This window comes from Pelodiscus sinensis, chromosome 21 (genome assembly GCF_052426305.1).
Source record: "Pelodiscus sinensis isolate ZL-2025 chromosome 21, ASM5242630v1, whole genome shotgun sequence".
Lineage (NCBI taxonomy): Eukaryota > Metazoa > Chordata > Testudines > Trionychidae > Pelodiscus > Pelodiscus sinensis.
In genome coordinates, this window is record NC_143072.1 from 24,025,162 (window position 1) to 24,298,305 (window position 273,144).

Consider the following 273,144-nt stretch of genomic DNA (forward strand, 5'->3'; position numbering starts at 1 on the left):
CCAAGGAGAGCCCCTGGCCGGACACACCGTCTGCGCGGTCTAGAGTAACCCAATTCCTGTCGTGCACACAGCTGGTTCCCAAGCGCCTCCTCTCCTTGGTTGCTGCACCGTGGCTGAAAGGGAGGTTACAGTCCTGCCATAAGTGACAAATGGGCTGCAGGGGAAAGCGGCAGCTTGCACGCCCCCAGCTATCCAAGAACACAAACCACCACATGGCTCCCCAGCACGCCCCCCCCATCGGGCACGTGCGGGTCTGCCAACGGAAACGAGCGCCGACAGAGCTGCGGAAACGCCCCCAGGGGGACACTGTCCGGCTGTCAGCGGCTGATATGTTATGAAAGGCAGCGTGGTCTGGCAAATTAAGCAGGGGCCTGCGAGTCCAGGCAGCTGGCCTAGCGCAGCCCTGCCACGGTCTTACCCCTCTCTCTGGCCTGCAAAGCGGGGACAGTACCGCCTCCTTCGAGAGGGGGAGGGTGCGGCGACTCGCCCCCTCAGAATTATTCCTCCTGTGCGGATGTGTGCGTGTGCCTCCCTGCAGACCTATTCACGAGCTGCCCAAACACACGTTCAAGTCTCTCCCCCGTCAGCTGGGATGGGCCACCGACTCACTACAAACCTTGGGCTAGTCATGTCCTCGCCCAGGAAACAGCTTCGCCTTTGAAAAACGGCCAACACCACAATTATGTGCAGTCCAGAGGCTGCATGGGACTCAGCGCTGGCAAGGCACTGGGACCTACCTGCATGCAAGGGGCGGTAGCAGCACACGACACTGGTAGGCTTTGCATACCGGTTAGCGGTTGTCTTCCATTCCTCTGCCATTCGGAACGTGCACAGTGTTGATACACATTGGGGTGTCATACGAACGGCCAGACTGGATCAGGCCACGATCCAGCTAGCCCAGCGCCCTGTCTTTTGACAGTGGCCAATGCCAGATGTCTCAGAGGGAATGAGCAGAACAGGTAACCATCTCATCCATTCCTAGCTTCTGACAGAGGCTAGGGACACCATTCCTACCTTTCCTGGCTAATAGCCATGGATGGACCTATCCTCCATGAATTTGTCTAGCTCTCCTCTGAATCCTGTTGAAGTCCTGGTCTTTGTAACATCCTCTGACAAGGAGTTCCACAGGTTGACTGTGTTGTGTGAAGAAATACTTCCTTTTGTTTGTTTTAAGCCTGCTACCTATTAATTCCATTTGGTGACCCCCCTAGTTCTTGTAGTATGGGAACAAGTAAATAACTTTTCTTATTCACCTTCTCCATAACTGTCATGATTTTATAGACCTCTATCATCTCTCCCCAAAGTAGTCTCATTTCAAGCTGAAAAATCCCAGGTTTATTAGTCTCTCCTCATGGCAACCGTTCTAAACCTCTAATCATTTTTGTTGCCGTTTTCTGAACTTTTTCCAATGGCAAGATATCTTTTTGGAAATGAGGCAACCACATCTGTATGCAGTATTCAAGATGTGGGGGTACCGTGGATTTATATAGAGGCAATAAGATATTCTCTGTCTTAGTTTCTATCCCTTTTTTAATGATTCCTCACATTTGGTTTGTTTTTTTGGCTGCTGCTGCACATTGAGTGGATGACTAAGATCTCTCGAGCAGTAACAGATAATTTAGTCCTTCTTTTATACGTATAGTTGGGATTATGTTTTCAATGTGCATTATTTTGCATTTATCAACATTAAAATTTATCTGCCAATGTGTTGCCCAGTCACCTAGTTTTGTGAGATCCTTCTGAAGCTCTTCACAGTCTGCTGTGTTCTTAACTATCTTGGGCACTTTTGTATCATCTAGAAAGTTTTCCACCCCACTGTTCAGCCCTTTCTCCAGAGCATTTATGAATGCTGATTATAATTTGTCCCAGTATGGACTCCTAGGGCACACACTAGTTATCTCTCTCCATTCTGAAAATTGACCATTTATTCCTACCCTTTGTTTCCTGTCTTTTAGCCAGTTAGCAATCCATGAGATGACCTTCCCCCTTCTCCCATGACAGCTTACTTTGCTTAAGAGCCTTTGGTGAGGGATCATGTCAAAGGTCTTCTGGAAATCTAAGTACGTTGTAGTCGCGGGATTCCCCCTTTTTGATCCTCTCAAAGAACTCTAGTAGATTGGTGAGGCATGATTTCCCTGTACAGAAACCATGTTGACTTTTCCCCAACAAACTGTGTTCACCTTACAGCTCAGGTTCCACTGGCTTCTGGGATACTCCACTTACTGCTTGGCCAATGTAAGGAAGAGCTAATGAAGGAACTAATGAAGCCAGGATCTCCAAACCACAGGGCTGGTTGGAAGGCAAACCCTAGGGAAGTGGTCTCCAACCTTTTTACACCCAAGATCACTTTTTAAGTCTCAGAACAGGCAAAGATCTACTGCCCCGCACCTTCCTTGAAGCCCTGCCTACATTACATGAGGAAATCTAATGTAAATGTACTGCGCAGGTACGCAGTTCAGAGAGGGCTCAAGAGCTACTCTTAGAGCCCCTGAGATCTACCGGTAGATCGCGATCTACTAGTTGGTGACCACGGCCCTAGGGTGTCTAGCTGGAGGTTACATACTGTAACTGGAGGTTGTTTGAGATGTGTGGGCCCCATCTGGAGTCCAAATGTGGGTGTGTACGCACGCAGGAGCGGGAACCACTCACTGTAGTGCCCGTTGAACCGTTCAAGCAGAAAACCTGGACTCCCCATCACTGGAAGGGTTGGTTTAAATGCTTCTAACAGGGCCACGTGGGATAAACCCCGAATCTGCAGCAGTCAGGAGCCACATTCTAGTTCAACAAGCTCTTTTCAAGAGACCGAGCACTACGCTCGACTACGGTCGGTTGGTTCTGGCTGCAGACTGGTACAGCAGCCCCTTGCTACTCCTGTGGATCTGCACACTGGAGTAAGGCCTGCAGGTCTCCACCAGACACACTGCTCCCTTGGCCATCCCGGGCCCCTTTCCGAACCCTCATCCCAGCCATAGGGACGGCTTTGGTGCGAGCGGGCCGAGGGAATCTGCACCTCCAGGCACCAGGTGACTGCAACCATTTTATTACAAAGGTCCAATCACCATGTACTGTTTTTACAACGTCAGTTTTCTGGGGGCTCAGCTGAGCTGCTTGGGGTTGTGTTTAGAACAGCACCATTAAGGCGGGGCTTGGGAAAGAGCTACAAAGACCATCTTGGTCAACTAATGCACGGGGACGACATTTCATACCACAGCCAGGGCGAGGGGGAAGAAAAGGGCAAGAGAGAATGACAAAACACCAGCACCACCAGCAGAGGAGGGTCAGGGTAGCCCTGAATTGTGTCTCCTTTTGGCTCGGGGTGGAGGGTGTATGTGGCTTCGTGGATTGCCCTCCCAGGCACACAGCTGGCCCGTAACTAAGGCTGCTGTGAGTTTGGTGGGGGCGTAAAGCCAACCTAGAACAGGTTAGACTCAGGAGGAGGAGGAGGAGGAAGACCTTTGCTGCATCGTGAGCAATCCGCATTTCAACAGTTACTCTGCACCGTGGGCTCCCTGCTACTGCCTAGGGACAGAAAGATGGGTGACCAAGTGGTGTATTGTTTTATTGCTTCATTGGCACGGTCGATCAGGGAAAGGGAAGGGAGAGGAAAGATGGATGAAGATGAGAAGGGAGGAGGAGTAGCAGAGCCCCAAGAACCCTAGTCCACTGCCTGATGCTTAAGTTGGCAAGAACACCATGCAAAACATCTGCCTGCTAGCTAGTGCCGTGTATAAAATAACGCTATGGCAACAGTGCTGGCCTGGTTAGTAGAGGATATATCACCATGAAGCACAAGCAAAGTCTCCGAACGCCAGCGACTCCCTGCTGAAAGTGCAGCTCCAGGAGTCTGCTTAGGAGGAGGATTCACTGCGTAAAACAAGGCACCACAGGAAGGCTGGGTACGCGCTGAGCAACCTGCTAGCGGAGGGAGAGACCTCGTTTTAAATAACGTCTGTCGGTGCTGGCGGCCCCTCAGATGGGTTCGGGTTTTAGCTTGTCCGCTAGAAAGTCGCTCACAAAGGCTTCCACGATCTCGGGGGTGATTTCCTCCACGTCCATCACGTACTTGGCTCTGGCCGACATGTCCAGGATGGTGAGCAGGGGCGCCGCTTCGGGCAGGTTGGTGTAATCCCGCAGGGAGTCAGTCATGTCGTCCTGAAAGCCAGCAAGAGAGAGCCCGTAAATCGAGAGCCAGTGGCTGGCGTCGCTCAACGCCCAGCCGGGGCATTTCCCGAGGAACTCTGGCCCCGCGCCACACGCTTGGCTCAATGACCAGCTACCCGGGACCAGCACACATCCCCCATGAAAGCCCAGAGCCAACTCCCTGGTCTTGGAGCATGCTTTCAATGAGCACACGCCATCCTGGGATTGAACTCCATGCCCCGCCTGCCCTGAGTGCTGACATTTGGTGGGGGAGCATGTGAGATCCAAATCCAAACCAGGATCACAGCCCTGCTCATCCCTACTAACGAGCAGCTGTGATCACAACGTCTTGGTCCACAGGTCACAAGTAGTACCAGAGACCCTCTGAACACTGACGTATCCGGGGAGACGGCCGACTCATGGGCAGTACTGGGACCCTGGCTCTTCAGCTTGGCCCTTGGACTGTAACATGATTAGTGATCTCCTCAGGGAGGGGCGGATGGTCTAATGCGAGCGGGTCTCCCTGGGAATAGAGGTGCCGCACAGAGACTACAAATCCCATCATGCAGTGCTCAATGAAGTGCTATGCAGGCTGCTCAGGTGAAGATGGAGCTGTTAGCCAAGAGGTGCTAAGCATGAGATGAGCTCAAACAGTAGCGCCCCCCCCCCCCAGTCCTGGCCTGAGCCGCCTTGGTTCCGGAGTCCTACTGACCATCACCCCAGCAGCGATTCCTGCAGCGGGGATGGCTGAGCCACAGCGCCCCCGAATCCTGTGGGCTTTGCACCACTCTCCATAGGGGCAGCCGCAATGGGGGGTGGGAACGCTCAGCTGCCCCCCGTGTGCAGCCCAAAGCAGCAGATGCAGCGTGGGGGGGCGGCAGGAAACTTACTCTCGGCACAAAACCATTGTTCCTCCAGCGCGCCTGTCGGCTGCAGACCCAGGAGGGAGGGGGGCCTTTGGTTTTCACTCCCCCGTGCTCTGCAGAACACACCCACCCTGCCTGGCCCGAGCACGGCGTGCACTCCCTCCCCTCCCCCGCAGCCGCCACCGGGCACTTGCACGAGGACAGGAGAGAGGATAGAACGGCCGTGCCTGAAACCATGGCCAGCCAATGCTGTTCCCCCCGTCCCTCCTGGGCACAGCTCCGCCCCGCACTGAGGGAAAGGCTGGGACGGGGAGAGGGGGCTTGTGCATCTCAAGTGGGAGGGAGGAAGGGGGCACTGGGTGGAATGGCCCAACTTTGTCTGGCAAACGGTCAGTCCCCCTGACCCGCAGCGAGCACCGGGCACCGGCGTCGTTTGTGTTGTTCTAGCCAGTCCCCCAGCCGCCCGCTGGCCAGGCTGAGAGACACCCGCAATGAGGGGATCCCGGGAGCTGTGGTGCACCCGGAGCGCTGGGGGCTGCGCTGCGTTTTGGGGAACCATCATCTCACACCAGGCACCAGAGACGAGCGAAGCGCAAAGGCCGGGGTGCGAAATGCCAGGCTGCGAGCGACGTCACAGGCACGAGAGCGGCACGTGCTGACTGCTGGTGCTCCGGGTGCCCGAGCCCACCACACGTGAAAGGGGCAATTCGACCACCGCGCCTTCTGGAGAGGACCCAGAATGAGACGCCTCCTCCAAGAGGTCCCTGGACGCGAGCGGCAGCTAGAAGGAATCCAACCGGCGCTGCTTGGCCGAGGGGCGGGGGCGTGTGTGCAGCAGGGGTTGCGTTCATTTCGGCCACTGTGTGCGGGCGAATCAGAACCCAACGTGTCTGCCCCGCGGGGGGACTGCACCCCAGGGCTGGGGCGATTCATTCCTCGCTCCTGGCTGCGAGCGCCGCGGCAGGATGCTCATGTGGCCAAACCCAGGATGAGCAGCATCGGGCATGGGGCGGTTTTCCAGACGCGGGGATACAAAGAAATGAAGCCAGCTGGGTCGCGGGTGGCACCGGGCTGCGGCCAGCCACAGCAGGTCACAAACGCTGGCTCCCGGGAAGCCAGGGCTTTCGAGAGTGGCCAGTCGGAGAGCGGCTATGGCAGGGGAGGGAGGACGTCACTCAGCCCATGGCTTTGTTTCTGTAAAACTGCCGGGGGCTTCGGTGCCACGTTTTCCAAGACGGCTCCAACCTGCACCTGTTCCAGCCCGGGCCCGGCTGCTGGACGGCCCCCGAGCCACCAGATCCAGGCATTCCCTCCACTGACTGTCGCGAAACCCCCACCCCTTTCTCGGGCCTGCGAGCGGGCCGCGGCGGCGCCGGGGGAGCAGTGGGGCGGTGCCCGCGCACTCGGCATTGTCAGCGGCTGCGCGGGGCCACCGGAAATGCAGGGATGGCCGGGGAGCCGGCAGCCGGAGCTATCGAGGTGATGAATGGGGCGTTCAGGATGCTCTCGGAGGCGGGGCAAGCCGGCGGCAGCGTGAATGAGCATCAGTGTTTCAGCTCCTGCCAGCGAGCAAGGGGGCCGGGGACGAAAGCCCTCGGCAGGCTAGGGGGAGGGGCGCGAGCGCCGCACTGTTCCAACAAGGAGGCCATTCACAGAGCCAGGCGGGGCGGGCGGGCGACGGCTGTGGGGGGGGGAGCAGGCTCCCCTCGTTGCGCAGCTCAGGGAGGGAAGAGGCTAACTCCAGGCCCCCTGGGGCTGAGGGGCGCCCCGGGCGGAGGGACGCGTACGTTGCGAAGCCCGCGGGGGCTGCCCGGCAGGGGTGACAAGCCCTCCGGCCGGGCCCTGCTGGGGAGCTACGGTCCACGGTTCATTTTCAACCCTCGGTTAAGACCCGTTTGTCGTTTCCAAGCCCACGGCAACCCCAGGACTGACCCAGGCTAGCGAAGGGCAGGGGAGCGTCTCTGCTCACACCGAGCTCCTGCACCACCAGGCCGGGAAGCAAGGTCTCCTCTGGCCACACGCAGCAGCAGGGATGGCGCGTACCAGGTCACTCCGCAGGGCAATGGCAGAGCCAGGAGCAACCCCCCCAGCTCTAGCCGCCCGCGAGCCGCCAGTGAAAGCGCAGGGACGGCGCCGACTCGGAACTCGGCATTCCCAGCCCCATGCTGGCGGCCGCTCGCTCCCCCGGGCCCTGCGCCAGCCCCAGCCGTTGGCAGAGAAGTGAGGGGCGCGGTCCGTGGGCCAGGGTGAACTCCCCTCCCCTGCCGAATGGGGCATCACTGCCACCCGGCCTGCAGCCTGCCCCGCCAGTCGCGTCCCTCGGAACGGGGCAGCCGTGCCCAGCGGAGCCGCATCCTCTCAGACCGGCTGGAGTCGGCCCCCGGGTCCTGGGTTGGCCGGGGAAGAGGTGGGTCGGGGGCAGTGGATTTCCAAGAGAAGCCATTCGTGTCTTTTCCGTGGACGCTCTGGGGGCTCCCTTTCTCTTGCGCGGGGGGCTCCCGAAAAGCAGCCGGCAGCCGGCCTGGCTCCAAGGGGCGCTGCTGATGGCCAGGCAGTGCCGGCACGGCAGCAACTCGTCAGCTCCCACCCCAGCAAGGACCAAGATTCGAGCATTAACCCCCGACCGCCCCTCGGGGCTGCTGGGGCGGAGCAGGACAGCAGGGCCCAGTGATTGCCGGATGGGGCTGGACAGGCCTGGCAGAAAACGCTGGTTCCCCCGCGGCATCTCCGGTCCGTGCAACAGACACAGAGGGGCTCGGCGCTGGACGCAGCAGCCGGCAAACCTCCGGGAGCTCGGAAGCTCCATCCAGCAGCCAGAAATGCAACTGCCAGCCCCGGACGCAGGCGCTCAGAGGAGTCCGGGGGCTCCCGCCTCTGCTGCTGCAGTTCGGCTCTTCTGCTTCTGGACACTGCCACAAACCAGAGAAGGGGCAAGAAAGCGCAACGCACGCGGGGCCGGGGCCAGGAGCCTGGAGCCTGGAGCCTGGCTCCAACCGGCCTCCCTGGTGCCTGCCAGTCTCTGGGGAAGGCAGGTCCGTTCCTAGCACTCGAGAGGCGTCCGGGTGACCGGCACTCTCCTTCAGACTCCCCTGGCTCGGGCCCTCGCTCGGGCCCCTTCTCCTGGCCTCCCCAGCTGCCGACGTCCACGCTCGGCCCCTGCAGCAGGGCCGGGAAGAGGGAGGGGCTTTGCCGTGCCCGTGCCCCACGGCAGCCTCTCTGGCCAGCTCTGGGCACGCTGCAGAGGCAGCGCTTTCCACCAGGCCGCCGGCAGGGAGACCTCCATCCCGGGGCTATCGGCTCCGCGGGGGCTGCCTCCAGCCAGAGCAGACTCTGTGTCAGGGCCACGCTCAGCAGTGAGGGGCCGGCTGGGCTCTGTGCGCCAGGCATGGGCTGAGCAATGCATCCCTCTCCCCCTCTGCAGCGCTCACCTGGGCTGCGCTTTCCCCGAGCGGCGGCGGCGAGGCGAACCACGCGGCGGGTGCCACCCAGCTCTCTCCCCGGGCCAGCCCCAGAGCAGCATGGAGGGGCGGGGGGAAGAAGCCAACATGCCAGGTCTCTTGGAGTCACCCCCCACCCAAGGCGCCCTGGAGCATGTAGTCCAGTCATGGAGACGCCTGCTCTGGATCGGCTGCCGCTGAGCCCTTGGCGGGTGCCGGGGCTGAGTGCACACGGGCTGCATGGCGTCCTCGTCCAGCGAGGGCAGAGGCAGAAGGGGCCTGTGCACAGCGGCCGTGGGGCGCGCCGGCCAGGCCCCCACCGGGCGACTGACAGGGAGAGCAGGGCCGGGCTGGTCTGGCCTCAAAACTCTGCCCCAGCCCCCAGGCCTCTGAGCACGAGCGGCACGTTGACGGACTCCGCCCGGGCCACGTCTCCACCGGCCCCGCTGGCTAGCACGGCTGGGGCGAGACAGGCACAGGAGACGTTTCAAAGCCACCAACGCCACGATGCCCCCGCCCCCGCCAGGGCAAAGCCTTTCGAGGGCCCCGGAGCGGCTCGTTGGCGGTGGCTGCTGCCGGGCGTTTGTCGAGCTGCACCTGGCCGGGTTCCCACGACGCTGTTCTGAGCAAGCTGTCGAAAAGCAGGATTCGAGCAGGCGTGGGGGGGGGGGTGCCGCGTGGGGGCAGTGCCCCAAAACGCTGTGGGCAGGGGTGAGGAGCCAGCCGGACCCTGGCAGGGGGCTTAGCAGCGCTAGTGCCCAAAGCAGGGGTCCGGCCCCCTCCACGCTCCCAGGCAATGGTGGGTCAGGGAGGGCGGAGGAAGGAGTGCGGGGAGGCAGGGTGGAGTTCTCCCAGCCCTTCCCCAGGCTGGTGGGGGCATGTGGCCAGCGCCCCCCCCCCCCCCCTTTACCAGTCGCCTCTGGAGCCAGGATTCCTGGTTCTGTACCAGACTCGCTGTGTGACCTGCCACAGGCCACGGCCACAGCCTGGGGGCAGGCGAGAGGTTGGCTCCCTCCGCTCAAGACGTGCAGGAGCCCCCCCCCAAGAGAAGCAGATGCCAGTGTGGCTGATGAAAAGCCTGGCCCTGCGGCCCCCCCGACTCCGCAGTGGGAGACACAGGTCCAAGGCCCTTGGGTGAAAAAGCCGAGGAGAGAAAGCCAAGGAATCCCTCCCCTCCTTACCTCTCCCGCCACAAAGAACAGCAGCGGCGCCTCCTCCTCTTTGGCTTTGTACTTGGCAATGATTTTTTCTGCTATCGGCTGAATCAGCTGTTTCGCTGCCTCCGACTCCCCGTCATCCTCCGAATCTGCGGGCGGCGGGAGAGAAAAAGGCAACACCAGAGGGAGGTTACAGCCGAACGGATCCAACCACCCCCCAGGAGCCAGAGCGCACGGCAGCAGCGTCCAAGCCGGCACGGCCGATGAACCCTGCGTCCCCTTGCAGAGGAGTAACGGTCGTTCGAATTAGGAGCTTTAATTCAAACTACCTAGTCCGTGCCGCGTGTCGCCGCGGGCAGGGAGCTCGAACGACGGGGCATTTAAAAATGGCGGCGCCCGGGAACATGCAAATGATATTTAAATCCCGGGCTTCATTTGCAAGTTCAATGCCTACATTAGCCACCCTAGTTCGAACTGGGGTGGCAGTGCAGACTTACCCTCCCTCCTGTTCGCTCTCCTGGCCAGGCCCCAAGCCCAATGACCCACCCCAAGAAGCTGCGTGGCCACCTGCAAAGCAACTGGATGTTCTGAAGACAGGACGCAGGCTGATCTGATGCTCTACCCGCTGCTTGGGGACTTCCCCACCCGCAGGTCTCTGTGAAGGTGGCTGTGGTACCGTGGGACGGAGGAGGATGTCCACGCCAGCCACGGAGGAACACAAATGCTTGGGTGGAAGGAAGGGAGCCGAGTCTTTGGGCAGGAGCTGGATGAAAAGATCTCAGTTGGGGGCAGCTTTCTGCATCGATCCTATGGAAAAAACAGCCCCGCCGGTCCCCCCCCGTAAGCGTCCCCTTGGTGACTGCGTCGCCACCAGCATGTCCTACCCGCCAGCTGCTGGGAAAGAGACAGGAGCAGACGCTGAGAACTCCCCCCCCACCACGGCAGGGAGCGGTCTGCCCTGGGAGGCGGAGACCCCCCAGTCCACCAGACACATCTTCTCTGCCCCCCCTTGCTTGTTTAAACAGCTTCCAGAGCCATTCTGTGCAGGGCCCGTGGGAGCGGGGCAGATGGGAGCGGACCGTGATTTATTTTATACACACCAACGCTACTGGCTACACTCCAGCTCCGCTCGCCGGCCAAACCACCCATAAACTTGTCAGTTATTCGTAACTGATGCTCCGTGGAAGCACCGGCTGCAACTTGGAACCCCTCCCCCAGAGACCCCAGCCCTTGCTCCAAGCTCCCTGAAGCTGGATCCTGGGGTGGCGGTAACACCTCCTCCAGAGTGGACGCATCAAGCTATGGGACGGTAAAACAAAGGGCAGTTGCTGCTCTCCAGATGTCTACACGAGGGAGTCTCCATTTCAAAAGAGGGGAACATCTAACTGACTTGGGGACCTACAAAAAGACAGTGTCTAGTGCCTGGGGCCAGGGACGCTCGGGTTCTTTTCCCCACGGTGCCACTGAGTTGCTACGTGTCCTTGGTCAAATCTCTTCACTGTTCTGTGCTCCATTTCCCCATCTGTAAAAAGGGAGTTCATTTGCAGGGTGGCTGGGAGGCCTCGTGAGTGTGTAGCGAGTGTCTGCAGAGGCTCAGACAGAGAGTGCTAACAAACATCTCTTCATTACAAAGCAGAAAGTCAACTGCTCCTAAAATGCTGCGTATGGGAAAGCATTCATGATGTCTCTGCAACTGCTATCGACTCCCTGGAGCTGCTAGAGGGACTAGGGATGTAAAATCTCATTTCAAATGTTAACCTGTTAAACTAGACATTTAACCAGTTAACCAGCACGCTGTGGAGTGGTGGGTCCCGCCGGGCTGGAGAAGCCCCCCCATCCGCAGCGTGCAAGTGCTCCGGCCAGGCCAGACACCAGTTAACCACTTACCCCATGCTGGTAACACGCTGCTCACCAGGTAACCGGTTACCCCATGCTGGTAACACGCTGCTCACCAGGTAACTGGTTACCCCATGCTGGTAACACACGGTTTACCAGTTAACCGGTTACCCCATGCTGGTAACACACGGCTTACCAGTTAACCGGTTACCCCATGCTGGTAACACACGGCTTACCAGTTAACCAGTTACCCTTTGCATTCCTAAAAGGGACAACTGCTTTGTACTGGCAAGCTGAGTGTAGGCCAGTACTCCCCAGTGGGCACGTGGCGGCGGTCCACGGGGCACCCGAGGGCCGCACAGGTAGCGTTTCTCTCTATGTTGCGTGGCTGCGGCCCACAGAGCACAGAGAGCTGCATGCAGCCCGCAGTGGTAAGCAGGTTGAGAGCCAGTGGCCGGGGTTCAATCAGAAGACTGGATGGGTTGACCGGAGGATCCCTGCCCACTCGCCAGCCTCCATTTCCGCAGGGCTCCCTGGCTTCCTGTCGGGATGATCAAGGGGCGCGGCGCTCGTGCGCAGTGAGTGCTGCCCTGAGAGCCCCCTGCCACCCCAGGATTCACAGCAAGCCCCCATATCCGCCAGGGAGTCTCCTCCCGGTACGGCGTTTGCAGCCCGATGCGAGAAAAGCTGCTCCGGGCGAGACAAAAAGAACTTTCCGGAGGCGTGTGCCCGGACAGCAGTCCCCCCGGGCCCAGCAAGCTGCGCCTCCCCGCAGGCAGGCAGGACAAAGAGCGGGGGAAGGGAGGCAGCAGAGTTTTCGCTCAGCGCTCGCGTCTCACGCTGGGCTCCACTGAATAAATGATCAGGGTCAAATGCGAGGCTAAAAAGGAAAAAAGGGAGGCACAAAAGCCCTCTTATTAATGCCATGGAAAAGCGCGTTCTCCCCCGACAACGGGAAGAGGCAGGGAATTCCCACTGGAGACGGCCATCCCACAGCAGAACCACAACACTGCACTTCACTTAGGGATGGGACAGAACGTACCACCCTGGCCACTCCCCAGATCCATGGCACACCCACCCCTGGAATAGCGCGGGCAGGTCTGGTCGCCCCATCTCCAAAAGGATCCAGTGGACCTGGACACGCTTCAGGAAACGGCAACCAAGACGATCCAGGGTTGGAACAGCTTCCGCACAAGGAAAGGTTAAAAAGAGCAGGGCTGTTCCGCGAGAAGGGAGACGACCCGGGGGCACAAGGCCGAGGTCCGTACAAATACGAATGGCGTGGGGAAAAGTGACTAGCGAAGCGTTATTTGCCCTTTCCCACAAGACAAAAACCAGGGTCACTTGATGAAATTAACAGGCAGCAGATTTAATACAAACAAAAGGAATTACTTTTTCCATGCAGCGCGTGGTTAACTTGTGGAACTCACTGCCCTGGGATGTTGTGGTGGCTACAAGTATAACTGGGTTCACAAAAGGACTCGATAAGTTCAGGCAGGATAAGTCCAAGAATGGCTATTAGCCAATATAGTCCAGGAGGCAAACCCGTGCTAGGGGCAACCCCGAACCTGGTGCTGGCTGCTCTCAGAGACAGGGAACTGGGCTGCAAGCACCCTGAGACTGATCCCGTGAGCCATTCTTATCTCTACCCCAGAGGTGGCAAGACCTGGTCTCTCTCGCTAGGATCAGACTCCACCCCTCCCTGATTGCTCTGCAGGTCTGTGGCCTGACTGCTTTGCGCAGAGCTAGATCAACCCGAAATGCAGCTGCTGTTTCCCGGGGGTGTTGTTGTGGGATGCTGTGACCCAAGAGCACCCTCCGCAGGCTTGGTCCTGCAGGCAATAAAGTTCAGATACAAATAATACTGTGAGTTTGCGCACAGTAAATCACAGCATCCCACACTCTACACAGGAACACGGCAGAGAATAGCTCTGGGACCGGTCTTCTGTTCCAGCCAAGCCTCACAAAGAGAGAGATCGCATGTCCCAACGGCAACATTAAGGGAACCCAACCGCATGGCCCAACGGCTCCTCCCCGCACCTGTCACGTGAAACCGCTCACGGGGATTTCCACTCCGCCCCTTGTCATGTGGATCAGGCTGAACGCAGGGTTTTGGGGAGGGCAGGGTAATCCGTGATTGGCACATCGCCCAGTCCAGAGGGTTTGGGCCTAGCTAGCCCCAGCCCTGCTGGGAACACGTCGTGGGTTCACGTGCACAACGGGCCACAAGTATGGGCCGTGGCGGATCATGCGCCGGGGCAGCGCTAGCGAAGACAATGGGCTGACTCTTGAAAGCGGGCCTGTCCACGTGACCCCCCAACGCTTCTGCCGCCGCGTCGGGAACTCGACGCGCGTGGCTGGATCCAGCGCTGCGTGCTGCCGGGAAACCCTGATTCCCACGGCTCTCACCGGGGCGGCCCGGGGCAAAGCCCTGCTTCCGGAAGCTGTGCTGGGAACCACGGGCCGGCTCGCCGAGAGGGGGCGCGGGACGGCCGGCACCGCTGCCACGGCCGACGTGAACCACTGCCCGACGTGCCCACGAAGTTCTCTGGTGGAGGCGTGGCTCGGCCTGGCGCGGACACGGGGCTTTGGCGCAGTGCTCCCACCCCAGTGGGGAGGGTGTTCAAACTAGCGCCAGGCCACGGAGAACACCCCCCACGCAGCGCCCCGGGGCCCCCTCCCCCGCTGAGGACGTAAAGGCAAGCCGGCCTACCTACAAAGAGAACGAGGCACGGGCCCTCATTCAGCTGCACGGCGTTGGAGTCCGTCAGCTCCAGCACGGGCTTGGGATGCCAGGGGAACTCTCGGCATTCGGGGTCATTCAGCACCTCCACCCGGCCCTGCCGCGTGATCACGTCTCCCTTGGCGTCCAGGACGATGAGCGTGGGGATGCCTGCAGCAGAGGGAACAAAGGCAGGGCTCAGGCACAGCCGTAAGCGCGCGGGGGAGGGGCTGGGGAGCCGACGAGGCAGCCGGTTAACGTCTCGCACGCGTGCTCCCGACGGGAGGGAGGACAGGCCAGAGCCGGGGGGCCAGGACTCTCCTGACGGCCAGGGGAGCGCAGCCTCGCGCCACAGGACAGGAACCACCTCTGGGAGGGACTGTGGTAGCTAAGGGCCCGATCCACGGCCCGGGGGGCCCTGCCATTGGCTTCAACGGCTCTGGCTGTGATGTGCACAGCAGCCCCACACTCCGGCTAGGAGGAAGTGGGGGCAGTTGTTTCCGTGACAGAGCCCCGCACGGGAGGGGCTGCGGCAGCTCCGGGAGGCCTGAGACGCAGCTGCGGAGCAGGAACTGGCTTGGAAGGGATTTCGCCGGGGAGCCCCGCTGGGCAGAGCCAGAGAACCCGCCGCCTGCCTACCGCCGCGAGGCAGAGCTGTCCTGCAAGGCTGTCGGCCCGACAGCCCCAGCGCACGACTGGACTGTATCTATTCAGAGCCATCCCCGGCTCTTCTTCCTAACCCCTCTCCCGCCCGCCGCCCTCCCGTCTCCTGGGGCAGAGTGGGCAGCCAGAGGGCAACGGTGGGGCTGAGGCCAGTCCCTGCAGCGCACCGCTCCCAGCAGACGGCCCTCCCGCCGGGCTCCGGCCCAATCCAGAACGCCCAGGCCGCTCCTGGCAGCGAAGGGGCCAGCGCTGCGCTAGTCCGTGGATTACAAATCCAATTCCCAGGCAATCAGTCCCCCAGTTGTTACTCCACAGCTGGCCACGAGGTTATCGGGCATCATCTCCCGATGGCCTTGCACGGGAAAGTCCAGCTGCGCGTGGTTCCCGCCGACGCTGGTTGTGCAGGCCTGGACCTTGCGGAGCAGCCTGGCAGGCGAGCTGCACCCCACAGCATCAACCCCCCGGCCACACAGAAAGAAGAGACAGTCCCGGCCCCAGGGAGCTACCAGCACGTAGAGGGGGAGCACACAGCCACTGAGAGAGGACTGGGGGCGAGCCGCTGCATTGGCACCGCACCAGCTGCCTAATCAATGGCTAAACACAGCTCCCGGCCTCCGCTCCGAGGCCTTTCCCGCGTTACTGCCCCACGTTAGGTCCAACCTGCCCCGCTGGCTCTGCGCCGGCAGTGGAACGCGGCTGTTCTGCGTAGCCTGCACCACGCCGGTTCAAAGGTTCTCGGCGCAGAGGGAGCAGAAAGGCCCTCCCGTAGGCCTCCCTTGTATGGAGACTGACTTTACGGTCCTGCCCCCCGGCTCTGGATGCAGTGGAAGTGCCCGTCGCGGCTCAGGACCCAGCCTGGCCAGGCGCTGCGCGCCCTCGGCTCCCACTGAAGCTAAGGGCAGTAGCAGGCCTCAGCGCCTGGCCAGACTGAGTCCTGGCGCTGCAGGCACCGGGGAGTGAAATCAGATCCTTTCCCACGCACGGCCCCTCTCCGAGCCCGATGGAAACGGTTGTATGGGGGGAGGTGGGACCGTGGGTCTCATCAGGAGGCTGCCGAGCGAGCGGGGGCGAGAATTCCCGGTGCAAAGGCTGAGAACCCCCATTGTGTTACAGAAGCAGGCTGGCTTTCCCGGCACTCAGGCCGTGATTTACGAGCTGGGTGTGACTGCAGCCAAAGGAAACGCAGAGTAGCCCTGGGGTGGGAAGAGTTCCTGCCTAAGCGCTGTCAGGAGAGCCATTATCACGGCTGCCGGGGCCCGGCTTCCCTTCCCACGGCTCCGGCCCCTCCAACTCAGTTCACACCCCCAAACCAGCGAATCCAGGACTCCCCTCCCTCAGCCTCTCCGTTCCACGCAGCCCGCTCAGCCTCACTGGCATGTGACGAGGAATAGCGCGGTCCTGACACGCTCCCTGCTGCTTTCCGGCCTTCTCCGATGCAAAGCGCAGACCAGTCTCTTGGCACTAGATCCCCTTGGCCCAAGATCACAATACTTCCCTTCCTCCCCCCCGCACTGGTGTCAGCTTCCCGAGTCTCCGAAAGCTCAAGTGGAACAGGTGGTATTTTGCTGAAGCTGTCGTATCCTGAGCTGGCTAAAAGAAGTCTAGTCATTGGCAACATGTTTTGCTCTCGGAAAGTCAGCGATCTTCACCTTGGGATGAAAAAGGCACCAGCTCGCAGGGAACAGCGCGTTTGCAAACACGGGGGGGAAGGGAGTTCCCCTGACGCTGGCGTTGGCCTGCAGGTCTCTGCGGCAGGAAACCAAACGAACTTCAGCTCCTGGGGCCTTGCCCCGCTCTTCACTAAAATCAATGGCAAAACGCCGCAGGGAGCTCCCAAGAGCGCAGGGGTAGAACTTTGAGCTGCCCCTCTCCTGACAGGACTGATACCGGATGTTACGCCTTTGAGCAATTCTCCTCTTAGCGAGTGGGAAGAACATGCACGTGTCCCTGCACCGGGCAACGTGGAGAGTCCAGGAAGCGTTATCCACCCAAACCCAGCCAGCGTCAGTCACAGGCATTTCCCGGAAGTCAAAAGAGCCGCACCCAAAAAGTCCCAACATTTCGAAACTACAGGAATCCCCGGCCATTCGCGGTGGACGTGGCACCACGGCAAATGGGAAAACTTGTGAATACTGACAGCCGTGGCTCCCAATATCACCATGGGGGCTGGGAGTTCCTCGTGGCTCCCAGCCCCTGTGGTAAGGTCCCCGCGGCTCCTGGTTGCCAGGGGGAACTCACCATGGAGGCCGGTAGCTGCAGGGAACTCACCGTGGAGGCCAGGAACTAGGACGAGTTCCTCTCGGCTCCCGCGGCTGCCCCTCCCCAGGCCAGGAGACACCCACGAATAGCGATTCCACAAGGGGCTCCTGCAATATGGGATCCTGCTAAACAGGATGGTGTGCGGAGGGCTGAGGGAGACGGGTCTGCGCGAAGGGAAAGGTGTGTGGTTCTCCACACAACGGAGTGGCGGGGGAAGGTCAGGCTTTCAGGGGAAGGCTGCTGGGAAGTCTATTAAAACAAGCACTTGGAAATGAAGTTAAAAAAAACCCTCCTGACAATTGTTAACAGACTTTTTCCTCCCTAGGATTAGTGCACTTCAGTTGCTGTGGATGCAGCTTTATAGATATTTTAATTCATCCCGCCTGGCTGAAGCAGATGTGTTAAAGAGCAGCCTTCCCGGAGGTTACGAGCACGTATTTCATTCCTGCAAAAAGACAGGCAAGTTCTGCTCCTCGGTTCCACGGCACAGAGCTCCGTGCCCCACGCTGCGCTGCGCTGCTCACTCGAGTCCGCCCGGGCAGTGCCCTGCTCCGCCACCTCGCTGAACACGGTACTCAGCAGGGCACACGCGTGGCACATTGATTCCGAGCGGGAGAGTGTTTACAGGCACACAGGTAGAGCCCTGCGAATCCGGGGCCGTCAGCGGGTGTCCGCAGCCGGGGATGTGGCTGTAGATGTCTGTGGTTCATTTCTGTGGATACACACTTTGCATCCAGATGGGACTCTGCCCAGGGCTCTGCTATGGTGCAGGGCCAGTGTGGTATCTGCAAACACGCTCATTGTCAGAAATTCACACAGCAGTTGGCTTTCGACTCCAAACGACCAGATTCAGTCCTGGCTGGAGCTAGTGCAACTGCAGTGCATTCAGTGGACTTTTTACAAAGGGCTGGATTAGCGCAGTCTGAATAATGCAGGCCACATTAGCAAGAGATGCACCTTCACTGAAAAAACCAGAAGGCTGACAGGTAGTGAAATGCAGAGTCTGATCTCCAAGGGCCCAATTCACCTCCATTAAAACAATGGGAACTAAGTGCAGTCAGACTAGAGATGTGGCCCAGGTGGCGAATTCAGATTCAGCCCAGCCTGGTAACTCAAAACAGGCAGGTTCCTCAGTTACCTATTACCTTGGCGGTGTTACACTGGCAGAGCTCTGTCTCAGGGTATGGAACATCCACCCCCCAGAGACGCAGCTAAACCAATCTAAGCCCTGGTGGAGACAGCGAGAAGCTGCTGAGGAATTCTTCCGCTGCTCCAGCCGCCGCCGCTCAAGGAGGTAGATGAACAACAGCCAAACTCCCTCCCATCACCGCGGCGAGTATCTACACTGAGCCCTACTGCAGGGCAGCTCCGGCTCTACCATCTGGCCTGGTCTACACTACAACACTAGGTCCATGTGAGCCGCCTTGTGCGGATCTAGCTGTGCACGTGTCGACACTGAAAGTTGTCTCCCACCTATGCGAGCACCACGTTATGCCAACCCGGTACCACCGCTCGCCCAAGCGGCGCTGAGCCTTGGTCCATGGACTGAGGTTGCTGCAGCGCGACTGTGGGCAGCACAACGTCTGGTGCTAAAGGTTTCCTGGAGCCGTTTTCAGCACAGCAGAAGGCAGGGGAGGTCACTGCTGCGCTCTCACGTGCGGGGGGGGGGGGACCCCCAACAGGCTACTCACGCGTCTTCTTCGCATTCTAAGCATTTCACAGAGAAATCCACGGACGTTTGTCTGCTCGGCATTCGCCGGCAAGCCCTGGCGAGCGATCACATTCCCCTCATTCCAGCCCCGGACAGTGCAGCTTTGAATTCCTTTGGCCATGCGGAGGCTGTACACCCGGTTAGCGGGAAGAACAGCACATCATCCTAGCCCAGTGGGTGAGTTACAAATGCCAAGGTTGTGCCAAGGAACTTATCTGAATCCCAGAAGGGCTTATTCATCACCTGAGGGCATGTGGGGTCAGGTCAGAAAGCCAGTGAGGAACTGGCAAACTCACTTGGAGCCCTGCCACGTGAGAAGGAGAACCCCCTGCCCAGTGACGAGAACAGAAACAAAGGGCGTTACGTATCTCTCAGACCTGGCACCTTTATCCCCTTAGAATTCCAATCGCACCCCCAACTTACTCGGCACTTGGAGCTCCTCCTCCAGGTCCATGGGATACTGCGGAAAGACTCCGAGTCCTGTGTTAAGGCATTTACTGGAATCAATTCCCAGCACTGCCACAGATATTCCTGCATGACCTTGGGCCAGTCACTTAATCTCATCTCTCGGCAATTCCCTTTATACAAAGGTCTCTCATTCGCTCTCCTGACCAGGCCTGTTTTCAATGGCTGGCCTCATTAAGCCTAATTCTATATCTGCAGACAATGTGTGCTCATGGCTCATAGCGTGTCGACCTCCACTTGATTTCCAGGCCTCATCAGATAACAAGACATCTAAGTGCTATGAACCAAATTACTTCCAAGCGTAAAACTACACTGAGAAAGTCAGAGCCTAGAGGTTAAAGAATAAATCATTTCACTGTTACCATTCTCAGGTAAACACACAAGGAGGCCTGGCCTGGATTTCTGGATTTTCAATCTGACAGGGCCCTTTAACGAGTCTAAAACACGCAGCGATTCAGTTTGAACAAGACGGGCGCTCACATATAGCTAGTCATAGTAACGGTGGGGTGAGAGAGAAATGTAGGTCACCAAAAAAAGTTCCCTTTTCATCCAGACCACCTCAGCTTTGGACTTTTTTTTATATTCCTATTGCTGAGGCCCTCTCCCTTTGCTACTTTCATTAACAATAAAGAAATGATCCCTCAGCACTATCCAAGCGGTGATTCACTGTGGATAAAAGTTGAGACTTTTCAATGCAGCTATTCCTGGGTCCAGATTCGAAATCACACCAAGAGGTAGGCAATGGTATAAATGATGATGAAGAGCCCATGTTTTCAATACTTACAAGGCAAAACCGTTTTGTGCGCGCAATCTGGATACAAAATGCCGCTTCTCTAGACCTGGACCTGAGTTTGCGGAGCTGACCGAGGAGCCAGCGGGAAGAACAGGTCCAGTTTCTGAGACCGATACAATTCTGACAGAAAAAAGACGGTAATAAGAAAACAACCCAGACTGAAAGATGGAGGGGGATTTGGACAAAGAAATTGGCCAGGATACGTTGGTTTCTATGTGGGAATGGACAGGGGATCTACAGCTTCAATGTGGGTAGCTCAGAGGATTTGTGCAGGTTGAACCTCCCCGATCCGCACCCTGCCCTGTTGGTCCCCTGGGCTTCCTGACCTGCTGAGCTCCCCAGCTACGAAACGCTGAGCTCCCGGCCTTGCCAGGCAGCTCATTGCCAGCAGCCCATTGCCTAGCAGTGATCCCAGCCACTAGCCTTCCACTGGCGCACTGTGGTCCTGGAACATCCCTGAACCAGAGAGCCTGGTGTAGACAGAGAGTGTATGTAACTGTATAGACGGTGTCTGGCTCCAATCAAGAGCCTTCATATTTCTGCTCTTGGAGAGGCCCTGTCTAGGACAGGTTGTGGCAGGGACAGGGGAACCAAGTTGCACTTGGGATGCTTGTGTCCAGGGATTAGTCAATTTTTAGAGGAAATTATGAAACCGATTCATTTCATCCAGCTGACGTCCGGTTCCTCTCACGCTGCAGGAGAGCAGCTGCACGTTAAGCCGCACGGCTCATTATTGGAAACAGACTTCTCCAATGGAACTGGGGCAGAGTCTACAAAGGCCTGTCCTTGCAATGGAACAGCTCTCAGCCCACGAGTGCAGCGAGAGAAGCCCCAAAAAAGGGAGCGGTATTGGGATACTGCCTCGCCCTTCTTAGCTCCGAGGGGCAGAGCTTCCCAGAGTCGCTCCTTCCCCAGGCGCTTCGACTCTTAACCCGACCCTGAACCAGGACCAAGTCGTGTGGGAGTCGGTATGGACGCGCCTCAGTGCAGCGTTGCCGTAATACCAAATCTCCCCCAAAGATGCACTGCCTGCACGCTCCAGGTGTTCCTCACCTAGCAACCAATGGCCCTTGTGCGCTAAGCCCCCCAGAAAGCCACCCCGCCGGGCTAGGCTGACGCAGCCCTCCACGAAGCAGAGCAGGAGAGAAGGCGCATTCAAGCCAATGCCTCAAGGCTGGTCTATCTCTGGCGAAGTGCCGTTCCCGTGGGGGGGCACTACCTGCCCCTTCCGTCTGTGTCAGGCGGCAATCTCGCTCCCCCAGGCCTGACCGGGACAACTCACAAGAACTTGTGTTGTCTCTCTCTCCCTGCAAATGGTGCAAGAAAGAGCCTGGTATTGCCCTGTGTATTTCAGGCCTTCCCCAGTTCTCTACGGATGGCTTCCCCTAGCTTGTGTGACAGCTCACAAAGCAACTGTGGGGGAGGGACCCAGAGGAAAGGCGTTCTGAAGGGCGTCATTTATCACCTTGCCTGGCACAACTTGCCCCCAGCCCTAAGGCAGTCACACCCACAGAGATACAGGCCTGTGGGATCCAGGGCAGCCCCTCACAAATAGATTTCACGCCCCCTGGGCCCTACGTTGGCACTGTGCGTTCTTCACACACGTACCAACAGACCCTCACTGATTTCCCTTTCTTAAACGGTCAACTCCTTTGGCTCTGACAAAGCCAACGTTTTCCAACTTTCCTTTGTAGGTACAAGCATGAACTGAGAGGCCATGGTGTAAGTCTTGTACAAAAGTGTAGCTTAAGAACAGGACAGATGAAGTCATGGGTTAGATTTTACCCACTAGATGGTAAAGGCGGTTCCATCTTTCCTCTCTCCTATGTGACTAACTTTTTATAAAAGCTCAGTGACAGAATGTTTTTATGACGTCATCTGACAATATTCTTATTGTAAGGTAACTGCTGGCAAGGAAATCTCAGGTTTTCTTTTTAAAAAAAAAATCTTGTTCGTGATGGATTTGTGATGCTCAGAAGCAGCGTTCTTGTCCAATGGATAAAGTAACTGAAGCATGTGCAGCAGGACTTTTTGTTTTGCTTTATTTTTAAGGGAAAAAAGCAACTGGACCTGCTATCCCATCTGTTGGGACGAGCAGGATTTTGGCTTTCCTGAGTCCAGAAGGGACACGACATTTCCCGACTATAACTTTAAACATTGTTCCTGCCTTACTGGGCAGGAAGGAAGAGATTTGTGGTTGCTTCTTGCAAAAGGCTCCTCAGATACCCCAGTGATGGGCAACCTTGTAAAAACCTAAAGAGATGGGCAGACAGATTTTTAGGAAAAGAGCTTCTCTCATAACCACTGCTCATCCAATGCAACATGAGGGGGTCAGTGAGGATGTCTACAAAACCAAAATCTCTTTCTACATACAAATTAGCGAAAGAAAATCCCCATTGGGGTATAAAATGTATCGCTGCTCCTTGTTCCGCAGGCAGCCTGAGCTGAAGGAGGGAATCGGCATGAAAGCTGGGAACGGTGTGTCCAACGGAGTGATTTCTGAACAGCCACAATGCACAGAATGACTAAGTCTGGTGATGAATAGCGCTGGAGAGCCTGTGACGGGGCGTCGGGCGCGGTGCCAGACAACGCCGCGGAAGTCCCCGAGCCCCGCTCTCTCGGGAGCCCCGGGGAGGCGTTTGCCGGGAAGGTGCACCCTCTTGGTGGCCCTGTGCGGCGTGTTCTAGCGCCACCGCCAGAGGCGGGGGAAGAGCACAGGCCGACGCCAGAGGGACGCAGCAGGGAGGGGCGGAGTCGGCGGACGGCGAGGGCGGAGCAGCCTAGCGCGGGCGGCACAAAAGATACCGGACCGACCCGGGAGGGGGAAGGGAGAGCTCGGGCCGGAAGGGAGAGCCACAGTGGCGGCTGGGGAGAAGGAGCAGGGTGCCGCTGGACGGAGCAACAGGGAGCAGGAAAGGCGAGACAGCCGGGACGCAGGGATACCCGGGAGCGCGACGGAGGGAAGGAAGTGACCCAGGACTGGGCGAAGGAGCCAACAGGCCACCCGTGGGTTGGTGAGTTACAGCGGGCTCCCCCCCAACCGGACAGGAAACCCACGACCCCGTCTTTAGGGTCCTGGGTCGGGACCTGGAGTGAGGGAGGGCCCTGGTCCCCCTTCCCTCTGTCAGCCGGTGCGCCGTGGTCAGAAGATCCCTAGGGCCGGGGAGCATATCCATGTAAAAGACTGTCCTCACGGGGACTTCTTAGTTTTTGTATATCGTTAAGGACCACAGAGTCACTTGGAGGGAGGGGTTGGTAACCCTTGGGAGGCCACGCCCTTCTTCCCTGATGACGACGTGGCTGTAAACCTGAGGGGAGGCCCGAGCCGCGACACAGTCCAAGCCATTGAATATCGGGGGGAATGGTGCACCCGACTGGCTCCACACTGGGATAAAGGCATTCAGGGAGATCCAATGAAAGCCCAACAACCCTGCATTTGTCTTTACGTTTCCCTCTGGCTTTCTCCCGGGGAGAGGGAGCCAGCGATGGAAGCCACGTCACAAGGGATCTGGTCATCGCTGCATCCTGTCCCTCAGGCACCGGAAAGCTCTGCCAACGGGCTCCTGGGCATTCAACGACTTGTGAAAAACACAAACACCGTGCCCCTCACGCACGCCTCTTCCCCGCCTCCTACGCTGCTCGCACTTGCTCAGACACGGCTTCCCCTTTTTGGGGGGGGGGGGAGGGCAGGACTGCTCAGGGCTCCCCGGACAGATTTCTCACCGAGCTCGGGAAGCGGGAGCAGCAGCCACCGGAGAAGGCTCGGCCCGGGCAAAGGCAGAGACGGCGTCCAGGAGGCAATGCAGCACTGTCAGGGTTTTATGTCAAACAGATGGAATGTCGAGGGGGTGTTCAACGGGGGAAATGGAAACGCAGTTCCCAGCTAGAGAGACGAGTGACAAATAACCTGGGTTTTAAACTGCACCGGCAAACCCAGCAAGGCCAACAGGCAGCAGAGCAATAAACTAGCGGTAGCTGCAGCAATAGATCTTTCACATCCACACTAGGCTTTTGAACAGCACATCCCTCGAGGATGCACTTGTGTTTACTATGGAGGTGACAGAGTGGAGGCAATCATTGGCCCGGACACGGGAGAGGCGGGGGACACCCACAAAGGGCAGAAAGGCCAAGGATGAAACAATTCAACCACTCAACTGGAGAAGTAACACATGGCTGAAAAGCCAGGGACGGCCTCGTCCCACAGAGTCTGCCAGCTAACCTCTGCAGATCTGCTTGGGTACGTACGCTGCGCTCCACAGAGGGACACCTGGGACCAATGGTCCATGGAGACATTTTGAAACGCGAAAGCCGGCACAGACTGGGGCATGGCAGGGCAGAGCTGACAGTTTTGTTAAACAGATGAACGGCTGGTGCAGATGCCGAGTGCCCACTGTTTACTCCCCTGGCTTTCAGAAAGCTTTGGACAGCAGGACACGACAGTCCAGGGCAGGTAATTTACATTTACACTTTATGGCCCCTGGATGCTGCCATGGTGGTGTGAAGAGGTGAAGAGGCCTTAGGGTAACAGAGCCAGGCCCTGAGAAACCCTGTGGAAGGGCAGGCCCACAGCTGCACCTGGGAACCCCCACCCCCAGCAATTCCCTCCGTGGCGTTCGCATCTCTCCGACACTTGCAGGCTGTCGTCAGACCACGTCCCCTGAGACATCACCTACCCAAATTATCCTTCATTCGTCTCACCTCCCATCATAAATCAATCCCTCCAGTTCAGTTCCCCTCACAGGGTGGAAACGCATAAATACTAAAGACTTCCCCACTCGCTAACGGCCCTGTTTATCCTGCCCCCTAACTACACCCACTAAGCGAGAGAGCAATGCCGTCCTCTGGGTATTGAAGGGTCAGCGCATTGCACCAGTTACCTTCCGACCGGCTGTGACCGCACAGTCCTGTGGACACCTTGAAAAAAACCACACACACAATCTCTCTCGCCCTCTCCTGCCACCCCCACCTCTGCAGCCAAGGCCTGTGTGTAATTCTGGACCTAACACCTGGAAGAGCAGATTTACATCAAACATGCAAATGTCATGCAGAGTTCATGTCACTAACGCAAACCAGATGCCATCTCTTCCTTGCGCGCTACATAGAACAATGGCTGAGTTCCTACCACATAGGAGAGCAAGAAAACAACCCGGGAAACTTAAAGAAAAGCAAAACAAATGGATCAGGCTCCAACTTTCCAGCAGGAATGATAAGGTTGCTCTGAAGTCTGGTTGCGGCTAACAGGCTGGCAGGGGGAAGGAAGATACATCTGCAGAGGAGAGAAATGTAGCAGCTCTGCTGGTGCCTGGCTTTATTTAAACAAGAGGAAACCCGAGGGGAGCACGCGGGCTCGGGGGGTTTCCTACCTTGTATGCCATAGAGCCGGTTGAGGCGCGATCTTCTGGCTTCATCAGCATACGGGACGGCTAGCCAGGGCATCTCACTGAAATACTGCTTAAAAGAGTCCTCCGACCTGTGCGACGGACATGGGGGTCAAACACATGCTCCTTCCCTGCCGTTCTTTCAGCCCTTTGCCCAGGAAAGCTGTACGCAGCCCAGCAGGTACCCGCCACGTCCCCAGGACCTGTATGCAGGGCAGGCCAAGTGGCCCCCAGCCAGGGGGAGACCCTGGATTTTAAAGCCAGCCCCTCCCCAAAGCGTGTAGCATGTTTCAGTAAGAGATTGCAAATCTCCTCAGCTGCTACCCCAGGGCCCCGCAGAACTGAGGCTGGTCTCCAGAGCACGGAGGGAACTCGAAGCCCAGTGCCAAGCCCTCCGTACGGGTTCTGTGCTTGCCTGCGCCCCACCCCCTAGCCTCGCTTGTCCTTCAATCTCTCCCCTTCACCCTGCCGATTTAGCAGACTCAGAGCCACCTCCCACTCCCAGGCTGGCTTGCAGGGAACAGCCCTGTGCTGCCTCCCCTCCCCACACCTGGAACCCTGTCCCAGGCGTGAGGCCTGACCGGGATCTCTTTAAAGCGGGGCCTGCATCCATTCCACCTGGGCGTGTCTTTCATCCCCCGGGCACAACTCAAACAGCCGAATGTAGCACAAAGCCTGACTGATCCCCATCTGCCTCTAGTAACTCCCAGCTCCCTCCTGGCTTGGGGCAAGGGTGTCTCCGTCCGGGGTGCAGACACCCCCCAAGCATCCCCTCTGGTGCCTGCACTGCGGCACGGCCCAGAGCCCTCCAAGCAAACAGCAGGGTCGGTTACCTGTCTGCGCTAACAAAGACAATCTCAAATTTCTGCCCCGCCTCCTTGATTTTCCGGTAGGACTCCACCAGGACCCTGGTGAGGCTTCGGCAGGGGGGGCACTGGAAACACACAGAGGAGAAAGTAGTAACTGGACAGCAGAGACGCAGCTCTCTTGGGAGTCAATGGGTCTGATTCACGCTACAGCTTCCCCCCACAAGGAGATCAGGGAGCCCCGCACGGCACCCACAATTCCTGCTTTCCAGGGGGCCCTCCAGGCAGCTCCTAGCCCACCACATGGAGTGACTAGGGGGCGCTGGCTCAGCAAGTCACCCGTGCAGCCCCCGCCTCGGAAGGGGCAGGTGGAAGCTCTCGCCGGCTCCCCCGGCCGGTGCCTTTCGCCTCGGGCACAGCTGCTCTTGGAAAGGGAATCGAGCCCGAGGTGTCAGCCCAGGCAGCGCTGGGCGGAGTTACCCAGTGGGAGGAGCTGCCCCCCGCCCCGCCCACGCGGCGTGCGCCGCAGAGCCGCCAGCCACTCACCCAGTGCGCAGAGAAGTAGACCCCCACGTGAGAGCCCTCCAGGGCGGCGCTGTCCAGCGACTGGCCGTTGCTTCTGAGCAGAGGCCCTGCGACAACTTCACTGAAGGGCTTTGGTCCCCAGGGGAATTCCAGCCCTAGGGGAGCGTGGGGCCGTGGAGGAGAGAGAGAGGCGCCACTTGCATTTCCAGTTCCCAGAGCTCTGCCGAGGGCCCCCCACCCTTCCTCCAAAGGCCCGGAGCTGGGCAATCGTGCAACAGCCGCACCGACGGCTTCTCGTGCCGACCTCCTCTGCCCCCTCCCACCCGGATCCTGGGTCGCAGCCCCGGGCAGGGAGCAGCACCACACGTCAACCACCCAAGGAGGGAGGCGAAGGGGAGCAGCCACGTTCTCTGCCCCCAGTCCTGAGCCATCAGGCTTTCTATAAGGGGGGTGCACCTCCCCAGAGATTCGCTGCTCCTGCAGTCCGAGGGGTGAAGCCGTCTATGCAGCCCCTCCTTCCCGCAAAGGAGCGCTCAGCCAGGGCTGGCCCGAGCCATTCCGGCACCCGGGCAGACAGGTTAATTGCACCCTGGGTTGGGGGAGGGCGCGTGCGTGGCCCCGCCCCCGCCCAGCGCATGGGGCAGGGAGTGCACAGCTGGTGGCGGCAGGACGCACGTGCCCTGCCTGGCCCAGCCCAGCCCGGCCACCGCCACTGGCACGCAGACCGGGGCTGCCCAGGGCAGGCCGAGACTGGCTGTGCAGGGCCCCGCAGCCACGGGGGGAAGGGCGCTGCTGGCCGGCACTGCGGGGGTTAACGCGGCCCCCGCCCTGGGCGGCCGCTGCAGGGTGGCTGCTGGGAGCTGCTGCAGCCCACGATCTGGGAGCGCGGCACCTGATGGCAGCTCTAAGGGGGGCTATAAGGGGCGCTGTGCACCCCTTACAGCTGCCATCAGGTGCCCCCCGTAGGCTTGCGCCCCGGGCAGCTGCCCTCGAACCCCTCCATGCTGGACACCCCCTGGGAGCCGGGCTTTGCAGCATGCAGACGGCTCACGTCTCCTACCTAAGCCTCTGTATCCTCTTCTCCGCCCCTTCCCCAAACATTCACGCAGCCAAACTGCACCAGTTTCTACCCTGCTCAGGGCCCTCGGTGCCCGCAGCGGGGCAGGATCTGGCCCTAAGGATTCCCGTGTTTGTTCGCATTCCCCAGGTTTCCTGCTGCCGGAATGCTCCCTGGGACGAGGCAGGGAAGTGCTGCTTTGGGCAGGCAGCTCGTTGCTGCAGTCCGCTCGTCCGTCTTCCCTCTTCAATGCCTGCGGCCTAGCTCTGCCCTGCTTGTGGCTGGGGCTCCCGCCGGCCACGCGCTCTGACTATTCATCTTCGGTCTGGCCAGCACACTCCTCACAGCTACCGTTTGAAACCAACGGAGAAGCGGCTGGTTACCCTCGGTTACTGCCGCCCAACTCCCGCCTCGGTCTGTGTCTTTTAGGAACAGCAGCCGGCTTCCTTAGAGCGGCGATCATTTTCGTTTCCTACGCACCGGGCTGCGCTGCCCACAGCTTTAAGGCTTGATACTGGACATACAGGTTTCCTTGCCCATGGAAAAAAGCATCTTATTTTATTCGGAATATTCCTTCTGCCAATTCCCGGAATAAGCAGCCTATACAGTCAGCCGGAGCTAAAGCAACATTCGCAGAGGGTTTAGACCACAGAGTGGACTCAGCGTGTTACGCTACATAGCTCTGGCCCCTTGCGTTACACGTCGGGGCTTGTTTTCAGTATCTGGCATTCCCGTGCTGAGGAAATGACAACCCCACGGAAGGGTGAGCACACAGGCAGAAAGGTCACAGGCGCGTAGCATCTCTGTGTAGTGACTACAAATACGTGCAGCAATATCGGATTGTTTTTGTCACTTGACGATTCAGAGAAGGCAGCCTGGTATAAACACGCAGCATAATACAATTTAGAAAAAAACTGCAGCTTTTTTTAAGCATCATCTCTAAGGCTTTGTCTATACTGGCCATTGAGTGACAAAAGCTTTTGTTATTCACGGGTTTAAAAAAAAAAACCCAAACCTAAAGGCTTTGCTGCAGCAAGTGCCAGTGTAAATGGGCTTTATCAGCAGACATGCCAGTATTTTTGTCACCAAAAGTGCTCACAAAGAGCATTCATTGCCTGACGTACCAGCACGACGGTGTTGACGCAGCCATATTGCTGCAAGCGGCGTGACAAGGGAATTGTTCTCTCTCAAACGGTGTAGTGTTACTATTATATACACCATCACTAAATGAGACCGGCAGAGAGATGAAAAATATGGGCCCTCAGTTTGCCCGCCTGTGTCCTGCCCAGTGAAATGCTAGCTACAGTGTTTCATTTCATCTCACTTTTCCTCATTAGCACTTCACACAGAAAACCTCGAAGGGATGCTTTTGTTTGTTAAAAACAAAACCCTAACTCTCATGGGAACAATGCAGGGAATTTCGTGCTGAAAATAATCCAGAGTTTTGATGAGGTAACGCCGATGATCTTCATTTTGTTCCATGTTTTTGCTTCAAGGCACATGTTGGAAAGGGAGCTAAAAGAGAAGCTGACTGTTATCTATCCGTGTGGACGGGCCACGCTCCGGATCTTACCTTCTGGGTCATCCCGGATCACCAACAGGCCGTTTCTGCACACAACCTTCCCTGTGGAAGCATCTATAAATATCAGCGATGGAATGTTGGAGACTCTGTATTTGTTCCATAGTTTCAGCTGTAAAAGAGGGGGAGGGAGAAGAAGAGGTAAACTATAAGCAGCTTGACCATTACAGCTTTTGAGCAGCAGCATCTTACAAGCCCGTTTGCAGCAGAGCATCCAAAGGTCTCACACAAGCCTCTGGCTACTGCTAGCCTGGTGACCTCAAAAGCACATGGCTTCGTCTCTTCTGGAACTTCCTTGTACGGTTACATGCCTAGGGCTGGGAGCGGAGTCTGCATTCTACTCCCAGCTCTGCCACGCGCTCGCTATGTCACCTCAGACACAGGCGTTCGGCTCCCTGTGCCTCTGCTTACCCACGTATAAAATGGGGATACTATTTACACCCCCCCCCAGTGGAGCATTCTGAGATCTTTGGCTGGGAGGTGCTATAGGATATGCTACTGCCACCGCCGCTGTGAGGCAATCCTGCGTCAGCGGCTTCCTTCATGCCGAGCTCACCGTTCATGACATCTCCAATCCATGCACAAGACACGTTCACACTGAAAACAGGGCTGACATACAGAATCATGGGGAGAGCGTGATGCCTAGACCAGGGGCAAATACTTTTTGCCTGGAGGCCACTTCAAAAATGTTTGAAGTAGCCCCAAGCCACCCCGGAAGGGGCGGGGCCTAAATGAGAAGGGGCGTGGCTACCCCACCACCAGACCATGACTGGTCTGAGGGTGAGGGAGCCCCTTTGCCCCCCCTTCCCACTAGGCACCCATGCCCTGGCAGAGGCTTGGCACGCTCCGCCACCCCCAGGCCAATCAGAGCTTGGGAGTGGGGGAGCACACGAAGCCTCCTCCACTCTTCCCCCCCCCCCCCCGCCCTGCAAGCAGCTTGTGGTGCTTCAAAGTGCCACATGCTCCTGGCAAGGGAGGAGGAAGCGTCACTCTCTCCCCCGCCTCCACCCCCTAATTGGCCTAGGGGCGGGGAAGCAGCAGGGCCTCTGCGGGCCAGATCCACCTGCTTGGCCACCCCTGGCCTAGATGCCGCCGCAGGCTGGCCAGCTTGATCAGCAGAATAGAACTCCCCACACTGCTACCTTCATCCCGCCTCCATAACTGAAACACACCAGGGGTCTCATGCTTCTCAGCTGGCATCACAGTTCTGCGTGTACATTTCAGATGCAGAATAAAATACACCAGGGCTGTAAAAAAGCCCCGAGCACCAGACGGCCCTATAGAAAGAGGAAGATAACTGCTGGCAAGACGTAACCTGCAGGTGTACATGGGGCTTGGGAAGCCTGCAATTCACAACCTCCCCCGGCCTTCTGTAATCACTCGAACACATCTTCAACCCTAGCTAAAAGCCAGGAAAGGCTGTGGTCTGAGAAGCTGATCTCAGAGCTTCGAGTACATAAACATTCCAATCTGAACAGTTCACTTACATGTTTCCAAGGCACTTCAACCTAAACAGCCCGGTGATGAATTATCAACCTCTTAAATGCAATCAGATCACAACAGAGTACCAGAGAAGACAGGAGAGAGGAGGGGAGGGGAAGAGAGGAGAGGAAATGAATCATTAGTTTCCCACATCATCAAATAATGTGCTGCAAACCCTTCCCTGGCTCCACAGATATTTATGACATTCATTTGGGCCAGTGGAGAACAAAAAACCGCAATGGAAGTACAGCAGAATGGAGCCTCAATGTTAATACAATTCAGAATTCCACTACTTCTCATACTGTATGCTAGTTCTTTTCCAATGCAAACCAATGGATCCAGAATAAACCTCAACGCAAATGCTGCTGTATACTGAACCACCTCCTTGTTTTATCGGAGTAATACTCAAGTCTCCGCTGAAATTGGGCTCCCATTGTACAAGGCGCTGTCGGCTGGAGATGCAGAATACTCTGTATTAAGAAACACCACCAGCCCTGAGGAGTTTACCGTCTAGCAGACAAAACAGATGAAGGGTTATGGGAAAAGGAAACACCTTCCAGCCAGAGTGAACTGGGTGATCTAGATTTGCAGATATTTTCCAACACTCTAGCTATGGGTTCTAGTCATAAAGACATTTAGGTTTGAATGTCAATATCTAGATCTCTCTTCCGGAACCTACGCCCATACTAGATCTTGATTCTCTCTATATTATTGTGTTTTGAAAGACTTGATAAGGCTATAAAGATTTACTTCTTATTTGATAAAGTCCTCTAGGTCACCAATATCTACACAAGTAGATACACAGATTCAAAATGATTTAAAAATAACTATCAGGACCTCCAGAAACACAATGCTCTGTGCTACCCCTGATAGCACCCGTTTCTTAACGCACACTATTCCCAGGGCTAAGCTAGATGTCATCAATGATGCTGATGCACAAACCCAATGGATTTGGCCCCAAAAGCGGCTAAGACTTTACTGAATGCAAGCCAGCCATGTTAAATCGAGCCTGGTTCTCAAAAGACAGAAAGTAAATCCACGTTTGTGAAGCTTAAAGGGATCTTCGCAGGGATCAGATGCTTCTCAAGCATCAGAGAGGGTGTTACTTTCTGTAACTTTTTTGTGGTTAGCAACTGGCCAGCTGGCTGTAAGTAGCTGCTCACACTTTACTCGTTTGTCATGTACTTGCCATATTCAACAGACTCTCCTCTTGGCACTACACCTGCTGCAGCTTTCCTTTTGGGGGCTCACAGGGAGCAGTCTCTACATTGTGCCGAACCAACCATGCACCTAACAATCATTACAGTCTACAGCGTTTACATGTTCCGTACATCCACGGTGCTGTATGAATAACCGTAGAGCAACCCAAGGTTCCGGGGCTACCCATGCTACAAGGTCAAGGGAGAAAGAGGGACTGAGCTTGAGAATTAAATTCAGGTCATTTCTGTGGCAGTGCTGGGCATTAAGCACAGACCCACCAGCTCCAACTCAATTATGCACAAATTCCAAGCAAAGCAAGACAAAATCAGTCACAGTGACAGAGTTGCTGGGCAGGGCTTAGAACCAGCTGTAACAGAAGCCGAAAGCTGGTCAATTTCACACTGCTTACTGTAAGCAGAGAATATTTTGCACAGCTCTGCTCACCTGCCTCAATGCAGCCTCTGCAAAATTTAACCAACTCAGACTGGTGAGGACCTCTGTCCTAAAGATAATAAATTAATCCCCTGACAAACAGCTGTTTAAGTCCTGCCTATTAGTTGGGCTATAATTTAAATGCAGCATGAGACCCAAATGAAGAAACAAGGCAACTGCTCTTAAGACGACTGGAACATGCTGTCATACAAACCCAGTTATGAAAGGCTTGAATGGCAAATTAGTGGTCTCTAAGCACTAACCATATTAATCTGGATGTCTGTATCAGAAAGTACATGGATGCGCTGTTCAAAGCCAGAGCAGTTTGATCCGATGAGTCTCCTGTGCATTGGGAAAGCTGATTGGAAATGAAAAACGCAGGCACTGAAGAATGATTGCCAAGATTTACCACCATTCCCATGGCAATGGGCTCTTTCAATCAAGCTCAGCTTCCCAAAGCATCTCAGACACTTCTAAGAGAAAGTGTAATGGCTCATTTACGGCAGGTCTGACCTGAAAGTACATAACCTTGATAGGAAACTGGGCTGGTTTTTTGTCATGTTCTGCTTATTTTTGTAATTCAAATTCCCTCTGATTCTCTCCCCTTGAAGAACAGGATATATGTTCTGTTTTGTTAAGAGTTACAGGTAATAAAGGCATCAGTAAGTGCTACACAGCCTCAGCTTTTAACTTGACAACTATCCAAACTTAGAAATAGCCTCCTGATGGCTGAAAACTCTGTTACAATCACTGTGAAACATCTGGAAATACAAAGACAGCAAAGAGATTCCATCAGGACTCTGTTCCATGCTAGAGAGATGGATGGGCACTACAGAAAAACTAAGCATTTGACACAGTACCGTAACAGATTCAGAGATGTAAGACCAGAAGGACCCACTATGGTCACCTCATCTGACTTCCTGCAATACATGGAGGAAGTATTTTACCCAGAGGGGTAGCCCTGTCAGTCTGTATCTGCAAAAACAATCAGGAGTCCTGGGGCAACTTAGAGAAAATAGATTTAAACACACACAAACCTACAGGGGAACACTTTAACCTACTGGACATGCAGTAATGAATTTGAAAGTAGCTATCTTTCGACAGAAAATCCCTTCAAAACCCGATTACAAAGGGAAACAGCTGAACCGCAATTCGTTTTCAAATTCCTTACACTCAAATTAGGACTGATAAAGATTTTAACTGGTTAACCCATTACGAAGGCAATTTCCCCTCTCTTGATAGTCACATCTCCCCATCAGATGCTGTGAATGAGCCACATCCAACTTGACTTGATTAGCGTCATTAACTCTGGTCCTGCACTTGATAAGTAACTTTTTTCTTTTGTTGTATTTATGTACATACCCCTGCCTATGTCATTTCCGCTCCAGTTCATCTGATGAAGTGGGTTTTAGCCACGAAAGCTTATGCCCTAATAAATCTGTTAGTCTCTAAGGTGCCACAGGACTCCTCGGTATTTTACCCAGCGATTCCTTCATCAAGTCGGAATCCTATGGTTGTGCTAGAGCTTTCAGAAATATTTCCAATCTTGATTTAAAGATGTTAGTGATGGGAGAATGCACCACATCCCTTGGGAAACAGCTCCAATGGTTCCATTAACCTCACGGTGAAATCTCTGGAATTTTAATTAGTTCAGCCTTTGGACAATACCTTTCACGCACAAATGAAGGCGACAGAGATGACAGGTCCTCAGACTGCTAGGCTCTGTCGTGATGCTGCTGGGCTGACGACAGAACAGGGAATGCTGTGGTTCTGTAGAATCAGCGGGTCTCGCAGCTCTATCTAAGAATGGCTGCAACAATTTCATGGTATGGAAATTCCTTGTGGCCTTGTTACATCCAATCAAATCACCGATCACTGGCAAAGTATCTCCTCTGCCTGCTGGCATAGGAAGCTGGCTACCCTATAGTCAGAGCAATGCAGAGCATTCGTGTCCCACACAGTAAGGCAAATGAAAGAGAAAGCAAAGGCAGACACAGTACAAGGAGGTGAACGATCAGCCCTGAAAGGATCATCTACCGAGCTAGGCACGGTGGATGGAAAGCCAAGTGTGAGCTAATCGGAAACTGCAGGAAGATCAGAGGATGCTACAGGACACTGCTGCTTTCGCCACTTTTAAAAGCAGCATTTCCTGTCTCGAGGAGAATGACACTGAAACACCATGCTTCTTGCTCTGAGAATTTGAGCATGCATTTAAAGAGAGCTTTGCTCCACTTCCCAACAGCTGTTGCAAATCTGCAGGATCAAGCCAAATCTAACCCAGATGTGGATTTAATCTAGACTCTTCAACCCAAAATCAGTTGATCCTTTCAGACTGCTCCTCACTCCCAATTCACACTGCACTGTTGGTATGTTAAACCAGTGTTTCTCAACCTTTTTTTTTTTTTTATAAAGTACCCCTTTTACAAATTATATAGATATAGATATAGATATAGATATAGATATAGATATAGATATAGATAGGTACCCCCCCAGTACCTACAGTTTTCAGACACACACAATTTTTTTCTACCACTGCAACACATTTGTTTAAACCACTTAATTGAAGCCAGGCGTGCGATGAAATTTTTGGATATAAGTAGTACAAAAATACTAAAGCGCTGTAAAACTTAAAACAAAAATTCAGTTTTCTCCAAATTTCAGTTGTTGATGTACCCCTCCCGACTTCTCTTGAGTACTCCTAAGGGTACTCATACGACTGGTTGAGAAACACTGCGTTAAACTGTCTACTACACACACAAAGCCAGTTGCAATAGCAGTTGTGGAAGCATTCTCTTCTCAAGATACCAACATAGTTTATACAGAAATATACCTGGTACCTTGTACAGGTGCTTGACAGAACAGTTCCGGTGGAACATCGAGTTCCCAGTTATGTAATCTGATCCATAACACAAAATCATCAGTGGATTTAATTGGCAGGACCTTGGAAAGCAGGACCGGAGTTCAAATCCTGACTCATACTGTGACTTTACCTACAAATCACTCAACGTTTCAAGGCCTCAGTTCCTCATCAGACTAGAGCAGTGGAACTCAAACTTCTGTACCGGTGACCCTTGCACAACAAGCCTCCAAGTGCAACGCCCTTATAAATTAAAAACCCTTTTAAAAATATTTAGCACTATTATGAATGCTGGAGGCAAAGCAGGGCAGGGGGTGGGGACTGACGGCTCGCGGCTGCCACGTAACTGCCTTACAACCCCCCCAACCCTGTTTGAGAGCCACTGGATTAGAAGCATCATGGGAGGGCAAAGTATGGCTATTGGTTGCTATGCTACTGTAACGAATCACTTGCTCATTTGTTTCCTCCGACGTGGTGATCTAGAAATGGACCAACATGAAGCACACAGAAGAACTTTTGGAGTTGGACACAAAGATCAGATCAATGTTAAACTAAATGCCCACACAGCAGGAAACTACATAATAATGGTAGGGGACAGGTTATAAACCTACTGGGCTACGGACGGAATAAAACCAACTGGGTTGCGTCTCAAGGTCTCATTCTCCCATGGCATGCTAATGGGAAAGGGTATCTCCCCCTGCACTAACAGCTGCAGGCTGCTATTTTTGGTCAAGCTGACTGATTTCTCAGCGCTGGTATCTGGGGGGTGCAGTAACTCACTAGTGCAAACTCTGGATAGGGATGATTCACGGGCAAAGATAACATGAAACTGCTTTCAGCGCATTTGGAACCCCAAGCGTGAGATTTGTTCCCGCCGGAAATAGTTATGCTAGATTCCACTCCTCAAACCTTAGTAGGATAAAGACTTCTGCCTGTTTTCATCCAAGTCAAATGAATGCTCTTAGAGGTATTTGTCCAAGCAATATCAACATATATATTGGAACCAATGCTTCTGCCTGGATCTTGGGAAATTTAAGCAAACAAAAAATTCAAAAACTCAGGGGCAGATCTATCAACAATAATGAGAATGTGTTCTCACCAGGGACTGCTGCTGCTTTCTATTAAATGAAAAGCACTGCAACATTTCCTCCAAATTCTCCTTTGGAGACAGTGCCTTCAGAGTCTTGTTAATTTCCTTCCAAGGCCCTTTAATAGATCCTGTTTGCCACCACCCCTACCATTGTGCATACTTCAGTGCAGCTGGGCTTAGGTTTTTTCCTCTGGGGAGGTCACTGTATTGATAGCAGTTTCTAGAGGGCAGATGAATTAAAGTGTAATTGGAGACTGGGGGTGGGGCAGTTAAATTTACTCTAAGTTGCTCTCACAGAGAAGGGTTACTGTACATTAAAAATTAAAACATTTTCCCCCTAGGAGCACAGTTATACTGACAATTCTTACATTGTCTGTTAGTTCAAACCCAATATTAGTGGAGGAGTCGTGGTTTACAGAATCTGACGGGGAAACGTTTTCCGTTTGGATTTAAACGGCTCCCTGCAACGTCTACAATCCACGCATTACCAAGAATCAGCAAGTGAAACTGACCCATGTATGCTCACTGTGCAATAGGACGGAGTGCGAGAAATAAAGCCACGGCATTACCACTGGCAAACTTGTTTCAGCAAGAGACCAAAAACTTGGAAAGGGAGTGACTTGCAATCCACCGTCCCTCCAACCCAAGAGAAAATGACTGGGGAGGAGATTCACAAGTCCAACTACAGACTGAGAACTGCTGGGGTGAGCGGACTTCTTGCCAGCAACACAAGTTCAGCTCTTCGCTAGGACACTGACAATACATCCAAATCTCTCCTCTTCCCAGGGCCGACAGCCTTGCAGGGCCCCTGGGCAGAAGAGGGGGGGCTGGGGCAGCCAGCCCTCAGTGCCTCCCGGTGCGCACTTCACCCCTTCCCCCGCAGCCAGCCCTCAGTGCTGCCCCGAGCATGCCGTGCGGCGCTCCAGTAGTGAGGCTGCAGCAGTAGCAGTGGCCAGGAGCATTGGGTCCTTTTGAATTGGCTGGTCCTGGGGCAACTGGCCCCCTTTGGGCCTGTTTCTTCCTCTATTCTGCACATACTAGTATTTGGACAGCGATCAAGCGGCCAGGCCATTTTTCTTTCCAGTGGAAGGCAGACAGACATGAGCTCAGCTCGTTTCGCGCTCTCATTACAGGACCATCGGCTGCCATACTAAGAGGTCTCTTTGAGAAACGAACAGGAAACTGCTGGGAAAACGACTGTGGCTCTGGGATCTGGAGAACACAGGCTGGCTCCAACTCTGCTCGGTGGATTGGTTCCAGCATGTCGAGACACCCTCAAGTGTTCATGACACTTGACTCCCGCAGTCAGTGCTGCCAGATGAATGCCCTCCCCCGGCCTCCCTCACTCCCAGCACGAGCTCCCAGCTTTCACATTGTGCCCTAACGGATTTACAAGTGCCAGGGGGCCACCCGGATGTTGCACACAGCAGGTGGGGAGCCGCAGGACAATGGAGCCCGCCCGCGCCCTGTCAATTCAAATCCAGTTACTGCCTGGCCTGTCAGTTCAAGCTCAGCTCAGAAGGGAAGCATGTCTCCTGCTGGCTTCACCACTCCCCACTAACTCTGGGGGTGTGTCGAGACTACAGGGTTTTTTCGAAAAACTTCCCGTGTCTAGACTGCTGCCGCGTTCTTTCGAAAGTAAATCAAAAGAACGCGGCAGTTTTTTCAACCGCGGAAAAATCTCGTTTTACGAGGAATAACGCCTTTTTTCCAAAGTGATCTTTCGAACAAACGCGCTATGTAATGCAAACTGTGCTTTTTCGAAAGAGAGCATCCAGACTGCCTTGATGCTCTCTTTCAAAAAAGCGGCTTGCTTGCTACTCAACTTTGGAAGCCCGGGGGGCAACAATGATACTCCCAAGCACATGCCGAGGGCCACAACTTAAGTGTGGTTGCATATGCATGTAAATATATATGCCAATATATGGAAATAGCTTCTTTCACACTGACGGGCATGAATACAAAGATGAAGGCAAGACTACACAACACGCAGGCCCCATTTAAGTCAGTTCTGCTGATATTAATAAAATGCAATATTTACCCAATTTCCAACCATATGACAGCACTTTTAATGAGCAATGACAGACCAGGAATTTAACTACTAAAACGCATCTCAACAGAACACCATCATATTGGCTACTTTTTTTGTTTTTGGCTCCCACTTGTGGGCTGCATGTTGAGCCCTGCGTAAACCCAAACCTCACGTGCCACGTATTGAGTAGCTCATCCTAGAACAATAACAGAGGTGGCGGCATTTGGACCTGTAAAGTGCAATATATAAGGTCAATGCAAATGATTAGTAGATTCCAAGGCCAGAAGTAATCACTGTGATCATCTTGACCGCCTATATAGCACAGGCCACAGAACCTCCCCAAAATAATTCCTAGAGCAGATCTTTAGAAAAACATCCAATCACATTTTTAAAATTGCTAGTGATGGTGAATCCACCACCGTACTTGGGGAGTTGTTCCAATGGTTAATCAACTGTAGTGCTAAAAAGTGCATCTTTTTTGCACTCTGAGTTTGCCTCAGTTCAACTTTCAGCCACTGGATTGCGTTAGACCTTTCTCTGCTAGACTGAAAACTCGTTCTCTATGCAGCTATGTACAGACTGTGATCAGGTTATCCCGTAACAATCTCTTTGTTAAAACTAAATATACTGATCTCCTTTAGTCTCTGTCTACAAGGCATGTTATCAAATCCTTTAATCATTTTTGAGGATCTTCTCTGAACCCCCTCCAATTTATCAACTTCCTTCTTGAACTGTGTCAAGTATCAGAGGGGTAGCCGTGTTAGTCTGAATCTGCAAAAGCGACGAGGAGTCCTGTGGCACCTTATAGACTAACTGAAGTGTAGGAGCATAAGCTTTCGTGGGCAAAGACCCACTTCGTCAGATGCCCTTCGCATCTGACGAAGTGGGTCTTTGCCCACGAAAGCTTATGCTCCTACACTTCAGTTAGTCTATAAGGTGCCACAGGACTCCTCGTCGCTTCTTGAACTGTGGATACCAGAAGAGGGCACAGTACTCCAGTTGCATCAGTGCCCAATACAAAGAGAAAATAACCTCTCTGTTCCGGCTCAAGACTCCCTTTTAGGTATCCAAAGATCATACTAGCTCTTTTGGCCGCTGCATTGTGCCAGAAATTCTCATTCAGCTGATTATTCACTGCAACCCCCAAATCTTTTTCAGAGTCACTGCTCCCCAGGATAGAGTCCCTCACTTTGTAAGCATGGCCTACAGTCTTTGTCCTTAGATGTCTACATTTACATGTCACTATTCGAGATGTGAATGGATACCCCCCACCCCCAGCTTCCTCCCAGAGCAAGGCTGCCAACTCCCAGCCCCTCCTCCCCCGTACCCCCCATTTAATCAGTTAACTGATCCTAGTGAGATTATCTTCCTCCCTTCTGGCACACCTAATCCCACTGTGAGTCCATCCTTAGCCTCCGCATGATTCCAGCCTGACCTCCTGTTACCCCGTTGCCCCGCTCCCAGGTGGCAGGACAAGCCAACTAAGCCATCCCAATTACTTAGCGTGTTTACAATTTCCTGCACCAACAACCCACCCAACCACGAGTGGCCCTTTATTTGAGGGCAGAGCAGCATGTGGTCCCCAGGCTCTGGCAGACTCTCCAGAACATGAGCACAAGCTGCCTCCTTTTCTCAGGATCCAAAGTGCACGGGCTTTCCGACTGGCTTTCCCGGAGCCCGGGGCGGACGTGAAAACAGCCCATTTGTGGAGCAGAGCGTGGAGCGGCTGCACCGCAGTTCCCGTGAGCAACGGAGAGCGAAAGCTTCGGGGCTTGAAACGGAGACCCAAGGGGACCCGGTTTGTTTTCTGCTTTCAGCTTTTGAAGAGAATGCAGGGCTGGTGAAAGATGCTGGATCGATGGGCTAACCATACCCAGAGCAAGCAACCAATGGATGCTTCCCCAGCCGGCCCTGCCCCACTGATTCCAACCAGTGGGGATTTCACACAGGCCGCCCCCCAGCCATTCGATAGCAATGAGCCAAGACACTGGACAAGGCCCCAGGCAGCCTGGTTGAATCCTTGCCGGAGACCTCCTGAGAGACCATGAGCACATCACACTCCATCTCAGCTGCCCACCTATAAAATGAGGATAAGCCGTCCTTTCTTCCGTCCTTTGCCTGGCTTGTCTGTTCAGAGGGTAAATTCTGCAGGGAAGGGACTGTTTTACTGTACGTTCGTGTAGTCCCTGAGGGGCTTCGGGGCCTGCGAAGACCCTACTATAATACAAAACATCAGCCACAGAGAACTGTGCATCAAACACAGAGATGTGGACAAAAAGTCACTTGGCTCTGCAGTGCATGGACTGACAAGAAGAGTTACATGTTTCCACCACCGTAATTGATCAAAGACTTCAGTTCAGACTCCACTTGGGAAAAAACATGGGTCTGCTCATGCTGCAAATACCCGCAGGCTGCACCTGTTTCCTACCAGTTCCTAGGAATTTCCGCTTGCTGTATGGTCCAGAAGCAATAGATTTACTGATTCCATCATACATGAGGAACGCAAGACATTATAGACACAGTGACACAGTCAGCAACGTCACACCTTACTCACCTTCTAAGCGTCTGGATGAGAATTTGATCAGTGAAAAGTTTAGGGGGGAATCTATGATGAGGCCTATTCACTCGGTTGCCCTGTCAACTCCTTCCAGAAAGTGTCCAAAGGCACCACAAGAGCTCAGCTGCACTGGCTAACCCACACGAGCCAAGAAAAACTCTCCAAGCAGTGAGTGAGAGTCAGAGACTGGAGAACAAAAAGGAGGAAGAACTTTTAAAACTGCATATATAACTCAGGCAGCCACAAGCTGGAATACATACTTCACAACACACTGTCCATTTCTAGGAAGGGCATTTTCCCATCACAATCAGATTTGACAAGCGTAATAATAATGTGTTGCATGTATATTATGCCATGTCCCCAAAGATCTCAAGGTGTTTTACACTCCATTGCTTAAGGAACTAATTTAACAGATGGGTAAACTGAGGCTCCTGGCTGCAGCAACAGTCACACAGCAAATCAGTGGTAAAGCTGGAGACAGACACTAAGCTGCCCCGGCTCTACCCACCTGACCGCAATATTCAAAACAAAATACGCAAGATGGGGAAAGTATCAGAGATTCTGCATCATTAGCCTGGGCTATTTTCCCATATTTTCTGTGATGTTGTTACTACCACAATTTCACATTGGCATAACTAGAACCAGGGCAGTACATGGGAAGGGGAAAAAATAACTGAATCGAGTCAGATTTTCAAATATCCACCCAAGTCCAGCCAAAAGACACCACAATATTTGTTGAACATTGGGCTGCATTTCAATCCCTGGGCTTCATCTGGCCACTAAAATCCAATTTTCCTAAACAAGAAAATCATCGTCAGAAAAGCAACCTGGGTTAAAACCTCAGACTTGGACGGTCCCTGAAGCTTTGCATTTCCCCCAAACTCTGAGGGAGCGTTTAAGCAGCCTCTGCTAAAACAACAGCCATAAGCTGGTCAAGAGGAGGAGACCCCTCCCAACCTGCGCACTGACGGTCGGCAGAGGCACCGTGGTCCGTGGCCATCAGCGACACGCTTGGGAGTCAGCGCTGTCTGCTGTCCGAGCTCACCGACGCCTATTCGCTCAGTTCATCATGCGTACCCACCCTCCACGGAGAGGGGACGCTTTGCTTTTCCTTCATGCCCAGCTCTCAGCTCTGCCCGCCCGCAGCTCCAGAACTGCTGTGGAAAAGGAGTGAAATGCCCACAGGACAGATAAACCTCCCCTCCCTGGAAAGGGGAAAGAAGCGAGTAGAAAGCAAGCACCGACCATGGCGCGCACACCTGCCCGGAGTCTGAGCGGCTCGGGTAGTAAGCGGACAAACACCAGACAGTTCCAAAAGACTGTGCTAGTTGAACCAGGCAGATCTGCTGTCACAAGTGAAACACTGCCTGTTCTTCCCACCGCATTAAATTGGGGGGAGAGGGACACGGTTGTTTAGCTCTTTGGGAACGATCCCCTCTTTTCTTTGAGCATTACGGGCTCTGCTGGGATCAGAGATAATAAATACTGCAGAGGCTGTAAACAGCAGAAGAGCAGATGGCACGGATCGTGGGTAATGGAACGAGGACCCTTTTACATCCCAGTCAAAGGTTCAAATTTTGCTCAGGGCACTGGTGGTCGGCAGTGGAAAACCAAGTGTATTAGAAGACGCAACACAATTGCCATCGACTGACATCTTTGGCAGAGGTTAAAAGACTGAAGCAGAACAAGGACTGAATGCTCTATTGAGGGTCCCTAGAGAGGGTCAGCTGCAGACCAGACACTGCCAGGGACATCTGCACTGCGGCTGCCCCAGCAGCACCTGTTCTGGGGATAAAGAGGGACTTCAGTCTCCAGGACTGTCAGAAACCTGCTTTTCCACCAGCACCCTTGTGAAAGGCTCAGATCCATTCGAAATAAGGGGATTAACGTTCACCAGCTAATGGTGCAGGGTGTGGGATATATTTCACATTTGCACATGGCTGTAACCTATTGTTTCCCTACCAGAAGCTGGGAAAACAGCACGGGGATATAAAAAGCAACAAGAACAGAGGTTTAGTTGGTGGGAGGAGAAAATATAGGGGAAAGAAATACAAGACAAATGGGAAAGGGCATCAAATGTGGGCCCTATAAGTTATGCCCCCAAATGACTAATTTGAAGCAAGAAACAGCTATATAAACACAAATGTAATAAGAAAAAATAATAATTTATCCATCTCTCTACGGGGAAGGGATATTTTTCCATATGTTCATAGGAAAGGGTAGGGGCTTGATGGCGATTTGGGATGCTGAATATACAGTAAAGTGTTTCTCAAAGTCTCACGTCTCATCTGTCATTTTCAATGGGCCGTTGCCAAAAGGACCTTCCATTGCAGCCTGGGTTTCCTATCTGCCGTTGCTGCCGCCGCCGCTGCTGCCGCTGCCTTGCAGGCAGCCAGCACCCAGCACAGACAGCAATCTCTGAATCCAGACCTCACAATCCCAAGCCATTAAGTAACAAACAAAAATGTTTGAAGCATGAGGTTTTTCACCAGGGTTCCCACCAAACACAAGACCTCCAAAATCCACAGGGAAGTGGGATTGTTTTCAACGCACACAATGAGGGGTTGGTTTTGGTTTTAGCAGCCAATCCAGAAAGAGATCTTTAAACACTCAGATCAGAAAACCTCTTCCCAAGAAGGCAACACCATGCTCCTTAGTCCTGTAAGGGATCCAGAGCTAGCTTGGACGTTGTGAATATCACTGAGCAGCAGCAGGGCTAGAGAGATCTTGCCAGGATACTCAGAAAACCAGCATGGAAGTTATGCCACAGGGCCAGTCTGACATGATGGCAGCCTGCCTTGTGTGCAAACGCGGACTGCACATGCACACCGTGAAGGGGATGCTAAACTGCACAGTCAGAAAATGTCAGAGAAGGATGAGCAATTAAAAACAGCCTGAACAGGCAAGACCAGAGCTCCTTAGCAATGCTCTGTATCGAACAGTCATTGATCCCTGGAGCCCCATCACTCCCAAGCTACCCTACAATAATCCTGCAACACTCTCCAGCTTGTACAGACAGGACGGAGTTAAGTATCAGAGGGGTAGCCGTGTTAGTCTGGATCTGCAAAAGCGACAAGGAGTCAGACGGAGTTCAAACTCACAGCCCCTTTGAGAGTCAGCTGTTGTTCCCATTTTCCAGGTTGGCCAAATCGGAAATAGAGAAGTGACACGCTTCGTCCAGACGCCACACGGTGAGTTCAGAAAAGAAGACCCCAGCTGCCTGAGTCCCAGCCTTCTTCCCACAGCCCATAAAACATCTTTGCGTCTCCATGCCACAGAGGGACAAAACGCAGGGTCAGTTTCAATGTCCCAAAGGGGTTACACAACACAAGCCATTTACTCCTCAACAGGTGCTGGCAACACAGATGGGAAATTAACCAAACTGATCTGTTCTTATAGTAATAGAGATGTAGCCGTGTTAGTCTGGTCTTGCTGAAACAAAAGACAGGACTAGGCAGCACTTTAAAGACTAACAAGATGGTTTATTAAGTGATGAGCTTTCATGGGCCAGACCCACTTCGAGCTGTGGACCCTCAACTGGTAGCACTACCAGCCTATTCCTCCGTGTTCCTTGAGACATTTACAGTCGCAAGGGCAGCGGCTGCTGGTTTGGTCAAATATGCAAAGTGCACACTGGCTGGGGGAATCTTTTTCTGAACCATTAAAATCTGTTTCCATAAACATCTCAACACTGACACGGCTGCAGGCGAAGCTGTAAAGGATGCCCTGTGCAGAGCTGACTTTGGGCCTCAGAGTCTCTTGCCGTTAATGGACGTCGCAACCACAACTGAGCCCCAGTGACGGTGGTGGTCTGTGCTGCTGCGAGTTCCCAGGCAGAGGAATCCTTGTCAGGCTTACCGCTAACCGGGAAGCATGATGGATGACTTCATGGGCCAAGCCTGCCTGGAAAATGTTCTTCTTTCCTATATCACCACCCCCCTTCCTTGCTTCTCAGAGGAGTCACCAGGGCAACAGCAGCAGGCCATGGACAATAATGGGAGAAATGTGTGTCTTGGAGGCTAAAGATCTGAATAAGACCCAACAAGCTGCACATTCTTAAGAGCGAGGGAATTAACCACTGGAACAGCTTGCCGAGGGTCATGATGGATCCGCCATCAAGGCACTTTTTAATAAAAGAAATAGATGGTTTTCCATAAGATGGGCGTTAGTGAAAACAAAGAATTAATTCAGGGAAGTCCTGTGGCCTGTGTTGTGCAGGAGGTCAGCTACATCAGTGCCTCTCAACCTTTCCAGACTACCGTACCCGTCAGAAGTCTGATTTGTCTTGAGCACCCCGTAATTCCACCTCACTTAAAAACTACTTGCTTACAAAATCAGACATAAAAATTCAAGTGTTACCGCACTGCTACTGAAAAATTGCTCACGTGCTTATTTTTACCATATAATTATACTGGGGGCAGTGCCCCCTGCTCGCTACGCTCACCAAGCCCCTCTCTGGGGGCAGGCAGCCCCAGCATGGTTCTCGCCCTCCCCCCACAAGGTGGCACAACTCCTGGCCCCTTTCCCTGCCCACAATGGGGGAAGGGGGCACGGCTCCCAGACCTTCCCCAGAATACCGGGGAAGCCGCATGGCTGCTGCCCCCCCCCCGAGCACCGGGGAGACCTGGGAAGCCGCGTGGCTACTGCCCCACCCACTGGAGCTGTGAGGGAGCTGCGTGGCTGCTGCCCACCCCAGCACCAAGGAGGCTGGGGCCCTCGGCACCGGTAAGAGAGGGAGGGAGGGAGGGAGATGGGGTACGGAAGGGGGAGGGGCTGCAAGATGCAGAGTGACATGATGACATCACTCTTGTCATCCCACAGGAAAAACATTTTTATATGTACAGAAAGAAAATAAATCAATTGATTATCAATATTGTACTTACATTGCAGTGTCCAGGACATACAGCAGTACTGTCACAGTCGGAATGGAATTTTAGCGTGTGTCGAATTTGCTAGGGCTTTTTCTATAGCCCTCCTCGAAACTAGGGAAAAGCTGGATGAGTCGATGTACTCCCTGGAAGACCTTCACATAGGTGCAGCCCCAGAGGTACATGCATCCCTGGTTGAGAAGCACTGGCCTTGAGTATCACAACGGTCCTGTCTGCCTCAGAATCTAGAAATACACTGATTTCTCAGAAAGCTGCATGCAAAATTACTTCCCCCCTTTTTTTCATCCTATGTCCAAAAGAAAGCTCAGTCCCTTTTCCAAAGAAGCTGCAGCCCCTGAACTCAAACCTGACAAAAGACAAGTCAGTGATGTCGAAGTACAAAAATATCACTGTATGCTTAAGCACTAGCCATTAATCAAACCCATATGTTAAGAAACTAGTCCAGAGTTATGTCAAATACAGTCTAGATTTAACATCTACACCTGAACAGCGAACACATGTACACAAGGGACTAGATGAATCATTTATTTTATAGGCAGCATTTCTCATAAAATTCTCCCCTAGAACTCTTTACAGAATTAACTACACTTGCAAAGAAAGGGAGCAGCACAGGGCAACCGAGACGAGCTGTTTTCAGCTGAGCTCCAAAAGGAGATGGAAAACTGATGAGGCAGATAGCAGCAGACTGAACAAGATGGAGCCAGAGAGAAAAAGGCTCTTGCAAAAACCATGCCCCAGCTATACGGAGGGGAGAGAGGAAGCTGGTGCCAGCTAAGGAGGTATGGGGACCAGAAATAAGGTCCAAAGGGTGAAGGGCTTTATGATGCATGCAAAGCTAACCTGGGCCTGTTAGATGACTGAGAGAAGCATTTGGTGGGTACCAGACGAAAGCTGAGCCACTGCAGGGACCTTGGTGCAGCCGCCAAAGCTCGGCTTTTTGAAATACATGGCAGGCCAGGTGCAAGGCAAGCTGAGGAAATCTAATCCGTCTCTGCAAAGCCCGAGTTGCCCTAGGCCCAGACAGCAGCTCCAAACAAGAGAAGCAGCAGCACATGAGGGAGCAATTTTATCTTCTCTATTTTAAGCCCAAGCAGCATGTTTTACAGGCTCAGAACCGATTAAAAAGAAAAACCAAACTGGACAGCTATTAGTCAGCAGCAAGGTCAGAACCTTCAGCTTCACCCTCAGAAGTCCCAATATAGATATAACAGCTCCTGGAGGGGAGAGTCCATCTGTGGGAATCTGTCATACAGGGGGGAGTCAGTTCATCTGACAACAGGAAAAACAGGAATCGATCCTGCAACATGAATGCTTCCAAGTGAGCAGAGACCCACTGGCCCTGTACTTTATGTGGAGCCTCAGAGCAGTGCAGAGCCAGTGGCAGCAATTTGTGCAAAACGAGACACTTATTCCAAAACTGATGACCACACAAATCCCATAGGGCTTTTCAAAAGGTCAGCTAAGATGCAGTGCGTTCATTACCTCCTCTTGTGCTCAGGGCCAGCTGGAAGGAGTGGTGCAGAAGCTGCAGCACCAGGATTGCAAACTCTTGGAACCCCAGGTTCAAATCTCACCACAGTCAACTCCATCCTTCGGAAGGAGAGCAGTGTGCCACCTTCTGCTGTCTCAGGCCATGTCTATGCTTACACTGGAGATTGATCTTCTGGCATTCGATTTAGCGGGTCTAGTTAAGACCCACGAAATTTAATGCTAGTTGCGTACCTTAAACCAACCTTCCAGGGCTAGTGTAGACCTGGCCTCAGGTTAAAGGCAGGCCTTGTCCGTTCTGTGGGTATCCAGAAGATTTTGTGCAGTTGATCAAATGTTCTTGTCCAAAACATCCTCACTGCTGCCCACCAGTTGCTGTCCCTCTCCTCAGAGGTGGCTGCATTTCAGCTGTTGCTGTATGAACAGAGTGTGTGACATGTACTGGGATTATGACCATCACTCTAAAGCTTGATAGTAAAACTGTACCCAAGCAATTAATCCACAGGGAGAGGAAAATAATCTGGTTTTGGAACCTTAAATGGGTAAATGTAAGGTTGTTAAGGGGGCGGGGGAAGGACATCATTATTGAAAAGACTAGAAAAGAGATTTTTCAGGGTTTTACTTGATTTTGCAACATCCCACGAGAATGCTAGTTCCCGGAAGTACGTTTTAGTGACAAGGACTGCAGGTGTAGGATGCTTTCAGAAGTATCAGGAAATGAAAACATGTCTGCACTACAAGGAGAAAATTCCCTAGAGCTTGGAGAAATGTATTATATATATGGATTCACCTGCCAGGTTACATTAGTGTCAAAGAAATCCCTTTCCGAAGATATTTGGAAGAAAAACTTCTGCATAAGTTTTGTTCAGCACCAAGAGCTTCCTTTTGACCCAATTCTATGAAGGGCCAAAAGCCTCTATTCTCACAGGACCCTTGGGTTGCTCTGTACCTCCCCCTACAAGTGAGTTTCCCCAGGAACCAAACCACTATGAAATGTGACCTTCCTTCCTCGCTATTATGATGAGAACTAAAGACGTGATTTGAAGGTCTCACTTAAGCCAAACTTCCCCTTAGACAGGAATCCGGTTGACAGCTGTCACCCCCACGTTCCAACCCCACAGATGTGCCGCTTCCCAAACTGAGCCAAGAAATCGGACCAAAGGGCTGCAGAAGAGATTCCGCAGAGTTCGTTTGGAGTGTAGGGCTCCGGGCTTGTTTGTGGTTTCTAATTGCTTACACAAAAATCCCCTTTACACCCCATTAGAAAAACACAAATCTTCCGAGGCATGGGATCTTTTAATAGAATGACCACACACAGAGAATACGAGTCTCACTTCTTCCCCTTCTGGTGTAAAGTACGCGACATTAAGGCCTGGTCTATGCTGGGAAATTAGGTTGCTGTAACGACATTGCTCAAAAGTGTGAAAATTATCCACACCTCTGAGTGACACAAGTTAAACCAACCTGCCCTCCTGTGCAGACAGCTCTAGGTCAACTCCAGGCAGCCCTATGGGGAGACGGAATCATGGAAGAATCCTTCCCATCAGTGTAGGTCAGTCCTGCGGGCTGCATGCAGCTCATCAGAGCTCTGTGTGTGACCCAGGAGACGTCTGGTTAACCAAAGTCCACAGACACGGTTGCCACATTCTGCTGATTTCGGTCCACATCCTTTCACACCCCCCCCCCCACCAGTACTACTCACGTGACATGCACAGGATAGAGCTGCAGCAGCGCAGAAGGTGAGGGGGCAGGTGGGAGCCAGGACACACCGGAAGCTGGCTTTCAAGCCAGTCCCTGTAAGCTGCTTGCCACCCTCGCCGCCTGTGCTGCTGCCTATCAGAGGCAGCAGCATGGGATGGGGAGAGGGGACAAGCGGGAGCCAATGCGCATGGGGAACCAGCTTTTAAGACGGCTCTCCTTACATGCCAGCTCTACGGAGTGGCCTCTGCCTTTCGCACTGCCTCTATCACAGGCAGCAAGGTGGAGACTAGGGGAGGCTGCCACGGAGCAGCCCCTGTCTGCAGGGAGCTCAGACCCCCCGCGGAGCTGCCTCTGATACAGAGGCAGCAGCGTGGAGTGGCCGGGGGCTCCCTGGGAGACAGTCCAGGAGCGCACTGCCAGGGAATATCGAATAGTCGTTCAATGGATACAATTTTGTGCAGTTCCATGACTATTCACTTAATCGCTATCTAACATCCCTAGCTGGTGTAGACAGTGTCTTCACTGAACTGCTACAGCCACAGTGGCTTAAGTGTCACCAAACCCTAAATGTTTGTTAGAAACAAAATAAGAAGATCTGCAGAAATTGAAATTGGCCAATAATCTGCTTGAAACCAAAGCAGCTTTTCCCAAAGATCTGTTCTGGAAGCTGAGGGCATGGTCACCCCCTTCTCCATCCATCGGTCAGAACTAATCAAATACATCAGGGGTCAAATTCCAACATCTTCATCTCATTTGGCAGCTGTGCAGTTAAACTATTAGCTCTGAGCTTTTCTCTCTCTTGCCTGATCATTCTTCAATTATCTTGCTTCATCTTTATTCCGTTTCCAGGAACACTTAGCAACAGGCTCTTGCAATCAGCCAGCCAGAGGCTAGGAGCAGGAAAGATTCTGCAGTTAAGATGACCTTTTACCACATGCATGCAAATTTTAAAGAAAGAATCTGACCTATTTGCTTTCCAAGTGTCTCTCTCGGTTACATTTTCCCCTGGTTAATTCTGTCTCTTTAAAGGCACACACACCAGAACTTAGCCTTTCTCGGTGCATCCTGTTGATGTGAACAAAGCTTGCATTCCGCCTTCCTCAAGGATTGTTTTGTCTCTGAGGGCCAGAGGTCAACTAGGGCTGAACCAGGCTGTGCAATTGCCCCAGCTAAGTACCGGACTGGCTGAAGGCTGCCTGTTCCCACAGCTGGGATTCAGACCAACACCTCGATGCAGCTCCACCAGCTGATCTCACAGGGAGGGCAAGCCCAGTGTTTTTCCTGCCTTTGATGATTTTTATTGATGAACTGAGTCAGTAGCTTTCATTCCGGGGCTTCTACAGTGCATGCCAGCAACCAAATGCTGCTCATAGCATCCGAGTAGCATCTCATGGCTGTGTTCTTCGTGAATAACTCCAACTGACCTAGTTAACATGAAAGTAGTGTGGTTCAGTGGTTAGAGTGCCAGCCTAGGATTTGAAACACCTGGGATCAGTTCCCTGCTCCTTTGGGCAAGTCATGCTGTCTCTCTGTGCCTCAGTTTCCCATCTGTACAATGGTGAGGAAGGCAATGCCTTGCCTTAAAAGGGGGGCTGTGAAGATTCATCCATTACAAATCAGACACTACAAAAACGGGAGGCAGACAGCTAAGAAGTGTTTGCTGGAGAGCAACTGTCCACTTGCCAGGAAGATAAATCTCGTGGTGTGAAATTATTTCCAGTAAATGTAGATTGGGTGCTGCTGTAGGGTGCCAGGCAAGATGCTAATGGTCTGGGAAAAGGCCCTTGGTGTCCCCAAGTTTAATGGATCCCTGACTATAGTATGGCCTCATCTCTGTCACTCCCCACACAAGTTAATCTTAAGAGACACACACACAAATAATGAGATTACCATCTGCTAATTGTAAGTTGAGGCCTAATTATTGCATTCTTCATGGTGAAGGAAAGGAGAAGTTGGCAGTTAAGAAAGTTTTCAACCATCCCCGATGCCAAGACGTCAAGTGCCAGCTTGTTTTTCTACTTTTTAACCTGTGTGTGTGAACTTAGCATTGACTGAGTTGCCAGCATCACTCTGAAAAATACCTCACGTCACTGCCTTCAGCCCCCAAGTTACCTTCATTCCTCACAAACTGGGAAAAGTTGCTCTTATCATGGATAAGCGGCGAGGAGTCCTGTGGCACCTTATAGACTAACTGAAGTGTTGGAGCATAAGCTTTCGTGGGCAAAGACCCACTTTGTCAGATGCATGTAATGGAAATTTCACTGTAGGTGCCACAGGACTCCTCGCCACTTTTGCAGATTCAGACTAACACGGCTACCCCGCTGATACTTGTTACCATGGATAATGATTTACATCAGAAACAGCAAATCACGAACCTGAGTTTTGTAAAGTAAAAGAGAAATCCCGGAGTATTTGATGGTTTGTGATGGAGGGTTTGGGGATATTGTATGTTTTTAATCCCATCCCATCCCATCTTGGCTAATTGAAAGATACCAGTGATAGACTGACCATCCTGGTACCAGACTTTAGTACAAAACAGGCACACACACATAAAGGTACAGGATAACAAAATAGCATGATTGAATTGATCCAAATTCCACTCATCTACTGGAAACAGCCTTAACTCAAGCAAAGGCTGGTTAATACAAGATAGTGATGTCTCTGGCTCTCCGGATCTGGACCCAGTAACTGATGGAGAATATAGAACAGCAGTCTGGGTTCATCAACTTAAAATTCCCTAGAACATGAATTTATCACATTCCTAGTCTGGACCCACTGTCGCTGCTCGGAAGTGGAAGATGGACTGCATCTGCAATGCATTATCCCAGTAACATACTGTTCCACTAAAGAGTCTTTATACTAGTGGGCAAGGTCTAGTTTGGGGAGTTTAACTCAGCTAGCAATAGAAGCAATAAAACCCCCTTTCTCTCCAGAAGTTGACAAGAGCTAATGGATTATCGCTAATGTATTTTGTAGTGTATTTAATAAAGTGCTCTGGATACAAATTAATGCTTTGGTTCTGGCACTCTGCCAGCAGGTCTCATGCAGCAGAGTTGTCTCTCCCCCAATTAGGGCTATTTAAAAAAAAATTAAACAGATTTTAAAGAAACCCTTGAAAGTGTGTGGACAAGAAAGGGGGAGAAGTCACTGATCTAATCCACAAGGGGACTGAAGTGGTTATTGGCAGCAGAGCCAGAGATTCCAATCTCCACACTAGAGCGGAGCAGGCTAAACAATTCTCGGTGCAGATGCTGTTTGCTCTTACAGAAGAGCCCCTGTATCGGTGTGAAAACAATTAAGCAAAGCTGCTCCCTCGCTTTTTTAAATGTATACCTCCAATCTGTTTCCTTTTAGAGGGCAGAGGTCCATCACACACCCACTGAGGCACATCAAAAGGCAGGAAACCCACAATGAGAGCCATGTCGCTCGCGCGCACACATTGCTGCTGTTCCATTCCCAGGCATAGTTATTCATCGGCTGTTTCTTGTCCCAAAGTTTTTGACCCCTCGGTACCACCTCTCAGACCTGATGGCTCAAGGGAACATTGGGTTCCACTTGTGTTCCAGACCAGAGAAAACATGGGCCTGTATTTTTCCTGCCTCCACATCTGCAAGCACCTGGCCTTCTCTTAGTATGAGGAATAACCGAGATTTTATTACTCTGGGATAAGAACAAAACACTTCTCATCTGCCAAATTTGGGGCACAGTGTTGGTTTTTAACCTATGAATGAGAGCAGCTGAGCCCCGGACTATGAAGGGCACCATAAGGCTCTAGCGCATGTGGCCAACAAGGGCGCTGCAGGATCCCAGATTGCTAGAGCCTACCATCACCAAGAAAACTTTGAACTGAATAGCTTCAGAGGGTAGTGGAGTTAGTTTGTAACCAGAAAAACTTAAAAAACAACCAATGGTCTGGTAGCACTTTAAAGACCAACAAAATATGTAGATGGGATCATGAGCTTTCGTGGGCACAGCCCACTTCTTCAGGGTGGTGGATGTCCAGAACCAATAGAAGTTACCTGTGTGGCACTTCTCTGCTCCACTTTCATGTTCCAGCATTTTCTCCACTACCGGAGATTAGACACAGCACTGGGAATCTCCAATTCAAGGAGGGAAACCCAGCATGCAACAGAAACTGGCCATCAGTTCAGATCAAAAGATTGGAAAATGGTTCCACTAAGTCCTGATCGAAAATCCAGGGAAGTCAAAGGAAAGATTCCCATGAGTGGTCTTATGGCACCTTAGAGACTAACAAAAATATACAGTATCATGAGCTTTCGTGGGAAAAACCCACTTCATCAGATGATTCCCACCCAAGTCAGTAAGCTTTGGATCCGATCCCTGTTCTCTTATGTTATTCACCCAGGATTTTGAAGAACAAGGTTCTATAGATGAAGCTCTGTTTACCACCTGGCAAACTAAAAGTGTCAGCAAACTCAGTGTGGTCAGAGACTGATTAAGGGAGATTGGGACACCAGGCTACCAGCAGCCATAAGCCATCACAACCTAACCAACATGTGCTATTAAATAAGGAGGGTAGAAACCGAGTACAGCCTGGGAACAACACAACCAATGGTGTGTGTCCCTGTTGCTAGCCCAGGCTTAAGGGATGAAATGGCCTTTCAAGTTACACTTTGTCAATAAGGTTCTTAGCGATGAAGCCACATTTCTGGGTCTGATCCACAGGCACAGAAACATCACGGAGTCACGCACCGATATCTGGTCTGGCCACAAAGCTTGTTTGTGCATTTAAAAGCCTTTAACAACAAAGCCAACCTGTGGCTATTCTGGAAGCAAAGGCCTTTTTTGTCTTTAAAAAAAATATTGCTTTAGGGAGTTTCCTGAAGTTTGGAAATGAAAGCCCATTTGTTGCTGCTGCAGTCATAACACCCCCCGGGAACCCCATTCTTTAGAAATAATGGAAACAAAGCTCAGCATAGCCATCCAATGTGAAAGGGACTTCTGTTCCATTCCTGTTTACTGCAGCAAAAGGAGAAAGCCAGCAACTTTTCCAGCCTGTGTTGTCAGCATGCCAGAATCCTTCAGACATGCAGAGGCTCACTCATTAACGAAACAACACTAACATGAAGTGGGCATTGGCACAAGTTTGCCAGGAGTCTTTCACCAGCCTCTGAGCATAGATTGGGAAACCCACCCAAACGGGCAGGGAACAGGACTTGCATGTACAAGTGTGGCAGGGGGAAACTGACTACAGACTGATAAATAGGGAAAAGCCCCTATTCACTTCTCTCTCTCCAGCCCGCCATAAGCCATCCCAGCTTCAGAACTGAAGCGAATCCTGATTCAGGAACATGCTGGTATCACTGATCCCGCCCATCAAAATCTCTCCAGAGAGTAAAGATTCTTCCTCTCCTCAGATGTGCCTCAAACAGGGTCCAGTTTGTTGTGTGCGGAGGGGCAGAGACCCAGGGTAGATGGAAGTCCAGGAAAGATATTTCAAGAAGACTTTTTGGATGCTGAAATCGTCAAGTGCTATCAAGAGACCCCCCAGGATTAACACAGATAATACCACCCAGCCCTTATATAACATTGTTCATCAGCAGATCTCAAGGTGCATTACAAGGGAGTATCGTTATCCCCATTTTACAGTTGGGGAAACGGAGGCACCAAGCCCAGTCCAGCACTCTAGCCTCTATGCAGTTAAAACCTGCTTTAGTCAGCAAACGGATCCAGCCAACCTCCCAGATTCCAAGCTCTCCGCACGGGGAAGGGCAACCCGATAAACCCTGCTACAACCTAGAGCTGAGTAGTAAATGCACATACCATGGCAGTTTGCTTGGCAAAGACGACGGAGTTAGTTGCCTCTGACTCCAGGAAACATGTGATGTCATTTTTAGTATGGGATGAACAATGGAAACCAGAATTGCTCTGGGATGTACAGACCACGTTTTTCCTCTAAGGGTTGTACAGTGAGCAGCGTGTGCATTTCTACTGACTAAACGGGACACATATCGTCCCTGAGAAAACTTCAAACACAGCAAATAGTCTCGCAGCACCTTAGAGACTAACAAAACATGTAGATGGTGTCACGAGATTTCATGGGCACAACCCACTTCACAGACTAAGTTGGCTACCCCTCTGAAGCTATTGTATCTGAGAGGAGCTTTCTTCAAATGCATAAGCAACTGGAAGACAGCACAATACACCGCTAACAAACCCATTCGCCAATGAATGCCGTGAATGTCCCACGATATGAAGCCCTCTTTTTCGAGATGGGTAAACAGAGAAAGGGGAAGACGACTCACCTAAGGTCATACAGCAGAACCAACAGCAAAACCCAGGATCCTAAGTTCTCTGTTGGCGAGAGAGATGAACTTTGGAGCTGAGGCAGAGCTCTTCTCTCTCACCAGCAGAAGTCGGTCCAATAACAGACATGACCTCTGCTGCCCTGTCTCCAATATCCTGGGACCACAGGCTACAACACTGCACAGCGCTAAGCAATCCATGACACCCCTTTCACGGGAACTGGGACAAAGAGCAGAGTGCCCGGCACAATGGCCACAAGGAAGCCTGTGTGTCCATTTATTCATTGAAGTGGTAGGCCACCTGCAGCCACGTGGGGCTCTTTGTGTGGCCCATGCGCAAGGTTGCCAGATTCTGCTAGTTTTCGTCTGTGTTTATTTCCTACCGGTATTACCAAAGTGACACGCCTGTAAAGCGAGGACACGTGACGTGAGGAGCGTGCGGATTGCACAACGCTGACTGTGCGAGCCCTGCGCTCCCTCAGCATCCAATCATAGTGCTGCTATGGTTCAATTAGCATTTCCCGCACAGTCTGGGTCCGCAAGCGCAGACAGCAAAACTACCCTACCCTGGGAGACCATCCTGGTTAGGACAATCTTGCAGCCCACTGAGAGGAGGGAAGGTCACTCATGTGGGCCACTCACTAGCCTCGGCTGCCCCTCACTGATTTACTGCATTAGCTCTTAGCCATCTCTGCAGCTCACAGCTCAGATAAGCAGCACCCTCCAGTAGATGGAATCCAAAGAACAGATTCTGCTTTGGTAAAAGGAGAGCCCTGACCCCCGTCCTTTCTTTTGGCCCTAGTGGGATGAACACTGCCAAAAGTTTTCTGGAAATGACTTCTCCCTGTAGGTTTCATGGCAGATTTGAGCTGTGAGCTTGGTATGCAAAATTCTGCCCAGAGGAGGGAAACAAAGCAGACAACAGAAATTCCTTTCACCTACATGGAGACTGATTCATAAATGAGGAAACTCCCAGCTGCATCCAAACCATTCCCCTTCACATCAGGGCACGAGCTTGCTGACTGCAAACACACAGCTCCTCAAATTAAAGGTGAGGAGAAGCCTCAATATTCTAACAGCAAAAAGGCCAGCTGTAGCCCCTCCTTGCTCTGCCTCACCCTACACCAGTGCACAGAAGAAATCCCAACACACAGACATACAGGCACCAGCTATGCAGTGATACCCAGCCCAGTGACCTTTCAGAAATATTCACAACCGGAGAGGAAAGCCCTGAGCCCCACAACCACAGTTGTGCTCTCTCAGGAGTTCCATAGCCTGCACCTAGTGCGGATTTCAGGGGCACCCTGAAGTCCCAAGGCCATGGCCCAGATCCCGCATGCGATTCTTCAGCACCCCAGAATCTTGCAGAACAGCCTGAAATCCCCGAGGCTGCAAGTCACCAGGAGTGCTGCATTCCTCCTCCACGATCCCCTGAGCACCAATGGCCGAGACCCGCTCTTCATTCTCAGGCAACCCGACCTCTGCCAAGACTGCTGCTTCAACCCAGGGGATTCTCTCTTACCCGCCCCTGCCATTCAGACCCAGCCCCACATCATCTCTCCAGGCACCGTCATACACCAAAGCCATTCCCAGCTATAGCGAATCCCCGAGGCATGGGGCGGTTTTATAACAGTCACTGGGAAATGAACGGACAGCCATCAACTTAGCTGCACTTAAATCCCAAAGCCTGCTCCGAAGGGGGAAGGGGAGTGACGTTATCAGAAACCCCAAACCCAGAGCCTCTTTTAGTTCCAAGATCCCACAAATACAGAGCAAGGACTCCCAAGTCCAGGCGCTTATACAAGAGCAGGAGGATGGGGAGTAGGGATGATAATGGCTAATAACCGGTACCCAGTAAGCCTCACCTTTAACGGGGGATGCTTACCAAGTGATGGTTAACCAGTACCCAGCAAGCAGCCAACCGAGGGATGCTCCAGGCCCGCAGGGCCCCATGCAGGCAGGGAACCAGCAGCCCCTGAGACGTTAAAAGCAGCCTAGTTGGAGCAGCCCCAGCCCTCCCACCTGCCCCCGTTTAATTCGTTAACCAGTTAAACTTAATGCTTAACCAATTAACTCATTAAATGGGATTTTACATCCCGAGTAGGCTGCAAAGTGGGTAGTGTACAACTCATCTGGGCCGTGGGTGACTTTGTTTACTATAAAACAGCATTCCCTTTGGGGGGACCTTTCGAAAGAGTCCACTGCACTACGCAATGAGAGATCGGGCAGAACGCAGCTGCAGTCTGTGAAACAGAAAATGCGCAAGTCCCCGAGTGGCCACTGGGTTAAAAAAAAAGCAGCATCACTCAGACCTGCTGTCACTGAGGACAGGGCCCTCGGGCCAGGGTACACTAGCTGCATCACTAACACACGGGCAGCCTAGGAAAAGGAGGCTGGCAGGCAAGAACCTGAGCTTAGGGCTGAGAAGCTGTACCGAATGGGATCAAAGAGTTTCACGACCCAAAGAAATAGCCACCCAGCTGCTCTGCACATTTCTCTTCACTAGCAAATGCTGGAGAGGGACTTTTCTTTACTTGTGACATAACGCAACCTGCCCATAAAGACACTGGGCTCTCTAGTCAGGGGCGTTACGCTGGTGTTCAATAGGGTCTGAATTTAGCCCACTACAGTCTCACCAGGACAACTTACGCCCCTCCTAGTTTTAACTTAACCCCTTCCAAAGAGAAATAAGCCAAGGCAGGAAGAGCCCCCCGCACACAGGAACGAGCGGCCACCTGGGGAGATCAATCATATAACTACACTGGTATCTCTGGTAAAACCTTCCCACGGAAACAAGCCCCCGGACCAAACCCTGCCCATTCCCTCTGTGCACATGCCCACTCTCACCCACAGAGCCCTACCTAACGGCTGGCTGAAGAACGCAAGCACAGAGATGCCTATTTCACTAGGAGGGTGGTGAAGCACTGGGATGGGTTCCCTAGGGAAATAGTGGAGTCTCCATCCCTAGAGGTGTTTAAGTCTCGGTTTGACAAAGCCCTGGCTGGGTTGATTTAGTTGGGATTGGTCCTGCGTAGAGCAGGGGGCTGGACTTGACCTTCTGAGGTCTCTTCCAGTTCTATGATTCTATGCCACTGGCAGCTCTGTACAAGACAGGCCTGGGGTGACTAGTACGAACGTTGTGATCGCTTGCGGCGGATCATTATCTATAATTCATGCAGCAGCTAACCCTCTTCAGTCCAACCCTGGGGGGCCTCTCTGAGTGACAGACGGACAAACAGCAGAAAGGGGTGGGCAGCAGAATCTCAGCTTACGAGGCTCTTCTAGCTGGCTCATCTGTCTGAGTATCTGCCCACTGACCGAGGCATGACAATTATTTCACCTCCCCTCTCCCTCGCATGGAGACTTGATCATCAGACCAGAAGTGAAATGGGAAGAATCCAAAGGTCTTGGCCATTGAACAGAGATGAATCCCAGGATTAAGATGAATAATCAGCCACATATTGACTGAAATGCCTGACCCCTGTCTGACAGTTAAAACCTTTTCATCAGTTTGTTAGTGATCTGCTCTTTTGAAAAGTGGAGCGCTTCCCTTCACCCAAATTTTTCTGTGCTAGCCAAGCGCCGGGTTCAGACTTTGTCGAGGGAAGAGCCATCCTGAGATCGGATTAGACCCCTGGTACTTCGGTGTATGGCTGGCTGAAAACCAAAGAAGATTGTACTTTCTTTCAAGACATGTCTGCAAGTGTTAGCAGTACTAGTCTACACGAAATCACCATTATGAATTAGCAAGGCAAGGGAAAGAAAAAGAGCCTATTGGGAGAAGGCCAAGAAGCCAACAGTGCACGAGGGAAACAAAGAAGAGAATGAGCAGAGAGCATCCTGATTGCGAGTCTGACAAACCTGGATCTGCGGGGAAGAGAAGCGAAATAGAACTCTCATGCACCGGCCTCTCCTAGGGGGTCACAAAACACTTACCTTTATTTTCAGCCCTTTCTCCCCAACAGCTCGCTTCCCCCGTGGAGTTCACTGTGCTTCAGAGGTATGTCCCCCCCATCTCAAATGTCCCTATTAAGGTTGCCAGGTGTCCGGTTTTGAACTGGACAGTCCGGTATTTGAGGGTTCTGTCCGGGAAAAAATTAAGAAAATACCGGACATATAAAATGTCCAGTATTTTCTAATTAGGCAAGTTTTATTATTTTTAGGAGTATCAGTACCTAGTTGAAAGCTGCCTGGCTGGTAGACACACATCTTTATTGTCTGGAAACATACACTATACTCGCTCACATCTAGCGTACACTCACACACATACTTCCACATTATTTATTGTTACAATTGTTGTTTAGTGCCTCGAGACTCCCGACTCAGATCAGGGCTCCAGGATGGCAGGTTCTGGACGTACAAAGTGCCAGGAACACAGCACACTTCACACCTAACCCATGTACTGCATCTTGATGGTTTAGATACTGTAAATGCAAGAGCCAGGAATAATCCATCTCAATTGTCATAACAAACACTAAAGTAAACACAAAGGGAAGGCTGAGTGTGAGGCAGTTAAACAAGCGTGGAACACGGCGAGAAACGCGCAGCAGTGGTCCTCCACATCCTGCTGGTCTGTGTGTCTCTTGGCAAGCCCAGACAAGTGACCATGACACACAGAGCTCAGGGAAGAACTCAGCACCCTCCGCACAGCGCAACAGAAGAGTGAGGAATGGGACCCCCAGGAGAGGAAAAACCCGGCTTGTCCACATCAAGTGAAACAGTTTTGTAGCAGAACCAGGCATCCTAGTGCTCCCCATTGCCTGCCACTTGCAGACACAAGCTGGAGCCTGGCCTGATTGAGCACGAGTGTTTGCATTAATGCCCAACAGTAGGAAATTCCAGACCCAGAGGAACAACAGAAGCCCCCCCACAGAAACAGCTTCTCTTCAATCCATGGAGTTAATGCCATTTGGTTTGCGTATTTTAAACTGAAGGGTTTTGCAAGGTGCCTGTGATCAGTGCTATGCTTCAAGGAACAGATGTGTCACACCAATAAATCAGTGATAGAAATGTAGCCGTGTTAGTCTGGTATAGCTGAAACAAAATACAGGACTATGTAGCACTTTAAAGACTAACAAGATGGTTTATTAGATGATGAGCTATTAAAAAAATGATATTAGAGGTGGGGAAAGGTAGATGTCTGTGAGCTAATGGTATTAGAGGTGATAATTGGGGAAGCTAATGGGTAAAGTAGTTGGTGTCTTTGTTGAGCCCCCCGCAGTGAGTGTCGAATTTTAGCATGAATGACAGTTCAGAGGATTCCCTTTCAAGTGCAGATTTGAAAGTCTTCTGGAGTAGGATGCAGGTGATTAGGTCGTTGAGACAGTGTCCTTTCTGGTTGAAATGGCGAGAAACTGTTTTTTCTTTGTGATCCTGTCTAATATCTAAAATTCGACACTCACCGCGGGGGGCTCAACAAAGACACCAACTACCTTACCCATTACAAAGATAGCTTCCCCAATTATCACCTCTAATACCATTAGCTCACAGACATCTACCTTTCCCCACCTCTAATATCATTAACTCACAGACACTTACCTTCCTTCCCCCCCCCCCCGTATCCCCCTTCTGTTCTGAAATGTGATTTGTCCTTTTCATATGTGTTCATTTTTTTAATTGTATCCTTTGGTATATATGATTGTGACTATTTTCTTCCACTATTTGATCTGAGGAAATGGGTCTGGCCCACGAAAGCTCATCATCTAATAAACCATCTTGTTAGTCTTTAAAGTGCTACATTGTCCTGCATTTTGTTTCAATAAATCAGTGGCGCTCTGACCGGGCGCCACATCTCAAAATCTCTTGGATTTTTACTCAGCACTTCACTAACAAAGTGTCATCTCTGTCCCGGGGACAGAACTGGAGACCAGAGATAAAAGTTTTAACCCCAAACATAATCGGTTGGTGCTTTGGGTTATTAGCATTAAAAAAAAGTATGTTTTGGTAAGTTCCCTGTCCCTGAACTCTTCAAAGGGCACACGAGTTGCTCTCAGCCAGAAGCTCTACTGAGCACTTCCAGATGCCGTCTGGCTCGCTGGAACTCAGCCTACTCCTGCAGTCTAACAAAGAGAGACCCGAACACGCAAGATCTGAATGTAGAAGCTGAAAGTAGAGACAAAATGGGGTTAGCACTTTCCATGCAGAAGCTCTATGGAACATAATGCAAAACAATTAACCTCTTCCAAGTCTGGACCGACTGCTTATAAAATAGTCCAGATTGAAGATCTATCCCTCCTCCTAAGGAAGTTTGAGGAAGAGTGCATGTCCTAAGTGCTGTTCTCAGTTATCCTTTCCCAGCCCTACTCGCCAGATAGTCAGCAGGTAGCTACTCATCAACGTTTTAACAAAACTCATTTCAAATCTGCAAGCTGAAAAATCTCATCAAGTCCCACAGTCTCCCCCCCTCACCCTTCCATAATATATTCCGGAAGAAGACTCAGCACAGCCGTTTTCCGAAGTCCTGGGTTGTTGTCTTTACGTTTTATTTCAATACTAAGGAACGAACATTTTAGTCCATTCACATAGACAGTCGGTAAAAAGGGAGGGATTCTGTTTTAATCCCCTTTCTACTCCTCGCTGGATAACACTTTGACAGAACCTTCCAAACAAAGCTTTTCCATACAGCAAGGGATCTGTATGGCCAACACATGCAACTTCAGGATTAAGGAGTCAATGACAGACTTTTACTGGGTTCCATCTAGAAAGGAAATTCACAAGATTTCACTAACACATGCAACCCCTTTCCGCAAGGCTTAAGGCACTTGGCTTCACTTATCTACAGTGCTTTTTCCCATCCACTGGTTAACGAGTTGAACCTTGACAGCCCTACAGTGGAGAGTTGCTCAGTTGCAGCTGGATAGTGTAACTTGTTTTCCTGGTTGGTCCACTCCTCTCCTAGCAGCGATAACTATCTAATGTCTTAAGATCTTGGTTGCTTAGATCCTAAAGAAATGAAAGGAACCAAGAGAAGTGCTAACCGTGGGGATGAATGAGGACCTGTGGAAAATGCAAAAAGGAGGAGACTTACATATTTGGGAAAATAAAGATCAACTCACTTTGCTTTCCCAAATACCGTTAATCTGAGCTCGCTAAGATCCTCTGCTCTTTCCAGTCCGTCGATACAGACATTAATGCACACCTTATTGGCATGATGTTGTCTATACATTTGGGACTTGATTGTACCATCCAGACTATTATGAAACAATTGTACAGAAAATCCTCCCAGGGAAGAGACAGGAATGTCCGTCACTATAGGGCTGTGAAGGTTCAACGGGTTAACGGGGGGGGGGGAGGGAGGAGAGGACAGGCACTGCAGCAGCTAACTGCTGAGGTGAGGAGGCCTGCGCCAGCCCAGCAGCAGGCAGGTGGGGCCCGTTTATCTGGGCTGGAGTGCCCCCCCACTCTGTCTGCCCGTAATCGGTGTGACGAATTTGGTCCGGGCGCGAGCTCCCAACTCCCCTTTCCAGGTCGAGTGGGGCCCAACGAGCCCACCATCCGAGGTACCCCATGGCCCTCCAGACCCTACAAGGGGGTCCGTGTTCCTTAACCCAGTACCCCGGGGCGTCTGCCCCTCCCAAGATTCCTTAGTTTCGTATAAGGCGGATGCGCAAAGGTGAGACAATGAGGGTGTGGACTAGGGGGAGCCAGGCCCTCCCTCTCCACCGGGTCCCAGCCCGGGGCCCTATGGGGTTCAGGAATTACCCTGTAACACGTCAGCCCACGGGTGCCAAAAGCACTCTGCCCCAGGCTGCTTCCTAGCCTCCCTCAGCCTGAAGGCCTCTTGTCCCAGCATCCAGGGACCTACTGCTCTGATGGGGGTCCTGGGCTCCTCATTGCAGCTCTCTGGGGTCCCGTACTCCTGCCTCCAATGCAGGGGAAGGAACCGCTGCCCCACGGTCCTCCCCCGCCTCCTGCTCTCCGGGTGCTTTTTAAGACCCCACTGGGGCCCGTTCCGCCCTCCTTCGCCTCTCCCCCGACATCCCAACGTACCGGCCGTCGGGTCCCCGGGGGCGGGGTTATAGCACGGCATGCCGAGGGGGATAGGTGGTAGTCTGCCCTTTGCTGCCAGCAGGCATCCCCTCCCGGCGCCAGTTCGCCAGGGCCAGTGTTCCGGCCGCGCGCCTGCCACGTCACGCCTCCTCGCCCTCCCACCGGGGCCGGAGCCAGCGTCTCGCCGGTTTTAGTGAAGGCCGCAGCTGGCCCGTCACAATCGGTTAAACAGCATGTTTAACGGTTCAGCCGATTCAACAGGAGTTTACATCCCTACTTCACAGTCATCACGGCTGCATCGGAGAGTATGAAGTGTTTGGTTCACATTCATAAAGCACCCTTGGGGAATGGGCTATTTTAAAAGGAACACCTTACAGACAACTTGCTCCTGTGGAAACCCAGATTCCGTAATGGAAACACTGACAACCACCTTAACAGCAGCGTCACTGTAATATACGCACGTGTGCTAATCATGGGCTGGCTGCAGCATGCCGCCCTTCCCTGTAAAATATTTCTCCTCCTGGTTCCTACCAGCTACTGGGCAAACCCAGGCTGGGGCACGGTGGAGAACTTCAGAATCCATCTTCCATGAAATAGAACGTCTGCCAACATACCCAGCTGCCTGCTTTAGGCACAGAGGGGCATCTGCAGAAGAAAGCAGATTAGGGCTTTGGGGTCAAGGACACCACAGAGAGGAAATCCAAGTGACCTCTGGATTAAAAGAAGAAAATTAAAAATGAATCCTGAGCAGCAAACTCAGTTCGGAAAGCACAGCCTTATGCCAGGTCCAGGGCAAGTGACTGAAACAAAGAAAGCAGCCAAGCACCACATAACTGCTAGGGGATGCTGCCTGCCAGCATTCCCTGTAAGCTGTGTGCTTGTGCTGCCACTCAGAGGAGATTCAAATGCCGCCCAGCTGATTAGCAGCGTGCCCACAGCGAGATTTTTTGTTGCTACCAGTGGTGCACATTCACACATGCCTTGGTGCACATACAATTATTCTGCACGGGATGGAAAAGCTTAGCAGAAACAGTCCTGCCTGCCTTACCGAAAAAGGAGATTAGACCTATTAGAGTGCATCCATTCTCCTAAAGTGCCGACGGGACTGCTTCTCACAGGACACTCTCCAGGTCTAATTTTAAAACTACTATTCCACCACAGCTCTTGGGAGGCCATCTTGCAGTCCAGCACATTGTGTGCTAGAGCAGGGCAGACCAGCAAACCAAACGGCTCTAAGTGTGTGTCAGGGGCAGAATCTGTTCTTAGGAGGCACAAGAGGGATTGAAAGAAAAGCCCAAAGTCACTTAAGATGAGAAGGGAAATGCTGTGTCCTTTCCTTAAACAAAGCTTTCGCTGGCTCTGCAGCCCTTGGATTCCGACTACTTGCTGGCAAAACGTGAAGGGAAGGATATTTATTTTAAAACCCACAAGAGGACACTGCAATTCTATTCAAAAATTCAACTGGCATTAATTCTAAAAACTTCCCACCGCTGGGCCTGGGATTCAAAACCAACAATGAACAGACAGGCCGAGACACACTCGAAGCCGACGCCTGCAAAAGATTCCAGGAGGAATAAGCGGAATTAGGTGTGTGTGGTTTAAGAAAAGACTGCACAAAAAAACACCAGCAACCCCTCAAGTTTCTAGGGGAGCGTTCTGAAACGCACCGAGACCACTCACAGCAGAGTCACAAGGGCTAGGGTCTGAGCCTTCCTCGTCTATTTCATTTAGGGAGCCAGACTGCAAGTTCCTGGGCTGAGACACCAGTAACGGCCCATCGTGACACGGGCTGCACACAGTCTGTGTCCCACTGCAGGTATTCTAGGGTTAAAGATATGGTGACCATATTTTCTGAACCAAAATTAGGGACACATTAGCCACGCCCCTGACCCGTTAGCCACACCCCCTGCCAGAAGAAGTCCCACCCCTGGAGGTAGTACTCCCAGGGTCAAGATGGACACATGACCAGAAGTAAAGGGTGTCATGTGACCCCTCTAAGAACTCCTCTCACCGTCCTCCCACCAATAGGGATGAGTTTGGCCCCCACATGACCCCCCCGCAACTATCTTGCAATTGCATTAACCCAATTTGCATTGCATTAACTTGGGAGGAGAGGCTGGGGGAAATGTTCCCGCTAAGATTTTCCTCCCATGAACAGAGTGAATTTTGTCTTGTGCACCAGTATTGAGTCCATGCGGCTTGTTCGGATGTGCCACTGTGGCACCCAAGTTATTAATAAATATCTTATAAACCTCTCCCTTTCCCCTCTGCTGCCATGTCTCCTCCACTCCTCTCGCCCCATCTGCTCCCCTGGTGCCTGCTGCCCCCCCACTCCTCACCTTCTTCTGCTGTCCTGGCTCTTGCCCTTCTCATCCCCTCAGCCCTTTGGGGACCTTCCCCCGCACCAGCCCTTCTCTTTCCCGTGTCCACTTCTCCTCTAGCCCCACTCTGTTCATCTGTAGGTACCCCTCCCCATCCCCTCTCCTAACACCTCCCTCTGCCCATCTGCCCTGCCTCTCTCCTCTGCCTGCTGGTGCCTGTCCCTCCCCTTCCTACTCTGCCTTTCTGCTTCACCCCCACAATCCCCTGGCACCTGCACCTTCCTGGTGCCCTCTCTGCCCCCATCCTCTGCCCAGTTCTCCTCATGTTCCTCCGTGCCCTCACACATGACTTGCTCCACGCCCACCCCCCTCTTCTCCGGGCACCCACTCCTCCTCCTCCCTCTTGCCCCCACTGTCCCTCCCCTTTCCTCTCCCAACATCACCCTGTCCTCTCCCCTCTCCCACCCCCACTGACATTTGCTCTCCCCTCCCCACTCCTGACCTTTTCCTCACTGTCTCCTCTTGGCCCCCTGGCATGTGTCTCTCCTCCACCCTGCCCCTTGGTGCCTTCCCCTTTCTTCTCCTGCCCTGCCCCTCTTCCCTCAGCACAAGCCCCTTCCTCCCCTCACCCCCAGTACTCCCCCCGTCCCTTCCCTCACCTTCTGCCTTCCAGTTTGTGGGGGCTGGAGCCTGCGGTCCAGCCCCAGAAGCCCCCGCAGCCCCGGCCCCAGCTGCTCCCAGGGCGGGACCGCTTGCCGGGACTGGAGCAGAGGCCCCTGTGGTGCTATTTGTAGTGTTGCAGTCTGGGTCCTCGCAGGCGGCCCCGGCTCCAGCTGGAGTCAAGCGGCAGCCGCACAAGGCTCGCCCCAGTGAGGTTGCCCCAGCTGGAACGCAGCTGCCGCTTGACTCCAGCTGCCCGCGAGGACCTGGACTGTGGCATTAAAATAGCCCCACAGGGGCCTCCGCTCCAGTCCCAGCACCTGCCGAGCTGAGCGCGCCCCGCCCCACAACGCCCCAGTTGGGCTCCACGCGGCACCTGCCAGGGCTCCAAGGTGGCCCAGAGGAGGAGGCGGCGGGGCTGACGGACCAGGACCCCGCGAGGTAGAAGCGGTTCCGCGGGGAGAGGGAGGGTCTGCGCATAACCACAAGCTGGCCCGGCTGCCCTACACGCCCTGCTGGGGGGTGAGGAGGCTGCTGCACTGTGCCGGTGCCCCTATCAAGTACTGAAATGTTCAGCAGGGCTTTCCGGGACATTTCACTACTTGATGGGGCACCGGGACACAGCATTTAAATTCGGGACAGTCCCGGAAAAATCATGACATCTGGTCAGCTTAGATGAAGATCAACATGAGATGGCAGGGACCAAAGAGAAACAGCCTCCTCCCCACCCCAGAAATTGCAGGATACAGTTGATGTTGCATGTGGCTCTCCAATGCCAATTCAGCAATCTCCTTTCAGTGCTCCATAAGAAGGTAAAACAGGCCAAGATCGGCAGCAGCGCCTGTGTCAGCAGGGGAAATTCCTTCCTAAATCTGGTGTCTCCGAAGGTAGAAAGCCTCTAGTCCAGCAGTGGGTTTGGTTCTGGTTTCGGGGCAAAGCCTATTTCCCAGATCTCATCCAGAGGTGGCTGCAGCCTCAGGAACGCTCTGTGCCTCTCATTCGAAATCTCCTGAGAAGCCTGCATGATTTGGGGCTGAATCCTTGTGTGAAGGACGTCCTGCATCTGAATGGCCCCAAACCCCAGGCCTTGCCCTGATTCAGCCTCAAACTGTACCCCTGTTCCAAGCCTAACCCAGACCTAAATCTGAGCAGCAGCCCCTCCACACCCACTGAAATGAGTTCTGTTCAAAGAAACGCTAGTAATAAAATATATTCTGGTGCCTGTACAATGTATTATGCCTTGGGGCGATGTAACAGAAGAAGGTGTCCCTCCCAGGACTACTGAGCAACTATCGGGCCTTCACAATCCACCCAGATTCACACCATACACCCCCCTCCCCAGCTGCAGAGAGCTGAAGGTGCAAATCTGGCCTAACACCTGGGCCTTGACTCTCGCCCCCCACCCCCCGCTGCTCCTGCCAAACAAAAAGGATGCGAGTTAAGGCTGGAGTGACAGGCTGGATTTGCAGACTTCACTCCAACTTTCCTCACTTTCGTGGGCTGAAGTCAGACTTGGCACACTTGGGTTTTAACATGATGCTTTGCAGCTGACTCACAGGGTGCATCTGCCAAGAATCTTAATCATCAGAGTGAATTCGACCAAGGGTCTGCCTGTGCATGCCTGGCAACATCTGCAGGTTTGAGCGCGCTCCGCTGGAAATCCCAGAAAGCCCCAGGGGGAGGGGATGAGAGGAACGCTCTCCCGGAGGGAGGGGCGCTAGGGCCCTCCCCTGCTAGAACAAGTGCTTTGGGACGCCATGGGGCAGCTCCAGGTGGACAGCCCCTAAGACCACGTTTTGTGGGGAAGGAGGTGAACTAGAGCAGGTTGGGGGGGGGAAGGGAGCAGCAAACTAGGCCCCGCTCTTGGCGCAAGACCGTGCAACCCATTACAACATTCAGCGTTCCATTCCTCTCCATCGAGTGACAGTTATGAAGCCCTTACGCATCAGGGCTTCCTTAGCAACCGACTGGGCTAAAGTTCCATAAAACCGCAAGAAAAATACCTTCCTCAAACACTTTCTTCAACAGATACGGGAGCTTTGCTGCAACCAAAGCTCCAACACATACCAGTGGTGCAATCAAGAGATCAAACAAAATCCATGTTGGCATAAGCCAAAAGCAGACATCTGGGGCTACTAAGCTAAACAATTCACAGGATTCCTTCTGACTGACCTGAAAAACTTCAGCTTGACGCTGCAGGTCAAAAAAGCAAGTAAGTTACCACATCTGGGCTGAGAAGCCATCAGAGCCTCTGGCAACAAGGTGCTCTCTACTGCATGCTTTCATTTACCCATCAAATACTACCGGGACACCTCCATCTCCTATCATTATTGCAGCCAAGAGGCTACATTAAGAGAACATTACAGGTGCGAAGTCAAGCACTCAGAAGTTAGGAAATGCCAGATAAGGCTACCCCTGCAACCTTCATTTCGCCCCCCTCGTGCACTGTGAGGGCATAAAGTCATGATCACACACTATTAATTCCAGAGGGCCCTGCCTTATACAATGCACAGGATGGATAGGGCTCACTATCTCGTTTTGCGCTTGTTGTTCAATGTGTGGCTGTAGGTCTTACTGCTTCCTAGTCAAACCCGTTTTGATGACAGAATTACTGAATTTCCTCATGAGCTTCCCATCACCTGAGCGCTTCACAAACATCAATGAATTTATTTTCACAAATCCCTGTGAGATGAGGGGATACTTTTATCCCCATTTTACAGATAGAGAACTAAGGCACAGAGCTACCAGGTCAAATGTATCCACTAATTTTAAGTTCCCAATCTGAGATGCCTGCCATCTGATATTTCAGAGTTGTTAGCATTTTTGTCTGTCCAAAGCACAGCTCCCAGTGACTTCAGTAACGGCTGTGAGCACTCAGCACTTTCACAAACCGGAGCCCCGGGTCTCAAGTCAGACCCCAGAGAATGAAGAACATGCAGTTAGCACGCACCTGTGAAAAGCGTAGTTTAACACGAAGTCCCTGGCTTCACAGAGGCACTCTATGGCAGACAGAGGGATAGATTCCAATTCTCCAGGGCAGCATTCAACCGCCTTACCCATGCGATCATCTTCTCTCTTTCTGCAACCCCCTTCTTCATTCACTACACATCTTCCAACGTCTGCCACAAATGCAGCTGGGGTCCTACAGACTACAGATTCTTCCACGGATGAATCAGAACCCTGATTCACTCCCAGAGCATGGTCCAGACAGTGCACTGCACAAGACAGAGGCCCGTGAAATAAACAGTATCCCACAGCGTATATGCATAAGGGAGCAGAACTCAACTTGCAAAGAATCACTGTAAATTGAATGCACATTTCTTGTTCCATTTTGCTGCTTTTCAGACTCCCCTTTTTTTGGACTGTCCCTGGATTTCAGGCCAAGCTTCTAACAAGGGTTGGATACGGACTGGGTATTTTTAGTCCATCACATTTCAATCTCCCACGCCACTGAAAGAAAATGTAGGCTCAATGTGAACTTTCGCAAAAGTGTGGCCTGAAAGGCAGGGTGTTAACAACAGCCCGGAAGGCTTTGAAAAAACATTCTTTGACACATCAAATGCGGCCTGGGCTCTGGATGACAACAGCAGCTAGTATGTTTAGCAAGCCCACCAACTGGGGGGGAGGGGAAGGGGTGGAGAAGCAAGAGGGCAACTGCGCCAGAGCCTAGTGATCCAAAAGAGTTGGGGGGGGCAGTGCCCCGAGCGCTTTAAATCACCACTGGAGCCCTCTTAGGGCTGCCTGAGAAAGCAGGGGTAGTACGCTCCTGGCAGCACTGTGGGGGAGGCATGGTCCAGGCGGCGCTGAGCCCTGTCCCTTCCAGAAGCTTGGAGTCCCGTCCCCCCCCGCCCTTGCCCATGAGCCTGGCGTGGCCGTTGGTTCCCCTGGTGTCCAGCCAGTTCCTCTGTCAGCAAACTTTATGCATCTTTCCTAAAAGCCAGAAGAACCTATGAATCACCACCAAGATAGCCAATTTCTAGCTCTCTCAAGGCCAACTGTGGTTGTAGCTCATTTTATTATATCAAGGCAAGTTGGCGATACGGAGAGCAGAGGAGTATGTTTTTGAAATGGCTGCACCGGTGGCAGGTCGACACACAAGATCCTTCCTGCACACTGATTAACCAACCGCCCTGGAAACCTGCCTCGTTCACTTCCATCTAGATCATAAACACTGCCCAGAGTGCTCACAACGCAGCATCTTTCCCATGCTGCTGCCCAGACCATCCATAACATGAGGTAACACAAGGTCTCGCTCACTTCCTTTCTGAGACAACTGTTGCATTTTCCCCCCTTCCTATATTACTTTTTAAAACCCTGTCCTAAAAGGGGACATTTTACAAGTTTACACTTATATTAGCAATATACAGAGATGTAGCCGTGTTAGTCTGGCCTTGCTGAAACAAGACAGGACTAGGCAGCACTGTAAAGACTAACAGGATGGTTTATTAGGTGATGAGCTTTCGTGGGCCAGACCCACTTCCTACTATGTGGCTTACGGAGGTCCAGCCCTTACCTCAGAGAGTTTATTGGGAATGGTCCACTTCGTCTGCCTCCCCATCATACAGCCCTTTCCCTTAAGGCCCCATGTCCTAGCAAACCAGGCCTTTAAGATTTCCTGATGCCATCCCAAGTTTAGTGCAACGAATTCCTTTCAAGCTTGAAGTTCTTGCAAGCGCTTCCCCATCTCTGTGAATCATCCAGTCACCTGACAAAAGGGATGTGAAGTTGTGCTACAAGGGACAAACAGCTTCAGGTCAAATTAGAGCTTCCCACAGCAACCCCACCTTCCTTCCCCAGAGCATTCTTCAAAGCACATATGGCTACTCCCAAATCAGCGTGGGAGGATTATGCATTGCCACCAGATGAGTGATCCTTATCCCTTGCAGTAGAGCATGCTGTCTCTGCACTGTGTTTAGCTCCTGGAGCTCCAGGGAGGACACAAAGGACCAGTTCCAAGTATCAAACAATCAGGCCCTAGCCAGAGGTCCTTTACTTATAGTCAAAACACGCACTGATCAGGCCCAAGGGGGTCTAAAAATAGTCCTGCGAAGCCTCTTCTAAAGATACACTTGGTCAACCTCTCCTAGCCGCCCAAACCTCGGAGAATCTATCACAGGCTTCAACCTTTAATTTCCTTGCTTAGGCAGGTTTAACTGAAACCCTCACTGTTATTTTCAACAGACTATGTTTCATGTTTTCTAATTATTAAAACATGTGTCCTTCAGGACATTATTTTTTGCTTTTCCAGTTACCAGATTATCTAATTTTAAACTCACATCTTGAAAAGTAAAACGTCCAAGCTCTTTAGAGCCGCCTTTCCCCCAGCCCTGCATTAGGCTGCCAAAGCAGTGGTTTAGTCAGATACCGAATGAAAATGAGAAAAAGAGTGATGGTTTCTTGAACTGCTTCCAAAAGAAAGCAACCTCTGGCAGATCTGAAGGCTAACGCGGCTAGAACCCCTGGCAGGGCATCAACACAAATCGAAACAAGAATTTTTTTTTTTTTAAAGGGAGAGAGAGTGACTTCAAATGGGGGGGAGGGGATCCAACTGGAGAACAGATCCTTTAGCCTTTTTGTTAATTCCAAGGGCCATTTAACAAACTTCTGTTCCCTCCCAAGCAATTATATCTTGTATTATATCAGCTGGCTCCAACCTCTCCTTGCAACTGGAGTGTAAGCAGAAAGGAAATCAGTTTGTACGTGAACAAAAACAATCCTTGGATGGGATTTGATGGGCATGTCCTGAACACTATGATTTGAGGGGGACAGGGCAGCCAGACCACCAAAATTAACATTTTACTGGTTTTCTGACTGCTGCTGGGGGATCTTTAAACTCCACCAAACAAACAAGGCTTTTCCTCCATAACCGAAGAGTGACAGCTGAGCCTGCCCAGTGCCCCCTGCGCTCTGCAGAGGGAAGAGGCGAAGGCATGGGGTGGGGAGAATGGCATGTTGATTCCTGTAAAAAGGTCTGGTCTTGATTAAACTTATTTTCTTTCATGAAATTCAGTTAGCAGGGGGATGGGGGAACCCTGCAGTGTTCTTCAATGCTTCTTAACAAGGAGGCTTGGAGCCTTATTATTCACTCACAGGAAAGCTGTCAATGCAACATGCATTAGCTTCAAAACACAGTTCCACATTGCCAACAGACTTATTCTTCATTTCAGTATCAGCTTCTTTGTCGGAAGGGGTTTTTACAAGACTGATTAATATACACATAAAACAACCAGCATCCACCGCTGTACGCTCAAACTATTTGTTTTTCCTAACTGCCCATTGCTACGGTAGCCGTTTTCACCTATGGAGCTCAAAGCGCTTTACAGAGGCAATCTCATAACGGTGTGATGTGTTAGAAAGACAGTATTTTTTAAATAGCACATTTAGAAGAAACTTGCAGTAGCTTACTCAGGCAAACTTCTTTTCTAAGTACAAGTTAGTTTACAATTTGTTCAGATACAACACCGCTACATTCAACTTTTTTTTACATGTTTGCAAAGGTAAAGTCTCATCTTCTTTCCAACAACATTTAAAAAGCAGAGGAGCAGCATCTGGGACTGGGTGCAAGCCGGGACTCAGCTGTCCCAGCTCACGCTGGGTCCCACACACTGCGCTTCTGCTTTTTAAATGTAGCAAGAGCCTGGCAGTTCATCCCTAAACTTTACTCTGTAGCATAATAAACAATAATAATAATCATGATCCTGATCACTACTACTGCACTTCACGTTGTCACATGCTCCACAGCACACCACATGCTCCGACACTCTCTATGACTGATAAGTGTTATATCCATTTAACAAGTGGGAAACTAAAGGAGAGAGCTCAGGTGAACAGCCCATTGTCACACAAGTCGGTGGCAAAGGAAATATTAGAACTCCAGCTTTCTGGTCCTGTACTCAAGACATTAGACAATGCAGTCCCTTTACAACTACTCAGGGATACACATATATGAGGACAAAGTAATTATGCCCTGCATGGGGTATTCAAACAACACATATTATTTCGGTTGGGGGAGAAGGCTGGTTAGGTTTATGAGATATCATCAATGTGGTTTAAGCTTAACACATGTATAATTTGAACCATTCCGTGCTGGAATCTGCTTCAACATAAAGCTGCATTCTTTTAAGACCTAGCAATTCACTGGAACTTCTGCAGCGCAGCAGTGACTTAGCAAATAATGTACATAGGGCAGCAATGGAGAGCTAATTCACCCCAGATGTTATTTGCTGGAAAAATAACTGAAAAGCAGAAGTCCAAAATAACTCCCCAAACTCTCTGCATTAGCACTACATCACCTCGCTTCTTCTGCCTCAGAGGCTACCTCCCCTAAATGACTTAGTAACTGTGGCTTTTAGTCAGCAAAAACATTTCACAGATTTCTATGGGGAACTTTTCAGGATGTGATTGGCTGAATGAAAAAAAGGCCAAATAATTTCAAGAATTTTTCTCCTCAGTAGGTTTGACTGAATTTCCCCTTTGACACAGCTGGATATGAAGACGTTTCTGTTGGCCAATTAGACTTTTGATAAATAGACATGAATGTAGATGCTCTGGAGACGTCAGTATTTCAAACCCAATTAAATAGAATAATAAACAGAATATTCCTCACTCCCTGATTCCCAACCAGAAGTGAAATACTGAACACACAGAATTCCCTACCCTGCCATCATGTCCATACAATGGATATTGTTGGGTTGGAAACATACTCTTAAATGGCTCATCAGAAGCTCTAAAATCTGTATCACTTCACTCGGGCAAAGGAACCCTAACAATCTCATTTTCTAATCTGGGCTTCAACCATTGCAAAAATGGCCTGCAAACAGCAAGCTTCACTTAATGCCATGTGTCCTGTTTCACTCCCATCCTCCCTCTTTAGAAAATATGGATTTCTGTGTAACTGGATGGGACTTTTACATTCTCCAGAGCGAGGCCACACTTTCTAGACTAAGACGGACGGAGTTTAGAAAAGCGGGACAGCTGAAAGAAACACAAAGTCTTATCTTACAGAAACTCCTGTCTTGCAGGAGAACACACAGCTTGCTGTTTCAGTGCCAGAAGTTTGTGCTGGCTCCCGTGTTAGTGGTGTGACAAAGGAAGGGTCTGTCCCAGAGCACCCCCTGGTTTCTTTAGCTGAATTCTATAGCTTGGTAAAAGGATTTGTTCTGGGTAATCTGTATCCTTGAGGCCTACTGTCAGAAATTTAGATTCCTAAAGAGAAGGAATACTGTTGTGGATTTCTTGGCCAGAGGTAGGTTGCCAGGTGTCTGGTTTTTGCCTGGACAGGCTAGTATTAGTGACCCCTGTCCGGTAAAAAAAAAAAAAAAAAAATAGAACATATCTTCTCTTTTTCTTGGACGGAAGGCTGGCGGGGACATGCTCAACAAGTTTGGTCTCCTGGTTTTTGGTTTTTTTTTTTGCTCAATCAATTCCCCACCCCCCCCCCACGTTTGGAATTTTTTGTGAAAGTATCTGGCAACCCTAGTCAGAGGAGGCAGCACTTTGTTGCCACTGCCACAGTCCTAATAATTTATCGACAACGGACATCAGAAGGCCTGTACAGTCACTCAGGTACGTCGACACTGCACAGTTATTTCGGAATAAGCTATTCAGGAATAGCTATTCGGAAATAGCACATCTACACTGCAGGGAAGCCTCAAAATTAGTCCGAGGCAGGCTTCCCTAATGTAGACGTGCTATCTCAATCGAGAGCCCCAGGAGGAGTAACTGAGAAAGGCCCTGGTGAGGGGCTATTTCGAAATAGCAGAAGTGGAGTGTCTACACATGCCTTATTTCAAAATAGCTATTTCGGAATAGGCATTATTCTTCATAGAATGAGGTTTACAGAAGTCAGAATAAGCCATCAGTTATTTCAAAATGATTTCAAAATAACGGAATGGCTGTGTAGATGCTCGCATAGTTCTTTCGGAATAACAGCCGTTATGCCAAAATAACTTTGCTGTGTAGACACACCCTCAGCGATCTAGCACAATGAGGCCAGATTTTTGCCATAAGGCAGGAATATGAAAGGTATTCTTCATCACCGCTTTTATTGTCACTGCAAAATAAACATGAAATGTCCATGTTAGTGCAAACTCCCCTACCCCCCAAAACAACATTTGGAAAAATGCAATAAGCTTTGAACCCTATGCACTACTATATATATAATTATGCACGAAACAACCATTTTATTGGACGGGGAAACATCTGGAGTACAAGCATTCAGGTTCTTTAACTGCTGGCTGAAACAGCTGCTCTTTGTCTGGAGTTTAGCCACTCATGAGTAGCTGGCTGCTGCATTCCGACCTAGCTGTTTACTGTGTTGCTCTAAGCCAGCATGCATTTCTCTGGGGGACCAGGACTTGATGTGCTGGGCAGGTAAGGGAGACGTCTCCTGTGAATAAAATCAGTATGTTCTACAGAGACGTGGCTCTCAGAGCAATATCTGGTCACTATGAGGGCCAAACACTGAATCTACCATGCCCAAGCAAATCTTCACGGCAGATCCCAGCCAAAGGGGGAATACCCATCCTAAACAGCAATGGAGCCCAAGGGGAAAAAAGTCAGTGACCCCTGCCCAGGTTAGCCAAATGCTTTGCCCTTGCTTCCTGCAACATCTACAAGGTACAAGAATTTGGCCACAATAAATGTTTTATTGGCAAGCTGAGAGGAGGTTGCTTCCTTTGAAACTTGCCTTGGAGGCCACCAGCATCTCCATATTGTTTATTATACACCTGGAGAGCAGATGTGCTGTTTTTATGGTCACAGGGAAGCCAAACAAAGCCAAAGGGGCACATTTCAGGCTAAGTATTGAGCAAAACTTTCCATGACAATAAAGCTGGGATTTATTTGGCCCCAGGAGCCTGTAGGGCAGGCATGTCTTCAGCAGCTATGATGAAAGCACCCAGCTGCAACCCTGCACAGCCACATCACCCCCCAGTGAGGTTTTCAGCAATATTTGGAGACCAGGGCTTCGAAGGGGAGTCGAGTGTTTAAAGACTGGTACTGGGGTAAAGACAGCTGTTCTATTTCACGCTCTGCCATCAACCAGCACAAATAACGTCACCCCCTTAAGCCTCAGTTTCCCCAGCTGTAACGGGAGGTGTCACATGGGTTGTGGGCAGAACGACTCACTGATGCTTATGAAGCACTTTGAGATACTTAAAGTCAAGAGACATTTACTTGGCGCATGAGATCTTCAGAGCAGGGATCATCTCTGTATATATTTGTATAGCACCTAATACAGTGGGCTCTTGAACCACATCTATGTTCTTTATTGTATTAATAGCTTGTTATTATTACAGGAACGGGAAACAGTCTGTTGACATCAGCTCCCCTTTGTTAAAGAGACCTCAGCTTTTACACAGACGACTCCACTGTCTCAGACGTACAGAGTCCAATAAACTCTCCAGGAGATAAAGATCAAAGAGAAATCTGTATGGAGGCCCAAGACAGGCGGATTGTCAACCAGAGCCAAAGAACATAAAACATGCCGGGTTAATAGGGCATTTTATTTTAAAAATGGAATAAACTGCCAGCACTAACTGTAATTACAAGGCAAAGCACCTGCAGGACAGCAACTTCCCATAAATACACCTTTGCCCCTCCGTATTTATCTAGTCATGCCTGTCACCTCGCCCCTGCCCCCTCCACTAATCCACAATGCCAGATTGTGTCCAGTCACCCCACAAGAACCTCTGGATTTTTCTGCTTCTTATGTGAGGAACACCTTACGCAAACTACTGTGTTGAGCTGCTACCCTGTCCAATTCCTCCTCCAGACCCACTGCTACCCACAATGCTGACAGGAAGCTGCCGGCTGGTAACTGCTAAAAAGAAGACTGCAATATTTATCTGATATTTTATAAAATAAAAACTAACCAGCTTGAAACCACCCAGCCCCCACTTCCTTCTAAACGGTTGTTGAATGTTGTGATTTGGGAGCAGGGACCATCTTTTACTCTGTACAGCAACTACCACAGAAGGCCACGTGTACTGAAAGAGGACTTTATGGGCTTGTCTACACAGTCCAAGGCAAGACTCGCAGGGTTTGTACTCCCACATTAAAACCAGCTATGTAGATGCCTCAGCCTGCGAAGACTCACTGCTGCGGACTGCCACTCGCTGTGTGGAGGCACCCGATGTACTACTGTCATTCAAATAGTCGAAAGTATTTAGGCCAGGATGTGAAGAATTATCTACAGGAATAAAAATGCAAATTTACATAAGAAAATACAATTACCCAGACTGGAATCTGTTTGGGATAACAGCAGCAAAATAAAAGCTAACCGAGATCAAATCTAATTAGGACAAAAATTATAGCTCTGCCAAGGTGTGGCAATGTCACCTACTAGACACTACTCCTGCGGAATGCCAGAAGGGAACAAGGCTGAGCCCAACCAATCGCCAGGTCCTAGAAAAACGACTTCAGTAGTTTCACTTTAACACCCTGGATCTATTTAAGCAACAGGTCAAAAAGGGCTCAGCTACTCACTAGGCAGTCCAGTGCAACTGAACCCACATGAATTTAAGGGTGGATGAGGTGGTGATAAGACACATATATGGGAAGGATTTTTTCCCACTATTTCAGTTACTGTCTTAAGGTCTGATCTGACTTTCATAGACTTTAAAGTCAAAATTCACCCTGACTTTGTCTTCACTTCAAAGAAAGGTGATTTTTCCTCACCTGGAGATAACTGTCTTGATGGGAAACCCTAATGAAGATAAGAAACAATAGTTTTTATTGCAGTGTCACTAGCTGCGGTAAACCCTCAAGCCCCTTTACCTCTTACATACCAAGGGAGTTACCTTGTCTTAAAAATGCACCAGTTTTGCAGCACAGACCTAAGCATCAGAGTCAGTGACATGTCCAGTATCTGAAAGGCACCAAGCACTGTCATATCCATGCACTAGTATAGTAGCGTCCTGTTTGTATAACAGAGCTAGCTCTGAAAACATACACCAAGGGGAAAACTATCCGGTGAAAGCAGCAGAGGCAGTATCACCAACCCAAGCATTGAAATACCACGAGATTAACGTTAAATATCATGCAATTTTTAAAATAATGCGTTGGTGTATTTTCATTGGCTGTCTGTGTTTTGAAACTTTTTGCGTTTGCATTTTCCAGGATTTCTTCACAAGCAGGAGGGCAAAGCTCTCGCTTTTAAATGTGAAATGAAAGAGGAGAGCCACACATAGCCAAAGGACTCCCAAGCTCCTACTACACTGCAGATTTATAGGGGCTAGGGCCGGAGGGAACGGCTGTATTATCTATTCTGCTCTGACCTCCTGTATACTACCTCAGACCACGAGCGTCCCTGAATTATTTCCTGTTTGAACTAGAACAGATCTTTCTGAACAAATCTGATTTCAAAAATGTCCAGGGATGGCGAATCCATCCCTAGTAAACTGTCCCAACGGTTAATTACTATCATGGTTCAAAATTTGAGTCTGATTGTTTGTCTAGCTTCAGCTTGCAGTCACTGGATCTCATTACAGGCAGTCCCCAGGTTACGTACAAGATAGGGACTGTAGGTTTGTTCTTAAGTTGAATTTGTATGTAAGTCGGAACTGGTACATATTGTAGGGGAAACTCTAGCCAAACATTTCTCCAGAGCTCAGTTTTATTCTCCCACACCTCACTTCCCTCAGTCCTTTATTCTCAAGCTGAGGTGTCTGCTGAGAAAAGCCGCTCTGCATCTCCCTGGTCTGCTGGGGGGGGGGGGGGGGGGGGGGAGGGCACTAGCTTCGCGTCTCCCTGGTCTGCTGGGGGGAAGCAGCTAGTGCGGGGTTGCCTCACCCCATTTGTAAGTAGGGATCCGATGTAAGTCGGATCCATGTAACCCGGGGACTGCCTGTATACCTCTGTCTGCTAGACTGAAGAGCTGTGATATCAAACTTCTGTCATAGACTAAGATCAAATCACCCTTTAACCCATTAGGAAAAGGGAGAAAAGTGCTTTTTAGTGTGAAATTCTGACTCCGATGTAGTCAATGGGAATATTGTCACTGAAGTCCCATCTATAAAAAGGGGAATAAGAACAACCCAGGAAACTACAGACCGGTCAGTTTAACGTCTGTCCCAGGGAAGATAATGGAGCAGGTAATTAAGGAAATCATATGCAAACACTTGGAAGGTAATAAAGTGATAGGGAATAGCCAGCATGGGTTTATGAAGAACAAGTCATGCCAAACTAATCTGATAGCTTTCTTTGATAAGATAACGAGCCTTGTGGATAAGGGAGAAGCGGTGGATGTCATATACCTAGACTTTAGTAAGGCATTTGATACGGTCTCGCATGATATTCTTATTGATAAACTAGGCAAATATAACTTAGATAGGGCCACGATAAGGTGGGTGCATAATTGGCTGGATAACCGTAGTCAGAGAGTTGTTGTTAACGGTTCTAAATCCTGCTGGAAAGGGATAGCAAGTGGAGTTCCTCAAGGGTCTGTTTTGGGACCCGTACTGTTCAATATCTTCATCAATGATGTAGATATTGGGATAGAGAGTACGCTTATTAAGTTTGCAGATGATACCAAACTGGGCGGGGTTGCAACTTCTTTGGAGGATAGGGACATAATTCAAAATGACCTTAGCAAGTTAGAGAAATGGTCAGAGGTAAACAGGATGAGGTTTAATAAAGAGAAATGCAAAGTGCTCCACTTAGGAAGGAACAATCAGTTCCATACATACAAGATGGGAAGCAACTGTCTAGGAAGGAGCATGGCGGAAAGGGATCTAGGGGTCATAGTGGACCACAAGTTGAATATGAGTCAACAGTGTGATGCTGTTGCAAAAAAAGCAAATATGATTTTAGGTTGTATCAACAGGTGTGTTGTAAGCAAAACTCGTGAAGTCATTCTGCCGCTCTACTCTGCACTAGTTAGGCCTCAGCTGGAGTACTGTGTCCAGTTCTGGGCACCACATTTCAAGAAAGATGTGGAGAAATTGGAAAGGGTACAGAGAAGAGCGACAAGAATGATTAAAGGTTTAGAGAACATGACCTATGAAGCCAGGCTTCATGAACTGGGCTTGTTTAGTTTGGAAAAAAGAAGATTAAGGGGGGACATGATAGCGGTTTTCAAATATCTAAAAGGGTGTCACAAGGAGGAAGGAGAAAATTTGTTCCTCTTGGTTTCTGAGGACAGGACAAGGAGTAATGGGCTTAAAGTGCAGCAGGGGAGGTTTAGATTGGACATTAGGAAAAAATTCCTAACTGTCAGGGTGGTCAAATATTGGAATAAATTGCCAAGGGAGGTGGTGGAATCTCCCTCTCTGGAGATATTTAAGAACAGGTTAGATAGACATCTGTCAGGGATGGTGTAGACGGAGCGTGGTCCTGCCTTGAGGGCGGGGGGCTGGACTCGATGACCTCTCGAGGTCCCTTCCAGTCCTATTATTCTATGATTCTATGATTCTAAGTCAACGCCACCAGACTTTCCCCCTGTAGAGACGGTATATCTTCTCTGAAGAGAGTCACTGGGAGAAACACCAGGTGAATTTAAAAACAGGCAGAATAGGCAGTAGGTTTATATTTTGATTCTCTAAATCCTTCCAATAGGATTCAACACAAAAAAGATCATTGCAAACTGCAGAATACCACCATGCTGCACTGGGTAAGCCAGAAAATAAAGCTGTCCCACAAGGGCCCGCACACTCACTCAACCTCCCCCCCTCCCCGGGTCCCTCCAGAGCTTCCAAGTTTGCCTCATGGGCTAACTAATGGGACAGTGACATTAGACAAGGCTTGAGGTGGCCTGTAAGTCTTTGGAGGGAAGTGTTTAGTGGATGGGAGGAAAAAAAATGCGAATGCAGCAGCCCGTGGCTTTCCTATTTTTAAAATCAAAGCAATGCCATACGTTAGCACTTAGGTCCTCTCTGCCCTCAATTTCCGACCATCTGTGCTGCTCTCCGAAACTGCCATATTCTTTTTTTTTTAAACTATATATATATTTATTAGGCTCCAGTGTATTCAAAAGGCTAAATGTCTCTCTTGCTGTATAATCCCAGTAGGAAGCACCACAGGCAATGAGCCATTTCAGGAATAAAGAAAGCTCCATTTCACAAAACATGCATTAAGAAAACCAGTCAGCAAACGTTCTCGCTAAATCCTGTGCTTTGAGATCAGCCGATCAAGCTGTAGTCCTCCCTAAGGACTACAGAATTTGTTACTTATGTAGTCAAATCCCTTTCTAACTCTTGGACTCAAGAATTTCCAATAGGTGCTACAAGGTTAATGGATGCAGGGTTGGGGATTTACCATTCTGCTGCATCTCATCTTCCTAAAGGCATTTTCTAAGCATGATACCCAACCATATCACCCCAAGCTTCTTGGGAAAGCTGGAAGAAGGACTTGGCTTCTCTCTTCCCCAATACATCTTTTTCAGGAGACTATTTGGATGTAGACAATAATGTACCACACTTTCAAGCAGAGGATCACAAAGCACTTTATTTTATAAGGTCTTGAAAAAACCAGAGATCCACAAAATTATTTCTATTTTACAGATGAAGAAACTGAAGCATAGAAAGGTGAAATGACTTTCCCAAGGTTAAGCAGTGAGTCAGTGTCTTCTGCTTCAACCACTAGATCACACTCCTTGCCTAAGATACCGTAAGTTATAGTAGCACACATTAAATATTGAGAAGGGGTTTTAAAAGAAGACTCATGTTACTGAATAAACTCCTGAAACATTAAGCTAGGCATGTAAGATAGCATCCAGGAAAGCAGTTTTGTACAAACAAGTCATTGACCGCTGGGGAAAGAAAAAGGTTAAACCATGGCCCTGTTGAAATAATCTTAGATGCCAATCGGAAAAAGAAGCACTTTCTTGCAAGCCAAAGATCTAGGCAGCACCCCTAGATTGTATTGTGCTCATGGTCTGGTGCCCTGCAATTTTCCCTCAGAGCATCTGAGCAGAATCCAAAAAACCCTGTGAAATCAAGAGACTCTCAAATCCTTTGGCAACGTGTCCAAGTCACGATTCCTCAGAACCGCGTGTAAGCACACACGTATAAGCACTGGTCGCGGCGTTGTTCCCGGGGAAGGACTGTGGCTAGGGCAGAGAACTTAAGTCTGGCTGCCTGGATTCTATTCCCATGAAGGTATTGTCACACAAACCACAATGCAGGGAGGCTGCCCGTTTACACAATGGATACAGGCCCCTCACCCGGGTACTGTGAACCTTGAAGGAACTATGGACAGGCAGATTATTATTTTTTATGAATAAACTGGCTAACTCATGTAGACAGCCACGGTGCCTCTCTGACCCACGCTTTGCTGATCCCCTTCATGTGGCCTCAGGACCCAGCCTGGACTGGGGCAGAAACAGATCAATTAGGAGATCAAAATCAAAGCCCATTTGGTTTGGCTCAACTGGTGATGCTTTGAAGGGCATCCTCCCATCTTCTCCTATTATTAAACTAGCTCGTTGATTTCAAATGAGAAGTGCATTTTATCCACCACCACGCCGTTCCCTTTTCATTTCAAATCCTGCTTTGCTGAATCGTTGGGCTTCTCTCAGCCCAGCACTGGGTTAAACATGAAACAGTCAAGTGAGGAGAGGAAAAAGCCACCAACAAGCAGCCCTGCAGCCTGTAACACACAGCACTGTTGCACACTGGCAGTTTCTGGGGAAAGTGCTAGGGAAAAGCCGTGCAAAAGCCACTACGTAATTTACTCATCACGTACACACACAGAGACTGGCCTTCACTGGCTGCAGGACAATTAGCAGGTCAGCAGGGTCACACAGAGTCTGGCAAGTTAGCACTTAACACCAAGTGCTCTGAAGCTCACAAATGAAACACTCTCTCTGTGTATGTTTCTAGCGCAGCATGGAATCTTTTAACTAGGAGCAGGAGGGGTCGGGACTCCGATCTCTAGCAAACACTCATAAAAGCACTGTTTTACTCGCTCACTCCGTTTTTTTGGAAGAGTGGAGTCAGGATAATTCTTTTGAACCATCAAAGAGTGGGGGTGGGGAAGAACAACAGCTGTTGAAATCAAACTGACCAAATCTTGCCGTTTTAGTTTCAAATATATCACAACGGGTGGGACAGGTCTGCATGTTTTATTTAAAGACTCTGCCTTTTGCCTTTCCGCAGAACCTTTCCACAGCAGATCTCAAAGTACTTATAAACATTTAATTAAAACTCACAGCCCACCTCCTCCAAGGAAAGTATTATACACAGGCCTACGGCTCATACAGCAGCTCACCACAAGCCTCTCTTTCTTCTTTGCTACTTTGGCATTCAACTCCATCACAAGAGACCAGGAGTCCCAGCGCTACAGAGTGAGGGGGCGAGTCCCAAAGAGCAGGAGGCCGACAAAAACTCTTGAAGAACAGGACAAGGGGAGAAACAATCATTTCTTTAACATAAGCATAAATCATTGATGAGAAGGGGGAGAAAATACAAAAAGCAAACAGGATGAAAGAGAAACCTGGAGGACAGGAGGGGGAAAAGATGGTGGCATCTGTCCTGTGACATGATGAAGAGAACAAAAGGAGGAGGGCATACATGTATATGGGAAGCCGTATATCTCCTGCACAAACAGCGGCACCAATAAAAAGAAGGCTGGTTCTGAGTGTCCTAGAGATGTAAAGTCAGATCTGGGCACAGGGAGTCCTTCCTAATTTAAATAGGAAGCATTTGCAAAGCTCAGCAGAAAGAGGAACCAGTTAATCCTCCTAGCACCCTTGTCAGGCAGGGAAAATAACAGATTTTTCTGGATCGTAGGCAGGGTGAGACTGTGTTTTATTAAACATATTAAACTGAAAGCTACTTCAGAGATCTCCCTTAGTGCAGCGTCAGCTGCAAGAAACCAACATCCAGATGCAATGACATGTGGGTATTAGCCCAGGCAGGAGCAGGAATGCATCCATGTATGGAAATATATTAAGCACTGAAACCATAAACGTGAGGCAGAGCAAAGTGAGAGGCCCAGGAAAGTCACAGGCTTGTGTTTAGACGGTATAGCAGCTTGGATTTGTCACTAGATCAGCAGCATGTGTTATAACAGAGTTCATGCTGCTTCTAAGAAGGTCTCACATCTCTGCTTGAATAGGACATTGGGGGTGAGCTCCTAACCCATCTGCCCGCACGCCACATGGGTTTTACATTCACGGGTGAAATTAACTTCATTATCCAGGGTGCAGTGAGAGCAGAGTTTATACTGATGATGTACTGGGTGCAACTTAGTAATTCTGGTGAAGTCTTTTTGGATCCAGAGAGAACTAGAATTTCTCTCTCTAGCTTACCTGTGCAATTGCACTTTGCACCAGTTGCATTTGTCTTCTCTCCATTAAAAGAAAAATTACCTAAATCTCACCCAACTCCTACATTCTTGCATTGAAAATGTGACACAGCAGGCTCCTTTTCAGCTGTCAAACCCTACCCAGGTCTAATCCCCTCCCTGAGAAGATCCCTTGATTCCCGCATTCCAGCTGTCAACCCCATCTCAAGCTCATCATCTGTGGAAGGAGTCTGACACACAGCAGTCTTCACTAGAATGCTGTCATCTGCCAAAAGCTACCACGCACTATGACCTGATTAGGCCACTATTTTCATCAGCTTATAGAATAGGGAAAAAAAATATTGTGTTGGGAAATGATTTTTAAGTGGGGGCCTCGGCTCTCTGTGTCCAGACTGAAATATTGTAAAAGTCAGAGTTTGTCACCATTTTAAAAGACAGAAAAACATTTCTGAACTCAGTGGAGAATTGTTCTCTCTTCGCAGGTCAAATAGGATGCAGGATAGCTCAACGTCTCTGTTCTATTATCACAGTGGTTCCAAAACTTTTCGGCATCATGCCCCCTTTTTGATTTTTGAGAAACCCTCACGCCCCGTCCCACCCCTAGCAAAACTTGTCCAGCAAAAAAAAAAAAAAAAAAAAAAAAGGAACTGACGGGGGCCAAAAAACAAAAATAGCAGCAAAACTTGGGGGGGGGGTCACCTCGCCTCCCCTCCTAGAATTTCTTCACGCCCCCCCAGTTTGGGAACCCACGTATTATCAGAACCTGACAACTAGGTTATATATGAAACAAACTCTTTCTTTTCAAACTATCCCCCGCTACCATCCTACTTAGCCCCCCATCCGAAACTCACATCTACATGTACTCTTTGCAGGATGACATATTTTCTGAGCTCTCCGGTAATTCTACCCAATCCCTCATTCCAGGCATTCATTCAGCTTTGCAGTGAGTGCTTCAAGGTCTGTTGTGTCCTCAATTTGCTTTTCTGAGATTCCACTTAAGCACTCTCCGCCCACTGCTCTAATTGGGCTGGAAGCATAGTTTGTGGTCACTGCAGTTATTTTGGCCCACATCATCTACAAGTCATCATTTGGGGCTTTGGGTTTCTTAATCAGCTCCTCTCCTCCAAAATTTACAGTGTTTGTTTTGAGACCAGGGCTGCATGCAGGTCAGACCAGAGCACTGCAAAATTTCAGCCTTTTGTCCTGATGCAACAGGAACGAGAACAAGTAATTCTGAAACCAGACCACAAACTCTCAACATCTTAAGCTGGTTTCAACTGATCACAGTGTTTTAAGATGGACAAGAAAGCATTCAGCAGTCACTTCTGCATCTTTTTCATCCTCTCTCCCATTAATCCTCTGTGCTGAACACTACACTTCCTTGGGAAATCTCAGGCAGCTCTCAGAAGTACAACTCTTTCATGGTTGGGCAAACACGCAGTATTACTCACCCTGCAGGAGGGTATATCCATATGCATTATTCATTCACCCCACTTCTCTACCATTTAGTGAATTTAGTATGTTTATGTTTATTTCTCCACCTCATCAACTCCTCAGCTCATTTTGCAGCTTCTCTGTGGCAACACCGCTCTTGTCTCTCTGCTATTGTTTTAACTTTGCAACTGCATTATCTAAAGAGTTTGGAGACTAATGCCTCTACCTCTCCTTTATGAAATGAACAAACCAAAGATGAAGGATAGTGTTGTAGTTTTTGTTCTGGACTGGGACTTGCAAAACTGGGAACTGAACCCATATTTCCTAACAGAGTCTCTGTATGACCTAGGGTTTTTGAGTTAGGGTGCTATTATCTGCAATGGCATGGACTTTTTGTGTGGCCTTGGACATTCTCCTCAGCTCTCTGTGTCTAATGTTACTCCCCAGTGAAATTATTGCAATATCCACCTCATAGAAGGCTATGAGATGTTGCTGAAGTTCGTACCGATCAGAGATGCTCTGATGAAAATAGTACAAAACTTGAATGCTGATCAATGGCAATCCATTCCAAAAGGAAGTACTCAAGACAGACTATAGAGTCAAAAATTACAGTAATAATAATTCCAAACAGTTTTACAATATTTGAAATCACTCTACTTTGTTTACTTTCTATCCTAATTATTCTCATGCTGAGATGGCATTAAGACAAAGATACCCTCTGATCAAGAGAACAAACATTTCAATCACAATTTAAAAGATCCAGTTGATTGTGCTGTCTTGTGTTACGGGACCGGTTAAATAAAGCAACTAAAAAGTCTTCGTTATCCAGTATTTAATCCAACATGAAAGCAGGAGGTCTGAAATTATCCTTGGAGAGTTCAAAGCTGCAGTTAACTTAACATCTCTACTTTGTGAAGCATCAAAATCACAGACTCCTGTAGTTTTTACAAAAATGACAAACCATTAACTGCCAAATCAAAGCACCAGGCATAAATCCACACCACTGACGGCAGACGAAGTTGCATTTTTAAGAGTAACTAAAAATCACTTGGGAGTATTTTCCATGGACCTCTGTTGTGAGGGTGAAAATGTGGGGTTGTGTGAGAGAAAGATAGACAGCAAGAAAGAGAAAATGCGCCTCACACGAGGGAAACTCGAGCTACCCAAACTCTAACTATCCAAAATGCACTGACAAGCACTGGTCAAACACACACACTTTTGAATTCACAGTTCAGCTAGCCATGCCACAGTTATCCACTGAAAGAGTTTCAGTTTGCTCACGTCTCTAGATTTTATATCAAAACTTTAGCAATGAGTAACACTAAAAAATGCAGTATCTTCTCACTACACAGATTAAAACCATACCCCAGTTTCCATGATGAGGGCTTTGCTGAAAAACAAGAATGCAAAGTACAAAATTTCACCCAGATGAAACACAAGAGAAGTGAAACCTTACCCCCAACAGGGCTAGCTAACCTCACTATAGGCTGTTTTAAAACATTAAAAGCCTGTTCAAAAGGAAGCATCAAAATACTGAACTACAGAAATTCCTTGATTCTCTCATAACTGGTGACTCCTAACAATGAAACACTTTGTGGGAACTCTCTCGGTACTACTATAGGTGGTAACATTAGATATTTGTCTCGTGTCTAAAGTAAGAGAATTTGCTGTATTTTGTATTAAAATATTCAGAAACTTAGGGTTGTAGTTTAAAAGTCACAACCCAAAGGAAATACAAAACATATGCCAGCTTTCATCCCAAATGCCAAACAAGCCGTAGATTCCATTATAACATTTGATTATGCGTCACAGTAGTTAAAAGTTCCATTGTTCCTTACCACTTATGAAGCAGAGAACATGTTTATTCTTTCATCATTGATGCAGTCTGAGTGGCTTTTAGATTGGGACCCATAGCCTTCGTGATAACTTAATGGAGGCAAACAACACAGTGACGCCATATAGGCGAGATATTTAAGGTGCAGATTAAGGTACTGGTGAGTCGAAGAACTAAAGCGGCATATTGCTGGATATAGGGTGAAATCCTGGCCCTATTAAAGTCAATATGGATTTTTGCCATTGATTTCAGTAGAACCCAGATTTCATCCAGAGGACCTTATCCTGCAACTAAATCCGCACCAGTGGACACTTGCTAGGATTTAATTACAGGAATACTGACATGGCAGTATTACTACAGGGCTTATTAAAAAAAACGACATTCAGAAGTCATTCAGAAACCCAGCAACAACAAACACAGGGATTAGAAAATGTTTTGGCTCCGTTGCCATTCTCCTGATGTGGAAATACTGAATAACTTTTCCATGGTCAAAAACGTCTCCAATCTCAATTTAATGTTCACTGTTGTGTATGTCTAAATAACTGTGTAAAAGAGAAGTCTACATATTTTATTTTTTTCAGTAAAGTTAAACTCTCTCTCAAATAAATATTCATGTTGGTCTCTTAACAAGCTATTGATTTTTTTAAACAAAGTTGAGATGGTGAGAGCTGCAAACTAAGAAAAAAAACCAAAATCATCCATTTTGCATTTTTTTTAAAACATGTTTTATCATTTCCACAGCTGGATTAATGAAAAACAGCATACAGATGTCTCTTGACTGCCTTTATATATCACCAATTTCTATGTTTCAGAACCACTGAACAAATAAATAAATAAATAAATAAAACCTGCTGGTGCTGCTAACAGCATGTCATTCACTGGCATGTCTCCTGCCATGACAGAGCCACTATTTTAAAATACACATCTCCATTATCCAAAAATTTCACAACTCCTCTGCTCCCCCACCAAAAATACCAAGTTAGACAGCAGATGTGAGTGACCACATATATATATATTTTCATTTTGAAACTCAAAAGCTGCTTACGTGATTTACGAAATCTTTTTTAAAGACAAATCCCACATCTGGACTTGCTCCCCAGATCTCAGCCAGATGTGATTTCAAATGGCAACGTTATGAGCCTCTGAAAACCATGGTTTATACTGAAAACAGTTGTATTTTTCATAACTGTATCAACCTTGATTTAATTATTGTTTATAAAACTCCCTTTGTCTTGACACTGAACTCTGCCTTTACCACACATGACTGCGAGCTTGCATGCAGCTGGACACTCACTGGCATGTTATGAGCGTGGTTCACTAAAGCTAGGTTTTGCAAGTGGTTCACTAGTGCCAGGCTTTGCACGCCCGTTGTCTTATGAATCCTGAACTGTTGCATGCTTTTGTTATTGTAGGGTGCCTTATATGATGGATGGCCTTCCTGCACAGATGTTTTTTTTAAAAAACAACAACACTAACAGAACAAACATTTGCTTTGGGAAGAAGGAAGAAAACACATGCGTAAGTAATGAAGATTTTTTTTTTGTAAAAGATGTGATGGAGAGAGATTTGCAAATGTGTAAGAAAAGTAGGTCACATTTCTTATTTACTGACCTCACCCGCTAGCCTCCATCAATATGCCACAGATGGTGTCCCAAAAAGGCAGCATGCAAGTTCCCAAGTTAGAGGCCAATTAGTGTTAGCATTATTGTGTTACTCCAGCCATGACAAACAATGAGAATGAAGTCCTCTCCCTCGCCTTAGTGCACAAAAATTTAAATTTCTTTAAACCAGAAAAGAGACTGTATTCCTCTTAGCCACAGAGCACACTAAGAGAGGCCCCATTTTCATGCTAGCAGAAGAGAAAATAAAACCAAGGCATACAAAATCCAACCATCAGGACACTGTGTGCCTCACGGGAGTATCTTTAACAATGTTTTGTCATTTCACTGTGTGTAAAGATTAAGTACTTCTCTGAAGAGATGCCTCCTCACCCCGCACCCCCAATGCCCCCTTCAGATAACTTCACATCACTTGTCATTGAACACTTGCCCAAATTTCACTAGAACTAAGAGTTGCTGTTTAAGCTTTTGTTTTTTTAATTGAAAACAGGTTAGGCTGGTGCAACTCCCATGGAAAAATCCGGTGCATGTACAAACAGACACATAACTATGGTATAAAGATCAGTAAACAAACTTTCTTTAGCATCCAATGGACATGGAAACGAGCATAACTTACAACTCAACCATGCAGGAAGGGAGAGGGAGAGTAGCAGGAAAAGCAAGTAAAGAGAGGGGAATGCAAGGAACAACTTCCCACCCAAGACACATTCATTTACACCTTCATTAGTGGTTTTTCTTTCTACCCTTCAGCACCTAAGCTACACAATAAAGGATACATTTGCTCAGTAGAGTAAGCTGTAGGAAACTTAGAAAGCCTACCTACTGCAGATGATTCAATCTAAGCTGGGAAGAAGGTGGGGAGAGCGCCAGCTGGAAACCCAGAAAAAGAGCCCAGCGGTATGAGCTGGTTCCTTTGAACGCTGCCCTTTGGCCAGGATCCCGACTGCAGCCTCATGACCAGCGGCAGCAGCTATCATGTCACCCCACAGGCAGGGCCAAACAGCTGCTGAGCTGCAGAGCCAGTTGGCGAGGGGCCCTGCAGGGCTGAGCCCACCGGGGGGGGGGGGTTTACCCCTTAAGGATGAGACCTATGGAGAACCCTGTGCAGTTGTAATTGCATCTGCTCCACTCTCTACCAAAATGGTCCATGGATCTGAAACAGCTATCCATGGACTTGCAGGGCTCTATCTATTATTATTTGTGTGCCCCTAAAACTGTGCTACAGGTTTTACAGAACAAGATATGGTCCCTGCTCCAAAGACCTTACAATCTTGGCAGGTGAGTCAACCATTCATGGAGAGGGTAAACTCAGAATTAAGGCACTAGACGGTGGCTCAGAGGGTCCAGGTTCAATTCCCATCTTTGCCACAGACACCTTGTATAACCTTCGCCAAGTCACAATCTCTCTGCACCTTCATTCCATATTTGTAAAATGACCCTTTGTCTTCCAAACCTATGTAGCTCTTTGGGGCAGTTGTCTCGTTCCACATGTATATACAGCATCTAGCACAGTGGATCCTTATCTCAGTTGGGATTTTGAGATGCCATGGTACTATACATTTTCTAACAAAAATAGGGCCTGCAAGGTACTGAACACATGCTAAATACCCTCAACTTCCACTGACGTAGGATCAGGCCTTAATAGTAAATGGTACGTACGAGAAAAACAGAAAGTTTGAGCATTTCTGGATGAGTCACATCATTAAACCTACTATTAAAAGCCTGCTTATTAGACCAGGAAACTTCTAACCATCTGAAATAGAGGTTATAAATCTGCTGTTTAGAAATTTTATATCCTGCCATAATTGCTCTTATAACTTACAAGTACATTCTCCATTAGCCATAGATTAAACTTTCTCCAAAGCTACATCACATCTGTTTAGTTTTGAAAATATACAGCACAAGCTTCAATTACTTTACATGCCACACAAAGACAAGCCAGAATAACTCAGGGGTTTCTTGGGGGAAAGTTTCATACCCAGTAATCTTTTTATTTCATGTTTTCTTGAAATCGAAGAGATGGGAGTTACTGACTAGAATGTCAAATCAATGTCACAACCCAGTTTTACAGCTCTCCCCACCCCATTTTAAATATCTGAAAAGAGGGTCGTTGGTTTTTTAAAGAAAATATGCCAGATGTAATTCCCCCCAGCTAAAAATTCTCAGTTTTCTGCAGGGAAATGCCAGCTTCTAACTGGAACCATCTTCCTCTCACGCACCAATAGGAAGAGGAGATGCAAACTGACTGAAAAAGCTGATGCTACAGAAAACTCCTGAAAAATTGGAATGGAAATTGGAACTTCAGTTTTTCTAAAGGATGAAGCTACCCTCCCATTCCCTCTTGTTAAAACAGGCCCTGATCCTGCACATTCACACAAGCTTAGCTTTACACACAAGTAGTTCCCCTGACTTCAGGACTGGGGACTTCAATGGAACTACTCACGTTATTAAGTTAAGCCTGCAATCTATCTATCTGCAGGAACAGGACTTCAGTGACAAATCCAAGAGCAGATGAGTGCGAACCAGAATGTAGATCCCAACGTGCGAAAAAAAAAAAATCTATGTGGGAAGAGGGCATCAGACTTGCAACCCAAATTCTACTGGACTTTCTCTCACAATAAAACTTTCACCTAAAGAACAGAGAAGACTCCAGACAGTGTGGAATTCAGATACTCTCAATAGAGATAGGAGAGGGCTGTCTGGAGCCAGGTGCATAGTGACTGAGGGCTCTGGAATCCAAGCACTGAACTTCAAACTTGGAACCAAACATTTTCAAGAGGTTTGAAATCCGGATTGGATGCCTTGCAGCGCGAGCCAATTTGGAACTTACAGATAAGAATTTTAATCCAAGTCCAACTGGAGGTCTTCAACTGGGAACCAACTCTCATTCCAAAGGGCACAAACTTACTGTTTTTTCCTGAACAACCAGCAGTGCAGAGGAGCCCTTCTCGCAGGGTACAGAAATAATCATCATGTTCAAACACACAGGTGTAGGGCTCCTTATTAATTTGCTCTTGGTGGCTTTCAGAGCAGGTTATCTTTAGCATTTAAAATTTTCTTATCTGCCAGTGTGCTGCATACTCAACCCAGGGTCTTCAAATCCACTCTTGGCTGTTCTGTCTAGCACAAACTCCAGCCTCTGGGTCTTTCAGCATCTTATTTTCTGATCTTTGTCTTTTAGATAAACTGCTTGGGATCGGAACTCTCTGTGTCTTGTGCAGCATCAAGCATTTCAGCTGTACTTAAATAAACAGCAGTAATTAATATTATGGTTTGAACCAGCTGATGTTTTGGTTGATGCAGAATAGAATCCCACTCATGTTCTTGTAGCTTTACAAATCAGCTAACTATAACCAAGGGCTAAGTTCTGAAATCTGGATCCCTTAAACCTGCACAGAACCCAGTGAAATCAACTTGCCCCACAAAGGTGCCACCTGTTTGCCCCAGGGCATCAAATTCAGGTTCTGGGGCCTTGGTTTTTAATTCTATATTATATCAGCTTACTTTACTGGAAAATACACCCAAGAAGTAAGGTGTTTATCAAGAAAATACCATTTTTATATGAGGACTTTTCTAATTACAAACACCCACGCCATAATTCCTCCCTTTTCCCCACACCACTTACAAAAGGTTTATTTTTGCTTATTTATGAAAAACATAAAACAGCCTCAATACTGTGTAAGCAAAGATTCTGTTCCACTTCTCTAATGGAGGGCAGTGTGGATTTTATTTTTTCACATTTATGCAGTTTGATAAAACATAATTTACACATCCCTCCTAAATATGGCTTATAAATTGTCATCTGCTTTAAACACAGCAAATTCCACAGTAGGTCTTAGTGTGACAAAACAAAACATTATTTTTTTAAACACCATGTAACCTTGACTTATTTCTTCTAGAAGGAGCATAAAAGCCATCACAAACCAACAGCAACCACTACAGTACTTTGTGAAATATTATATGCGCACATTAGTAATTCCCACATATCAATGACTTATCCAAGACCTTGTCTACACATAAACATGCACCAATTTAAATAAACTAGTGCAATCCCCTGTGTGGACATTCTTATGTCAATTTAGCTGAAACCTGTTTCTAATCAACTTCAACTAAGCAAAATAAGTCTGGTTTAAACCAAAACAAGACTATCACATAGCCTCTGGTATCAATTTAGATAAATCAGTTTGAAATCACATCTTAAACTGGTATGACTGTGTGTAGACAAGCCCAGAGTCGGAAGAGCAACCCGGTGCCAAAGTGATGGGTAATTTTAAGTATTGTCTAACCCTACAACTAACTCATTCCGATGATTACTCTAGGGTTACGAGCGTGTCAACCAATTTTATTGACTAGATGTTTAGGACAATTTGTCTGGAGCCACAAATTCAAACCCTACAAACCGGGAGTTTAGCAAATGCTATTTTACACTTCAGACGTGTCTCTCGCCCACTAAATGTTGTGGGATGTTCAACTGACCATACTGAAATTGTATGCTATGTTTTTCAGCTCAATGATTTTCCAGCGTGGAGACCATAGGGATGCAAAACATTAACTGCGGTTTTGAACAGGAGTGCCATTTTCCTCTAACAAGAGGGGTTTTTGAGAGGTGCAATAGCGCTTGGGTCACCCCACTGGCACTGAAATCAGTCTCCCTATCATCCTCCTGCCACATCCGTGTACAAAGGGAAACATAGAAAAGATCCTTTCCTTCCTTCTTGAAAACCCTCATAGATGGACGTGAAGCTTCTACACTCCTGAGCTGAAAGCAGGCAACTCCCACAGAAACGATGGTGTCATGTTTGCAAGTGTCCCAAAATGAGATGCAGCCAAAACTAAAAGGCAGCCTTATCCAAGTGCCCAACCCCGCAGCAATTGCCCCAAGTGTCCCACCTGGATCTGAAGCTGAACCAGGAAGGGCAAAGACTTCCCACCTGCTCCAGCTCTCCCAACAGCCAGCTGCAGCCCTGGCAGTGCCAAAGGCCCAGGGCCCGCTCTCAGCCCCCACTGGGGGGTGCCCAGGCTGCACCCGAGAGGGAGGGGAGAACAGGGCACCTGCTTGCAGGAGACTACAGCCCCAGCTGGCCAGGGTTCTGCGGGTCCCCCAGCCGAGGGGGCGCAGAACGAGCAGAACAGCAGCTGCTCAGGGCCAAAGGGCAGGAGGCTGGGCACAGGAGGGGGGGCCCTTTAGGGCAGGAGTGGGGAACCTAAGGGGCTTGCCTGGATCTGGCCCTTGGCACTGGGGAGTCGCACTGGTGCTCCAGCCACCTACTGTTCCGCCCCCCCCATAGGGTAAACAAAGTCTCCTAGCCTGCCCCCCAGGCTCTGTGCCAGGGGAAGGCAGGAGCGTCCTTCTCCTCCGCAGTGGGGGCCACGTCAGTGAGGGGGGGGGTTGGTTTTTGGTTTCTCACTTGTGTGGGGCCCTGACTGAGTTTTCTGTGGGGCAGCGGCCCCGGGCGCAAAAAAGGTTCCTTGTCCCTTAGGGAGGCAGGCGCCCCACGGAGACCAGGCTGCTGCCCCCGGAGCTTCCCCTACGCCGGGAGCCTGCTGCCCGACAGGCTTCCCCGGCCCCTTCCCCCGGTGGCCGCCGTCCCCTCAGAGGAGCCCGGTCCCCCCCTTCTCAGCGCCCCCCCCGCCCACTCGGTGCCTAGGCCCCCCTCCTCAGCCCCCCCCCGATCGCTAGGTGCCTGGCCCCCCCTTCTCAGCGACCCCCCCACCCACTCGGTGCCTGGCTCCCCCTCCTCACGGCCCCCCCCGATCGCTCGGTGTCCGCCCCCCCACTACTCAGGGCCCCCCCGCCCGGTGCCCGCTTCCCCCCCCACTACTCAGGGCCCCCCCCCGCCCGGTGCCCGCTTCCCCCCCCACTACTCAGGGCCCCCCCCGCCCGGTGCCCGCTTCCCCCCCCACTACTCAGGGCCCCCCCCCGCCCGGTGCCCGCTTCCCCCCACACTCAGAGCCCCCCCCGGGGCCCGCCCCCCCCCCCGGGCCCGGTGCCCGCTTCCCCCCCACTACTCAGGGCCCCCCCCCGCCCGGTGCCCGCTTCCCCCCCACTACTCAGGGCCCCCCCCGCCCGGTGCCCGCTTCCCCCCACTACTCAGGGCCCCCCCCCCCCGGTGCCCGCTTCCCCCCACTACTCAGGGCCCCCCCCGCCCGGTGCCCGCTTCCCCCCCCACTACTCAGGGCCCCCCCCGCCCGGTGCCCGCTTCCCCCCCCACTACTCAGGGCCCCCCCCCCGCCCGGTGCCCGCTTCCCCCCCCACTACTCAGGGCCCCCCCCCCGCTCGGTGCCCGCTTCCCCCCCACTACTCAGAGCCCCCCCCGCGCCCGGCCCGGTGCCCGCTCCCCCCCACTACTCAGAGCCCCCCCCCGCCCGGTGCCCGCTCCCCCCCACTACTCAGGCCCCCCCCCGCCCGGTGCCCGCTTCCCCCCCCACTACTCAGGCCCCCCCCCCCCGCCCGGTGCCCGCTCCCCCCCACTACTCAGGGCCCCCCCCCGCCCGGTGCCCGCTTCCCCCCACTACTCAGGCCCCCCCCGCCCGGTGCCCGCTTCCCCCCACTACTCAGGGCCCCCCCCGCCCGGTGCCCGCTTCCCCCCACTACTCAGGCCCCCCCCGCCCGGTGCCCGCTTCCCCCCACTACTCAGAGCCCCCCCGCTCGGTGGCCGCTTCCCCCCACTACTCAGGCCCCCCCCCGCTCGGTGCCCGCCCCCCCACTACTCAGAGCCCCCCGCTCGGTGCCCGCTTCCCCCCACTACTCAGGGCCCCCCCCCGCTCGGTGCCCGCCCCCCCACTACTCAGAGCCCCCCCGCTCGGTGCCCGCTTCCCCCCACTACTCAGGGCCCCCCCGGTGCCCGGCCCCCCCACTACTCAGGGCCCCCCCCCCGGTGCCCGTCCCCCCCACTACTCAGGGCCCCCCCCCCCGCTCGGGCCCCCCCCGGTGCCCCCCCCCACTACTCAGGGCCCCCCCCGTGCCCGGCCCCCCCCACTACTCAGGGCCCCCCCCCCGCCCCCCCACTGCCCCCCCCGCCCTCCCCCCCACTACTCAGGGCCCCCCCCCGGTGCCCGGTCCCCCCCGCGGCGCGCTCACCTTGCGGCGCTTGTCGGCGAAGGGCAGCGCCAGCCAGGGCATGGCCCGCACCGCCTCCTGCCACTGCTGCTGCTCCTGCTCCGCCGACACGAAGACGATCTCGAGCCGCTGCGCCCCGGCCGCCGCCGCCGCCTCCCCCCTGAAGCGCCCGTAGAAGGCGGCCAGGCTGGCGCCGACCTGCGCGCAGGGGCCGCTCAGGCTGCAGCCGAAGTAGAGCCCGAGCAGCGAGACCCCGCGCGCGGCCAGCGCCGCCACCGCCACCTCCTCCCCGTCCGGGGCCACCAGCACCTCGCCCAGCACCTCCGCCAGCGCGCCCGCCATGCCCGCCGCCAGCCCGAGCGAGCCGCAGCCAGCGCCGGCGGAGCCGAGCCCTGCTCTGCCCGGCGCCCGGCCCGCCAGGGGGCGCTGCCGCGCAGCCCTGCCCGCCGCGGGACCGGGGCGCGGGCCAGAGGGGGCTCAGAGCACCCCACGCCCAGATCCTGCAAACGCACCGCCCCGGGATCCCCCCGCCACCGCCCCCACATTGCAAGTCTCGGACATTCCTCTCCTGGCACAATTACAGTCCAGGTCTCCCCCCCGGTTTTTTTTTCTCCTTCCTCAAGACTCCTGCTGCTGCCTCTCTCCTGCTAGCTAAAGTGAATCATCTGTGCGCATACTATGTGCAAAACTGGGGCGTCAGGGTGAAATCCTAGCTCTGCTGAAGGCAAAGGAGGCTTCACATGTCTCCCCCACAATGTATTTGTCCCCAGGTCCTTGCTGTCATTCTCTGCTGGTTTTGCCTTATTTGCTAAACATGGCACAGATACACTATTTCTCATGGTCTGCTGCTTTCAGAGTGGCTTCCTCAATCCCTAGTCTTTCTGAGCTGCTGTCTAAAGGCAGCTAGTGTCACAAAGATGGAAGGAATATTGAACTGTTCTGACTATTCCTGGACATCATGTATATGGCACCTAGCTGGTTTAATCTCTGGTGGAAGATGGGTCGGGCCCAGATTTTATCAACACTTGGCCATGTGCTTAACTTCACACGTCTCTACCTTAGCTGTGGCTTAGGGAGCTTTCCCAAGCCTAGCAGCAATAGGAAATGTTTCCAATCATTTCTTCATGAATTGCAATGAAAACATTAGATTTGTAAACAAGTATTTCTCTTTCGCCCTGCGTCCGAAGTAAAAAATGTTGTGCTAAGGCTCTAAATATGAAACTGACTTAATTGCATTATATTGTCCATCTGGCAGAAATGCAAACCGGAAACAAAGCACAAACAATGACATCCAAACAGGGCTTGAAAAAGGAATTCTCTTTTAGCCAGCCCAGGCCTTATTGCTGTCTGCAGATTCCTGTGCATTCACAGAGCTCATGGCAGGACTTGGGAAAAGAGACTTAAACGGAACTATGACATATTGCACCAGGGAAGAATCTTTCCCAAAGTACTTACTAGTATCATAGGTCAAGAAATAACGTGATTTATCTTATTCTTCTCCTAGGGTTCCCTACTGCAAGGCAGTGAACACACTGGTCCCACCAGCCAAACATCCCAGCATGACCGTCGATAAATGGAGTGGAATAGAAGTACATTTAAGCAAGCGTATCAGTATTTACAGGACTAGCTCCAAAATATGGCTTTGGGTGTCTAGTTTTTTTCAGGTCCCAATCCCAAATTTGAAAATGTCAGCCTATACATATCATTTCTGTTTGTAAGTATCTTTCCCTGGACACGTGAAGAGATATATAGGTTAGAGATGGTAAAATATGTTTATTTTTGTAAACATGTAATCGCTGTGGGAGGCAGCGAAGGGGGCAGCTCTCTGGAAGCCAGCACACACACGCACCAACTCCCACCTACCTCTCTGATACATGTAACCATAAGGGTTAACTGATGAGCCCAGGCTTATCTGTGAACAATGGACATGTTCACATCCCTAATACAGGCAGTCCCCGGGTTACATGGATCCGACTTACATCGGATCCCTACTTACAAACGGGGTGAGGCAACCCCGCACTAGCTGCTTCCCCCCAGCAGACCAGGGAGATGCGAAGCTAGCGCCCCCCCCAGCAGACCAGGGAGACGCGTAGCGGCTTTTCTCAGCAGACACCTCAGCTTGAGAATAAAGGACTGAGGGAAGTGAGGTGTGGGAGAATAAAACTGAGCTCTGGAGAAATCTTTGGCTAGAGTTTCCCCTACAATATGTACCAGTTCCGACTTACATACAAATTCAACTTAAGAACAAACCTACAGTCCCTATCTTGTACGTAACCTGGGGACTGCCTGTATAGATATATGTACTAATACAGACTCAGAGACAGGTGTATACTATAAAGTACATCCCTTTCTATTTGTAAGAAGCACCTGAGAAGTGTTAAATTCTGCTGGCTACTGGAAAGGACACCCTTATTTTAACAATGCCTTATTTGGCTTTTCATCTGGGTTTATAGTGTCACTGCTTTTAGTATTTAAATTTGTTGTGCAGAAACCGGAGCACCTCTGGGGATATTTTAGAAATAAGATTATTATTAATTATAATTACTATTATTACATTACAGTCTTTCTTTTCCTCTGCCAAGGCTTGCTCCCCAGAGACGGTTCAAAGCAAGATGTGTTTTGTCTTCTTTTTGTTTGTCCTGCTTTATTTAGCTATTCAGTCTCTTCAAATGTGTTTTTTAATGTATAGTCCTGATTCACAGATAAATCTGTGCGTTGTGTTGTAAGAACAATACTATTTTTTCTCTCAGTCACAGTAAATTATTCAGCAATTGAATTTCTGATGCTTTGTAAGAACTACAGAACAAATGAATACGTGTTTCTGCTTTTTTGCTTTAGGAACGAGAAAAATGAAACAAAACCATAAAGCTCTGATTTTGCACTGTAATAGGACCTCTGTCCCCATACGGAGCTCATTGCAGGACTGGAACATATGTCACTAAACCATCTTGACAGAGAAGAAACAGGGCACCCGCCAAGGACTTTTAATACACTTATTTCCTGTCTTTAAAGGGAGGGGCAAACTTGAAGTTTCCGAATTATTTAGGGAAAATTCCAGCCACTTTAAATAATATGACCTGATTTTTTCTTTAAAAATATTTGTAAAGGTTTTTTCTTGCACTCCTCTTAAAGTTCATAACAGGACTAATCATAATAAGTCAGTCCAACCAGCGTGAAATTGACTTTTTAGCTAAGTGTACAAGGGAGACAATGAAATGTAATATACACAAAGTGCTGTTAAATGCAAAAAAGGAAACAAACTGGAAAAAGAGAGGACAATCATTTTTATCCCTAACTTCTTTCAGTTCTAGTAGCCTGGGGTTGTACCCATAACTAATGAAGGTACAGCAATTTCAAAGACACCAAATGTGAATTTCAAATACATAGTTAATTTGGCTCTAGTGACATCTAGTGGTTATGGACAGCAAAGAATTTGAGTTTACATCCCAAGCATTAAAGCCAGCATGAAATATAATACCAATAATCATACATTTCTGAGTTGAGCTAGCAAAATTCTGCGCCTTTTTAAGCCTTCCTCTTGTGCCTAGACATTGCACAAGCTTTGGATCCGGCCTGCCCGCACCATTGGTGAAGAGACAATCTGGCGTGCCAAAAAAGGGAAGGTGGGATTGCGAAGCTCTGGGACCGGGAGGCGGAGGAGGCACAGAGAATTAATCAGAGAGGGGCACAGGGGACCCACTGGTGGCTGGGTAGGAACAGTGATCAGTAGGCAGCTAATGTTCTGAAATTAAACACAGATCTTATCAATATGTACATATTTATAAATGAGTATCTTACTATTGCAGAAGGATCCAACCCAAAGTCCCAGATCCAAGCAACCCTGACCCTTTGGAACATTAGGATCAGGAGTAAGTAAAACAAAAATGAAAGCTCTGTGCCTGTCAGTTTATCCAAATGAACATGAAAGGGGATCCCTGGCCTCAAAAGGAGGCCAGTCTGGTGCTATGTCTAGACGGCAGACTTCTTTCGGAAGACGCTTTTCCAGAAGTGATCTTTGGGAAAAGCTTATTTCGAAAAAGAGCATCCACACAGCAAAAGCGCAACGAAAAAGCAATGTGTGTTTTCAAAAGATAGCATCCAGATTGATTGAATGCTATCTCACATTTCAGTTGTGATTCGTCTGGACAGAGTGGCCGCCAGGATACCTGTGTTATTTCCTGGAGCCCTCTTCTTTTGAAAGAACTCGCTCATCTGAATCCACACACACCTTTTTCCGAAAAAGGCTTCTTCCTCAGAGAATGAGGGTTACCGCCGTCGGAAAAACCCCTCCACTCTTTCGACTTTCTGTTTCCGGAAAAAATGCTGCAGAGTAGACTCATCCTGGGAAAAAAAACAAGATAGTTACATGCCAGGAACATGTTCAAGTGTTTTGGTTTGGGGGGTATTTTAGGTAGCATCCCCACAATGCCCTAGATTAAAAGCAGATGTGTAAGAGTATTTACCGTGGAACAAAAAGAAAAAGATCTATCTGGATCTGGTTTTCAAAGAGGCAGAAGTCCGGGGTCATGTGGAGAAAAGGTGTGTGCAAATAGAAGTCGTATTTGCATACAAAATGCATAATTTGATATTGGACCAAATAGATGTTCAATATCATGAGTAATTCACAAGGATTGCAAGGTACACATTAGGTGAGAAATTGGCTCTAAGCTTTTGCCCTTTAGAAGAATATCAATCCCTATATTATCTTCCCTCCTTTAATCTTCCTATTTCCTTCTTTTCCTCTCATATCCTGCCACATCTTCTTTTCAATGCTTTGCTGCGTTGTTTTCCCTCAGGCTGTTTTTCATCTTTTGTGTCTCTATTGTTAGGGCCTCTAAAACTTTTTTGTCCTTATTTTGTGATTCACATTTTTTTCCTACCCATCTATTTTTAACCTCCAGAGTACATCTTCAATGGTGAACTAACAAGAACTATAGCTGGAATGTTCCCATTTACATCACTTTGTCACACATAAAAACTTGACAGAGCTGTTTGGTGGTGGCCGATGTGGTCAAAGGTCCAGGGCAGACCTCGAGAGCCATTTAAAAATTTCCCTACTACAGGCTGAACCTCCCTTGTCTGGCACTTTCTGGGCTGGCAACATCTGTGGTCCAGCATGATTTTAGTGAACCAGATGTCCATTTATCATGGGTATGGCCAAGTTTCCTACTGTCCCATAAAGTCTATTTACAGCCACCAGTCTTGGGCTCACAATGTTCTGTGCTGTTATTTTCTCTAATTTACCCCTAAATGTCTTTTTAGAGTAAGCAGTGGCAGTGTTGGAAATGCTGCTAGCTAGACAATACAGTACTGACCTCCTGTGGTCTGGCAAATTCTCTGATTTGGCACTGATCAGGTCCTCAGGGTGCCAGACTAGTGAGGTTCAACTTGTACTATCTTCTTCCCTCTCTTCTATCCCTTTCATAGATCCAAAGTCAGAAGGAACCATTGTAAACACAGGCCACAGAATTTGATCCCTGTACTGAGTCCAATAACCTGTGTCCGGCTAACGCATCTTCGGGTCTCTCTCGCATCCATTTCTCCCTTTTCATCTCAATTGTGCAGGGATCGAGGTCCCAGCACTGTTGCAAGTGATGAGCACCTTTTGGAGAAGGAGCAGGTAACACCCAGAGGTTGTCTCCATCCAATGTGGTTGAGCTGGTAGGTTGCAAGTAGGTTCCTATTTTTTTCTTGCAACTGAGCAACTGTTACACCCTGCCAGAGCTGGCCTTTACCATGAGGTGAACTGCCTCAGGGGCCAGATGGGGGGGGGGGGGGGAGGGAGAGGGGCGCCACTAGGACCCAGGATGTAGAAAATTGTGTCTGCTGCTGGTGCATATGTATTCTCTTTGCTGTAGATGCACAGAGATGGTGGAGCGCCATGAGAGGAGTAGAACAGAAAGAAGGCAGAATTAAGACCTTTCAAATTTTTGGCCCAAGCATGGGGGCATCATTTGAGCTCCCCACCTCAGGTCCCAAAATATTGTGGGCCGGCCCGGCACCCTGCTCCAATTTCTGTGTGATGGCTGGAACAGCATCCTGCATTTCAAAGGTGACCTGCTTGTAGTATTGCTGGCTGTGCTTTTTGCCCAAGACCTTGAGAAAATGAGGCAGCAGTGAAGCAATTAAAAGCTTGGGTCCCGAGGAACAGTAAAATCTGTAGGATGAGCCTATGTGGGGAAACTAAGAACATAAGCGCATAAGAACGGCCATACTGGGTCAGCCCAAAGGTCCATCCAGCCCAGTAATCTGTCTTCCGACAGTGGCCAATGCCAGATGCCTTGGGTAATCATCAAGAGATCCCTCTCCTGTCATCCATTTCCAGGCAAATACAGGCTAGGGACACCATTCCTACCCATCCTGGCTACTAGACATTGATGGACCTAACCTCCATGAATTGATCTAGCTCTTTTTTGAACCCTGTTAAAGTCCTAGGTTTCACAACATCCTCTGGCAAGGAGTTCCACAGGTTGACAGTGCGCTGCATGAAGAAAAACTTCCTTTTATTTGTTTTAAACATGCTATTTATTAATTTCATTTGGTGACGCCCTAGTTCTTATATTATGGGAACAAGTAAATACATTTTTCTTATTCACTTTTTCTATGCCAGTCATGATTTTATAGACCTTTATCACAGCCTCACTTAGTTTCCTCTTTTCTAAACTGAAAAGTCCCAGTCTTTTTAATCTCTCTTCATTTGGGACCCATTCCAAACCCCTCAGCATGTTGTTGCCCTTCTCTGAACCTTTTCCAATGCCAAGGTATCTTTTTTTGAGATGAGGCGGCCGTATCTATATGCAGTATTGTGAAATAAACGATTGTAAAATAGGTTTTTCTACAATAATCATCATTTTGCTTTGGAATAATGTGCCCTAATTATGCCAAATGAAAGTGACTTTTATTCCAGAACAGACTGTCCACACAGGAAGCTCTGCTGGAATTGCTGTTGAGGAATACCTTATCCTGCAATAGCTATTCAGTCAATCACCCTGTATAGACAAGCATTGCATCTGCCTCCGATGACTAGTCCGTCTGATCATGTGACTCTTTCTGGGGTAAATCAAAACTAATTTGATTCCAAAAGACTCTTTCGTTTTTAATGCTGTCTTAGCCCCAGCTCACAACTGCAAAAGCTCACCAGAAAGGGGAGTGGATTTTCCATAGTATCTGGACACCAGCCAGCAAGAGGGTCTCTTCCAAGAAAGGGACACTTCATACAGTTAAGCCTTTGACACAACCCTATTGTATTCTGACACGTTTCTCATTTGGTAGCTCTTAATCTTACAGTTCCAGACATGGTACATTTGTGGGTTTTATGTTTATAACTGGATCTTGGCTGCCGTTCAGAACTTCAATGTGTGTGTGTGTGTGTGTGTGTGTGTGTGTGTGTGTGTGTGTGTGTGTGTGTGTGTGTGTGTGTGTGTGTGTGTGTGTGTGTGCGCGCGCGCGCGCGCCCCCCCCTAAGGGGGGAGCCTTGAAAAGTTGTTTGATAACAAATCTGCAGACAAAGAGCCAAGTTCTGCTCTCACAATGGCTTCAGTGGGAATAACCACATTGATTTCAGCGCCATCATTCTGACTTTAGATCAGCATAAATGAGAACCAAACTGGGCCCCAGATGCTAACCTCAGCGCCAACAGGACAGAGCATCTGAATGCTCCCATTGGCTTGCAGCTAGTCATAGGTTACCTCTTTTAAACTGGGATGCATCAAAATAACAGGCTAAAAACCACTGGCCAACTGGCTAAATCCACTGCAGCGTGGAGGCATACATTTATTGAAGTCAAAGCACAGTTTAATCTCAGCAGTTGGAATAAAGCATAACAAGAAGAGGTTTCTCAACACAATGGACAATCTACACACATCTGTCTTACCTACAGCTTAGGCAGGCCTACGTATCCCAGGTACCCACTCCGGGGGGTGAGAGACAAATCCTATCCCAAAGCTCAGATTTTACCCACTCCAGTGTTTTTGTTCCAGTTTTCCCAATGGGATTTCCCTGGCCTCAGTGTCCAGGCAGGGGTGGAGAACTCAGCACTATGAGAGGTGCTATCACCTAGGCTACTCTAGGACCCACCACACCTCCCAACCTTCAGGGTGTCCCTTATCTGGCCTTCCTAATGGGGGAGCCAGCTCCAGCCCTGGGGCAATTGGTGCTGGATGCATCAGTTCTGTATTATGTATTGCCCATGGTGTTATCTAAAATGTATGGTCTCCCATCCTGTGCACATGCAAGACAGCTTCTGCTGGAATTAACCACTGACTATCACATCACTAGCCAGCAATATAACAATCAAGCTAGCGGATGGAACACAAATTAATAGATGGTTACAGGCAATTTCTGCATCCAACAATCTCTGCATGTTGAGTTTCTTACTGACCACAAGTTCATGCAGATACATCAATTTGTCCTGTATGGATCATACTTCTGAGCAGAGAGCCGAGTGAAATTTACAAAAACTCTCACTCCATGGTCCTATCTTAACTTGCAGTGATGGGCAAGAATCTAGGCAGTCTCTCAATAAAACATGCTGGGTTTTCCCTTTCTATCAAAGGACTGGGAAGATATGTGTCTTTTCCATTTCTTCAGTCCCCTTGCCGTCCCTACTGGGGCTCTGATGAAGATTTTCACACCTGGGTACCTACAGTTAGACAGCAAGTTCTCTTTTTAGCCCAATTTTCAAAGCAACTGTATCTGTAACTGGCCTCAGCGGGAGCTGAATCAGCCTTTACTCATTTGCCTAAATATGAATTTAGGAGCCTGATTTAGATCCAGGCATTTGAAAATGTTGTCCTGACATTTCCCCACCTACGTGGGGCCTGCCCTGACAGGAGACAAGCACCCGCAACTCCCTTAAGAAAGTGGAAATTGTCACTACCTCTGTCAAGTACAGTGCTAAACACAACCCCAAGCTTGTTCCCATGTAAAACAATGACAGAGCTCCCATGGATGTAGTGGGAACAGGACTGTGCGCTATGTTTTTAGACAATAGCACATTATTCTTTCCACCTGTTTCAGACCCTTCCAAAAGAGTTTGGGGGGACTGGAAATTAAAACCTGTTTGAGCTCACCAAGACGAGCCATCTTTTTGTTCTGTGTTTGTACAGCACTTCGCACAATTGTCCGTGACGAGGACTTTTCAGTTACACAAACCATACAGAAATAACAACAGCCAAGTTAAGCACAATTCGCCAGTGCCGAGTCCCCTGCACGACCACTGAAGTCAGGGCATTTAGCACAGCCCAGAATCAGGCCCTCCCATGACCTATGGGCCTAGGGTTTCGTCACAGTAGGTGAAGTAATCACACGGTTATGACTCACCATCTGCCCCTGTTCACTTTTTCTTCATCTCATTTTATAACGGGGGTGGGAGGCCGGGGGAGTGAAACATTAGCTGGGCTTTACATTCCAGAGCGATGACTTTGCAGCATTAGAGCGACCGCATGCTCCGGTGGCACTTAGGAGTAAAAGCAAGACTCATTTCCAAGCGTAATTTTCCACACATTGTAAATGGATCTGGTTCTGGACACTCGGTTAATAGTGATTCATTATTATGTATTATTTACACTAGGCTAGCTCCCCAAGGCTCCATCAGGGTCAGGGCCCCATTGCGCCAGACACTGTAGGAACGTAGACATGTGCTCTGATTTTAAAGTCATAACTCCCACTAGCCTCTTTCCCTCAAAATTTCTCACACTGCTAGCTCCTTGGGCAGACTAGCATTGCCAACACGCTCGCCTCTTTAACACCTGGCAGCAAACCCAGCTGATGCTCTTTTGCAGCTCTGCCGTGACACATTTTAACTCCATTTCCATACACAACCATGCTCCGCAATGTGAAATAAAGAAGAAATAACTTCTGACGGGCAACAATGCATTGTGTTACGAGTACAATATTTGTTACTTTTGTTTGTGAGAGATTACTGAGCACAAAACCCCTTCCGTCTGCCTGGCACCCAAGGTGACCCCTAGTTTGCCTGAATGGTTGGGCCGGCCCTGGCTCTGAGCAGGGCTGCCAATTTACCAGGATTGTCCTGCAATTAGATTAATCTTTAATGAATGATTATGTCACGTGACAATGTCTTCAGGAGTACATCTTGCCAGCTGGCAACCCGAGCTCCGAGCAGGGTTACAGTCCACAGTTACAAGAGCAATGCCTTGTCTCCAACACAGTTCCTACTATTTGTGCTCAGGCCTGGCCTTAGGGCAAGGCAAGCAAGACGGTTGCCTTGGGCCCTGCGCCTTCAGGGTCCCGCGCTGCCCGGTGCCCGCCCACCGGCTGCTCGCTCACTTGCTGCCCTGGCTGGCAGCCGCCCGCCCACGTGGTGCAGCCAACCACAACATACCGCCTTGGTCCCCACAAACTCTTTGGCCAGGCCTGTTTGTGCTGCTGCACCAGTGGGATTTTTTTGGGAGAGGGGGAGAAAATGGAAGACTGTGTGGACCAGCTGAGGAGTTTACAGTCTGTTTAGGGTGTTAGCTTAACAGACACATATAGCAGAAAGGGTGTTCCCAGGGCTCTGCTCTGTGTAAGGCCAGGTCCACATGACAGGCGAAGATTGGCTTAAGGTATGCAATTCCAGCGACAAACATCGACTCCAGCAACGTTTTTACCTTAAGTGGCGAGGAGTCCTGTGGCACCTTATAGACTAACTGAAGTGTTGGAGCATAAGCTTTCGTGGGCAAAGACCCACTTCGTCAGATGCCACAGGACTCCTCGCCGCTTTTGCAGATTCAGACTAACACGGCTCCCCCTCTGATGTTTTTACCTTAAGTCGCTCTTTGGTGCTGTCCTCATTGTGGGAGGTCGATGGGAGAAACGCTCCCGTCAACTTCCTTTACGCCTTGTGAGGAGCAGGAGTTCCAGCATGGGGGGGGGGGGGGGGGGGAGAGGCGCCCTCAGCATTTGATTTAACAGGTCTTTACTAGACCTGCTAAATCAAACTCCAGAAGATCAACTGCCACAGTGGGAAGTGAAGACATGGCCTAAGACACCGGAGACCACTGACCTGGGCAGGAAAGAACTGGACAGTGATTTGTTTGCACAGAGCAAGCCACATCCTTTTCCTACAATCTTATCCATCCTGCCACTAACCATGCAGTGACTTGCCAGCCCCAAAGACTGGAACGATCAAAATCCCTCTTGGTTGTTTTCTACAGCTCCCTTGAATTTACAGTAAAATCCCCTATCATCCTTCCTAAGTGGTTTGTCCCAGGCTGTCTCCCCTCTCCCTGGGGCCGGATTCATATCTCCATGCACATGTGGCCAGGAACAGGGCTGAGTATCTCCAGAAAAGGGCTTCTCTCAGTCAGGGCAGGCATTTTAGTGCCACGGGCCTCAGGTGCACAACACATGCACAGGCCTGCCCCCGGTGCGCATGGGCGGACGCACGGCGCATGCGCTGCCCAGTTGGCCTGGCCACTGCCAATGGCACGCAGCCCGGGGTGGCCCGGGGCGGGCTGCGCCTGGCCTTGCAGGGCCCTGTGGCTGCAAAGGGAAGGGCGCTGCTGGCCGGTGCTGCGGGGGTTAACACGGCTCCTGCCCCGGGAAGCCCGCTGGGAGCCGGGCGCCCCCTGTAGGTGAGCGCTCTGGGCAGCTGCCTAGCTAGCCTACCCCTTAGTCCGGCCCTGCTCTCAGTATCTGAGTGGAGGTGGGAGTCGAAGCCCTGGAGGCTCCGACGGTGCTTTGGGAGGTCTCTCATAACCCGACTCCCAGCCAAAGTAGCTTTTTCCTGCACTTGATCCGGACAACCCACAATCTGTACACACACATAATCACTCAGCAACTTTTCTCTCATCAAGCTAGTTGGACATATTGGCTACGTCTAGACTACACCTCTCTGTCGATAGAGAGATGTAGATTAGGCACAACAAAATTGCTAATGAAGCAGGGATTTAAATACCCCGTGCCTCATTAGCATAAACATGGCCGCCACTTTTTTCAAACCGGAGTTTTTTTCGGAAAAAAAGGCACTCTAGATGCGGATCTGTCGAAAATAAAGACTTTTTCGACAGATCCTGAGGTTTACATTATTTTTTAGGGTGTCTGGGGTTGGGGTGCTGTGCCAGCAGGGAGAATTGGGGGGTCTCTCTGGGGTTGGGATGCAGTGACAGCCGGGAGAATGGGGGGTCTCTTTGGGGTTGGGGTGCTGTGCCAGCCGGGGAATGGGGTGGGTCTCTCTGGGGTTGAGGTGCTGTGCCAGCCGGGGAAATGGGGGGGGTCTCTTTGGGGTTGGGGTGCAGTGAAGGCCGGAGGAATGGGGGGTCTCTCTGGGGTTGGGGTGCAGTGCCAGCCAGGGGAATGGGGGGGGTCTCTCTGGGGTTGGGGTGCTGTGCCAGCCGGGGAGAGTGGGGGTCTCTCTGGGGTTGGGGTGCTGTGCCAGCCAGGGAAATGGGGGGTCTCTCTGGGGTTGGGGTGCTGTGACAGCTGGGGGGGTGGATGTGTCTGGGGCTGGGGTGCAGTGCCAGCCGGGGTATTGGGGGGGGTCTCTCTGGGGTTGGGGTGCTGTGCCAGCCGGGGGAATGGGGGGTCTCTCTGGGGCTGGGGTGCTGTGCCAGCCGGGGGGAGTGGCGATCTCTCTGGGGTTGGGGTGCAGTGACAGCCGGAGGAATGGGGGGGTCTCTCTGGGGTTGGAGGTGCAGTGACAGCCGGGGCAATGGGGAGGTCTCTCTTGGGCTGGGGTGCTGTGCCAGCCGGGGGAATGGGAGGTCTCTCTGGGGTTGGGGTGCTGTGCCAGCCGGTGGAATGGGGGGTCTCTCTGGGGCTGGGGTGCTGTGCCAGCCAGGGGAATGGGGGGGTCTCTCTGGGGCTGGGGTGCTGTGCCAGCCGGGGGAATAGGGGGGTCTCTCTGAGGTTGGGGTGCTGTGCCAGCCGGGGGAATGGGGGGTCTCTCTGGGGCTGGGGTGCTGTGCCAGCCGGGGGAATGGGGGGTCTCTCTGGGGTTGGGGTGCAGTGACAGCCGGGGCAATGGGGGGTCTCTCTGGGGTTGGGGTGCTGTGCCAGCCGGGGGAATGGGGGGTCTCTCTGGGGCTGGGGTGCTGTGCCAGCCGGGGGAAGTGGGGGGACTCTCTGGGGTTGGGGTGCTGTGCCAGCCGGGGGAATGGGGGGTCTCTCTGGGGCTGGGGTGCTGTGCCAGCCGCGGGAATGGGGGGGGTCTCTCTGGGGTTGGGGTGCTGTGCCAGCCGGGGGAAGTGGGGGGTCTCTCTGGGGTTGGGGTGCTGTGCCAGCCGGGGGAATGGGGGGGGTCTCTCTGGGGCTGGGGTGCTGTGCCAGCCGGGGGAATGGGGGGGGTCTCGCTGGGGTGCTGTGCCAGCCGGGGGAATGGGGGGGGTCTCTCTGGGGCTGGGGTGCTGTGCCAGCCGGGGGAATGGGGGGGGTCTCTCTGGGGCTGGGGTGCTGTGCCAGCCGGGGGAATGGGGGGGGTCTCTCTGGGGCTGGGGTGCTGTGCCAGCCGGGGGAATGGGGGGGTCTCTCTCGGGCTGGGGTGCTTGGCCAGCCGGGGGAATGGGGGGGTCTCTCTGGGGCTGGGGTGCTGTGCCAGCCGGCGGAATGGGGGGTTTCTCTGGGGCTGGGGTGCTGTGCCAGCCGGGGGAATGGGGGGGGTCTCTCTGGGGCTGGGGTGCTGTGCCAGCCGGGGGAATGGGGGGGGTCTCTCTGGGGCTGGGGTGCTGTGCCAGCCGGGGGAATGGGGGGGGTCTCTCTGGGGCTGGGGTGCTGTGCCAGCCGGGGGAATGGGGGGTCTCTCTGGGGCTGGGGTGCTGTGCCAGCCGGGGGAATGGGGGGGGTCTCTCTGGGGCTGGGGTGCTGTGCCAGCCGGGGGAATGGGGGGTCTCTCTGGGGCTGGGGTGCTGTGCCAGCCGGCGGAATGGGGGGTTTCTCTGGGGCTGGGGTGCTGTGCCAGCCGGGGGAATGGGGGGGGTCTCTCTGGGGCGCAGCGAGTCCCTGGGGCCCGTTCTGAGCCCGCCCCGGGTCCCCGCTGCCCGGGGACGCACCGGCCAGAGCGCGGCTCCCTCCCCCGGCGGGCCGGGCCGGGGGTTCGCGGCCGGGACACTCCCCGCCCCCGTCGGCGCTGGCGGGGCGGGGACGCGGCGGAGGCGCTGAGACGCTGCCCGGCGGATCCTCGCTGCTGCCCGGCCATGGACGCGGTCCCAGCCCAGCCCGCCGCGCCGCGGGGCCGCTGCCTGCGGAGACTCCGCGGCCTCCTGCCCGTGGGCGCCTGGCAGGAGGCGCGGGAGCTGGTCCGGATCGGGGGGCCGGTGGTAAGAAGGGGAGGGGGGTGCGGGGGTCCCCCTAAAAGAGGGGGGGCTGGTTGAGTTTCCTTCTCTCAAGTAGTTGGGGGCAGTGGCTAAAGCCCCCCCAGGGCAGGGAAAGGCCCCCCCCGATTGGTGCCTGTCCTCGCAGGATGCCCTGGCAGCGGCTCTGTGGTCTCTTGTGATGGGAGGCAGCGTGGGAGGGATGCCACAGCGTGGGAGATAGTTCTGCCCGGCCGACTTATCCACTAGGCACAGTGCCTGGGGCCCGCGAACACGTTTACATTTCTTTTAAAATCAGGAGGAAAAAAAATTGAACTTTTAGAGTCGAAGAAAATGTTTTAATTTTTTTCTCACGTCAGAAAAAAATGAAAGGTTTAGGGCCCATGCAAATCTATTACCTTTTGCCTAAAACAGAAAATAAAATGTTCAAGTATTTAAAGTTATATATTTAATGGAGGAAGGGGCCCACGGAGGCAAAATTGCCTAGGGCCCACAAAAGTCATAATATGGCCCTTCCTGAAAGGAACCGTGAGCGGAGAGATCAGCCACTGGGACTTGCTTTGAAAGTCCCAGCCTGTTCCTGCTACTGGCAGGGGCAAAGTACCTTTGCCTTGGAAAGGCCGGGTGATGAATTATTTCTGTGACATCGGTGTCACTTGCAAACTGCCCTGCCTTGTCGCTGCTGCAGTGATCCAGGTGTAGTTCCGTAGCCAGGGTTCCTTCACAAAGGAAGAAAAAAAAAACGGGTTATGTTGCTGCAGTGTCCGAAGATCAGACCCAAGGCCTGGTCTGATTGCTCTAGGCCAGTGTTTCTCAACCTTTTTTTATATAAAGTACCCTTTAAAAAAATTATAAGTACCCCCAATACCTACAGTTTTCAGACTCACAACATTTGTTTCTACTATTGCAAGACATTTGTTTAAACAACTTAATGGGCAGCTCCTTAGAAACCAGCGAGCGATGAGCTTATGTTCTGGCTGATGCTGAAGAGGCCTTCAGGATCCTGGACCTCTTCTCCTCCCAAAGGGCGCGTCTCCTGTTGGTGCTGACCCGCGGTAACCTCTGCACATCCCTCCTGCCCTAAAAGAAATGTGTCACTAGGATTCCACGGTTGTTGGGCGTTGGCACTGTTGGAAGATGAGATGTTAGGAGATCAGCAGTTGCCTTAAGAGAGGAAGACCAGTCTGGCACTAGACTAGCACTTAAGAAATGTAGACTCCATTCCAGATGTTGTTGTGTACCTTAGGCGAGTCCTTTCGCTCACACCCAGAAGCTGAGGTAGATTCTTCAAGGCTGTGTCTAGACGACACCTCCCTGTTGGCAGAGAGATGTAGATTAGGCATGTCGAAATTGCTAATGAAGCAGGGATTTAAATATCCCGTGCTTCATTAGCATAAACATAGCTGCTGCTTTTTGTTTGTTTGTTACATGGAGCTTTTTTGGAAAAAACCCTGGCAGTCTAGACGGGGATCTGTTGAAAAATAAACCCTTTTCCGACAGATCCTGTAAACCTCATTTTTTGAGGAATACAGGATCTGTCAAAAAAGGGTTTATTTTTCAAGAGCTTCCCGTCTAGACTGCTGTTTTTTTTTAAAAAGCGCCGTATTAGAAAAAAGCGGTGGCCATTTTTATGCTAATGAAGTGCAGGATATTTAAATCCCTGCTTCATTAGCAATTTCAACATGCCTAATCTATGTCTCTCTCTGTCATCTGCCTAGATGTACCTCAAGTGAGTTTAAGATCAGCTGAGTCAGGCCCTTACTGTCTCTGGTACCTTCCTTCCTGGTTGTAAAAGAGGGATAACTTCATCCTCTGTCTGGTTGGTCTTATTTAGATTGGAATCTCTTTGGGGTTGGGGCTGTGCCTCGCTATAGATTAGGACAATGCCTAACACAACAGAATTCCCAGCCTCTGTGGAGGTCTCAAGACCCTGCTGTAACAAAAGCAAAAATAATTGTTTTAGAGACAGGGGCTGAGCCAGCCCCACCATGAACTTTGAAATCTAGACCTAAATCTTGTGATTTGAGGCAGGCTCTAGTGCTTATCTCATAAATCGGCATTACGAAATAAGCACTAGAGTCTTCCTGGAGGCACAGTTCTCTTATTTGCTGTCCTTTTAACCATTTCAGACCAGGGAGCCTCACACAGTAGTCTCAGTTGAACGCTGCTTCTTCACAACACTGCCCTTTGTTTTTGTAATGACATGCTTCCCCAGCTTGCATTCCCAGAGTTAGTCTCGGCCCCCTTTGAGCGCAAATGCTGTAACAAGTAAGTGCAAAACAAAGAGGATGTTTTAAAACCAGGATCTATATTTACCACACATAACAAATGAACGTTTTCAAGCAAGCCTCTGCACAGACATGTGGCTTGGATGCCGGGGACAGGGCTGTGATCCCAGGCTGGCTACTCACAGATCTGCTGGGGTTCTCGTAGTTTTAAATCCAGAGCTTTGTCTAAACTCACGGCTTCTTGTGCAAGTACAGTCGTTCTTGCGCAAGAATCTGCAGAGCGTCCACACTGCCCGCCCGCTCTTGCACAAGGAAATTTACAGTACGGCGTGATAAGAGAGGGCTCCTTGCGCAAGAGCTACGCTCTTTTTTGACAGGTGTAAGCCGTCTTGCGCAGGAGCTCTTGCGCAAGAGGGCAGTGTGAACGCTCAGGAGGGATTTCTTGCGCAAGAAAGCCCTATGGCTAAAATGGCCACCAGAGCTTTCTTGTGCAAGAAAGCGTCCACACTGCCATGGGCGCTCTTGCGCAAAAGCACAGCGCGCACATGGCCGTGTGGACGTTTTGTTGCGCAAGACTTCTTGCACAAGAACACTTGCACAAGATGTTCTTGTGCAAGATGCCATGAGTGTAGACATAGCCCTAGAGTCTTGCTGGAGGTCTTCCATCATGATGGGGGAGGGCGGGGTTTCATAGATTCATAGACTTTAAGGTCAGAAGGGACCATTATGATCATCTAGTCTGACCCCCTGCACAGTGCAGGCCACAGAATCTCAACCACCCCTCTTAGAATAATCCTCTCACCTATATCAAAGATATTGAAGCCTTCAAATACTTTGAAGGACCCAACATGCAGAGAGTCCTCCAGCTGTGATCTGTGCCCAATGCTACAGAGGAAGGCGAAAAACCTCCAGGACCTCTGCCAATCTACCCTGGAGGAAAATTCCTTCCCGACCCCAAATATGGTGATCAGCTAAACCCTGAGCATGTGGGCAAGATTCACCAGCCAGACACCCAGAAAGTTCCCTATAGCAACTCCTATCATCCCTCCATTGACCTATTTCCAACTGATAATGAATGGTCAATTAGTTACCAAGATCATGTTATTTCATCCAACCATCCCCTTATCATAGAACTGGAAGAGACCCCAGAAGGTCGTCAAGTCCAGCCCCCCACTCTAGGCAGGACCAATCCCATCTAAATCAACCCGGCCAGGGCTTTGTCAAGCCGAGACTTAAACACCTCTAGGGATGGAGACTCCACTACTTCCCTAGGTAACCCATTCCAGTGCTTCACTACCCCGTTCCTCCTTCGGGAACGAGTTGAAAAGTCCCTCTGCTAAACAAGTGGATTATGGGAGTGTGATGACCAGACCCCATAGCTCCTGCCACACTTTGCCCCAGAAAAAGACCATAGGAGAGAGCAAAGGGGTCCAGCGATTCAAAAGGGTGGATCCTTGGGCCCTTTAAATCATTGCAGGAATGCCATGTGGCACGCTGCAGGTGACGCTCTCAGGGGTGCTGCAGGGGGCACCGTGTATTCCAGATGATGCAGCCCTGCCCCGTCTGCCTGAGGCTCTGCCCTTTGTGGGAATGCAGAGCTGCCCCCCCTCTTGTCCAGGGGCCCAGCAGGTCTGTGGGTGCCCCTGCCTCTGTAGATAACATTCTTCCTGGAGCAAAAGCTTCTAGCTGAGTGTTCAAACCTCAGAGAAGAAAGATCTTCCGGGCTGTAGACTAGACCAGTGGTTCTCAACCTTCCCGGATGACTATCCCCCTTTCAGGGGTCTGATGTTGCTTAGGTACCCCTAAACTTCACCTCGCTTCAAAAAACTTGCTTTCAAAATCAGATGTAAAAATACGCATGCTGTCACTGACGTCGGGCTTGCTTTCCCACTCTTGCCCATAATTACAAAATAAATCAATTGAAACAGAAATACCGTGCTGACATTTCAGCGGGCAGTGCACAGAGCAGTATAAACAAGTCATGGTATGAAACATGAGTTTGTACTGGCTTTGCTCGTGCTTTTTACGTGGCCTGCTCTAAAGCTAGGCAAACGTCTGGATGAGCTGAAGGACCCTCCTCCCCTGCTGGGATACAGGGGGGTACGCCTAGGGATATGTGCACCCCTCCTTGAGAAGCACTGGCCTAGAACATCCACTTGCCCACTGAGGTGAAGGCAAGAAGCAGCAAGCTTTTAAAACCTGATGTCTCGTGTTATCTTTCTACACCAAGTATTACTGTGATCTGCTATACATTTTAGAGAGTTAGTCTGTTTGAGCAATAACTCCTCCTAAACAGTAAGAGCTAGGGCCACCAAATTCAGTGTACAGCTTCCTCTTATCATAACCTACAGCAGGGTCAGGGTTTGGGTGTGCCTGAGCCCAGATGAGCCAGAACAAATGGGATGAACCTGGAAGAGGATTGCTTCTCAATAAACCTTACAGCAGAGAGATCAAATGGAGGAATTTGGAAGAGTGCTCTGTGTTGGCACAGCTAAATCAGTGCTGAAGGGTTGAAAACAAGAAGAAAATGTTTTTGGAAACCAAACTGACTAGCAAATTGGCTGACTAATGTTTTTTGTTAAAACACAGTGAATAATAAGAGTTTATGGGGATGAAGGAAAAAAATACATTTGATGGAATTTCCATTTTAAAAAAAGGTAACCAAAAATGTAACTCCCTTTTAAAAATCCAACATGAAAATGAAGGTAATAAATAACACTATTTTTGAAGAATGCAAGAATTTATATAAAGCGTGTACACTTGCCTTTTACTTAAACAATAACAAAAACACACCCTCAATTGAATTACAGACCTGAGCAACACCGGGTACATCTGCTACTGTGTCTATATAATATTCACTCACTCACACACTCTCTCTATCAAACTGATCAATTCTAAAGTATTTTGTTTGAATGCATCAGTGTATGAAATGCCCTCCGTGACTGTCCTAGCCTAGCCTTGGGACTGACTGGCTTCCTTCTCATTTTTATCAACCCTCCTTTACCTTTTTTTTCCTTTCTTTCTCCCCCCCTCCCAGTTCCTAGCCCAGTTGTTGGGCTTCCTGATCAGCGTGGTCAGCTCCATATTTTGTGGCCATTTGGGGAAGGCCGAGCTAGATGCTGTGACACTTGCTGTATCCGTACGTATTGTTCCGTTTTCCCTTATGTACATGTTTAAATTGTGTGATGGGTGGATTAACTTAGATCACAGCGACTTGAAATCACCAGTTCCAATCAGTATTGAAACCAGCAAACAAGTATCTATTTAGTCTTGTTTTGCATTTGTACTTTAGTTAGCTTTTGAAAGAAAGTAGATGAGTGAAAATTTAATTTAAATACAAAATGGAATTTAATTTTTTTTAAACGTCCTACCTTTTATTTACTCTGTGCATGATGTAAAAGTGAAAATCTTTCCAGGTGATTTTTTCCCCCAAGGATTCCATTTGGTAAGCACTGACAGAGTATCCATTATGTCTCTGTGGCTGGTTCACTAAAGGATAATAGCCTATTACTGCCGCTGGATGAAGAGCCTAGATTTCTAGAGCCTTTGCCAGAACAGTTGGGTGCAGAAGAAGGATTGTCATCTGTAGACTTGGGATGTTTACAGTTCAATAGGAGAGATCCCTTGTCAAGTGGAAGAGGGGGGAGAGGCGGTTTAAATAGCCGTAATCCACAGTCCAAAAAGCGAGGAAAAGTGGAAGCCTAAAAAACAGGCACTGAAACCACCGCTTCTCCCCATCCCCCAGTTAGGGGGGAAAATCCAGCTGTGGATGGCTCTTACTGAGCCTGCCTGGCAGCCTGAGCATCCCCCCTCCCTGACTGGTTGCTTTGTCTCTTTGTGGTCTCATCTGCAGGTTATCAACGTTACTGGCATCTCAGTCGGCTCTGGTTTAGCATCAGCATGCGATACCCTAATGTCACAGGTGGGGAACTGCCCTCTGGCCACCTCCTTTGCTTGTTCCCTTTGGTTGTGCCTTGCCCCGGTGGTGGTTTTCTTTGGGGGGAAGGGGGTTAAAACCGACCATCATCTCGCCCTTCCATTGCCTGCTTCACAGCCAGTCGGGTCCTCAGAGCACATCCCCACCCCCTTTATTGCTAAGATCCAGGGGGCTGCCCCCATCAAATGCAGACACTGAGCAATGCATGGGGCTGATCCGAAACCCTTGGAGGTTAAGAAACTCCCATTGGCCCTGGCTCCAGTGTAATTTGTGAACAGTCCTTTCTGGGACCTGCCGACCAGACCATCTCCAACCCAGGGGATAAGGCTGGGGTGTGTTTGAGGAAGTCTCGCACCACAGCAAGGCCAGTTAAATCACCTCTCCCCCTGCCCTCCAGACTCCATTCATCTGACCCCCTGGGGGCAACCTGCAGCCCCCGGGCCGAATGCTGCCCATCCGTGTCCTCTGTGCGGCCCGGGAGACGTTTTTCTTTACTGTTGCCCACACGCAGGGTTGCCGGATCCTGCTGGTTTCCATCCACGTATCTTTTTTTTCCCTGCCGCTGTTACTAAAGTGACCGGCACGGAACGCCAGGGCGGGCGGATTGCACCCAGCGCGCCCCGCGAGAGCCCGGCGCGCCCTCTGCGGCCAATCCAGTCTGCTGTGGTTTAGCTGGCGCAGCTGGCAGAACTCCCCTACCCTGGGAACCCATCTTGGTTGGCACAGCCTTGCGGCCAGTGGAGAGGAAGGAGGGCCGCTCGCACAGCCTGCCCGCTGGCCTCGGTCGCCTATGGCTGATCCCACCCTGTTTCCTCAGACCCTGTTACTCACCATTGGGCGGCTCTTCTCTTTCCCAGTCGTACGGCGGTGGGAACCTGAAGCGGGTGGGGACCATCCTGCAGCGGGGGATCCTCATCCTGCTGCTCTGCTGCTTCCCCTGCTGGGCCATCTTCATCAACACCGAGCAGACCCTGCTGCTCTTCAGGCAGGACCCGGAGGTCTCCAGGTCTGGCGTGAGCGCTAATCCTGCCCCTACTCTGCGGCCGTTCAGGCTCAGCCCCCGCAGCGATTCCCCTGTTGAGCCCGAGCGCCGCTCCCATGTAGTGTGCAGGCCCTTCCACGGCTCTGGAGTCCACGTCAGGACTGCCGAGGCCTGTGGTGGCAAGCAGGGTTGCCAGGTGTCTGGGATTCCACCGGGCAGTCCGGTTTTGGGGCCCTCTGTCTAGTAAAAAAAAAAATTCAGAAAATACCAGACGTGTGCAGTGTCGGGTATTTTCTGGTTTTCCGGCGGGGCGCCCGACGGAAGCCTAGCGGGGGCGGGGGAGTGGCTGGGAGGGGGTGCGACCAGCGCTGGGAGCCTCTGGTTGCGTCTGACGTAGGAGTGACGTCTTGGGGAGGAGGAGAAGCCCCGTCCATGCCCCTGAGCGCTGGTCAAGCGCATTGTGGAGCGGTAGCCGGACTGACTCGTGCTTCGCCGGGACCCCCCCGCCCCCACACTTCCTCCCTGACCAGACCTGCTCCCCCCGATCCCCTCCCGGCCAGCTCTGCTTCCTACTGGCTGGTTCTCCTCCCGATCTTCCCCCGGCCAGCCCCGCTACCCCCGACCCCCCTCTGCCAGCCCTGTTTCCTGTCCCCCCCCCGGTCAGTCCCGCTCTCCCCCCCTCTTCCCCTGATCAAGTGTGTCTGGTATTTTTTCTGAAGCTACCTGGTAACCCTAATGGCAAGCCAAGTCAATCTGAAGAGCCAAAAAATCAGACTTCCCTCCCTCCGTAGACCATAGTGGAACGCGCCACTTGTGCGCCACACCCGTCAGCCCTTAGGTGGCCCTCTCAGGTCATGATGGAGTCAGCTTGCTGGGGGTAGGAGCACTGGCGTGGCCGGTGCCCCCGCTACGCCTTCTCTGTGCCTGGCGCAGACTGTAGGCGGCTGGGAGTTCACTCCCGCACTCGTCTCCAGCGCGGAGCAAAGAGAAAACCCTGCTCAGACGCCAGACGGTTTTCCAAGGACCTGCCCCCTGTTTGTCCCTGTGGGCGAGGAGCCGCGGGTGGGTTTCCGGACGAGGCCACCTGCTAAGGGAAGTGTAATTGTGGGCGCACACTTGGGTCGCGTGGTTCTTACTGGGCTGTGAACTGGACGGAAATGTCATTGTTTTTTCCAGGTTAACCCAGATTTATGTGATGATCTTTATCCCAGCACTTCCCGTAAGTTGCCGCGAAGGTTCCTGTGCGCATGACCTCACGGCGTCATGGGATGTGCTCCCCACAAGGGACCTGTGTGACCTCCGGGTGTTAATGTGTCATCTTAAGCTTTAATACAGCCGACCCAGCATACCGGTCCCACCAGGCAGCCTCCCCTCTTGTCACTCGGACTGACGCTGCACGCTGTGATCTGTAGTTTGGCTGGCACCACTCTTGCCTGTTGAGTTATCTGTCAGGAGCACTGGGACGTGAGGTCTCCATGCACAATAGTTTCAGGTGAAAGATCTAGGCGCCAGCCATCTGCTTGGTTTCACGCCTGTTAGTAGCTGCCAGGCTTCTGGCAAGGGGTCAGAACCGGCCTGGGTTGGACCAGGAGCCTTCCTGACCCAGTTCTGCTCCAGGGGTGCTGGGGCTTTGGGCCGGCGTGGGGGCACCTCTGCTGTTCAGAGAGCTTCACGCCATCCCCGCAGGACGGGCGTGGCAGGGTGCCCGGTGGAGGAAAGGCCACCGCTCGCCTGTGCAGTCTTTGCTGACGTTCGTGGCTGAGCTCTTAGCTGGAAGCCGCTGCTGCGTAAAACAGGGCAGGGCGCAGGGGGCTGCGGTGGTGGATCTGGTCGCATTGCGGTGCTGTGGACGGGGGCGTGTGAAGAAGAGCGGAATCTTGTTCTCTGTGATCTTGATTGTAACCGCCTCCCCCCCGGCCCAGAACTGACGGGGGTGTCTCTAACTCCAGCGTCCCCCCTAAGTTATGACCAGACGTAATTTGTGGGGAGCCCTGGCCGGCGTCAAGGCGGCGCGAACGGAACGGAACCCAATTCTCTCTCTGTCTTGCAGGCCGCGTTTCTGTACCAGCTGCAGACAAGATACTTGCAAAGCCAGGTACTGTCGCTGCTGGCTAGCTGGGCTGTGGGACGCAGAGGGAAACGGGCTTCTGAGACCCTCCTGGAAGCAAAGGATCCCAGCTCCCTGGGGGACACGGAACGGGGAGCTTGTCTCCCGTCAGCCCCGTAGAGCGGTGGGAGCGCGGCGTCTCCTGCCGTGTGCTGTCCCGCGTCCAAGCTCAGAGCTGCTTTGGAGAGCTCCAGAGGGAGCTGTCGAGGCCTCCTGGGCCGCAGAGGCGAGTCTGCGCCTTTCGTGGCCTTGGAGGGGCTGAGGGAAGCCACGTCCCCGCCCTGTGAGGAACGCTGTGCGCTAATAGCTGACTTCAGTGGCTGTTGGCCTCCCAAAAGGCAGGTTTTGCTGCCTTCACGTCTCCTCTTCACCTCCAACACTGTCTTCCGGCTGAAGACTGCTCAGGAGCCATCTGCCTCCCGGGGCCCTATCGGTGGCTTCATTCCCTCCCCAATGAGGCGGTTACGGTTAGAAATGGCTGCTGGGTGCCTGAACTGGCCTAGGGATTGGATCTGGGAAACCGTTTCCAAAGAGACTTGCTCTTCCTTCCAGGCCATCATCTTGCCTCAGGTGGTGACAGGAGTCGCAGCCAATCTCCTGAACGTGGCCATGAACGCCCTCTTCCTGTACGCGCTGAAGCTGGGCCTGGTGTGAGTATGAACAGGGTCAGAGGGCCCCTCGGGCTGGGTTTTAGCCAAGATGCTGGGGCCTGCCTGGCCCAGGGCTGCGGTTCTTCTCCCCCGATGTGGTGGTGCTCGGGTCCATGGGTAGGGAATTGGACTGTTTGCGATGCCGAAACAGGCGTTTCCATTTGCCGGGCCTGTTCTTGCGGCTCACGTGCTCCTAGCAGGCCTTCCTCATGCCGCTCTTCCTCTCAGGGGAACCTGGGCAGCGCAGGGTGGTGGCACGGACGCTTGCCAGCCGCGTGACAGGGTTGCACACGCGAGGGCCTTCGCTAGCTGAGCGATGGGCTGCCCGGGGCCGTTGCTCAGCGTCGGGGCACGGCAGGAAAAGCTGCAGCTGGGACGGGACCATTGAAACAGCCGGTGGCTTCTGCATGTCCCTGCTAGCGCGTCAGCAGAGCTGTGTGCCCGAGCTTCCCTTGCCTCAGCTGCCTAGATGAAATTCCGGCTTGTCCTGTTCTCTGAACCCCGGGACAGAGAGCCCCAGCGGAACGGAGACCCGCTCTTTGTAACCATTCCCTCTCTCTCTAGGGGCTCGGCCTGGGCCAACACCATTTCCCAGTACACCCAGGCGGTTCTCCTCTTCCTGTACGTGTGGTGGAAGAAAATCCACGTCCAGACCTGGGGAGGTAGCGTATGTCTCCGTCCTGGTCCGGGTGACTGGTTTGATCCCGGGGGACCATGGCTTGGGCTTCTGAGCCCTGGGAGGCCACACGTGGCGGTTTTGTCTTCCGGGGCAAACACGTCCGCTGCTTCCAGAGGATTTCCCCTTCAACCTCTTGCCCTGAGGCTGCTGCTCAGTACTTGGTGTGTGCGTAGGGGGGTGGTCTCCCTGAATTCAGTCCCTCCGACCACGTTACACCAGCGCACGTGACTGTAGAAATGGCTGGAGCAGAGCCTATGGATTTCTACAGTGGGGCACGTGGCTGGTTTCCTCGGTCATGCTGAGCGACTGCCCGTGGAGAGAACATCTCCAGGGCCCCGCAGGGACCGAGAGAGGCAGTGACTCCGTCTTCCTGGTCCCACGCTGCTGCTTCTTGTTGCAGGCTGGACCAGGGAGTGTCTCCAGGAGTGGGGGTCCTTCGTTCGGCTGGCCGTGCCCGGCATGTTCATGATGTGCATCGAGTGGTGGACCTTTGAGATCGGGAGCTTTCTTGCAGGTGAAAGAGCCCTCTGCGTGCCTGTTCCCTTCCTCGCCCTAGCGGGGTCTCCCGTGGATCATGCTGTTTTGGGGGACCGTCCCAGGCGGCTGAGCAGGCACTCAGAAGTCCCTAGAGGCAACTCCACCCAGGCGTCCTCTCTTGGGTTTGGTAGGCGATGCTCCAGAGTGCCTGCCAGACAACAGCCCATTCACATTCTCCCCCCCCCCCCCCGAATGAGGGTCTCTCTTCATTTGCAAAACACAAACCAGGCCTCTCTCCTAGGTCTGATCAGTGTGGTGGAGCTGGGAGCGCAGGCTGTAATCTACGAGCTGTGCACGGCAGCCTACATGGTAAGCGCTCATGCTTGCAACACGCTGGGCATCGAGAGCCCCGGAGGGGGCCACGAATGGAACAGCAGCGGGCACTGTCTGACGGAGGAGGGTTGGCAGCGCCATGGTGGGGCGCAGAAGGCGGGCAGAGCCGGGGTGGCTGCCTGCAGAGGCTGAGATGTGTTGGCGAACCCCTGGCGTGTGGTGGGGGGCTGCCAGGACTGGCAGGGGCTCGCTCAGGCACATCAGGACTCACAGGTGGCGCGTTGCAGAAGCTAGCGCAGCCCCTGCCTCTCACACGCCCCTTCTCTCTGCTCTGACTCCAGCATTCATGGATGCCAAACCCAGCTGGCAAGTTTTCTCCAAAGCAGTGAGGACTTACTGCATTTCCAGCATGCTGTTGTGCTTCCCCCCATCCCGTCCCCCCCTTTGTCAGGCATAGACTGGCGGGGGAGGCTCTTAGATGGTAGGGAGAGGCAGGCGGGAGGGTGCAGGCGCTGCTGGTTTGTATCTATTCTTTCTGCAAAGGGAGAGCTGGGTTCCTGCAGCCTCCACCAGCCACTGGTGTCCTGTCACAGTCGTGGGCGAGCAGCCCCTAACCCCAGCCACGTGGCCTTCTCTTTCCTCGGGCTTAGGTGCCACTGGGCTTCAGCGTGGCTGCCACGGTCCGAGTTGGCAACGCCTTGGGAGCCGGCGAGGCGGAGCGGGCGAAGAAGTCCTGTATCATAGCCCTGCTGTGCACGGGTGAGCATATTCTATCCGGTGCCTGCTGCAACGATGGTTTCTTGGTGGCCCTTAAGGGGACGGCACCCAGGGGAGACACATTCCTTTCCTGCTAAGCGCTGTTACGAATGAGCAGCTGAATTTCCGTCTCCTCTTTGGTGTCTTTGTGGAATCTCAAGTTGCAGCTGATTAAACTAGACAGGTCTCTTCCCAGCCGCTTTCCATGTCCGGGACCAACCCGGTAGCACAGGGCTTGTGCTTAGAAGAGAAAGTCTTAAATGAACCAAGAAGGAGGGGAGAAAATTGTCTCCTCCCTTGGCTTTGGTAGGCGGATCGTCCAGCGCGCCTGTCAGCCGACAGCCGATTATGTACAAGCCGCAGTATGAGCTTTCATGGGGGTGGGGCTTCCACCGTTGTGCGGTTCTTTTGAAAATCTTGATCCTCAAACCATTTCTGCCCTTCTTAGGTTTTGTATCCTGCCCCAGCCAGGTGCGTGGGTTTTTTTTTTTTAAATAATAAAGCCTAAATGACAGCACCAAAATACTAAGCACTTGGAAATCCCCCCTTCCCCCAAGAATTTACAGTCTCTCGTCTCTTTCAAACCTGATACTGTACCTGTACAGGCTGGTGCTGTGGCTCCAAGAAATATAGGGCTGCAAGAGACCTTGATGGGTCATTTAGTCTGCCCCACGTGCAGGGGCAGGGCCATTAATATAGACCATCGCTGACGGGTGTGTCTCAAACCTGTCCTTGCACCCCTCCAGTGTTGCAAATTCCACAGCTCCTCTAGGCGGTTTCAGCTCATGCTGAACTTCCCGGACAGGAAGATTTTCCTAATGCCTAACCTAAATTTTAGGCTTTTTTTTAATTGGAGTTTGAATGGTGGCTTGAGATCTGGGGAAGGAAGGGGATGTCACTGTCGAAGTACAGCCCTCCCATTCCTTGGGTATGGGGACCAGCACACTTTTGGCTTTTAATTTCTTTGTGAAGGTGGGGCCACAAGCTGCCATGATTAGCTCCTCAGAGCAGGCTTAGCTGAGCTCCTCTAGGGAAGGTCTGACATTAAGGTTTCTGTAGCTGAATAGCATCTGATTTAGCGCTCTACCGCTTGCGCCAGGACGTGTGGGGAAGGCATCTGTGGGGGCGTACAGCTAGTTCGGATAGGAAGCCTAATCCGAACTAGCTAGTCCGTGCCGCGTGTAGCCGCGCGGCACAGGGGTCCGACCTAGCCGGCATTTAAAAATGGCGCCGGCCGGCTTTATGCAAATGAAGCCCGGGAAATTCAAATCCCAGGCTTCATTTGCAACTCCGTATGACTACATTACCCCCCCCCCCCAGTTCGAACTACGGGGGTAGTGTAGACGTACCCTGGGGAATTAACTCAGCGCATTCTCACATTGCTTACTGCACTAGTGCCCAGAGTTCCCCACCAAGATCCGGCCCCCGCCGCATTAAGCAGTGAACAAACATGTTACCAGCAGGCAGCGTTCCCTGTAAAGTATGCAGCTGCTCAGGGGAAATTTAAATGCCACCCAGCTGGTTAGCAGAGCGCCCACAGCAATTTTTTTTGTTTCTATGGGTGGTGCACATTCGAACTTGCCTCGGTGCACATAACGTTTTATTCCACACATGGAAAAGATGAGGGGGAACATTGCCAGCAGCCCCGAGATCTTGGTCTCCAACAGCAGGCCAGGAGCGAAGACCATGCTGCTTGTGATCAAACCCCCAATTGCTTGACCGTCTTGCAGGGGCGTGTGCCGTGGTGGTCGGTACCTTACTGGGATCCCTGAAGGACGTAGTGGGCTACATCTTCACCAGCGACAAGTGGGTAATCTGAGACCGTCCAAGACACTGGTTTAACTTTTTAAAGGGCTTTTCTGGAACTGGTTTCCCGCTGCGGCATGTGAGGTCCGGACCGAGACGCGGCCAGTTGGGGAGGGGGCGTGTAACTGTAAGAAGCTCCCCAACACAGGAAGTCATGGGGGAGCAGGATTCCAGGGGGAAACGCAATCGCACCCAGAGCCGGCCCGTTCCTGGGACAAAATGGGACGACCACCCCAACCGCCCTATGGATGCGGGGGACCTGGGGGATTACAGGGGCCTGGCACGGGGACAGCAGGGGTCATCTCTCCCCCCTCCCCTGACACGGATGGCAGGAGCCGGAGCGGCCCAGTAGCCTGCTCCACCCGGATGCACTCGGCTTCTCCTTAGCGGCAGGAGGCAGCCAGCCCGGGCACCCTGCTGCCGTGGAGCAGCACAGCACAGCACAGCAAGCTGGGAGAGGGTGGTACGATGGGATGGAGCAGGCGGCCGGCTGGCTCTGGCTCCCACCCGCCTGGCTCTGGCTCCCGTCGCCCACATGGTGAGTGCGGGGTAGGAGGGTGACCCCTGCTGCCGCTGCGCCGGCCCCCCGCCCCCGTTGCTCAGGGGAGAGGGCAAAGGGGCAGAATGGAGGCGGGGTTCGGGGAGGGGGCGGCGCAGGGGTCTGCAGTGGGGGGGGTTGCCCCAGCCCCGCGCCCCCTTCGAGACGGCCCTGCTAGCGCCACTAACTCAGCCTGGTCCAGAGGCGATACAAAGTCCAAAGACTGTCGCTGGGCTTTGGATGCGGCGCTCTTAGAAGCCTGCGTCCCCACCAGGCCGTTCCTATCCCGCTCCAGACTGACAGGCCCCTTTCTCCCCACAGGCAGATTGTGACCTTGGTGTCGAAGGTGCTGCTGATATTTGCCCCCTTCCACTTGCTGGATGCCACAGCCGTGAGTACCTTGGTGCGCCAAGCGGCGTGCTCTCGAGTGGCGCTGCCTGCACGGCCTCGGGGCCTTGGCGCTGGCTGCAGTCTGCTAACACGAGAGGGGGAAAGTGCCACCTGCCTCTGAAAGCAGCCGCCTGGGGGACCCCGGGGCTCTAAATTTCGTGCCTGTGGCCGCCACTTGTCATTCCAACCAGCTCCTGCCACTTAAAGGCTGAACATCTGGGGCCAGAGTTGCCTAAGTTGGCTGACGAGTGCTAGGTGCCCTGGTTCCTCTTTGGGCTGGATTTGTTTTGCGGGGGCGTGGAGGGGAGGTGCTGAGCACACACGAGCTCCCGATAGCACCACGGCGTGGCCCGTGGCGTGGGCCTTTCAGATCTCTTTGCTCCCGCCAGTTCCCCGCCCTGTGGGTTCAGCGGGGTGCCCTCTGCTGCATGCACACTTGCGAGGACAGCCGTGCCAGCTGCTACCCCGCTTGGTATCGGAGGGCAGCTTGGTGCGTGCGCTGACCCGCTGCTTTCGATGGAGGAATCGCCAGTCTCCTTGTTGGCGGGAAACTGGCCTTGCTCCCCTCCCGGCCTGTGGGGCGCTGCAGTGTTGCCGTATGAAGAGCGGCCAAGCTGCCCTCTCCCCCAGGCCCCCAGGCCGGGCAGTGTGGCTGTGCCTCACACACGCTGGTTCGGTTTCCCGCAGGCAACGTGTGGCGGCGTGCTGAGAGGGACCGGGAAGCAGAAGATCGGCGCCATCGCCAACGCTATTGGGTATTACGTCATCGGCTTCCCCATCGGCATCTCCCTCATGTTCGCCGCCAAACTCGGGGTGCTGGGTACGTGTGCGGCTGGCGCCCAGCGCAGCGGGGGCTGAATAGCCTGACGGGTGCCGTCGACTGTCACTCCCACGTGGGGCTCGGCCCTGTGCCCGCCGACGTCTGTAGCGGTTCCTTTAGCTGGACACGCGGCTCCCCGGTTCAGCCTCCCCAGGGCCTCGATTCGGCAAGGCCTGCAGTTCAGTTCGAAGGCCTGCCGAGGGACTTGGGCTTGGATACGCATCTGCCTTCCGTAAGGGCCTCCCAGGGACGGAAGCCTCCCTCAGACGCCTGCACTTGCCTCGCGTCTGGGTCCAGTGGTTTTAAAGGCCTGGACACGGAGCCACGTTCTCCATTGCTGTCAGCAATCGGGCCCTGGGCTCCGAAGTCGGCGAGTAGCACGTGTGCTGACTAGAAAGCTTTGCGGCGCTAATCCAGCAGACCAGGAACACAACTCGCACTGTCGGTCCTGTGCTGAAAGATGCCCAAAGCTGCGGATCCAGCTAACCTAAGAAGGTCTTCCAGGGTTACTACTGGGAGTCCCTGATACTGGTCTGGACTCCAGCTTGTGCATGTCTGGACATCTCGGGGGCAGGCCTGAAGTTGAGGGAACCAGTGAGACACGTGGAGCAAAGTGCCAGTTCCCAGTCAAGTCTCTGGAAGCTACCACTGACTATACTCTGGGGCACCTGGCATTGGCCACTGGGCTAACCGGACCTTTGGTCTGACCCAGTGTGGCCGTTCTTATGTTCACTGGGGCCAGGGCTTCACCCAGGGTCTTCAGACAACTGAGCCAGGTTTCCCTTTGATCTAGGCCTGTGGGTGGGGATGGTCGTCTGCATATTCCTGCAAGCCCTCTCCTTCTTGGCCTTCGTCTTGCGCATGGACTGGAAGAAAGCAGCAGAGGAGGTAAGACTCGTGTTCTGTCTCTGTCTCTCTCTCTCTCTCTCGCTCTCGTTGCTTCTGAAGACTGGGCCAAATCTGGCACTAGTGCGTATCAGACCTGCAGGGCGCTGTACTGGTGTAACCACACGACCCATCTCTCCAGTTCTGTGCTTCACTAAGCGCTTTATGGCGGGAAGGCGGGGGTGGGGAGGGAGAGCGACTGCAGTTCACTGGTTATAAACATGGAACAGAGGCATCAGACAGCTCCTGGGTTGAGAGTCGCTTACTCGTTGATCATGGAATCCCTGTTCCAGCTGAAGGCCTAGACAGCTGACCTGGGAAGGCCTGCTGAGATCCCATCCAGCCTATCCCAGGGCAGGAGTTTTTTCCCAGCTGGAAGGGTCGTCCAGTTAGAAATGTCCGTGTGACCGTGGAGGCAGTTCTGAGGAGGCGGGGGGGTTGAAAGGACGCTTGACGAACCAAAGGCTGGCTCACGCCAGCATCAGTGGAGTGAGGTGGGAGAGTGTTCGTAAGGTTCCCCGCTTATCTCCATGCCTGCCGGTGGGAAGGGTCCCAGACTCCCAACCGAAGAGCCTTTCTCTCTGCATCACGCTCTTGGGACAGGGTGTCTGAGATCCATTCCCCTTGGGCCCTGTCGGGATTGTTTCTGTGGGGTCTGGCGTTGTGTCCGGTTGCTGAAAGTTTCAGGAGTGTCCCCTCTCCCCCTTTCCTGCAGCTCGTGGGGCTGGCAGTATTTTCTTTTGTCCGCATTGAAAACCTCTGTGGGGACTGGGGGTCTCCTGCGTGTGGGAAGCCGGGACGAGTCCTCCTTCCCTGGGATTCCTCCTCTTGCCTGCACGTCCCTCGGGCTTTCCTTCCGGGACCTCAAAATACTTTTCAAACTTGAAGGGCCTCAGATGCAGGATGAATTAAACTTCCCAACTCCTTCAATGGTCCATATCAACCCCATTTTTATTGATTGCTGGGGGGGAGGGGGACCAAGTCGGAAGTGGAGGGACTCTCCGAAGACAGCGGCCCAAAGGCAAAGGTGAGATTAGTCTCCTAATTCCAGGGCACGTCTAAACCCAGTGGGACATTTAACTGTCCCTTGCAACGGCACAGGCAGCTTGTCCTCCAGTCCTCTCCCCACAGGGGACATGGAGTTTAGCATCCGGCGTCCTGGTGGCCTGGCTTTCGGTGGCGTGTTCATCCTGCCGGGTGTCCCCGGTTGCGCTGTCGCCTGCAGTGAATCCGTGGAAATTCTGAGCTTTCTCTTTTTTTGGTTTTTTGAATCCTCTTAGGCTCAAATCCGAGCAGGGCTCAAAGAGCCGCCAGTCGCCGTGTCCTCCAGTGATGCTGCAGCGGACGAGACGGATGATTCAGGTTCGTGGTGGCGGCCTGGAATGGGGCAGGAGGGTTGCAATTGTCTGCTGCCCCCCGAGCGAATGCCGCCAGGGCATGGCGGTAACGCCTGTGATGCGGAGCGGCTCCTGTTGCCGTGTTCCGTGGGGCAGCCCCTCGGCACAGCCAGGAAGAGCCCGGCTGTGCACCAGGCACCGGGGGGTTACGTGCCACAGTCACGCACCCTGTGGCCGTTCAGCGGGTGGGCTCTGGGGGCTTGAGCAGTGCAGCAGGTCGGAGATGGGCTCCTGCATGGGGGTGTTTTCCTCCTGCGGCAGGGCAGGGCCCCCGTGGTTTCATGGTCTTGCAGCAGCCTAGCAGCAACGCCTTTGTGAGTGTGGCCTTGTCCTCCCGCCCTGCGTGCCGGTCCCCCCGGCAGTGCCCTTCCCCCGCTGGGAACACGGGCGCGGGACCCCTGACGTCGGATGGTTCACAAGAGCAAGCTGGGGTGATGACCTGCTGCCGTGTGCAAAATGGGGCCGGCTGCCCGTGCAGAGAGTCTGAGAGCAGCGGCTCCAGCCTTCCCGGGGGAGGATCCCGAGCGTGGCTCCCACCGGCACCGGCTGGCACCACTCTGGATCCGAACCCTGTGCTGCCAGCCAGCCTTGGCGCGGGGCTTCCCCTTCAGGTTTGCAGGGCCTAGTCCGCAGGAGCCCTCCAGCGGCGGCAGCTCTTAACGCCCCCCCCCCCAGCAGCGGACACACAGGCCAGGCTCCTCACGGGAAGGAAAGGAGGGTCAGGAGGGGATCGGTCACTCCTGCCCTAGCCATGGGGCAGGTAGGCGGGAACTCCTGGCTTTCAAGCCCGGCAGCTAATCTTCCAGCTCACCCCGGCCTCTCCCGCCTGTAACCAAACCCCTCTCTGCCGTGCAGAGTACCTCACAGGTGAAACGGACGTCCAGGATGCCGTGGTTTTGCCCGACCCTGTTTTCGGGGGTGACACCCGGCCAGATCACCCGCTCATCCTGCAGGAGGACTCTGCGCCGGGCTTCGCCTCTCCAGGACAGAACCTGTTGTCGGGGAAGGCGCTGATCTGCCGTCGCGGGCTGGCGCTGGTGGTGGCCGTTACAGTCCTGCTAGTGGGGGTTCTAGTCCGGCTCCTGACCGGTAACGGCTAGGCCCAGCAGCGTGGAGACCAGGATCGGTGAACTCGGGCACAAGACGGTAGTCGGGTGCTGTTGGAAGAGGCGATGTCGGGATGAGGCAGGACGCTTCTCCTTTCTGTGGGCCCAGCAAGGACCCTTGGCACGGTGGTGATGTCACAATGCCCCGACTGGCCCTCTCCTGCCGGACTGGGCGAGGGCGCCGCCCTCATTTGCGCAATGAGCGATACTGCACGGGGGGGTCTGCTGATCCCTGCTACAGCAGTGGTAGGCTCCAGCCGGCGGTGGGCCAGCTTGGAGCACGCTTGCAGAGAAAGGGTCCTGACGGAGACACTCCATCACCAAGGGGCCCCCGTTTCCTTTGGTCACGTCTTCTGTGTTCCACTGCCGGGTTCAAATACAGCGTTTGCCCCGAATGTGTCCTGAGCCTCCCATGTTATCCTAGAACCTGTTTACATGTCAAGGCTGAGCGGTGACTGTCCTGTAACCCAAAGCAAACTGCGGGGAAGTGTTCAGAGAATCACCCAGCAACAGCGGGAGCAAACTGACCCGCTTCACGGGGCGATCTCTGGCATTCGCCAGGCGTGTGGCCTAAACATGTCGCTTCCTTCACACTCCTGGAATCCAGCATTTTGTACCAGTAAATGATGAATAAACCTTCAAGTGGTTTAATGTCCGCGATTGCTTCTGCTGCGTCCTTCTATGTTACTAGTTTCTAGGGACCCCAGCATGGTCGAAGGCAGGTCTGCACAACGCGGAAAGCGGCGAGGGCCATATTACTCCAAAGGAAACAGCTGCGGGCCGCAAGTAGGGATGCTCTCCCAAAAATGCCGAACACGCAGACCACAAATTTTTGTTGAACAACAACAACAAAAATCTCCACTTGGCCCCCTGGCGTTTGTCTCTCCTGCACCTTGCCCCTTGGTGCCTTCCGCTTTCTCCTGACCTGCCCCCCTCCCCTCAGCACAAGTCCCTTCCCCTCCCCTCCCTGGCTTCTGCCTTCCAATTTGCGGGGCTGCTGGAGCCTTTTTAAATCCAGCGGTCGCCGGCCGTGTCGTCACGTCACGCCAGCGTCCTGGCGGCTGCCGGCGTCCCACCCTAAGGCGCGCGCCCCGCCTCCTCGCGCCGCAGTTGCACGCAGGCAGCCCGGCAGCGAGAATCGCCGCACTTCCCCCTCCCCGGCGGTGCTTCGCTCCTCCTCCCGGCCGGCAGATCGGATGGGCCGTGCCGCCTGTAGTTAGCACAGTGAGCCCCTGGGGACCCATGCGGCCCTCAGGCCTGGTCCAAGGAAAGTACCCTCAGGCAGGTGTCCGTAGGAACTCCAGGTTACAAACACCCACACGTACCAACAGCGTCTCCCCTGCCGCCTCAGGCAGGGACGTCCTTAGCACGTATGGGGCCCCAGGGAGTCCTGTTAAACTGGTGCCCCCATGTCCAGTGGCAGCCCGGGGGAGGGGATAATGATTTTTTTTTTAAAGATAGGATTTCTATAATCTTCCACGTGCTCAGGAAATATTTTTACAGCAAATTCTAAACTAAGGTCCTGTCAACTGACGGAGCCAATGCAAACACTGGCAGCAGAGCGCTGGGGTTGGCACATGCCTGTTGCGTGGCTGCATTGCCACTTGATTGGCTCTTTCACAGGTTCGGTGTGCCACGAACAGCTCTGGCCGGCTTAGCGAGGGCCCCTCCGGAGGAAGCAGAGCCCCAGAGCAGGGATAGGAAGAGGCGGGTGGACATGAAGACTCAGCGGTGCCCCAAATTTTCAGACGCCCCCACACAGCTGCATGTTGTGCGGCTGGGTGAGGACGGCCCTGGCCTCGGGAGCAGGCAAGAGGCACAGGTGGCAGCGAGCAGGCTGGAGGGGCAGCGGGCAGTCGCCCAGCCAGTGCCTGGAGAGAAGGGGCGATTTGAAGGGGAAACCGGCGCGTCTCTCCCAGCTGCTGGCTGCGCGACCACCCCCTGCTCCTCCGAGCCGCATTTGTACTGCTCGCTGCCTCCTAGGGAGTGGGAGCTGGGTGCAGAGCAGGTGGCACAGCGCTGGTGTGGGGAGGGCTGGTGGCCAGGGGATGCCTAGAAGCTCCCTTCAGAATCTCCACCTGCCCCTCACCCTCCTCTAGCGAAACCTGCGTTTCCTCAAGGCCCAGCACGGAAGGTGAAATGATTTCCGTGACTTGTCATTGCAAAGATTCAGCCTTTCAGCCCCAGCCCGGCGCGCCTGGGCCCCCAACTACCATTTCCAACGAGGTTTCTATGGGAACACGCATTCCGAGTTCCAGACCCCCTTTTGGCGCGCGACCTGTTCGTAAGGTGGGGCCTTCCTGTGTCTGGTCGCTAGGCGTCGCCCATGGACACATTACTAGCAGCCCACTTGTCTTTGCTCCGGGCTGTCCAGCCAGAGCGCCGCATGCAGCGGCCTGCTCCGTCAGCGCCAGCTGGTACTGAAACGCCCACGCGTCTCCTGTGGATTCAGAGGCCCCGTCCCACAAACCGGCTCACCCTGAAACAAACGGCTTTCGCCTAGTGAAAGCGGAACCTCCATCCATCCGCTGCACCCACGTCACTGGGCCAGGCACCCGTGTCAGCAGAATGTCTTACGGCAGTGCTCTCCAACCTTTTTACACCCAAGATCACTTTTTAAATGACAGACCAAGCCAAGATCTACTGCCCCGCCCCTTCCTTGAAGTCCCACCCCTTCCTTGAAGCCCCGCCCTCTCTATTCTCCTCCTCTCCATCACTTGCTATCCCCAATCCTTATACTGCTGCTTTAAAAAAAAAAATTCTGTAGGAAGAGGTTTTTCCAACATTTGGCTTGTCTAGACTGGACCAAATGTCAGAAAAAAACCCTTCTTTTGGAAGCCCCCTTATTCCTTGTGGAAAGAGGAATATAGGGGTGACCAAAAGAGCCTGTTTGCTCTTCCACTAAAAAAGCGGAAGAACAAACACAACCCTGGATGTAGAAGAGTTTTTCTGGGATATCTCCAGAATCCTGAAAAACCCCTGCAGTCTAGCTGGACCCTTCCTGTGTTGAGACAGGATGTGTAATCTCTGGGCTGGGAATGAGGGATTTGGGTGTGGGAAGGGGTGAGAGGTGAAACTCTGGGTGGAAATCTGGATGCAGGAGGAGGTGAAGAAGGGGACGCTGGCTCGGGGAGGAGGCTCCAGGCTGGACAGTGTTGGGATACTGACACTAACAGCAAGCTTCCTGGGCTGAGCGCAGGGCAGCCGGGCGGGAGCGAAGAGAAGCGGCTTCCTGGCCAGCTGGCAGGGGCGGATGAGAGTGCCGTGGGATCCAGGGCAGCACCGTGGGGCCTCGGGCAGCGAAATTTTGCGGGGCCCCGCCTTTGACACGGCACATGCGCGGGGCCTCGGGAAGCGCGGGGCCCGGGGCAGCCGCCCCGCTCGCCCTGCCCTAAATCCGCCGCTGCCAGCTGGCCATGGCACTCAGCCAGGGTGCACCAAGCTCCACGTGGGCTGGTGCAGAGGAGAAGCTGGCTGGCCAGCTGGCTGTGGCCGTCAGCCAGGAGGAGGCTGAACCACACTCCAGCTGATCGGGCGGCTTCTCCTCTGCGCCTGCCCACGTGGAGCTTGGTGTACCCTGGCTGAGTGCCATGGCCAGCTGGCTGGGAAGCTGCTTCTCTTCGCTCCCGCCCGGCTGCCCTGCACTCAGCCCGGGAAGCTTGCTCCAGCACAGCTGGAGCTAGACATAGCTTCCCTGGGCTGAGCGCAGGGCAGCCGGGCTGGAGAGAAGAGAAGTGGCTGCCCGGCCAGCTGGCCATGGCGCTCAGCCAGGGTACACCAAGCTCCACGTGGGCAGGCGCAGAGGAGAAGCCGCCGATCAGCTGGAGCGCGGGGCAACCTCTTTCAGTGGAAAGCCACAGTCAGCTGGCTGGGGTGTTTCAGCCCTCCCCACCTCCCAGCTCCCACCATTCCTCGCAGCTACTCACCTGGTGTTGTTGCTCGGTGAGTAGCTGCTCCTCAAATGAGGAAATCTAATGTAAATGTACTGTGCAGGCGCGCAGTTCAGAGAGGGCTCAAGAGCTACTCTTAGAGCCCCTGGGATCTACTGGTAGCTCACGATGTACTGGTTGGTGACCACAGTCTTACGGGGCTTGTGGCTGCCACATGTAGCTGGGCCCATGTGTTTGACACTGTGCTGGGATTCTGTTCTGGCTCCCTTCCTTGAGAGTGAGGGTTTGCTGAGCTATACTGACTGGAGGATTGGGCCGTAAGAAATCTGATGAGGTTCAACAAGGCCAGTGCACTGGGGACGGAGGAATCCCAAGTCCTGCTACAGGCTGGGGACCGACTGGCGAAGCAGCAGTTTGGCAGAAAAGGACCCAGGGATTACAGTGGATGAGAAGCTGGAGATGAGTCCGCAGGGCGCCCTTGTAGCCACGAAGGCTAACGGCAGATTGGGCTGCATTAGTAGGAGCTTTGCCGGCAGATCTAGAGAAGTGATTATTCCCCTTTATTCGGCTCTGGTGAGGCAACATTGCATCCAATTCTGGGCCCCCCAATACCGAAAGGCTGTGTCTAGACCGCATCCCTTTTCTGTAAAAGGGATGCAAATTAGACACATCGCAATTGCAAATGAAGCGGGGATTTAAATCCCCCCGCTTCATTTGCATAAAAATGGCTGCCGCTTTTTTTCGACTCGGAGCTTTGCCGGAAAAAAGCGCCAGTCTAGACACAGATCTTTCGGAAAATAAAACCTTTTCCGAAAGATCCCTTATTCCTCTTAAAATAAGGAATAAGGGATCTTTTGGAAAAGGCTTTATTTTGCATCTAGACTGGCGCTTTTTTCCTGGCAAAGCTCCGAGTCGAAAAAAAGCGGCAGCCATTTTTATGCTAATGAAGCGGGGGAGATTTAAATCCCCGCTTCATTAGCAATTGCGATACGTCTAATTTGCATCCCTTTTTCGTAAAAGGGTTGCAATCTAGACGTAGCCAAAGGGTGTGGTGGCATTGGAGAGAGTCCAGCGGGGGGCAACCAAAATGATTCGGGGGCTGGAGCACATGACTTATGAGGAGCAGCTGAGGGATTTGGGCTTATTTAGTCTGCAGAAGAGAAGAGTGAGGGGGGATTTGACAGCAGACTTAGCTACCTGAAGGGAGGTTCCAAAGAGGCTGGCAAGAGGCTGTTCTCAGTGGGGGCAGGTGGCAGAACAAGAAGCAACAGTCTCAAGTTACAGTGGGGGCGCTCTAGGTTGGATCTTAGGAAAAGCCATTTCCCTAGGCGGCTGGGGAAGCGCTGGGCTGGGTTCCCTAGGGAGGTGATAGAATCTCCTTCCTTTGAGGTGTTTAAGTCCTGGCTTGCCAGAGCCCTGGCTGGGATGATCGAGTTGGGGTTGGTCCTGCTTTTCGTTGGACTCGCTGACCCCTGAGGTCTCTTCCAGCCCTAGGATTCTGTGACTGCTGGGGAAGAAATGCTTTGCTAAGCCTTGAGTAGACGAGGCCCACAAACCCCCTAACACCTCCGTAGGTGAACACTCAGCTTCCCGTTCCAGATCAGTCTTGGACCTAGTCTGAACTCAGAACAAAACAGTGAGTAATGTAGCTCTGCTCAGCTCAGGGGCAGATGGGACAGAGGCAGAAATCCCTGCCCCTCTGTACGCTGAAAAGCAGGGGTCAGCCCGTGATTGCTTCCAGGTGGCACAAGCCCTGAAACACTTTGCACCCTGCAATCATTAGCCTCGCGGCTTCGATGGAACAGGGAGTTGGGGTCCCAGTACCTAGCCCAGACTTGTGCAATAAGAAATGGCTATGGATGAGTAACCTGTAGCAAAGGTCACTGTGAAAAGGACCAGACTACAACTTACATTAGGGAATAAAGGCCGCCCTCACGCACGGCAGGGTGAAGAAAAGTAGCTGAGGCTGAGTCTGTTCACATGCCCGAAGTCCCAGAAAGACGAAGCTTTTCATGCAGAGATAAATCAGATTCCAAATTAAGGTTCTGTTCACCTAATGAGCCAGGAGAGAGAACGGCAGCTAACTGGGCAAGCAAGAGGCCAGCGCGAGGCAGTGTGAGTGCACAATGGTTTATGCATTGAATGAAATCTCGGGCACTGACCCTAGGAGCATGGAAGGAGGCCAGATTTACAAGCTACAGGACCAGAAGCACCTATGACCCGCTTCCCTGGGGCTTGGTTTCTCATTAACACAGCTAGGCTAAAAGGCAACCACGCGTTTCTTCAGCACGCCCGGGACTTAACCGAGCCATGTTAGAGTCAGGGCTGCAGTTCTCTTCCCAACTGCAGATAGATGAATCCAAAGTTAGGAGCCAGGTGATTTGGGGAGCAACCCAGAGACTAGAAAGAGAACAGCACCGCCGTCACTGGGAGGGATCAGGTGAAAGCATCATCCAACCCCCCAAAAAAACAATTACATTAAAAAAGGCAGCTCTCCTAGGGCCTGATCCTGCAGTCCTTCAAGTCAGTGGGTGCTTTGTCATTGCAATGAAATCAGACCCTACCAGCAACAACATGACACACTGTATAAGCCTTATATCGGAGGAACCACAGACGATGCATAAGTTGCAGTGGCTATGCTGTTTGCCTGCGACATGGTTCCCTACCAGTGGAAGCTATAGGGTAGACAGAATCAGCATTCTCTGTAAGCTGTGCGCTTGGGTGGCCATTCTGGGAAGATTCAAATAGGCAGAGCACCCATATTTAGGTTTTGTGCTGCTGCTGGTGGTGCACATTTGCACATGCCTTGATGCACATACAATTATTCTGCACACGGAAGAAAACAAATCTGTACATGGATGGAAAAGATTAGAGGGAACAGGTCAGGTCTCCAGCATTCTCACCACCCGCCCGCTCACCCTGTTCTGCACAGATCTAGAGAGCGCAGTGGTTAACAAAACAAAACGAAGGCAGAGGTTTGGCTGGGCTTGTGCAGCACGATGGCTGCACTATTAGAAACCGGGGCTTTGCGCTGCTCTGAAGTCACTTCTTCTCCTTCCCAGCTTGTTCCTGAGGATTGCAAGAGCCCGGGCAGGGGCTGTAGCGCCCTGTGTCTGTGCAGTGCACTTAGTGTAATTGGCCCTCGGCCGCAGCCAGCACTGCTGCTCACAAATACTTGCCAGTGCTGACAAGTGAATCCTGCGTTCCTTCCTCAGCCAGCTCTCCGCCCCGCGTCCAGCATGCAGCCCGTGCCCCGGACACCCACGCTAACCCATGGGTGTGTTTAGGCAGGTCTGCACGGGGCAGCGGGCACGCCCTCAGTCCTGGCCGAGAAAGAGCCGCGCTATCTCCTGGCCCAGCCATCCCGCTTTTGCGGCGCCTCTTCTTCCCTTCGCTCGCCCGTTCCAGCCCATTCGCAGCCTTGCTGAGCCTGCAGGATAACAGCAGGAGACAAAGAAACACACAAAACAGAGGCTCAGAGAGGCCGGAGCCCTTGCGAGGTGCCCACCTCCCTCCCCTCCCCTTCCTCAAACACCCCAGGAGCCAGCCGCTATGAGGCTGCCCCCCTGCAGGGCTGTGTGAGAGCAGGACGGCACAACCCCCCACCCCCAGGCCAATCCCTGCACCCCACCCCCTTTCCCTAGGGTCCCCCTTTCCAGGACTCCCTCTCCAAGGACTGCAGCCCAAGAGTGCCTTACCCCCTTGAGGAGGGCCCCAGTGGTGGCCTTCCCCACGCTGACCTGGGCGACCACAGACCGGGAGCTGTCGGGGGTGCGATGGCGCCCCACTTCTCCAGGGGGTGGCGGGCTGCAGGTGGGTGTTGCGCTGTTGGAGGGCAGGGGCGAGCCAGGCACACAGCTCCATCAAGGTGGCCTCCTGCTTGGGGAAGTTCTGGAGCCACTGCTGGTCGGCCCACCACTCCACGACCAGCCAGTCCCCCCAGTGCCCGGGGCGCGTGACGCATGCAGAGGGCCCCGGGCGTGCAGCGCATGCGTAGTGCTGCCCGGGGTGTGCGACGCACACTCAGTGCCCTGGGCGCGTGATACATGCAGAGGGCCCCAGGCGTGCAGCGCATGCGTAGTGCTGCCCGGGGTGTGCGACGCACACTCAGTGCCCTGGGCGCATGATGCATGCAGAGGGTCCCGGGCGTGCAGCGCGTGCGTAGTGCTGCCCGGGGTGTGCGACGCACACTCAGTGCCCGGGGCGCATAATGCATGCAGAGGGGCCCGGGCGTGCAGCGCATGCGTAGTGCTGCCCGGGGTGTGCGACGCACACTCAGTGCCCTGGGCACATGATGCATGCTGAGGGTCCCGGGCGTGCAGCGCGTGCGTAGTGCTGTCCGGGGTGTGCGACGCACACTCAGTGCCCTGGGCACATGATGCATGCTGAGGGTCCCGGGCGTGCAGCGCGTGCGTAGTGCTGTCCGGGGTGTGCGACGCACACTCAGTGCCCGGGGTGCGTGACGCATGCAGAGGGCCCTGGGCGTGCACGCGTGCGTAGTACTGCCCAGGGTGTGCGACGCACACTCAGTGCCCTGGGTGCATGACGCATGCAGAGGGCCCCGGGCTTGCAGCGCATGCGTAGTACTGCCCGGGGTGTGCGACGCACACTCAGTGCCCTGGGCGCGTGACGCATGCAGAGGGCTCCGGGCGTGCAGCGCATGCGTAGTGCTGCCCAGGGTGTGCAACTGGTGTCCAGCCTCCAGAAGGGTCTCTTCCCTGTGGGGTGCAGTTGCCAGGGCCTTGCTCCCGCAAAGGGAGAGGGTCCCTAGTAAGAGCTCAGTGTTGAGTCCATGCAGGGCAACAAAGGCAGCCTGTGCAAACCGTTGCCGGAACTGCAGCCTGGCCGCGTGGGGCCATCGCATGCCCAGTGGCAGCTCCGGCTCCTCGGCAAGGAGTGCGCCGTGGTGTCCAAAAGCTGGGCAACCAGAGCGCACGCTGCTACAGCTTTGCTGTCCCTCGGAGAGGCAGGCAAGCTGGCGGCAGGAGCAGAGAAACGGCTGTCCGGGTGTGGGGGTCCCTTCCGCCAGCCGTAGGCAACAGTACCCGGAAACGGACCTAACGCCCTGCCCGAACTGGTTCCCGGTGGCCTTCAATGTGAGCGAGCGTCCAATCCGTGTGGACGGCAGCTTTCGGAAAGGCCACTCACGTTTCCGTTGCGCTTTCTGCGTGTGGCCGCGCTTTCGAAATCAGCCGTTCCGGAAGCTCTCTTCTGGACGAGCGTATTCCCTAAGACGCCTGCAGTCTAGACGTAGCCTCAGTGCCTGACATCTCGCCACCCCGGGCTGGGGCATGACCAGTTGCTTGAAAACTCCTGATCTAGGCCACCCCCCTGCACAGAGGCAGCCCCAAGCCTGCCTAGGACAGTGTCCAACTCCACGCAAGGCTGCCCTGCTTCCCAGCCTTCCTAGTCCTGCTCCATGCCTCCCAGGGACTTTAATCATCCCCGGGGCCCAGGCCATGCCAGCAAGGGGGTGGTGGATGGCGCCTGCTCGCTCAGCCGTAGCTGCTGTGGTTACATAACGGTCACTGGCCGGGGTCAGGTGAACCGAGCAGGTTTAACGAACAGGGAAGGAAGAGAGGGTCACTTCTTCCCCCGGCTCGGCAGCAGCATGGAGCCCGCGGGCCCAGCTGCCGAGAATCCCTTCGGAGACGGCAGGAGCATCGTCCCGCGCACGCCAGCCTCCGGCACCGGCCAGAAAGGCAGCTGCTGGATCCGCCGGCTGATCCCGTCCAACTTCTGGGAAGAGGCGAAGAAGCTGCTGGTGCTGGGGGCGCCGCTGGTGAGAGCGAGGGAGGGGCAGGGAGAGCTGGGTGCCCAGCCAACTGGTCAGGGGCCGCCGCTGCGCGGTTGCAACCCCCCTCGAGTAGGATCAGCAGAACCCTCCCAGACACATGGGTTTGACTTCCAGCCTTCCAGGGGATGAGCTCCTGTAGGTTTTAAGTGACATGTGGGTGTTTGGCCTTCGGCGGCCTGCCTGCCTCACAAGACACTACGGGGAAATCCCCTATCCCTGGAAGGAGCTGCAGAGCTGTGGCTGAAGGAACGGGGTTCCCCAGGCTGGACTAGGGAAGTCTTCTCGGTGTGTGCCGTGGGGCTGGCGTCTTGCATCCGAGGGAGCAGGAGGCGAGCAGTAGGCTGCACTGGGGAGGCTGAGATGCTGTGACCCCAGGGGCATGGAGCAGGCCTAGTCTAAGGATTTTAAATGGTGAGGACCCTCTAGACCAAGGCTCATTCCATCAGTGGAGCAGATACGAGATGCTGCTGAACAACGCTCCTGGTGCAAATTGAGCCCTGGGCTGTAGAAATGGGAGCTCCGATGCACCTGGGCTCCAGGGACTCACTCCAAGCTTACCCAGGTGTGGCACAGACCAGAGTCGGCCCTCCTCAGCCAAAACACAGACATGCATTGCAGCCACTTGGACGCAGACGATCCTTCTGCCGTCCAGTGCATGAAGCATGTGTTCTCAAGTGCTCACTGTATAGACCCACCTGGGACTCTGCAGCCTATAATCTGCCTGATTTCTGCTCCCCCACACATCTCTTTCTAGACCTTGATCCAGTTGCTGATCTTTATGATCCACATTGTGAGCTCTATATTCTGTGGCCATCTGGGGAAGGTCGAGTTGGCCTCCGTCATACTTGCTATCGCTGTGAGTATTTCAGTTCTGAGTCTTTACATAGGTCATTTAAAACAAAAGGAAATTTTTTTGTCATGCAGCGCACAGTCAACCTGTGGAACTCCTTGCCAGAGGATGTTGTGAAGACCAGGAAGTTAACAGAGTTCAAAAAAAGAACTAGATAAAGTCATGGAGCTTAGGTCCATCAATACTTTTTAGCCAGGATGGGTAGGAGTGGTGTCCCTAGCCTCTGTTTGTCAGAGGCTGGAAATGGATGACAGGAGAGGGAGCACGTGATGATTACTGGTTTCTGTTCACTCCCTCTGGGGCATCTGGCATTGGACACTGTGGGCAGACAGGACACTGGGCTAGATGGACCTTTGGTCTGGCCCGGCATGGCCGTTCTGATGTTCTTATGTATTTTTTGACCCAACTCACATATACCAGATATCTCTTATGTCTACACTTGCACCCTCCTTCAAGAAAGGGATGCAAATGAAGACATTTGAAATTGCAAACGAAGCTGTGATTTAAATATCCCGCGCTTCATTTGCATATTCACGTGATGGTGCTATTTTGAAATAACAGACGCTATTAAGACGCTGTTATTTCGAGAGGAAAACCCTTCTCTCGAAATAACCCTTATTCCTCATACAATGAGGTTTACTAGTTATTTCAAGCGAAGGGTTTTCTCTCGAAATAATCGCGTCTTAACAGCGTCTGTTATTTCAAAATAGTGCCATAACGTGAATATGCAAATGAAGTGCAGGATATTTAAATCCCAGCGTCATTTGCAATTTCTAATGTCTTTATTTGCATCCCTCTCTCGAAAGAGGGTGCAAGTGTAGATATACCCTTATTGAATAGCAATGAGGTAGCTGGGGAGGTGGGCTGATGAGCTGGAAACAGCCTGGGATAGAGGGAGAGCTTTGATCTCTCCTTTGCCTTTCAAAGCCAGCTCTTGTTGAAACCTGTGACCACCTGCATTGGCACGTTTGTGTCTGCTCATGGCTGTTTTACCATTATGATTATTTCCAGATTATAAATGTGACTGGCATCTCTGTGGGGGTTGGTTTATCTTCAGCGTGTGACACGTTAATATCCCAGGTAGGTAGCAGCGGATGGTCTCCGATCTCTGGTTTCGCGATGAGGTGGGGTTTTAAAGACACTGGCTGAGCGTAGCCTATATTGCACAGCGTGGTCGTTATTGGGTGTCTGAGCATCTAAAAGTGTCAGAGCCAACTTGACGACCCCTTAGAAATTCTGAACGTCGCAGGGTCTGTCCTTCCGGACACCCAGGTGAGCTGAGCCTCTGAAAGGGTGGTGATGGGGGGTGGTCACAGAAGGCCTCTTGGAGCGGCATCCCGGAGCGCCTCCTTACTCTCTGGGGCTTCTCACCGCCTGGTCCTGCTGGGCCAGATCTCCCGGTCTCCCCCAGCCCAGGCATAGAGCTGAGACCACCTCCCCTCCCCCCACAAAGAGCAATACCGACACTGAAACTCTTCAGGTCCGAGGAGAATGCAGTTTTGGGCCCCGCTTCCAGGAAACCCACTCCCCAAATGGGATCAGAGCCCTAAATAAATCATCCGGGCCAGCCCCCTTTAACAACGAAAGGAGGAGGTATACACGGATTGCTCCCCTCCCCCTCAGGTAGCAATTATTGACACTGGGCTTGTTAGGAACTAAAAGTGATTTCAACTGCGCCCCACCACAAGGATCATAGCAAGGAATGACCCGGCTGGCTAAGCTTAGAGGCCCAAGAACACACCGCTCAAAGCCCCGCCGGGGTCCAGCGTGGTTCTTCATCTCGGACGATGTCGTGCTACTGCAGAATGAGACTGCGGTGTTCTCCTGGCTGCAGGAGTTGAGCTCCGGACGTCTGGCTCCAAGCCAAAGGGCCAGCTCCATTCAATCCAAGGTTGTAACAGACGCATAAGTCACTGCGTGGGGCCGGAGAGCCCCACTGCGGTAGCAGCTTTTACACCAGTGAGTCTCCGCCTTTCCGGACGCCTGTCTCCTTTCCGGACGCCTGTCTCCTTTCCGGACGCCTGTCTCCTTTCCGGAGTCTGTCTCGCATCCCCCCACGTTTCACCTCACTTAAAACCGGCTTGCATACAAAAGCAGACCTAAACCCGCAGCAGGTACCGAGGCATGGCCTGCATACGCGCTTTTAGCCAAATCACGGTAAACGGGTTGGAATCTCAATATTGTACTTACATTTCTGTGCCTACGTGGTGCTCTCCGGAGCTGCATCGACACGTCACTGTCTGTGTGAAATTTTCGTGTGTGCTGACTTCACTAGTGCAATCCCTGTCGCCTGTTGTAAAATGAGGCAAAGACCTAGATGAGTTGAGGTGTCCCCAGGAGACCTCTGCACACACCCTGGGGTGCATATACCCCTGCCTGAGGCCCAGTGTCTCAGACCACCCTAAAAGCCACGTCCGATCTGCTTTGCATGGATGCTGAAGGATCCCAGGGCGTGTTTAACGAGCCTCAAGACCTCACGTGCTCCGGCAGGCAGTGGGTGACGCCCGACAAGCCTGTGGAGTGTCTGAGTGGCCCCCACTCGCAAGTGGGAGGAGCGTACAGGCCTCTCGCCCATGGGGAGAGCTGTCAGACGCAGAGAGGGCGGCGACAGGATGCCACTGAGTTTGCCCTCTTGTTTCCCAGACGTACGGCGGTAAGAACATGAAGCGGGTGGGGACCATCCTGCAGCAGGGGATCCTCATCCTGCTGCTCTGCTGCTTCCCCTGCTGGGCCGTCTTCATCAACACCGAGCAGATCCTGCTGCTCTTCAGGCAGGACCCGGAGGTCTCCAGGTTGGGCGCGCGCTCCGGTTTGCACAGCTCCATGCCGCGGGTCACACGCCCCACGAAAGCAAGGGTCGGGTGCCTCCTGTTACGCGCCAGGGCCTCAGTGACACCGGAGCAGCCCCCTCACGAGCCACCCTCCGCAAACTGGAGCATCCCTCTACCAAGCCAGGCCCAGCCCCCAGCGACATCAGAGCAGCGCTCCCCTCCCCCCACTGGCCGGGCCCAGCCCCCAGCGACACCAGAGCAGCGCTCCCCTCCCCCCATTGGCCGGGCCCAGCCCCCAGCAAAACCAGAGCAGCGCTCCCCTCCCCCCATTGGCCAGGCCCAGCCCCCAGCAACACCAGAGCAGCGCTCCCCTACCCCCATTGGCCAGGCCCAGCCCCCAGCGACACCAGAGCAGCGCTCCCCTCCCCCCATTGGCCGGGCCCAGCCCCCAGTGACACCAGAGCAGCGCTCCCCTCCCCCCATTGGCCGGGCCCAGCCCCCAGCGACACCAGAGCAGCGCTCCCCTCCCCCCATTGGCCGGGCCCAGCCCCCGGCGACACCAGAGCAGCGCTCCCCTCCCCCCATTGGCCAGACCCAGCCCCCGGCGACACCAGAGCAGCGCTCCCCTCCCCCCATTGGCCAGACCCAGCCCCCAGCGACACCAGAGCAGCGCTCCCTTCCCCCCATTGGCCGGGCCCAGCCCCCAGCGACACCAGAGCAGCGCTCCCCTCCCCCCATTGGCCGGGCCCAGCCCCCAGCGACACCAGAGCAGCGCTCCCCTCCCCCCATTGGCCGGGCCCAGCCCCCAGCGACACCAGAGCAGCGCTCCCCTCCCCCCATTGGCCGGGCCCAGCCCCCAGCGACACCAGAGCAGCGCTCCCCTCCCCCCATTGGCCGGGCCCAGCCCCCAGCGACACCAGAGCAGCGCTCCCCTCCCCCCATTGGCCGGGCCCAGCCCCCAGCGACACCAGAGCAGCGCTCCCCTCCCCCCATTGGCCGGGCCCAGCCCCCAGCGACACCAGAGCAGCGCTCCCCTCCCCCCATTGGCCGGGCCCAGCCCCCAGCGACACCAGAGCAGCGCTCCCCTCCCCCCATTGGCCGGGCCCAGCCCCCAGCGACACCAGAGCAGCGCTCCCCTCCCCCCATTGGCCGGGCCCAGCCCCCAGTGACACCAGAGCAGCGCTCCCCTCCCCCCATTGGCCGGGCCCAGCCCCCGGCGACACCAGAGCAGCGCTCCCCTCCCCCCATTGGCCGGGCCCAGCCCCCAGCGACACCAGAGCAGCGCTCCCCTCCCCCCATTGGCTGGGCCCAGCCCCCAGCGACACCAGAGCAGCGCTCCCCTCCCCCCATTGGCTGGGCCCAGCCCCCAGCGACACCAGTGTAGTGCCCTGCATTGGCCAAGCTCAGCTCTCAGCAACATTGGTCCAACCGCTTTCTCCCTGCCAGATGAGTTGTGCCGTCAGGCAGCCCCGCTGTTGTATTCATTGGGGGTCACCTGGTTGTAACCCCGGACAGAATTTGGCCCTGAACCTTGCTGCCTCTTGAAGGCAAATTCTCTGCCTGCCGCCTGCCCGAGGCAGATTACTCCCCCGCCCCAGCGTATCGCACATTCTAGCCCCAGTGGAGGAAATCACAGGAGAGCTGGCCCTGATGTGAGCCCTGCCCCACACATCAAGAACAGAGGGGCAGGCCAGGGCTGGCAGGGTTGTTTAGACACCGGTACTAATTGGGGCCTGTTGTATCTTCCTCCAGGTTAACCCAGGAATATGTGATGATTTTTATCCCAGCTCTTCCCGTAAGTCCCATCACCCTTGGCTCTCTCTGTCAGTCGCTGCTAGGAAACCTCTTCCCTTGCACCCAAAGCCAGATGGCAGCTGCGTTCCCCCCTCAGCTCAGTGCACTCACCCGGCCTCTCTGCCTGCTGTGGCTTCCTGCATGCGCAGTGGTCTCTTCCTGCAGAGAGGTTCGAAATCGGCAACAGGCCTGGCTGGAGCCTCGCGCAGACCTTGCACCCTGGCTCAGGGCAAGTGCTTGGTGGGACGCTTAGGGCCGGCTACCTTAGTTTTTCCATGCTAGTGAAGGGCGAGGGAATAGATAGTATTATTACTATGGTTATTTTTCCCTAGTATCCAAGAGCGTCTTAAGGATTTCGGTCCCTGGGCTGCTGCATTTTCATGCACCAGTTTTGCCAAGCTGCCGTGGTAGGTTTCATGTGGGGGGCTGGATGAGTCTGGCATCTCACCCTGGCTGCTGCGGGCCTGGGGCTCTGTTTCCAGATCGGTTATTGGAATGAGACAGGACGTACGTTTTTGTCCTGAACTTCCAGCAGCAGTGACTGTCCAAACCAGACCTTACTTCCTGTGTCCCGCGAACCGCCGCTGCGCACTGCTTTCTGCTTCTCCTGCGATCTCTCGGCTCCGCGATCTCACCCGCCGATTCATTCCTGTTTGCAGGCTGCTTTTCTGTACCAGCTGGAGACCAGATACTTGCAGAATCAGGTAGGCGGCTCCGTTACTCTTTGCCTTCCCATCTTTGTTTCAGGGGCGCAAATCTCCCATTCGGTGCAGTTGCTTGGGGTTTCTCTCGTCAGTAATTTCCCCTGAGATCTCACAGCTATTCTGTTCTGTGTCCAGTAGCCAGCATCACACACACATGCCAGGCAGTGTCCTATTGCTCCGGTCTGTGCTGACCACCCGGGGCTGTGGTCAGTGCAGCAGCTGTTTGCAGTTGTGCTGAGGACTGGCCGATCGTCTCCTGAATGCGGTTCCCTCCAGAGCTCACTTTGAATGCTTTTTGCTGCCCCTTACTTTGCACACGTGGGTATGTCAGTGAATCCACCGCATGTCGCCTGTTTTCCAAAGCGGGCATCAGTTTTGTGCTCTGGCTTTATTTTCCAGTGGTCAGTCTTTTTACCCAGCTCCAGCTAGGTGGCTTTTCCTGGGCAAACTAGCTAATAACTGGAGCAGTTGCAGTTGATAGGATGGTCCGGTTTAGTTCTGCATTTCTGTTCCTTCTCTGAGGAGCTCTCTGTAGCAAAACCTGCCACCCAACTTGGCATTTCTGTTCCTCAGCAACAATAACATTTGCACAGCCCTGCGGGTCTCAGACACGCTTTGCCAGAATGTGCCAGGGACCTCTATTCCTAGGCTAAAGTAGGGAAACCAAGACCCCGAATGGTTAAAAACTAAAAATGTCAAGAGCGGGCTCTCAGTCTGTGGTCGGATTTTCAGAGGGGTGGACCATCAACACCCCCAAATGACTTCAGATGGGGATGTGAGCTGGGTGCCTCTGAAAATCAGGTCCGGGGGTATCAAGCTGAACACCAAGGGTGCGTCTACACTGCACTGTAACTCAAAATAAGACACACAATCTGAGCTAGGCAAATTGCGTCTCTTTTGATCCTATCGCTTATTTCGTAATTTCCCTCCCTGATTCCCGAAATGTCCCTTACTCCTTATGGAATGAGGTTTACAGGAACGTCAGAATAGCGAGCCCATTATATTTTGAAGTAACGGGCTTGCTGGGAAGACGCGGGATAGCTATTTCGGGATACTCCGGTACCCTGAAATAGCGCTGCTGTGTGGACGTAGCCCTGCAGACTAAAAGTTCCCTAAATTAGTGGCCCCTTTTGAAAATTTGGGACTAAGTTAGTCGGTGGCACAGGAACATTTGTAAAAGGGAGTATACCGAGCCCCTTGCTCCTGTCTACTCCCAGCATGTGGGGACCAGCAGCTGGGACCAGCTGCCGCACTCCTAGGTCCCACACCTACAAAGTTACTTGCCTGGGGTACACAGCAAGTTAGTGAATGCATTGGGAACAGAACTTGGATCTCCTGCTCTCTCCACTCAAACCGCTGTGTCCTGGATCCGGTGGCACTTTAAAGCGTCTCAACTGTATTAGGGTAGCAAAGCATAAGCTTTCGTCAGCTACAACCCACTTCCTCAGATACGAGAGCTGCAGCTCACAAACGCTGACGCTCTCATACCCTACGACTGTTGTTAGTCTTTAAAATGCTGCCGGACTCCTTGTTGTTATGGCAGAGACAGGCTAAGCACGGCTACCCTCTGAAACCTGCTTCCTGAAGGGAACGAGCAATCATTCTGAGACAGCTGGAGGCTCCCAGCCAATCAGAATATAGAGCCGCTTCCCTTAGATACAAGGCTTCTCCAAAATTCCACACGAGCATCATTAGTGCTACCCTCCCGTCACGCCTCATCTTCCTCCGCTGCTCCCCAAGAGTTCAGACAGGCCAAGCCGTAACTTGCCTACTTCTCCAGAGGCCACGATTATATCTTAGACAAGGGGACAGGAATCCATTAGCTCAGGGGAAAAACCAGCAACCCCCAGTTCTGTATTTTGTTGAATTTCAGAGGATAATCTGGCCCGAAGTGCTCAGTGGCATTTTTGGAAATATCATCAATGCAATTGTCAACTACGTCTTCCTCCACGTGCTGGACCTCGGCGTCATGTGAGTAGTACCTGCATGGTCAGAAGCCAGGAACTCGATGGCCCGTTACGGCTTGATCCTGCGTGGTCCTGATTTCAGGTGGCCCTGTGAAGGGGTCTTGAGTTGGGTGCCCAGAAGCATTTAGCCACTTCTGAAAAACCTTGGCGTAAGTGAACAAGCGAGGCTGGCTCTCCGACAGCTACTGAGACAGTCTGGCTGTGTCTAGACTGGCAAGTTTTTCCGCAAAATCATCTGCTTTTGCGGAAAAACTTGCCAGCTGTCTACACTGGCCGCTTGAATTTCCGGAAAGCACTGACGATCTCATGTAAGATTGTTAGTGCTTTTATACGGAAATACTATGCTGCTCCCGTTCGGGCAAAAGTCTTTTTCCAAAAGACTTTTGTGCAAAAGAGCCAGTGTAGACAGCACAGTACTGTTTTCCGCAAAAAAGCCCTAATCGCGAAAATGGCGATAGGGGCTTTTTTGCAGAAAACCGTGTCTAGATTGGCCACGGACGCTTTTCCACAAAAAGTGCCTTTGCGGAAAAGCATCCTGCCAATCTAGACGCGCTTTTCCGAAAATGCTTTTAACGGAAAAGTTTTCCGTTAAAAGCATTTTCGGAAAATCATGCCAGTGTAGACGTAGCCACTGGGTCTCTAAGGGGTACCGAAGATCTCTTAACTTCCACATGGGCACCAGCTTAGGCCAGTGGTCTTTGCTTATGAATAAAACCAAGCAAAGTCTCAATGTTTGGCCCGGAGCTATGTCCAGGACCAGGCCTTGAGACGATCCACAGGGCTCATGCTGCCCATTGCAGAAATGCAACCCCCTCTCGAGCGTGGCACAGAACTTCCACCAGACACAGAACGGGCACTACCCTGACCGCCTTCCTCCATAAAGCCCCCGCTTGCTCTGCCAGCCCAGGCTTACTGGTTCCGGTTCACCGGTGGGGGCCGGAACAGCTCCCTGCCCATCACCTGCTCCAGCCCTGCAGGGCCTGTGGCGGACAGGGGCTGCTCAGGCTGGGCTGGAGCGTCCCTGCCTGCAGTGGAGAGGCCGTTCCAGACCAGCCATGGTGGGTGGGAAGGCAGGGGCACTCCAGCCCACCTGCCCCTTGCATTGGGGCTGTGATAACCAATGAAATGTGATTTTACATCCCTATTGCGCAGTGCCTGGGAGATGGAAAGTGCTTGTTCTTCGTAGGCCAGTCACTGACCTGGGCAAAAGAGGGGCCGTGAGAGCCGTTTTCAAGTGTGTAAAAGGGTCTTACAAGGAGGAAGGAGAAAAATTGTTCCCCTTGGCCTCTGAGGACAGGACAAGAAGCAATGGGCTTAAACTGCAGCAAGGGAGGTTTAGGTTGGACATTAGGAAAAACTTCCTGCCTGTTAAACACTGGAATAAGTTGCCCAGGGAGGTTGTGGAATCCCCATCTCTGGAGATATTTAAGAGCAGGTTAGACAGACACTTGTCAGGGATGGTCTAGACGGTGCTTGGTCCTGCCATGAGGGTGGGGGGCTGGACTCGATGACCTCTCGAGGTCCCTTCCAGTCCTAGTATTCAATGATTCTATGAAAAGCCCGGGGTAAAGGTTCACACCCCAGCTGGACGCTGGTGGGTAGTGTGATGGCGCGTTGGGGTTTTCCCGTCTCCTGCACCCCCGTAATGGCACGGACAGACTCCACCAGCCAGTAGAATAGAGGGAGGTCATTGCTTCTCCAGGATACAGCACAGATGGAATCTGGTTACAGGGCAGGCCTAGGATGCCTCAGCCCCCCTTGAGATGGGGGAGCCTGGGCCCCTAAATCCCAGCCCATTGCCTAGGCTGCTTCCTCCATGATACCAGCCAGAAACCTAACTCACTTCCAGCCCTGCCCCCAGTCAGGGCTCCACTCCCCTTCTTCCCATTGTTGCGCTCCCTGGGAGATAACTGGTCAGACAGGTTCGAAGCCCCCTTGCATAATGACTCATCCCCTGTCCTGCTGGGCCGTGCTGCAGCCAGCAGCCAGCCGAGGTCACTCACAACCCACTGCCCAGCATAGCAACCAGCAAGGTACCCCTACTAAGTCACAGGTAGCAGAGGCTTCCATGGAGCCTGCTGGGCTCTGCGGGCCAGGCCAATCAGATTGCGCATGGTGAGATGCCAGCGCCTTAGCAAACCAACCCAGGAGGATGAGCCATAACCAGCCATGCTGCCAGTCCATCCACTCCAGCTCCCCGAAGTGACTGATTCCTACTGCTCCAGCGTCCCACTCGCCAGGAGCCCACTTAGCAACGCAAGGCTGGGTGCGGAGCGGGTGAGGTACTATCGGCTCTGCTCCAGTGTCTTTGGCTCAGCAAAGATTTGCTGCCGCTGCCGCAATTGCTGGCAAGACGGGGCTCTCTACAACTTGCCTTCTCTGTCGCTTTCCCAGGGGTTCTGCCTGGGCAAACACCACTGCTCAATACGCGCAAGCCATCTTCCTGCTCCTGTACATCGTGGCCAAGAAGCTCCACGTGGAGACTTGGGGAGGTGCGGCATCTTTCAGGCTTTCTGCTAACGTGTCTGCCAAAACCTCTGACTCGCATCGCCCGAGGCGCCCCCTTCCATGGATTTCATTCTCTTGGCGAGCCCTGCAGGGTAACCCGGGTATGAGCGGGTCTGATGGGGACCACACGCCGTAAGTCACAGCTCAGAGCAGCAGAGTGTAGCACGAATGCTGGGGGAGCCCAGAGAGAAAGTCATAGCCATGAGCAGCGTGTCGTTCCTGGGGAACTGAACCTCACCTCCTGGTGCTGTGGTCAGAACGGCTCACGTCCCATGCTGCCAGAGGCAGTACCGGCACCGGCAGTCAGAATTTACCTGGAAAGAACCGAGCATACCGGCACCTCTGTACGCAAATGTCCAACAGACGGCTTAAATGGGCAACCTTAAAGGGGTTGTGTCTCTTAAAAGGGCAATGCTGGCGCCACCCCTGCTTTTTTTTTTTTTTGGGGGGGGCTCAACAACTTTTCCCCTGGAGTATGGCACCTTTTTTTTTTCTTTACAACCGCTCAGTGCAAGGGCCGGGGTTTGTGAGTGTCCATGAGAGCTCTGTGGGCCCATTGGGATGTGTTAATGAACCCAGCACAGTGCCGGAGTAAGTTCCAGTGGTGGTTAATGGGTGTCACAGCGTGGCTTGCAAGGGCCTGTTGATTACACAAAGGGCGGCTGTTTCTCTCTGGGATGTTTCTGGTCTCTAGCCCTCTCTCTAACCCAGCCTAGGCCCCAGAGATTCACTCCGGCTCTGGACACTGGGGGAGTTTGGGTGCGCCTGAGCAGGGGGGCTTTTTCTCATCACGCATTGCGTGCTCTGCTCCGGAAAGTGACCACAGACCCCGTTTCCCTTCCTGCTTCGTGTGCGAACCCTCCCCCCGCGACTGACCCTTCCTCATCTTGCCCCAGGCTGGTCCCGCGACTGTCTCCAGGAGTGGGACACCTTCATGGCTCTGGCTGTGCCCAGCATGCTCATGACATGCATTGAGTGGTGGACCTACGAAATCGGAAGCTTCCTGATAGGTGTGTGAAGGAAGGAGGATGCTCCTGGGGCACTAGAGGTGGTATCGCCAAGAAAGATCTCGCTCAGGGATTCTCCTCTGCGGTACATGCATGGGCGGCGGGTGAAGCCCCAGCTGCGGGAGGCAAGCTTTAGCCCCGCCCCTTCTGCCTGAGGCCCTGCCCCTGCAGCCAAGCCCCACCCACCCCCAGCTGGATCCTTCCTGGCCACCTGGAGAGCCAGGGCTGCCGAGCTGTAGTCACCTTCCCAGGTGGCCGGGGTCTGTAGGCAATTTTGGGAAGGCTGTGCCTGATCAGTACGCCCTAACGTTTCAGACAGTGGCTCGTTTCTGCGACCCTGTGCCTGGCACACGGAAACAGAAGCCCAGCACTGGTATTCCAACCCAGCTGTTTGCTAACGAGCGGGTGAAAAGGGGAAGGGGTTTTCAGTAACAGCGTCCCCGGTTCAGGTTCCGCCTGCCCGCGTCACAGCTGTGGCACTTGTGTGTGTTTGGATCAGCTTTTGCAAGCCCGTAGTTTTGACAGTAGGGCTGTGTCCAGACTCAGGGGTTTTTTCGGGAAAAGTAGCCTTTTCCCGAAAAAACTTCCCCTGTGTCCAGACTCAAGCCGCGTTCTTTCGAAATTATTTCGAAGGAACGCGGCTTTTCTTTCGATGGCGGTAAACCTCGTTTCACGAGGAAGAACGCCTTCTTTCGAAAGTTCCTCTTTCAAAAGAAGACGTTCTTCAATGTAAATAGGGCTTCCTCGAAAGAGAGCATCCAGACTCGCTGGGTGCTCTCTTTCGAAAAAGCGGATTTCTCTTTTGAAAGATCCGCCTGCAGTCTAGACGCGATCTTTCGAAAGAGGCTCTTTCGAAAGAAGCCTGCAGTCTAGACATAGCCGAGGTGGGTCCGCAAGGCCAAGCAGCTCCCTGAAACGGGTGCAGCTGTGGGGACAGGCTGAGCGCCGCAGATCAACCGGACGTTTCACCCGGCCTTTAAAAGGGCTGCTTTTCTGCAAGCCAGAATACAGTCGGACGTCCCTCCGGTGTGGGCCTGCTGAGCGCAGAGTGGGTGCTGGTGGAGAAGAGGAAGGGTTAACGACGCAGTCGGGGGGAGGAGAACCAGGGAGGGAAACTGACTGGGTCTGTCTCCCCTCCTCCCCCGCAGGCCTGCTGAGCGTGCTGGACCTTTCTGCACAATCCATCATTTACGAGGTGGCCATTGTGTCGTACATGGTGAGAGTGGGGGGTTACCCTTTACTTCACGGTACCACCTTCCTGAGAGGGGACCCCCTTGGCGCTGAGCGGTCACAAGCCAGGCCAAGTCAGCCCCTGCATGGAAGAGCTCGGGTGTAGCCAGGCCGGGGAAGCATCCTCAGCCTTGTGCGGCATGGGAGGCGAGGCCCAGAGAGACCAACTCAGTGTTGCACATGGCGTCAGCTCCTGGGCCCTCCCCACGCAGTGCCCAGCCATGTGCAGAGGGGCAGACACCTTCCCAGCTCTCCCTAGTCCCCAGGCAGGCCAGGGTTATCCCTTCTTTGCAGATGGGGAAACTGAGGCTGAGGGGCCGTGACCTGCCCAGCTGGGAATCAGGGTCAGAGGCGGGATTAGAACCTTGGCCTTTGCGACGACCTGCCCCAGTGCCAATCGCACCTGGCTGTGGCCCCTCCCTCTGCTGAGCCAAAAGTCTTGCCCCATATGGGCAGCCAACCCCTCCCCCCACCCCATGGGCCAGCCCTAGCTGCCCGCTCCCTGTGGGGAGGCCTTGGAATGGAGCCCTGTCTCCCCTCCCTATGGTACCTGGGGCCCATGGCTCCATGCAGTGCAGCGCTCAGTCCGCATTCACCGTCAGTCCCTCCCGGCTGCCTCCTCGTGATCGCATCAGCTGGCCCAGGAGCTGCAGCGCTCGTCCAGGGGCGCCTGGGCCCAGAATGGCTCTCCTCCCTGGACCCATGGGTGTGGGTGCTTTGGACTTTCAGGTTCACTATGGACTCAGCATATCTGTCAGCGTTCTGGTGGGGAACGCGCTGGGCGCTGGGGACACAGAGGCAGCCAAGAGATCTTCCATCACCAGCCTACTGTGCACAGGTGTGTGGCTGCTTTGCTTGGTCTGTGTGCGCTGGGGCCACCAAAGTGCGACGCTCCTCCTGGCTCTGCAAGTTTCCTACCCTGATCTTTTCCTGCGGCAACTCACTTCTCCCCTGCAGGGTCCCACTGATTCCAGTCCACCCAACCACCGGCAGTTCTTTAGTGCCCTAGATTGGGGATGGGGAAAAAAAAAGAAAAAGAACTGCGTAACAATACAAATTCTATAGGTTACATGGTTAACCATGCCCAGAGCAGGTTTGAAACCAACAAAAGGACATTTTTCTTCATGGAGAATACAGTCAACCTGTGGAACTCCTCGCCAGGGGATGTTGTGAAGACCAGGACTTTAATAGAGTTCAAAAAAGAACTAGATAAATTCATGGAGGAGAGGTCAGTCTGTGGCTAGTAGCCAGGATAGGTAGGAACGGTGTCCTTAGCTTCTGTTTGTTGGAAGCTGGAATGGGCGACAGGGAAGGGATCATGTGATGATTCCCTGTTCACTCCCTCTGGGGCATCTGGCATTGGCCACTGTGGGCAGACAGGACACTGGGCTAGATGGACCTTTGGTCTGACCCAGCACGGCTGCTTTTACGTTCTCCCGGCCCCGTGGAGTTGCCCACTTCCATGCCCATGGGGCTGCTAGCTCCCAGCCCCATGCAGTTTAACCGTTACTGGTAACCAATAAGCACCAGCTTATTAATTCCCCAGATAACTGGTTAAATTCTTCCATCCCTACTATGGAGGCCTAGGGCCCAAAGGGACAGCCCCCGGTTTGGACACTTGCAGTCTGAGGTAGGTCGCTCAGGCTGGGCCAGGAACCGCATTTCATCTCGTACTCAGCTTGTGCCCCCTGACTCCGGATTCTGCTTTCCAGGGGGGCTTTGCCTGGTGATAGGCGTCATTTTGGCAGCCACGAAGGACGTGCTGGGTTACATATTCACCAGCGACAGGTGAGTCGTTCTTGTTCAGGACGGTAGCAACGGCAGAATGAACAAAGATGAACAGTTACTAGTAGAACGGAGCCAGAGGAAAAATTAGCTTAAAGGCTGCTCCCAAGCCCATTGTACTTGGGGGAAAGGTTCCCAGTGACGGCTGGGCACCGTCATGCGCGGGGTGGACACGTTTCCTTCTCCACAGGGGCTTCCCTCATACAAAGCAGGGACCTTGCTGGAAAACCGATGCTGCCTCTGAGCTGGTGGAAAGAGAAAGCGCGTCGGCGTTCGGTCCTCTCTTTGGATCGGAGCACCTTGTGTTTTCGCTCAGCTGAGCAAAGCCGAAGCCTCTGGCAAAAGCTTTGTTAGCGGGCCAGAACAGAGGCCACCCGGCCCAACGGGTCGTGTACAAAGACACCCGAAATCCTCAGTCGCCACGGGGGAAGGGCGATTTCCTAGGGACTGACTTTTCCCAGTGCAGAAGCAGAACTTCCTGTAACTCAGCTTAGAAAAGAGGAGACTAAGCGGGGTACGATAGAGGTCCATAAAATCATGACTGGTGTGGAAAAAGTGAACAAGGAAAAGTTATTTACTTATTCCCATAACATAAGAACGAGGGGTCACCAAATGAAATTAATAGGCAGCAGGTTTAACACAAACAGAAGGAAGTTTTTCTTCACTCAGCGCATAGTCAACCTGTGGAACTCCTTGCCAGAGGATGCGGTGAAGGCTAGAACTTTAACAGGGTTCAAAAAAGAGCTAGATACAGTCATGGAGGTTAGGTCCATCAATGGCTATTAGCCAGGATGGGTAGGAATGGTGTCCCTAGCCTCTGTTTTTCTGGAGGAGGGTGACAGGGGGGGGATCACGTGAGGATTTCCTGTTGTGTTCCCTCCCTCTGGGGCATCTGGTATTGGCCACTGTCGGCAGACAGGACACTGGGCTGGACGGACCGTTGGTCTGACCCAGTGTGGCCGTTACGTAACTCGCTGTTCAGTCCCAGCATGCGGCGAGGCCCCGCCGCACGACACAGCAGGGGCTGTAAGCAAGTCTCCCCAGCCCTGGCGGCACAGGGCTCCGCGGGTTGTGCAGGACACAGCGGCGCGCTGGGGGCCGGGAAGCGGTTGTAGCGGTGGGAGATCCGCTCAGTGCCCGGCCCTGACAGCCTCCCCCCTTCCTTGCACAGAGAGATCATCGCCCTGGTGGGGAAGGTGATGCCGGTCTATGTGGCCGTCCACCTGTTCGAAGCCGGCTGCGTAAGTACTGCGGTCGCCGTCCCAGGTCATTTCCGAGCGGGGTGGAATTCAGTCCAGGTCGCTGTAGGGGGCAGGGCAGCGTTATCCCCAGGGCTGAGCCCGCAACGCTGCCTCACCGGGGAGGGCTGAGGGACAAGTACAGCCAAGGCAATGGGGCCGGGGGGGCTGGCAGGAGCGGTGGCCCTCCAGGGGTTCTCTGGGAGGGAGACACAGAGCCCTGGGCACAGAAGAGGCACATGGTGGGAAGCTGGAAGCAGCCCACAGCTACCCGGGGCAGGACGGAAGCCAGCGGGCTCCGAGACCAGGGTCTTACATGAGCGTCCAGGGGTCCCCACTACCTGGCTGCAGCCAGCCATGAAGCGAGAGCCTCTGCTGTGGGGAGGCCCTCTCCCCCCCACTCCCTCCTCCGAGGTCAGCAAGGAGAAATAAAGCTCCCGGGGCTTCCTGCCATCCGCCCCCCAGCCCCCTGAGCCGGGCCGTGCTCCCCCTTGCAGTGCGTAACCAGCGGCGTGCTGAGAGGGGCTGGGAAGCAGAAGGTCGGCGCCATCTTGAATGCTGTTGGCTACTACGCCGTGGGCCTGCCCGTGGGAGCCACGCTGCTCTTCATGACCAATATTGGGATGATAGGTACAGTGTACCAGCCTCTGCCGGGCGGGGGCGGGGGACCGGCCCGCGCGCCCAGGAAAGGCGGGCGCCAACAATTCCAGCTACACCCCGACCAGCACCCAACGGCCTGAGGCTGGACGCCAGCGGGCGGGTCTGGGCTGAGCTGTCGGCGCCTTGGCCACGTCTCCCGGCATAAAAACGTTTGGCTACGTCCAGACTACATCCCTACGTCTAGACGTAGCCTTTGTGATTTTAAAACGGGCCTAAAGGTTCCTCAGTCCCTCTGCTGGCTGGGTTGGTAAGGGGGAGGGTCGGGTGTGTGTGTGTGGGGGGGGGGGGGTTTGGACACTGCTCCTGTGTGGCGCATACTAGACACAGCTGAAATGGGCTCTTGAAGCCAGACGGGACCCCAGTCATGGCTAGTCTGCCTTCTGCTCCCTCCTCCCCCCGAAACAGGGCCCGAATTCCACCTGGCCTACAGCTCCCCCTAGAAACCCACCAGCCCCTCCCATCCCCCCTCTTCACTCCCCCAGCCCCCGATTGTTCCAACACAGACCCCAAAATCCCCAGCTCATCTCCCTCCCCCCCCCCCCCCCAAGAATTCATCGGTCTGAAGAACGATCCCACCTCCCAAAATGCTGGTAGAATTTGTGGGGGCGGAGAGGCGCCGCGAGCCATTATAAATCCTGCACGGAATGGAAACGCTTCCAGCCAGGCTGGGGGCACGGCCGCTTCCCAAGTTCCAGCACGTCCGTCCCTCCCCCAACCTCAGCTTCCCCATCACCTTCCCCAGCTCCCCACGCCGTAGTCAGCTACACAGCAGCTGTCCAATTCCCCCCCTTCCCTGGGCGGGGGGAGTCTGGCAGAAACAGGCGAGCCCTGGGCTGACTAGCTGCTCCGGGCCTCTCCCGGGCTGGGCTGAATGGAGAGGGGGTTTCTCTGGGCCTGGCTCTCCCTTGGTCCCTCCTGGGTTTGGGGGGAGCCACCTGACAGGCAGGTGTGGCGCTAAGGGCCCTGATGATGCTGTACAGAAGCGGCCACTAGGTGGGAGTGTTGCACAGCTCCCGCCAGGTGCAGCCTGGTGCAGGGAGACCAAGCATGGGGAGGGCGGGGAGGAAGAAGGTGTGTACCTGCCACAAGCAGCAAAAGCCCAGGTAGCAGGTGGGGCAGCCCTACCGGCCAGGCGTGCGGGCTCTGATGGGGGCGCAGAGGCAGCAAAGCAGCAGGGGCCACAGGCCTGCAGGGCCAAGAGGAGATTCCATCCGTCTAATGGGTCTACAGCCGCTGCCGCGTTAGCTTTCATCTGCGCCCCCCAGTTCACGCCGGCCTTCCCCTCCCAGGCCTCTGGATCGGCTTACTGATCAGCGCCATCATCCCGTCCTGCTGCTCCGTCATCTACATCGGGCGGCTCAACTGGGACAAGGTCTCCGAGGAGGTAACCAGCTTTCCGGGTGTGCACCGCAGGTCGGACCTGGCACGTGGACACGTGAGGGGCAGGGGATGCTGGAGCCGAGCCATCAGCGCCACCTCTCGGGCTCCTCAATAGCTATGCCGGAGACTGCCGCAGCGCGCTCGGGGCAGGCCGTGGGGGAGGGTGTCTGCCCCGTGCTGCTGCCATGTGAGCCATTCTTGGTGTTAGCTGACACTACAGAGTGTTAAAAACAACAAAGAGCTGGCTCACACCCAGCACTGCGCGTCTCCCTCCTGCATACCCAGTGACCCGGCTTTAGGAGTCTCCCAGTCGTTCTCAAAGCCTTGCCCTGTCCCCAGGGCCTGGAGCCAGCTGCCAAGTGCTTCCATGGTGCCACAGCACATGGCCTGTAGCGTGAAAACTTTTAGCTATTTTGGTTTAATGCCAGGGGCCTGTGTAGCCAGAGATTCTATTAATGATTTGGGCTCCTGGTAGTTTTTCCTACCTACTTAAAAGCAGTTCTGGTCACTTGCAGCTTCTTGGTTCCTCGCTGGGGGTATGTTTACACTAGAGTCTTATTGGAAAAATGGCCGTTTTTCCAACAAAACCTGAGTTACGTCCACACTGCAATCGCGTTCTTCCGAAAGTAAATCGAAAGACCAGAGGGGGTTTTCCAGCGTCGGCAATCCTCTTTCTACGAGGAAGAAGCCTTTTTGCCAAAGAGCTCTTTTGGAAAAAGGCGTGTGTGGATGGGGAAGAGGGAGTTCTTTCAAAAGAAGAGGAAAGAGGAAAAAGCACAGGTGCTCTGGTGGCCGTTCCGTCCATAGCAATCACAGCTTAAATGCGAGAGCGTCCAATCAGTCTGGACACTATCTTTTGAAAAAACAGATCGCTTTTTTGATGCGCTTGTGTGTGGGGATGCTCTTTTTTGGAAGATCTCTTCCGAAAAAAGATTCTTCCGAAAGAAGCCTGCAGTCTAGACCTAGCCAGGGTTTTGATGCCCATTCTGACAGAGCTCTTGAGCAAACCAGTTTAGCTAAAACACACACAACCTACAGCTCAGCTCTTGGATACTCTGTGGGCTGTAACTGCTTGCTGGGGTTGTCCTTTAGTCACAACAGCTTCATTTTCCTGTAACACCGCTCTCACGTCTGGGTGTTTGTCACTCCTGCGACATCCTACGGATCTGAAACGCGCCAGTAAAACTAGCTCTGTACACGCTCAGCTCCCGCCTGCTGCGTACAACACAGATCATCTGAATTCAGTGCATTTCTGTTCCTAGGCACGGCAACGGGCGGGGGTGAGCCAGCTGGCCGGCGAGGATTTGAACTCCGCTCCTGTCCCATGCAAGCTGGTGCTTGCCTCGAGTAAGAACAAGTTTGATTTGCTATCGGCCAATTGTTTTGACCTGCAGATGGTTGGGTAGCACTTCTCATCCCCCCTCATTAACGCAAGTGCTGCACAGTAGATAGCGGGTACTTGAATAGTTGTGTAACTGCACGACATCTTTGCAGTTACACAACCATTTGCTGGTGCTCAGGGGCAGGGCTGGCAGCCAGTGCGCTCCCGGGAGCCCCCTGCTACCGCCCCTGTATCCGCAGCAGGGGAAGGGGGAATTGGGAGGCTGCCGTGAGGCAGCAGCGTGCGGGTGGCAGGAGGAGCTGGTCTGCGAGGGGGGCCAGTTTAAAAATCAGCTCCTCTTGTGGGCCGGCTGCCTGCCGCCCTGTACAGAGGCAGCAGCAGGGGGTGGCAGCAGCCCCTGTTTGTGGGGGGGGGGGGCCGGTCTGAGCTCCCCACGGACAGAGGCTGCTCTGCAGGACGTGGAGCAGCCACTGTCCACAGGGAGCTCAGACCCCCTGCGGACAGGGGCTGCCACCGTGAAGCAGCCTCTGCCTGCGGTGGACCCAGGCCTGATGCAGACAGAGGCAGCCTCCTCCGTCCCTCTGATAGAGGCAGCAGCACCGTGGAGCTAGTGCTAGGGGGAACCAACTTTTAAGCCGGCTCCCTCCAGCACCAGCTCCTGCTTCCTCCTCGCTTGCTGCCTCGGACACAAAGGCAGCAAGGGGGGGGGGGGAGAAAATGTGAGTAGTCAACAAGATTAACCGATAAGCCTAGGCTCATTGTCAGCCCTACTGCACAGCAGGTAGCTAAAACAGCTACAGCTCTTTGCAAGTATGTTGGGGAGCAGGCGAGTGCGCGGACGGGCCCGAACCGAAGCCGGTTGGGGGAAGCGGATGGTAGTTGTTACTGTACGTAGTGCAGCAGGGTAATGCTGCTTTCCACGGTGACAGCACGAGCCACATGGGGGCCAGTGTTAGGAAAGGAGCCCTCGAGTCCCAGGGGGGAGTCCTGACGAACCGACGGGCGTTACTCCAGCAGAATTAGGACACTAGAACCGGAAGGGAGCTCGAGAGGTGATCAGGTGCAGGCCCAGGCCCTCCCGGGGCAGGGCGGGGGGCTGAGCAGCTGCTAGGCCTTGCTGGTTCTCAGTAGGGATGGAAAAAGTTGGTTCGAAAGGTAAGTAACTGCTGAAAACGTAGCGGCTCCACGCGCTGCGGGCTCTGCAGTACGTTCAAATCGGCTTTGTACTGCAGAGCCTGCAGCGAAGCTGCCCCAGGAGCCAGCCCGGCACCCGCGGAGGCGACTTCCCTGCCCCAGCGAAGCCACCTCCCCAGGAACAGAGCTAGGAGGGGCTGTCGGCCCCGCTCCCGGAGGCCTTCGCTGTGGGCTCTGTAGCCGGCTCGCTAGCAAGCCCCTGCCAGTGTGTAACCAGCGGTGGGGGAGCTGGACCTGGGCTGCCATGGACAGGGATTGCTCCAGCCAGAGCAGCTCCTGCCTGCGATGGGCCCTGTGGGCTGGAGCAGCCCCTACAATTAACCACAACGGCCAAGCATTGCTCATTTGGGGTCAGCCAATTAACCTCTCCCATCCCTAGTTCAGAGGAGCTGTCACTCCCCGCCCCCGGAAGCTCTAGGCTGTTCAACAAGTGGAATTTCTGGTCACCAGTAGCCTGAGCCCAGAGCGGGGGCTCCGTGGTGCACCTGGGAGCGGAGAGCTTGTTCCATCCTGCAGTAGGCCTGCAATTCATCAGAGCCTGAAACCGACCCAGGGCTTTGAAAGGGCAGAGACAGCAAAACGCCTCCCCCTTCTAATAAGCACTTGGCCCGCTCAGCTCTTTTCCCTGGGGTCCTTCTGGAAGGGCCAGCACAGTGCTCTTCCTGCAGGGCTTGGCGGGGAGGGAGCCACGCCAGCTGGAAGCATGGTGCTCGGGGTGCAATAATAATTAAAAAAATAAAAAAAAGAGAGAGAGGAGGGATTTATCTGGGTGGCCAGGGCTGCAGAAGGTTTTGTTCACACACACATCCCATCCCCCGCCCCGAGGAAAAACAAGCGTCTCATGAAGCAGTTTAAGAACAGAGTGCTGGCAAGGAATTTTTCAGCCTTGGGCCGGGGATCAATTTCATTTAAAGCTCTTCTAGCTACCCGAGTACTGCCAGCGGTTAATTAAACTCCTGCCTAGCCCTGCAGTCCTACTCCCTGTGCTGCTGTGTTGCAGGGGAAGCAGACGCCCAGAACGGTGTTGTTCTGACAAGCATCACTAGGAACCAGGGCCAGCCGTACCAGCAAACGTTCCAGGAAGCCATGCCTGCCCTGACCACGGTGGGCAAAATGCTGTCTGTGAAGCAGCTGATCATTTGGCGTGGGCTGGCTGTCACCGCGGCTGTTGTCGTCCTTGCAGCAGGCATTCTCGTAAGGGTCATGACTCTCCACCGCTGACATCCAGCCAATGACCCCAGGGTGAAGGGTAGGAGACCTCGGCTGGGTCTGTGGTCACAGCAAGAGAGAAGAGCCCGTGTTAGCCAAAGACGAACTGCCCCGCGCTGAGAGTTGCTCTACATGGTGCCTTTGGGAATGGTCACAGGCTGCTATGGGACTCTCACCCTCCAGCTGGCTGAACAGGCTGGAAAGACTTTGGTCGACTCTCCTCACTCTACCCGCGGCAGCGATTCAGAAATTCAGCTGCAAGCAGCGGTAATTATCACCACATTGAACTTTCATTGCCTGTGATAAGATAGCAGCAGCAGTTGCTTTTCTGTGTACAGCACTGCGGGCCTGGTGATTAAATGGCCTTATTTTTAACGGTGAATAAACTCCTAAAGCTGCCAGTTCGGGTAGGAGGGATTGCAGTAGCTCCTCTGGTTTGATTCGCGGCTGTGGCAGAGAGAACCCCGGAGCCCTAGAAGCTGTGACGGCGGCACAGCTGCCGTAGAACTCCAGGCCTTGGGGAGGGGGAGAACACTGACTGCAGAACAGCTTTCCAAAGCAGTTTGTATTAGCATCAAATCCATTAGAAGGTATCCTGCCGCCCACTGGAGTTCCATGTCCCGCTCATGCACCTTGTCTGACCCTTCCCCCTTCCCCCATGTGCCTCTTGTGCATCAAAGCCCCACACTTCCTAACATTCCCCCCCCCCCCCAGCCCTTTTGGAGCACCACACATCTGCTGATTTCTCCATCCCTGAGTTTGAATGCCGCCAATCAGCTGTTCATGCAGTCCAAGGAGAAGGAGAGCCACTCACGTGCCACACTCGCTCGTCTTAGTTGCCCTTTGCTGATCAAATCCATTCAAACCAGGAGCTCTCATTCTTCCTTAGCTCACCGCCGATTCTCTGGGCAGGGAGGTTTCAATAATACTTGTACACCTAGCATGAAACTTCCCTCCCTAACCCATAGGCATGGACTCCACGGCACTGAATTACAGCACCAGGCTACATAAATAGACAGAAGCAGGAAAAGTTTACATGAGTCTAAAGGGCAAAGTGCTTTTCTTCCCCCCTAGTGGGTAAAATATTTGCAGTTTACAGAGAAAAGTCAGGTGACATGACCTCCCTGTGATCACACAGTGAATCCATGGTAGTACCACATAAGACTCCTGTTTCCCTTCGGGTGCTTCTCAATAGTGCCGCCTCTGTTGTGACAAGAAGTTCAAACATTCTTGTCTGTCAGACAGTGTTTATTTAGTACTTTCAAAATATATTCAACATTAATACATTTGGAACAGAAGGCAAATAATTTCAATATACATTATTTAGGGCTTAGCAGTGTATCAAGTTGTTTTCCTTACCGTCAAAAATATTTTAAAAGTTAGAACCTCTTCTAATAGTTTCAGTTTATCCCGTTTCTTTCCCTTCAGCAGAAACGGGTCCCGTTAATCAATGGATGTCTTTCTAAGCTTGGGTAAGTTTCACTTGAAAAAATGTGCTGGTTCCCTCCAGCATTAAATGGGAATATGGCGATTCTTTTAATTCCTAATTCTTTAAAAGCCACCCCTGCATCTCAAAATGCAATCCTGGAAGACAAGAGTGCAGATGACTGCAGCATCACAAGAAACATACCTTGCAACCCTATAAGAGGTGCAGCAAGTCTTCCACTTAGGAAGCTGCAGCCAGTTGAATTTGCTGTCAGATTAAATCACAGGGCTAATGGGTAGACAATGCTTTTTCCGGGGGAATCTCAAGAAATGCATGTGCTGGGTTAGAGGGTGAGCAACAGCCTCAATGTGCAATTGATCTGGAGTATTAGTAAAATCTGTCTCCAGCCCACCAGAAAAGAAGGCATAGCAGAGTAACCGCAAGGTGTGCAAGACTGTTACAATAACATTAGGCAAGTCTTGGTCCCTTAAGAGGTAAAAGCTGCCTCAGTTTTACTTTTGGGCTTATTCTTTACATTAAGTGTATCAGGCCCCGATTTCCTTCTTTTTGGAGGACTCTGGAAAAGTCACGGAGGAAATGAACTGCCATGGCTCTCAGACAAACGGAAGCCCAAGTTCTAGTTCTCCAGCAAAGGCTGGGGGAGCTCACAAGGGGATATTCCCGGTAAGACATAAGCAGCTAGCCTTGGACGTGATGATTTACACCAGTGGAGGGAGCGGCTGTGCCTGGTTTTGCTGTTCTCCAATTCACTGCTGGCTGCAGGGTTAATACTTCATTCCCTGCCATGCACTAATCCCCTTTCTTGCAGCACAGCTTTTCAAAGCAGCAGGAAGAGCCAGCCCATGCCTGCTGTGACTAGCTGGTGCTTTCTTATTTTACTTTCAATTGTTCTGGGCACTTCATGTTTCATAGGAAAAAAAAAAAAGGCATAACTTGCTCCACTCTTAAAGGTCATTGCATGACGTGTGGCTCAGGGGACGAGTCCTGAGGGTTGGTTAGAACAGGTCACATCACTTCTTTTCAGGAATAGGCCACCTGTGAGGGCAAAGAAAGACCCTGTATAAGCTCAGCAAAGACACGGACCCCACTCCAACTCCGACATGCCGACAAAAGTGCATTCCCCACTTGAATGCACCCTAGAGGAAGGCTGCCGTTTGCCCGCCCATCAGCTGCATCCAGCCCTCAGTGCTTTTCATCTGGCCCGAGGGATTACCAGTTGGGTGGCTCAACGGGACTAAGGCAGGATCCCTGCTGGTCATGGGCCTGTGCTGTCCTGGAAGCAGCTGGTGTGCCCCTCAGCCTCTGGGGGTGGGAGGGTCTTCACCCACTGCCCCTGCCTGCAGGCAGCGCCCCTACTACTCCCATTGGCTGGGAACAGAGAACTGCAGCCAATGGGAGCTGCAGGGTGGTGCTTGTGAATGGCTGAGGCATGGAGAGCTACCGGATCCCTCACCCCCTGGTGCCACAGCCAGACATGCCAGCTGCTTCCAGGAGCCATGTGCAGGGAGGGCAGGCAGACAACCTGCCTTAGCCCCACTCTGCCGTCACCCCAGAGCTGCGTGAGATACGCTGTGCCAGGCCGGAGCGACACCTAGGGTTGCCAGGTGTCTGGCTTTGAACTGGACAGTCTGGTATTTGAGAGTTCTGTCTGGGAAACAAATTGAGAAAATACCAGACAGATAAAATGTTGGGTATTTTCTAATTAGGTCAGTTTATTATTATTACGAGTATCAGTCCGTAGTTGCGAACTGCCTGGCTGGTAACACGCTCACGCTGCGTCAGTGTGTCTACCAGCCAGGGAATATGCAACCGCACGGGGGGAAGGGGGTGGGAGGGAATCCCGGGGGCCGGACTCGCTCGTGCTTCGCTGGGACCATGCACGGAACAGGCAGAACCTGGGATCTGTGCGCGCCTAGGTCAGTCCCGCTCCCCCACCCCCCCGGCCAGCCCCACTGCCCCCAACCCTCTCCCAGCCAGTCCTGCTTCCCACCGGCTGGTTCCCCCCCCCCCCATCTCCCCTGGCCAGCCCCGCTGCCCCCGCCAGCCCTGCTTCCCGCCATCCATTCCTCCCAGCCAGCCCTGCTCCCCTCCCGGCCGTTTCCCGCCCCCACCCCATCTGAGATCAAATGTGTCCAGTATTTTTTTTTAAAGCCACCTGGTAACCCTACCCGCACCCCCTCCAGCTCCCCAACCACCTGCCCCGGCCCTATATTCATGGCCATACAGTTTTCCCACCCATCATACAGGATCCCCTGTAAGCTGAGCACTTGGGTGACCACCCAGGAGAAATTCAAATGCCACCCAGCTGATCAGCAGAGCCCACAGCTGTCCATTAGAGATGTAAAGGGTTAACCGATTCACTTGTTACCTGGTAACCATTGCCTTACTGGCATGCTTACTAGGGTAGCTGGTTAACAGACCCCTAGGCCGTCTGGAGCAGCCTCCTACCCGCAATGCGCTGGGGGGCAGGGGGGCACTGCTCCAGCCCAGCTGGACACACCACAGGGTTCCCCAGCCCAGCCAGGCCCACTTCATCAAGTGCTCCAGCAAATCCAGTTTAAAACATTAACTACATTTAACTGGTTACCAGCTCACTACGCTGCACTGGAGACACTCCAGCCCAGCTGGGCCCACTGTGGCCTTGAGGGGGGCTGTTAAACATCGGTTAACCGATTCACATTTTAAAGAGGATTTTACATCACTCCTGTCCAAAGCCAGCAGCATGCGTTCCTACTGGGGGTGCACAGCCACACATGCCTTGGTGCACATCATAACATTTATTCTACACAGGAACACTGGTCCTCAGGCCAAAATGCTTGCCCTCTCCCCACACTAGTGCCAACAGGCACTGCTTTTCCTGGCCCACTGGTCACACTCATGCCCCTTTGGACTCTTACTTTGAACACTGTAGAATCCACGGCCTAGACACTTCATGCAAGAGAAAAACGGTCCATTCACAACCCCCGTCTGCGGGGGAAAAGATTCAAAGTAGCAGACAGGAGGAAAGCCTGCGCCATGCCATGCAGTCCCTGCTTCCGCTGCCCTGAAAGAATCCCCCCTCTACAAGCAGGCTCTAACACACCACACAAGGGAGAGCCCACATCAGTAGGACTAGCTGGGCTTTGAATCCGGCTGCCCCAGCGTGATGCTGAGCCAGCCCTGTGTCGGTGCTGCAAAGCACCGCACTGGGCTTTTCTCTTCATAGAATCATAGAATAATAGGACTGGAAGGGACCTCGAGAGGTCATCGAGTCCAGCCCCCCGCCCTCAAGGCAGGATCAAGCTCCGTCTACACCATCCCTGACAGATGTCTATCTAACCTGTTCTTAAATATCTCCAGAGAGGGAGATTCCACCACCTCCCTTGGCAATTTATTCCAATATTTGACCACCCTGACAGTTAGGAATTTTTTTCCTAATGTCCAATCTAAACCTTCCTTGCTGCACTTTAAGCCCATTACTCCTTGTCCTGTCCTCAGAAACCAAGAGGAACAAATTTTCGCCTTCCTCCTTGTGACACCCTTTTAGATATTTGAAAACCGCTATCATGTCCCCCCTTAATCTTCTTTTTTCCAAACTAAACAAGCCCAGTTCATGAAGCCTGGCTTCATAGGTCATGTTCTCTAGACCTTTAATCATTCTTGTCACTCTTCTCTGTACCCTTTCCAATTTCTCCACATCTTTCTTGAAATGTGGCGCCCAGAACTGGACCCAGTACTCCAGCTGAGGCCTAACTAGTGCAGAGTAGAGCGGCAGAATGACTTCACGAGTTTTGCTTACAACACACCTGTTGATACAACCTAGAATCATATTTGCTTTTTTTGCAACAGCATCACACTGTTGACTCATATTCAACTTGTGGTCCACTATGACCCCTAGATCCCTTTCCGCCATGCTCCTTCCTAGACAGTCGCTTCCCATCTTGTATGTATGGAACTGATTGTTCCTTCCTAAGTGGAGCACTTTGCATTTCTCATTATTAAACCTCATACCTTCAATACAGGCCACTGAGGTGGGGAAAATCCACCGGCTATTAAAAATATCACCGGTCACCCTCTCTTGTCTAAGACGGCACGGGAGATGCAGGGGAGGCGTGAGAAGGCAGAGTTGGTCACAAGACGTGCACAAGAGTTTAAGGGGGAATCTCACAAGGCGCAGCGACAAAGCAGTTGGGAAGGAACAGTAACCCTTTCAGCTCAGGGCTTGGGCCAGTCTCGGAGGAGTGGAGACCTAAAGGTGGGCAACGATTAGCCTGCAGTTGCCTTCAGGGGCTGCGGGGGTTTTCGGATGTGGGGCTGGCCGGGCCCAGCCCAACCTGTGAGGAGACAGGACCGATTCACAGGTTCGATCCGACCTGGATGCTGTGTGGTACGACAGCGCCTGGCCCCCTCACCTCACCAAGGCAGCATGCGCTGCCAGGTTTGCGGCTTGGCTAGCAGCTGTCCCTTTGGAATGTTAAGACATTCTGCAGCACGGACTGTCTCGAATCCTCCATCTACTCCAAACCGCAAGAGTTTCACGCCACCATGCTCCTCCCACGCCAGGGCTGGGCAGCACTTCTGGGAGGGAGACAAGTATCCCCACATGCACACAGAGGTGTCTGCAGCAAAGCCAAGAGCCTTCCCCTCTCCCCCGCCACAGGGACACTGTAAGCAATGCACAGCTGCTAATGCCACATGGTCAGTGAGGTAGCCAGATAGCCAACTTCCTCCCAAAGGCAGCTTTAATGCTGAACGAGACATGGAAGCAGCTCGTGCTTCCTGCTTTCCCAAGCCCATGCAGTTCCCATCCAGCCATGGCCTGACTCCTGGTCTTCAGAAGGACTCAGCCTCTCACACGTTCCCCAGCACATTACACCAGTAATGGCTTAGCAGGCACCAAATGTTTACCTAAGAATCAGCTCAGCTCTGTGACCAGTCCGGATCCTGCTTGCCTGAGAGAGAGAGAAGCGGATTGGAGCGCTTCGGGCTGGCCCTGAGCTCACTCAGCTGGCAGATCACAAGCTACAGTAGGCCAGCTTCTAGGAGAGGAGCACAGCTGGGAAGAGACCCTCTGGCACTAAACGGGCTCAGAAATAAACCTTCCTTTAAACCGTGCAATGAAACGGAAAAGCAGAGCCCCGAAGCTCACCTTTATCACCGCAGCCAGTATGACACCCAGCAGGGCCAGAGCAATCAGCCCCATTCGGCCTTTGTTAAATCGCTTCAAGAGGATGAACTTCGCCCAGTCCACCTTCTTCTTGCTGTTCGGCGGGTACCGGATGGCGTTCGCACTTTCCATCTTCAGAGACTTGATTAAGCAGGAGCGGCGATGGGTGAAGGTCTCAAAGCTGTGTCTGCCGTGGTAGGCACCCATTCCACTGTACCCTGAGAGCATCAACACACAAACTGATTAGGGATGCAAAACCCCATTCGATTGGTTGACTGGCTCCAATCAGTCACGAGATCATTACAAAGAACCAGTGGCTAAGCTGCAGGGAGCAAGGCAACACAGCACAGTCATGGCTTGCTCCTGAAACTCACCAACTCCTCCGAAGGGCAGATCTGGGAGAGTGAAGTGCATGATGACATCGTTTGCAGTGACCCCGCCGCTGGATGTCTCTGAGATCATCCTTTTGATCATCTAACGAGTCACAAACAGAAGCTGCTACAGAAGAGAACTCACCAGCTGGGTTCAACATAAAGCTTCAGACACTAACAGCCACCCTTTCCCTATTAGCGTATTTGGCTTTATCATGTACCACTTGCAACAGCCAATTCCACAGTACAAGATCCGGACCAGCCAGCGTCTTGCAAGTCCAGATGCCTCAACTTGCAATGACAGTTTTCCAGCCTCTCTTACTGTCCTGACCTAGGATTTCAGTCTCTGCACCCCTGCCAAGTTTATGAGCAGCCCCAACCCATTACAAGAGCCCAGTTGGCCTGAGTTATTTGGACAAGCAGTGGAAAGAAACCTGCCAAAATGACCCATCCATGCTGTGTTCCCACATGGGCGTGAGGGCCAAACAGATGGATTAAAGTTACTTCCTGCCACCATTAAGAGTCTAGGGGAAGTTCCAGAAGCTCTGGGAATATCTGATGCCCCAAGACCTAGGATTTAACATGAGCTAAAGCCAAACACACTCCACGAGGCAGTGCCAGGGATGAACCTGGCTCCATGTTTATAACGTGCAGGGCAGAGTTGCCTGTCCAACTGCACCACGAAGCCAGAACCTACCTTCTTGTCATTGGCAAACAAATACAAGGCAAGCGGCTTCTCCCGCTGATTTATGAATTGAATTGCTTCATCCGGGCTCTTTACAGTCACGATGGGAAGGAGGGGGCCAAAAATCTCTTCTTGCATGATCCTGGAATCTGGGCTCACATCTGTGAGTACAGTTGGGGCTACAACAGACAAAGGAGAAGCCCGAATTAGGACAAAGAAATAAATACTCGGCTCAGGAAGCCTCAGTCCCTCTCCTGGTTGTAGTAAGATGGGTTCTGCAGCCCTTAGCAAAAGCATCTTTATGTTACTGAGCAGTAACACAAGGAATCTACAGGCCTGCATTGTGTAAGACACTGGCTCAAGCAAGTGAGCATCCATGAAGCACAGGCCTCCTACCTGCAGCACAGAGTAAGTGGCCCAGATGTGGGGGAAATGGAAATAGCTACTTATGGGAAACGCTGACATGAGACTAAGCAACTGCAGGAAAGCCAAAGGATACTAACCTTGGATATTTTCAGACCATCATTAGCAGATGTCTAACCACAAATGTGTTTTAGCAATAGGGATGAGTGAACAGGGATAGATATGCCAACTTCTGAGGGCAAGGCACCCCAATGTAATAAGCGAGAGGAAACTGAACATGGACAGAGGGGGCTGAGTGCTCGTATGAATATTCAGGGTGATTCCCAGGCCTTGTATAAGCAGGAACCCACATGCAGAAAGCAACTAGTCCTCTACCCTTCAACACTATTATCTACCTTCGACCACTGGAGGTCTGGACCCTCACACCCATTTTTCTGGTCTCTTACCGCTAGATTGCCAAGGAAGGGGTGTGAGCGTATCACAATGAACACGTTATGGAAAGAATAACCTTGAAGATTTCTCTAGTACTCTGTCATTGCTATTTGCTTCTGTGATTTGGAGATTTCTGGTCTCTCTGAATTGTGTTAACAAAGATGGCTAAGCCCATGTTTGCTCTGTGCGAATGCCCTTGTCATATAGCCTGGCATTCTCTATATTGAACTTGTCAGTTTTGACTCTGTTGTGTCTGATCCTGGGGCAAGAACCTTAGGACATGCTTCTCCTAAGTTGACCAACTGGCATTCAGGCTACAGTCTGCATCATTAGCAGGTACGCGAGGTGACTTGCCCAAGGTCTCACATCAAGTCAGTGGCAGGGCTGGGACCAAACCCAGGTTTCCTGGACCCCAGCCCCCTGCTATCCCCTTTAAGGGAAGGCAATAGGTAGACCACATGGCTGTGGTATTAGCACAGCCAGAGGCTTTGCACTGCGGTGTGACTACTAAACAGATACTGACCATCTCTGTGACCGAGAGATTTGTAGAGATTAACAGGAGCCTGAGCACTGGTCTATTATTCTGCCATTCACTAGTGCTTTGCTCATACTAGAAGTGAGAACAAATAGCTACATCAAAAAACTGAAACAGCCACCACAAAACGCCTCTCCCCTAGGAACATTAGGCAGCAGGAGGAGCAGAGATATTTCTCCCTGATCACTTTTTATTTTAATCATGTGCACCCACTGGATTAAACAGGCTAAACAAGCCAGAAGTCTGACAACTCTGAGCTGCTGTGAGGAGAGGACGCTAGCTGGCATAAGGATCATGACATCACCCTCTTGTCCCGAGCAAATGTTGAAGGAATACCGATAAAGCATGTAGCCTCATCAGTCTCTCCTCCGAACGCTATCTTCTGTCCATCCAGCAGCCTTATGAGTCTTTTAAAGTGGTGCTTATTGACGATCCTTTCATAATCCGGAGATTTTTTTATATCTTCCCCATGGAATTCCTGTAAAAAAAAAGAAAAGGGGATGGGGTTTAAAAACTGGAAATGTCTGATCAGTAATCTGGCACCTATCCCCCTTGGCCAGGGTCAGCACAGACATCAACTGGACTGCTGTGGAGGCTGCAAATCCTGGCATTACTCAGATGAGGCCATTTCTCAGCCTTGGAAGTGGCCTGTCAGCCTTGAAATGTAGCAATGTGCTCTCTGGGGAGGGTTAGGGTTAGGGTGAGCACTCCAGCAACACTTGCACAGCACAGATCTGAAATTCTACCGGCATGGGCAAACTGAATCAACACCGAGCGGGGGCCGTATCACAGAGTGAGTTCCATACCTAGCGTTGCTTATGACAAGGGCGTTAAGAGTTTAGTGCTTTACAAACATTCCAAAGAACACAGCCGCTATCTTCAGGAACCTGAAATATGGGTTTATATTTACGTGAAACGCGGGGGCAAGACACAGCTAAAATGACAGCGCAAGCAGCTTAGATGGGCTAAGCAGGACTCACCAAACACTCACCTTTAGAGTCTTTTTGATATTCTCCACTACTTTGTTCTGGATGGATTGCTCACAGAGGATGTAATCGGGGGCGATGCAGGTCTGACCACAGTTCATATACTTCCCCCACGTTACCCGTCTGAGGATGGGAGAACAGGATTTAGCTCCATTCACTAGGGTTTTACAGACAAGATGATCCATCTCTGCATGGGGCCCTACTGATGCCCCACACCCACTTGAAGCCATTCGGAAGGGATACTGGCTTGATGCTCAGCATCTCCTGGGAACACAGCTCCCTGCAAGAGGATGACTCGTGTAGGGGAAATAAGGGACATTTCTTGCCAGAGACGACCCCCTCTCCTAGTGATCTGAACGAATTTTGAAATGCAGATAAACCAATCTCAGTGCGATCCCCATTAATATTTAGAGCAGGGGCGGGCAAGATGCAGCCCACCAAGCCTTTCAATCCAGTTTGTGGCCGCCCCATCAGGACCCTCAGGCACGGAGCAGCCCCAGACCCCTCAAAGCGTCTGGCTGCCAACGGGAGCTGAGAGATTGCGCGGGGGGTGGGGTCAGCATGCGAAGCCCCTTGTGTGTTCAGCGCAGAGAGCAAGATGGAGAAGCCAGATGTTTTCGAGCAGTCTGGGGCTGTGGCAGGCAGGGAGCCTGCCCAACGGTCTCACTGGGCTGCTGGCTGGGAGCTGCCTAGGTAAGTGCCTCTAGGCCTGTACCTGGCACCCCACTTCCCTGCCCCAGGAGACCACCCCTTCCTGCCCCACCAAACCTTCTGCACCTCCCCTCCCTCAGGTCACAATTCTCCCCAGACCTTGCACTCCCTCCTGCGCCCCCCAGGCCAGAATCTGATCCTGTACCCATACCCCCCCAGACCCTGCACCCAATCCTCTGCCCCAGGTCACAGCTCCCTCTCAGATCCCACACCCTCTCCTGCACCCCCGTCTCCTACCCAAACCTCCGTCCCAGACCCTGCACTCCCTCCAAAGAACCACTTCACCAAAATCTCAGAGTGGCCCCCCATCAAAAATTATTGCCCACCCCTGAGTTAGAGGATTCCCCCGGCTGATGCTTATTCCTGCCATGAGGGCAGGGGACTGGACTAGAAGACCTCTCGAGGTCCCTTTCAGTCCTATACGACAAGGATTCTGAAGCCAATGGTGTATGCAGATACTGAAGAACAACTGCAGCATGAACTCCAGCAATTCAAGAGCAGCCGAACCCTACTGCGTTCTGCTTGAATGAAAGATGTTAGACCAGTCAAGAATTAGAGCAATAGCCTTGAACAAGGTACAGCTACTATCTCTCTGTAATATTCTGCATCAGCATTGGCTCTCAGTCTATCAGATCTACAGGCTGCACCATTCCAAAGTCTCTGCCTAGCTAGACTGTCCGTACATGTTTGTACAAACGGCTCAGGTTTGGGTCTCATTTCACAAGATTAAAGAGCAGCACAGCATGTATTTGGGAGGTCTGGGAAAGCTGGGATCACCCACCAAATGTGGGAACGTCAAAGCAAGACTTTGAGCAGGATTAAAACCTTCAGTGGCTGCAATGATTGACACAGCCAGGAGTCCTGTAGCATCTTAAAAGCTAATGTTTATTTCTGGTTTTGTACTGCTCAATAATTCACAGGGCACAGCATCTGCAGTACACTCCCCCAGCCTCATGTAGGGCAGATGTCATGACTTGATGGGACCCTGCTCTGTGAAGTAGTGAGCAGTAGAAAACCAGATTTCAAAATGTCTGTTCCAAATTAGGAGGCACTGGTGCTCCACATAGTAACGTAACACGCCCATCTTCGCATGGATATACCTGCCAAACTTGAAGTTTCCACTTCATGCATTGGGGGGGGGGGGGGGGGGGGGGGGGGGGGGGGGGGGGGGGGAAGAGGACTGAAATTCAAGGCCTTAGGCCAGATTACCTCTTCTGGGGTTCCAGGGTTAGTGGATTTTGTGGGCCTCCCTAGGCTCTGGGGCAGGGCCAAAAATTAAGGGTGCAGTGTGCAGGACAGGGCTGCCAGCAAATGGGATAGGGGTACAGGATGTGGGTGTGGGGGAGGGGGTGCAGGAGCAGAGTGCAGGTGGGTATCTGGCCAAGGGGGTGGGTGAAGAGGGCAGGAGCAGGTTGGGGATGCAGGGCCGCACTTACTTGCTTTTGCGCCCCACGCTGCTCTCAGGTTCCCTGTCCCCGGCATGGCTTCCCACTGCTCCACTAGCTGGATTCTGGCCAATGGAGCAGTGGGAGAAGCCTCCAGCCAGTGCATCTGTGCACTGCTCATCTGGGGGATGGGTAAGCCATTTGTGGCTCCACTTCTTCCCTGACTGCACAGTGAGGCTCAGGGCTTTCTCCCCCACTCCTGGCAGGGAGCTGGTGCTGGCTCCAATCTTGTGGGGGGCGTGAGGCGCTAGCACAGGGTTCCCCGATGCGGGGAAGGGGGTAAGGAGAGGCTGAGCTTGAGTTGAGAGCCATAGGTTGTGGACCCGTTCTAGATTCGGCAGGATGGCCGCGAAACTGAATGGGATAATACAAACAAAAATCCCAAACCGTGGCCACGATCCTGCCTAAACTAATCAAGGTCTAAACTAATTTTTGCATCTTTTAAAGCAGCAGTTCTCAAACTTTTTGGGCTCTGGAGCCCTTTACATGCGTAAAAACGTATGCGGAGCCCCAGCGGTCCACTGATTGTATGTGCTGTACCTATCGATGTTTCCAGTTTGTCAACCTTGTGGAGTCCCTGGAGATGTCTCGCGGAGCCCTGGGGCTCCATGGAACACAGTTTGAGAAACACTGTTATAAAGTCATTGCTGAAGTCCAAAGCAAAACTCCTGTTAATTTCTATCGGAGAAGCTGGCCCTAAAAGGAACAACCCTATACATGGTATCACAGAGAACCCTTTCCTGAAAATGCAGTCCAGAACACTGAATGGAAAAGCTAACTGGCTGCTTGATTTCACAATACACTAACTACCTGGAACATTCCTTCATGCCTGGGCTCTGCCTGGACCCCTCCATAAACTCACCTGTTTGTAATAGTCTCGCTGTTACCTGTGATCCCCTCCACCCTGTTTGCTGCATCCACCTGCAGGCTCATCTTGTAATTATACAAACCTCATTATTTTAAAGTCACCTTCTAGCCCAATGGGATCAGTCAAGTCTAAGCAAACTGTTTACAGCTAATTTATTTTATTTACATAAACGCTTTGGGAAAAAAATTAATAGATCCAACAATGCTAAAAGGGTCATTCTTCTGTTTCTGTTTGTCAAAACTCAAGCAGAAGAGAGAGTCAAGTGAGATCCAACCCCTCCAATAAAGAGACAAACCAGTGTATGAAAGGACAGTTTGGTCATAAGCCACCACCGCAGCCAGAGAGCCACATGTCCAACAGGGAGAGGCATCAACACGCCTCATGGCCTTCTGCCCACACTCAGCAGCTGACTCCCTAGAGAATGACCTCACCTGCAGGCAATGTCGATATCGCAGTCCTTATCGATATAACATGGACTTTTTCCACCTAGTTCAAGCGTGACAGGGGTGAGGTGCTTGGCAGCTGCTTCCATGACAATTTTGCCCACTTGGGAATTCCCGGTATAGAAGATGTGATCAAACCTCTGCTTGAGCAGCTCTGTTGTCTCTGGGACTCCTCCATTAATAACTGGGTACAGGTCCTTCATATGCAGACAGAAAAAGCAAGAGGTTTGTGTAACTGACTTGACTTTGGTGCAATGTCAAAAGGCTTGTAACATTACAGCGCTAGTTGGCTGCAGCTGCATGGCAAATTGATTGCATATGCAGGCACCATCCCAATTGGCCTATCTGCCTAGAAATTTCAACATTGCAAAAGATCTCCCCATTCCTGCCGTGAGCTGTTCACTCCAGAGCCCACCCAACTCCTGCAAGCAAAGCACCAATTGCTTCAACAACAGGAGACAAGTGTTACCAGTACCAGCTTATAGAAGCCAAGAGGAAACCAAATTGGGTATTTTCACTGACATGTCAGAATAAGTCAGCCGGTTAAACCCCAACACAATGCAGCATGATGGGAAGTCTGGTTTATTTCCATGGCTTCAACAATTGTCTAACCAGCACCGCAGAGGTTACCTTCAGCACTGCAGAGATTCCCTGCAGCAGACCACAGCTGGGCCTCACGGGCCAGCTGTCTGTGCTCATTAAAGAGTGGACGCTGCCTGTGGGGGAAAATTTGCTGGATAAAGCCGCATACCTAGAGTTCCTTTAGAAAGGCATGGACTACACTAAGGCATTTACTGCCTGTCATTCCAGCTGAAGGAGCCTGTTCTTTCCTACCCTGGGAGTCCCATCCCACCCCCCCTTCTTCAAAATGGCAGACACACGGAGTCAAGCAAGCATTTGTGCTTCACAAACGCTACGGACTACAGGTAGGAAACCTCATGCTGCACATCTAAAGTGAATCTATTAGCGACCGGAATGAGACCTCATGTAGGGAGATTAGCATGCAGCTGTTTATTACAGGGGTCTCGCATCTCCTGAAGCAACTGGTGCTGGCCACTGTCAGAGGACAAGGAGCTGGGTGGACCTTGGGTCAGATCCAACATGGCCAGTCCTATGTTCCTAATAGGGGATGCCAGAACTGTCTGTAAGAAAGGACATACAATGAAACACTCTGTGGCAGCAGTCAGGGGGAAAGCTTCATGCAAACTGGGTCACAGACCAAACCTGCTGAATGAGAAGCTGGTAACAGTTCCCCTTGTGAAAGGGACAGAAATTTCTGGTTTGGTTCAATTCCATGGAAAGGAGGAAAAACCACTTGCCAGCCCTGCACCGAGCTCGGCAATGCAGGAGTTTGGGAATCAAAGTCTCCAAAATGTCTGGCATTCAAGCCACTCCCCAACTTGCTCCCTCTGCCTAACAGGGAACCACTTGCCAAGGGCCCGCCCCTCACTTATCATAGTGTGCCAATGCTGGCAGGTTTCAGGATCCCACGGCAGCTCCCCACCAAAATGAAGCTGGAGAAGTTTCTTAGCTGGATCTAATCACATCGGTAGTTTTTACTCTATCCCGAGGGAGATTTTAGCACTCAGACACTGCACGTACTCTCAGGGCTAGGATATGAGCATCAAATCCTGCCTTAAAGAGCACAAGCAACGCAGCAAATCTTACCCTAAGAGGGATTTGATAGGACATACAGGCCCAGAGGCACATTGGCCTTTATCCCTGTTGTTGAGAGCTCAGAGACCCACTAGTTCACCAGGCAAAGCCAGGAACAAACAGGTTTCTACACCCAAATAACTATGACTGCAAAGAGCGGTTGCAACATTTTGATTCAATGTCACTGGCACAGAAGCTGCAGAAATACTGCTGCTTCCTCAGGCCTGGTGCTCCCAAACCTGGCCTGGGCAAGATGTAGCCCATTCGGCCCGCCTAACACTTTGACCCGGCCCATGGACTGCATCTGTCCACTTTCTATTTATACCCTGCTGCCCGTGCCACCAAGTTTTGAAGTAGAGACTGAGGCAGCAGGATCCTATTTAAATGCTTCGTGGCTCTTGGTCGCTGCACTACCCAGCCCTTTGCTGTGTTTTTAATTTAAAGCCTCCAGTCCAAGACAACTCTGGGGAGAAGCTAGGCCCCAGCCCTGTCTCTTCCATGCAAGCCCTGCTCCTTCCAGGGGTGGAGCTGGCTCATTACCGCATACCAAAATTCATTAAGTGGCCTGCCAGTGGAAATTATTGCCCAACCCGTCCTAAACAGTGGTGCTCTCCTTTTACAGTGCTAGAGGATTGCAAAATAATCTTGTTTCAACAGAGCAAGGTTTTTCAATAGCAATCAGCGTACAATAGTGCTGGGGTCCCCTCTGTGTTATCAGACTCATCACAGCACTTCTGTTTGCAGCATCTGGATACTTTTGGAGAGAGCAGGTTCATGAGATGTGTCAGGCTGACATCAAGAGAAAAGCTCCTATTAATTTTTTTTACAGGGAAGCTGGCCCAAAGAGGAATGATCCACAGATAACTCTTTCCCTAAGATGCAGGAACAATACATTGGCTTCACAATACATTAAGTGCATGAACATTCCCTAGTGGATCCTTGCAAAACCACTTCATTATTTTCCTTCTAATCGCTCCATAAACTCCCCTCTGTTTATCTTATTGCTCATAATAGTCTCACTGTTGCTCTGTGCTCCCCTTTCACCCTGTTGGCCCAGCAGACTCTCATAATATAGGTAGATTGCAAACGTTTCAGGGCAGAGACCATCTTTATTACTGCAGTGTTTGCACAGCAACCTAGCATGATGTGATAGATTGGCAGAGCACTGCAAACCTGAAGCTATCCACAGATCATGTTGGTGGACTGTGGATGCAGGCAGATCCAAACTTTAGATCTAGCGCCCCTGCAAATGTCCACAAATCATGTTTGCAGATTGTGGATGAGAAGTAGATACAGATTTTGTACCCATGCAGGGCTCTACTGATCAGAGCCCCCCAGACACTACAAAACAAATTCACAACAAAACTGCCAGTGTGTTGGGTTTTACTGACCTTGTCAATATACTGTGGCAGCAGCTCAGCTAAGAGTTTTGCTGTATTTTCACTTATCTCTGAAGGTTTGATCACTACAGCATTTCCTAAGAGATAAAAATCAGGACAATGTGTTGCCTGCCTAGGCATGTAACACACTAAGGGGAGAACGGATGATCATGCGGAACGGCCTGTGAATAATACCATACCTGCGGCAATGGCCCCTATTAAAGGCTGCATAACCAGGACAAAGGGGTAGTTCCAAGCTCCGATAACCAGGACCACTCCCAATGGTTCATGGTGGATGTAGACCTCATCTGTCAGCGTCAGTATGTTCTTTCCAACAGGCTTAGGGGCGGCCCATGTGGGAAGCTTGTCCACCATCAGAGCGATCTCTGTCAAAACTCCCATAATCTCGTAACTGAATGCATTGCATTCACTCTGCAAGTGAACAGTAATTAAGAAGGGGCGGTTTTATGGATTAACCGGATACCCAGTAAGCACTGCCTTGCCGTCATGCTTACTGGAGAACCGGTTAACTGGGGCCCTGCTCCAGTCCAGGTGCTGTGGGTGCTCCAGCCGGGACAGGCCCCCCCTGCCTGTAGTACATTGCTGTAAGCCCCGCCCTGCCGAACCTTCCAGACTTGCTGTGGGCAGGAGGCACTCCTGCCTGGCCGAGCAGGAACAGCTCCCCCACCATGGCATACCCTGCCTAGCCAGAGCAGCCCACTGCAGTGAAGGCAGGCGGCTGCTCCAGCAGCTCCCCGCCCGCAGCAGGCTGGTTAACAGGTTAAACCAGAGGTTCTCAAACTTTTTGGTCCGGGGCAAACCTTTCTGTGAATCACCCGTTGGCAATGGAAACTTGCCGTTAATGACATAATTATGCCCGAGCAAAAAACAAAACAAACCCACAAAACCTCTCAAAAAATCCCCAACCCTCATTGATGTGGTCCCAACTGAGACACTTCACTCCTCTGGTGCTTTAGCCCCACTGGGGGAGGGAGAGGGACAGAGAGGACTGAGGTTCAGGTCTTCCCGTAGGCCAGATTTACTTTTCTGGGGTTCCAAGGTTAGTGGATTTTGTGGACCGCCCCTAGGCTCTGGGGTTGGGACAAAAATGAGGAGCTCAGTATGCTGGGACAGAGCTGCCAGCGAGAGGGATGGGGCTGCAGGATCTGGGCAGGAGGTGGGCTGTAGGACAGGAGATAGGGTGCAGGAGTAGGCTGAGAGTAGGGTGTCTGGCCAGGGGAAGGGGACAAGAGCAAGGGAATATGCAGTGTGCAGCCAGAAGGGAGAGTGAAGGAGCAAGGGAGGGTGCAGGAGTGGACTGGGGGTAGGATGGTTGTAGGAATGGACTAGGAGTAGGAGTGGACTGGGAGTCTGGCTAAGAGGGAGGGTGCAGGATCACGCTGGGGGTGCAGGATCTTGGTGGGAGCAGGCTGAGTCAGGGGGATTGGGGTGCAGAGTCTGGGCATGAGGGGGGGCACTTACGTGGCTTTGCCCCCATCGCTCCCAAGCACAGCCTCCCACTGCTCACACTGGCCAACTACGGCCAATGGGAACAGCAGGGAAAGCCTCCAGACATCACATCCCCGCACTGCTGCTCCCCCCAGTGGGATGGGGAGAAGAGGCAGCGCATGGAGCTGCTGGCTCTGCCTCTCTCCAGGAGCCGGGGTCTGGCGGGGAAGGTTGGGGCTTTCTTCACCCCCCCTCCCCCCAAGTTAGAGCTAGTGCTCCAGCCGGGCAGTCACAAAACTGAAGCACTAGTGCGGGTTGCCCAGAGCAGGGTGAAGAAGGGGGCGGAGGGGAAGAAAGCTGAGTTCAAGCCATGAACCACCTTGTAAAGTAGCAGCAGACCACACATTGAGAACCACTGGGTTAAACCTGTTGTTTGCCAATGTACAAAGGATCTGACATCCTTAATAGACGTATCCTGAGCACAAAACAAGAACATGGCAAATCTAACTGGCAGAAGATGAACTGGCATCTAATTGCTAGCAACGATCAGTCCCACCATTGAGTGCTGGCACGCGCACACGTCTTGTGCAACCAGGGCGAAGCCAATGGGGAAGTTTCCAGAATGACAAATCCCCGCAGCACACGGGACCCTGCCGAGGCTGCAGCCAAAATATCCCCGTGACTGCCAAGAGCAGGGGTGGGGACCCTGAAGGGCCGTCCCACTCAGCAATGGGGAGCCCAAACTAGCACTCCAGCCCCCCCTCCCAACACCAGCCCTTTACAGGGCTGGAGTGCACAAAATCGAGGCTGGGCCCTCAGGGGTGGGAGGGAAGAACGTGGGAGAGGAGAAACATGGGGGAGGGGAACGTGTGAGCGGAGGGGAAACTTGGGGGAAGGGGAAACATTGGCAGAAGGGGACATGGGGGGAGAGAAGGGGAGTGGGGGGGAGAGAAGAAACACTGGGGAGGGGACGTGGAGGGGGAAGGAGAGTGGGGGGAGGGAAGAAAGATGGGGAAGGGGACGTGTGGGGGGAAGGGCGAGTGAGGGGAGACAGCAAGCGGGGGGAAGAGAAGGAACATGGGGGAAGGGACGTGTGAGGGGGAAGAAGGGGAGCGGGGGGGGAGGAGAAGAGACATGGGGGAGGGGGAGGGGAAGGGGGCGGGGGGGTCATGGCAGGGGGGAGACGGGAGGGGAAGGGGAGCGGGGGACATGGCGGGGGGGAGAGAAGGGACATGGGGGGAGGGAAAAGGGGGCAGGGGGGGGGGGACATGGCGGGGGGGGGGGAAGGGGGGACAGGGGGGAGGGGAAGGGGGGGGCGGGGGGGATATGGGGGGACAGAGGGGGAGGGGAGGGGGGGGGGGGAATGGGGGGGCAGAGGGGAGGGGGAGGGGGGGGGGGGAGGGGGAGATGGCGGGGGGGGAAATGGGGGGAGGGGGGGGGCGGGGGGCGGGGGGAGGGACATGGCGGGGGAGGAAGGGGAGGGGGAGGGGGGGGGAAGGGGGCGGGGGGGGGGGGAGATGGCGGGGGGAGAAGGGACATGGGGGAGGGGAGGGGGATATGGAGGGACAGAGGGGGAGGGGCGGGGGGGGTCTGTCTCCTCAGTCGGGCCCCGTCAGGGAAGGTTTTCTGCCCCCCCGGTACCTTGCCCAGATCCGCCTGCAGCGCCGCCGCGATCTCCCGCTGCCTCTCGTGCACCAGCCGCTCCAGCGCCCTCAGCTGCTGCGCGCGGAAGCGGAGCGAGCGGGACCGGCCCGAGGCGAAGGCCGCCCGGGCTCGCGCCACCAGCTGCTGCGGCCCCTCCATGGCGCTGGCGGGAGAGGCCCGCGGTCAGTTGGGACCCGGCGCGCGCCGCCCCGCCCCCCGCCTCCGGGCAACCCGCCCGACTGCCCCGCCCTCCGACACTTCCGCCTTCCGGCCATCTGGCAACCGTACTTCCGCTCCCGCTAGGGGGACCCCTCCCCTATGGACATAATGGAAGCGTCCTGGAGGAGTCAGCCCCCCCCACAGAGAGAATGGAGGGGCCCCCCAGGGGAGTCAGCCCCCCCCATACAGAGAGAATGGAGGGGCCCCCCAGGGGAGTCAGCCCCCCCATACAGAGAGAATGGAGGGCCCCCCCCCCCCCCATACAGAGAGAATGGAGGGGCCCCCCAGGGGAGTCAGCCCCCCCCCATACAGAGAGAATGGAGGGGCCCCCCAGGGGAGTCAGCCCCCCCCCATACAGAGAGAATGGAGGGGCCCCCAGGGGAGTCAGCCCCCCCCATACAGAGAGAATGGAGGGGCCCCCAGGGGAGTCAGCCCCCCCCATACAGAGAGAATGGAGGGGCCCCCAGGGGAGTCAGCCCCCCCATACAGAGAGAATGGAGGGGCCCCGCAGGGGAGTCAGCCCCCCCATATAGAGAGAATGGAGGGGCCCCCCAGGGGAGTCAGCCCCCCCCATACAGAGAGAATGGAGGGGCCCCCCAGGGGAGTCAGCCCCCCCCCATACAGAGAGAATGGAGGGGCCCCCCAGGGGAGTCAGCCCCCCCCATACAGAGAGAATGGAGGGCCCCGCAGGGGAGTCAGCCCCCCCCATACAGAGAGAATGGAGGGCCCCCCAGGGGAGTCAGCCCCCCCATACAAAGAGAATGGAGGGGCCCCCAGGGGAGTCTCCTAGCTGCTTCCCCCCACACACACCCAGGTTATGTCTACACTAGCTGCACAAGAACTGTTTTGGGGAAAAGTTCTTGCACAAAAATTCCTGTGCCAGAGTGCGTCCACACAGCCACGTGCTTTTGCACAAAGCGTCCAGGGTGGTATGGACGGTCTCTTGTGCAAGAAAGCTCGGAGGGCCCCGTTGCCCGTCCACACTGCCTTCTTGCGCAAGAGGGCTTATTCCTCCTGAGGAGAGGAATAACTCTTGGGCAAGAAGCCCTGTTCCACTGCTTGACTAAATTTACTTGCACAAGAACACGGGTGCAGTGTAGACACTCTGCAAGTTTTTGCACAAGAACGGCCCTTCTTGCACAAAAAGCCTGCAGTGTAGATGTAGCCCCAGTGCATGGAAGGACCCAGATGTCCCGCAAGCACACGGAGCTGGTGGAGGATTCTGGCCATGGATCCCTGGCAGTATGAGCACTGTGTTAGGTGAGTTGTCACACATGGGCAGGTGCAGTGCAGGGTGAGGGTGCCGTGTGGGGTGGATGGAGAGTTGAGCTGGGCACATTAGGACAGTCCCCAGTGAGCAAGCGCAGCGCAGGATGCAGGCAGGGACTGGGGGCAGTGTCCAAGTGGGTGCAGTACAGCGGCAGGTACATGTCCCTGTCATACAGGACCAGGCACTGGTCCATAATCCTGGCTTTTATCCATTTGTCAGTGGCTCCTGCAGCCCATTCTGCTTTTTCAAGGGGCATTGAGCCCATGACTATGTGGGGCTGTGAAGGCCAAGCACTGCTGAAAAGCAAGCCCTTGGAGCTCTAATTGTACCCACTTGGGGCTGTGCAGCTGTGAGCTGTGCCAGAGGTAGCAAGTCCCTGCCTTGGCTCCCTAAAGGACTAGAGGAGTGCACAAACCCGAACACCCTATCTTACCCTCTCTAAGGCCCCACCGTCACTCACTATCCTCTCCCCTCACTGTGTCACTGAGCTAGGGCAGAAGGCTGGGGTACAGGAGGGAGTGAAAGCTCTGGCATACGGCTGGGGATGAGGGGTTTGTGGTGCAGGAGGGAGCTCAGGGCTGGTGCTTGGGGTATAGAAGCGGGTGCATGCTCTGGGAAGGAGTTTGGGAGGAGGCTTAGGGTTTGTGCAGGGGGGCTGGGTGTTGGAGGGGAGGTAAGGTGCAGGCTCCAGCAGGGGCATCAGCCAAGCGGCGCTTACCTGAGGTGGCTCCTGGTTGGTGGAGCAGTGAGAGTAACGTTGCCTGGCCTGGCTCCATGTGGCTTCTGGAAGTGGTCAGCATGTCCGGCTCCAAGGCAAACAGGGGGCCAGGCAGTTCTGCGCGCCATCCCTCCTGCTCCCACTGGTCATGGTTCTCAGCTAGTGGAAGCTGCGGAGCAAGTGCTCGGGGCGGGGGAAGGGGGGCAGTGTGCAAAACTTCCCTGATTGCCCCTCTGCCTAGAGCCTGCTGGAACATACTGGCCCCTTTCAGCATGGAGCTAGGGAAGGCAGGGAGCCTGACTTGACCCTCCTGCACCGCCGTGCGGACTGTTAACCACTCTGACACCCGGCTAGCCTAGACTCGAGTATGTCTGCATGGCCGTTGATAGGTCATGTGCTTCTTGGCTCGTGTAGACTGACTCCAGCTAGTGCGCCAAAAAATAAACAGCCATATGGACTTTGTGGAATTGGCTAGCCCCTGGCAATGGAGCTTGCCTGCCCCGGTACGTCCTTTAATGACGAACTCGTGCCACAATTCTACAGTGACATTTTCAGCGCACCAGCTGGAGTAGAGCTAGCGCTTGTCTGCGTAGCTGGCAGGAGGCATGACCCCCCCGCAGTAAGGCCTGGGCGGCAGGTATGACCCGGAACAAAGGGAAGTGCAGTGTTTGGTTCTGAATTTCACACAAGTACAGTTTCAAGTGTCCCTTGGAGCAGGGGCGCTTGGTGTCTAGCAGGGGGAAGGCAGATCCAGGGGTCTGGAGCAGCAACCTGACCACAGATACGAGGTCAGGAGTGGACACCAGAGGCAAAGCAATGCTTTGGGGTTGGAAGGGAAGCAAGGGGTGTAAGGGAGGTGAAGGCAGGGCTAGACAAGTATGGAACAGATAACGAAGGAGCCATTGCCATCTAGGATACGGGGTAAAGTGTTCTCTGTCCATTTGCAAGCAATAGGGCCCTGGAATGGCCAGCCCAAAAGGCCCTTTGACTCGCTGAGTCAATATTTGCCAAGCGCGTAGGACTCTCACGAACGAAGCTCGTGTTTACATAGAGCTCCCATGAACAAACAGGTACAGAGGCATGATTTACATGATGCAGTTAGTTCATATTCCCAGCAGATAGATTGGCCCAGGTGTGCAATATGCATCACAGGAAGCTGGCGTCTCTGCTGGTGCCCTGCGACTGTTGGCAAGGGTCCAACCCTCTGCTCATTAATTCTGAGTGCGCACATCGCAAACAGATTATGGCCGCAGTTGGAGAATAAGTAACAGGGGATCGAGTGACACCTGAGCAACAAAGGGCCCTAAATTCATGCAAAAAAAATAGCAAAACCCCTTGGAAAACGCACACACAGAAAACAGCTGCTCCACCTATGGAATTCTCTCCCTTGCAGAGTGGTCCATAAGTTATCAGCTGTTCTCATCATAGAATACTGGGACTGGAAGGGACCTCGAGAGGTCATCGAGTCCAGTCCCCTGCCCTCGTGGCAGGACCAAGTACTGTCTAGACCATCCCTGATAGACATTTATCCAACCTACTCTTAAATATCTCCAGAGATGGGGATTCCACAACCTCCCTGGGCAATTTACACCAGTGTTTGACTACCCTGACAGTTAGGAACTTTTTCCTAATGTCCAACCTAAACCTCCCTTGCTGCAGTTTAAGCCCATTGCTTCTTGTTCTATCCTCGGAGGCCAAGATGAACAAGGTTTCTCCCTCCTCTTCATGACACCCTTTTAGATACCTGAAAACTGCTCTCATTGCCCAGGATTAGGAAGGGCAGCTTAGAAAACAGCCTTGCCCAGGGTTTTTCCCCCTCAGCTGTTGGAAATGTATTTAAACACAACTCCCAGCCTGTGCTTATGTAAATATTACCGAACTAAATATCAACGGCTTGACTTTGAAGCATGGCACCGTTCACTTGAGTGGGTAGGAACCACCCCGCAAAGCACAGCTTGATCGTTGCAAATTGTACTATGACGGGAACCGCTGGCTCAGAGGAAGCCATTTGTGAACACAGAACAACTGTAAAGGGAGACTTCATTCTATCTGAGACCACCCACTCCCCAGCCCCCGCTCTTAGAACTATCCAGGCATTTCATTCAACTTCTCTAAGTGGAGTTTGGCCCTGTTGGATTTCAATATAAGCAGCTTCCACTGCATACAAATATTAAACACGAGGAGGAAAGCTATTCCTGCAGGAGCATTCTTCCTTGCCTGAGAAAACAAACGGCTGTTGCTTAGTAAATATTTGCAGTGTTTGCTCCTTCCCTGGTAGCTAGGTATTAAGCTTTTAACAAAAGTGGCTTGTTATGAAAAGACATTACCTGAAACGCAGCTTCTCCCTGGAGTGCTCACCAGCAACGAGTGCAAAGAACTCAGCCCTGCCCCTTACACATCCCTACTTTGACTTCATCCCTCCCACTAAGGAAATTTGGCCCCATGCCCAGGGTCACCTGTTCCAAGAAATACCACACACTCTTTATATTTAATTGAGGGCCTTTAATAGTTAGTTGCCAGTTATTTTCTTGCCTGTGATTGTTGGCGGGTTCTATAGAGTCCAACATACATTGGCTCAGCTCTTCAAAAGTGTCTTATTCCCAGTGGAATTAATGGGAGTTAGTTGCTTAAATGCCTTTTGGGATCTGGGCCGCTGTTCCCACCTTGAGCTCGTCAACATCTCAGTTCCCACACTCCCTACAATCTTGTCTCAGTCCCTCTCACTGGATTTCTTTCCCGCATCTCAGAGAATTTTCTTTCACTGCACCTGTGTCTGAGAGGAGATTTAAGGAACAAGGGAGGGGGCAGAGAGACTAAAGAGAAGAAAGACAGGAAAGGAGAACGATAAGCAATGGAAAGAAAGGTTATGATTTCAGGGAGGGAAGATTACAAGGAATTTCCAAAGAGCTGTAGCAACATCTGACCCAGTCACCTGTAAATCTGTTTCTTAAGGCATTTCTGCTCCCACAGATAAACTTGTGAATTCTCCACTTTGCTGGCTACGTCTACATTGGCATGATCTCGTGCAAATACTCTTTAACGCAAGAGTTCTTGTGTTAAAGTATTGCGCAAGAGAACGTCTACACTGGCATGTGCCGTTGCACAAGAGATGGGCTTTTGCACAAGAGCATCCGTGCCAGCGTAGATGCTCTCTTGCACAAGAAAGCTCCGATAGCCATTTTAGCCATCGGGCTTTCTTGCGCAAGAAATTCATGTTGCCTGTCTACACTGGCCTCTTGCACAAGAACAGTTGCGCAAAAGGGCTTATTCCTGAGCGGGAGCATCATAGTTCTTGCACAAGAAGCACTGATTTCACACATTAGAACGTCAGTGTTCTTGCACAAGAACTCCCCGCCAGTGTAGACAGGCAGCATGTTTTTGCGCAAAAGCGGCCGCTTTGGCGCAAGATCGCGCCAATGTAGACACAGCCACTGTGTTTAAGCAGCGTGTAAGGAGGCGTTTTGCAAAGCTCGTACTCCCACGTAGCAAATAGCAGTGTTCATTCAAGCATAAAACATGTCCGATGGCCCTATGTTCTGCTTAGATCAGCTCATCTCAGCTAATTTGCTTTGCATTGGAACCGAAAGACTCCAGGGAAGGACATGTCCAGAGCATGTTTTCCTGTTTGTTGAAAGAAATCAGTTTTGTTTTGGAAGGGGAAGGAAGTGTAAAGGGAAAGTAGTTTACAGTGAAATCATGAGATCATGCCTGTCTGGTTTTTTCTGTCTGGATGACTGCGATTGCCAGATCGATGAAAGAAAGGACTTCCCAAAGTAGACAGGTGCACAAAGTCTTCCTCAAGCGAGTCCTTCCATATATTTTAATGCCAAAGGCGGTAAGGCGGGTTATAATTCTTTGTAATGTGTATTACCCGCAGCACCCCAGAGCTGCCGTGCGAGGTGCTGAACAGACACACAATAAAAGATGGGCCTCTGCTTCAAAGAGCAAACAAATATGACGCACCAGATGGTTTCAGAAGGGCAGCTGGTGGAAATTGATGGAAACAATGAGACAATATGGGCCAGCATGACAGTGCTCTCAGCACACCAGAAGCCTAGTCCTTGTCAATTGGTAGGTGTCGCATCAGAGGAGAGATTCGAAGGAGGCGACCGATGGTGTTCGCTTTGCAGCTGTTGACAGGGAGCTCTTCCCAACCCTCACAATGCGTGTTTGAAAACAGAACAAGTGTACGATGCCAGCTGCATCGGGGAGAGGGGTGGGGCTGACCGAAAGTGGGCGTTGACATTTCAGTACCGAATAAGAGATGATAGGGGTGGAGACAGGTCCTGAAAGCGAAGGCAAGCAGCTTATGTTTGATGCACTAGAAGGAGCCCAGTGAAGGGATTCAAAGAAAAGGGCGACACGGTCAGTGCAACAGGCTAGGAAAACAATCCTTGTAGCATAAACTGAATGGATAGAAGCACAGCCAGACTGCGCATGTCAATGCCACAAAAGGGTGTTGCAATAATGGAGATGTGATAGGATGATCCCGGATGAAAACGTTAGCTGGTGGATGAATAGGAAAGGCATCTCGTAGAGACATTATGCCGAAGGATTCTGCTAGACTTTGCTGCAGCCTACATATGAGGACCACGCTATAGAATAGGCTGGCCCCTGGCCTTTCATGAGAGGGGAGATCCTTTACATGTGTCCGATTGCTCTCAGTGGTGTGAAATTGTGCCCTGTCTTTGAACAAAGAAAATCAAAGAAATCTTATCCAATCTTACTTCCCAGTGAGTTGTATAAGCAAGGGGCAGATGACCATCTAAGCAGTGAGCCTTGAAACCAGCGTCCATTCGATAGTGATCCGTTCACACCCTTCAAAATTCATGCGTCTGCTTCTCTGTGGTTGATGGCTGAACCGAGGGCCAAGTTCCGAGGAAGCCATGGACTGGTGGACAGGTCACTCTACAGACAGGATAGATAATGGCCTAGAGAACACAGCATTCACTCACGTGTACGACTGGTCGGGAGCATCCCGGCTCATGGCATTCCACATGTCTTGGTAGGACCAACCATAGCCCTTGCTTACAGGAACAACAAGCCCATTTACAATTCATTGTTTTCTTGCCAAATGAGCCATCAAGATCCTGAAGCACCATTAAAGGCCCTCACCGCGCATGACTACTTTAACAACACAGGTTTATGCTCCGTATTTCTAACTCCGACTGCAGGACTGATCCACGCACATGAACAGAACGTACACGTTCAGCAGATTGTAACGATACCCTAACAAGAAGCATTTTGCATAAAGCATATTCCAATTAGGTCATATTCATCATCATAAGCATATTTTCGTCAAGCCGATGGAACGTCCTGTCCCGGGAGGCATTTGTTAACAAGTGTTAATTCAGTCCCATGCAGAGTGCATGCCAAAAATCAAGATGACAATTTAGGAGTTGGGACAGGAAGTAACATACTGTAGGTACATTTCTGAACCAACTTGTTTTTTGATATGGTGCCTAATCTGACCGGCTCATCTGTAATTCTCCAATACCAAGATTACTTGAAATTTTCTCCAAAGCATCAGCTATCACAGCTATTACATATTGTGCGTGGGAACTCCTAGGCTAAGGAGAGGAGATCCAGTAAGGACCCTATATAACTTTGTGGGCAAGGGCCTTAGACCTGGTAAACACCTACAAATTGGATGGCCCTACCTGCATCACGCAGGGCTGTGAAAACGTCTGTGCCCTGCGTGGCATGGTTAGGTCAACCTAACCCACAGTCTAGAGGTAGATCTAGCTAATGCCAGGGAGGTGGATTACCGCCATTGACAGAGCAAGCGTCTGCATGACAGTGCCCAGCTATTGCTGCTGCTTCTGCGTGGACAACCCCTGAGTGTCTCAAATGGGGCTTCAGGGACAGAGATACTTGTTGCCAACATGCCAGGTAGATCAACCCCAAACCAAAGCTAACATGTTGGGCCATGGAAGTGGTTTAGTCTTGCCCACTAGGTGGTAGCAGAGTGCTACCGGTTCTCCCACTGCTCTCACTCAGGGATCTCCAACCTTTTGAACCACGAGATCACTTATTCAGTGTAAATGCAATGTAAGATCTACCTCAACCTCCGATACCCTGCCCCACTTCCTTCCCCTTCCTCCCTGCGGCCCTGCCCCTGCACCACCCCTTCTCTGAGGCCTCACCCTGCTCACTCCATCCCCCTTCCTCTTCTAGCCTCACTCACTTTCACCAGGCTGGGGTAGGGGGTTGGGGTGCAGGCTGGGGTCTTGGGCCAAGGAGTTTGGAGTACGGGAGGGTTGGGGTCCAGGAGAGGTTTCAGGGTGCAAGCTCCGGGAAGGAGTTTGGGTGCAAGGGGACTCACGTCTGGGGCAGAAGATTGGGTGTAAGAGGAGTTTCAGGGCTAGGATGGGGTTTAGGAAGCAGGGTCTGGCTGGGCACGGTTTAACTCAGAAAGCTTCCGGGTGGTGGAGCAGTGGAGTTAAGGCAGGACATGTACTTGAAAGCAGCTGGCACATACAGCAGTGGCTCCATGGCACCATGTGCTGCCCGTCGTCTACAGGCACTGAGCCCACAGCTTCTACTGGCCACGGATCCCCATTACTGATCAACGGGAGCTGCAGGCAAGGACAGCATGTGGGGACCCCCGCTCTGTCTCACTCAGGGGCTGGAGGGACACGCCCGCCACTTCCAGGAGCGCAGGGGAATAACAACTCCGGCCATACCAGGTTAGGCATTTTAGAACTCACTACTCCACGGGTTAAATGTAAGCGTAAGAGAGAAATGAAAGCGATGAAATGCACAGAGCAGTCAAAAACCAAACCACCCCCTCTAAGCAGTAGCAGAAGTAACAACCCCCCCCCCCCCCCCCCGTGTGTGTGGGGTCGGGCGATGAGGGGGAAGGACAGTGTGAGTCTGAGAGACTGGCAGAGACACAGTGTGTGAGAGACAGATTTGCATTGCCAAGCGCCCTCCCTCCCCTTCTCTCTGTGTGGAAACAGGGTGGGAGGGGAGGGAGGGGCACCCTGACATCAGCACCCACCTCTGCTGCCTCCCACACCCTGCACAACAAGCAGGAAGCTCCCAGCGGGGCAACTCCAAGGCAGAGGGCAGGAGCAGCATGACGGGGGGAGGGGAACTGAAGTGCCAGCACTTGACATACCAGTCAGGATCCCATCAGGCTCCAAGATCTACTGGTAGATCCTGAACCGGGGCGGATTTAGGGCAGGGCGAGCGGGGCGGCCAGCCCGGGCCCCGCGCTTCAAGAAGCCCCGCGCATGCGCCGTGGCAAAGGGGGGCCCCGCGAAATGGTGCTGCCCTGGGTCATCTGCCCAGGTCATCTGCCCCTGTCCTGAACTACTGCCTGGTCACCACTGAGCTAACTACCGGCCCTACTCCAGGGAGCAGCCTGACCCCTGCCAACACTTCCTTACCCCACCCTGGCTTTTGGCTCCCCTGGCCGACCCAGTCCCTCCACCCTGCAAAGAGGCGCCTAACGTCTCCTCAGATGGTTTGATGGTTGTTGGGCAGCAAGGGTTGGAGGGGTGTGTGGCTTTTGTTGAAGCGAGTGCACTGACCACCACCTGCAGCCACAGGAAAACTACAGCTCCCAGGAACTCCTTTGCCTGAGCAGCTCCCTCCTTCCAGCTCTCCACTCACACAGGGCCGGGCCCGTTTCCTTCCCACGTTACGTGGGGCAAAGGGATCACGGCTCAGTCCCACTCCATGCCACACACGGCTCAGGGAGCTTCCCAAGGGGCCCAGCTCAGTTGCTTCTTGCCAACCCAAGGGGAGTCTTTGCCTCCACCTAGTCAGCAGGCTCAGCTCACGAGTCTGGCAACATCCCGGGCTGTTTGCCCGAGATGTGTGTAAATCCCAGCGGCAAACAGCTTGCCATGGGAAAGACTGATGGGAGCAACTGCCAGCATGGAGACCATGCAAAGGAAACTGCTACAGGCTGCGATTTGCATTCAGGGGATGGGTCATTGAGCTAAGGCCAGGCTGGCTGTTAAAGAACCTCCTCCAGGACTTCAGAGGGAAGATGGGGGTAGCTGAGCCGGTATCTTCCATGGCAGTATTACCTGCATGAGGACGGTGGTAGTAACTCCCCAGAGCACCCTCACAAACTTCCCTGCCAAGTCGGGCACCTCACTTGGAACAGACTGGAGGAGTATTAATTACACAAGGAACTAATCCTGCTGCAGGCAGAGCAAAAGCCTTTCCCATGCTGAGCTGACGATTATTCTGGGCTCTGGAACGTGCCCCTTCGCCGCCAGCTTGGCACAGGGGCTGGTGCAGCGGCAGAGGGAGCGTGTTACTTCTCGGTTTTCCCTGGGGGGCCTTGAATTCAATGAGCGAGTCTGTTCCTTGGAAGGGAACCAGCCCCGCTGACGGCGGTGCAGCACGGGGCAGTGCCCCTGGGCCCGGTGATTCCAAAGGGCCCTGGGCTCCCAGCCATAGCTGTGGCGCCCGGAGCCTCGGGCCCTTGGAAGCGTGGCTGGCGCGGTACGTGGCACGCTCTAAGGGGGAGGACGTACCACACACTGGGCAGTGTTGAAAGCTGCCTCCTCCTGCCCCCCCAATAGCCCAGATACTATTAACATTACTGCAGTGCCCCGAGGGGCCTGGGCTCAACCCTGCGTGTGGGGCGAGACACACACTGCCCAGGCAGGCTCACAGCGGTAGCCGTGTTAGTCTGCGACTCAGTGATCCTGTAGCACCGTAGAGATGAGCAACATATTCCTATAGCGGGACGAGACACAGGAAGGTGAAGTGACTCTGCAGCGCAGCGGCAGAACCAAGAAGGCCCTGTCCCCTAGACAGCCCCTCGGCTCTCTGCCATGCCGCGAGGGACAGCCGGGCTGCTGAAACGCCACATAGGCAGCGTGCTGAGTGCTTGGGGAAGGAGAAGGGCCGTGTGTCCCTCTCCACTGCCCCCAGGAGCTGCAGCTTAAGCAGGATGTGGATTTAGAAAGCAGCCAGCCTCTCTAGAGACCCAGGTAGCCCTCCCTGGTGGCAGGCTGGTGAGACAGAGGTGTGATAGGAGGGGCGTGGGGGAAGCCCTTGAGGCAGAACATGATGAGAAGACGTGCTGGTGTTTTGAGGGCTCGCTCATGGTAGATTCTCTCTCTCAGCAGCTGGGGGAATAGCTGGTTTTTTACTCCTCCTGTAAGGAAGCAGAAGGGGTGTTTATGGGCAGGTAATTGAACTCCAGAGGAATGGTAAGGTCGGCAGGACTGGGGTGCCACTAGTTTCCAGGGTTGTAATTATGGCAGGAGATGACCACGTTATTGAGCGACTGAACTTGATCGAAGCCTTCTCTCCCACCAGCCTGTGTTCTAGCATCTTCTCCCCTTGGGCCAATTAGCAAAGTTTTTCTCCCGTGCCCATAAATTACCCGCAGGCACGGTTTGGAGAACAAACCCATCTGCCTTGTTCTCCCTCCCCCTTCTCCCAGACGCTGCTGCAGGTGGCCTGGCAAAGGTGTGGGTGACTCAGGAGCATGATACAAAGCCGCCTTCCATCGGTTCTCCTTGCCCCTTGGTTTGCAGGGAGGTGGAGTTCTGAGCATCTTCTTGGACACTACCAAAGCCAGAGAACAGGGGGTTTGGCTTCTTCGGGGAGGAAAGGAGCATGGGGCAGGCAGAGATCTGCAACCAGTAGCAGTGGAATAAAAGCCAAACAAACAAAGTACAACTGCAGCGAGCCATGTCGCAGACTTCAGAGAGCCAGAAGCAAAGCATCCTGGGAAAGGCTCTTAAAGGGTTAAGCCAAAACCGCAGCACAGCTAAAGGCAGGAAGTCAAGTAGCAGAGAAAGGGTGGGGATTTGCCGGAAAGACAGGCCGCACCTAGCACCGGGATATAAATAAGCAGATCCCGTTGGGTGGTCGACACCGTAGCAGAACAAGAGATGAATTTGTTTACAGTGGGAAATATTCAAGGGAGAAACACCACTTGGGTCAGACACAAATCAGGGCTCATGATCTGCTCGAAATGACTCCAACTACCCCCTCCCCACAGGGATCCACCAAGAAAGGGATTCTGTTCAAAGGGACGGGGCCAAGGCCAGCGCCGCTGTACTGGGTTTTTACAGTTTTTCCCAATTTTCCCTGCGTTCCTAATATGGTTCTGAAAAGGGAGGTTTGCCTCCTTTCAGCTCCTCTTGCTGGACCACACTTCTGCTGCTCAGGGCCGGACTAAGGGGTGGGCTAGCCAGGCAGCTGCCCAGAACGCCAACCTACAGGGGGTGCCCGGCTCCCAGCGGCCGCACGGGGCAGGTGCCATGTTAACCCCCTCAGCACCCGCCAGCAGCGTCCTTCCCCCCGCGGCCGCAGGGCCCTGCACAGCCAGGCACAGCCCGCCCCGGGCTGCACGCCATCGGCAGTGGCCGGGCCGACTGGGCAGCCTATGCACCGTGCGCCCGGAGGTGGGGCCGCATTCCCCGGGGCACCAGAATGGCTCAGGCCGTCCCTGGAGTGCTGCTGTTAGACAGGCAACGCTTTGTGCCTGCATCTGCCTAAACACAGAACTGAAGCAGCTTCTCATGGAACTTTTCCCTTCTCTTGGGGAAAGTGAGTGTCCGTTGCACATCAGCTTGGTATGCGCCTCGATTCTCCCCGCAGCTCCAGTTGCTTAGCCAGGTCTGGACTCAACTTGAACTTTGGCCCTTGCAAATAAGATGCTAATTCACTGGTATTTTCTCACTGTGCATCATTAGCATGAGAGATGGGCAAGGCCTTTTCGGAGTGAAAAAAGATACAGTGTCTTCCTGTGGGTTGCACTCCAACCTGCTTCCCCAAAGTGGAAAATAAATCAATAAATAAAGGAAGTCCCTTTCTAACAGGGCTTTGGGTTTGACTAGTGAATTCACTACCAGCAGGGTCAGTTGTGTCACATTCACGAGTTATTTTTGGTCCCAGCCAATTCTATAGCCACCGCTCTAGCCCCAGGGTTTATTACACCAAGGCTATGTCTAGACTGCAAACTTCTTTCGGAAGCAGCTTCTCCGGAAGATCTTTTCTGGAAAAGCTTATTTCAAAAGAGAGCGTCTACACAGCAAAAAAGCAGTGTGCTTTTTCGAAAGATAGCATACACCTTGATTGGACGCTATCTCGCATTTATGTTGTGATTAGTTTGGACGGAGTGGCTACTAGGGCACCTGTGTTATTTCCTGGAGGCCTCCTCTTTTGAAAGAACTCGCTCTTCTGCGTCCACACGCGCCTTTTTCCAAAAAAGCTTTTTTGGAAAAAGGCTTCTTCCTCAAAGAAAGAGGTTTACCACTGTCGGAAAAAACCCTCCGTTCTTTTGACTTTCTGTCGAAAGAACTCAACGGCAATGTGGCCATAAGTGTAGTTTTTCCAGAAAAACAGCTGTTTTTTCCAGAAAAATGCTGCAGTGTAGACATACCCCCCGAGTAGATGCATTTCATTATAGCTTCATGCTACTATATGCTCTAGCGTCTGTCTATAGCTTTCTGCTTATGGTGTTTAAAAACCGAGGTCTGAGATGATTTGTTGGTGAATACTTGTTGATAGCAGGTACTGGATGGATACATTGAACTCTGCTGGGGTATCTTAAAAACTACACTTGACTAATGTCCAGCAACTCCTAAGGCTAAGCTGGAGGCACTCGACTGCCGGCTCTTGCCTCGCTTGTGTGAAAAGTGGTAATTCCTTGGGTCCATCAAGCATGTTCTCCCAGGTACCTGTGGTACCAAAACTTACCTATGAGGGGCCTATTTCCTTTCGGAGACAGGACCTCACTCCAGAGTTCCATGTTGCCTGTGGCAACAGCCTGAGCATTGAGGCGACAGTGTGAGATCACTTGACTCCAAGAGCGTTCTCCTAGGGTTAATAAAGCTCACACAAAACGACAGGCCATAGCTGTTGGAATGACACTTACTCCAGAATACAGTCGCACTCCATTAAGCACCGGGCTGATGACTCTGTGCTGTGTCTCTAAACAAAACCTCAGTGTTGTAACAATGTTGGGTTTTTTCCTGATAGTTACATGGCAAGGATTTGCAAACCTGTCAATACTTAGTAAATAGCATAAAAACATTTTTACTCAAGTTCAGGGTTATTCCTGGGTCATCTATTTATATCAGCCCTCCTTAGGCCAGTGGGCTGGGAGGGCCAAGCTGAAAGCTTACAGGATGCAGTATGTAAGTCTGGCATTACAGCTTTACTTTGCTGATATACTTCATGCACATTCATCACTCATTAATGCTTATCAGGCATGTACTCCTATCCTACTCAAATCTATCACACTTGATTATGCGTAACCACAACAATAAATCCTCTATTACATGAGAGAATCGGCCCTATATGGATCTCCTCACACCTATGCACCATGATCTGCACTGGCTTCCCATGTGTTTCTGGATACAACCCAAGCTCAATCTATAAAAGCTGACAGGGTGTGGGCTCTTGTCACACGAGCAATCTTCTATTCCTGGAAGGATTTGGGCAGGTTCCTGGAGAGTGATCCTCAATTTGCATCTCAAGTGCGGACACCCTGCAAGAACTGCATGTGGGCTGCCTAGCTAGGCTAGCTTGTATCAAGCTAGCATGGGCAAGAACAGAGAGAAGACAGTACTGTGAAGACAGGTCTGTGCCCAGGACTGTACCAGGTTTGTGCTGAAGCCCACTCTGTCTTCACTACCCTTTTTACCCGCATCTGGATTCAAGCTAGTTTGGGCTGGCTCATCCGTGCTTAGCTTTTGCTGCAGAAATCTGCCCTAAGCATCTGTTTGTCTGAGCTCATTAAGAGAGTCATAAAATGAGGCCAGAGGCACAAAACAAGATGGAAGAGTGCTAGTTAAGAAGCTACAAATCCAGGAAGCTGGACAGCCTATCCATGTGGGTAAAGGAGAGTAAAAAATAGCTTCTGAAATTGTTGTTCAAAAGAAAGATGCTTTAAAGAGGCTAAATGAATAAATGCAGCTTAGTTCATTTTAGGGTGTCACTTGTTTTGAGGGCAGTGGCTGATCGCATGTTTATAAGAGCAAGAGAGTCATACAAAGCAATGATCTGTAGGCTGCACTGTAGACACAGCTGGAGTGATGGAAAATGTGAAAGCAAGGAAAACAAAAAAGTGATTGGCACAAAGACTTGAACTCAGTAGTTAAAGTTACATTCCATTTGCTTTCCTCTGAAGATGGGGATAGTCTGCTGCCTATTGAAAACATGTTTGTAAGGTCAGGCAGTGCCGAAGTTTAGCTAGACGGGGCTCCTACTGAATAAGAGAGATTAGAAAATGGGGTACTCGTATGCCATGCTGCCCCGGGGCAAGAGGCAGCTAAACATACCCCCTGTGCGTTTATTAATGCAGCTAACTGCTCAGGCATTAGAGAAGGGATGAAAGGAGATAAAAGGAGACTTTAAAAACAGCCAAGGAAGTGTTGGCCATTGGAGAGTATAGTGTCAAGCAGATTTCAAAGCAAGGAAGTGAAGAGTGAAGGAGGGAAAAGGGGAGAAAGGGCTACAAAGGAATGAAGTCTCATAGTAGCCTGGCTGTCCAATGCTGAAAGCATCAACAGGCTCCAAAAACCAGTCTCAGAGGGGAAAACAAGGATATCCATCTTTCCTTCCTCTAGGAGAAGAGAAAACGTGCCCCACTTAGTTCTGTCCTGCTGGGCAAATGGAATTTGACTCTTCCCCAATCTCCTCTCCTCTCTGAAATGGAAGATATTTAGAAAAAGTATCAATTAGGGATGTTAGAGTGTAACTGACTAAACGGTTAACCTATAAAACGGATGCGTATCCATTAATAGTGTCGGTTGCACTCAGGCTCCTGAGGAGGTGGCTTCACTGCAGCAGGGAAGTGCCGCCCCAGGAGCTGGGCTAGCAGGGGTTGGCAGCTCAGTTCCTGGGGAGTCTCTGCAACATAAAGCTTATAAAAGCTGCAGAGTGCAACAACTGAAAGATCTCAGCAGTTACCTATTTAACCAACCTTTAACATCCCTAGTATCAACTGACTCCATAATTAGTGCCTCAGATTCGACCTAACTTAAAATAGAGTACAGGAGGTAAAATACCAGAAACGAGAATGTTTTGAGAGCTTACTGGCGGGTTAAAGCAATCTGTTCTGATGGGATCTAAACAGTGAATTTACCCAGAATTCATTGTCTGCACCAGAGGAAAATATGGGAATTCAGCTTGCCCATTGTAAAACATAGCCAAGTCAGAATGTAAATGGGTTTTCAAGATACTCAGTGGCCATGGTGCACTATGGAAAGAAGAAAAACGTAGATTGTACTGAGCATGGTCTTCTTAAGGGAAGATAAAATCCATTGCACCTGAATTAGAACACGGTTATTGCAGGGGCAAAATGTTTCCCCTCAATTTCTGTTCTTCTGAATGGTAAGAAAAGCCTCTGGTAGAAGCAGACACTTGCTGTTCAATACAGAGAACTGGAGGCAGAAGACAACTTCAGGATCAGTGTCGGAAGTGTACACAGAAAGGCAGGCCACATTCAACACAACGGTGAACAGGAATGGGCTCTTTCTTCTCCCTCCTGTTTGTGCAGCTGTAAACTGTTGCTGGGGCGAGGCTGAATTCTGTCAAAAACAACGAGTTCTTGGGAAAAGCCGACGATCTCCAAAACACCTTTGTATCAGGGCCAGAGGCACGATCATTATTTCAGCAGCACATTGAAAAGGAGGGGCACAATTTTCTTTTCCAACTAGGGTCCAGTTGCGAACAGCTTTTTGTGTTTTTCTGGCAAATGCTGGAACATCTTGAGAGCAAAAAAAAAAAGAAACAAAAACAAAACAGCCCTTCCCCAGCTACTCCTCCACACCCAAGTGGGGAAGGCGCTTCAGTGGCACACTGGAAAGGTCTAACTTGCGCTGGAAGAAGTGTCATTTCGAACTAGCCCGTCCATCAGCTGCTTCTAGCAACTCCCAACACAGTCTCCTTGCTGGAGGCAATTAACGGGCATCTCACTGACGTATTTCCAGCACTTGTGCAGAAATCTGATTAGCATCTTGGTTTTCGTATCCTGGCATTTAAAAAAAAAAACCAGGATGAGCAGTTTTAAGGAAAGTTCACTTCAGCACAGTTCCTCTTGGAGACCACTGTCACCAAAGCAGCTGAACGCAAGCAGCAATGCAAGATCCCTCACACTGCTCTGCCAACATGCCTCTGCCACAAGTTCAGACGCCAGGGCTTGTACATCCTTGACTGAAACCCTAGCCAATACTGCAGAGTTTTTGACTACAGCCGCTCCCAATTCTAGTGCAAGATACAAACTAAGATTGTACCATAGAAACACATCTGGTGTCAGTCTTTATTTTACCTGAATATACATTTATACAGGCCATAATAAAAAGGCTATTATGCAACAGTTCAGTGAGTTATTACCTAGTTTCAAGAATAATGCATGCAGTTACAAAGGAGAGGTAGAAACACTGTATTAAAGACCTAAAAATACAAACATTATATAAATAAAACACTTTCAAATTAACTGCTGGAATTTCATACAGATAAATAAGGGTAAAAGTACATTACTTTGTCAAAGTAAAGGAAACACATGGTTATCAGTACACTAAAACAATATTGATGCATGACAACTGTACAACTTCGTCAAACAGTTCAGACCACAGCATCTGAAAGAGGATTAAAGTGGGATTTTTGTCCTGGAGAATGGTTTATTCAAGTATTCAAGCAGTTGAGTAACCAAAAAGAAAAATTCCAAAAGTAAAACATAGGAACCATTTCCAGAGAAGTTGATCTGCCTAAATACTTTGTGAATTGCTGTCCTGATGCTCTGAAGGGAGGCTTGAAATGGTAAGTGCCTAGGATGCTTTGGGAAGCTTCTCATCTCTCCCTAAAAATGCACACACAAATACCTTGATTTTTCACACACTGTATGTAGAAATCCCACATCAATAAATCAGCATCCCAATTGCCAACCTTATTTCTATTCTCTCGCGGCTCCTAACAGAGCCTCTCAGTTTACAGTATTTGTTTTAATACTGTCCAACAAACAGAATATAGAGAGGTGGTGTTATACTCACAGAGATTACAAGCAATAATGCACATTCTGCATGCACAAAAAAAAGATGCAACCAAACCTATATAGAAAGCAAACGACCAGCAACTCAAAACATTTCTATTACTGAGAAAACCTGTAGCAGTAGTTACTCAAGTATTGGACAAATAGGTGTAAAATGGAAAGGTTCACATGAATACAAGTTTTTACAGTTTTTCTGAAAGTCTTCTAGAAGCTACATTTGAAATTCTGAAAAGGATTTATATACACTGAAATAAAATGTTCAGCAAAGTCCATTGTGCCTTTTCTCTCTCTTTTTAAATTAATAGTTCTTCAAATATGAATGTACAGTTGCTTTAGTAAATTAGTGCAATACAAAAAGTTTTGGAAGAAGTGCATCAAGTTGTAGCCACATCAACTGATAAAAACTAAGGATTTTGAAGAGATGGAGAAAAATTTCTTCCACTGATCTCTTCCTCCTCTTCTTTAAAAGATGCTTACTTCCTGCGCTTCCCCTATTAATTGATGAGCTGTCTTTAAAAGATGTGAGCTCGAATGCAAGCAAGCTAAGCCACAAAAGATTCAAACTGCAGGTTTATGCATTTGGAATTTTGTACCTTCATTCAACAGTCTGATACTGGCAATTAGAAAACAGTCTTCCACAACCTGTGAGTGGAATCTCCCTATGGAAACACAGCTTTGTATACATTGTGGAAAAGGATCCATTCTGAATAGTCCTTAATAAGGAAAATAAAATTGATCACTGTAGTTAAAAGTATGTGTACAAAGTTGAGTAAGAAACGTGAAGACCAATTTCTTTTAAATTCTGCTGTTAGGAGGAACAAAGGACAAGCGACTTTATCAGTAAGGCAGGTTTTCTATAAAGGTTGTACACTTTTGGAGTTTTTCCTCTTTGAATTTACCGCTGTTTCTTTGGTAGTCACCACAGAACTTTTAAAACTGTCTTCCACAGGGTAGTGGGAAAATGACAACAATTAAGCTGCAGCAAAAAACAGAAGTACATGAATGGTCCCTTGTGTTCACACCACATGGTCCTGGGGGTACTGCTACTGTTCATACACAGCCACTGTGCTATAGCAAAGTGCTGAGAGACGTCGCTCAATACTAGATTTATCTGAGAACAAGACATAAGATAAAGTACAGTCAAGTTGTGAACACGTCAAGCACACGTTCAAGTCAATGCAGAAAGAATAAAATCATTGCATGAAAACAGACATGCCGTCTATGGTTACGTAGCAACATCAGCTTAAGGATGAGCATTTGAAAGCCATCCAAACAGCCAGCTCCCTAGTGCTTGTTGCTTTTAAAGGCTCTGCCTAATAATGAACACACACATTTACATATATTAGGGTATATTTTAAATACAAGTGCTCATCTTGCACTCTAGATATCTATCCCATGAGTTAAATATGTAAGGCAGGTAATACACAGCAGCCAAAGAAAGCTGATCTGCATTCAGAGGATTTTATTAAGAAAGTTACACTCTACACTCAGGACAGGGTTTTTACCCACTGTTAGTCTTGTTTCAGAAGTCCAGCATTTATCCTTTGGATTTACTATTTACGTTTACTGTGTTACAAATCTACTTTTGTCCTTCGTTTCCCCAGTGTTCCACTTTGGGAACGTAGATTTGTTCCTCTGATTTCTTATGTTTTAAAGTCTTGTGTCTGCCATCAGCAATATCTTCTGCTAGGGATAGACCAGAGTAGTTCAGATGTCCATTTGCATTCCCTCCCCCCACTGCCTATATATCAGAGGCAGCAAGGGGGAGGGAGGGGAGAGCAGGAGCTGGTGCTGGGAGGAGCCTGCTTAAAAGGCAGTTCGCCCCAGCAGCTTCTCCCTGGTGCTGCTTGCCTCCCCCTTGCTGCTGCATCTTAGAGGCAGCAGTAGTGCGGGAGGAGAAAGGCAGAGGAAGCTGCTCCGGCAGCAGCCCGTCTGTGGGGGGCGGGGGATGTCCCAGTTCCCAGCTGGGACCCCCCTGTGGATAGGGGCTACTAGATCCCACGCAAGCCAGGACTGAGCAAGCCTGGCCCAGTCCTAGTCCGTGCCAGGTCCAGGAGCTACCCCCACTGCAGCTCTGCAGTTTAAATATAGGAGGAGCTGGGCTGCCTGCACACCCGGCTCTTACTACAGTAGAGTCTCGATTTTCCGACCTTCACTTATCCGACATTGTTTTATCCGATGGTGCCGCCCGTCACGTGATGACAAGGGGCTCCAGGGACGCTTCACACCACAATGGCCTTGCTTTCCCTTTTTCCAGGGCTAGGCAGGAGCTCCAGTTGGCAGGTCTGCGGGGGCTCCCCTACCTTACCTTCCCCACCCCATGCCTGGGGCAGCTGACGCTCGCACTGCAGGCTCGCCCGGCGTTCAGGTGTGCTGGGCCTGTGCCCCGCTCGTGGCCCGATCCTGGCCATCCTGCTGTGTTAGCGGCTTTGCTTTTAGGAGTGGGCCCGGATCCACTTTCCCCTTCCAAAACTCTGTGGGCTGGGGGGCAGGGGAAGGGAGGGAGCCGCCCTGCTGTGGAGCGCTCCCAGCTGGAGCAAGGGGGGAGTCCGGGGGCTCGCCCCTCCAGGCCAAGGCAGGAAGGGAAGGGGAGGGGTAGGGTGTGTGTGGCGCCTCCGGAAGGGCTGCCGCCACCGAGCTGAGGAGAGGCAGGTGCGCCGGGGCCTTGGGCACATCTGGGCGGCATGGGGGAGTAGGGAGGAAGAGGAAGGGGGAGGACGCAGCCCCTCACGAAGACACAGCATCTGGAATCCGCTGGGGAGGAGGCAGCACACATGCCAACTGCTGCCGAGACAAAGAGTGCAGCCCGCCTGGGAGGCCCCCCCCCCCCCACTATTGCTGCTCTGCTCCCGCCCCTCGGCCAGAGCGCACTGGGCCCCCGCCCCACCACGAGCCAGCACTGTCCGTATTATTCGACATTTCCGGTTATCCGACCATCCTCTGGTCCCGTTTAGGTTGGATAATAGAGACTTTACTGTACATTTAAACTGCAGAGCCGCAGTGGGGGTTGCGCCTTCCCTTACCGACAAATCGTGTAGTCAATACAAATTGTATTGACTTACTGACCCAATTACCAGCCTCATCGTATCCTTAGCTTCTGCGACTGCAAAGGGCTTTGTGCCTTGAGACGCAGCAGCACCTGCCTGGCGAAGAGGCTTTTTATGCACTGCCCTGGATTGGCAAACAACACTGGAAGTGAAATCCTAGCTCTACGGAAGTGAAGGACAAAGCTCCCATGGACCAGGATTTTGCCCAAGATATCAGGCCTTTTTATTCTGGTCTCTACTGCCAGATGTTGCCGTTTCCATAGTAAAGACACACCTCCTGCATTCTGAGAGGATCAAGGTTTAACCATCAGCAGCTCTCTCTAAAATTTTCAGTCACTACAAGATACACAAAATACGTTCACCAAAATAACTTACATTTGTGAACGTTTTCGATATCCGCAGGGTCCTGTAGTATCTTAGTCAGTCCTTCCAACAGCATGGCTGCTTTGTGGTATCGATATGTTATATCTTCAGTCTGCTGAAACATCTCGTCTAGTGCTGCTGACTGAACCTGGAAGCATTTATTAGCATCTGCTATATGAACTGTTCTAAATACGGTTATAAAAAGTTGTCTCAGACCTCACTGATAAATGAGCGTCACTCTGTGTATGTTAATTTAACCAGGCATCTGCACCTTAAATAAACTGGTCTGGTTTTTATCATTTATAATTGAAGTTATGGGACATTAGGTGAAATGAGTCCTGCATATACAGACTGTGAAATGCTTTATGATTCTTTACTCTTAAGCATGGTACCGAATATACCTACATTTCAAATACTAACTACTCATGTATACAGATATTTGTGTACTCAAAACTTGTTAGATACACAGACCCCTCTTCCTGGTGTTTCTTTATTAACATTTTTATTTTGTAATAAACCTGTCAACACTTCTCCAACACATGAGCCCCCAAACATGAAAACTTTTTAAACTAAAACCAATTGATTAGAAAGCTATTTGTGTTCTGTTTGTATGCATCAGTAAGCTTTATAATGTGAAACTCCAGCAGACAGAGTCCCAGCATGGATTGTGTAGCTTAGCAGTGAATTTTGTAGTGTCTATATACAAAACCTGCTGATGTGTGGGAAAACCTCAGAGCAACTGTGTCAGCTAGAACTTTAAAAATGATCTGGGGGAAGATTACATCAACCCTGGCACAAAGGGAATTAAGGACACACATATAGCGGTATCAGGTTAGAGAGGAATGCGAGAGGCCACATCACCCAGTTTGACTGCTTAGGTGAAAGGATCGATTTACCATTTCCACAGCACAGTTGTAGATGAGCTTCTCTGCGGTTACACTGTTGATTTCATCTACAAATCTTTGCTTGTCAGAGAAGAAATGATTCAGCTTTTCTGTCAGCTTCTTGCACATGGCGATGCAGAATTTGTATCGCTCATTCAGACTTTTGACAACTGGAGAAAGTGTTAAGAAGGTTAAACATTTAAATTCAACTTTAGATGTTTGCTTTCTAATCAAGTCAGTCTGTTTATAGTTTTATTTTACCATCTGCTGTGTTATGTTTGCTGTCAGAATCTCGAATCATTTTCACTTCATATAGGTTGAACATCGCTAGTCCGGCACTCTCAGGACCTGGCTGTTGCTGAACCATGGGAAGTCAATATTGACTAGCAGCATTACCAACCCTTCCACTGCTTACTGGGCTCTTAGAAGACATGTAGGGGTAAAACTAGAGCTGAACAACAACATAGAACACAGAGCCAGGACTAGTGGCTGTAAAACTGTACGAGATCGTTAGAAACTTGACCACACCCACGATAAAAGGACATCCGGCTAACTAAAATCATGCTGGACCACAGAGGTTGCTAGACCAGAGAGGTTCAACCTGTGTTAATAACAACCCATTCCCTAACTGTCAACATCTTTTTGTCATAGTCGTTAAGCAATTCTATGCCTGCAGTTCTCTTTTTCTAGAAGTACAATAAACACAGCCACTTTGGGAAAATGCGGATTTCTCTTCCCAGATGATTTAGTCAGAGTTTCCTTAGTGCAGGCCACAGTGAGATGAATGTCTCAATGTAAGTCTTTTCAGTGATGGGCCAATTAAATGTCAATATTTCAAAAGCAAAGGAAATGAAATTATCTGTGTCTTACAAGCGATGGCTGCATATACCTTGCTTAACAGCACTGGATGGGTTCAGTTTCCCCGATTTGATCTGTGCTTTGGCTAGGTGCAGAGAAGATGCCAGTAGCTGTGCTGCTTTCATATACAACACCAGCTGCTCCACTTGCCTAGAAAAAGAATTAGCATTGCTGATTTTGAAAGATTTTCTTCTTTTTTGAATACAGATAGACACTCCGATCCTGATCGGACACACACTGCTCCCCACGCTCTGGGCAGGCAGGAAGTAACTGCTGGCGAGCGAGGAAACAGGTGTACCAAAATTAAAAAGTAACCCTGGTGCTCTGCAGCAATGGTTGAGAGAACTCATCTCTCTGGCCAGAAGGAGAGAGCCCACTTATGAACAGTGCTTTCATGTACTAAATCGGAGAATCCCAATGTATTGTTTGTAGGTTAATTTCATCAGGCCAATGTCCTTCCAGATGCTGGTCTTTTCCCTTGAGAATCACTACACCCCCCCAGGAGTTACTTTCATAATTCCAACAGGTGGGACCAGCACACACATTAATTGGGGTTTTTTGCAGGAAAGGAGAAATGACAGATTTCCACTCCCCTCACCAGCATGGTCACCTCATTTCTAAAGGTTTCATATTGAGACTGAGCTGCTTCTCTGGCAGGGTGAGATGGGACTCTCTCTGGAGCTCTGTACCACTGCTCTTGGTCAGGCAGAGATGGTGCTGACGGAGTCATGGAAAGAGCTCCCTTTCCCCTTTAGCTGGGGGGGGGGGGGGGACAATAGCCTGGGGCTCAGTTCCTACGCATGACAAAGCACAACACTGCTCCCAGCAGGCAGACACCAACCTTGCCCTCCTTTTGTCTGACTGTTGAGGGGGAAAAAAAAAAATCCCACCCTCATTAGCGTTTCCGGTAAACTGGGTGCTTGTGCGGCTGCTCAGGAGATTCAAATGCCGCCCAACTGAGGTTTTTGTATCCACTGGTGCTGCAAATTTGCACCTGCCTTGGTGTACACCAAAATTATTCCATCAACGGACGGAAAAAATCCATATGTGCATGAAAAGATTTGAGGGAACGCCGCCCCCACTTTTCCTCTTTCAGGTGTCCTACTTATTCACCTGCCAGATCATTTCTGTATTTCCTCTGCCTTCTGCAGTGAAGGGATATGACATTCCATTTAATTGGTTAACCGGCTGAAGGGGGACTGGCAGGAGGTGCTTCAGCCCTGCTGGGCTAGAGTGCCTCCCTCCTGCTGTGGACAGGCAGGAGCACCCCTGCCTGCAGCAGGCCCCGCATGGCTGGAGTAGCCCTCTGACCCCAGGCAGTGAGCAGCTCCAGCCCCCCACCCCCCGGTTAACATCACCTGTTAAGGGTGATGCTTATCGGTTAACCTTTCATGTCCCTAGTTTACTGGCCTTTTTGCTTTTCAGTTGACAACTGTTCACATTGCCACCAATCGTTCCATAAAGGTCAATTCATAACAAGGATCGTCATAAATTAATTGATTGAGTCAAATGATCTGTGTATCTGAAATTCAGTAATTCTAGCAACTATTTAGCCAAATACCTACCCCCATTCTTTGCTTAGCTGGCTTATTTGATCAACAACCACGCTCTCCTGAATCTGATACAGCGACACTGCAGAGGTGCACAGGTCTGGGTTTCCGCCCCGTACTGCAGTTAGGTCCAGTACGCATTCTGTAAACGTCAGCATCATGTTCAGATGCCGCAGCGTATCTGTATGTTCTCGCTGTCAGCCAGAAAGGAGAACACAATAGAATTGCAATAGGCCATGTGGCAAATGCATATCACCAATCTGGGGATGAGTTAGCATCTTGCCAACGTTATACAACACACAGTATTAATGCCAACAGAGGAACACAAGAACCCACTAGGTCAAAGGGAATCAAGAGGAATTATCTCGCTTTTAAAACAAATCTAAACATGCTGCAGATGTATTCTAAAACCTTGCAACCTAGGCCCAAAGCAGTCAGGGTGCTGGGCTCTAAGTTTGGTGAAACTAATCTGTAGTGTGGCCAAAGAACTCAAGGCCTTTTTTTAATTAAATATTTTAATAATCTATTTATTAGTGTTTTATCAGCAGCTACAGGTATGCTAGGCACTTGTAGGAAAAGCCAAAAGAAGTGTTCAGTTTTTATTATATAACATATATGGGGTTTGAAATAAGAGTTGATCTAAAGCTTCAGTGCTTAACATCTGCTTTTAAATGCAGCTCTAGAATCAGTAGGTTCATTAAAGAACTGGCATAATTTACAACTGAAAATCAACTATTCCTATTTGGGCATACAAATTTGTATTCCAAACCCTCCCCTACTGCTGACCCATTACTTGGCTGAGAAATTGCCCCGCTAAAATCCACCTGAAAAATAGTAGGTTCCAAAATGCGCAAATCACAACTTAGAAGTGATGTTGTAAAATCTTTGCAGAAACAATATACTGTAGTTCTACCCTACCTCTGGGCCAGAAATCATTACAGTCCTTTCTAAGTTCAAAATCATACATGTATATAGACTTGTAAAAGCAGACGCGCTCCTTGGACGCGGCAGAACTTTTCTGGGAGATCTCCGGTATCCTGGAAAAACTCTGCAGTCTAGACGTACCTTCGGTACCACGTGATGGGACAGTCCACCACGTCCAGAAGGGGCGTGGCTTACATCAGCTCATACGTACATTGATTTGACACTGAAATAGTGTCCTATAGGTTAAAAGCTTTGTTAAACCAAATCAGAGACTCTCACTGTGTCAACTAACAAATACAAGTATCAGAGGGGTAGCCGAACTAACAAATACAGGAGAGCCAAAGAAGAGCCATCCATCGGCTAGAAAAGGACAAGCCGATATTTTTCAAGCTTTAAAAGGGGATATTGTCTAGTGAAGAGGTAACTATTAAAAACAGGGCGAGGCTCTGCCTTGACAGTTTCTCCAAGTAATTATTAGCTTTAAACATAACAGAACACAACATTATTTTTCTGTACCTCCATTAATGTTTCCTCAGGCAGTTCAGGAGCTTCAAAAGTGATAAAACCTTCTAAGCTGGGAGGTGAAGTACCATAAGGCATGTACTTCAGACTTGGAGCTGCTTCTGCTCCAGGAGGAGGCGAGCCCATATAAATGCCGGGAGGGGAGCCCATATATACACGGCCACTAGTAGAGCAAAGAGACCCTCCAGAACTGTTTGATCCAACTACAGGAAAAACAACACACATTCAGTCCAACAAGTGGGTCCATCTGACAGCTCTGGGCTAGAGTTGATGGCAAAGGATAAAGCAGAAGTCACCACAAATTCATCAGGGGAAGTTTCTCACTTTGCTTTATATTGTCTGTCCAGCATCTACGCAGCATTTCTTACTGAAGATTTATAAAATGGGCATGGAGAGAAGGAAAAGTGATTGGCTGACCAGGATTCTGCCCACAGGTACTTGGTCAAATTCAACAGGCAGGGTGAAGTTCACAAAAACACCCTTCTGCAGATCTACTGGACACCTCCATTTTAAGTGGAGAAAGGCATTCAGCCTGTTGTCATCTATTTTTCACGGCACACCTAAGGCATGCTGGAATCCAGTATGCTTACGAACCTCGTGCATTATTCCTTGCACACTGTACATCGCCGAAGGGTAAACAGGTTTAAAAATCTATTTTGTATATCTTGGAACAACCAATCACACGTGACGTCTGAAACAAGGACAGAGCAACAAATATACACTGTGGAATGCTGAAGGAGCAGCCCCACCCCTGTGTTAAGTACAGAGAAGTTAGAAGATTTAGGCTACATCTACACTACAACCAGGATCTATCAATGCACTGGTGGATCAATTTGCCAGGTCTAATGAAGACCCGCCAAATTCAGTGCAGTCCAGTCTACCCTGGTATGCTACCCCAGACAAAAGTAAGGTAATTGATGGGAGTGTCCCCCATTGACTCTGTGCAGTGCAGACACCATAAGTAGTCATACGGTACATAAGTACCTAAGGTACAGTGGCTCCAGCTATGTTCTTCACACAGCTGAAGTTGCATACCTCAAGGCAACCTCCTGCGGTAGTGTAGATGTGGCCTCCGACTGACATTTCTCTCTAGTCTTGATTATTGTTTAACATTTGCTACAGGACTGTCCTGAGGCCCGATTGTGCGATGCACCTTACAAACACAGGCAAATAATCTGGTCCCATTTCCAAAGAGCTTACATATTAGCCAACAATACATTGTTTTCTGGAGTGTCTTACCTGAAGTTGTTCTCGTTCTGAGGACCATATGGGTGCATGTAGGAGGGGTAGCATTATTTGGAGGGGAACCCACAGTAAACATTACTGCCCTAGAACTTGCTCCGGTTCCCATGGAAGCAGGTGCCATAGCAATTCCGCAGGCCCCTGCTGGAGCTGGAATAAAAGGGTTACAGGATATATTCGTCCTTATGAAATAATGTACAGCACTCTCTGAAACAGTCAGATTTTGGGCTAGGCTGGGGAAAAAGGAGCATCTCTTTGAAGTGTGGCATTAGTTGCTGTCACAACAATGCTGGCCCATCTGACTGAACACAAACAGCACCCTTAGCTTTTGCATTCCTTCCATGTTCCATTTGAAACTAAAATTGCTTTTTGCACTGCACTCTTCTCCTAAGGGAAGAGAACTGGAGACTGTGCTCGCACCTATGGCAATAGATGCTACAGAAAATAAAAACAGGCAACAAGGCAGGACACACACACACACACACACACACACACACACCCACCCCCCTCCATAGATAGCCCCCTCGTTTACAAAAACCCTTGGTGACTAGTCCTTAGTTGGCAGCTTTATGGAAAGGCATGGTCACTATCCTTAGAAGACAAGCTAACCTCCATGGGAAAACAAGCTGGAATAAGACAATGCAGTTACAATAGAAGTAATGGAAAAAAACCCAAACCTAATGATCATACACAGTTCAGTTATGCTGCTATTTGCAGACAGTGCCCCACCTATGGTGCTTTATAGAGACATTCAACACACACATGCAGAAATCTTTTGACGAGTTTACATGTGGGGCAAAGTATTATCAAAACCAACATCAGTGCTGGTAAAGCAGCAGCCACTCTAACCAGTGAGCACGTCCATAAAGATACCTATCACTGATGGAATGATCATTTGGCTGTAAAGATAAATTCTGATTTTGCTGTAGGCTCTAAACTACAATCATATCTGACTTAATCTGTTCTGTACCTGTATCCATTGGTCGCTCAGTATTGAGGCTGTCTGTGCTGCCTTGATATAACTGGCCTCCAAGGGCAGTCTTCACTTGCTGATCTGACAACTTCCCAGTACTGACAGATCTATACAGCAAAGCAAATGACAATGGGAAAAATTCTCAGTGCAGCCTCTTCTGTCCCTCATAGCTGAGGCGGGCTTTGTGATAGACGATGTCACGGATAATTCCTGACATCAGACGCATAACAACACTACAGAAGTTTTACTGCAAATGGACTTACTGAAATAAAACTGAACAATAAAAACGGTGCAAAGAACCCAGAGGTTAAGAGGGTACATCAAGATTAGCCATGTTAAGTTTATCAGAATTCTGAAATTAAAACCGAGAGGCTAATGGTGAGGACTAGAACTCCAAATTAGATCACCAAAACAAATAAAAGGGAACTTATACAGGTCCAGGAAGTCAACACTATTTTTTTACACTGCACGTGAGGTTTCCGTGGTATACATTAACCTCCAATGTCTGCACAGCGAGAGATCACAAAACAAACCACAGGCTATAAATTGCACGCTACAGGAAATTAGTCTCCTAACAGCGTGGAAGTTCAATAATACAATGATATGCCTATACGTCTGCAGTTTGTAAACAGATATGATTTCTACCTGCCAAATGGAGCCTTGCTGTGCTGTTCTACTGCCTGTTTTTCATTTCCTTGTGTTGAATGGAAGTGAGTGAAGTTCCTTGGGTCAGCCATGTCTTTAGACTGCAACGGGACATCCGCCGAGCCCTGACGACTAACCAAGGCCAGCAAGTTTGAGGACGCTTGAGTCTTCGGTATCTTGAAAGGAGCAGTTGCCTAAATAAGCATCGACTCTGGTTAGCATGCAAGAGAGGACTCTCAGATGCTGAAACAGCTGTAGGTAAGCACTAGATCTTAACAATGGTTTTCAGATAGAATTCAGTTTACCACACCTTGGTGGGAGAGCCAATAATTGTTGGCAATGGCGTTTTAAACAGCCAGTCTGAGCTCCGAGGTGATGATCCCATGTGTTTTGTAGGTGATGTTCCCAGGCTGACTGGCCTGCTTGGCTGGGGAGAGCAGCTATACCCATAGCCGGCATAAGATGGGCATACAGGGTCTGAATGTTGCTTTCGAAGCTTCTGTTTGTTCTGGTAGATATCGGTCAGAGTTGGAGCACTCTGCATCCTGGCTCCCATCAAAAGAGGCTGTGGCGACGGAGACTGTGGTACTGGAGAACCTGGGGAGAGGCACCAAGAAAGCGTGATTCTGCTAGCAGTGGCTTCAAAATAGCCCTGGGAAAAAATCCATCATGAAGCCACTCTGAAATTTATCTGAGAGTTTTATCTTGTTGTGAGATAGGTTTGTTCATCAGCAGGCAAGAGGAATGGCTTCAGAATTCCAGCGTCTGGACTAACGGCTCAATGCACTCTGAGGAGTGGTACACAATGTGGTCAAATTCCTGAAGGGACAGGATTTCAAGATTACAGCTCTACTGGCTGCTTCTGTACCTCTGTGGGGTTGAGCCATATAATAAACAAAACGTTCAACTCCGGCAGGTACAGCATCACATGTGATTAACGCTCAATTACAGCAGCCAGCAGCCCAGGTTCAAGAAAGAGCAATGAATTACACTACTGCAAATAGGGAACAGTTTTTAGGACAGTATAACTGAGAAGTTACTTTAAACAATGACAGTAGTTACCAAAGGAAAGCCTTTCAAACCTAACATTACTAAACGTGGAAATGGCTTAGTTAAAAAAAAAAAATGTAGAGGAAGTGGGGAAGGGACCCATCCTTCTGACTTTCCTATTTGGATAATTTTTTATCATAAGTCACAGAGGTAATTTAAAGTATTTTTTCCTATTTTTTTTAAAGTTTAATTAAACAGTTTCCAGTCATAAAGGGCAACTCATCTCATAGTTTCTCATAGAATGCAGATACCCTGTTCTGTTAGTAATGCAAAAGGTTATTATTTGGATTTGTTTTCTACCCTCCACCAAAGGAATATTTCTTAAAAACCGTCCTTGCCCAAAACAAGTCTACTCCTTGGCACGAATGTCAGGTTTCTCTTGTCAAACCCAGACCAAGGAATATCGGACCCATTTGATTAAATAAGGAGCTTTGAGTAGGGAGTATTCTCTCAAAGTTTCACCCAAACAGGTGCCCCGTCCCTTCATAAAGGAGTTCTTTTCTGTCTGGGCAGCTGAAGCACCAGATGGATCATTAAAATGCGATGCTGTAAATTTTAAGTGTTCCTGATGGGAACATAAGAACGGCCATACTGGGTCAGGCCAAAGGTCCATCTAGCCCAGTATCCTGTCTGCCGACAGTGGCCAATGCCAGGTGCCCCAGAGGGGGTGGACGAAAGACAATGATCAAGGAATTTGTCTCCTGCCATCCTTCTCCAGCCTTTGACAAACAGAAGCCAGGGGCACCATTCCTTATCCCCTGGCTAATAGCCTTTTATGGACCTAACCTCTATGAATGTATCTAGCTCTTTTTAAAACTCTGTTATAGTCCTAGCCTTCACAGCCTCCTCTGGCAAGGAGTTCCACAGGCTGACTGTGCACCGTATGAAAATAACTTTATTTTATTAGTTTTAAACCTTCTACCCATTAATTTCATTTGGTGTCCTCTAGTTCTTCTATTATGGGAACAAGTAAATAACTTTTCTTTATTCACCCACACAACTAGTTTTTAATATCATGCTTCAAACTCACAATGGCCAGTTATCAACTCCATTGGTTACACAGCTTGACAGCTGATGGCATTTTCTTATCCTTCAGATGAAATAATGCACCAAATCTTATCCTTCAGATGAAATAATGCACCAAACGTCAGTACCTAATGCTGAAGTCTTATGGTCACAGCCTTTCCAATAACACACACCTCTTCATGATCTTAAACACCTCTGACGTGAAGCGCTGACAATTTCACTCGTTTTTAAAGTCAAGTTGCAGAACTTCCAAAATACGCTATAGTGGTTAATCTCTGGTGGGTTTTCATGCTACATTGTGTAGTAAAATGGCAATCTTTTCTTAGAAGGCAAGCAAAGCAACAGAACTCTGGTTCTTTCTTAAACCAGTCCTTCCAAAACCACTCATCTTAAACCTTCTGCCAACTTCGTGCAGTGAAGTGGCTGTAATTATTTAGCCAAGTCTTTTACTTACCTAATGAGGCCAACATTAGCTACAGTTAAAATGAATGTGACCTACCTTTCCTTAGTTTGATTCCATTCCATTAAGCAATGACTGTTTCGGAAATAACCTGCCTGTGCACAATTCCAGAGGGCTCATGTCAGTTTCTCCCTCTGAATTCTTAGCCAGCAGTTTTGTTTGACGTCAATTTGCTCTTCTGCTGCACAGCTTAGAAACGCATCATCTGTCACTTCAAAAATCCAAGACTCCAAGAGCCGTTGGCTGAGGTTTCTGAGCTCAAAGTTTTTAAATGCTTTTGTAAATTGCTCTCCGTCTTTCGTAATTAATACTTGCTCTACATTCAGGAGAGCATTTTTAATTCTTCAGAAATAGAAGCAGCGGTATTTTGCTTCATCTCTGTGCAGCCATTATTTCCATGGCTTTTGAATTTGAATACTCATTTAAATGCTTAAGACAGAAAATTGCATTTCATGGTATTTTACCATCAAAAATACCATAAACTTTCAATGCTAAGAAATGATACTAGTCAAATATGAAAAAGGACTTAACCAGACATTAATAAGAGATAAAAGATTTAAACACTCAAGAAGCTATAAAAAGAGAAGAACTGAGATGCGGCAGGGTACATGTTTAAGTGAATTTGTCCCTGGCATTAAATTAACAGCCCTATAAACCCCTATTTAAGTCAAGAACAGACATGTACAACCAAAGCGTAAGCTTCATTATAAAGTGGCTTAATCATCTACAGGAAGGATCATCTTTTGAAGCAAGAGTCTATTTCAGTCTGGAAACCTCATCACATTCCCTGACCTCTGTGAAGACTGCTAATATGAATACTGGTTATTTTTGTGATATGGAACCACAGTGGACATGGAACTCATTTCACACAGACTGCTACCTTTGTCCTACAAGTTGGGCAATTTTGGGAAACCAAGTTTCAAGTAAACAAAACATTTTCAACAGCACAACTGAACATTTAAAGAGTTTAACTACACCCAGATTTAATCTCAGGAAGAACAGTAGGACAATGCAACAGATTGCCTAGGGAGGTTGTGGATGCTCCTGTGTTGGAAGTGTTAAAAGATGCTAGACAGCCATTTGTCTTGGATGATTTAGACACACCGAATCCTGCATCTTGGCTAGAGATTAGACTAGATGACCCTTGTGGTCCCTTCTAATTTAAGGATGTTAAAATACAGTTAACTGACTAGTCAACTAGTCGATAGGCACTTCCGCATTCCTCCTTTGAAATGTACAAGAGCCCCTGCGAGGAGGACTGCGGAACTCCCCGTACAGCCCGAAGCCAGTGGGAAGTCCTGCTGACTCCAGGCTGCATGTGGCATGCCTGCTTTGAAACACACAAGAGTCCCCAGTGGGGGCTCTTGTGCATTTCAAAGTCATGGAGCCTGGGGTCAGCAAGGGACTCATAGTCCCCCCACTGACCCTGGGCTCCATGCTACACTGCATGCCACTAAGGGTACGTCTAGACTACATGCCTCTGCCGACAGAGGCATGTAATTTAGACGTACCCTAAGAGCCCAGGGTCAGTTGGGGAGTCCCCAGCCAACCCAAGGTTCCACGGCAGCTGCCACTTTGAAATGCGCGGAGGCGGTGTTTTAAAGGGGCACAGCTGATCCGCGTATCAGCTGTGCAGCAGCCACCTTGGGGTTTACCTTCCACCCCTTTGCTGTCTGTCAGAGGCAGCGGGGGACGGGTGGAGGAGAAGAGAGAATATCAACTAGTCAAGAGACTATCGATAAGCATTTGCCGAAGTCGACTAGTTGGTGTCAATAAGCATTTCCGGAGTCGACTAGTCTTTAACATCCCTATTCTAACCCTATGGTTTCAATTCAAAGTAAGATACCCAACGTTTTAGATAGTTGAGACACACGTGCCCCTTGCGGAGGAGAGAAATGAACAACACTGCTTGCAAGTCACTAAGTCACTGTTAAAATCTCAGACAGAAAGGGTGCAGTGTGTTTTGAGCAGTCCTTCTGTATCTCCTTTGAAGTTATTGGAAGGATCCATCTTAAATGGTATCAAATAAACCATCACAAAGCCCTATCTGCTCCTCTCTCTGTTTGCTGCCTGTATGCCCTAATGATTTATGAGACAGTAAGTTTATTGAATGCCTAGCAACACTGATGTGAGATGCTGGTCAGTTCCCTGAGGGAATGAAGTTAGGAATGTTGAACACAGCCACTGAAATTTCTTGCTGCCATTTCTCATGACATGTAGATTAATCACAGCCACATTTTGAGAAGTGGGTTAGTGCTGATTTTATTCCAAATTCATTTCCATTCTTGGTCAGTAACCTGTAGGAAACCAAAATTAAGGGCTGTTCTTTAATATTGTGAACTACAGAGATAACCCAGTTTCTGGGGGGATGGAGAATGGTGATCTAGGAACCTTTTCCAAATAGGACTTACTTGAGGTTATGGAGGCACATCCAGGGAGTGGGGATAAAACCCTTTGTGTCTAGTGCTTTCAGATCTATGGTGAATAGAAACTTAGCCTAACGCCACTCACCTGAGGCGTTTCGACTCCTGGATTCATGCCCTTGAGGTTGACCACAGCAACAGTGCCCAAGCTGCTCAGGTATGGTTCCCACTATGCAAATTAAATGCAAGAATGTAAGTTTGCATTTCTACCTTACTTGTGAAGGAAGGAAAACTGTATGAGAACGAGAGACGGCAGCCTTCTTTTAAACATGCTCTCTTCAAACCATCACTTCATCGAGCCACTTCCGCAAATGAAATCTAAATGGACTAGATTTGACTTTACCAGATACGCTCATGTCAAAGCTTTGCCTCCTCATATACCTCCCCTCATTATCTACTGATGGGTGGGGTTACCTAATGGTGAAGGAGAATACGGTCTCGAAGACCCCGTGGACAGCCGCCGTCCAACCGCTTGTGCAGTGTCTGCTGGTACCGGAGAACAGGAGCCCATTTTCAGAAAGCCCATGGGGCTGGTATTAGACCGTCTTACCACTGCAGATCTAAAGAGATCAAACCCAAAACAAGCACTTGACGTTTTAGGGAAACACATGAAATAGAAGCTTATCCAAATGTGATTTTAATGAGCCTTAAATGGAACCCTCCATACCAAAAATAAACAGCATTTTATATCCTTTGGTCATAAAGTGGAATTATAACTCGACACTGCCATAATCTCTTACAAATTAGACGTTATTTAGGGCAAATGTTCCCTACCTTTAGACAACTTGTTTTACCAGTTCAGACACTAGCTGGAATAGTAAGTAAGCCAGCCCACAACCCCTGTGAACTCCCATCGCTGCATGCACAGTTGAGCGGGAAAGCAGGCAACAGCAGCAATGCTGATCATTAAGGCAGGGAAAGGGAGTTTAGAATATACCCATCAGAAGAGTTTGAAGGACTGGGCCTGGTATGTGGCTCAGCTGTTGGGAACAAGTTATTAAAAACAAAGTAAGGCCCTTGCCAAACTGCAGCAGTATAGCCTCACAATCAGAACTCGTGAAAAGTCCAGATGGTTTTAGTTTTAAAAACAAAAACTAAATCAATTAAGTTTCAAGTAATCTGCCTCTTGAACCTAAGGTTCTGGCTCCAGAGGACACAAATAAAATTAATGGGCTGTACAGACTGGAGATCCCGCGCACACACTGCAATAGTCCTTAAGTTTGTGGCAGAGTTAATCAGCAAACAAGCAGAACAATCCATTGTTAGAGGACCAGAAAGGAAGAAGCTGAGAAGGAAAAGCCAGGGACCTATCTGTGATAGCTGCATTTCCCTTATTCAAACCAAAGCTTGTGAAAGGGGGCAGTTTCTGTTCCACGCCCAAGGCGTGGTAGAATACAGGACAAAGACTGAAAATCTGGGAGTGGGGCAGGAAGCAGCAAGTCTAATTTGCAAGAAGAGCTTTTTATTATTATGAAGCACCAATACATACACATACCATCATCTTTCCCTTGATGTTGTAATACAATGCCTGCATTTACCCTATCATTAACTTGTGAAATAAGTTCTGCCTGGTTTTATTACTGACATTTCAGTGGATGACATCATGCTATGGAATATACAAAGAAGGCCAAGCGAGCAAAAATCCATCCCTTCCCTTCCTTTGGAAACATTTTAGAATGGATAAACCAAGATATTCTAGGTTTTTTTTACTTCTGCTTTATTGAAAAACTCACCACAGCCAGCCGTCTAACTGCACATTGTGGTGAATACATACATTGTACTCATTCTACAGGCTGTTTTGAATACTCCTGTGCAAAACACTTAACGCATTGTATAATTCAGCTTAGTAATAACTCTGGCAGTAATTTACTATGCAAGAAAGCAGGACATGTTTATAGCGTATAAATTCAAATGAAGGCCAGGAGAAAAAAAGAGGAACAACTCACCTCGGTGATCCATGGGGGTTTGAGCTGGGGCTGGCTGTAGAGGTGAGATTCTGCTCTATACGCTGATAATTCCGTAACTGAGTGGGAACCGGAATAGGAGCCGTTTCACTGCGTGGGGACACTGGAGGCTGACACGGTCTGAAGTTGGAAGGTATTGAGAGAGGAAATGACCGCTGGTAAGTGGGTCTCTCACTAATTTGTACCATTGTCCGTATTTAGAGAAAAATCTCAGGAATAGGCAAATACATTCCCGTTTTTCAGAGCATGTAGGCAACTGAGTCTGCAGTTTATCCAAGTTTGGCTCAACTGCTTACAAAGCAAGCTTAAGGCCAGTTTGCCACTAATAAGCTTTTCTTACAGAGTGCAGAGAACTGCAACGCTGACCGGAAGAATCAATCTTGCAACACAAAGTCTACAGATCAGCAGAACTCCATTCCTCCCAATCAGATGCCTCTGTTCACTATCTTTCAAAACAACGTGGTTCTAGGAAAACCCCCTGTGTAAAGAACAGGAAGTTCAAGTGCAAAACTGACTGGAATGTTTACAAAAGCTACTAAGGCACAATCAGAGATTTCCCAAGAGATATTGTGAATTCACAAAAAGAAAACAAGTTACATAACCAACTCCTATGTGCAGAAAACGACCAAAACACTACCTGAACAGACGAGGAGTCCTGTGGCACCTTATAGACTTCAGTTAGTCTATAAGGTGCCACAGGACTCCTCGCTGCTTTTGCAGATTCAGACTAACACAGCTACCCCTCTGATACTTGACTACCTGAACAGTAAAGCATTTAATAAAGCTACAGATGAGCTGTGTGTTCTTCAGCTAACAAGTGTCACGACTTGACTATCTCTCAAAATTTGTTTCGATAAGTGGATCAACTTTCTCTAGGAGAAGAATTTAACCAGCTACTACCACTTTTAAATAAAAACATAACAAGCACAATTCAAATTATAAGACTCCTCTGAGGAATACCAAGGTTTTCTAGCTGATCCCTCATACACACTACTAATCTCAGGCAGGAAAAAACCCAGAAGGATTGCAATCAAATCATTTTTATAAGCACCATGTGATTATATATTAGAACAGGATTGATATTTAATATCAATGTATTTGTTTATATTAAAAATTGATTGATATCTTGTACTGGATAGTAGAAAAGCTAACCTACAAATACCCAATATTAAACCTATTAAAAGCTGCTTTTTTTTTTTAAATTAAACCCAGTGAGATCTGTGTGTCCTCTTTAAGGTCTTCCTTTCTTCTTAAATGCGGTCTCCCTTGGCTCTCTCATGCTTCTCTTTGGGTAACTGTTGTTTAAAATAGGCCTGAGCAAAACACCTTGGCTATGTCTACACTCGTGGCTTCTTGCGAGTGTAATATGCAAATGAGGCTAAGGGTGGAATATAGCCAAGCCTCATTTGCATACCTAATGAGCCACCATTTTTTTCAGAAGAGGCTCTTGCACAAGAAGGAGCGTCTATACTGCCCCTTGCGCAATAAAAACCCTCTTGCACAATGCCGTGACACCTATTACTTTTCAAGAAGAACGGCATTGCACAAGAGGGTTTTTCTTGCACAATAAGGGACAGTGTAGATGCTCCTTGCGCAAGAGCGTCTTCTGAAAAAAAATGGTGGCTCATTAGGTATGCAAATGAGGCTTGGCGATATTCCACGCTTAGCCTCATTTGCATATTACTCTCGCAAGAAGCCGCGAGTGAAGACATAGCCCTTCTGTGGGCTGCATCCGGCCCGCCAAGCCACCAGATCCAACCTGCGGACACAGCAGGGAGCTTCAGGTAGAGTCCCCTCGTTGCCCCGCCCCCGCGCACTGCTCAGAAAAGCAGCTGCTGTGCTGCCCTTTGTGTTTCAGACACTGATCAGGGGGAAAGGGGAGTGATGCTTCATTACTGCTGCTTTCCCAGCACAATCCCATTGGTCAGTTTCTGGCCAATGAGGTCCATCTGTTTCAAGGACGGGCAGTGCACGAAGTACCCCTCCCCACAGGCTCTGCAGCCTGTGTGGGGGCAGGGCATGGCAGGCTCCTGCCTGAGAAACGTGTTGGGCTGCTGGCTGGGAGTCTCACAGGTAAGTCTCCCGGCCAGATCCTGCGTCTGGCACCCAGCCCCCTGCCCTCCCCACCCCACAAAAGCCAAACCCTCTGCCCCCTTCCGAAGCCCATACCCCCATCCCAGACCCTGCACCTCATCCCCTGCCCTAGATCAGAACTGAAACCCCTGCACTGTAATCCTCTGCCAAAGGTCACAACCGAAACCCCTGCACCTCAATCCTGTGCTCCAGGTCACAACTATCTCTTTCACTCAAACTCCCTCTCAGACTTCACATGCCCTCCTACACCCCGAGCTCCCTTCTGCACCCAATCACCATTCCAGACCCTGCACCTCCTCCATTAATATCATGGAAGAGTGCAGCTCTCGACCACTTTCCAAAATCTTGGAGTGTTTCTCCCTGCCCCCCACTATCAAAAATTATTGCCCACTGCTGGTGTAAAACATGCCAGCATGTATTAGATATTCTGTTTCAGCTGACAAACTACTTAAATGCACCAAATTTTGTATAGCATTTTGAAGAATGACCTCCAGTGTTCCCCCATATCTTTCCATCCACGTGCAGACTTTTCCCATCCGTGTGCGGAATATTTTATGTGCACCACCAACAGAAGCACAAAACCTAGCTGTGGGCGCTCTGCTAATCAGTGGGGCGGCATCTGAATCTCTCCCAAGTGGCTCCACAAGCACACAGCTTACAGGGAACAATGATGTCCTCCATTCCCATAAGTCCAATGCTTTCACGCTGAGGAAGCAAGACCTGGAGTTCTAGACTAACAAATCTCACACTTGACTGAATTTTACTAACCACAGTACAAGAGAAAAACAAAGGGTTATTCAGCTAGGGTACATCTAGACTACATGCCGCTTCCAAAAGAAGATATGCAAATTGAGCCAAATTTGCATAACCTCTTCCATTCCCCTCCCTCCCCCAAGAAGAGACTTTTCTGATATTTGGCCCAACTACACAGGGCCAAATGTGTCAGAAAACCCCCCTCTTTTGAAAGCCCTCTTATTCCTCCTACAAGGAGGTTTACAGGGAGCTTTCGAAAGAGGTTTTTTCCCCAACATTTGGCCAAACATCGGAAAAACCTCTTCCCGGGGGAAAAAAAAAAAAAAGGAAGATGATATGCAAATTCGAGTCAAATTTGCTTATCTTCTTTTGGAAGCCGTGTGTAGTCTAGACGTGCCCCTATTGAGGAAATTGATACATATATGCCAAAGGACACAATATTCTAGAATGTATTTCCTTTGGCTAACTCTGTTGCCAAAGCAATACTCCCATTCTTTTCCATCTTGGTTTCTCAACTTTTATAAAGTGAAATTCTTAAGCGAGTTTTACATACCAAGAAAATGAAAATCCAGCAGATTATTTCACGTACTGGTACTAGCCTGCGTCCCATTCAGCTCACAACATTTCTTTCTAGAAGCCAGCTATAGACAACCGGATGACAAAATACACTCAAGTAGAATAGGAGACACGACCACCTCAGTGTAATCACAAAAAAACCTGTATCCTTAACTGAATGGGTACTTTCATGATCATGTGAGCAGAAGTCAGCCTCTCTCCTCCTTGCCGGGAATTTAGCCTATGAGCTGCAGCAGGAGCGATAGGGGCATATGTGGGGTAGGGCCCACAAATGAATTTTACAGAATGGAGAGAGAAGAGAAAGAATGCAACAGCAAGCAGCAACAGGAAAGGGGAAGTAACACATAGAGGAACAGAATCAAAGATAACTGGAGGAGGAAAGCACATCTGTGCACTCCTGTGTGGAAACTAACTCGAGAGAGCAAGGGTCCACCCTAACTAGTCAATTTCAAAAGAACTCAGAGCTATTTTTCTATTCCAGCTGAATCTTCTGTTCTCTCCCTCCATAGTTTGATTTGAGCTATTCCACCACCCATGTTCCAGTCTAATGAGAAGCTCCTCCAAAGAGCTATAGCAAATCATGGGAAGAAAGATTCAGTGATGGAGTGAAGGAGCAGTCAGTATAACAGAAAGCTGAAAGCACAAGTGCCAAGTTATTAATTATTCACAAAAATTCACCCTCTCAGAGAAAGGAAGTGGCAGACAGAAGTTGACAAAAAAGCAGTTTTTCCCTACCCACTTTGCTGAAGCTGGAGGAAATGCACAGTCACCACAGACACTGCTTGGCTTTGGTTCTACTGAAATCTGGATTCTTGATATTATTTTGGAACAGCCACATTCATTACTTTGCCACTCCATTATATGAAATACTGCTTCCTTATATAGCACTAATTTCCCATTGACTATGGATTTCATGACTTGCGTTACTCTAACACCACAAGGCAAAACAAATGGATAAAACTGTTGTGAAAATACCTCCTACATAACATGGTCTGCCACTTCCCTGGGGATGGTGCTTCCTTAATGACAGAGAAAAGTGAATCTTCTTGCTGCTATTTAGTAACTAGATGCTGTTATTAATCCAGGAGTTGTTCGGAGCACATTTGAGCAGATAATACTCCGTCAACACTTTTCTGGCAGCCTCATCAGGCTGCAGAACATCAGCTCATATTTTAAAAAGTTTGTGAAATCTGCAACAATTACAGTATTCTGGACCTCGTCTGATGCAGTGGTGAATCTGCCAAAGGCACTAATGAAACCACAGTTTTAAGGGCCACATGCTGAATGAAAGGGCCTAACGTTTCTGTGCGCACAGGGCAGGCTGAACAGACAGAATCTGCACAAAGGCATCAAGTGGCATGGTGGGGCACCGCCAAGAAGCAGATGTCCCATGTCTAAATTCTGAGCAGCAGCTGCTATAGTTGAAGCAGTAGCAGGGGACGGCTATGCAGACACTTCAGGTCATGGTGCTGCGTTAAGTGAAGTTCTCTCCCCACCCAACCTCGCTCTCTGGGAAAAGTTTATTTACTTGGCCTTTGCACAGCAAGTTCTTCATTTAGCCCTAACAAAAAGTGAGTTGCCTCTTTTTCATCTCCTGAGTGTTAACTACAAAGTCATTTAAAGTCAACATTGTGACCTATTTCCCTGGCTGTCATTTTATTGAAGAAACAAAAGCTATTCTTGAAGAGCTGTGAAAGCCTCAACCCAAAGTCCAACCCTTGGTTTGATTCAGATAGTTATGCCATTTAGAAAAATTAATCTGTTAATCAGAAAAAAATATTTCTCCATGCAGCTTAATTGTAATTAACTTTAAATGATTATTTCTCAGCTTGAAAAACAACATTGTCTTGTAGTTTGAACTGTATAAAACCAAAATATCTTAACCATCAGTAATCTCTCTCCCCCCCCCCCCTTTCAACAAACTCCATCCAAAGCAACTCAATATTCTTCAGTCACCTGATACCAGGTCAGCTACAGTAATCAAACCTAGTCATTCAAAATTTGATCAAGCAGTAATTAAAAAATCTGTTGCTGGGATACCAAACACCTGTTTCTAGCCAGCACAAATAAATGGCTGAGACACAATACCAATGTGGAAATTTAATAACGTCAATTAACATTGATAATAAAGAGACTTTTAGAATCTATTTACAGTATTTTGCATACAAAGCAACTCAGATTTAAAAGTCCTTCAATAATCAGCTATTCTGGTTAACTGGTATAAGCTCCATCTTTTCTATTTAACAGTCCATAAGTCAGCAGACTTGCAAAACACTATGCTCAGCACAAAGCAATACACTTCTCTTTTTAGGACAAACATTTCTAAACAAACAAAAAAATGCAGTATCATCTTCCTGTAACATCAGCATAAGAAAGGAAACAGTCAATATCTGCAGTCACTCTTTGGATAATCATCCAAAAATGACAAATTAAATTATTCTGTTGCAGTACTAATAGCAGCATAGGCACACATGCCATTTTCCAAATGTCACTAGGTTAAAAAAAAAAAAAAAAGAACTGCCATTTGTCAACATCGTCATCTGATGAGCTCTATCCAGAACTCTGTGCTCAGTCAGTCAGAGGAAAGTGTTTTGAATGTTTAAATCAGGTACAGTGCAAAGCAAAATTCCACATACAGAAAAAGGGATTATAAACCATTGTCTCTGTGCAGAGAAGTAATCAGCACACAGATTTCAAAGGTACTGAAGAACGTTGATATTCGCTAGTATGTCTGAAACGTGCCAGCAGCGGGCCAGAGACACAAGGTGGGTGAGGTAACACCTTTTCAAGTTACAGAGAGGTCTTCCTCTCATGTGTAGCTTGAAAGCGTGTCCCTTTCCCCATCAGAAGTTGAGCCAATAAAAGATATTACCTCACCAACCTTGAGTGTCTCTCATCCTGGGACCAACACTGCAAACATCAGTGTACCAGTTGATCAACAGCCTCCTTTTTTTATAGCTCAATTGCTGCTTTTAATGTCCTGAATCCCTAACTGGAGGCCAGTGTGGTGTATTAAAGAACTCTAATCCTTCTCTGCGCACTGTGCTGGACACCCAGTGCTGCGGGAGAAATCCAGAATTAATCAAAAAGCCAAACAAATTCTCTCTTTCCTCAAAGAGCTTTATTGGGTGCATCTGAACCAGGAGTTAAGAGAGTAACCTTCTACCGCTAAAACATAGCTACTGGAAAATTGTGAAGAAAGATCCGGGGTAGTAACACTATCCTCAATGAGTTTCTAGTAGGCAACAGTAGTTTTAAAAACACCCTACAGCAACAGAGAAATCATCAAAAAGATGGAAGAGCAACTCAATCACATACCTGTTAGCTGAACCAGAAGGACTACTTCGGGTGGAGCTCGAGGATGGTTTCTGTAAAGTTCCTGAGCTTCCAGAAATGGTCAATGGTGACTGCCTGTTAAAACAAGATGCAATGAACAAGGTCACAGAATATGAAGAACTATCTGTAAAAAGAAAAAACACATTTAGTTCCCTCTGAAACTTGCTGATCTGGAAAAGCAGTGAGGAGTCCTGTGGCACCTTGCTGATCTGGAACTCTTTAAATATTCAGATTGTGTTCTACTGGGTATATTCATCTTCCAGTAGACAGCCCTCACTCAGCAATGTAAAATTCAAACAGTCACTGCTAAAATTATCCAATTCTTGTGCTCCAGTATCAGTTTCAGAATATAAAACTGAGTTCAATAAAACCCAGCAGACATACCCTCCACACACCATGAAATCGCTCGAAGCCCGTCTGCCAGCTGTTCCCAATGGCATATCATCTACAGAAAAAGGCAGAGAACAAATTGAAACCAACATAATTTAGTCAAGTCCTGAAGATGCATCTTCAATATTCTTGCCTACCTGAAATACTTTTAATGTCTATTACACTTTACACACATGCAAGCGAAGAAACTTTATGGCCATATTAGCAGCAAGAAATAAAATGAACTGCTTCACAGAAAATTTGACAGAAGATATTTCAAATCTAACCCAAACATAAGTTATTGCAGAGAAAGTGATTCTGTAACAGACAATTTTCGAAGTGCTATCAGAAAGATTATGTTCCCAAATTACCTTACCATTTAAGGAAAAGTATAACTAGTTACAGTATGGTTAGGGCCCTACCAACTTTACAATCCGTTAGGTAAATGTTCATGTTTTTTAGAGGTTTAAATCTGAAATGTGGTGTTCTAACTGTGCGGGTACCAGCCGAAAAGGGGGATGAAGGATTGTAAACCTGTAATAGGTGGGGGGGTGCTGGATTGCCACCCTCACTTGTGTGCTGCCCTCCGAGCGGGAAGCAGGGGATGCAAAGCTATCTGATGTCTGGAGAGAGACCTAAGAGCAGCCCTGCAGGGAAAGAGCAAGTCCTGCCTGGACTAGCAGCTTGCAGTGCTCCCAGCAGCACTGGAAAAATTGGATCCAACTCCTCAAGTCTCCTCCAGCTACAGGAACCTCTGGGGCTGCTTCCCAGTCCCAGAGCATCCTGCAGTAGGGGGAGACATCTGGAGGTAGGTCTGGACTCCCTCCCCTCCAGGGCAGTTGTGTAGGTGATGGACAAGTCCTGTCCCTTTCCAGCCCAGCCACCACATCCAGGAGACCCCTTTGCTGGGGCACTCCTAGGAACAAGGGGACCACCCAGATTTCACGGAGAAGGACTTACTTCATTGTTCATGAGGCATTTTTCATGCCCATGAAATTGGTAGGGCCCTAAATATAGTAAATCAGGCCTGCAAAGCCTATATTATTGATCTGAAAAAATTAATTGGAACACAAAACATAATTGAGCCTAGGATACTGCACAACATTTTAAAAAACAAGCATTTGCAGTGATCTGGGGAAAGCAGGTGAGTAAAACAAAACACTAAGCACCCATGGCTTATGTTACCATTATGACAAATTAGCCACAATATACAGTATAAGCCCCATGTAAAGCTGTATGGTTGTGAGGTCTAGTCTTTCACCGGTTTTTTTTTAGCTTAAGACAGTAAAGTTGACGTAGATGGAAGAAAGGCAAGAAACTGAACCTCACAAGCCGGATCACAATATTTAACTGCTCTGCAAGTCACATGGTACAGCATGCCCCCTTCAAATGCTAGGACCCCATGACTCTCTGCACACCTTATTCAGGATAGGTTTGTTTTTTCAGTGTTAATAAATCAGAATTCTCTGTGAATTAAAGGACCCTGATTTCAACTACGTCATTGGTGCCATTAGGCACTCTGATAACCCGCAAAGAATAAAAGCTAGGATGCTGGCATATGTTGTGCACAGAAACTCACTTTTCTATACCCCAATCCTCTCATTTTTACAAAGGATGAAATACACCCTTCAAAACCCAGAAGGGTATTCTTTGGAAGGAAATCACAATACAATATCAAGAAACAAGTTTCCAATATAAATTAAGATATATTCTCCAAGCCTAATAGGCTATAAAATATGTTTTTAATAAAAAGAGTGTGGGACGTGTTTGTACAGATCCAAATAAAGAAGATTCTTACATGAGTGATCTGAAGAGATGTTGTGTGGAACCAGCACAAAATCGTCTGTGTCACAAGAAGAGTTCTTGCTACTGGTGCTGGCGGAATCTTTGGACACCTGAAGATAGTTAGGGGGACCCAATGGTGGGGAAGATAAGTTGTCTTCTTGAATATGCTGCATGTCCGGCAGGGACTGAAGAAAAAGTGAAAATTGTAAGCCCAAATGGTTCACAATGCAGGATCTCCATTTAGTGAACAGGCTCCCAATACAATAAGGTGAGTGCTACCCTGCCCGTAGCTAGCTGGAAAGAATATAGGGAGCAAAAGTAAAGATAAAAAATAGATGCATTTAAATTGCAAACATTCTCCAAAGTCATTTTAAAATACTAATTTTAATTGGACTTGGGAAAGCCTGTTCAGATGGCAAGGAACCTTATAACGCAAGTGAAGAGAACTTTGTTTGAAAGCTATATTGAAGCTGGTTCAGGTGTTCAGATAAGCAATGGGTAATGACTGAAATTATTCATTCAAAATCATCACTCTTCACAGACCCAAGAAGAGACAGTGGCCCTTATACAAAAAGGGCTAGAGAACTGATGGCCATCAGTCTCTGCCAGCATAGGGACCCAGTACAAAAAGAGGCTATAAAAGGATTCCCTGGGAAGCTTGTTCTGGTCACTGGAATTCATACCAGCAGAGCTCATGATCTAGTGCACGGTTCTCAAACTGCGGGTTAGGCCACAACCCACTTTCAAGTCCTAACTTCCTTGTAAGCTGCATAGCCGTGCAGCTATCTATTTAGCGCCATGGAGGCCATCTGGCAGGCCACACAAAGTGGGAACCTGCAGCAGCTGGGGACGGCCTGGACTCCCCACCCCCAGCTTGCCACAGACAGTCAAGGGCCACCTGGCCTTGGCCCAACTCTGCTGCAGCCAGGGTGGCCCGGCCCGACTCTGCCATGGCTGGGGCAGTGTGGATGGCCTGGCTCCAGCCCAACTCTGCAGTAGCTGGAACCTGGCCTCAGACCCCCCCTCACCTGCTGCAGTCTGGCCCTGGACCCCTCCACCTAGACTCCCCCACCACAGACTAGGACTGCTGGGTGGCCAGGACCCGGTGCTCCCCAGTCCCAAACCCCTCCTCAAACCTCTGTACCCCATCCCCTGCCCCAGGCCCACCCCAAAGCTTGCACCCCCAGCCAGAATCCTTGCATCCCAACCCCGATGGACTGGAATCGTCTGCACAACGGGATCTGGTCCATCAGGTTCAACTGAGTTGGCAACCCCAGTCCCAAGCCTAGCCCTTATCCTCAGCCCTACCCCGCAGCCTGAAACTCTAGCCAGAGTCCTTCTACCACAGACCTGTCCCAGCCCTTTGCCCCTCAACCTCAGAACCCGAGCCCCCACCCTCCTGCATCCCAACCCTCTGCCCCAGACCTGAGCCCCTCCCACAGAACCTCTTGGCCCCATGAATGTTCTTGTGTCCCCCAATATGAGGCTGGTATGTCACACACCACCTCCACAACGATGCACGTAACAAAATTCATTCTGCTCAGGGGTGGGGAAAAATGAGTGGGAACATGGAAACGGGGTGGCCATGGCTGGAGCTAAACTTGCTGGGTCCTGGGGCTGAAGCCAAAGTCCAAGCCCTGACACCCAAGGGCTTCTGCCCTGAGTAATGGGGCACAGGTTACAGCCCCTGCCAGCCAGTCTCCCCAGATGGCAGTGCTGCAATCCCCCTTCCTGGAGCCACGCAGTCGTTTGTCATCAAAAGGGGGGTGTGGTGCAATGAAGTTTGAAAACCCTGATCCAGTGCAGTCTTATGGAAAAGCCACAAGGAGCGGGAAAGGATGGAAACTCTTTACAAAAGGGACCGTACTGCTTGCTTTGCTTTCTTGAAAGGTAACTGTTTAAACTATCAACAAGCTGAAATTAACATCACGTTCGAGAAGACGGACAATTTCTACGTGCACACAACCGCAAAGGGAGGGACAGAGGCTACTCTGAAAGGAACACAGAGAACTTACGGGAGGAGAAGCAAAACGACCAGGAGAACTGCCACAGGAGCTGCCAGAGACTGAGCCTGCATACATGGGCACTGGCACAGGACAAGCTGGAGGAGTCAGAGGGTTGAGATCTGGTCAATTGCTTTTCCAACAAATACAACTGATACAATGCAATGATTGATTTCCTCACTACTTGTTTTAATAGAGAAACGCCCCCAGTACACTGCACGTCCTTGGAAAATACACTCACACCATGCTACTTAAGACCAGACAAAATGCCTAAGAAATGTGACAATGGCAATTTCCGGTCCAAAATTCAAACAAAACGCAATACTCCAAGATTTCACAGTATTTTTAAACTAAGAGTGGAGCGCGACTGGAGATCTCTGGAAGCTGTTTCAGAAGGAATTTGCTACTCAATAGTGTCATTCTTTCTAACGCCTCATTTATGAGGTAAATAGAAAAATGCTACTACAGTACTTACATTTTTTGACAGTTGAAACCTGATCAAGGAAAGGGTGGTTGAAGAACGTTTCTGCAAAACAAAAAAGTGACCACAAATGTGTATCAAACTACAAACCATATTAGAATCTGAATTACACCGTACACGGCAATAAGTGGTTGCCTTCCACAGGATCGATACTTCCCATCCAGAGCTTGAAGAGCTTATAAAAGATTAAAGTCTTCCAGGTTAGGGGTGGTTATTACACTTGGAATGGAAATAGTCAATAGCTTTAAAGAAACAATTTGTACTGAGAATCAGGCTGGATGTTTAAGCAACATTTTGATTCAATTTCAGGGTTGTAAATAACTGATTTGTACAAAACGGGCAATGTTAGCACAGCCGCTGACAAATGAGGCTTTTTATATTTAGTACCCCTACGGTAATTCAGTTTTGTGTTGCTCATCAGAATCTGAGGCTCCCTTAAACTTCTGCACCACTAAATACTTCCTCTGCTACAAGCCGCAATGACTGAATCAAACTACTTTTGATCCTACCAATGGTCCTCCACAGCAGCATGAGGCATTCTCCCTTCCATATTGCTCTGTAGCTGGTTTATTTTTTCCTCAATTTGTTTAATGAACTCGGAGCAAGCCACTGATTATTGCTTCAATAACAGAAATATTTGTATTTGTCATTAGAAACTGGGTACACGGAGACATGTTTAGTTGCTTTGGCACAACCAGTTTGATAGCCCTTTGTATACTTTATTTTATGCTTCCAGAAGAAATGGTCAGCTAATTAGACAGGAAAAACATCAAACAACTATGCAAGACAGTCCTAAATCTTTGTGAGCTTGCAATTTCCTTATGCCAATGAAGAAGGAAAAAAACAACAATGCCGTTCACTAGACTTAAGCAAGTGACAAACCCATCAGGATTCTTAGGGCTCTCGAGCCTCTCTTTCTGCAACAGCACTTTTTTCCAAAACATGACACAAGGAAGTGAGCCTCGCCACGGAGCCTAATGATTAACTTTAGCTGAGGGTGAGGTGTTCCTGAGGTTGGGTACAACACCTGCTGTTCCAATCTGTTCTGTTCTGATAGGCAAGATCTCAAATGCTATTTATATTTTAGCAACGCCCGAGTGATTCAAATGATCACTCGTCGTTCATTTACTAGTCATTCCTGCCACACTACTGTCAAGTGTTTTCTTGGCTGCCAGTGAGCTGAGGACGACCCCGCCCCTGCAGCAAAGGGAGACAGCTCTCACCACCAACAGCACCAGGGGAACAGCTCAGGATTACAGGTCCCCACAAATAAGTTTTCACAGCCACTGCCAGCAACTCTTCCCAAGGGCAGTGCTGAAAAGCTAAGTGAAGCACTCACTACAACAGAGCTTCCCTTGCTGATAGCAGAGGCCCCCCCAAATCCAAAGTAAGGAGTTCGGTGACAGCCAAATTATCTGTTCACTTCGGCTGGTACTGTCTGCATTTCAGTAATCAGTTCAATAACTCATCTATATCAGAGTCTCTGATTGGGAAGACGATTTATAACTCTGTGCTGCGGACTAGTTAGGTCTGCTTATGCATTAGCATTATAAAAATCAGTACTTGTGATGTGTGGATGTCTCTCAATCCATGTACATTTACAAATCCTCCCTGTCTGTCAGCCCTCACAGGTGCAGTGTCCTCTGACAATGCCTTGAGCTACAAAACCAGGAATCCTGGAGATGCCAAGTCTGAGGACTCAGGAACGGCCTTACAGTTGGCAGGTCAGGGCTGTGAGCATGGTGCAACACCCTCTGCAGGGGCTGGAGCATGTCCTACCTCTCCTTCCTTGTCTTCTGAAGTCAATATAGTACATGGTATTTTTTCCAAATTCATAAGTTTGCTAATGGTCTGATTCTGCAAAACTTACTATTAGGTGCAGCACTTCCTATGAATATCATCCCTGATTTCAACAAGGCTAATCCCGATGGTAAAATACAGGCGACCCCCGCACTTACGACTTACTTGGTTCCTGGAGAACGGCCGTAAGTCGGGTTGTCGTAACTCGAACCCTTATTGCCCACAGGGGCAATGTTATGAATGGGGGTTCCGTTCCTGACCTGCTTTGCCTCCTGGGAGTTGGAGTCTCCTGGAGCCAGAAGGATCTGCTGAGCAGTAGGCAGCCCTCCGTGAACAGTGCCCTTAACTAATCGGGGGCTGCGCTGGCCGGTAGGTGGCCCCGTGGAGCGGCACAAACAGAGCCATGAGCTGGCCAGCCGGGGGCTGGGCCTGGCAGTTGGCAGTCCCACGGTGAGGCGCAAATGGCGCCATGAGTCGGCCAACCAAGGGCTGGGTTGGGCGGTAGGCAGCCCTGCGCTCCTGGAGCAAGGCGGCCGTAAACGTGGTGGGAGAGGGGAGTCATAGGTCAGGCAGTTGGAAGTCGCTGGTACTGCAGAATCAGGCACTTAACTATTCTGTTATTGATTTTTTTTGTCTGAATTAGGTAAAATGCTTTTTGGTTTGAGGCATCCTCCCAGAACTTTGATAGCAGAACACAGCAAGAATTAAAAATATTCTTAATATGAGGAAAGCCTTAGGAATCGAGCGAAGAGTTCAAAAGCCTATTGTGAATTTCTCCTCCACAGCCTCCTTCTTACACATACACAGGAATGACAGAGGCCAAACTGTGATTCAACTTCTATATTTCTTAAATGATACATTAAGAGTAGGCTTCTGTATGCAGTTAAGTTGTGATGGCAGTTTTAAAAAGCAGAATCCATGAACTTGTATTTATCATATAGGGTGCAAGCATCACGTAAAGCATTCAGATGTTACAAGTTATGTCTATTTTACATCACTGACTGGATTATTTACTGCTCCTCCTACACTTAAAAGAGTCATTGGTATCTCTCTACTAGGACTAATTGTGATCTTAAAAAAAAAAAAAAAAAATCGGTACAAAAATCATCCCAGGCATCATAGATTCTTGGGAACCCATTCTCTGTGAAATATGAACAGATCTAATGTTGTATTGAACCTTAACAACTCTTGTACATGTACACAAATACAGGATTGAGCTCAAACCAGACGATCTATATACATGTTAAAAGAGGTGTTGACACACAGCATCAGGCACGTGCTTTACATGGGAAAGCAAAGGAGAATCCAATTTTTGGAAACTATTATTCTAATCAAAGTGTTATGGAAAAGTTGTTCAGAAAAATCTAAAGACAAAAGAACACTTTAAAATCAAATTATAAATCACAGTAACATGAAATTTAAGGTCTCTCACAATGAAGGCAGCTGTATCCATTTGAAAACAGCGTGCAACCCAAACCAAACAGAAAAGCACAGCTCCTCCTCCGCACACAGCTCCAATGTGTCAGCTGGTCAGTGAGAGATACAAATCTGGCTTGGCAGAACAAGGGTGTAGTTGGAAACATTCCCCAACAATTATAGATGACAACTAGACACTAGAAAAGAAATGCTATAAATAGTGCACCAGTCTACTATTTCAATGCCTCTTTTCTTTTGTAATCACTACCATTTAAATGCTTGCAGGTTGTGTAAGGTTTACTCATGTTTAGAATGACTATTTATGAAATTCCGGTTCTAAGAAATTATCAAGGATTACGTAAGCAGAGTATCAGAGGTTGTTTACCATCAAATAAAATATGACTGGCTGCTCCACACCAACTGTTCTTGGGCACATATCCAATCCTGAAGGAGCAACAAGCAATTTAAAAACAGAAGTTGCCCACTCTCACATTTTTTTTCTAGCTACTGCCATTTTCCCCTTGATTGTGACAAATTAACACTGGAGAAAAAGAGCATAATTGACAGTCATCAGCAAAACACCAAACTACATTTAATAACTGGTCCTAAAAAAAAAAAACCCTCTCAAAGTCATAGATGTAGATCTGTTTGATTTGTTTTCAGACAGACATGATGACATTCCTGCTACGTGACTGATATTAATTGTCTATGATTTGTGTATAAGTATTCTGTGTCCTCTGAGATGAGTGAAGGAAAAAAGATTTAATCTGTGTCTAACTCAATTAAATCAGGTTACTGGAATATTATTCTGAATCAGGTTTAACAGAGAGAGTAAAGAGCCCCCAGCAAATGTTTAGAAAAAAGTTACATACCAAAATCCATTCTATCTTTTTGGTTTCTCTGAAGTAAACCCAACAGCAGGTCAGCCAGATACGCTGATGTTTCCCTAGGAATACTGTATACCAAGAGAAAAACAAATATGCATCATTTCTATTAATATTACATTCCTACCCCAGAAACCAACACCCTGGCACAATACTGCACCTTTCAACAAATGTTTGGCAGCATTACAGATAGGGATGTTAGCATCTAGTCGACTAATTGATAAGCAGGAGCTTATCCATTAGTACTATCGACTAGTTGCTTTCCCTCCCCAGCAGCTGCTCTGCGTTGTGAAGCCAGGGAAGCCGGTGTGTGAACACGTTCAGTCAGTCTGTGCTCTGTGAGTCTCTTTTCGTTCAGCAGACTTCACACACACACACACACACACACCACTTTTCCACTCTGCATTGAACAGTCCAGGGAAGGCGCTAGCTCGGTCCCTGCTCCGCGAGTCTCTTTATTCATCAGACCAGAATTTTCATTTTCAGACTGAACACACACCAGTGGAGCAAATGCCGAGCTAGTGCCTTCACGCTTGGCTTCCCTGGGCTGTTTAAAGCAGAGCAGCGTGTGTGCGGTCTGATAAATAAAAGAGACGTACGGAGCAGGGACAGAGCTAGCGTCTTCATGTGTGGTTTCCCAGGGCTTTTTAATGCAGAGTGGCAGCTACGCTGTGAATTGGCGCGAGCCAGACTGAGCGCCGCAACTGCCTTCCCTTGTTAACTAATCGAATAGTCAACAGAAAATCTAGCGACTATTCGATTAGGGAAATAATCGCCATTTTAAACATCTCTAATTACCAAGGACACACATTTGGACTCAGCGGGAGCAGTGAAAGGATTGTACAATACTCCCCAAAGGCATTACATTACTCCCAAGTCAACACAGCAACATTACCTGGACCATAGTAGGGACGGGAAAGGAAATTAGGGTGGCTAAGCCATACAACTGTCAAGAGGAAAACAATGGTCCCAGAACAAAGGTTTTAACGACTCAGCTAGTCTGCAATTAAAGTCAGGCACAAGGGGAATTCAAACTTGAAAAGCTTGGAATAAGCAACTAAGACTTCTAATTTCAATTTAATCAAGGTAAACTCAATCCTCCAACCCACTATTTTTCTGATTATTCACAGTTCTGAGCAGTTTTTTCAGCTCCACAACCAGATGGGTGAAGTGACACCCCCTGCATATACAGATTTGGAAATGGTTCCGCTTTTCAAGATCTTTGAATGAGAACAGTTGGGCCATGTTTTTCAGAAAAGACTAATGATTTAGGGCACCTCATCTTGAGATCCCAACTTCTGACATTTGAAAAGGGAGCATTGCTCCAAGCTTCAAGAAAAACAAGTCCCTTTAATATGTCTTCAAGTTGGGCAACCGAGAACTGAGGCACTCAAAAAAAAAATCACTAGTCTAGTTACTTTAGAAACTCTTTATCTTGATCTCTGGAAGGGTGTTAAAAATACACCAGTAGCTAATAAGCTCCTTACTTATTAGGTTAGTAGAAGTGGTGAAACCCCTTTGATTTGGAATTTTGTTGCCACAGTGCAGAGTACAAAAACAAATGAAAAACAAAATAAAGCCAAGATGAAGAACTTCACAAAGTGTTATGCTCTGAAACAATTCTCAAATCCACACGTAGTCCATGTGCGTGTCTGCATGATGTATATAGCAAACCTGCTTTAAAAAACAAACAGAAAAACCCAAATGTTTTCCCCTCAGCCCTGCAAACTGAAGCTGAGACTTGAGACACAAGCTGGGTGCTCTTTCTGGTTTGTTCCTCAGTAAAAGACTCTGCAAATGGAACTTAATTAACAATCTTTTGAAAGACTATGCAGAGACTAATCTAACTTGCTCACCCACAGCTGCATTGGCTCTGTAGAACTAACTGGAGTAGTAAAAAACATATCTGTCCCTCAAGTCAGTAGATATGATCTGACAGGCACATACGGCAGATTTGTTGGCTGAAATGGTTCCATCTTTATAAAGTCATTGTGTGAAATCATAATTGTATTTTAAAAGATGTAGCCACCCAAGCTACTTGATTTCCAGAGACATGAAATTACAATCACAAAATATACGTACCTAGGAATCAGATTCCTGTTTTTTTCATAAAACATTCTCAAGTCTTGAGGACTATTGGCCTGTCAAATAAAAACGTGAATTTGTTGAAATAACTCAGCAGTGAGATTTATTCACGTGTGTACACACACACACACACACACACACACACACACACACACACACGGCAGAGAGGCTTGACCAATTACGTAGATATGAGGAAGGAGGGTTATAGTACAGTAAGGCAGAGATGAGCTCAGAACTGGTTTTAATGAGCACCTTTAGGCTCAGGCATCCCTGTCTACAAAATCTGCTCTCAGAAGGATTGAATGTGAACCACCTTTCTCTCTGGAGTCTCCACAGCCATCTGGTGCTTGAAGCTATATCAACAGCAGACTAAGATGGCTTTATGCATCATCCTGGCTGGCAATGCCACAGTTGCTTCTGTCAAGATGAAAATGACCAATCAAATGAGAGAAGGGGAAAACAAGACTAACCTGAAAAGGTGGCTTCCCAACAAGACACTGATAAATCACAGTTCCTATGCTCCACAGGTCTGCCTTGGCATCATAGTGTTGTGACATAATAACCTCAGGAGCCTGGAAAACACAGAAAAGTTACAGAAAGGACTATGAAAAACGGGCAGCCACAATGGTACAAAGTAAATAGTTAATATTTATCTCACTGCAGCAGGATCAGCCCACAAAATAAACTGCAGCAATAGAATGTCCAATTTACTAAAACAAGGTCAATATTTTGATAAGATTAAAATTTAACATTTTAGTCTGTTCCACTGTCTAACTTCAGGCATCAGACTATTTACCTTTTAAATTCTGAACACCTGCGCTTGTAGGAGAGAAAAAAGTAAATCTTGGTGGCATTAATCTAGGAAAAGGAGGCAATTTATATCCATGGTGGCATGCCAACTGATTAATGCCAGTCTCGTACAGTGCTTGAACAGGAAAATCTCAAGTGCTTTACAAAAAAGCAATAAGTATCATCACCACCATTGTACAGATGGGGAAACTGAGGTACATATAGGTGAAATGACTTGTCTAAGGTTACTCCACAGGCTAGTAGGAGAGCTGAACATAGAACTCAGGTCTCCTGAGTGTCAATCCAGTATTTTATCCACAAGGCAACACTGCCTCAGAAAGACAAAAGGCAATTATAGTCAACTGCTACCTGGAGTTATGAGCATGAAAGGAGAAGACGTAAATGCCATTTCCATTCCAGCTACTGAAATAACTGCTTGTTTACACCATGACTTCTTGCAATATTGCATTCTAGCCATTTTCCCCACTCCATGACTCTTCTTATTTCACAGAAACTGAGAATCCAGTAATATCCTACTTCAGAAGGCATTGCCAGGAAATACAAAAACAACTAGTATGCATGCTTACGGCATCAAGATTCAAGTGCCTCAAGAAGTATGCAAGAATCAACATGTCTCCTGATCCACAATATCAACACAGATATCATTGCTTATTTTAATTTACCAGAATATTTCTTTACTGCACTGCTAAGGAAATACTCCATTTCCCCCTCATTTTAACAATCATGACCTCTAGATCTAAAAACAGCAGGGATAGTGGAAACGTAAACTGTATGTTCCCCTTAACAGCATCCTCATTAAACCGCATGCACTTGCCTGTCCCCACATGGCAAACCCTATTTCTTTGATAGCAATGTGTATCAAATGCAGGATGTAGCTTAAAATACTGGCACTCACCATATACATAGGGGACCCACACAAAGTGGCAGCCATCATGTTACTATGCAGGTAACGAGCAAAACCAAAATCAGCTGTTTAAAGAAACACATGAGTCACTGAAAAGAAAAATAATGTTTAAACCTATACATTCTGTAATGGATTTGCCTTTTGTCATCTGCTGGAATCACCAGTTAGAGTGAAAATTAAGTGCAGTATTATCATAAAAGGCCAGCTTAGTGGAGTAGCAGAAGGCTGTGTCATAAACCGGAAGAGAAGCAAACAGGAACAATGCACCATCTCTCTAACAGCAAGCCAAGAAATAGCAACAGCATCAATTCTACAAACTGTTACTCAGCCAACTCTCCAGCTGCAGAATACACTGTTTGGCGTCAGCAGGAAAGGATTAAAGCCAGGAGCTAAATATAAATACTTCATTAAAAATGATGAATACACAGTCTGCTTAATTAAAATCACATCAGGTAAAAGTTTAGAAATTTAAATTTCAGATGTCTGAACTTTTCTGCACAAATAAGGCAGCTTGAGAATCATCAAATCGGGCAGCAAGGGAAGAAATTTTACCGTTTCTGTACCGATCAGACAATAAAAATGAATTTGCTGGAGTGGGTCATAGCCTAAACAGATTTTCAACAAGAGAATGCATCAAAGAAACAAGAACTAAATGCCTGTTTCAATGGAAACTCAATGCCCTAATTCATTGAGGTAGAACATTTTCATAAATTCAGTCAGAGTGAGGTTAGTATTATAAAGAACAGTTCACATCCCACGTTAATTACAATCCCATACCCCTTTCTGCCAAAAATAGACTCAACTACATCTAGAATCTCTTTAAAGAAGTCTTAGGATCATACTGCCAAAAACAAACATTGAATAATGTTCAAGTTGATGATTCTCACACATTCTGAAATGAGCTAAAAGTTAAGCAAGTTTTTAAAACTATAGCAAACTGAAAATTCATGTTCTCCCAATTAAACTAATTTAATATTGAAACCATTCATCAGCCTGATTTTATAACTGTTTCTTCAGGATTCCTCTAGGATCAAATTTAATCAAAAAGTTCATTATAATTTGATTTTCTTAATACTGAGGGACCTATCAGCTAGTATAGATTTCTATCCTCCAGATTTGCAACAATGTAATGAATCCTAAGGCAGAACCTTTCAAGTCACAACTGAGTAGATTTCACTGTATTTGAAGTTTATCTTTTAAGGAAAAAAAAAAGAATTTACCTATTTTGATTCGTATGCCGCTGACGCTTGACTTCCTACGACTTGCATAAGACAACAAGATGTTCTGTGGTTTAAGATCCCTATGAATTATTCCCTTACTATGTAGGATACGCATAGCAGCTGCAATCTGCTGGAGGAAAACTCGGATGGTGTCTTCACTAAGCGTTCCTTTAGCTGAAACACACATATATTTAAAAAAACAAACACATGAGAAAGTAAATACCACCTGTATTCATCTTGAGCAAAATGGAACAAACATACTGAACAGCCCTGAAAGTCTGAAAGAAAGCCAAGCAAGTCACATTCTTGCATTCAATTCTTAACCATGATATTTTAAAGTTTTTCTATAAATGCATAACCCGCAATTACACATTCAATATGCATTTCCACAGCTTTAGCACTAGTGGTATTTTTGAGTTATCTGTATTTACTGTGGTCTATTTAGCTGTGTGTCATTTTGATGGTAAAGTTTGTCATCACTGAAGAATGCTGTTCTGAGCGATATAAAAATTATAGAACTACAGGAGGCAACAGGAAAACAGCTGATTAAACGTTAGAACTGCACAAGTATAAAGGGTGTGCAAGACCATACTATCAATATTAAACCCTAAATCTATGCGCTCTCAATTAAGTTTATTCCAGTCAAGTAGCTAAATTATTTACATATATGGCAGCTGTGCTTCAAAGAAAATGAAGCTTGTGCGTGGCTCTTAGATGCTAGATGACTTGTGTAGGGTCATACCATGCCGTATGAGAAAATATGTAGCTTTAAAAAAAATCCCACTAAACTTATGGTCTGATCCAACTCTCTGTGAAGTCAGCTGGATACTTTCCAATGTTTTCAACGGAAGCTAGATCAAGCCCTTAATACAGTCCAGATGTAGTAACAGCAGCTGTTAGTAAACAAAAATCCATCCTCCTCCCCCACACAAATGTGATAAGGATAAAAAAAATGTAACTTTCTAGAGAAAATGATTTATTACTGCCCAAAGAGAAGGCTTTTTAAAGAAGTTTTTTAAAAATGAATTCATGTCATGATTCTGAAACTGGCATCATCACACTGGGCAGAGGCATGCAGGAGCGTAAAATCTCCCTAATGAGACACAAAAGTGCCTTTTTTCACAAAGCCTCATTAAGTAATTCAGCAAATTTCTGAAGCAATTCCTAGAAAAGGGAGAGGGAAGAATCAAAACAAGGTCAACAGCCCCACAGACTCAGATTTAGAAAAGAATTGGTAAAAAAATCTGCACCATGGTACTCAAGTGTTAGAGTAGAATTTCTCTTCTTTCAGCTATACAAATAATGAAATGTTTTAAATTCAACTGTTTCAGGGTAAGGACAGAGGCATGACTTTGACCAGCTGTGTGCGGACAAAATCCTTAGAGCAAACTCTCATTTTATTCCCCTTCGATAGTGAGCCTTACAAGAAACATTTACCATGGCTAAAAGACATAAATTCTTGGGAATGGCATGTTATAACACAATAAAGATAGTACAGTAAATGGAATGGAAGATGTATTCCAATTAAGAAGTTACTGCATTAAAATAGAGCCACACTGGGACAAGACCAATGGTCCATGTAGCCCAGTATTCAGTTTTCTAATAATGGCCAATGCCAGATACTTCAGAGGGATGGAAAGAACAGGCAATTATCAAGTGGCCTGTCCCGTAGTCCACTCCCAGCTCCTGGCAATTAGAGACTAGGGACACTTGACCATCATGGCTAACAGCCATTGTCTGACTTATCCTCCATGAACTTATTTTGTTTTTGAGCCCTGTTATAGTTTTGGCCATCACAACATATTTTGGCAATAAGTTTCATAGGTTAATTGTGCGTTGTGTGAAGAAGAGACCATCCTAGCTTAACCAGGAGATCTTGAATGACCTAAAAATCAAAAAGGAGTCTTACAAAAAGTGGAAATTAGGTCAAATCACAAAGAAGGAATATAAACAAATACCACAAATATGTACAGGCAAAATAGAAAGGCAAAGGCACAAATGAACTCACCTCAATAGAGACATAAAGGGTAACAAGAAAATATTCTACAAATATATTAGAAGGAAGAGGAAGACCCAGGACAGGGCAGACTCATTACTCAGTGAAGAGGGAAAAACAACAACAGAAAATGTGGAAATGGCAGCGGTAGTTAATGATTTCCCCAAGAAGTTTTGTGGTGATTGGAAACCTAGTATAGCAAATGCTGGAGAAAATGAGGTAGGTTGAGAAGTTAAAATTGGAAAAGAACAAGTTAAAGATGACTTTGAAAAGAGTTACCAGGGCCTGATCAAATATATCATAGAATACTCGAGAAGCTGATTGAGGAGATATGTGAGCCATTTGCTATCATCTTTGAAAAATCATGGAAGTTGGGAGAGATTCCAGAAGACTGGAGAAGGGCAAATATAGTGCCCATCTATAAAAAAGAAAATAAGAACAGCCCAGGAAACTTAAACCAGCCCGCTTAACTTCTGTGCCAAGAAAGATAATGGAGCAAATAGTTAAGGAATTAGTTTGCAAAACATTTGGAAGATAAGGCGATAAGTAACAGTCAGCATGGATCTGAAACACACACATCATGTCAAGCCAACCTGATAGCTTTTTTCCTATCAAAAAAGCTTTGTGGCTAAGGGGTAAGTGGTAGATGTGGTATACCTAGACTTTAACTAAAGCATTTGATACAGTCTCACATGACTTTCTTATAAAGACAGTAGGGAAATACAACCTAGATGGGGCTACTATAAGGCAGATGCACAACTAGTTGGATAACCATTCCCAGAGAGTAGTTATCAATGGTTCAGTCATACTGGAAGGGCATAACAAGTGGGGTTCTGCAGGGATCAGTTTTGTTCAATATTTTCATCAATCATTTAGATAATGAGATAGAAAATACACTTAAAGTGTGGGCATGATACCAAGTTGGAAGGGGTTGAATATACTTTGAAGGATAGGATTAAAATTCAAAATAACCTGGACAAACTAGAGAAATGGTCTGATGGTCAATAGGATTAAATTCAGTAAGGACAAGTGTAAAGTACTCCTCTTAGGAAGAAATAATCAGTTTCACACATACACAATTGGATGACTGTCCAGGAAGGAGTACTGTAGATAGAGATCTAGGGGTCATAGTACATCATAAGCTACATACAAGTCTGTAGTAAGAAGAGGGCCTGAAACAAAAGCCCATGTAGCACAGATCTGGTTTGAGGTTTCAGGCCTAGCTAACAATGGTTAAAACTTGGCTAATATAAAGCAAAGCCAAGCAGTGAAGAAGAGGCAGGCCCCTGCTCATAGAACTTGGCATGAACAGGGCTGAGTGTGCCAAACACTAATTGCTCCAAGGTCTAGGTATAGAACAGTAATTGGTACTAGTTATAAATTGAAAGGACATTTGAAAAGGATGGTACCACCAAAAGGATGGTACCCACACTCCCTACAGATACCGACCCAGCAAAGGGTCAACATGACAGCATGATGGATAGAGACGTTCTAATTGAATCACGGGGTGCAGGGTGATATCTAAGTAGTATCAGAGTGTGGCAACCTGACAAGTCAGGAGGGATGTGTCAGTCTTTAAGTGCTACCTGACCATTTGCTGTTTGCTAATTAATGGTTCTTATCTGCCTCTTGACTATCCAGCCTTTAGATACTTAGAAACTATTTGTTTTTCCTATTACATTTCTGCTCGGCTTTCCCCTTGATATATTTTTTACCCCACTGCCTCTTCTTGTCCCTCCCCCATCCCTCCCATTTTTTCCTCACCTCACCCCGCTATTTATTTTGGTCCTGGACATACAACACTCTGGTTATCTGAAGAAGTGGGCTGTGCCCATAGGGTTGCCAGGTGTCCTGTTTTCGCCCAGACAGTCCGGTAATTATGTCTTCTGTCCGGTAAAAAACCCAACAGAAAATACCAGACATGTAAAATGTCCAGCATTTTCTGTTTTTCTTGGATGGAAGGCTGGTGGGGACATTCTTCCCCTGCTGCGTTTGGTGGAGAGAGTGGGGGAATTTAAAGGCACTGCGACTTTTTTTTTCCTGGTTCAAGTTTGGTAACCTGGTTTCCCGCCCTCCCCTTTTTTTGCTCAACCAACTTTTTTCCCCTGTTACGTTCAGGATTTTTTGTGAAAGTATCTGGCAACCCTATGCGCCCACAAAAGCCCATGATACCATCTACATGTTTTGTTAGTCTTTAAAGTGCTACCAGACTATTTGTTGTTTCTTTAAGTTTGTTTGTAACTGTATATAAAGTGGTGTCTTGGCGGGGCAGTGGGATCTCCCACTGACTGAGCTGAGTCCATTGTTACAGGGTACAAATGCATAGCATTTGGTAGAGTCTACTGACAACTATTACTCTACTTTGTTTAACAATACACCTGGCCAGGCGCCTTTGATCCTTATCTGATTTGTGGTCTTTTGGGGCTCTCTTGGAGTCTGCTGTGTTGACTAATTGCACAAATCAACGTGGCACACATCATTGAGCACACACACACAGCCGACTGGTTATCATCCTGGATGGAGCAGAAGACCTGTGAGGACACCACACCAGTAAATCCTGACTACTACAGAGTCAACAGAGTGAGACTGTTGCAAAAAAGGCAAATATCATTCTGGGATATATAAACAGAAGTGTTATGAGCAAGATACAAGAAGGAATTCTTCCCCGCTACTCTGCACTGATTAGACCTCAACTGGAGTAGTTCTGGCTGGTGATGCAAAGGGTTAACTAGTTACTGGTGATCCTAATTGGGTAAGTGGTTAACCAGAGGCCCCGTTGGACTGGAGCAGCCCCTGGCCTATGGTGTGGCAGGCCCAGTCAGATCCTACAGTTAACTTTTTAAATCCCTAGCTCTTTTATATCCTTAGTTCTGGGTGTCACAGTTCAGGAAAGATATGGACAAACTAGAGAAAGTCCAGAGAAGGCAACAAAAATGATTAAAGGACTAGAAAATAGGACCGATAGGAGAAGATTGAAAGAACTGGGTTTGTTTCATCTAGAAAAAGGAAGACAGAGTGGACATAATACCTAAAAAAGTGTTATATGGAGGGAGATTAATTACTCTCCTTAACCTCTGAGGATACAACAAGGAGCAATGGGCTAAAATTGCAGCAAGGGAGGTTTAGGTCAGACATTAGGAAAAACTTCCTGTCAAGGTAGTTAAACAGTGGAATAAATTGCCGAGGGAGGTTGCGGAATTTCCATCATTGGAGATTTTTTAAGAGCAGGTGAGAGAAACAATTGTGAGGGATGGTTACTCTAGATCAGTGGTTTTTCAAAGATGGGTCACGAGTCCTCCCAGGTAATCTGCTGACAGACCCGCAACACTGTTTATTTAAGTGTCTATAGCCACAGAGCCTCGCAGTTCCCATTGGCTGTGGTTCACTGTTTCCAGCCATGGGGACCCAACAGCCACCCCAGTCACAGTGGGGAGGGGCTGACAACACGAGTCCCACAGGCTGAGGGGCTAGAGTGGTGAGATCACATTACTCAGTTAGCCCATTAAAAGTCAGGTTAACCTAACGTTTAACCTATTAACTGATTAACAGGGATTTTACATCCCTAGACTGTTATGTAATTTCATACACAAACACACACACAAAGAAACACTGATGAATTTTACAACTACAGAATACAATGTTTAGCAGAATATAATGTTTAGCATGACAATGTACTAAGAGAGAAACATGGTAATCAAATACCTTGTAAGTAATCTGCCAAGTCTCCACCATTGCAATACTGTTGAAAAGACAGACAAAGCTTGTATTCAGAATGTAGATGTCTAAATGTTCACTCTGTTCATTAGATGTTAATTTTCATTTTTATATGCTTTCCCTAATAAAAACCTAGAAAATCTTTTCCAGCTGTTGACTTTAAAATGTATTTTTGTCAATTACTCATAGTTATTAATTCTGGTGTATAATGGAAACATTCCATTAAGAATTATGATATTGTGAAGAGAAACAGTGCATTACATATGGAACACATATACAACTATTGGTATCTTTAACAGTAATTATGAAATTAGTGATCCAGCTTTGAGATGTATAAATTTCAGATGGTCAAGGTTATACCGCAGCTACATCTACTTAGTCAATCCATTTTTATAACACTTCTATAAACGAAGACTAATTCAAATCTAGTTACACAGAAACACATACAAACACATACCTCCATTACCAAGAAGACAGAGTTGGGCATTTCCTGAAAGAAAAGCACAATAAAAATCATTTAGGCAGATGACAAATTAGGGCTTTCAAAACAAATCCAACCTACCAAAACATACAAACAAGCCCTCGACTTACCAAATGATGTATTAGATTTTCAATTAACAAATTATCTTATTCAAAAATTTTTTAATGTAACAAATGATGTTCCTAAGTCTTCACACAACACTCACTGGTGATTCTGCTTTTAAAAAGTGCTTATTACTTCTCATGAAGACTGCCAGACGAATCACTGAAGACTGAATCTATCCATACAAAATGCATAGCAAAGAGAGCAACAGCGTGTGCATCATTTGCTTATTGTCCCTTTAGCCTTCATACCTATGTTAAATTTAGATTAATTAACTACAGCCTCTCTCCGATTTATGAACCGAGCAATTGGTCATAACTCGGTTCATTCGTAAGTCGGACCCCATTGAGTTACACGCGACCGCGGTGTTCGTAAGTGCGGATCATGTTCGTAACTCGGGGTCTAGCATTTACAACAGCTTTGGTTGTAAATGTGAATGGTCGTAAGTCGACCGTTCGCAACTCGGGGACCGGCTGTAATCGAATAGTTGATGGGATTTCCGGTGACTATTTAATTAGTCTATAAGGTTGCCTCCGCTTTTGAACTGTAGCAAGAGCCCTACTAGGGCTCTTGTTACAGTTCGAAAGCGGAAGCCCTGGAGGGAGCGTGGGACCAGGGGAGAGGACTCTTCTGGTTCTGCACTCCCAATGGCGCCTGAGTCTTTGAAAGGTACAAGAGCCCCACTCTTTCCAGTACAGGCAGTCCCCGACTTATGTCGGATCCGCGCTTACGAACGGGGCTCTCTCGCCCCGGAGCTCGCAGGCAGTGGGACCGCCCAGAGCACAGCGGTCCCCCCACCTCGACCTCCGGGGCGAGAAAAGCTGCTCCAGGTACCCCTGGTCTGCTGGGGACCATCTCCAGCAGACCAGGGACACCTGGAGCAAAGCCGGGGAGGCGGAGAGGTCCCTGGTCCCGTGTCCCTGGTCTGCTGGGGGTGGGGGGGAGGCGCAGCTAGTGTGCCCCCCCCCCACAGCAGTCCAGGCTTTTGTTGTGGACCCTGGGGTAGAGCAGCTGGGGTGCTGCCGGGTTGGTCCTGCAGGGACCTACCTGGCAGCCCAGCTGTTCTGTCCCAGGCTCGAGATTCAGCCGCTGTTGAAACTGATCAGTGGCTGATTCCAGGAAGCTGGGGGAAGAGCAATTCTGCCTCCAGCTTCCTGTAGTCAGCCCCTGGTCAGTTTCAGCAGCAGCGGCTGAATCTGGAGCCAGTTCCGACTTACATACAAATTCAACTTAAGAACAAACCTATAGTCCCTATCTTGTACATAATCCGGGGACTGCCTGTACACTCTAAGGAGGATTTCAAAATAAGGTTCCCTGCTTCTTGGCCAAACAAGTATTGGTCCTGCCACTTGAAAAGCTGAAAGTCACTCAAGAATCAGTTTGCCAAATACCTGGAATAAAATGGATACCTAAATATACTACCAGGCTTGAAGGGTACTTCATCCAGGCTCCTTGCATACTTTTAGAAATTATCTCCCAAATGACTCATTGGCTGAGGCATGCTCCAGACATGGATTTAAGTATTTAATCACAAGACTGAAATAAGATATGGTAGCCCTACTGAGATTTTCCAAAGTTCTGACCTCTTCCAACTCATTAGGAACTGGTAACTGGGTAAGAGTTATTCTGATTAGCTAACCCCCAACTATAAGCTGTGTGCTCACTTTGCGAGTTTGAATGCAACCTTTCCTGTTCTCAAGTGTGGAAACAGGAACATGCACCTTTTTTGCCCAAGATAAAGTCTGCTCATCCGACCAACAGCCAACACAATGTGTATGTGTTGGTAACAGTGTGCTGCAGTGCTTAGGTGTCTATATGGATTCCTTTTCAATTTTCTAACATGTGTCTATAGCTCCACAGGTGTTCCATAGCATTTGTATACAGTCAAAACCTAGGCCTTGTCTCAGAGTTTGTATTTTAACTGGGTAACAGGAGACAGAATGCAGGAGGAGTGAGAGGGAGCACTATTAGAAGAAGAGGGAGGCAGCTTACCATACAGGATAAAAGACATGCCACATTTGGAAGTAGAATTATACAGTTTGCCTGTATGTATGCTAGTGCCAAAAGGAGTCAGAAGGGGCACTACACAGCAAAACAGCAGCTGTGAAATTAGTCATTCTTTTCAACGCTTATATTAAAATCTTAACAAATTTTGAATGAGCATACTTTTAAGAACGTCTTTGAAACTATGAAGTGGTTTTCCAGGTGTTCACTGACAACTGGTAAACATTTCATTGTACACGGAACTCTCGGCAAGAAAAAGCATTGAAACTGGGCTCTGATGTGCAATGTCAGAGCCGGATCCAAAACCCAGTGCAGTCAGTAAGAGCCTTCCCAATGACTTCAATGAGCACTGGATCAGACCCAGAACAAGTCAGGTCCCTTGCTCTAAGCAGACAATCAAAAAGCATAATAGATAATCTCTTACAGATTCGGATGTCTAAGTTCTACAATCATTACACAAATCAGAAAAAATTAAGATACTCAACTATTTATGGGTTTTAATTATGATAATTTACAATTGCTGGCTTGAAACTGGTAACTACTAACCACACCACATTTAGCCAAGCCAAGCGAAGCCAAGTTTTGGGAGGACTGCTTAGTACCAAAAATTTGTATTCCTGTGTTTGAGAACGAAATTAAGCTTTTCCTCAAAGACCCCAGATATTTCAGCTGGTATCAAACTACAAGACTGGAAGATGAAAGGTTACATGAGAATGTTAAACATCAAATTTCTGTCAAGTGGTACAGGTTAAACCTCTCTAGTCTGGCACACTCTGGTTTGGCAATATCTGTGGTCTAGCATGATTTTAGTTCGTCAATTGTCTGCTTATTGTGGGTGTGGCCAACTTTCCCCCAATCCTATAAAGTTTTACAGCCACCAGTCCTGGCTCTCAGTGTTCTGTGCTGTTATTTAGCTCTAAATCACCCATAAATGTCTAAGGGTTTGTCTAGATTACATGGCTCTGTCGACGGAGCCATGTAAAGTAGTTTACTCGACATAGTCAATGAAGCAGGGGATTTAAATAATCCCCGCTTCATTAAAATAAAAATAGCTACCTCCCTGTGCCGACAATCAGCTGATCTGGCACAGTACGGCAGTCTAGACGTGGCGTGGTCGACAAGAGAAGCCTTTGTCGACTGCGCTGCATCTAGACTGCCACGCTGTGCCGGATCAGCTGATTGTCGTCACAGTGTGGCGGCCATTTTTATTTTAATGAAGCGCGGATTATTTAAATCCCCACTTCATTGATTATGGTGAGTAAACTACTTTACATGGCTCCAGTGATGGAGCCATGTAGTCTAGACACACCCTTAGAGACCAGCAAGTAGTGGAAATGCTGATAATGCTGCTAAAGCATAAAACACATACTTACGCTTATCTACTTCTTAGAAGGTTTACCCAGCGTTGCTCTGGTCCTTAACTCAAGTTTTCTTTTTCTGTTGTCCTGGTCCCCATCTCTGGCCCCTTGCTACCCCCATGTTCATTCTGCAGCATAACTATCCCTCCTACCAGACCCCTCCCTTCCATCTTATCAGAAACACTCAAATTCTAGGTTGATCCCATTGTCCTGGCACAACCAACCCCTTACTTTGCTTTGAGTTATGATGAGAGGAAGCTGCAGACCAAATGTGGTGGTCCTGGCTCTTACCGTTTAAGACTCTTACCATCTTGTATAAATGGACTCTCAGACAGATGCATATTTCTAAAATATATAATATGATTTCCTTGTGCCAATATAGAAAAATTGGGTAACAACACTAACACTTTGTTATGAAAAGAGCTGATAAGTCTTGGCTAGGCGTAGGCTTTTATATAGGGTCTATCGGTACAGTCATACATTATTAAGCATCATTGCAAGCTCTATTTCATTTTTATTTCATCAAGGCAAATAAAGAGACACGCTCACTACAATATTGACCTCCTGTGGTTTGGCAAATTCTCTGGTTCGGCACCAGTCAGGTCCCAAGGGTGCTGAACTAGAGATGTTCAACCTGTAATAGCATTCTAATTCCTGGAATTTGTTTTTAAAAAGGTCCCTAATTTCTATTCCCTTGCATGAACAAGTTGCATTTAAAATGAACAAGATATTTTAATGTTTGTTCCACTCAGAGTTAAGCCAATTAACCTCTTGGAAGTATTCACATTAGCCACCCTTTTTAGCTATGCATAAGCTGCTCTTTCTCCAACTCAAAACACTGAAAGCATTGCAGACTGGTTTGCAAGTTTCTTGGAAAGTTAACCAAGTCTGTTGGAACTAAGGGCTAACTCTCACCAATAAAGAACCAATACTGAAACTGCAGGAGGTCAAATTACAGGAAGTCTCCATTTATTTTGTCGTCTTGGAAAATCTGTCTCTTCTACAAACCACAATTTTTTTCCAGGAAGGCAACATAGAAAGCCAGATAAAAACACACAGTAGGGTTGCAGGTATCTGGTTTTCAACTGAAATGCACAGTCAAAAAGGGATTCGCAGCTCTGGTCAGTACTTGCAAGTGGGCCGCTAAAAGTCCAGTTGGTGGAGCAGCTGGGCTAAGGCAGATTTCCTGCCTACCCTAGTTCCATGTGGCTTCTGACAGCATCCGGCCTATCCAGCTCCTAAGCACAGAGGTAGCTATAGGGGTTCCACATACTGTCCCAGCCCCAAGCACTGACTCAGCAGCTCCCTTTAACTGAGAACCATAGTCAGTGGGAGCTGCAGCAGCCACACTTGTAAGCATGGGCAGTGCACAGAGCCATCTGGCCCCTCTTACCCCAGGAGCTGGAGAGGGGACATGCCACTGCTTCCAGGGGCCACAGAGAGCCAGGACAGGCAGAGAGCCTGCCTTAGCCCTGCTGCACCATCAACTGAGCGCCACCTGGTCAGAGCCTGCATCCCAAATCCCCTTCCTCACCCCAATCCCCTGCCCCATGTCAGAACTCCCACCTGTACCCTAAACTCCTCTCAGTGCCTACAGCCCAGGCCCTGAACCTCCTCCCATGCCCAAATTCCCTCTCAGAGGCCACACCCCCTCTTTGCTTCAACTCCCTGCACTGGCCCTGAGACCTTTCTATGCCCCAAACCCCTCATACTTAGCTTCCCCCGAGTCCTGTGGCTTCCAGCCCATGAAAGCTTAAAGACTAACACATTTATTTGTACATAAGTCATCAACTTGAGAGTTTAGGCAACCAAGAAGCCTCTCATTAGCTCATATTGCTCTTCAACTCTCGCAATTCTATTTAAATTGTTTTACCCTGTTACACAGCAAGTTTTTTCAAGTTGCAAAATCTACTCCCCACTGGCAAATAGAACAGTTGCTGCATCATATTCCACCCATAGAGAAAAACATATGAACTATCAGAACAGAAGATTACACAGAATTAGCAAGTCAATTTATCCAGGTTTCTTTGTACAAAAATGGCAACTCGTGACAAGATCCAAGAATCAGTTAATGCTAGTTATTCCTTGCACCACAGAACTAAAGTGAACGTTTTTCAGAATTCCCTAGGAAGCTGCTGTATGTTTTCAACAGAAACTGCTCCCTTCAGAAATAAGCCTCCCCTTAGTTGTCCCATGACAGTGACTCTTCCTTCTCCAAATAAGCAAGGAGATTCTAAGAAGTGGTTAGTTTAATATCGCTTAAAAATCAAAGTAAACACTGCAATGCCACAAATATTTGGACACTCCCGTCAGGGAGATGGGGAGGTGGCTGATGCCAGACAACTTTGGATCACAAGACACATTTTTTGTACATGGGAATGTGAGAAAACGGGGCTGTTTTTGCAGTTTGCAACCACTCTTTTTTCTTTTGCTAGCTGCCCACTCTGAAAGCAGCCCATGTGTCCCTTGTGGCTACTAAGACAGTACATAAGGATTTCATTTGCTTGTATCTGGGAGACAGGGGCAAGTGGCAATGGATTAAAATTTAAGATCAGTTATTTCCAATCCCCTCCCCTCCACCAACCCTGTTAACCTTAACTCAAGCCCCTCACCCCATAAAACACCTGTTCAAAAGTTTAAACACCTAGCTGAATTTTCAAGTTTTGTCTAAGTTCATCCCTTAATATCAATTCTCACAATGTTTAAAGTTTTAAAACTATCTGAAATGGTAGTCTGAAACAAAATTTTAATTTGTCTGCCTATGCTCTAGAGTTCAGGTAATTTATTTGGAGGGAACCGTATTATTTAAATCAGTGGTCATAGTCCCCCACTTGCTTTCCTGATGGCTTTCTTTATCTTATCTGTAAGCATGCTTTCACTGTCTTTGGAGATAGTCAGGCAGCAAAACTACCTTCTTTTGTCTAGGGCAGACTGGGGTTAGAACGATCTACCAAACACATATTAGGAACGTATTCCCAGCACATATACGTAGTTCTTTATATATCATACATATATCACCTAATAATGAGTAGCATGTTACCAATATGCACATTAATCCTGTATAACACCTTTTAGACAAATTATGACAACAGCAAGTTGTGGCAGTGAGAACGTCCGACCTGATGAAAGAAAGCTATGGTACGCGGTGCACTCCACCAGTTCGGACTAAAGGGTTCGGACTCCACCAGTATTATTTTTACATGCAATCTCTGTATGGCAATATTGTTTATTAATACAGCACAATCAAGAGTTCTCTTTAAATGCTAACCATTTCAGCATAATCTAATACTTGGATTTTGCCCTACACACTGCTGTTTGTTGTATGCCACAGTAGGGCTCTAATCTTTCATATGTCACAACCTTTTGCTCACACTGGTGACGTGCGCTACCTTCCAAGTTTCTTCATAACTTGTATCCCTACTGTAGGTACAAATCTGAATGAGATGCTAGAGCACAACAATAAGATTTCAGATGGAAAAAATGCATCAAGATTTGCAGGTGTAGCTATATTGTTTCCTATGGGTGTTTAAGCAAAGTTAACTGCCTGGAGAAAGCTCCATTTTTTTATGTAGCTTTTCCATAACCACCATTCCTAGAAAAGGGTCTTCAATATTTTTTGGCAGCCAAATAAAATAGCTACAGGTTGGACCTCCTTGGTCCAGCACTGTCAGGACCTGACCGATCCTGATGAGGGATTTTGCTGGACCAGGGAAGGTCATTTCTGGCCCACCTTTGCCCCTGCGCCCCTCAGCCATGGCTAGCTGCCAGCCTCACAGCCTGCCACTGGCCCCTCAGTGCAGGGCTCCCGGCCCACCCACTGCCTCAAGCAGAGCCCTGCGGTCAGGCTCCCAGCCCTGTAGGGCAGGGTCCCCCTCCCCCGGCTGGGGTCCAGTTTGCCAGAAGGCAGCAGCCCCACTTGGGCTTCAGCCTCACAGAGCAGCCCTACTGCCTCCCGGCCTCAATCGGCAGCTCCATCGGGTGGCAGCAGGGCTGTTGGGCTCTTTGCTGTGCCACTAGGCAGCTCCACTGCCCCATTCCTTGCACCACTGCCAGGCAAGCCCAGAGGTCAGGCTCCTGGTTGTGCTGCTGGGTGGCCCCACTGTCAAGCTCCCGGCCCCACCACCGGACAACCGCACTGCCTCCTAGTCTCACCTGCTGCCTTTCAGCTCCCCTGCTCTGCCCAGGATTGTTGCCACTGGGCAGCAGCCCTGCTTTTGGGATCCCGGTTTTGCTGCTGCAGGGCAGCCCCTCTACTAGACTCTAGCCCTCCTGCAGGGCTCCCAGCTACCACCCCTCCAGGATATGTCTACACTACAGCGCTAATTCGAACTAACTTAGTTCAAATTAGTTAATGCGAACTAAGCTAATTCGAACTAACGGATCCAGACTAAAAAACTAGTTCGAATTAGCGTTTTGCTAATTCGAACTAGCATGTCCACATTAAGTGGACCCTAAACCGGGGTTAAGGATGGCCGGAAGCAGTGCCGGCAGGGCATCAGATGAGGACTTAGAGCATGGAGCTGCTGCCTCAGGCTAGCCAAGGGCTGTGCTTAAAGGGACCCGACCCCCACCCCGGACAGACAGTTCTCAGGGGTGCCCCGCTTGCAAAGCAGTCCTGGCTTAGAGTGCCCTCACTGGGCACATCACAGCACTCGGCCATCAGCCCGGCTGCACTTGCCGCAGGCTGCCATCTGGAGAGAGGGAGCAATTGGGGGGCTGCAGGAGAGCTTCCACCCCCAGAAGCCCGCAGAGCCAGCCCAGTCCTCCCCATCGGGGGCTCATACCCCATTCCTCCCTCACCTCCTTCCACTTCGCCTTCCCTAGCCCCCCTTCCTGATGTACAAAATAAAGAAAACGTGTGGTCAAAAATAGAATCTCTCTTTATTGAACAAAACTCGGGGAGACTGGGAAAAGGAGGTGGGAGAGGGGAAGAGAGAGGGTGGGAGAGGGGAAGGCAACTAAAATGATCAGAGGTTTGGAACAGGTCCCATATGAAGAGAGGCTAAAGAGACTGGGACTTTTCAGTTTAGAAAAGAGGAGACTGAGGGGGGATAGGAGAGAGGTCTATAAAAGCATGAGTGGGGTGGAAAGGATGCATCAAGAAAAGTTCTTCATTAGTTCCCATAATAGAAGGACTAGAGGACACCAAAGGAAAGGAATGGGTAGCAGGCTTCAAACTAGTAACAGAAAGTTGTTCTTCACAAAGCAGAGTCAACCTGTGGAACTCCTTGCTGCAGGAGGCTGTGAAGGCTAGATCTAGAACAGAGTTTAAAGAGAAGTGAGATAAAGTGATGGAGGTTGGGTCCATGGAGTGGTATTAGCCAGGGGGTAGGAGTGGTGTCCCTGCCCAAAGTTTGTGGAAGGCTGGAGAGGGATGGCACGAGACAAATGGCTTGATCACTGTCTTCGGTCCATCCCCTCCACGGTCCCTAGGGTTGGCCGCTGTCGGCAGACAGGCTACTGGGCTAGATGGACCTTTGGTCTGACCCAGTACGGCCATTGTAAGCTCAGGGCTCAGGGTCGGGGGTCTCAGAGGACCACCTTGATTTTCATGCACACCTGCTCCTGGGTGGCCAGGCTGGCAGCTCTCCTGCCCTAGACGGCCACTTTCCTGTGCCTAGTGCGGAGGTCGTGGACGAGGTCCACGATGTCCGCACTAGACCAGGTGGGTGCCCGCCTCTTGCGGTCCCGGGCAAGCTCCCGGGAGCCACCAGCCTGGTCCCGGGAAGAGGGGGAGGGCTGGGGGGCATCGGGTGGCTGGCTCAAGCCGTGCCAGGTGCAGGGTCTGCTAGCTGGGTGCTGGCAGGCTTGCATCTGGCATGGGCACCGTAGCCAGCCCGTGCCCCTTTAAGGGGTCCGGGGCCGGGAGGGGGGCAATAGAGTTTCCCTGGTGTTGGCCAGAGTGGCCACCAGGGAAAGCTGGGGAGGGCTAGCCTCCCACTAGTTCGAATTAAGGGGCTACACACCCCTTAATTCGAACTAGTAAGTTCGAACTAGGCTTAGTCCTCGTACAATGAGGTTTACCTAGTTCGAACTAAGCGCTCCGCTAGTTTGAATTAAGTTCGAACTAGCGGAGCGCTAGTGTAGCGCCTATCAAAGTTAATTCGAACTAACGTCCGTTAGTTCAAATTAACTTTGTAGTGTAGACAGACCCCATGGGACTCTCTGGTCCTGGAACATCTCTGGTCCTTCTGGACCAGGGATGTTGCTGGACCAGAGTCCTGGTTAAGAGAGGTTCAACCTCTAGTAAGAATTATTACTTTATCCACCTATGATTAATAAAATTAATTTAATGTTAATTTAGAACAGATGAATCTTTCCCACCAATCAAATGAATAGATTAAATGTTTCACAAGGAGACTTTTCCCACCTGGTCAAAAGTCAAATCTAATTCACATTCTATGAGCAAAACTTTACACAGTTCACTCATTAGTTGACCAACCATAATAGAGTACTTGAGTTTACGTCAAACAAACAAAACAAACCTTTCACTATTCCACCAATAGGCGCTCTCTAACAGAGTTGAACTGGCTCACATTACCATCTAAATTCACACAACATTTCTCTTGTATGTATCTAGTAATCAACCATATTTTGTAACAGACCTAATAAAGATGTTTTTGAAAACTTCCTTTTCAAAACGTGTAAAAGATTTCAAATTTTTAAGCGCAGACCACAAAATCATTACAGCTGCCTATGTCCCAGCCTATGCGTCTACTCCCTTTAGACGAATAACACGCAAAACAAATTTATATTCTCCTAGAGTCACATGAACATCTATTCAAACAGTTTTTCTTTGCATGCCTTGCTTCACTGTCTCTAGTCCCTCTTTTCTGCCAGCAATGCTTCTGAATCAACTGATTCAGGGTTTCCCCAGCAAGGACAAGTGGAAGATAGAAAATACTAACAAAACATTCCAGAGCTTCAGAAAGCTAAACACATACTAGGCAATAAGTCCATCGAAACTTGCTGTCTTTTAACCCCTGATATTAAGGAGGTGTCTGAGGATGTGGAGGAACTCTCAGCCCAGACCAAGGGCATGGCACAGAACAAAATATTTCCATTTAGAACACATTCATTTGTTAAAAAGCAAAGTGCAAGTCAGATGTACAAAAATAACAGTTGTGGGCATTAATAATCTGTAGCTCTAGTTATATATTCTAGATTTCTTTTGATTTATAAGAGTGTTCGCTGAAATGATCTGCAGAGAATAGTCTGAAGGGGTTGGCAATTATTTTAACACCCCGGAAGAATAATTTCAATAAGGATGCTGTTAACACTCCCCCGCCTTCTAAAAATGGCAGGAAATCAAATGGACATTCTCTTGTTTTATTAGTTCCATTTAAACACACATTCATGACCTGAATCCCCAGTATATGCACATCTGCAGGACAGCTTGTATACCTATCTTCTGATTAACCAACCCGAAAATTAACTTGCCATATATTAGTTATATTTTCTAGACCAAGCATGCTTCCCACATCTGACACACAGAGGTTTTTGGCAAAAGCCCTAAAGATTTAGTTAACAGGAGTTTGCTCAACATAATTTTTTGCAGCACAGTGAAAAATTGCTGTCACGGGTTAAGTTTTTCCCCCGTGTGTACACCACTACAACAATCCTCCACATAGGACCGAACATTTGTTTAGTCCTGCCTAAACGTTAAGTCTCAGACAAAATGTCAGTTGACATCTGACTCTAGGATCAAATAGCATACATGCTGCCAATTATTCATATAAAAGGGCAATCAGCCATGTGAAATGTACTACAATAGCAATACCAGTCACTTTCTGGTATGTGAAATGCTGTATTTAACTAACAGCTATGATAGGAATTAAACTGAATAGTCACTCTTAGCATGGCCTGCTACTTAATACAAAATAAAGACAAAATTATGTTACTGTCACACTAAACGTCTGCCTTTCACCAATTATATCTGTTGCACCTTCGCATTTGTAAGTGCTTGAAATAGGGCCATGACACACAAACTGTAATAACCAGACACAGCAGGGAAAGTTAAGGACAACTGTGAGCCTTGCTTCCAACAGGGTTAAAACAAACAAACAAAAAAAACTTTTGAAAGTTTCAATTCCTTTTCATAACCCACCAATTTTAGACATCTATTCAATCTCATTCTTGAAAGGCCAAAATTGTGGCAGCCAATCTTCCACCGTCTACGATGTGCTACGTGATTTAAATATTCAGATTCTGGAGTGAATTTTCTTTCAATCTTTCTTTTTAAAAAGATACATGATTTTTGGATTTCCGCAGCATTCATTTCAGAAGCTGATTGTATTTTCCAGCACAGAGATGCATTCCCAACAATAGCCAAGGAAGTCAAGTAGACAAGGAAACAGAATATTTTGGGACCTACTGGTTTTATTAAAAAAAGCAAGAAATTAACTATTTAGACAGTGCCTAAAAGCACACAATACATCTCCTAGCATAGAAAAGTTCTTTATCCCAAGAAGCTTACCAATTAATAGTGGACATGACACAATATGCCACAGAACAAGAGAGTGAAGAGATGTGGGCGAGGAACGACAGATTATTCAGTTGTTCATTGAGGTTAGTGTGTAGCATGCAGGAGCAAAAATAACTCATTTGTTGAGAAACTAATATAAAGCGTAAGTTTATTTGTGGTACCAGAGAATAAATGGACTTTGAGAGTGATTTGTGAACCAGCTCAAAACCAGTTTTCAGTGTTTAAGGGGCTGTTTAGAATGGCTCTGCTGGGACTACAGATCAGGAATAGACGTTGCTGAGTTTAGAGGCCTTGAACAAGAACTCGAGAAAAATATGGCACTGAAGCATCTCACCTTACATGTTGGTGCTCCAAGAAACATGCAGCACTGAAAGCACCAGGCAGGCACTACAGCACATGCTAAAGTGCCAAATAAAAAGACAACGGCAGACCTACAGCACCTATTTTGGTGTAATTCATCAACGCCCCAGAACAAGCGAAGAACAAGAACATGTCAGAGTGACTGAAGCAACCACCGCAAAAATATGTAGGTAGTCATGCCAGACTGACTGGAATGTTGAGGTAAATCTAATTAGAATACACAACTAATGATGGCAGAAATGAGAACTGCCTTCAACAAGAACTGCCTTCCCTAACTATGGTCTAAGAACAAATGGATTGAAATGTTCAAATGTTAATAATTATATTTAAGCAGAGAGTGATGCACAATGGTCAACAGGTTGTCTGTCTTGTGCTCTACCTTGCTACCATTGCCCTCATGGACAACAGGAAGTGCTAAGTATATTCTGCCTACCTGTAAACTAAGCCCCAGAAAAGAAAATCCTGCACAGGTATTATCTTTAAAGAGAGATTATTTCTCTAATAACAGTGATCTCTCATCTTCCCTTCAAGCAGCAAACTCCAGTCTCAATATGATGAAGACATTCATACACTCCATTATATCATTACTTCCAAGATGTATGTTCCTACTTTTATTCAGATGTCGGATATTTTAAAATAACTTTTGAATGATAAATTATTTGCTAAAACAGGAGCAGTCTGGCTCCGCGTAAAGGATAATCTCCATTCAATATACACGTTTGGGATCATCAACTTTAAAAAAGCATAAAATTCTCAAGCCTAAATATAGCTCATTCTAAATATCTTTACACAAAAATGTCATGGAAACTAATATTTTCACTTAGTCATCTAAGTAGTGACTTTTATCCAAGAAACTTAATGCATTTTACAAAAGGTGGGTTAAAATGTTAGGGGAGGGAGGTTTTCTTTTTTTAGCTAACCTGTCAAGATAAAGAATGCTGGACTCATGCTCTACAAAGTAAATACGAGAAGTTATTTTTAAATATTTTCTTTTAAAACACACATCTTCAAATATTAAAGACTACCCATCTGTTTCATTAGTGGTTTAGGATATTATAGAGTTCTGTTTTTATTTTTAAAGTTGTCAGATCACCATTAAATTAGCCTTCCAGAGTCCTGGAACCTCAAATTCATTCTTCCAACTGGGTAACTACTCATCCTTTGCTCACATAAAAATAAATAGTTTTAAAAATTTCAGCAATAAAATAAGAAGCACCGGCTTAAACAATGCTTTGGATATTTTACCTTCCCTACTGGTTGGTCCTTAATGGACTGATACAGGGAAAGGTATCTGTGGCCTTATCAGTTTTAAATATATGTAGCATTCCAATACAATTCTGAGAAACTACTGTCCATGCTACGGATCTGTTCTAGATACCAGCTTCACTAATAACTATCCTGTATACTATGGCTTGATACAGTTACTTTGGCTTCCAAGACAGCATAAATAGCAAGTATGTCTCTGCTTATATGTGATGCTTAACTACAACTCATATCTGCCAATGCTGCATGTAGCCACCTTATGGAAATCAATGGTAATTATTGTGCTGGCATCAATACAACACAATATTAATGCCAAGTAATACATACATATTAATGGCTCACCAATTCACTTGAGAATGCTTCCAGATGAATGGGCATTTTTAGTATTGTAATGGAGTGAAGGCTACACATGCTAAGTGCTACAGCAAACCTCTGAATTCAGAGAGAGTTAAAGCCAGAGCAATGTATGATGCTTTAGATTTAATGAAAAGCTTTAGCAGGGTTTGCTTCACAATATCAACTGGGGGGCAGCCAATAGGCAATGCAATGCCAACAAAAGTGGATCTGAACAGAGATAAGGGGAGAAGGAATCAACAGAAACTACTTTACCTGAAATGCATCAAACATGAGAATTATTCCAAAATAAAGCAGAAATTCAGTTTCATTTTAAAGTATCTAGTATCCCTTTAATTCATAGACTTGATATATTCCAGAATAGAATGTATATAAACATACAGCTGTAACTGCATTGTGTAAATAGGTCACTTACCACAAAATGGTATTGAAAATATTTATTCTGCATTAAAATATATTTATATTTTCCCCCACATAGTTTTCACTCATATGACCTAGTAAAACAAAGTCAATTCTTTGATTATTTAGCAAACTGGTCTGTCAAACAGTGTTGTTTAAAACATGAGCATTTTCTGCTCCAAAATGCCTAAGAGTAACAAAAGCTACAGACTGACAGATCTACAAAAAACCAACCCGACTCCCAGTCACCACTGGGCTGTGATGCAGACTTCCCAAGATGTTTGATGTTATGGAAAATAAAAAGTATAATACATGCTAGAACGTCACACACTAAAGCAAAGGAGTAGGTACAATTGCTGACAGATGTGTGAAAGCATAGCCTCTTTTCTTTCTGGGCTATAAACTAATGTAATCTCATAAATTAATGATGTATAATAGATTACAAACATAGCACTATGCAGAAACTGAAAGTCTTGAGACTCTCATATTCTGTAGCACATATTTCATCAATAAAAAGCAACCTCAGCACGCCAAGTTCTACATTTTACTATGCATGTGTCTGAAATACATCCACGATCTGACGTGCAGTTTTCCCTTCACCTACTTATAGCTGTGCCTTTTAATTAAGTGCAAAGTTGAATGACAAGCAGAACCATTCCCAACTCAAACTGAGCAAACAGGCCTGAGGGTACAAGAAGTCTCTTAACTAGCATTTTCTATATTGGCATCTTTCCAACTCCAAAAGACCAGAAAGTCAGACCCCCACATTTCCAAATAAAATTTACATAAAGAAATAGGCTGCCAAAAAGAAATGTAGGGTATTGGTCTCCCCTTCACTGCACATTTGTGGGATTTCTGTGCATAAATCAGGAAGAGAATTGACCCCTTGGAGTATTTAATGTAAAGATACACAAAAATTAGATCACCAAAACATGGAAAACCAAGACAATATACCTTAAAGGTGAACTGCAAAGCTGCTCTTCCCCCGCCCCCTAAGTAAACGCTGGTGAGCTTATAGGTAATATATTACCAGAACATGTGTAGACTTAAAAGTTCTACTGTTATATGTTTTATGCAATGGATTGGAAAGTCAGCTCCTTTCACTTCCCAGGATCCAACACTGGGATTCAGAATTTCTCTTGCAATGGTTGAGGATCATCATCATTCAAATCCAGATGCTGAGAGCCTGTTATTCCTACTCAACAACCCTCAGCATGAGGCCCTAAACACCTCAAGAAGCAGGGCAGAGAATATAGAAAAGTGATTGGTACTCTAAGGTGGTCTTGATGTTAACTACTCTAAGAGAAATCCACAATCCTGAATATAAGAAAGAGTGAAAAAAGGACTGAGTCCACACATCCCAGTGTATAATTTAGAAGGGGATGGAAAAAGGGTGTCCCCACTAGAGATGTTAGATATCGGGTTATTGAACAGTCATGTAACCACATGAAATCTTTGCAGTTATATGTCTATTCGATAGTCCCTGGGGGAGAGGCAAGCAGCGTCTGCTCCCGGCCCCATTCCTAGATGCAGCAGCAGGGGATGGGGGCGGGGGGGGGGGAGGGAGGAAGAGAACCACAGGTGGCACCATAGAGCCTGTGCTGGGGGAACCGGCTTTGACTTCTGCTCTCCACCCCCTGCTGCCTCTGCTACAGAGGCAACAAAGGGGGGGGGGGGGGAGGGAATGGAAATACGTGTAGTCAAGAAGATTAACCGATAAGGCTAGACTTATCAGTTAATCATATAGTCAACTACACTTTGACATCCCTAGTCCCCATACCACCACCTCGTACCCAAAATTACAGTTTATTTTTGGCATAGTTGTTCACAACCATGAAATATGCAGAAAGATATATTTTATGCTGGTCTAATTTCATTTTAATTGTGCAGTGCCCTAAGGATTCTTTACAGTAATTTTATTCACAAATATGCCTCTGTATTTAAGATTAGAACTAAACCCAAGAGATAAACCTATAGTTCCTATTCAAGTAGAAAGAATAACTGAATAACCTACATAATTTCATGAATAGCTTTACCCAACAATTGCAAGCCTCAGGATACTGCATCTCTCTCTAAAGAGAATTCTTATGGACATGAACTCCCCATATGTGCTGGACTAAACCATTTTAACCTTTACAGGCAAATTCCTGGACATACAAGAAATGGGAAAAACAAGATGAAAGCGGTGTGACACACTGTTTTCATATTCCAAGAAGCCCAGTCACACGCGTTAAACATGTCATTGTATATCTATTCCATTAGCTACATCAGCAACACAAATGTCACATCACTAGGTCTTCAACTGTTTTTGGTTTTGCCCCACTGATACAGGATTAAACAGTATATTTCCACAGTACAGGGACCTCAAAGTTGCTGACCCTCTTCTACAGTTAAGATTCTAAAGTATGTTAATTCTTTCATACCACCTACCTCACTAACTGAAAATCATTCTCTCAAATCAACAACTGTTAGAAAAGTGTCCTAAGTGGTGAACACATCCATTCTCTGCCAGCTGCCTTCTAGTTAGCAACATTTTCCTTGGCCCCATTTTTTAATTAGGGAAGGAAAATAGACATTACCACTAATGTAATTTCAGCCAGTTACCTATCAGTGCCAGCTGATGCTCTCCCTCTGGGCCAGATTACACAAACTGCCTCTGCAGAGATTCATAGGCTTCCACTTGCTCTTGGAGCCCAACAGCCTACAACACACTGTGCTCCATACAAGCTTTGTATTTTGTGTTCTACAGCTCTTCACATATTTTAAACATGTTACCTATTTACCAGCGCACACCCTTTTAGGAGTGAGTAAATCTTTCACCAGAATGAGCTGAGCATTGAAAACCACAAAAATCAATTTCAACAGACCTATATGCTAAATTGTAATACAGATTTTACAGCAGAAAAGGAGATTGTTTACCTGGACATCATAGAGTGCCACAATATTCTCATGCTGAAGTTCCTATAAAACAAAATTACACCATGAAAATACAGGCTAACATAATGAACAGCTAATGAATGGTTTACTCTGCTAGGAAGAATTCATGAGAGGTAAATTTCTTTAAGCGTGTTTTTTTCCAGAATTTGCCATGTTTTGTTTTAAGTAAAACATCATAATACACCTGGAATTTATACCAAAACCTGAATTAATTTACTTTATATTCTCCCACAACATCTTGCTTAGGGGAAAATAAATTGATTATTCTTAACATAACAATTTCCCTTTTTTATAGTAATTGGAAGACAAGTTAAAATGATAAACAAAAATTCCAGGACAGCTCAAGAGGCTAAGCTTCATTTGTAGCTTATTTTAAAGAGGATGCAACAGTAACTAAATAAACAGACCACGTTAATATTCATAACACTGGAGTTTCCAGATAGCAATGGGTCTGACATCTTTGAAAATATCAGAATAAAGCAATAAAGATAATGAATTTTCAACATCAGGAGAGATGACAGCGAAGCTTGCAGCGTTGGGGTGCAAGATCACTAAGGGCACAATCTACGACCTTATGGAGGGTTTTCACCTAATTCAGTATTGGCAAAATAAATGAGATTTTCATTAAATTTCCTCCATTGAACGTATGCAGTGGAGGTAGACGCAAATCCCAACATGAAAACTCTAATGTTCAAGTAACCATCCTGCCATTGAGAATAGAAGGCGAAGAATTAAAATAATTTTACCCCCCACCCAAAAAATCCCACAACAAACTGATGACATTCTCCTCTCCCCCATTATTTGCAGTAAATGAAGTACTAGTGAAAGCTACCAGATTAATAGCCCCGCCATATAAAATCTTCTAGCCATACAGCAGGTACAGAACAGAAGCATCCTCCACCAGCACATTATATGCCTTAAACCTGTTCTGGGACCTTTTCTGGACATAAAAGGAAAATTCAGACTCTTGTCTTGGCCCATTCATTTCTTGACCTCTGTTTAAAGTAGTGAGGGCATGAAAACTAGGACTAGGTAATTATATGGCCACCCATCTTGGAACAACTGGACTGAAATTCCCATTTCCTTTCAAATAAAGCAGTGACAAGGCTTTTAAAATCACTGCAAATTAACATACCTTTAAGATTTTTATTTCTTTCCCAAGCAGGATCTGTGACTTTGACAAATTCTTTTTGTTGATGCTTTTTATGGCTACTTCCCAATCAGTTTTCTGCAAAGGAAAAAGTCTTTTTAAAAAACAGAAATATGCTTACTTTCCTCAAAAGCAAAAGGCTAAAATTATCCCAATGAAACAATAAAAGGATCTCTAATCTGTCCCTTTTGTTATTATCTGTGTGAATTTCAAATAAGGCCACCAAACTCTCTAGTGTTATTTTTCAATAACACTTCACACATCTACCAAAACCAGTATAAGCTGCAACAACGTGAACTGTTTCAAGACAGACAAAACACCAGTTTAAAAAACACACCACACATTAACATCTTAGATTTTTGTAAATGGAAAGTACTGTGCAAGTCCAATTTGCTTTTTCCCTATCATTATTGTTTGTTTGCTTCTTTTTTTTCTTTGACAGCTAACCTCACTAGTGTCAGTTTCACTGTTGTTTATACACTTTCACCTTCAGGCTCTTAATGCTGCAATGTCTGCATTGCACACAACCTGGGGGGAATGTTTGCTTAAAAATAAATTATGCATATTTATGAGGAAGCATTTCTATAGTCTTTAGATTTTGCAAGAACTTGTTTTGAGAGAAAAAAATTCTGGGCCCACTGTGAGTTGAGAGTACACCTCTAATATCCATGAGGAATAAAACTGATTGAAGTGTTACTTGACAGCACAGGCTTCTTTACAAATCAGAACTGACACAGTTCTCTCTGGGCCTCTTACCCGACACACACACAGGCTTAAAAAAATATTATAAAAAGTGCAAAGTTGCAATGCAACTAATACTATCTGAAGTAGCCGGGAAAACCAGTCTGGGAAAGGAGACACCTTCCCACTTAAGAAGTCTCTGGCCAATCCAAAAGGGAGCCAATTTTCCATTAGGTCTCCAGTTATCAAGCCAGATAAACAAAGGTGACTGCTGCAAAAACAAAGAAACCAGTCTCCTACACAGATTAACCCCCCCCCGCCAAAGCAGCACCTTCATTTGGGAGCTACAAACAGCACTATAATAAGGGGTGGGGGCAAACCACCTAACGCTGGCACGATCCTGGCCTGTGGCCCCTGAAAGAGAAACGATTGATTTGGGCATGAGCGTTGGTGGGTAGAAAGCTCCCAAAGCACTCTTTCGGCCTGACAGGGGGCAGGGGCTCCTGGCAGTGCAGCGACTCGGGCAGATCTTGCCAGCTTGCGGGGGGAGGCCGACCCCTTTCCAATTGTGTTGTGGGTTTTTTTTGGGGGGGGGGGGGGGGTTAGCACCGCAGTGGTGCAGGAGTCCGGCCCGTCTCCCAGGCACCCGCCAGCAGAGGGAGCGCTGCCCGCTAACAGGTAGGGCCCGGCCCGGCGCACGGAGGTTATGAAAGCCGCGGCAGCTACCGACATTCACACAAAGGCGCCCCCCCCTCCCCAGCGCGTCCGTCTGCGCCACGAGCCGGACCCCCCCCCGGCCAGGGCCCCCGAAAGGGACCCGATCCCGCCAGTCCCGGCGGGGGGGGGGGGGGGGCAGCGCTCGGGGCCAGTCCCGGCGGGGGGGGCAGCGCTCGGGGCCAGTCCCGGCGGGGGGGGGCGGCGGGGGGCGCGGGGCCAGGGCGGGGGGGGGGGCAGCGCTCGGGGCCAGTCCCGGGGGGGGGGCTCGGGGGGGGGGGGGGCAGCGCGCAGGGCGGGGGGGGGCAGCTCTCGGGGCCAGTCTCGGGGGGGGGGGGGGGGGGTCGGGGGGGGGGCGCGTTCGGGGCCAGTCCCGGCGGGGGGGGGCGCTCGGGGCCAGTCCCGGCGGGGGGGGGGGCAGTGGCGGGGGGGGCGCTCGGGGCCAGTCCCGGCGGGGGGGGGGGCGGCGCTCGGGGGGGGGGGGGGGGGGTGCTCGCTTACCTTGCGGTGGCGGCCCTTGAACACGACGGCGAAGGCGCCGTGCCCGACCAGGTCCTTCTTGCTGTACTCGAAGTCCCCCACCGCCTCCATCCTGCCGCGGGGGCCCGGCTCACGGCAGCCCCCGGCGGCCTCTGTGCTGGCCGCCCCCGGGGGCGGGGGCCGCGGCGGGCATGCTGCTAGGGGCGGCGCGGACCCCCCCGGGCCTGGCGGGCGGGGGGCGGCGGGCGCGCGTCTCCAAGGCGACGGGCGCTGTCTGTCATGGGGAGGATTTCGGGTAAGGGAGGGGCCCCGCCTCCTTCAGCGGGGGGGGGGGGGTGCAGCCCCCTCAGGGGTCCCCGCCGCTCCTCATGCCCGCTCGCACCGGCTGCGGGAGGGGGGGGGTTGGGCTCAGGCCGCCTCCCGCTGCAGGCCCCGCGCGCCGCCAGCCCCGGCTCCGACTGGGCGAGCGGGGCCGCCGCGCCACTTATAGGCCGCAGCGCGCCCGCCCGAGCGCGCGGCTCCCTCCGCCGCCCGCCAAGGAGTCCGGCCCCTCCGCGGGGCCAACGCGGGCCCCCGCCCCCCCACGGGGAGTCTCCCCGCCCCCCCAGTGTCCATCCAGCCCCCCCGCCAGGGGCAGCAGCCCGCCCCACAGGATCCAGCTTAGCCCCCCCCCCCCCCCGCGTAATGAGGTCGCCCTTGCGCATCCTTCAGCCCCGGGCCGCTGTGGGACCCGCCCCCCCCAGCCTGAGCCTGCAGCCCCCTAGCCCCCCCCTTCAGTGCCCCTGAGCCAGGACCCCGCCCTGCCCCCCACCCCGTCCCAGCACCCCAGGGGAGGTGGGGCAGCGCCGCACCCCAGCCCCACAGCACAAGGAGGGTGCCCGGGGCAGCAAGACTCCACCCCCACAACCCTACTGCAGGCGGACTGGGGCAGAGAACGAGTGGGGCCAGGCTGGTGATTTGGGAAGGCAAAGCCACCCAGCCTCCCATGGGTGACAGCTTTGGGGTGGAGGTGGCGGCTCTGGCTGTGTGTGTGGGGGGGCGGGGTTCAGTTGGGGGGGGGTTCAGGACGTGGGGGGGGTTCAGGCCGGGGGGGAGGGGGCTTACCATGAGCAGCTTCCAGTTAGTGGTGCAGCGGGGGCACTAAGGCAGCTTCCTGCCTCTCCTGGCACCGCAGAGCAGGCTGCACCCCAGCAGCAGGTTCCCAGACAACGGGGGTGCGGCGCTCGAGGCAGAGGCAGTGCGCAGAGCCCTATGCGCTCACGGGCCTGCTGCCGACCACTTCTAGGGCACAGCACAGTCTGGGATGCCAGGCCAGGCAGGGAGCTCCGCCTTAGCACCTCCATTGGTCACCTGATACCCCTGCAGTGAGACCCAGGACCTGACATTCCACCACCCACTGGGTCCTGACTCATAGTTTGAAAACTGCTGCTGTAATTACCTGATCTACTTCAGCCATGGGCAACTTAAGCTAGGCAGTGGGCCACGAGTGGCCCTCCATCGCTGTAGGCCGCAAGACTGTCGGAACCAAGTTGGTGACAGTAGTTTTGCCAATTGCACTTCCGTACGGAGACTTTACTGGGTGTGCTGACAGAACCGTAGCAGAGACTTTACTGGGTGTGCTGACAGAACCGTAGCAGCCCTTTGGTTGGATGCAGAGGGAGCACGGCGCTCACACTGTAGTGTGCAATCAGCATGCACCTCACCTCACATGCCCTTGCTTTATGCGCATGTCTCTTGAAAAATAGTGGTAGGGGAAAAAACGACATGGATGGAAGCCAGCAGAATGTGGCAACCCTGCACGTGGGCATTGGTAAAGAAAATGTCTCAGACTACACACAGAATCCCGATAGGCCACAGGTTGCCTAGCCCTGATCTACACCGTCCCATCCCTATACAGAGCCCTTATGCAACCTTTTCAATCCAAAGCAGTCATCTGTTAAGGTCACATCCCTCTCTCACCAAATCCCTTGTTAACCCCACTTGCTCTCCATAGCCTAGACTTCCTGATTGCACTTCATCCAAAATGCACTTTTACCCCATTTTCTAGCTCCTAGCTCCCATCCGAATTCTGTTTCTTCTGCCACACACAGCCACCTATATTTTTCATTGTCACTCAACACACTGTGGATAAACGGGGCTGCATTGCATGATCGTTTTTAACATTCCTGTTATCAACTCTTTAGGATTTTCTGTGCTAGGAAATTTACTTGGTGCTCTATTAGTAAACACATACCGCAGCACAAACCTAGCAGAGGACTTAAGGCATGGACCAGCAATGGGGGAAAAACACACAAACACAGCTCATATATATAAATGTAATAACCAGGGACAATAGTTTTAAATTATCTATGACCAAATGCTACAAGTGGGGGCCCTTTTCACTTCCAGCTTGCGTCCTGGACCTCTGTAGATCAGCCTTAGGCCTGTTACTTCAACACATCCAAACATCAGGAAACACCTGCCAGTCACATGAAGCCTTTAACCTTCCCCTCCAGGGCGTTACATAATCTTGATCCCACCTCTGTTTTCTCTCTCTTCTTTTTGCTCCTTCATCTTTCCACCTGCCCCTTGTGCTTGGGTTAGCATCCCCACACCCCTGCACCAAGTACTTTCCCTTTCGCTCAAATCCCTCCCCTCCTGAAATCTGTCCTCCCTCGGCCACTATCAGCAGCTATGAATGATTAACCCTCTCACTGCCGCACCTTCCAGCAAACTGCTGACATACCTGGAATGGGAGACACCACCTGCGTTTTGCTTTTCTGGCAGCACTCAGTTATAAACATCATGAGGCACACGTAGCAAACAGCTGTGATGCTCTCAGTTAGGTCAGTGTCCTGAGTCCTACACAGATCAGGGCATGTTCTCATGTGATACATGGCTCTATCCCCACTTTGGCATGTGCAAACAGTGAGTGAACAGTATTATATGCTGGCATATGTATCCCCAAGACATTCAGGGAAGTATGACTTAACCTCCCTATTTTGATTGGCATGGGTTGGTGGTTGTTTTTTTCCCCACTGCTCAATGTAACCGTACTGCACCATACTTTCTACCTTTTTATCCCTGCCCAAACCATTGTAATTAGAATCTTCTTCAAAGAGCCAAGCAGACAAAAGACGTGCTGCAATAAATACTACTTCAAGGGCCCCTGTTGGCCTTAATACAGGACAACTTTAGGCTTTCCAAATAATTAAGTGTGTGGGTGGATTACAGAACACCAATATGAATTTTTTTTGTTTAGCTAGGACAAAAGGAATTTTTTAAAAATTTAAAATCTTTTTTTCCCCTGTATCATACCACCTCCACCCTGAGCTAACAAATGAGAACCAGGCTGAAACAACACACTAAATTCAGCAAGTCAGCAGAATAAAGGCAAAAAGTAAAAAACAACTCCCCCCCCCCCTCCAGATCAATGCTAAAAAGAGAGACATTCAATCATAATTAAGGTGCTGTTAGTAACCCGAAGGCTTTGGGTTTTAATATATAAATCGACAGCACTGACAAATAGCAAACCAGGAGAAAATCAAAACCAATCTGAATAAGCGAGACTTTCAAATGCAGAAACACATTTTCATGAAAAATGACTGCGTTCTCACATTCAGCCATGAGCCTCTCTCTCTATGCTGGCATATGCCCTACGCCCCAAAACTCTCCTTCACAGAGCATGCTTTGAAGAAAGACAACGCAAAGAGCCCATAAGTCATATAATCATTTCAAGAATTTCTAAGCCAGAAATGATCCCATATAGATCAAAAATAATACATGCATTTCTCTTGACAGCGCCAAGTGATCATACAGCGTTATTAGCGATTTGTCTGCTGGCCTTGGAATAGGTTAATTTCAGCAGAGAGCAAGAACGAGGCTGTACAGGACAGTTGGTGGTCCAGAATGAAACAGTGACAGGGAGGAACTGGGAAATTTGATCAGCGCAACAATATTTTCCTGCTCATTACATAAGGATCTGTAGCCAGCTACAAAGGATGTGAACTCTAGTGGCAAAGTCAGAACATCAGTGGAAATTCTGCTCAAAATGAAAGGGCTGTGGAGTTTGGCTCTCAGGTTCAGATCTCTCAAAGGGATTCACATTCCTAACTTCCATTGAAATCTGGAGCCTAAATATCTTTTGAGGATCTGGCCTCAGCCGCTAGTTTGAACTGGGATCTTGGCTGAGATGAGTTTCTGCTTGTTAGTCCAGTACCAGGCATCCCCACATGTCACCTTTGTTTGTACTCTCAGCAGAGAGAGACCAAAGCATGAAAGTGAACACTGTTCCCCCTCTCACCTTAGGAGGTTGTCCCTGCAGATCACAGGGGCTAGACACACTCCTAGGAGAAGAGTTTATACTGCTGTTACTGCCCATGCTCACCCCATGCTGGAGATAAAAGGCTCCACTCTCTAGCCCTATATGGCATTTTGTACTGGTGACATTTTAAAAACAGGTCTTAAGAAAAGAGCAAAATCTAATGTCCCTAACCAGCATGCACAACAGTCTCCAGAGCTCCATTCATAGCCCAAGACGGAGAACAAGCAGCAAACAAAATGTATAAATAAAAGAGCCCACTCCTTTCACACCCAGGGTAGCAGTTATGGGTCAGATGGCATAGGCCAGGACAAGGGCATAGGGAAGGATTGTGTCCACAGGACAGAGCCACATATCCTAACCAGCACTACACCAGAAACATACAGCGCCCTTTGAAATCCCCCGAGTGTTGAAGTGATGCAAGGAGTGTCAAGGAGTGTGATCTAAATGGGTTTAAGAAGGCAACTGGGAGTCAGGAAACCCATTTTATTCCTGGCTCTGCCACCGACATGCTACGTGTCCCTGGGCAAGTTCGTTCCTCTCTCTGCTCTGGAATACGAGATTTAATCATTCCAGAACCTTCCAAGGAGGGGATGGATTTCAGAACTCTTTGGTATTTACATGACACGGTTGAGTCCTGCTTCCATCTGCCTGGAATGAAGATGTTAAGAACACCCGAGAGTTTTACAAATACGTCCCTGTAGTGTCACTGAAACTCAGTCACCTCTATGGTGTAGACCCCAGCAACCTGCATACAATACCCCATTCAAACAGCAGAGGGAGAGGAAATTTTGGCCAAGGACCCCCAAATTGTGTTCCAAAAAGCACCTTACGCCCATTAACTTCCATACACAGCAGGCAAGGTGCTAGGCTTTTAATGTCTTCACTGAAAGACGTCTACCTTGCCCCTGCCAGGAAGACCAGTGGGAGTCAAGTGATCGACTTGGGAAAAACCAAGCGATGAGCTGAGTCTGCTGGGGTTTGAAGGCTCAAACGATTCTGCCGTTTTGCAAAGATGATGGATAAGCCACTAAATGAGCCTTCTGAGTTAGTGGGAAGAGGTCAGAGCATTGACAGTGTATGTCAGCGGGGACTCATTTAAATACGATCATGACGTCATCACACCGCTGGCTTGGGAACCTCTGCAGTGCAGGCGTGTTTGAGTCATGGCTGGGAAAAGTGACTGCCCTCGCCACTTCCCCCTTTTTAAATTACTCCTGACTTTTCACTCGCAGTCCCAAAACTTTCCTCCTGGGAGCAGAGCTACCCCTCAATCCCATGGCAAAGGCCTCGGGAACCGGATTCACTAAGAGGTGCTGCGTTAGTGAGGCAGCAAGAAGGAATTAAATGGCAGTGTGGAGAGATCCTTGTAAGAGCAGGGCTGCGTTAGCTGGATACGCTGACAATTCCGGTGTTCGACAAGGAACGCTAATACCTGTGCAATAGGCAAAGCTCTGTGGCACGTTTCATGAATAATTCAGCTGAAATTGGACTGAAAACATGGGAACGCAGACGGATATTTACACCCAGTGCTGGCTCTTGGAAACCTAAACATTGCGGTACATGCATTTTTGTAAGGTTGCCAGCAGAGCTGCTAGCCAGTCAAGAAAGGCCGTATAAATTCTTTCCACGGACAAACACTAGCTATGATAGAGACATTTGAGTATAAAGAAAAATCACATCGATGAACAATGAGATTTTCCTCACATATTTTGATTTTATTACAAGTAGCAATACTTTGCATATTTATAGGCTCTTTTTACCCACATTTTCTAAATATTTCAATAATCATTGACTAGTGAATGCTCCTGGCTCCACCTGGAAGAAGGCAATTGAGAGATGGTGCTTACTTGATCAACCATCAAAATGGCAGCCACCTCTGGGGTGGAATGCAGCAGCCGTTTAACAGTGCACAACAGCCCTACAAGAGTTTGAGATAGGAAGTGAGAAATGTTGTAGCCACACCAAGCTCCAGGGAGAAGGGCTTAGCTTGGCAGCAGGACACTTAAGCTGAAGTTTGATCAAGATACTTAGCCTACCACCATATTCTTATAAAAAGCCTCATGGGCTCTTTAAATGAGCACAAATAGGAAGGACCATGGGTTGTAAATGGCAAAAATATTAAAGGGTGATTAGACCTTAAGAAAGTTATTAGCAGCCAGGGCTGGCCACAGATCGGAGACGCTAGTAAGAGTCCGGCAGCTCTTACTACCTGTAAAGTGCAGAGCTGCAGCGTGGGTGCCTCCCGGAGCTGACACGAACCGAGCTCGAGCAGGCGCCTGGCGCTACCCCAGCTGCGGCTCTGCACAGTGGTCCTATCAGCTAATCGTACAGTGGATACAAATTGTATCGACTATACGATTAGCTAGGTAACCGCAGTTTAACATCCTTCCTCTATTCAGTATCAAATGCTGAAGCCAGAATGGAGAAGAGGAGCAGACGAGATGGAGACAACTGGGAGCTGCGCTACTGAGGTTCAGATGTGGGCTGTGGGCAAAGCCATTTGCTTGGGAACCAGCAGCCAAAAGTGTCCTGGCAGACCCATAAATCTCCCTCAAAGCTCAGGCGTGCCTGGCCACACAAGCGCTAAGGCAGTGGAGCATTAGAGATGGACAGCTAGAAGTGCAGGGCTCATCTGCTGAGGTGGTTCTGACCATCCTACAGGGCTTTGACTTTCACAAACTGTAGCCAGACAGGAACCCCCTCCACTCCCCTGTAACATCCATTTTTGCTTGCCTGGAGCATGCAGGGCACACACAGAGCACAAGGCCCAGGCTGTGTGACCGTGAATGGCTGTAAACAGAGATACGCCAATCGCTGACCAAGAGGCTGCCAAGGAGTGCCCTTGACTTAACCCATATTGATACGAACACACAGCCGTCCGCGGGGGGAGGAATCTCTCGCCCAGCAAAAAAATGTCTAGTACTCACAATTTAGTTCTCTCTCTTGCAAGTGTAAATTAAGTTGAAACTTGCTTGTAAGAACTGGCACCACAAAACGGACCAGGACAATTTGGTATCTTAAGATAAGAAAGAGGATACGGGCCCCCAGGGGTATAAAGATGGGTCCAGCAGCACATTTACTCTGAGTGTCAATCTACCATCTATCTGCTGGTCGGGTTAGGTGTTTGATCTCCCGAGGTTCCAGAGGGGACGCCCACCTCGTATTGGTCTTTCCTAGGAACTGAGAGACCGGCCCTGGCCTGACATGCTGGAGTCAAGAGGCACAGAAAGGGGTAAAAATTGTACCTGGATGTGGTCCTTTGTCTTAAGTGTACACATAGACTTAGAGCTCTTTAAAGATTAAGCTGTCACTTGGTACCATTATTTCTATTTTCTATCTTTATTTTCTTTGTAACGATTTTTAAAAATCTGTATTTGCTAACAGTTAAGAAAGAGAGCAATAGCCATTGTAACCATATGCTTTTATAAGTCTTTTTAATAAACCTGTAACTGTTTAAGTTTTAACCTGACTCCTTCAGTTGCTGTAACAGAACCAAGCACAATTTAAAAGAACTTCAGCCGGTCATAAGGAACAGGTATAGGAAGAGCTTGGGCGTTTGGATCTGTGTCACTCCCAGGTGACAGGTCCGTTGGGGCACCTTTCAGTCTTTCCCTAAGGCTGCCCACTGCGAAGGAATCTTGCATTCTAGCAGCTAAAATCTGAGGTGTAATAAGCTCTTCCTATAAAGGGGCGTCTGTTGGCCTGCTGGCTACCCTCTGCGATGGGACCCCGGTCCTAGCAGTAAAGACACGGACGTTAAACCTTTTCTCAGAAAAACAAACAAACAAAACACACAAACACACACCCCTGACCATCGGCTGACACAAACTTTACCCTGCTCTCTGGTATCTGTGACCCACGGCTGAGCAGGTCCAACATTCCCAGCGTTATCATGGCAGACAAGATACACCAAGATCCACGGGTGGTGGGTGAAAGTCCAGCAGGGGAAGGCAAGCCCCAGCCCCGCCCCTTCCACCTGAGGCCTATCCCTGGAACCAAGCCCCGCTCATCCCTAGCCCCATTCTCCCTGGTCATATGGAGGGCTGGGGCTGCTGTGCTTCAGTTCTGGCCTGACCCTCCCCAGCAGCCGGGGAACCTGGGCTGCCATGCCACAGCTCCAGTCCTCAGCAGTCGGATGCGCAGGCAGTTTTAGGAAGGCTATGCCTTTCCCTCGTCTACATTACCATCCGTCCATGCCAAGGTCACACCTGGAGGAATGAAAGGAGCAATCTCAGGAGCTGATGAGGTTCCGGGACTGAAGAACGACAACCCCAATCAGACTCTCTTTGCAGGAGGGACCGTCTTTCGGGATGCCTTCTACAGGGCCACAATGAAATCTGGGTCCACAAAAAGCAGGCTCTTAAGTGATACTCATAGACTTTAAGGTCAGAAGGGACCATTATGATCATCTAGTCCGACCCCCGGCACAACGCAGGCCACAGAATCTCACCCACCCACTCCCGGAATAATCCTCTCACCTAGATCTCTCTGATACTGAAGTCCTCAAATGGTTTAAAGACCCCAAGATGCAGAGAATCCTCCAGCTGTGATCCGTGCCCCATGCTACAGAGGAAGGCGAAAAACCTCCAGGACCTCTGCCAATCTACCCTGGAGAAAAATTCCTTCCCGACCCCAAATATGGCGATCAGCTGAACCCTGAGCATTTGGGCAAGACTCACCAGCCAGACACCCAGGAAAAGTTCTCTAGAGTAAATACATAATACGAATACATCGCCTCCAATTTTAAAACAATTATTTACATAGCACCTCTTCCCACAGGACCTCCAATTCTTATGCACATGAACAGCTAAGTCCAGAGGATTTCATGAATTACTTTTTGTGGCCTTACACTTTCTAAAAATCTTGCCCCTTGCTAGAAAGCACTTCAAATCAGATTCACAACCACAATAAGGCAGGTTGCTGGTTACTTTTAACAGCAATGTGATG

General features: G+C 50.2%; 5 protein-coding genes and 2 long non-coding RNA genes across 12 annotated transcripts; 3 read left to right on the forward strand and 4 right to left on the reverse strand.

Moving 5' to 3' along the window:
- Positions 1-3,541: 3,541 nt before the first annotated feature.
- On the reverse strand, positions 3,542-96,947 carry NXN (nucleoredoxin). Of its 2 annotated transcripts, none has more exons than XM_075904654.2 (8): positions 96,573-96,947; positions 29,389-29,506; positions 26,780-26,913; positions 26,261-26,361; positions 25,413-25,519; positions 14,150-14,329; positions 9,625-9,749; positions 3,542-4,152 (listed from the first exon to the last, which is right to left on the reverse strand). In XM_075904654.2, the coding sequence occupies exons 1-8, from the start codon at positions 96,891-96,893 to the stop codon at positions 3,970-3,972; spliced, it is 1,269 nt and encodes a 422-aa protein (XP_075760769.2). In that variant the 5' UTR covers positions 96,894-96,947; the 3' UTR covers positions 3,542-3,969. The 2 variants fall into 2 exon arrangements, with proteins under 2 accessions (XP_075760769.2, XP_075760770.2); XM_075904655.2 differs by lacking the exon at positions 96,573-96,947 and adding an exon at positions 70,872-70,934.
- Positions 96,948-98,281: 1,334 nt separating this feature from the next.
- LOC112543958 (uncharacterized) lies at positions 98,282-139,353 on the reverse strand. The gene is made up of 5 exons (XR_016347684.1): positions 138,933-139,353; positions 135,696-137,214; positions 112,045-112,117; positions 111,408-111,930; positions 98,282-100,892 (listed from the first exon to the last, which is right to left on the reverse strand). It is a non-coding gene; the product is annotated as an uncharacterized LOC112543958 (long non-coding RNA).
- Positions 110,607-130,549, forward strand: SLC47A1 (solute carrier family 47 member 1). 2 transcript variants are annotated; one of them, XM_075904650.2, is made up of 17 exons: positions 110,608-110,809; positions 116,069-116,170; positions 116,885-116,953; positions 117,826-117,974; positions 119,127-119,169; positions 120,001-120,045; positions 120,610-120,707; positions 121,272-121,369; positions 121,787-121,900; positions 122,165-122,232; positions 122,847-122,955; positions 124,683-124,758; positions 125,618-125,687; positions 126,374-126,506; positions 127,300-127,394; positions 128,672-128,753; positions 129,644-130,549. In XM_075904650.2, exons 1-17 carry the CDS (start codon positions 110,687-110,689, stop codon positions 129,886-129,888), a joined length of 1,719 nt encoding a protein of 572 aa, XP_075760765.2. In that variant the 5' UTR covers positions 110,608-110,686; the 3' UTR covers positions 129,889-130,549. The 2 variants fall into 2 exon arrangements, with proteins under 2 accessions (XP_075760766.2, XP_075760765.2); XM_075904651.2 differs by lacking the exon at positions 120,001-120,045 and having other exon boundaries at positions 110,607-110,809.
- Positions 139,354-139,380: 27 nt separating the features above from the next.
- LOC102458026 (multidrug and toxin extrusion protein 2-like) lies at positions 139,381-161,637 on the forward strand. Its single transcript, XM_025179266.3, has 17 exons — positions 139,381-139,566; positions 140,336-140,437; positions 141,443-141,511; positions 143,075-143,223; positions 144,955-144,997; positions 145,656-145,700; positions 147,574-147,671; positions 150,062-150,159; positions 151,072-151,185; positions 152,331-152,398; positions 153,142-153,250; positions 154,125-154,200; positions 155,369-155,438; positions 155,933-156,065; positions 157,385-157,479; positions 158,738-158,822; positions 161,012-161,637. The coding sequence occupies exons 1-17, from the start codon at positions 139,396-139,398 to the stop codon at positions 161,230-161,232; spliced, it is 1,746 nt and encodes a 581-aa protein (XP_025035051.3). The 5' UTR covers positions 139,381-139,395; the 3' UTR covers positions 161,233-161,637.
- Positions 161,638-162,447: 810 nt separating this feature from the next.
- Positions 162,448-185,399, reverse strand: ALDH3A2 (aldehyde dehydrogenase 3 family member A2). Of its 3 annotated transcripts, none has more exons than XM_075904652.2 (12): positions 185,315-185,399; positions 180,778-180,943; positions 177,888-178,119; positions 177,700-177,785; positions 174,641-174,849; positions 171,191-171,308; positions 170,536-170,677; positions 168,882-169,048; positions 168,188-168,287; positions 167,796-168,031; positions 167,555-167,598; positions 162,448-163,702 (listed from the first exon to the last, which is right to left on the reverse strand). In XM_075904652.2, the coding sequence occupies exons 2-12, from the start codon at positions 180,937-180,939 to the stop codon at positions 163,678-163,680; spliced, it is 1,521 nt and encodes a 506-aa protein (XP_075760767.1). In that variant the 5' UTR covers positions 180,940-180,943; positions 185,315-185,399; the 3' UTR covers positions 162,448-163,677. The 3 variants fall into 3 exon arrangements, with proteins under 3 accessions (XP_075760767.1, XP_089628359.1, XP_075760768.1); XM_089772233.1 differs by lacking the exon at positions 185,315-185,399 and adding an exon at positions 182,988-183,005; XM_075904653.2 differs by lacking the exons at positions 167,555-167,598; positions 185,315-185,399 and adding an exon at positions 182,988-183,005.
- Positions 185,400-198,226: 12,827 nt separating this feature from the next.
- Positions 198,227-264,358, reverse strand: ULK2 (unc-51 like autophagy activating kinase 2). 2 transcript variants are annotated; one of them, XM_075904648.2, is made up of 28 exons: positions 263,916-264,357; positions 262,005-262,097; positions 260,852-260,893; positions 243,584-243,616; positions 243,115-243,151; positions 237,417-237,590; positions 236,188-236,261; positions 234,953-235,054; positions 234,480-234,538; positions 232,386-232,468; positions 228,292-228,342; positions 227,829-227,914; positions 225,827-225,998; positions 224,044-224,104; positions 223,642-223,734; positions 216,883-217,020; positions 215,351-215,496; positions 215,025-215,105; positions 210,288-210,574; positions 209,978-210,171; positions 209,330-209,439; positions 208,357-208,509; positions 207,112-207,320; positions 205,687-205,865; positions 204,153-204,271; positions 203,276-203,433; positions 202,392-202,527; positions 198,227-200,080 (listed from the first exon to the last, which is right to left on the reverse strand). In XM_075904648.2, the coding sequence occupies exons 1-28, from the start codon at positions 264,003-264,005 to the stop codon at positions 200,013-200,015; spliced, it is 3,228 nt and encodes a 1,075-aa protein (XP_075760763.2). In that variant the 5' UTR covers positions 264,006-264,357; the 3' UTR covers positions 198,227-200,012. The 2 variants fall into 2 exon arrangements, with proteins under 2 accessions (XP_075760763.2, XP_075760764.2); XM_075904649.2 differs by lacking the exon at positions 216,883-217,020 and having other exon boundaries at positions 263,916-264,358.
- On the forward strand, positions 210,101-240,012 carry LOC149521924 (uncharacterized). Its single transcript, XR_016347672.1, has 2 exons — positions 210,101-210,235; positions 229,920-240,012. It is a non-coding gene; the product is annotated as an uncharacterized LOC149521924 (long non-coding RNA).
- Positions 264,359-273,144: the final 8,786 nt, after the last annotated feature.

Bases quoted from the DNA above. Each gene is read 5' to 3' on its own strand.
- NXN (XM_075904654.2), bottom strand. From the start codon at position 96,893: ATGGCGGGCGCGCTGGCGGAGGTGCTGGGCGAGGTGCTGGTGGCCCCG. The intron at 29,507-96,572 runs GTGAGCGCGCCG...CCTCTTTTACAG, and splicing joins TCGCCGACAAGCGCCGCAAG to CTGAAACTATGGAACAAATA. The intron at 26,914-29,388 runs GTAAGATCCGGA...ACGCTCCCCTAG, and splicing joins GATCCGGGATGACCCAGAAG to GGCTGGAATTCCCCTGGGGA.
- SLC47A1 (XM_075904650.2), top strand. From the start codon at position 110,687: ATGGACGCGGTCCCAGCCCAGCCCGCCGCGCCGCGGGGCCGCTGCCTG. The intron at 125,688-126,373 runs GTGAGTACCTTG...GGTTTCCCGCAG, and splicing joins ACTTGCTGGATGCCACAGCC to GCAACGTGTGGCGGCGTGCT. The intron at 128,754-129,643 runs GTTCGTGGTGGC...TCTGCCGTGCAG, and splicing joins GGACGAGACGGATGATTCAG to AGTACCTCACAGGTGAAACG.
- LOC102458026 (XM_025179266.3), top strand. From the start codon at position 139,396: ATGGAGCCCGCGGGCCCAGCTGCCGAGAATCCCTTCGGAGACGGCAGG. The intron at 144,998-145,655 runs GTAAGTCCCATC...TCCTGTTTGCAG, and splicing joins TTTTTATCCCAGCTCTTCCC to GCTGCTTTTCTGTACCAGCT. The intron at 157,480-158,737 runs GTAACCAGCTTT...TTCTGTTCCTAG, and splicing joins GGGACAAGGTCTCCGAGGAG to GCACGGCAACGGGCGGGGGT.
- ALDH3A2 (XM_075904652.2), bottom strand. From the start codon at position 180,939: ATGGAGGGGCCGCAGCAGCTGGTGGCGCGAGCCCGGGCGGCCTTCGCC. The intron at 170,678-171,190 runs GTGAGTGTTTGG...TTTTTTTTACAG, and splicing joins ATATCAAAAAGACTCTAAAG to GAATTCCATGGGGAAGATAT. The intron at 167,599-167,795 runs GTGAGCTTCGGG...TCTCTCTCTCAG, and splicing joins TACTGGCTGCGGTGATAAAG to GCAAGCAGGATCCGGACTGG.
- ULK2 (XM_075904648.2), bottom strand. From the start codon at position 264,005: ATGGAGGCGGTGGGGGACTTCGAGTACAGCAAGAAGGACCTGGTCGGG. The intron at 235,055-236,187 runs GTGAGTGCCAGT...TGTGTTTTCCAG, and splicing joins GTGGGTCCCCTATGTATATG to GCTCCTGAGGTTATTATGTC. The intron at 232,469-234,479 runs GTACGTATATTT...CTTGGTATACAG, and splicing joins AACAGGAATCTGATTCCTAG to TATTCCTAGGGAAACATCAG.